The 286,389-nt window shown below is 49.5% G+C and overlaps 2 protein-coding genes and 1 pseudogene across 3 annotated transcripts; 2 read left to right on the top strand and 1 right to left on the bottom strand.

Moving 5' to 3' along the window:
• Positions 1–86,354: 86,354 nt before the first annotated feature.
• Positions 86,355–87,547, bottom strand: LOC118882797 (actin-related protein 2/3 complex subunit 1A-like). Its single transcript, XM_036829104.1, is given in 2 exon segments — positions 86,355–87,163; positions 87,165–87,547. Coding segments are annotated over 2 exon segments (1,071 nt in total). The 5' UTR covers positions 87,473–87,547; the 3' UTR covers positions 86,355–86,400.
• A 3,703-nt stretch (positions 87,548–91,250) lies between these two features.
• GALNT2 (polypeptide N-acetylgalactosaminyltransferase 2) lies at positions 91,251–270,236 on the top strand. Of its 2 annotated transcripts, none has more exons than XM_036828111.1 (16): positions 91,251–91,470; positions 186,009–186,102; positions 205,048–205,201; positions 233,509–233,607; positions 233,845–233,912; positions 234,183–234,248; positions 239,861–239,982; positions 242,064–242,151; positions 246,092–246,182; positions 247,243–247,346; positions 251,787–251,913; positions 256,719–256,811; positions 257,164–257,247; positions 259,121–259,247; positions 263,206–263,325; positions 267,656–270,236. In XM_036828111.1, exons 1-16 carry the CDS (start codon positions 91,345–91,347, stop codon positions 267,809–267,811), a joined length of 1,719 nt encoding a protein of 572 aa, XP_036684006.1. In that variant the 5' UTR covers positions 91,251–91,344; the 3' UTR covers positions 267,812–270,236. The 2 variants fall into 2 exon arrangements, with proteins under 2 accessions (XP_036684006.1, XP_036684007.1); XM_036828112.1 differs by having other exon boundaries at positions 91,272–91,470; positions 246,095–246,182; positions 267,656–268,295.
• LOC118882437 lies at positions 110,925–113,613 on the top strand (annotated as a pseudogene).
• Positions 270,237–286,389: the final 16,153 nt, after the last annotated feature.

Raw genomic sequence — 286,389 nt, 5'->3', positions numbered from 1 at the left:
TTTATAGATGGCATTTAAGGTCCTGTGATTGGACGAGAGGACCCGGGAATTGAAAGTATTAGAGAAGAGATGTGAGGAGTGACCCTTAGACGTGCCCCTGTGTGTGCAGGAAATAAAGACCAGGCAACCCCAGGGAGTTGTCAGCTCCCTTTAAAGATCTGCTGAAAGTGCCATCCAGTACTCAACAACTTATAGCTAATCTCACCTGGGGTCACACTTAGCTGAGCCTCTTGCTGCTCTGAATAATCAGGAGGGCAGAGGGGGAGAACGCCTGCATCCTGAGCAGGACTCTTCACATCCCTCTTCCCACGCATTCTCCCACCTGCCGCTCGCCCCATAGGAGGCAAGTACGGTGACCCGGGAGGCAAGGGAAGAAAGCACTCCGAGAAGACTACCCAGCGCCCCCAAAAGACAAGACCATGACCGACTATATCCAGCCCTGGCACGTCGTGGGACCTCAACGAACAGCTGAGGAAGCACGGAAAGAAGAAAGAGCGGGAGGGGGAGAAAGGATCTAGGCAACCGTGTAATTTTCATAAATTTTCTTAGCGAAAGAGCACAGGACCAGGAGTCAGGAGACTGGAATGCACGTACCGGCCACAGGCCAGTCACCCAATCAACCTGAGCCTCTTGTAACCAATCCACAGTGCGGAATATTTCTCATAAGGTTCTGCAGTAAAACGAGAACTCTGACATTGCCAGTGACATTGTGAATCGGTACGTCCAACTGGAAAAGAAGTGCATCGATGAATCAAGAGTCCACAAAAAATGCATGTTTTAATCCATTTCTGAGTTTCTAGTCCAAGAAAATAATTCCAAATATTTTCAAAAGCATTTGTACCAATATTAAAATAGCCTGGATCCCTGATGACATTGTGGGAGAATAAAGCATTAATTGTTTAACCATTGTGGTCTGGTCTCTATCACTAGCAGCTGGACACAGTGCCTACCTGATACCAAGGCTGGGGAGTCTGGCTGATTTGGGCTAATCTGGAAGTCAGGGACTTCTTGTGGTGACAGGGGAAAATAGGAAAATAGCATGTAATAAGTAATGAAATTAGTCCTTCTGATCTTTTAGGGGAAAGTGAATAATCAGCTCTAATTTTAGTTTCCAGCGTGCGAATGATACAGAGAGCTGGGGGGTGTGGGAATATTGGGAAATGGGTATCTTCCCTGGGACTGGGGTGGTTTTAAATGCTGCAGCAGCCACAGCTGAGGACTCTGTGGGGTGCCACTGTGAATGGAAAAGGCAGGTCTCTGTGTATAATATTCATGCTGAGTTTTGTGACAAATGCATACAGTCATGTAACCGCTACCACAATCAAGATACAGCACTGTTCCCTCACCCCAAAGAGTTCCTTCATACACTATTGCAGTCAATTCTTTCCCCTGACCCCACCCAGGCAAAGACTGATCTGTTTTCTGTCTCTATAGTTTTGTCCAGAACATCATACAAAGGGAATCCTACAATATATAGCCTTTGGAACCTGGCTTTTCTCACTTAGCCTAAGGCTCACCCATGTCACTGTATGTTTGTTCCTTTTATTTCTGTGTAGTGTCCATTGGATGGATGGACTACAGTTTGTTCATCCATTTACCAGTGAAGACATGTGTATTGTTTCCAGTTTGGGCAGTGAATAAGGAATAAACTTTTGTGTCCCCTTTTTGTATTTGGTAAGTGTATGTTTAACTTTACAAGAAATTGCCAAACTGTTTTTCAGAATGGCTGCCCCACTTTGCACTCTCACTGGCAAGGGAGGAGAGTTCCAGTGGCTCCACAGCCTCACCAATGCTTACTATTGCCTTTTTGTTGCTCTTGTCATTGTTGTTTCGGCCATTCTAAAAGCTGGGGGTGGTATCTCGTTCACTGTTCATTTGCATTTCCTTAATGACTAATGACGTTGAGTATCTTTTCATGTGCTTATTTGTCATCTGTATACCTTCTGTAGTGAATTGTCTGTTCAAATCTTTTCCCCATTCCTTTCTTTCTTATTATTGAATTTTGAGTGTTCTCTATATATTCTATGTCCTATATACCTTTATCAGGTATTGAATTTGCAAATATTTTACCCCAGTCTGTGGTTTGTCTATGTATATTTTAAAAACTGAGAAGGAAAACTCAACACTATAAACCCCAGTCCTGGTCTCAACTCTTCAGAATGAGCCTTCAGCTATAAATTCTTTTACCACCCTCTTACTCAAGGGCAACCCAGTATAATATCACGTCTTCCACTCATATCGGTGGGACTTGGAAATAATCATTGCTCTCCTACTCCCCACCCTTCAACACAAAAGTCTGTGGAGCTTCTGAGGCTCTGAATGTCTATAAGGATTCGAGTTGCCTCCTACCTGGGTGTTGTGGGCTGCCAGGAGGTGCTTGGTCTCCTGTTCAACTCCTGGGCACAGGGCAAACCCTGGGAGCATGTACCCTGTGCTCAAGTTAGGGAAACACCATCCTGAATTTTCCTTAGTCATTCCCTTCTTGTTATTCTTTTTTGAATCACCTGTATTTACATGTATCCCTATAAATACATTCTGACACTTTGGAGCTACTTGTGCCTGGAATCACACTGTAACATTCTTTTTGATTTGCTTCTTCAACTCTACATTATGGTTTCAAGACTCATCCCCATGGACACAGGTAACAATCATTTTTTCACTTTTCCAACTACGTAATGGTTCTTTGTATAAAATAGCACAATTTGGTTATCCATTCTACTCTTGATGAATACATGATTTAATCTTTATGGGTGAACTTTATGTCCTGCTCCTTCAAGATTTTTGTTTTTTTTATTTTCATGATCTTTTCTTCTCTCTCACAAAAACCTGAGTTTCTGCATATCAAAAGTTTTAGCTTTCCAAGCTACTGAATTTGAAATTAGCTTCAAATGTCTGCTTTGGCAGTTAAGGTGACCACTGACTTCACAATTTGTTGCCTTGTAACAATTCTGAATCTTCAGAGGCAACGGATGCCTTTGCACAAGGAGAGGGGCACTTATGAGGTAGTGCATGCAAGAATACTACATTCATATTGCTTTGCCTTACTTCTATAATTTAAAAAAAAATCAAAATACAGCTTCTGGAGTGTAAATCTCTGGGAACCAGTACCAGAGTAGCAAAACCTGAACAGTAGCTGCTCAGTGTGGACAAGTCTGAGAGTTAAAAACTCCAAGGGGGCCCATTTTCTTTGGAGAGGTCCCCACACTTTTGTGTTTTACCTCCGGGAGCCTATGAGGTTCTCACAATATCAGGGGGAAACATCTAATGCTTCTGGCAGGGGGAAGAGAAAAGTAACCACTTTGAAATACATAGAACATTCTGTTGCTCTTAAGAAGGCCTACCCTCAAGAGAAACTATTTTACCAGAGCCTAACCTGCTCTTAGGGTTTTCTCAAAGCCTAAGTAACCTGAGCAAAGACAGATACTCAACTCCAGCCCTCCTAACAGCCTTCCATGTGCGAGAAGGGAGATACACAACTCCAGCCCCTCTAGCCACCTTGTCTCACCTAAGGGTGAGCTGGGGTGCTGAGAAGCCCTTGTGAAGGGCACAGCCCAGGGACATGGGGGACAGGGGAGGATTGGATGAAGGCAGTCAAAAAAGTACAAACTTCCAGTTATAAGGTAAATAAGTACCAGGGGTGTAATATACAACATGATAAATATAATTAGCACTGCTGTGTGTTATACATGAAAGTTGTTAAGAGAGTAATCCTAAGAGTTCTCGTCACAAGGAAAAGCATTTTTTTCTCTTTCTTTAACTTTTTATCTATATGAGATGATGGATGTTCCCTGAACTTGTGATAATCATTTCACGATGCTGTGCACCTTAAACTTATACAGTGATGTTATGTCAGTTATATCTCAGGGAAACTGGAAGAAAAAAAAGTTCAAAAAAAAGACAGAGACTGTCAGAGTACATAAAAAACCAAATATATTTTGTCTGCAGAAATCCATTTTAAATATAAAACACAAAGGATGCAGGAAGATATACCATGCTAACACTAATCAAAAGAAAGTGGTAATAGCTATATTAATTTAAAACTAGGCAGACTTCAGAGTAAAGAAAGTTATCAGAGATAAAGAGGGGCACTGTGTAATGATAAAGGGGTCAGTTATCCAAGAAGACAAAATAATTCTTAATGTTTTTGCACCTAAAAACAGAGCTTCAAAATATGTAAGGCAAAAACTGACAGAACTACAAGGGGACATAGACAAATCTACTATTATAATTGGAGACCTCAACATCCCTCCTTCACTAATAGACAGACTCAGCTGGTGGAAAATCAGTAGGATATAATTGAACTGAGCAACACCATCAATCAACTGATTTAGTTGACATGTATAGAATACATCCTCCAACGATAGCAGAATACATTCTTCTCAAGCTCACACAGAACATTTACCAAGACAGATCACAATCTGGGCCATAAAACACATCTTAGTGAATTTAAAAGAGTAGAAATTATATGAAGTATTCTCTCAGACCACAATGGAATTAAATTAGAAATCAATAACAGAAAGATAGCTGGAAAACCCAAAACTTAGAGATGACAACACATGTCCAAATAAATATGGGTCAAGAAGTCTCAAGAAAAATTTTAAATATTTCAAACTAAATGGAACTGAAAATGCAACTTAACAAGTTCTATGGGATTAAGTAAAAGCAGTCCTTAGAGGGAAATTGAGAGCATTGAATGCATATATTAGAAAGAGAAGAAAGATTTTAAATTAATAAACTAAGCTTCCACCACAGGAAACAAGAAAGAGAAGAAGAGAAGAGAAAATTAAATCCAAAAATCAATGAATTTGGAACAGGAAATTAAGAGAGAAAGTCAACAAAACCAAAACTGGTTCTTTGAAAAGATTAATAAAATTGACAAGTCTCTATCCAGGTCAACAATCAAACAAATAAAAAAGTGCAAAGACTCAAATTACTACTATCAGAATTAAAAAGATGGCCATCACTACTGATCCCATGGATGTTTAAAAAATAATAAAGGAATATTATGAACAACTCCGTGACCACAAATTTAATAACCTAGATGAAACGGGCTGATTCCTTGGAAGACACAATCTGCCGAAACTCAGACAAGGAGAAACAGATCATCTGAATAGGCCTGTATCTATGTACAAAATTGAATCAATAATTAATAATCTTCAAAACCAGAAAGCACTAGGCACAAATGAGTTAACTGATTGAGTTCTACCAAATAGTTAAGGAACTAATGATACCAAATCTCCACAATCTTTTCAATAAAACAGAAGCAGAGCAAATACATCCTAACTCATTCTATGAGGCTAGCATTACTCTAATGCCAAAGCCAGATAAAGACATTATAAAAAATGAAACCTACAGACCAGTATCTCTCATGAACATAGACATGAAAATTGTCAACAAAAAGTTAACAAATCAAGTCCAACAATGTATAGGAAGAATTATATACCACGACCATGTGGGATTTATTCCAAGTATGTAAGCCTGGTTCACTATTCAAAAATCAGTGTAATTCATTCAATACAATGTAATCCATTACATCAACAGGCTAAAAAAGAAAATTCACATGAACATATAAATAGATACAGAAAAAGCATTTGACAGAGTGTAACACCTATTTATGATAAAAAAAAAAAAAAACCCTCAGCAAACTAGGAATAGTGAGGGGAGCTTGCTCAACTTGATAAAGAACATCTATCAAAAAAATCTATATCTAACAACTTAATACTTAATAGAAACTAGAAGCTTTCCTACTAAGATTAGAAATAAATCAAGATGTTCACTCTCACTACTCCTGTTTAACATCATACTGGAATTTCTAGCCAATGCAGTAAGACAAGAAAAGGAAATAAAATGTATACAGATCAGGAAGAAAGAAAGAAAATTATATTTCTTCTCAAATGACAAGATTGTCATGTAGAAAATCCAAAAATAAATAAACAAACAACAACAAAAAATGGAACTAACATGCAATTATAGTAAGGTTTCAGGATATAAGATTGCTTTCTTATATACTAGCAATGAACAATTTGAATTTGAAATTTAAAACACAATACCATTGACAGCAGCACCCCAAAAAGAAATATTTAGGTATAAATATAACAAAATATTATAATATCTATGTGAGAAAAACTACAAAACTCTGATGAATGAAACCAAAGTAGAACTAAATAAATTGAGAAATATTCCATGTTCACGGACAAGAAGACTCAGTATAGTCAAGATGTCAGTGCTTCCAAATATGATCTGTAGATTCAATGCAGCCCCAGTCAAAATCCAAGCAAGTTATTTTGTGCATATCAAAAAACTAACTCTAAAGTTTCTATGGAAAGACAAAAGACCCAGAATTCCCAAAACAATATTGAAGGAGAACAAAGCTGGACGACTGACCCTCCCTGACTTCAAGACTTACTATAAAGCCACTGTAATCAAGACAGTGTGGTACTGGTGAAAGAATAGACAAATTCATCAAAGGCATAGAGTAGACAGCTCAGAAATAGACCCACACAAATACAGTCAACTGACCTTTGACAAAGGAGCAAAGGCATTTCAATGGAGAAAGGGTAATCTTTTTATCAAATTGTGCTGAAATAACTAGACATTCACATGGAAAAAAATGAATCTAGACACAGGCCTTACACCTTTCACAAAAATTAACTCAAAATGAATCATAAACCGAAATGTAAAATGCAAAACTATAAAACTTCTAAAAGATAATGTAAGAGAAAAATCCAGGTGACCTTAGGTTTGGTGATGACTTTTTAGATACAACATCAAAAGCATGATCTATGATAGAAAGAATTGATAAGCTGGATTTCATTAAAATTGAGGGGCTTCCCTGGTGGCGCAGTGGTTGAAAATCTGCCTGCCAATGTAGGGGACACGGGTTCGAGTCCTGGTCTGGGAGGATCCCACATGCCGCGGAGCAACTGGGCCCGTGAGCCACAGTTACTGAGCCTGCGCGTCTGGAGCCTGTGCTCCGCAACAAGAGAGGCCGTGATAGTGAGAGGCCCGCGCACCGCGATGAAGAGTGGCCCCCGCTTGCCGCAACTAGAGAAAGCCCTCGCACAGAAACGAAGACCCAACACAGCCATAAATAAATAAAAAATAAATAAATTTTTTTAAAAAATTGAGAACTACTGCTCTGTTAATGACACTGTTAAGAGAATGAACAGACAAACCACAGGCTGTAAGAAAATCTTTGCAAAACACATATCTGATAAAGGACTGTTACCCAAAATACACAAAGAATTTTTAAAACTCAGCAATAAGAAAACAAACAATCCAATTTTAAAATAGGCAAAACACCTGAACGGACACCTTACCAAAGGAGATATACTGATGGCAAATAATCATATTAGAAGGTGCTCAATATCATATGTCATTAGGGAATTGCAAATTAAAATGACCATGAGAAACCACTACACACCTATTATAATGGTTAAAATCCAAAACTCTGACAACACCAAATGCTTTCAGCATGTGGAGCAATGGGAACTCTCATTCATTGCTGGTGGGAATGCAAAATGATACAGCCACTTTGGAACACAGTCTAGTGGTTTGTTATAAAACTAAACATACTCTTACGATATGATCCAGCAATCATGCTCCTTAGTATTCACCCAAAGGAGTTGAAAATTTATGTCCACACAAAAACATGTACATGAATGCTTATATCAGCTTTATTCATAATTGCCAAAACTTAGGAGCAAACAAGATGTCCTTCAGTAGGTGAATGGATAAACAAATTGTGGTACATCCAGACAATGAACTGTTATTCAGCAATAAAAAGAAATGAATTATCACACCCCCAAAAGATAGGAAGGAAACTTCAATGCACATTACTAAGTAAAGGAAGTCAATTTGACAAAGTTGCATACTGTATAGTTCCAACAGTATGGTGGTCTGTAAAAGACAAAACTATGGGGACAGGAATAAGATCTGTGGTTGCCGGGAGTTTGGGAGCAGGAGGGACGAATAGGTAGAGCACAGGGGATTTTTAGAGCAGTGACACTATTCTGTAGGATACTGTAATAGTAGATACATGTAAACCTAAAACTGAAACTGCTCTAAAAAATAAAATCCATTAATTTTTAAAAAATGGAATGATCTACTGAAACAAATTCCCTTAAAAGAGAAACCCCTCCCTAACTTTGTTTAGCCATAAGACCTCAAATAGCATAAAATTCATCACCTTTGTTTTACCTATGAAAAACGAATATTTTTATGAATGAGTGGACTGTTCTCTCCTGGATTACATAATGGGTTAGAGGCAGAGCTAGGTCCGGAATCCAACTGTTCTGGCTCTTAGTTCTTTTGCCATAAAACTTTTTTAAATTGCACATTTAATGTTTGCTTACTTCTTTAAGACCTACACCTGAATTCGGGATTACAAGTTGCAAGAACTAGTGGTTGCCCCATAGGTTCCGCCTACCTCACATCTCGTCACTTCAACAGCTCGAGGGCCATCTGAATGCTGGGAGACCTGGTCTGGATTTGGCCAGAAGTCCTCCCTGTACCGAGGATGCCAACATTTGCCAAATCCAGTGATGCCTGTGTCTGTCACTGTGGCCCAAGGCCAGGGTCCCCGCTGACTTGCAAGGCTACGTGAAATAGGATTTGACAAACTAAATCAGAAATAACTCCTGACATTTTTGAAGAGCCCCCAAGATGAATTCAGAGGAGTCGTGGAGAGGGGCTGGACTGGGAAGAGGAGGTTCCATTCTCATCTTGGCTCAGCCACTGTCTGGCTGCCGGCCTTGGGCTTTGACACCAGAATCTAATTGAAGGACTCCATTTATGCTAACTCAAGAGCCATGTGCTTTCCCTGGGAAGGTCATCTTCTCCAACCAATGCGTGTGGACATGACGCAAAGAGGGTGTCCGTGGGGAAAGTTCAACTATCCTATTGCCTTCTAATCCCGTTTTGAAGAGCCACTCAATTGTCCATTCTTTTGTTTACTAAATATTTATAGAGATCTAGGGATACATTATATCTGAGTCTGTGGGAAATTCTAAATAGTTCTCAAACATGTATAATTGAGATCATGATGGGAATCGTCCACAGCGCTGGCCCAGCAGGACGCATGTTGTTGTCGATCCCTCAGGAAGCAGGTGCTGAATGGAAATTCGGCATGCAGGGTGTGTCTTAAGGAATGCCCTCGGTACCAGCACTACGGATGACAGGGAGGGAGGCAAGACTGGCCCGAGGGAGAAAGTAAACTGGATTCAGGCCCAACGACAGACTCAACCAAACCCACGGGGAACTCTGCAACTAAACCGACCCTTCTTCAGATGTGTCCCACATTGGGCCAAGATGGCCAGGCCCCTAGACCGCCAAATCAGTCACTGTGCTGAAAAGGAGCCTGATGTGGGGTGAGACAGCTCATGCAGTGAGGCAACCCCGAAGGGGCTGACAGGTGACGGTGTCTGCTGACAGTACCCCCAGCACCTGGGTCACAGACCCTTCACGAAACCAGGTCTGGGTGCACATCTCAGTGCCTGCCACATAGGCGCTCAGTAGGTGTATGTTGAGGGAATGACAAATACTTTGAAAATCCTATTATTTTAACCAAAGCTTCCATAATTCAGAGTATTTCTCAAAATTTAGTCACTATGCCTGCCACCCACTGTCTAAAACAGAACTCCTTTTCTAATCCCTAAAGATGCCTCTATCCTTCCTTAGGAGGGCTTGTTAGGGGGTTACTGAATCTCCCAACTAGATACATGGTTCTCTCTTTGTGTGCTTTTTGCCTAGAGGTCAATGGGCCAACCCATCGCATCAACTGTCACACAACTTGCCCCTGAAGTTGAACGCTCTCTGTTCTGACTTATTCACCAAGAAAACTGACCCCCAGTGATCAGCTGGCAGCATTTAGTTCAGGGGTCCCCAACCCCCAGGCCACAGACCCGTATCGGTCCGCCGCCTGTTAGGAACCGGGCCGCACAGCAGGAGGTGAGTGGCCGGCGAGCGAGCGAAACTTCATTTGCTGCTCTGCGTCGCGCCCCGTCGCTCATGTTACTGCCTGAACCATCCCTGCCCCCGTCCATGGAAAAACTGTCCTCCACGGAACCGGTCCCTGGTGCCAAAAAGATTGGGGACCACTGATTTAGTTGATCTCTAGGCCTTATCTGCTTGACCTCCAAGCCAAAACCATTGTCAGGTCCATTCCCTGGGTCCCCTGGCAATTCCCAAAGAGAAGGAAGCAGAGCTGTAGTTGGAAACCTGTTGGTCTCCAGGCCCCTCCCCTCCACTTCACTCCTGGTTAAAGATTTTGGGGAATCGGGAGAACTCTCTGGAAGCTTCTGAATGTTCGCCTGAATTGAGGTGGCTTTTGAATGGGTGGTGGGATTTGTAGTGGGCAGTGGGGCTTTCCAAGCAGAGGAAAAACTTGAGCAAAGCTGGGAGGGCAGAAACTATGGGGCAGGTTGGAGAAGGGCGGCCGTTCAGCTGGTTCAGGGCATGTGTAGAGTGGGGAGCATTTATGGAAGGTGCACTTTGAGTGCCACGCTGAGAACATTTAAATTGGAGGCAATGGCACACACGCGCCAGATGGCTGAAGAGAGGGCAAAGGGCATGCCCTAGAGCCCTGCACACCACAAATGACTGGCTGCCCAGAGAGCACTTGGCAATGAACTCCACGGCCAGCACGTGGGACTCCCTGCAGTAAAATGAGGGCAGAAGGTCAACAGGAAGACAAGCAAGCGTACTTTCTAAGCAGAAGGATTATCATCAGCAGAACGGATCAATACCGAGCTACAGAGCCAGCTCTCTAGTCTAGACTAGCTGCCCCTCCTCCTGGTCTCTGCTTACATCCCTGCCTCAGGAGGCCTGTCTAAGATCTCTGTGTGCTGCAAGCCTCCCCCTTGGGACTCCATGGGCTTCACCCGGCCAAGGCCAGCCCTGACAAGACCTCTGCCCCAGAGCACACCCAGCAGGCCGCTAGAGGCACGCGCATCACCAAGCCGCTCTATCAGCTGCACAGAGAGCGCCGCTTGTCCCTGTGATTTCAAGGTCTGTGTATTCAGAGCCTGTTGCACTTGAGGGTGCTTTGCTCCCATTTTTTCAAATCGATTTGAAGAACAGACACTCAGTCGAGGTCGGCCTTGCCGGGCGCGGTTCCCACTCCCGTCCGCGCGGCCCCACCAGGTCTCTCCGCGCTCTTCTTGCCTCCTCACCGGCGCGGCCTTCGGTCCCGTCCCGGTCCCCGCGCCCCAGCCAGCCCAGGGGTGGGTGAGCAATTCGGAGCACAGGCCGGTCCTCGAGCAGAAGCTAGATCACCAGCACAGCGGCTGGGCCTGGGGAGGGACAGGGAGACGCAGCTCTCAAGCCCGCGGGCGGGCAGGCGCGGGCGCTGCGGAGCCGGGCGCCCCGATGCCCAGGCTGAGCGCACGCCAACCTGCTCCCAGGCAGCACCAGGGCCCGTGCTGCGAGGCGCGCGCTAATACAGGTTTGCGAGTACGCTTGAGAAAAAGCTATCTTACTTTTGCAAACTTTGCAAATCATACAGCGTTCCAAACACATCGTTAGGCTCCCTTCCGCGGCCAGTGAGGGCCTGAGGCCCAGGCTTCCCTAGGTTCACAGCAGGGCCCCCCTCTCCTCAGAGCACTGGGCCCCCCACTTGTGCTTGGCGGGGACGGGGGTTCAGGGAAGGGGAAAGGCGGACCCCGCCGTTGTCACTGGACCAAGAGCCCGTTGACTTCGCTCACGGTTCATTCGCTGACTGGAGCCCCACGCAGCCAGGCCGTGAGATGCTCCCTGCGGGCACCCTGCACACACAGTGCCCGCGGGGAACGGCCCCCGTGGGTGCCTTCACGGCAGCAAGCCCCTCTGGGCCCCCAGCCATAGTGGAGCTCAGCCGCGCCCTGCCCCCTCCCAATACAGACGCGCCGCCGGACGCCCTCCCCGGATCGCCTCCCGCACCGCCCTGGCAAAGGCTTTCAAGACTGGGGCCAAGCCTGCCTTCTTCCAGGAGGTTTCTCTGAGCGACCCCAGCGGCTCCCATCACGTCTGCGCGTGTCCTGTGCGTGTCCACCTCCCTCCCCCCACCCCCCGCCCCCGCGTGCTGCACCGCTCCTGTCACGTCCCCTTCCGCTCCCACCTGCTCTTGCACACCTGGACATACGCACGCACTCGTCCAGAAGTCCCTGTTGAGCATTTACTGTGTCAGAAACTTCTAGGGCTCTGTCCAGCATCCCACATGTGCTGGGACTGAACTGGGCTGGGCTACTTGTGCGTTCCTGCCTGTGAGAACTGGCCCGGGCCTGGGGCAAACTGAGGCTGCGCTGAGTGAGGGGCGTGGGGCAGGCAAAGGCAGGGCTGGGCGGGGCCTGATGTGCACTTGTCACTTCCCACTTGCTGCTTCCCATGACCTGCCCTTCCACCTGCTCCTTACAGGCAGTGTGATGACCATATCTCACAACTCATTGCACACATTTTAATAAACAGCATGGGCCTCGCACACTGTGGTCGGTAAATATTTGCCGCATGCTCCGTTGTTACGATTCAATAGCAGGCAGCATCATAGAATCACACATTGAGAATTCTCCTTGCCCATCTTCTTACGTTCAAGCAGCCACATGAAGGTGATTCACTTCGGCCTTCAAGGAAGACTCCCCATCATTCATCAGCGCTCCATCTGCCCACGAGATAGTCACCCACAGACCTTCCTGAATGAAATGATCAATGCAGCCCAGTATCTGCAACCTTCTATTCCAAAATCAAGCATTCGGCCTCATGCTTTAACTTACCAAAATATATGACGCAAGTAATGTTTGATTCTAATAACCATATACCACTCCACAGCTTCCTTCAATCCATAAACTGCAAGAACAAGATGAAAAGCACTTGGAATTGAACATTAAAAGAAATGTACATGCACTTTGTTAAACGTGCCTTCAGAGAGATTATGCTTTAATAAAGAAAATACAGGGGTGAGTTTCAGTACGGGTTCCATTGCTAATTGGAAATGTCACATTTGGCAGGGTTGATGAACTGGTGTTTCTTTATGTACATATTAACTAGCAAGTGGTAAATTCAGTTAACTTGGTTAAAAAAAAAAAAAAAAACTCGGTAAAACAGGACGCTAAGTACCATCTTCTTTGTAAACATTTTCTTTATCCTCCCGCTGGTAGTTAAGATGCCTCCTGCTAATTTCCGTATCACTAAGGATCTTTCTTGTGTCTCCCTGTTCTTCACCTTACATTCATTCAACAAATGCAAGGTGAATATCTGTTACTGCTTGTCACTGTTCCGGGTGCTGGCCACACACCAGGGAACAAGTCAGTGATTCCTGTCCTCCGGGAACACACATCCCATTAAGGGAGACACACCAGAGGCAGGTACAAGAGGCTGCCCCTTCTGCCCCAGGTGACTGCAAACACCTTGAGTGTGGGAACCATGCCTGAGGAAGCCAAACACAATGAAATAATAGAAAAGTCTTTGAAAGCTCGGCTCCTACTACAAGGACTGCATTCCCGGAATTTGCAAATTCTAACAGCTGAGGAGACCTGCACCTGCAGCTACATCACTCACCCCAGGACCCCTGGACCCCAGGACTCAGGCATCACAGGCACCAGGCAGCCAGAGCCCTTCCCAGCACATAAGCTGCTCCCTTGCTCTAAGAGGCAAACATCAAAGGCTGAATTAACAGGTCAGAGAGAAAGGAGCTTGGGAACGTAAATGTAATTTTGTTCCTTGACCTATTCTTATCTAAAATCTTCCTGTGATTTACATGAAAATAATTAAGGCTTGGGGTGAATATCAATGAGCTTGAAACTCACCAAAAGGGTCTTCACCCCCTCTGAAGGCACCAGGAATAAGATGGGCCCTCCCTTACCCACCCCACCTTTGTCAACTTCCTCTCTTATGCAAGTTTGGGAAACTGACCCCAAGATGGATGGCAACTCACAGCCCCATGTAGAAGATGGGTAGCCAAACGGGAGGGCAGGGTTGGGCTTTGCTTCCTAAATGCCCCCTTAGCGTTTTTGGGGGTCTTTTCATCCCTGAGCCCCTGGTCTCCAGAGAAGAAGGAAGGAAGAAGTTGGACTGGGGGCGATTCCCCAGCACAGCACCCGCTCCCCCTCCATGGACCTCCCAGAAAAGTGTGTCATAAGTGTTTCACCTGGAGATCGCAGAAGGGGCTGAGAATTAAGGGCTATTCAACCCTCTGACTTTCTCAGTACAGTGTTCTATTTCCTATACACTTTTGCTAAAGACATTAGGATCCAGTTTTCCAGATGTCCTCCTTCCTAGCTGACTGAAACCCCTGAGGTCCAGGACACCATGATATATTGTTTCATTTATAAATTTTTTTCTCACTCTTGTCTGGATCCCAGTCTCAACTGGCAATGAGTTTGAAGCCTCAGATGGGTTGTCTTTTCTTTTGGACAGCATAAAAAGTGGACTCTCCTCTGCTCAGGGCTTGTTACTGGAGGGAACTTGGGTCCACTCGCCTGCTGTGCAGCAAAGCCAATCTGCTGACACCAGTTTGTGGGAAAGGAAAGTACAGCATTTATTTGCAGGGCACCAAGCAAGGAGAATGGGCAGCTCATGCTCAAAAGACCTGAACTCCCCAATGGCTTTCAGGGAAGGGCTTTTAAAGCAACATTTGGGGTGAAGGTTGGAGGGGGCATGAATTTCTTCTGATTGGTTGGTGGTGAGGTGATAAGGTGATGTTCTGGGGATCTTAATCATCAACCTTCTGGTTCCAACCAGTCTGGGGTCCACGTGCTTGTGGTCACCATCCTCCACCTGGGTGGGGTCTTAGTTTCTGCAGAACAACTCAGAGATATGTGTCAGATTATTACGTATATTCCTGGAGGAGGAACTAGATCTCTGTTTTATCCCTGAACTATTGTTTCCTGACTGCTTTTCCTTCATTTCTGCATTCCTTCACTTCCCTAATTAGTAACTGCTTGAGTCAGCTTGTTGGAACTCAGGGAAGGCCTAGAAGGCTGCAGACTTTTTCTACAAACAAGAAACGGGGGACAATTATTAGAGAAATGGAAATCAAAACTACAGTGAGATATCACCTCACACCGGTCAGAATGGCCACCATCAAAAAATCCACAAACAATAAATGCTGGAGAGGGTGTGGAGAGAAGGGAACCCTCCTACACTGTTGGTGGGAATGTAAATTGGTACGGCCACTATGGAGAACAGTATGGAAGTTCCTTAAAAAACTAAAAATAGAGCTACCATATGATCCTGCAATCCCACTCACCATCATATATCCAGAGAAAAACATGGTCTGAAAGGATACATGCACCCCAATGTTCATTGCAGCACTGTTTATAATAGCCAAGACACGGAAGCAACCTAAATGTCCATCGACAGAGGAATGGATAAAGAAGATGTGGTATATATATATATACAATGGAAAATTACTCAGCCATTAAAAAGAATGAAATAATGCTGTTTGTAGCAAGATGGATGGACCTAGAGATTGTCATACTGAGTGAAGTAAGTCAGAGAAAAAGATATCGTATGATATCACTTTTATGCGGAATCTAAAAAGAAATGATACAAATGAACTTATTTACAAAACAGAAACAGACTCACAGACTTAGAGAACAAACTTATGGTTACCAGGGGGGGAAGGGTGGGGGGAAGGGATAGTTAGGGACTTTGGGATTGACAGGTACACACTGATATATTTAAAATAGATAACCAACAAGGACCTACTGTATAGCCCAGGGAACTCTGCTCGATATTATGTAACAACCTAAATGGAAAAAGAATTTGAAAAAGAATATATACATGTATATATATAACTGAATCAGTTTGCTATACACCTGAAACTATCACAACATTGTTAATCAACTATACTGAAATATAAAATAACATGTTAAAAAAAAAGAACTGACTTAACGAATCATGTTAGAAATGTGGGGTCCTCAAATAAAAACTCTTGTGAATTGGAAAAAAAAAAGAAACAGGGGACATGCAGTGGCTTTTGTACCCAGGAAGGCCTGCAGGGTCCTGCTCAGTTTCAGGCATCCTTCAGAAACTTCTAGAGCCAAATCCCTTCACAGAATGCAGAACTCCAGCCATAAAGAATGCTGTCTCTGGCCATCTCCCAGTCTCCCAGTGCCTTCAGGAAAACCCTGCATTGCCTCAGTTGGCATACCCGTATAATGAGGGCAATACTGTAGTTTCTAACTTGTGGATCTTGCGGGAATTAAAGGACATGATTCATGTGAAGCTCTTGGCCAGAGCTTGACATAAGTTCTCAAAGAATGTTCACTGTTACTTTGATTGCTGCTACTTGCTCACGAGTGGTGTTGGCTTGCAGATGTGCCACCCATATAGGTTTGTTTCTGTGAAGCAAGGAGATGCCAACAAAGGTTCCCAAGGTACTCCCAGGTGTTCCCTGGAGAATATTCTTGACTCTAACTTAGATTGTGCGAGACGTGTATGAAACACAGAGCTATATGTGCCTTGTAAATGGACATTGTCTACTTTCCTGGTAGATTTTCATGCATTCTTTTTTTGAGGTATTTTATTTCCTCTTTTAAATTCTAAAAGAGCTGGATACACAAAATAAATTTTGGAGTTCACATATCTGAAGAAAACCCATCATAACATAGCATTCCTTTTCCTATTATTAATACAGATGTTAATAAGGGAAATAGCACTTGGCACTTATGTAACTGTGCTTTCCATCTTCAAAAGGATTTGCAAGCATTAACCAGTTCTTCCAAGCGTTGCTTCTATAAAGTCGGAAAGCGTGGTCTCTCCTCCATTGGTCAAAATATCTCAAACCCCCACTAAGTGAACCTCATGCTTTGTTGTTCTTTTTTTGGATTTGTTTGTTTTTAACAGGGGAGAGAGAGGGCTACTTCCTGGCTTTGCATATATTCAATATTTGATGACTTTTAACCACTGAGTCTCCCTACTGAGGAAATATTAACCGAATCTTGAGTCAGAAAATTCTGACTCTAGTGTCTTGCTCCGTTGTAGCGGGAGGTGTTTTGTTCTGTTTGTTTTCACACAAAAAGGACCAGGCAAAACTGAGCCAAAAAGGTGACCAATAGAACTTTCCAAGTTGTGGAACTCTTCTATAATCTGCAGTCTTGAGTGCAGCAACCACCAGCCATATGTGGCTCCTGAGCACTTGAAATGTGGCTGGTGTGTCGTCGAGGGACTGAATTTTTTATTTAGTTTCACACGAATTACTTTGAACTTAGATTTAAATAGCCTCACGTGGTTAGTGGCTACCACGCCGGACAGCATGGCTCTAACATCTCAGCGAGAAGTTGTCTATGTGGAAACAACCTAAATGTCCATTGACAGATGAATGAATAAAGAAGATGTGGTATATATACACAAGGGAAAATTACTCAGCCATAAAAAAGAATGAAATAATGCCATTTGCAGCAACATGGATGGACCTAGAGGTGATCCTACTAAGTGGAGTAAATCAGAAGGAGAAGACAAATACCATGTTATATCACTTACATGTGGAATCTGAAATATGACACACATGAACTTCTCTGTGAAAAAGAAACAGACTCACAGACATAGAGAACAGACTTGTGGTTGTCAAGGGGGAGCGGGGTGGGAGAGGGGTGGATGGGGAGGTTGGGGTTAGCAGATGCAAACGATTATATATAGGATGGATAAACAACAAGGTCCTACTGTAGAGCACAGGGAACTCTATTCAATATCCTGTGATAAGCCATAATGGAAAAGAATATTAAAAAAGAATATCTACATATGTATAACTGAATCACTTTGCTATACAGCAGAAATGAACACAAGAAAATCAACTATACATCAATTAAAAAAAAAAAAAGTCGTCCACACAAGTAGGAGGGATTTTGGCCACAAGGAAAGTAATTATATGTCCCTGTTTTAAACTTGGCTTTTAAAATGAGTTTTAGGTCTTTAATAGACATATCTGGCCACTTTGAAAAGTCTCTAGAAAAGTCAGGCTTGAAAATTACTGGACCCCTGCAGGGGGCTTCATGCTCTGTTCAAAGTGACCCTGTGTCTTGGTTGCCTCTGGGTGCGGGGAGTGTATTTGTTGACAAGCAGGCTGCCACAGGAGAACATTCCCTTTCTCCCTCAGAGAACATTCCCTTTCTTCAGGCTCTTCCATAACTGTGTTGCTTTTTTAAACTGTAAAATGTGGCTGTAAATTAATAGCTTTCCCGACAAAAGAGCCTGCCAGAGCCAACTACTGATTTTCTGTTCACCATCAATTTGTTGTTAAGCTGTACTCATAAGTATAAAATATAGAGGATGGCTCAGGGAAGAAAAGCCCAGAGATGGTGTGGGCCTTGGGTTGGAAAGGTAGATCGGACAGAAACAAAACAAAACAAAATCTTTGTCCCAGTTGGAAAAGAAACAGTCACAAGCAATTTGGGCCACCGCCAGAATGCAGAACCGCTTGTACCTGAAATGCAAGTCCCATGGAGCAGACGTCAGGAACCCTCAGGAAAGAGGGGAAAATGGGTGGGTGACGCGTGCCCTCTCAGTAACATCATCACGGCCGAAGAGGCAAACTGACGTCTGCTGTCAGGTCTGGGGAAATCGGGCTCACAGTTCTGACCCCCACCTCCTGGGAAGGTAGAGTTGGCCAGCTCGGGAGCCAGGAAAGAGATGTCACCCCCTGTGCCACTCGAAGAGGGTAAGCAGGCACGCTATAATTTCTCCTTAAAGCAGAATTCGGGACCAAGCAATTATCAACAACAGCTAAAGCTGAGATAGGAAGTACTGACTTATGTCAAAGTGTGTGAATTTATAGCTCGCTCTCTGTTGAGCCATTTTAAGAAATATGCTAAGAGGTAGCCGTTATGTGTTGCACACTCAGTGAATACGGTAGTCACCTTCCGCTGCGTAACAAATCACTCCATCTATTCTCTCTCACCGTTTCTGAAGGCACAGATGCAGGAGGGCCTCATCCGGGCGGTTCCGGCCCAGGATTTCTCCTTAGGATGCAGTGAGATGCCAGCTGAGGCCACAGTCCTCTGACGGTTTGATTGCGGCTGGAGAATCCACTGTGAAGGTGACTGGCTCACAAGCCGGGCACGCTTGGTTTTGTCCGCGTCAGCCTCCGCGCACCGCAGCCGGCTTCCCCCAGAGCAAGCCATCCAGAGGCTGGGAGGAAGGGGCAACGTGTTTCATGACCTGGTCCTGGAGTCACACATGTCGCAGCTGCCGTGTTCCATCAGGTGAGCAGGCAACCCTGATTCACGGGAGGGGCACCTCCAGGGGGCGAGGACCATTAGTAGTCATTATGGAACCGCAACGCTACCGCAATGGAAAATGTATTTTTAAGATAAAAGTATAATTGGTGACAACTTGAAGCTACAATGAGATGCCATTTTTTTATACCTCAGAGAAGTAAAAATTAAAAGAATAATACTATTCTGAGCTGGCGTGTTGAGGGAGGGAAGGAATTAGGGAGGAAGGGTCTTCTCCCCCGCAAGGTTGGTGATAAATTAGCACAGTCAACTTGGAGAACAAGGCAGACACCAAAATCTCCACGTGCATCCCTTCAATCCAGTTGCTCACCCATCCGCAGCTATTTGTCCTAGTGAAGCACCCAAGCATGTGTACAAACCAGAACGCTCCTGCAGCTTTTTTTTTTTTTTTTTTTTGTAATAGCTACAGATTAGAAATAGGTTGTTTCTTCATAGGTGACTGGTTGAAAAGCTATGGTACTGTGTGGAGATCATACATCTCTGAATATACTAAAAACCTCTTATTTATAGACTCTAAACATTTCATGGTATGTGAATCATATCTCAATAAAACCGTTAAAAAAAATAGGAAATCAACAGAAAGGACTACACACAATGCAGCTGTAAAAAAAACTATTGAAGATGATGAAGCAGCTGTCTGGGACCTCATAAGTGAAAAGACAACATGGACAGTGGTATATTTAATATGCTGCCTTTGGGGCAAAAGGGGTAGAAAATAACAAGATGTATTCTTATTTGCTTATACCTACATGAAGGAATACTGGAAGGAGACACAAGAAACAAAAATGAAGTCGGAGCAGATGGGAGAGGGAAGAGGTAGACAGGGAAGGGGTCATAAAAAGGCATCATGATAAAAAAAATAAAAATAAAAAATAAAAAAATAAAAAAATTTAAAAAAAAAGGCATCATGACATATATCTTTGTTCTGTCGTTTTGATTTTGAACCAAGTATATGCGTGACCTAATGAAAAACACAATAAAATAATAAACTACCATAAAATTCCTGCAAGTTCTATTTCTGATTCAGTTACATGCTCTGCAGTCTTGGAAATACTATGGTGCTTTCCTGATTTTCAGTTTTTTCTTCTGTAACGTGGTCTCTGATCTCTTGGCTGTCACTGAGAATGTCTCCTTAGGGCACATACACCTGGCAAAATGTTTGCCTGGCTGTCCCCCCAGCCATGCTCCGCCTGTTACCTGGATCGCAGGTCTGGTGTCTAGAGAGCACAGAAGCCCCCGAGCACTTGATCCACAGGACGTCCCACCATGTGACTGCGGGGGGCGAGGGACCTCGGTGACTGAGAGCAAGAGCCCGCCTGGTCCCACAGACAAAATCAGTAGAAATGGAAATGGGAGGAAACACAACTTTGCAGCAGCAAGAGGTGGCTAGAAAAGGGCAGGAGTCAAGACAGCTGGGGTACAAGGGTGACAAGGCAGAGACACGCAGATGACTCACGCCATCATCTCAGGTTCAGGGTTGACTGTGGACCCGGACGGGATAACAGAGCTGCAGAGACCCTCCCGGGGCTCTCCCTGTGGCCAGTGCCCCGCCCCTGCCTGCACATGGCCTGCATCCCTGACTCCCCTGCACCGCAGCACCCACTGGATCACGGCTGCGCCTCCAAAAGACTCCTGTTCACAGCAGACATGTAGCCGAGTGACAGGGCACTCTTGCGTGCATCAGCACGGCGACAGCAGAGCCCTTAGTTAGCGCCGATGCGGAAGGAAGCAGGGCCCTGAATAGAAAGAGGAAAGAGCTGTGGGGAAGGCCTGGGGGGCACCCCTGAGAGGGCAGCTGAGAGGCAGGAAGAAGGCCCGGTGCCCGAGAGGAGCTCGGAGGCCTGCAAAGGCTACCTTTGCCTGGTTGACACCTAACGCTTGGAAAGCTGGTGAGTTTTATTTTCCAGAAGGCATGCTGAACTGGTGGGAATTAGAAGGAGGAGGAGCACGGGTGCCTGGAAAGAACGTTCTACTGGGGCCGTGACACCAGACAGGCTGGCTCTTGGTGCAAGGGGCTTCCCGTCACTCGGCACAAGCAAGCCTGGACGTCAGCCTGCTGTCACGGATGCCCAGCTGCAGTGTCCACCCCAGGATGCAAATAAGCGTCACCAGAGGAGCTCATCACACATCAGCTTCCCGAGCCTCATCCCTGGGGACCCAGGGGGCTTCGGTGCAGCGGTGTGGGAGCTGGCACTTGGGAGACACTTAGATAAATAATCTAAAAACGGTTCATTTCAAGATTTTATTTTCTCTAGAGTTTGCCCTGCCCCATGGAGAGGTCAGTTATAATAATCCTTTCTATCTCTTTCCAAGAGAGAAAAGGACTTGGTCCTGCCACCTTTGTTTGTCTCCGTGCCATTTCTCATTGACTTCTGTATCTCATCCCAGCCCCACAGGAGGACACAGGGCACCATAGCACTGTGCAGGGGAGCCCTGCGGTCACCCGGGGACAGGCTCTGCTGTGGTGCAGTGCCCTCCCTGGAAAGGACACCTGTCCTCCTCCAAGGGGGCTTGTCATTGCCCCTGGCAGCTGGACACAGTGCTGGGACCAGGGGACCAGGGCCAGCATCTTTTGTGACCTGACCCTGGGCACATCGCCAGACTTTCCTGAGCCCCGTTTTCCACCTGCAAACTAAAGCAGTTGCAGGAGGTGATTTTTCAGAAACGATTCAATTAAATCTGAAACTATAGTAACTCTCATTTTCCGAGTACTTACCATAAACAAGGCACACGAGGGGTCTTTCTCTAATATGTGTGTGTGAATATACTTATATGCAGGTTTGTGTGCACATCCATGCATGCGTACATGCATACGCATGTGTGCTGTGTGTACGCATACCATATTTGGGTATATGCACACGTGTAGATACACACACCTGTGTATGTAAGTATATATGCATATATATATGTGTGAAATAAAATTCATATTTTATGGCAAGGCAAGAAAAATTTAAACATACGAAATCTTCTTTGCCCTTTGGCCTCCTCTCTCCCCATGCTGTGCATTGTGTGTCTGCATTAGACATCGACCAAACCTCCCCCATGGGCAGAAACCAACGTTAGAAGCAACATTCTCCCAGCGTCGAGACAACTCCTTAAAGATAACGTTCCTTCTTGATCTCGTAGGGGGCCACGATGACACTTAGATCTGGATGGTGTAAACTGTCAATAATATGTCATTTGATGTCCAGCCCTCTGTCTCAAAAAACTTATATAACTGTGCATGGACTGCAAACGGGCGGGACAATTCTTGGGACTTTCTGAGATGCTGTTCCCAGGTTATAAGCCTCAAATGTGGCACGGATAAAATTTTCCATTTTTTTCTTAAATCAACGGATTAATTTTTCATCGACATATGTATACACACATGCATATAAGTATATACACACAAAGATACTTGTGCACGTGGACATACACCTATGGCTGTGTGTACATGTCTATTTCTCTTCCTTACAGTAGCCCCAAAGTCGTCATTATTCTTGTTTTGTGGCTCAGAGAGTGAAGCCCCAAGCCTGTGGGCCTCTTCAGGCAGGTCACACGGCTGGTGAGCAGCTGAGCTCCTGTTTTGGAATCACCTGCCCTGGACTCCCTTCCTTCCGGGCTCCCTTGCGCCCTCCTCCTTTGACAGCTGGGTTGAACCGTGGGGCTCCTTAGAAAGGGCCGTGGTCTGCACCCCACTGTCTCAGGGGCTCCCGGGCTCAGCCTCACAGACACACACCCTGCACCCCATCTCTTGCAGCTGGCTTCAGACTTCTCTGTCCTCCCCTTGTCCTCAAGGAGACAGCACAGGACCCCTTTTTTGTGCCCACCTGCACTTGGACCACTGACTTTAGTCTCCATTGGCTAGACACCTCCCGGCCCCAGGCTCCCCTGCCTGACCTTCCCTACCCACCTGTCACTGCACAGGGGGGGAAGTTGAGCTGTCACTCTAGTCTGTCTGACAGTGGCAGCACCCAGGAGAGTTCTGGAGTTTCCCACCAGGAACCTCTCCCTCCCCAAAACAACTCCAAGTAGACACCGAATCTAAATTGAAGCAGTGGTCTTGCTATATAAGTGCAAGTTCAAGGCAATCTCCTATATCTAATTGGCAAAGATCAGAGTTTGATTACATACTGGATGGGCGAAGATGTGGGGAACAGTCCCTCATACATAACTGGTGAGGCTGCAAATTGATTATACTTCCAAGGAGAGCGATTTGACAGGATCTATCTAAATGTCAGAAGCGTATACCCTCTGAGCCACCCATTCTACTTGTAGATATTCAGCAGTGTAGTTGCTTCCAATTGCTTCTGTAACAGATGACCACAAATGTGGTGTCGAAAATAACACAGATGTATCATCTCACAGTTCTGTAGCTCAGAGAGTCAGAAGGCTCAGCTCGTTTATCTGCTCCGGGTTCCACGAGGCTTAGATCAAGAGGGTGGCGGCCTGGCCTCTTACACAGAGGCTGTCGGGGCGAATCCAGCGCCAAGCTCACCCAGGTTGTCAGCAGGATTCAGTTCCACGTGACTGTGGTGCTGAGGGCCCCACATCCTTGCTGGCAGGGGGCCGGGGCGCATTCTTGGCTTCTAGAGGCTGCCCGCATTCCCCAGCTCAAGGTCCCCGCCACCTTTACAGCCAACAGTGGTGGGCGGAGTCCTTCTCATGATTCACATCTCTCTGGCATCTCTTCATCTCTACCACCTCCAGCTGGAAAAAAATCTGTGCCTTTAAAGGCTGATGTGATTAGGCTGTGCACCCAGGGAATCCAGGACAATCTCCCTTTCTTAAGGTCTAGACCATAATTCCATCTGCAAAGTCCTTTTGCCGTGTAATGTAACATATTCACAAGTACCAGGGATTAGAGCACGAGCATCTTGGGGGATACGGGTGGGGGGGGGACCGTCTGCCTACCACAGCCTCACTTGTGCAAAATGGTGTATCTACCAGAATATTCCTTGCAATAACAAAACGATGGAAACAACCTCAATGTGAAGCGGTAGGCGGTAGTTCATAAATTATGGTTTATACAGTGGACTATACTATGCAGTTGTTAAAAAAATGAATTGATATGAAAAGATCCCATTTTTGTATCTGGTGCAAAAAGGAAGCATATAAATGCTGCTATTTGTCTGAAGGAAGAATATATAACTGTGTTATATATTTAATATACTATGCATGTTCCTGTGTGTACGTAAATGTATAAATGCCACGCAATATTTTTTTTTGAAAGGATACACAAGAACTGTTGACAGTGGTTGCCTGGAGAGAGAGGAGTTGGGATCCTGGAGGACAGAGCTGTCAGGACCTCAAGGTGAAGGGCCCGGAGCAGGGGGCGGGGTGCAGGGTGGCCGCCTGCATTCCAACCCGGCTCTGCCCCTGCTCACTGAGTTTGGGAAGCTCATCTGTCTGTGCCTTAATCTCTTAACCTGTTCATCTTCTAACCTTCGTCTCTCTGGCCTCATATCCTCCTCTGTGAGTCGGGATGATAATAGCAGCATCTCCCTCTGGAGTGGTTGGAAGGCTTAGACGAATGAATGCGTGTAAAGGTTCAGAGCTGGGCCCGGCACAGAGGAGATGCCATACACGTGTTTGCTACTATGACCTGTTCACGTAAATGAATGAAACGTGGAGGGTGTGGGAAGACCACGGCTACACCCAGCAGCTTCCCTGGGGAATCTTGGGCCCTCCTGCTGATGTGCCACCTCAGGGTGAGGCTCAGAGAAGGGGGTGACTCACCTAAGTCACTGGGGGACATAGAAATATGGGTCGCCATGAGCCAGGCCAAGCAGGGTCTCCTAGCTTTGGATCCGGTGGCCCGTCCCCTCCCCCATCAGTAGCAGGAACGGGCACCCGAGAGGCAGTGAGCCTCTGCTCTCTTCTCATCGGCGAGGGCTTACTTGGGGTTTTAGTAGCTATAATAACAATTTTCAGGAGAGGACATGTCAACCCAGGGTCTCTTTCCTGCTTCTCCTCATGTACTCCTTTTTTTTTTTTTTTTTTTTAATTTATGGCTGTGTTGGGTCTTCGTTTCTGTGCAAGGGCCTTCTCCAGCTGTGGCAAGCTGGGGCCACTCCTCATCACGGTGCGCGGGCCTCTCACTATCGCGGCCCCTCCTGCTGTGGAGCACAGGCCCCAGACGCGCAGGCTCAGCAATTGCGGCCCACGGGCCCAGCCGCTCCGCGGCATGCGGGATCCTCCCAGACCAGGGCTCGAACCCGTGTCCCCTGCATTGGCAGGCAGATTCTCAACCACTGCGCCACCAGGGAAGCCCCCATGTACTCCTTTTGAACGGCTCTGGGTCTCAGGCTGTGTGGGCCAGATCTACTTGAACGGGGCCTTTAACGTCACTCCGTCTGGCTTTGCAGCCGTGCGATGGGAGGATCCTGAGGCTCTCGGGTTCTATACAATTTTCTGAAGCTCTGAGAAACGGCCTCAAAGAAATACAAGAACCTTTTTAGAAGCAGTTATAACTGACTGCCAAGGAAAGTTCTGGGCCATGATCCTTTAAGGGGAAAATCCAGACATTCCCATGATTAATCAAAAGGGAAGTAAGGGAAACGGAAATAAGGAATTTGTACTAAATCACTATGCTTGGAGCAGATGCTTCAGTCTTGGCAACTCTTTCTCAGCACTAGTTCTACCAAAGGAAAAAAAGAAATAACGTGCTGAAATTTTTCTTCACCTTTTCTCTCTCCTGATTTCTTATTTTTTCTTCTAAAGGCCAAACATATCATCCAAGCTGCCTCAGGAAATACCTGCCTTCCCCTCAGAAGCTGACAAGGCATTGCTGAAAATGAAGCAAGTTGGTGAAAGTGGAAAGACCTCAGCCAACGGGCATCCTGGTGACCAGCCCGGCAGGGACACCCACCCCCTGGAGGCCCCATGACAGTCTGTGCAGAAGCAAACACTGTCACCAAGTTTGAAGAACTCTGCTCCTTTGTTTTCTCTCTTTTGGCTGCACATTTTACTTCAGCCTGTGGTGAATTATTTACCTGGAGTGGATGCAGGGAAAATATGGAGAATTCCGCGCCTTGGGGGCACTGAGAACATAAGAGGACACACACCGCAGTGCACTTTCCAGCTGGGAAGCAGAAGACAGGGATCTCTTTCTAAAATCTTACTGAAGCACAGGTACAGTCAATGGATATTTGTGGAAGTGGGGCTTTTGTCACGCTGTCAACGTGTAATAGCCATCCGCCAGGATGTGCCCAAGCCCCGGGGACCCACGGCAGGCCAGGCAGAGGGGACACTCCATCTCCTTACCGGGGCTTGAGTTCCTCCATGGCAGAACCCACTTGGTAGAGTGAAGAAAGGGCCTGGATTTTGCCCATGCAGTTGCTAAACAGAATGAGACGTGGTCTCTGAACAGGGCTCCATGGGAACTAGACGTGAACCCCGAGGCCCCTGTGCTCAAAACGCGCTGTTGTTTCTAATTAAGTCGACTTACGTGTCCCAGCACCTGCCCCCAGATGCCCACCACTGGTGGATCAGGTGGTCCTGAAAAGCTCCATTCTGAAAAACTTAACACAACTTCCAAAGACTCACAAGCCTCACCAGCCATGAGACGCTGCTTCCATTTGACTGATGAGCAGCGGCCAATGCTATTTCTGGTCCCATTTCCAATGTTTGCCCAACGTGAGGTAAATCACTAATTTTATGCTGGCGTTTTGAGTTATTTTCTCTGGAAGCTCTGTGCTGTGTGCTGGATGGAAGGCGCTAGTGCACTGGGTCCGGGGGGTGCCTCGGGGGACACGGAGAGCTGAAGGGCACAGCAGACGGGACCCCCGCTCCTCTGCTCGGTGGCCAAAGAAAAGTCAAGTACTGCTGAGAGTTACGTCCAGAGGGCAATGCTAGTTTTGATCCTACATCTCACAACATTCTTTTTTTTTTTCATTGTACCAATAAGGAAAATTTATTGTGTGCTTATTACATGTCAGACATTGCTGGCACTTTTTAAAAATTTTTTATTGGAGTAGAGCTGCTTTATTTATTTATTCTGTTCGTTTAGCATATATGTGGAATCTAGAAAAATGGTACAGATGAACTGGTTTGCAAGGCAGAAATAGAGATACAGATGTAGAGAACAAACGTATGGACACCAAGGGGGGAAAGCAAGGGGAGGGTGGTGGTGGGATGAACTGGGAGATTGGGATTGATATATATACACTAATATGTATAAAATAGATAACTAATAAGAACCTGTTGTATAAAAAATAAATAAATAAAATAAAATTCAAAAAAATATATAAATGTAAAAAATAAATAAATATTCTGTTAGTTTATACTTTACATACAACATTCATTTTTCTTTAATTTTTTTAAAATTTATTTTATTTATTTATTTTTGGCTGCGTTGGGTCTTCGTTTCTGTGCGAGGGCTTTCTCCAGTTGCGGCAAGCGGGGGCCACTCTTCATCGTGGTGCGCGGGCCTCTCACTATCGCGGCCTCTCTTGTTGCGGAGCACAGGCTCCAGATGCGCAGGCTCAGTAATCGTGGCTCACGGGCCCAGCTGCTCCGCGGCATGTGGGATCTTCCCGGACCAGGGCTCGAACCTGTGTCCCCTGCATTGGCAGGCAGATTCTCAACCACTGCGCCACCAGGGAAGCCCGTGGTGGCTTCTCTTGTTGCGGAGCACGGGCTCTAGGTGCACAGACTTCAGTAGTTGTGGCACGTGGGCTCAGTAGTTGTGGCTCGTGGGCTCTAGAGTGCAGGCTCAGTAGTTGTGGCGCACAGACTTAGTTGCTCCGTGGCATGTGGCATCCTCCTCGATCAGGGCTCAAACCCGTGCCCCCTGCATTGGCAGGCGGATTCTTAACCACTGCGCCACCAGGGAAGTCCCAGCATTCAGTTTTGATGGGCTAGGGAGATAAGGTTTATGATGAAAAATACGGACTTGCCATAGAGTTATTCTTGTTGCATTTATTTAGAATCAGACTACCTGTGTTTGAATCCCTGCTTGCTCGTTCGCCGGTTCTGTGGCCTTCAGCACTTAACGTACACAAACTCTTCAGACTTCATAGCAGGTGCTATAAGTATCCTCATTGTATAGACTGAACAACGAAGGCTTAGGAAAAGTAGGTGACTTGCTCAGGATCACAGAGTTAGTAAAGAATTTGATCCCAGGCCGTCTGAGTCTGAAAAGAATGTACCCAGCATGGGTCCTGGAACAGTTACATTTCCAGACACCCCCTGTCTCAGTCCCCTGGGGATGCCATAACAAAGTACTGGCTGGGGTGCTTAAACAATAGGAATTTATTTCTCACTCCTCTGGAGGCTGCAATCCAAGATGAAGGTGTCAGCAGCGTAGTTCCTCCTGAGGTCTCTCTCCTTGGTGTGCAGACGGCTGCTCTCTCAATGTGTCTTCACATGACCTTCCCTCTGTGGCCGCACTTCCCTGATGACTCTCTGTGTCTTCAAATTTCCTCTTCTTATAAGGACGCGAGTCAGATTGGAGTAGAACCCACCCTGATGGTCTCATTTTAACTTAATTACCTCTTTAAAAGCCTGTCTCCAAATATAGTCACATCCTGAGGCACTGGGGGCTAGGGCTTCAACATATGAATTTTGGGAGGACACAACTTAGCCCATAACACCCCCATTTCTCCGATGAGGAAACCAAGGCACGGATCAGTTAAGTCACACAGAGAGCAGTGGTAGGACCGGCATTTGGATGCGGGCAGAGCAGTTCCAGGGTCCCACTGTTACCTCCACACCAGCCCCTCGTGCTGGGTCAGACCATTCCTTTACGTCTTTGAGGCCATGACACTGGACGTTAGAAAAAGAGGACGCTGGGACTTAGGAGGGCTGGTGGAGTCTAGCATCGGCACCCTATACCCAAGGCAAGAAAAAAACATGCCTCAGGAGATTAAGTGCCTGATCCAAGGTCTTACAAGAAGGTCTGCAGGGAGAAAAGAGGTTTCCAGAAAACAAGCCCTCTGGGTCAGCTTCTTCCAAGGGGCCCAGGTATCCAGACCCTAAAACCTGGTCCTGTTGAGAGCTTAGACCGGGGTCAGACTGGGTTTCTACCAGCCTCAGGCGAGCAGCTCGAGTGCGCTGAGCCTGCACTTCCTCGGCGAGGAAGATGCATGAGGCCGATGGTGAGCGTGACCTGAGCTAAGAAGGTTCCAGGTCCTCTGCGCGATGCCCGGCACGCAGCGGGCCGTCGACCACGGTGCGCTCTCCTGGCTGTGAGCCCACATCCCAGGCCCCCTTCCGGGGCAGCCGAAGGAGCTGGGAGAGCGGCGATGCCCAGGCTGTGAGGAAGTGACTTCAGGCTGCGGCCTCGAGCCTTGATCTGAATCACAGCCTCCCCGGGAGTGAGAAGCCCGAGCCTGATTCTCCTGCTTCCAGCCTTCCCGGGGCCGCGGGCAGCGCCAAATCTGCTGAGAAGCTTAAAATTCCAGATGGCTTTCTTCTCTCCAGCGGTTTGCAAAAGCTGTGAGTCTGAAAAGAAACAAACTCAAACTCTGAGAGTGAGAGGGGGCAGTGGGCCATGGGGGTGGGGGGAGGTGGCGGGAAGGAGGTCGATGGAATTTTCTCAACAAAGAAACAAGTGGCACAGGCAGTGTCCCAGCTTTACTGTTGCACTGAGGGGACAGCAAGATTGCTTTGGCCTGGAGCCGACCTAATCCTCATTTCCTGCCTTGGGATCGCAGCGGGCTAGAACAAGATGCTGGTCCACGGGAGAGAAGGAGGCAGCCCCAGGAAACCTGTCCCCGAGGGCCGTGAATTGTGATGGGACCTCCCTGCACCCCGGACGGAACAAGAGGCGTCCTGCCTGGGCTCTGGGTGGAGCAGGGTCTCCAGCTGATTGCCTCGTGGCCCAGGGGAGGCCCTTTATCTCCTTCCCCAGAGGAGCTCTTCCTCATCTAGGAAGCCAGGCTGACAAGACCAGCACTGCCCACGCATCCGGACACTGGCAGCTCTAAATAAGATCGAGTGAGTGCAAGAGACTTGTGAAAATAACGAAAAGGTACTCCACAGAATCCAAGATGCTCCTGTGACCCGGTGTTTGGGCGTCCTCCAAGAATGCAGCCCAGCCATCGGGCCTCCCCACGTACCCAGTGCAAGCTGCAGGGCCCTAAACAGTTTATGCTGCCTGAAATAGTCAGCAAATACGATTGTCGTGAGCTCAGGGCAGTGCATTTTCCTTTATTCTCTCCCATAGGAAGTGGGTAAAAATAATGACACAAAATAAGATTATTATAATCACAAGCTCCATCAAATTAACAAACATTTATTGAGAAGCAACAAGATGTAAGACCAGGCTGTTTACTGCAGAGGACTCCAGGATGGAAGTGGCTTGCACTATACCCATTTGTCCATTCTTCATTTATTCAGTCCATAAGCATCTATTTAGTACCCACTGTCAAGCACGGTGCCAAGTTCTGGGGGCTCACACACTATGATACAATCATACATGAACATGATAAATGATTTGATAGATGAACAAAGTACCAAGGAAGAATACAGAAGGGAGTTTATCCTGACTTAGGAAATCAGAGAAAACTTCCTGGAGGAGGCACCACTTGAGCTGGTCTTAAGTGATGCTGGACTTTTAGCACCTAGAGACAGAGAAGAGCTGTGCAGACAGAGGGAAGTGTGAACACAAGCAATGAATCAGGAGGGCCCCTGGTGCCTGTCGTGGAAAAGCAGGAGCTAAGACAAGAGCTCAGGGTTTTCAGTCTGCCTCAGCTCCCCCCAACCTCCAGCCCCTCGCTGGACCCTCCTTCTCTCTTTCCCCAGATTCAGCTCTGCCCCAGTTCCTGCCACAGGCAAGAAGTAAAGAAAGGAATCGTTAACCCCACTACCACTGCCCTCCACCCATCACCTCTGCTTCCTTTGGGGACCTGGGTCAAGCCCTCCTGCCGGGCTCTCTCCACGGGCCCCCACCTGACTTTGCATCACAACCTCCCCAGAAACTGAGGGGCCACGTGGGTGCCCCTCGGCTCCCAGGGCTTATCCCAGCTTTCTGGACGCCCCAGCCCTGGGCCTGCCTGGGTCCCATTTGCTGTTCCCTCTCCGCCACTACTTCAGGCATCTCAGAGTGGAGCAGGTGAGAGCCTGATCTCAGAGAGATAGCAGTGAGTGGTCCTGAAGCAGATCTTACTTCCCTGCCCAGGAATTGAACCCGGGCAGCCTGAGTGAAAACCAGGAATCCTAGCTGCTCGTCCCCCAGGGGCTGGAGGCTAGAAGCAGAGCTGCCCTGGCTCTTGTGCCCTTATGAAAACAAGAATTTTTCAAGGAGACAGAAGCTGTAAAAACAGGTACAAAGTTTATTATTAGAGACACAGTACAACGTGCGGGAGAGCACACAGGGAAGCAGTTTATTTATTTAAGACAGGAATACACACCCAGAGAAGGGTGCGGGCATCCTGAATGAGGAGCACACCGGAGAGGTGATTTATGTCACTTATATGGGGCAGTCCTTCCAGGTCTTTGTTCTCCCCTGGCCAATCATCTCACTTCCTTTCCTGCATCTGACCTGCCCTAGGGCCCTCCCCTATATGCATGCACATCTTTTTGCCAAGACGGATTCCAACACAGAGGCTAATGGGAGGTTTGAACAACACATATTATGGGGTGGCTCCCCCTTCCTTTTTGACCCCCAAGGAGGTTTCCTGAACATGTGCAGTTGGGGAGGTCTCCTTGACCTCAGGAGTGGTAGATGGGGTCGTCTTATCTCTTTGCTCCGGCAGAGCTCAGCTCCTGTCATTCACTTGGTCCTTGAAGTGTCGGTGGAACGTGAAGCTTCCACTTTACTCTGCTTGGCAAGTTCCAGCTGCTCAGCCCAGGGGCCCGTCTGCCTCCTACCTCAAGCCCACCTGGGCCCCTCCTTAGAGCACAGACCCGGGGCAGTATTATGCTAATGGAGGAGCAGTTTCTTTCCTCCCTTTTGCCAAGTCCCCCACAAGGGGCAGGTGGGGGAAAAAAACCCTGCGCTCACCACACATGCCATGCTGATCCCCATCCCAGATTGACAGCATCTCGTAGACAGCACTTAGGAGCCATGGAGGGGATCTGGGCAGGGCAGGTGCACTTTCTGAAGGTGACTTGGAGTCCAGGGCCAATAGATCAGGGTCGGGGAAGGAGGGAGCCGGCAGTAAGGCAGTCTGGAGGCTGCCTCGTTATCTAAGGGAGACATGGTGAAGAGCTGAACACTGGAAAAGCCAAATGGAACGGAAAGAAATGAAGACATGAGCGAGGCATCCTGGCGTTGCCACGGCTTGCCGTTGGCAGATTCGGGGGAGGCAAGGGTTACAGACCATGCGGAGGTTTCTGAGGCTGGAGGGTGATTGTGCTAATAACTGAGTAAGGAAAGGAAGGGAAGGAGGAAAGCCTGAGAGTGCGCGTTGCGGGGAGAGGGGGCGAGGCAGCAGGCAGTTTGGTTGGGGCCCAGCTGAGGTGACGCAGGTCTCGGCCGTGCTCTGGAAGAGGCTGAAAGGTTGGTTGGATGGCCCACCTGGGGCCATTGGTTCTCCACACTCCGTACAAGGTCAAGCCACAGGCCGGGGAGGAGGGATGGGGGAGGCCAAGGTCGCTGGGCTTCACCACTGACAGTACCATGTCCCTGCCCTCGGCCTACCACTCAGAGGGAACTCCCAGCAAAGTCTGGTGTCCGAGAAGGCTGCCGAGAGCCCTGTGACCCCAGACCAGACCAGAGCCATTTCTGCCCATCACGGATGTCTGTCTTGCAGAGTCACATTCAGCACTCTGGGATTTTCCTATGGACTCCAGTGTGAAACTACAATTCTAGATAATGAAACCTCTTTCAGGGAGACTCATGGAAAAATGGTGAGTCACCATTGGGTTGGTCCACATGGCATGAGGACCAAAATTCAACAGCAAATCCTAAAAGACGGCAGGTTAGAAGCAGGCAGAATACTGAGTTTTGCTGAAAGTGGGCTGGACGTGACAGGAGTTCTTATTTCTTCCCAGGGCTGGTTGTCGCCCATAGTGTTTGTCGCCATTTGGCCTCAGACGGCAATGAGTCATCTGAACTTCCTGTTCTTGGCCTGAGCAGATGGCCTGCGGGAGATGGGAGGACCTTAGCTTTCCTTTCCATCTTGAACACGTGCCGATGGGTGAATGTCCAGCTCAGAATTGAAGGTAGGGGAGGCAAACTTTCTCCCGACTCCCTGGCCTGGCTCCTGACGGTCCCCCAGGACTGCGTGTTTTCATCAGTCACCAGCCCGGAGCAGTCTGCCCTGTGGCCCCAGCTCCCCAGGTGTGGCCTTTGTCCTCCCATGTGCCCTGTCCCCCCACCCCTGGGGTCCATATCCCTTGTATTATTAGTCAGCTAGGGTAACAGGTTAGAACAAACCTGATTCCACATTGGATGTTTCTTTTACTTTGACCTTTGTATTCTATTGCTTTTGCTACAAGTTAAGAATGTTGCCTGCAGCCTGAAATATACAGTGTAGCCCATTCTCAAGGCCCTGACCTTTAAAGGTGTAACACTTTCCATTCATATAGAGATATAAAGCTGCAGAACAGAGAATAACATTTGCCTTGTTGGAGGTTTACAGGAACATGGTGACCTGACCCATGTAGCCGAAGATACCCACACCAAGAATACTGCACCAACCAACCCAACCACACCTCCCCTGCTTTTAGTATAAAAGAATCCTGAATTCTTTCTCAGGTAAGATGGTTCTTTGGGACACTAGTCCACCATCTTCTCCGACCGCTGTCTTTTTGAATAAAGTCGCTATTCCCTGCCCCAAGGACTCATCTCCTGATTTATTGGCCTGTCCAGCGGCAAGCACTGCAAGCTTGGACTTGGTAGCACAAGGCGATGGTAACAGAGAACCCCAGACTGGGTGACAACAGAAATTGACTCTCTCACAGGTTGGGGCACAGAAGTCGGAGACCAAGGTGTCCGCGGGGTTGGCTTCTCCCCAGGGCTGAGGGGGAAGTCTGCCTCAGGGCTCTCCCCTAGTTTCTGGGGGTTTGCTGACCATCTTTGGTGCTCCTTGGCTGTGGAAGCAGCACCCTGATCTCTGCTTTCATCATCGTGTGGTGTTTTCCCTGTGTGCATGCCTGTGTCCAAATTTCCCCTTTTTATAAGGACACCAGTCATAGTGGATTAGGGGCCCAGCCTCGTCTTAATGAATGACATCTGCAACAGCCCTACCTCTGATTAAGGTCACATTCTGAGGTACTGGGGGGGCTTCAACATGTGAATTTGGGGGGGCACAATTCAACCCATAACAGCCCTCCTCTCTCTCTTTCAAAACCTCTTCTCAAAGCCCTCATTCCCAGCAGGAATAAAGGGTTGCTAACAGCCACAGTGCCCCAGGCCCTCCCAGTATTTGCGTGCTAAAGGAGGACCAGAACTTTCCAGCCGCTGGAGGAAGCTCCAGGTTGGAAACTTAGGCAACTGTCAGCGCTTATCTGAGCTTTGGGGAGCACCAGAAACCTTAATGCACCAGCACGTTGCTAGACCAGCTGTGCTTCCCTTCTCTGGAGACCTTAGAGGCAGGACCCACATCCAGGATTATTTCACCTGAGAGAATTTCAGTCAATCCTGGGTTCAGATGTTTGCTGGTCTATCCACTTAAAACATCCCTTTGAGTAAATATTATTCGAAGGACACTTGGAGCTTTGGTCAGTGTAAAAGAACAAATAATCTGTTCCTGGAGTTTTCTGCTAATAAAACAGTTTCCCCTTCTTCTTCTAAACTGCCTTCCTGCTTGGTACCCTTCTTGGACCCCCTCATCCATGAGATTTCAGAAGGACACCCTGTGGTTCGGGGCAAGGAACTTGCATCTAGCAGCAGCTGTCATCTTAACTCAGAAGGCTGTCTTCGGAGACATGGCTCGTGTGATGCCTGCGGAGAGCCCAGCCCCAGAGAGCCTTGCTAGAATTTCTATGCAGACCAAGACCAGTTTGCTGAGCACCCCCCGCCATCTCCAAAGGAAGCTCCAAATTATCGATGGGGAGGGGGGATTTGGGGTGGCATCAGTGCTGGAAGGCACAGCTGGGGATTCATCCTGAAGCCACATTTGCATAGCAAACACAATGGTTGTGCTTGCAGAATATTCTTCTTTGTCTGACAGGTGTTTATGGAGGGAGTTCAAGGCCACAAGAGCTTTGGTGGAGCGGTGGACCCCTCTTCAAACTGGGCTTTGTTCTCAGTCTCCAGATCTTCCCTGAGAGCCTGAGACCCAGAGTCACAGCTGCCTCTCACGGTCAGGCTGATAGACTGTTCCCACGCCGTTCTCCCCTGCCCCTCACCGCCTTTTGCAGGCCACACCCAGGCCTGTGCCTAAGAATGTGGACACGGCATAAAGGGGTGGTCCCTTGGACCCCCGCTGAAGGCATTCCTCCGCAGGTCACGTTCCTGCTTCCTGGGAAGAAATGCTTTCTAGATCTCTACCCTCTGTTCTCAAATTGCTTGACTCTGGCATCTTAAACTGGTTTTGCCCAGTTTAGGTTTGCCAATCAGCCTCTTATTTGCACTGACCGGGAGCCCCGCAGGACGTGGCCTGTAAGCCCCTTACTCTGCAGGCAAGAGCCCAAGGAGCACAAGGTGACCCATCGAAAGCTGGGACACGGCTCACCTGTCCACCCCAGCTCTCTGAGACTTGGATCCGGTGACTTCAGCCACCCCAGTTTTCTCAAGTGTAAAATGGGGATCAGAATAGCATCCGCCTTGCAGGTCGTAGGGATGATGAAATGGGAGCAGTCCCGGAGAGCCCCTGGTGGAGGCCCTGCTGTGACACCGACCCCGAGCCCTCGTCACTGAGTGTCACCACTGCTGTCAGGGCAGCTCACATTCTTGACACAGCCGTGCCAGAGCCTTAGGGACGGGGACCTCCCAGAGCATGCAGTTCTGACTGGGTTCCCTGCAAGGCAGACCCTGAGCCAGGTTCCTGGGCGTGGTTGTTTGTTTGGGTGTCGACCCAGAGCAGGAGTGTGGGAAGGGAGACACATGGGGGGGCCCTCTGGGAAGCTGAGGCTCCACCCACCCAGTTCCCCAAATCCCCCGGACTTCAAACTCAGGGCATCAGTCAGGGTCTGGGGTAGAAAGCAGAAGCACACAGGCCTGCGGCAAAACTCCAGGGTGGGCCGGTGGGCACTCCAGGGGAGACTGCTGCAGGGCCTGAGACCCGAAAATGAGGCCACCATTCCCACAACCGCTGAGTGTGTATGTGGGTGAGCCTTTACTTCCTTATTTTAGTTTATTGCCTGATTTTGTTTTACAAAAGGAATACACGCTCATAGTAAAATTCAAATCATTTATAAGATTGTCAGATGTAAACTAGGTAAAAGATGCCTCTCTTATCCAAACCTTTCTTCCCACTCTCTGAAGTAACTCCATTTTACAGTTTCTTGCCTTCCTTTCTCAGTACTCCACACACATAAAAACACAAATGCCTATGTCTACCCACTTTTGTTTTACCCAAAATGAATTCCAACCATACATACTGCTTTTCTCATGAGATAGCATCTCCAGACCCTGTTTCACGTGAGCACATATAGATCTGGTTCATTCTTCTTAACAGTTGAATTAATATTAGTCCATCGTGTGGTTCTACCATAACGTGTGTGACTGTTGCCTATTAATGGATATTTGGGTGGGTTCCAGATCTTGCTATGATGAACAATGCTGCAAGGACCATTCTTATGCATATATGCTTGGCTTGCTTCTTCAAATATCTGTATATTTGAGTAAAATCCTGGAAATTGTTTCATGAAAGCTACTTTTATTTAAAATCTCGACATTCATTTAAAAGCTCTCTAAACAGGGACTTCCCTGGTGGCGTAGTGGTTGAGAATCTGCCTGCCGCCGTGTTTTCATTGTTATTTGTTTCTAGGTATTTTTTGATTTCCTCTTTGATTTCTTCAGTGATCTCTTGGTTATTTAGTAGTGTATTGTTTAGCCTCCATGTGTTTGTATTTTTTACAGATTTTTTCCTGTGATTTATATCTAGTCTCATAGCGTTGTGGTCAGAAAAGATACTTGATACGATTTCAATTTTCTTAAATTTACCAAGGCTTAATTTGTGACCCAAGATATGATCTATCCTGGAGAATGTTCCATGAGCACTTGAGAAGAAAGTGTATTCTGTTGTTTTTGGATGGAACATCCTATAAATATCAATTAAGTCCATCTTGTTTAATGTATCATTTAAAGCTTGTGTTTCCTTATTTATTTTCATTTTGGATGATCTGTCCATTGATACAGCCACTGTGGAGAACAGTATGGAGGTTCCTTAAAAAACTAAAAATAAGACTACCATATGACCCAGCAATCCCACTACTGGGCATATACCCTGAGAAAACCATAATTCAAAAAGAGTCATGTACCACAATGTTCACTGCAGCTCTATTTACAATAGCCAGGACATGGACGCAACCTAAGCGTCCATCGACAGATGAATGGATAAAGAAGATGTGGCACATATATACAATGGAATATTACTCCACCATAAAAGGAAAGGAAATTGAGTTATTTGTAGTGAGGTGGATGGACCTAGAGACTGTCATAGAGTGAAGTAAGTCAAAAAGAGAAAAACAAATACCATATGCTAACACATATATATGGAATCTAAAAAAAAAAAAATGGTTCTGAAGAACATAGGGTCAGGACAGGCATAAAGATGCAGACGTAGAGAATGGACTTGAGGACAGAGGGAAGGGGAAGGGGAAGCTGGGACGAAGTGAGAGAGAGGCATGGACATATATACACTAACAAATGTAAAATAGATAGCTAGTGGGAAGCAGCCGCATAGCACAGGGAGATCAGCTCGGTGCTATGTGACCACCTAGAGGGGTGGGATAGGGAGGGTGGGAGGGAGACGCAAGAGAGAGGGGATATGGGGATGTATGTATATGTATAGCTGATTCACTTTGTTATACAGGAGAAACTAACACACCATTGTAAAGTAATTAAACTCCAATAAAGATGTTAAAAAAAAAAAAAAACCTTTCTTCCCAAATGCTGAATTCTAATAACGCTCCAACTTACCAGGACCCTCTCAGTCCCGTGGGTTTCTGCCCAGTTAGGTTGTTGCATTTTCCCTAAAGCTGGGAAGAACCGATTGGCTGCAGACAACCTCCACTCCCAAACTGCCCAAGGGTGACTGCCTTTACTTCCTGCGATTTTGCCACTTGCACTAATCTTCACAGATTGCCCCTTTGGGAGGAGGTCAAGGTGGCTGCTCACGGTGTCCTTTTCTTTTTTTAAGTCACTTTGGATGAGGAAAAAAAGTGGCAGTCTTGCCTCTAAGATGGTGACAGCAGAGACAGGAACAAAGTGTCTTACACTCAACTTTCAGGTAGCTCCTTACAGCTCTGCATGCACACGTGTCCTTTTAGTTGACTGGATTCCAGCGTGAGGATGGAGCCTTGTTTATCCCTGTCCTCCTTTCCAATATTCCTCCCTTCTCCCCTGCCCCTGCTTAATTTTTCTCCATTGCATGTATCATCCTGGAGCATACTGAATATTTTATCTATTTATTTATAATCTTCATAAGGACAGGCATTTTTGGTCTGTTTTATTCACCATTATCTTACCAACACTTAAAAGAGTTGCTGGAACAGTTTACACGCTCCATAAATATTTATTGAATGAACAAATGTTGAGAATATTGCTCAAGCTCTCTCTGTGTTTGTTTTATATGGAGTATTTCTGTAGATTTACTTCTTTGCTGATAAATTTCCTTCTTCCGCATCCTTTGTGGAAACTTGCTCTTTCCCTGTGGGTTCAGTTTCCTTGCTCCTGAAACATATATTTAGTCATTCTTTCAGCGAGTTTCTGTTAACAGAAAATCATTTTAGTCCTTGTGTGTCTGGAAATATCTTTGTTTACCCTGATTCTTAAATAATGTTTATATTGACATAGATTTCTAGGATATCAGTTATTTTCTTTTAGTACTTTGAAATGAAATTCCAATGTATTCTATCTTCTGCTGTTGCTATCGAGAATTGTACTGTCGATCTAATAGTATTTACTTTTTATACTAGGTGTCTTTTTTCTCTTGTTTTTTAGAGCTTTATATTGGGTATTCTGTAGGTTCTGTATGACGAGTCAACACGTGAATTTACTTCTCCTGATCTTGCATGGGACACACTGTACGTCATGAATCTGAAGATGTGTGTCTTAAATCAATTCTGGAAAATTCTCAGCCACTTTTCTTCAAACATCAATCTTCCCCTCTTCTCTCTTGAAAGTCCTATTAGATAGAGTTAATTCTTGTTATTTGCGGTAGTCACGTTCTGCAAAGTTGGGAATCACTGCATTAGTGAATACTGAATCATTGCTCCCAGGGAAAATACAATTAGGTTCCTGCGAGCCTCTGGTCACAACGTTTTCGTCAACTGACCAACACATAATTTTGTTGTCTGTGTGTGTGTGTTTAAGGATAGTTTACTAAATATTTTTGTGTATTCACTAAAGTTGAATTCACAGCCAACAGTTCTATAGCTCATGCCTGAATGAGGCTTATCTAACACATGTATTTTCTCCATAAGGCATGTCACAGCTCTGTCACACTTAGGAACACCAGACTGCACTTCAGCATGACAGTTGGGAGCCAGTTTAAACAATGAAAGCAACAACACAGAGCACTTAAATGTGAAAATGTAGCACTAAGCAGACTGTGGAAAGGACACCTGTCTATAGTGTGAGAGCCTAGACTAGAGCATCACCCTGATCAGCCTCAGCTGGATGTGCACACAGGGTGACTCACATTTTTTTTTTTGCTGATCTGTACACATCTGCACATGACCATGGGGGCTCCCCAAGTATTGATTTGGGAGTTACAAATACATTCTGCAAATAAGTAAATTAGCAAGTATGGAATCCACGAATAACGAGGGTCAACTGTAGTTATTTGGTTTTGCCTCTGGGGAGTTTTCCTAGTTGCTTGAAAGCTCGATTATGCATTTCAATAAACAGTTGTGTTACTGAACCAAACTTGGGTCCACTCGCCTGCAGGAAGTAAAACCAGTCTACTGACACCGGGTTGCGGTGAAGGAAAGTGCAGCGTTTATTACGGTTGCCAAAAAAGGAGTATTGGCAGCTAGTGCTCAAAAAACTGGAACTCCCTGATGGGCTTCAGGGAAGCATTTTTAAAGGTCATGTGAGGGAGAGGCGTCGCAGGGTATGTGATCAGCTCATGCACAATTCTCTGATTGGCTGATGGAGAGGTAGCAGGGTGGTGTCACAGGGGTTCACGTCATCAATCCTCAGGCTCCAGCCGGTCTGCCGGCTACGTGCTCATGGTCATCATGCAGTTAACTTCTTCGATCTGGTGGGGGTTTTAGCACCTGTAAAACAACTCAGGAATGTGCATCAGACACTGTTATCTATGTTCTTCAGGGAGGAAGTAAAGATTCTGTGACTGCTCTATAGCTGATCTATAGTTTAAATTGTTATCATTTCTCCTGGCCCAACTGCTGTTTTTTTGTTGTTACTACGTGTTCACATTCTTTTGACCATTAATTCTTGAGCCAGGCTTTTGTGACTCAGGGGAGGCCTGGGAGACTAGGGTTTTCTACAAGCAAGAGGCATGTGGAGGATATGGGGGGGCTCTGTCCTGGGAAGGACGCATAGGGTTCAGCTCGGTTACAGTTGTAATATTTTGATCATTATTTCCAGGACCTTCTATAAGCAGGAAAGTCTTCAGGTTGTCTAATCCAGCATATTGCCAGAAAAGAGAGTCTTTGCTATCACAAGTGAGTAATGAACAAACGCATCTTGGTTTCACTGTATCTGATCAAGCCACACAGGAAAGTGTCTTGCAAGTCAAGTGGGCCCACCCATAAAATAATCCGGAAGGTCTAGCCATTCCCCTCGGCAGGCTGCATTTGCTCATTCAGCTGTGTGTGAATGACAGCAAATGTTCACTGAGCACCTACTACATACGAGGCTCTGAGCTAGTAACTAGGAAAAAAGAAAATGCAGTGCATCCTCGGGGTCCTCACAGCCTAGCTGTGAATATATTGTGGAGACAACAGTGAATCAAATCACTTGGGGAGCACACGGCCTGAGCAGCTCACTCTGGGAAGTTGAACTTGGAATTGCAAGCCTGGGTTCAGCACCTACTTTCCTCTAGGTACTACACTGGGCCTGGCAACAAGGTATAAATCAGGCAGACCTGGTCTCTTTCTGGAAGATGCTTCCGGTCCAGTGGGGGACCTGGGTCAGGCGTATCTCCAGACCTCTCGGTTCCAACACCCCCTGGACCTTCCAGGGACAGACCCACGGTGAACTGCCCTGGGAATGCCAGCTCTCTCCCTGGGTTCGGAGTTGATGTCTTCTCTTGCCACTTCCAGACTTGAGTTAAAGACCACCACACTGGTCTGAAAGTCCAGCTTCAAGTGGCCGGACCATGCAGCCCAGGGACCAGTGGAGAGAGAGCAGGACAGAGACCCCATGCTCCCTTATCTCTGGGCAGCCTGTCTGGCAGCAACGCTGCACTGGGGGCAGAGCAGGGGCTTCTGCTGAGTGGCCAGCTGTGTCCCTTGAAGTCCCCAGAAGCTGCCCCAGCGAGCAGTGCATCACCGGGCATGTGACGCCTGCCACCACCTCTCTTCCTTTCTCTCTCTCACTGCCTCTAACTTGTACCTCCTGAATACAACGTTGCCACTAAATCTTGGCCTCGTTCTGTTTTCCAGGGAACCAAAGCTAAGGCAATAATCTTAACTTGTGCTGGGTTCTCTGAAAGAAATAAAGGGAAAAGCCTTCCCCGACCATTGCCTTCTCCAAGGAGGTGACTTTTAGGCTGAGCCTGGAAAGAGGAGAAGGATGGAGCTAAGAGAAGCAAAGGTGTGTTAATCGTGTTTTTTATTTTCTGTTTTCTGATGTGTTGACATCTGGGCCTTGCTGACCCTGGAGGCACTGCCCCTGGGCTGCCCATTTCCTACAGAGTGGACAGCTCTCCTGGAGGGCACCGTTCAAATGCAAACCAACCACCCAGAGCCCCCAGCCCACCACCTCCTCTGTGGTTCTCACTCTCCAGGCCACTGTCCTCCTGCCCTAAGCGCCAGGGCTGGGTACCAGACAACCAGGGGCAGCTCCTGTGCCCCAGAGCCTGAAATGACCCAAACCAGACCGTCCTGAGCCTGCTGACCCTGCCTCACCTGTTCCTCCCCCCAGAAACCACAGTAAAGGCTCTTGCCCATGTTTGCCCCCTCCCTCTGCCTCCTGACTGACCCTCGTACTTCCCCCACATGACCCCACCCACCCATGGCATGGTGTGCCCCCTTCTCTTGGGATCTGTGAGGACAACTGTCTGAGTATATCTGTCTCAAGGCTGCTATAACAAAACACCACAGACTGGGTGGCTCATAAACAAGGAACATTTACTTCTCACAGTTCTGGGGGCTGAAGTCCAAGATCAAGGTGCCAATAGACTCAGTGTCCAGTGAAACCCGCTTCCTGGTTCTTCTCACTGTGTCCTCAGATGGAGAAGGGGTGAGGGAGCTCTCTGGGGTCTCTTTTTTCAGGGCACTAATCCCATACACGAGGGCTCCACCCTCATGACCTGATCACCTCCCAGTGATCACCTCCTAATACCATCGAACTGGGCGTTAGGTTTTCAATATAGGAGTTGAAGGAGAGATACAAACCTTCAGTCCGCAGCAATAGCAGACTCTTTTCAATGGCAGTCGTCTCCTGATCTGTTGGTCTCACCATACCTGAATAGTGATGAAACTTACAGCCTAAAACAAAGGGAGGAGAGCACTCCTGACACCGAGAGTGCTAAAATCAAAGAACCTGGTGGGTTCCAGAAACAACCAAGCCCAGTGTGGTTGCAGCAGGGAGAGGGGGCCTCAGGGGCCCATCCCTGTCACCTGGCAAGGCCCAGGCTGAGATGAGACCGGGGGCCTCACGCCCTCTTGTTATCTCTCTGCATCAACTCTACCACATTCCACTATTTGCCAGACTCCGGTGACCTTGTGTTTCCAGAGGCCCTTCGCTATGGGACCTCGCTGGGCCTGTCCCAGCCTGGCCCCTGGAATCACACCCTGTTACGGATCTTCCTCTCTTTCCCTGAACCCACTCCCCCTCCCCCCAGAAAAGTCTGTGACTTTTGTCCCACCACTTGATCATGGATTTCTAGGGTGAATTCATCCAGGCTAATTTATTGTTGGGTACCACTGGGTTACTATCACATTGCTGGTCCAGGAGACACATCCATCCATCCTTTCAAAGACTATGTAATGTATTTATTAAACACATACTATGGGAGGGCTATATCACAGTTACAAGAGGGCATTCCAGAAAAAAAAAACAAAACCAAAAACATAAAAACAAAAAACAGCTGCATTCAAAAGAGTGACCCTAATGGGAGAAGAATAAGGACACCACAGGAAGCTGTCAGCGCAGAAGCTTTGGGGGCAGACACCTAAATACGCCAAGGGGCTGCCCTGCTTACCACAGTCCGCTGCTCACATTGTTCCCAGGAGGCCCAAGTCCATCCTCTGGCCACTGTGGATCCTCTGTATCTCTACTTGTCTCCTTTATTTAAAAAGCAAACCCACCATCATCCAAACGTCTACAAACAATACACGCTGGAGAGGGTGTGGCGAAAAGGGAACCCTCCTACACTGCTGGTGGAAATGTAAACTGATACAGCCACTATGGAGAACAGCATGACGGTTCCTTAAAAAACTAAAAGTAGAGCTACCATATGACCCAGCAATCCCACTCCTGGGCATATATCCGGAGGAAACCATAATTCAAAAAGAGTCATGTACCACAATGTTCATTGCAGCACTGTTTATAATACCCTGGACATGGAAGCAACCTAAATGTCCATCAACAGAGGAATGAATACAGATGTGGTACATATATACAATGGAATTGTTAGCCATAAAAAAGAATGAAATAATGCCATTTGCAGCAACATGGATGGACCCAGAGATTGTCATACTGAGTGAGGTAAGTCAGACAGAGAAAAGACAAATATCATATGATATGTGGAATCTAAAAGAAGGGTACAAATGAACTTATTTACAAAACAGAAATAGAGTTACAGATGTAGGAAACAAACTTATGGTTACCAGGGGGTAAACGGGGGGAGGGATAAATTGGGAGATTGGGATTGACGTATACACACTACTATATTTAAAATAGTTAACTAATAAGGACCTACTGTACAGCACAGGGAACTCTACTCAATACTCTGTAATGACCTATGTGGGAAAAGAACCTAAAAAAGAGTGGCTATATGTATATGTACAATGGATTCACTTTGCTGTACAGCAGAAACTAACACAACATTGTAAATCAACTATACTCCAATAAAAAAAATTTTTTTAATTTAAAAATAAATAAATAAGTATAAAGCAAACCCAAACTCTTTACACTGGATGTTGCCTCAAACAGGGTGCATCAGAGGGTGCTGTCAAGCTTGGGTACCATTGGGTCTCCCGGCTTCTCGTCTTCTTCAGATGAGAAGAGCCCCTTGGCCCCGACGAGAGGTTTGGGTTTCAGTGGACAGGAGTCAATAGAGAGCCATGGAAGGGTCTAGATCCCAGGAGTGGCTTCAGGAAGCTCATCCTGGCAGCACCTCAGAGCGTGTCCTGGAGGAGAGTGATGAGGCCTCAGAGAAGGCGGTGCTGGGGGGCGGAGTGGGGCGGGGCAGGGTGGGGTGGGGCGGGGCGGGGGGGCGGGGCGTGAAGAGGAGGTGGCAGAGTAGAAATGGGAGTTGAATGTGGGTGATGACGTGAACGATGGTGGCATTCGTTAAAAGAGAAAAAATAGTAGGAGGATATTTAGAAAAGAGGGCAACAAGGTCAATTTGGGACAGATTGAGTTCGAAATGCCTGGGGGACATTTGGTAAGGGATGTAATAGGTACTGAGCTTTGAGGGCCTGGAGCTGCGTGGGGAGGTTCCGAGTCATGCACTGAGGTTTGAAAATTGTAAGGGAGCAGAAGACAATTAGAGTCAAGAGAGCGGACAAGAAATACTCACATCTGAGAGGCAGAGAATTCGGGAAGGAGCAGCCTATAGGTGAGAGGAAAGCAGGGATAGCTTCGGCCTCAGGAGCCGGAAGAGTCCAATACAAAGGAATTTAAAGCTCTGCATTGGATGTAACAACTGGAGGGACTAGGGGGGGGACACTTTCAGAGGACGGTGCTGTGGGCGAGCGAGCAGCTGGGGGTGAGCAAGGCACCAAGGACGCGTGTGTGATGTGGGGCGTCTCCAGGTTCTCCAGGTGGGAATGATGGGGTGAAGGGAGCCGAGAGGGCAGGCCGAGGGCAGCAGGAGCGAGGTCGGAGGAGGACTGTTTTCCCCCTCGGCACTGAGAGCATTCCTCTGTGATGGGGAGTTTTCTTCCCCTCCGCTGCGGCCTGGAGACACAGTCGTCCCTCCCTCATGCCAAGGAAGGATAGTGAGAAAAGTCTGAGAAAAGAGAGAGAAAGACAGTCTCGTGGAACAGAATTACGCTATGAATATTAAGGAAAGAAAGCTGGGTTTGCCTTACGTGTGTTTCGTCTGGGGGCTGCACCACGATGAGCCATCTTCCTCCGTCCCCTCCCTCCACCCTCAGGACCCAGAGCCCTGCCTCCTCCTCCAGCCCAGGAGGGAGACCAGGGGGTGCTCCGGAGCCAGGAGCTGCAGGACCTGAGGGCGGAGGGCCACGGCCAGGGGAGGGGCGGGATGGAGGGGCCAGAGGGCAGCCTCTCGAGGTGGGCGCCACGGGGCCGAGGCGACTGGACGGGGCGGGGGGAAGGCTGCCCCGCCCTGGGGTCGTGGGTCTCCACCCGGAGGCCGGAGGGAGGGGCGCCTGGCGGTGCAGGGGGAGCAGGGGGACGGGAGGACGTCGCTTCCAGACGGGCCCCGCTTTCTCCGTGGAGTAAGACAAGGCATGGGGAGGTCTGAGGAAAGTGGCGAAGCTGGAAATCCCGACGGGAAGCGGTGAGAGAAAGGACTGGGACCTGGCCAGGTGCCCACTGTCTCGGGGGAGGGGGAGGGCAGGAAAGACAGGCGTAGAGGGGGGCCGGGTGGGGAGGGAGGAGGGCGGAGAGGCCGGGAGGGGGACCACACACTGCCGAGGGCCTGAGAGCTGGAACCAAAGCTGGAGAGGAGGCAGGGTTGAAAAGTTTCCCCGCAACTCCAAGAGGGCTCGTGAGACGTCACTCCCTGGGGGGGATTTCAGTTCAGTGTCAGGGCTAACAATCAATTTAACTGTTTCAATTATAACTTGGTGACGTTCTGAAATTTGGGGATTAGTGGTTTGTACCTCAGCATTCTTGCAGATTTATTATGCACCCTATTCTGCATAATAAATTCTTTCAGCTGTTTCCTGGAAAATGCCACTTTTTTATTGATTTCCTCTTTGGAGACAGGAAGGTCAGTTCTGCTGTACTTGCCTTGGGGATGATAATGATCATATATGAAGTGGTCTGGAGTTTAAAAAGTCAGCACGGGTTTTAGGGCAGCAGGTTGAGGTGACAGGCTCCCTGGGGCCCCAGCCGCCTCATCCTCATCCAACCAGCACACTTCCAGCAGGGCCCACACCCACCTGGGGTGGGCGACTTAGAACCTGTGGGTAGGGGCTGCCGGGAGGGGTCAAGGCGGCACAGAGTGGGAGTCCTCATTTGCACATACCTCCCCCATCCTCCTCTGTGAGGGTGATTGCCCATCCCTCCGTCAGCACCTTCCAGGTGAGGACCACAGCTCTAACCCAACACCTCCAGTTTACAAGGGAGTGAACGGAGACCCAGAAGGACGAGGTGACTCCCCGAAGTCGTAAGGCCAGCCAATCAGGGAGCCGCGAGGGACTCCAGGCCTCCTGATCTCCCCAGCCTCTGGTCATCTCCACAATGTACCAATTCAGCCGACAGTGAGAACCCTCCCTTGCTTCTACCCAGTGCATGTGGGGTATGGAGGAACAATAACGGCTTGGGTTTGTACCCATCTTATTTCCAAACCGAGAACGCATGGGGAGCAAGCAGGTTTGAGCGTCTCTGCCCACCCCCTGGCTGTAGGTGCCGCTCACTCACCCACCTGGGCCGATGGGATGTGCACCAGGGCCGTGGTTTTGCCTTGACAGCAAATACCCTCCCACACCCCCCGGAAAGGTGTGTTTTGTTCTCTGGAAACCTCTCCATCCTAAGAAGATTCAAATAGTCAGAGGCTTCGGGGAGCTGGGACCAGGACTCCCACTAGGTCAAGGGTCATAGAATCAGGCCCCAGGCTTGAGCCAGCTCTGTGTGTGTGTGTGTGTGTGCACGCGCGCGTGTGTGAGATCCGGCTGCCTGCACCGGGGGCAGCTCGGAGCCTCCCCTGGGCTCCATCTGAGGACCCTCAGAAGCGCCTCTGCTCCGGGAACTCTGCCGCCCATCCACCTCCTAATCCATCCCCGAATCAGCCCTGTCAGCGAGATGAGCACCTGCCGAAACCGAGGAGAGACTTATTCATTCTCCTTGAGTCTGCCTTCAAGGGCAGTGGCTCTGCGCCTCGGAATCAAAGTTGCGCGCGCGCAGGCCAGCCCCTTGATCCACCGCAACCTGCCACCTCCACTCTCTCTCTCTCTCTCTCTCTTCTGGTGCTTTCACAGCTCTATTCGGAGGCTCCCAGCATGCGCTGCACATTCTTGCCTCGCGGCGGTTGCTCCTCTGCCTGATCCAGATCAAACACACAATAGACATTTGTTGAGCAAATAATTTTTTAAACGAGTGAGTGAATCCTGAAGAGCTCCTTCCTCATCCTTATAGGTTTAAACTCCTCACTCTGCCCAGACGTTACCTCGTTCTCAGAACTCACCCGACACCCACTGCCCAAATTTATCCTGTGACCCCTTTCCAACAGGGCCGTGCGCACCACGGACTATGCCCTTGGGTGTCCTGTGTTCCCTGAGCTCTGCCAGCGCGAGGTGCCCCTGACACACTGTCGATGAGTTTATACAACTGCTTTCTATGACTGTTTACTGTATAACCAGTCTCCTTTGATAAAGAATAACTAACATCTATGGAACGCTTTATTGCTTATGACCGGCTTGGGCTTGTGACCCAGGTGGTGCCTGTAACCACCATGATGGGTAGGGACGCGGTCCCCACTGGCTAGATAAGAAAACTGAGTATCCCATAGGGAGTCATAGATTATGAGACAGACCTTCCAGGGGCAAAATTCACTGCCCCTTCCACTGGACCAGACAGTCAGATTAAGCCTGTTAGGACCCAAGATGGGCACCTTAGCTTATTGTCAACGTCCTTGCCAGGGTTTCACCAGCTCTCCTGTCTGCCTGGGCCAGGGGTTCCGGTCAGCGAGTGGACACCTCGTTATTCCCCAGCAGCGAGGTAATCCAGCACATTCGTGATCTTCCCCCTGAATTATTCCCTCTGCGCCAAAGGGTTGTTCCCAGCAGGGAATAATTATTGGACACTTTGAAACTACTAATTATTCCGGTAAACATATATTTTCTTATTTGTGATACATTATGCAGAGGCTGGAAATCCTGGATTTCCATATTGTGCTGATTGCTTCACCTGATTAAGTTTTACATTAGATTAAGTTTTGCACTAGTCAGCTGGAAGGCAGTAATAAATTGACTGGCTGACGAGGGTTAGCCTTGACAGCCGGGTGGAGGAGAGGAGGGATAAAAGGCCACAAAAATGGTATCCATTTACATTGGCTTTAGTTGAGCCACTCAAAAAAGGGAACTCCCAGTCATTTTTATCTAGAATCATCCTGGGCCACAGGGAGTGGGTCAGCAGCTGAGGAAGCCTGGTGAACCCCGAGAGTCTGGGAGCCCGAGGGAGAGCGCCTCCTGTCGGACAAGACTTGGGTTTGATGGTTTGGGACAGTAAAATGCCAAGTTCCTAGGAGTGGCAACACCTGAGGGTATTATCAGTAATCCTCTGGCCTTGGTGGGAGGTGGGGTTGGAGCCCCCGAGTTTTGCACATCAGTCCAGATCGGCATACGCCCCTTCTCAGTGGTACCCAGCCTGCACCCTAGAAAGATTAAGAACTAGGCCCTAATTCACTAGAAAAATTGTACTGATGAACCTATTTGCAGGGCAGGAAAAGAGACACAGACGTAGAGAACGGAAGTGTGTACACAGAGGGGGAAGAATGGGATGAACTGAGAGAGTAGCACTGACGTATATACACTACCTTGTGCAAAATAGATAGCTAGTGGGAAGCTGCTATATAGAATAGGGAGATCAGCTTGGTGCTCTGTGATGTCCTAGTTGGGTGGGATGCGGGGGTGGATGGGAGGAAAGCTAAAGAGGGAGGGGATATATGTATACATATAGCTGACTCACTCTGTTGTACAGCAGAAACTAACACAACATTGTAAAGCAATTATACTCAAAAAAAAAAAAAGAACTAGGCCCTAATTCAGTTTAATATTTTTCCTTCAATGCTCTCATTTTATGAAGCTTGTGGAGGTGAGGGGGTGTCATCATGTTAATTCTCTTCCAAAAGCGATTTAAAGAAGGGCTGGGCTTCCTGGCTTGCGTGTCCCTGGTGTCTTCCTGGACCTTCGCTTGCAAGTCTCAGCGTGCACGTCTCTGCCTCTGGAGAAAGCCTACTGCTCTAGGAGATTCCACGTTTATTCACGACACTCTACTTAACTGTCTGCTGCCTGGAGTCTCAAAGGCCCCCAGATGGGGATGCGGAGCAGGGAAGAAAGCCTGGTTCTTCCGTGTTCTGGGTGTCCCAGGAGGGCTGATTCCCCTGTTAGCAAGTGGACTGGGAACTCCCAGGCAGTCCCAAGCACTGGGTCTGGAAACCTGGGTCTCAGGGTTCACAAGCCTGTGCCCAGCATGGGGGATGATCTTTTTTCTCACCTGGCCACTCAACAGCTTGGTTCTTTCTCAGTCAACCTCACACCACATTGATTTAAGGAAATCTCACTGTGACATATTGACCCATGGAAGAAGCAGAACCCAGTCCTCCTAAGGTCACCTCAAGGCTGAGCCCCACCATGACCACTGTCAGTTTAAGCTGTGCCCCATATTTTACCTTAGGAGTAAGCCCTGCACAAAATGACTTACCTTCTTTCTTGCTCTGGTACTTTCTGTTTGCTAACGCCCTATTCTGCATCTCAATTCCCCTGATATGGTGGTGACCAGCCTGGTACAAGCACAAGTGTTGCATCCTTACAATTTCCCCGTGTGCAGGGCACCGTCCAACAGCTGCCACCCTGTGCTAGAGAGCACATGCTTTTATATTGCAAGGAGTTGCCAGTAAGTCAGGAAACCCTCAAACAACCCCCAGGGAAGACTTCGTGTTGCTTAAGTCTTTCATTAGCCAGATCTTTTTTCCCCAGTTTTATTGAGATATAACTGACATAAAACATTGTATTAGTCCAAGGGGTACAGTGTAATGTTTTGACCTATTTATGTAACATGAAATGATTACCACAGTAAGTTTAGTTAACATCTATAACCAAGTTACAAATTCTTTTTTCTTGTGATGAGAACTTTTAAGATCTCTTAGCAACTTTCAAATATACAATATGGTATTGTTAACTATAATCATCATGCTGTATATTACATCCTCAGAACTTATTTCTCTTATAAGTGAAAGTTTGTATTTTTTGATCACTGTCACCTATTCCCTGCCCCAAACACCCATTCTGGCAAGCATCAATATGTTCTCTGTAGCTATGAGTTTGACTTTTTAAGGTTCCATATGTAAATGAGATCATAAAGTATTCGTCTTTCTCTGTCCGACTTATTTCACTCAACATAATGCCCTCAAGATCCATCCATGTTGTTGCAGATGACAAGATTTCCTTCTTTTTATGGCTGAATAATATTCCATTGTAGATATATGCCACATTTTCTTTATCCATTCTCCCATTGATAGACACTTAGGTTGTTTCCATGTCTTGGCTATTGTAAATAATGCTGCAAAGAATATAGGGGTGCAGATGTCTTTTTGAGATAATAATTTCATTTCCTTCATTTAAATACCCAGATGTGGAATTGCTGGATCATATGGTAGTTCTATGTTTAGTTTTTTGAGGAACCTCCATACTGTTTTCCATAGTGGCTGCAACCAATTTACATTCCCACCAACATTGCACAAGGGTTCCCTTTTCCCCACATCCTCTCCAACACTTTTTATCTCGTCTTTTTGACAATAGCCATTCAAACAGGTTTGAGGTGACATATCATTGTGGTTTTGACTTGTATTTCCCTGATGTTTAATGATGTTGAGCATCTCTTCATGTACCTATTGGTCATTTGTATGTCTTCTTTGGAAAAATGTCTATTCAGTTCCTCTGCTTATTTTTTTAATCAGATTGTTTTATTGCTATTGAGTTGTATGGGTTCTTCAATTTTTTAGATATTAACCCCTTATCGGATACATGATTTACAAATATTTTCTCTCATTCAGTAGGTTGCCTTTTAATTTCCTTGATGGTTTCCTTTGCCATGCAGAAGCATTTTAGTTTGATGCAGTCCCACTTGTTTATTTTTACTTTTGTTACCTTTGCTTTTGGTGTCAAATTTTAAAAAAATCATTGCCAAGACCAATGTCAAGGAACTTACCCCTATGTTTTCTTCTAGGAGTGTTATGGTTTTAGGTCTTTATGTTCAAGTTTTTAACCCATTTTGAGTTGTTTTTGTATATGGTGTAAGATAGCGATCCAGTTTCATTCTTTTGCATGTAACTGTCCAGTTTTCCCAACACCTTTTATGGAAGAGACTATCCCTTCCCCCAGTATATTTGTGGCTCCTTTGTTATAAATTAATTGACCATATATGTGTGGCCTTACTTCTGGGCTCTCTATTCTGACCCATTCATCTATGTGTCTGTTTTACACCAAAACCACACTGTTTTGTTGAGAGATTTTATAATGAATGGATGCTGAATTTTGTTAAATGTTTTTTCTGCATCTATCGAGATGATCATATGATTTTTATCCTTCATCTTGTTAATGTGGTGTATCACATTGATTGATTTGCAGGTATTGAACCATCCTTGCATCCCTGGAATAAAGCCCACTTGATCATGGTATATGATCCTCTTAATGTATTGTTGAATTTCAGTTTGCTAATATTCTGTTGAGGATTTTTGCATCTATGTTCATCAGGGATATTGGCCTATAAATTTTCTTTTTTTTGTGGTGTCCTTGTTTGGTTTTGGTATCAGGGTAATGCTGGCCTCATAAATTGAGTTTGGAAGGGTTCCCTCCTCTTCTATTTTTTGGAAGAGTTTGAGAAGGATTGGTATTAATTCTTCTTTTTTAAATGTTTGGTAGAATTCACCAGAGAAGCCATCGCATCCTGGACTTTTGTTCGTTGGGAGGTTTTTGATTACTGATTGAATCTCTTTGCCAGTTAGTCTGTTCAGATTTTCTATTTCTTCATGATTCAATCTTGGTAGGTTGTATGTTTCTAGCCAGATCTTATCTCTGATTACTCTCTGATCTAATCTCTGATTTCTACTGGGCTTTTTACGAGGTCTTTTAGAGACCTCAAGGCTTATTTTCCCCTCTGAACCTGAACATTGCCTCAGAACTCTGGCTATTACTAACCAATGTGGACATGGAAATTGAAACCCATTTTCCTTCTTTGAAATAACCTCTTTAATGACTAGAAGGACTCAGTCACCGTGGCCAGAGAAATGTATTTTAGTACCATGTGGTATAAAAGAATAATTTTTTTTTTTGGCTGCGTTGGGTCTTCATTTCTACATGAGGGCTTTCTCTACTTGCAGCGAGCGGGGGCTACTCCTTGTTGCAGTGTGCGGGCTTCTCATTGCGGTGGCTTCTCTTGTTGCAGAGCATGGGCTCTAGGCACGTGGGCTTCAGTAGTTGCGGCACGTGGGCTCAGTAGTTGCAGCACACAGGCTCAGTAGTTGTGGCGCATGGACTTAGTCGCTCTGCGGCATGTGGGATCTTCCCAGACCAGGGATCAAACCCGTGTCCCCTGCATTGGCAGGCAGATTCTTAACCACTGCTCCCCAAGGGAAGTCCTTAAAAGAGTATTTTTTGCAAAGAGGCAGTATATTATCCAGAAGGAAGGTAAAAGTATAGATTAATGTTAGCTTATGATAAATTAAGAACATACATTATGATTCCAAGGGTAGCCACTGAATGAATAGAAGCAGACTGCATAACATCCCAACTAAAAGAAGGAAGTTGTGAAAGCCTGAGAGCTGGAGACTGAGCTCAAACTGAATAAGAGGTCCAAAGTCAGAGGTCAGAACACCAGCAAATAAATAGGACTATAAGGTGGATGGTAGCCATGTTGCTCTTTGGGATGGGAACAAAAGTTCTAGGGAAACAGGAAATGTAACTGGACAGCTGCAGCTTCCCTGGTCTCTACTTATACTCGATTGTCCCTCTGGATGTATCACTAACAGCCAAACAAGCCTATTCCTTTGGTCCTAAGATGCCTTCAGCAAGACGGTTGCTGCTGGCCTCAGAGTGGGACCGTGATCTCAGAAAGAGTTTGATTTTGGAAAAATCTTAAAGGGTCATTTGCCAGGAGTTATTTTCTCGTTTACTTTTTAAAAATTTACCTATATCTTCACTTTCTGACCCAGAGCTTAGAGCTCAACAATTACGACTACTACCCCCACCCCATTAGAATCACAAATGAGAAGACTAATCTTAGGAAATAATTCCTGATTGTACCAAATAATAGCTAGAGAGTCTGCACAGCTTTACATGCAAATATGGAAAAGGGTACAGTTCAGACGAATGTGATTCATGTGTGCTGGGATTCACTCAGCTAACACTTACTCAGTGGCTACTATGTAAAATTTTAACAACTAGCATTTATTGAGCACTTGCTATGCTCCAGACACAATTCCAAGCATATTACATCCATTGATGCATTTGATCCTCCCCACAAACCTACAGAGTAGGTCTTATTATCAGGTCCGTTTTACAGATGAAAACTGTGGTACAGAGAAGTTAAATAAGGCACAGTACAGTAATGGGGCAGACCTGAGATTAAACATGGACTCTCTGGCATTGTCCTTGCGGTGTCCTCCACACTGGCCAGTCTCTGCCGTCAGCAAGCTTTCAGTTTAGTAAGGAAGTGAGCAGGTACACACACAACTCTAAAACCAGACAGGATGAAAAATATAAAAGGGTTACAGGTAGTGTAAGAGAAAGGGAGAGATCATGAACAATAAGGAAGAGAATGGCTTTGGGAGAATGAAGAGGATTTATTTCACCAGCCTCATCAATAAACATTAGTCATAGAGTCGGTTGTACGAAGAGATGGGGCAAGCATGCCAAGAGTAGAAAACTGTGAGCAAAGGCACAGATCAATAACCAAGCTGTGTTTGGGAAATGGCCAGTAAGGCTGGTTTGCCTGGAATGTAACAGTAAAAACAACGATGATAATAAATGCAATTAATACTTCCAATGTATCAGGCACAAATCTAAGCACTTCAAGTATAATGACTAATTTAACCCTCTCCACACCCCTGTGAGGTGCGTACGGTTTTTATCCACATTTTAGAAATGAGGAAGCAAATACCAACAAGGACAATACTTGCATGAGGTCACAAGGCTAGACATAAGGCAAGTTCAAATCCAGACAGACTGGCTCCGGCAGTGCGACGCCTGCCCCTCCTCTGGAGGGTAGGTGGACGTTAGTGAGGGTCACTTAGGAAAAGAACACATGCTTTACTGATCTGGATTCAAAGACCCATCTGTTAGTGATGTGACCTTGGGTAAGTGATTGAACCTCTCTCAATATCAATTTCCATACTTATAAATTGACAAGAAGACAATACCTTGGCCCACTGTAAGGGCTGGTAAAGAGCCCAATACATAACTAGAAGAAGGGTCTTGGAATGCCAGGTTTGGAAATAAATATCTAATTCAGTACATGCTCTTAAAGGCCTTCTGCAAAGGACGGGATTGCAGCTGAGCCGTAAGAAGAATTATTGGAAAGTTTATTAGACGCACAGGCTCTTAATTGGGATGTCCTAGACCTTCAAGGGAATTTCAGAATCCTACGTTTATCTTGTCAAAAATTATAGCATATCATCCAGGAATTCATCCTACAGAAATAGAGATGTACTAAAGATAAATATACGAGGATGTATTATTTATGAGCAAATAAATAGAAACAACTGAAACATTTTTCAAAAAATAGGATCTGGGTTATAATGTCTTTAATGCTATAAAGACATTAAAAATACTATTTTGGAGGACTATATGATGACTAAATGAGCACAGTGAATTATTAAAAGAAGCAGATTATAGAACAGCTTATATTGTATGACCTCATAAACAGGTAAATCTGTGTACATGTCCATTAAAAAAACTGAAAAGCTATAAAATAATGGTGACGGTAATTCTTCACCAGTGGAATTATGGGTATTGTAGTTTTCTTCTGTGTATATTTTCTGTTTTCCAAATTTTCAGAGGGAATATTTATTACTTTTTATATTTAAAAAGTGTTTATATATTTTTAATGTATTAAAACCTTGGGTATATAGCTTTAATTGGGAAATTTTTAGTAACAATAATAAACCCATAAGAGGGAAAGTGATTCTGAAACATATATCTGATCAATACGGCAGGATAACAGGTGTTTTGTTTTGCTTTTATCTTGCTGTTATATGTTAGTTATTTTTGTTTTTAGGGTAAGGATTCAGAATTTGAAATATTTTTTTAATAAATGAGTTAGGTCAAATGCAAATACTGAAATCCTTTTTCTTTGCTAAACTTTTCAAGAACTGGAGCTTTTGTCCTGATCAGCCAGGGAGGAGATGGGCATCCCAAATCAGTGCCCTGGTGTGAAGAGACTTTGCACAGAGGAGCAATATAAACGTGGCAGAAGAGGCATTATTTCTGCTGCCATGAAAATGGGGGAGATGTAGGCTTCTTCTTACTGCGGGCTTTCCCTCTGTTTCAGAAAATCTTAGTGTCATGGCAGAAAAAACATTAAATTATTAAAGTCTGTGCTTCAGAAGCTGAGGAGAGGTGTCTTATGAACACCACTGTGACCATTAAATCCATTTTACTGTGGACCGTGATTTTATTTTCTTAAATTCACAGTGACACGCTCCTTTGACTCATGTAGGGTAGCTGGCACATTGCTTCATGAAGTATTTTCCTGGTTTGCAGAGCAGCCTGGAAGCAAAAGAAGAATGAATAGCAAAGGGAGGCTTGCTTGTCTGGACAAAGGTCCCAGCGGGCATGCTGTCTCATGATCATTCCTGCACACGTGCCAAGCGCTGAGCTGGAGAAGGGATGGAGCTGTCATGGGGATGGGGACAGGGGTTGCAAGGCACATTAATGCTGTCATATTATGGGGGGTGGGGGTCTCCTCTATGTGGCTGTAAACCTTATACTGGATTAGACTGGAGGGTAGTGAGTGTAAACTTTCATTGGAGTTGCAACACTAATGTTCATTTGATTTTTACTATAATCATGTATTGATATCTCTCACACATCCCGTCTATACTGGGTTTAAATTAAAGCAAGTTTAAACTCCTTTCTCTTAAGGTTTTCTTTCTATCCCTTGACAATTCAAGACACCCTGGGGTGCCAAGACTGGGTTGGGTCTGGGTTGTTATATTTGGAAGTGGTGAGTGAGATCCTGTGAGGGGAGGCATGTGGGATCTTCCTGGACCAGGGCTTGAACCCGTGTCCCCTGCATTGGCAGGCAGATTCTTAACCACTGTGCCATCAGGGAAGCCCGAGGTATAATTTTAAAGCCAGTTAAACCCACCAATTTTAAGTGTACGTGCTGATGACTGTTGACAAATGTGTATATACAGTCATCCCTCAGTATCCTCGGAGGATTTGGTCCAGCCCCTACCCGCAACCCTGCACATGCTGGAGTCCCTTAAATAAAATGGCATGGTATTGGCACATAACCTACAGAATCTCTGTATCCTTTAAATCATTTCTAGATTACTTATGATACCTAATACAATGTAAATGATGTGTAATTAGCTGCCAGTGTGTAGCAAATTCAAGTTTTGCTTTCTAGAAGTTTCTGGACATTTTTTTTCCAAATATTTTTGATCCACAGTTGGTTGAATCCAAGGATGCAGAACCCGTGGATATGAAGGGTCGACTGTAGTTGTATAACTGACACCGTAATCATGTTACGGAACAATTTCATTTTTCCAAAAAGTTCCCTTGTGCTCTTTTCAGTCAATCCTCTGTTTCCTAGCAACACTGATCTACTTTTTGCCATTATAGTTTGGCCTTTTCTAGAATTTCGCATAAATGGAATCATGTTTTTTGTGTGTGTGTGTGTTTTTTTATTTTCTCCACTTAGCATAATGCTGTTGAGATACGTCCATGTTGTTGTGGATTTCAGCAGTTTTCTCCTTTCTCTTGCTGAATAGTATTCCTTAGCATGAATATACCAAAAGGTGTTGATTCATTCACCAGTTGGTGGATATTTGGTTGTTATCAGTTTGGGGCTATTATGAATAAAACTGCTAGAAATATGAGAACATGTGGACATATTTTTTTCATTTCTCTTAGATAAACACTTAGTAAAAAGATTTCTGGGAATAAGGTAAGTTTACATTTAACTTGATAAGAAACTGTCAAACTGTTCATCAAAGTGACTGTACAATTTTGCATCCCCACCAACAATGGGTGGGAGTTCCACCAAAAATATTAAGTTTTGGCAAAGAGCTACACATCTTTGCTAACACTTGATATTGACAACTTCTTTAAATTTAGCTTTTCTAATGGGTATGTAGTAGACTATTACTGGGATTTTAATTGGCATTTCCCTATTGATAAATAATTTGAACATCTTTTTATAGGCTTATTTATGTGTCTAATTTGGTGAAGTGTCAATAAAAATTGCACCCACTTTTTAATTGGGTTCTTTGTCTTCTTATTATTGAGTTGTAAAAGTTCTTTGTATATTCTAAATTCAAATTCTTTATCAGATATCTGCTTACAAATATTCTTTCCCAGGCCGTGGCTTGCCTTTTCATTTTCTTATCAGCATTTTTAAAATAGCAAAATCTTTAATGTTGATGATGCTCAGTATATCAATTTATTCTTCTATGGTTCATGATTTTTCCCTTCTAGGAGTTTCCTCTATAATTTTACATCTTAAGTTTTGGTTTATTATCCTATTTGAATTAACTTTGAATATGGTCCTAGATTCATTTTTATATGATGTTGTAGTATTTGTTAAACAGGCAATACATTCCCCATTGAATTTATATCTTTGCCCAAAATCAATTCAACATATACATATGGTTGTCTTTCTGGTCTCTATTTTTTCTCTTTCATCTTATCATTGATTTCTACAGTTGTATTTTAAATCAGTTAAGAGAAAAAAGAGAATTAGAGCCAAAAAAAAAAAAAGTACATTTATGTAGTCTTTTATATTTACCTGCATAGTTACCTTACTGGAGCTCTTTGTTTCTTCATGTTGATTTGAATCCCTTTTATTTCAGCCTGAAATGCTCCCTTCAGCAGTTGTAGGGTGGGTTGGCTAGAAACAAATACCCTCAGGTTTTGCTATATGAGAATGTCTTAATTTTTCCTTCATTTTTGAAGGATTACTTTGCTACATATAGAATTTTTGATTAACAATCTTTTTCTTTCAGGACTTTGACTATGCCATCCCACCACCTTCTGGCCGCCATAGTAAGAAGTACACTGTTGATCTTCACGCGGTTCCATACCGATAAGTTGCTTATTTTTTTGCTGCCTTTGTGGTTCACTCTTTGTCTTTGACTTTCAGCGGTATGATTATGAGGTGCCTAGGTGTTGATCTCTTTAATTTATCCTACATGAAGTTTGTTGAGCTTATTGAGTGTGTAGATTAATGTTTTGCATCAAATTTGGGAAGTTCTCAGCCACTATTTCTTCAAATATTCTTGCTGCCTATTGCTTTCTCTCTCCTCTCTTTCAGAACTCCCATTATGCATATGTTAGTATGTTTGATAGTATCCCACAGATCTCTGTGGCTCTGTTCATTTTTCTTCGCTCATTTTTCATTCTCTTCCTCAGACTGAATAATCTCAATGAACGTATTTTCAAGTTTGCTGATTCTTTTCCTGCTCAGATTTCCTGTTGAGTCCATCTAGCCCTTCATTTCAAATGTTATACTCTTTGATTCTAGAAGTTCTATTTGTGTGTATATACATATATAATTACACTAGATATATACATACATAATTGCATCTCTTTATTACTATTCTCTGTTGAAACACTGTTCTCATACTTTCCTTTAGTTCTTTATATGCAATTTCCTTTAGTTCTTTGAACATATTCAAAATATCTGACTTAAAGTCTTGTCTACTAAGTTCAAAGTCTGGACTCCATTAGAGACAGTTTTCTCTTCACTGATTTTTCTTTCCTGTGCATGGGCCATACTTTCTTTTTTCTTTGCATCTCTCAAAGCTTTTTGTTGAAATGATATAATGTGGCAATTCTGGAAGTCAGAATCTCTCTCTCTCTAGGGTTTATGGTTGATGGTTTGTTTAGCGACTTTTCTGAACTCATTCTGTTGAGTCTGTATTTTTTGATCATGTGTGCACTCTGAAGTCTCTGCTTGGTCAGCTTAGAGGTCAGCTCATCAGAAATTTCCTTAAATGCCTAGAACCAACGTCTCCCGGTCTTTGCTGTGGGGTTCTGTGTGTATGTGGGGGAACACATTCACACTCAGCCAGACAGTCTACATTTCTGCTTTGGCCTTCACTTGCTGCTTGCACACAGCCTCAAGGTCAGCCAGAGGTGAGAGCAGAGAGCCTTCTCAGGTTTTTCCTGAGGATACACATAGCTCTGAGCATGCATACAGCCCCACATGGGCATATGTCAGAGCTTTCCAAAGCCTCCCATGGCCATCTCACTGCTCAGCTTTTACTTAAAACTTTTGGGGAACACATTCTTTACCCCAAATGCTAAATCACTCCTTCAGACAGCTGCAATGTTAAACAATTGCTTCTGACTGTCTGCAACAAACATCCCTGGGGAAAAGGCTTTTTGCACTGGGCAAGCTCCTAGTCAGGTCAAATGAAGAAAAAGTTTGTGAGTGGTCTCTTTTAGGGAGCCACGAAATGGGTCGAGTAATGATAATCTCTGAGAATGAGACTTCAAAAGAGTTCCAACTCCATTCTGCCCCCTCAACTGGCTGTCAGGCTGCTGGTTTTCACTGTGATTGTGGGCTGTGTGTTTTCAAAGCTACTGAAGAGTTGGGGAAATGGGCATGGAAATTGGGTAAGTTAAAACATCACAGAGACTGTGTTCTTACAGTTCTTACAGCTATTTTTCTTAATAAAGACTCCCCGATTTGCTGCAAGTCTTTGGTTAATTTCCAGGGATAAGAAAAAATTGAATCTGACAAATATTCCCAGTGGTCTCATTGTCCTTAAGGAAGAGAAGCGTTTCAGAGATTCTTACTCTGCCATTCTTGCTGCCATCCTGTCTCTTTGATCTATATGTTTATCTAAACACAAGTACCACACTTTCTTAAATACTGTATCTTTACAGTAAATCTTAAAATCAGGTAGCATGGGTATTCCTACTCGGTTCTTATTTTTCAAAATTGTTTTGGCTATTTTAGGTCATTTGCATTTACACATAAATTTTAGATACGACCTGCCAATGTTTACCCAATGAGCCAGCTGTGATTTTGATTAGGATTCTCTAAATCTATAAATCAATTTTGGGAAAAGTGACATGGAAAAATATCAAGACTTCCAACTCATGAACATGATATATCTCTCCATTTATTTAAGTCTTCTCTAATTTTTCTGAACACTATTTTGTAGTCTTCAGTGTACAGATCTTGCACATATTTTCTGAAATATATCACTGAATGTTTTTGATGGCATTATATTTTAAATATAATTGTTCATTGCTGGTATATATAAATACAATTGATTTTTTCCATCAATATTGCTAAATTCACCTAATAGTTTGACTACCATTTTTGTAAATTCATTAATATTTTATACATATACAATCATGTCACATCATCTGTGAATGTAATCAGTTTTATTTTTTGCTTTTGATGGCTATGCATTTGACTTCTTTTTCCGGACTTACTGAACCAATGAGCACTTCCAGTATGAAGTGAAATGGAAAAAGCAGGAGCAGATATTCCTGTCTTGCTCTAAATCTTAGGGGTGAAGCATCTGGTTTTTCATCACTAAGTATAATTGTTAGAGGTATCAGGTTGAGGAAATTCTCTTCCATTCCTGCTTTCCTGCTTTTTATTCCATTCCATTTATTTCTGAATTTTTCAAAATCATAAATGGGTACTAAATTTTGTCAAATGCTTTTCCAGCATCTATTGAGATGATCAAATGATTTTTCTTTTCAAATCTTTTAACACGGTGAATTCCATTGATTTTTACATGTTAACCAAACTTTGCATTCCTAGTATAAACTCCACTTGGTAATGATGTATTCTGGACCATATTACTAGATTTTATTTGCTAAACACTTGTTAAGAAATTTTCGGGACTTCCCTGGTGGTGCAGTGGATAAGACTCTGTGCTCCCAATGCAGAGGGCTGGGCTTCGATACCTGGTCAGGGAACTAGATCCCACATGCATGCCACAACTAAGGAGCCCATGTGCCACAACCAAGGAACCGGTGAGCTGCAACTAAGGAGCCCTGGAGCCACAAGTAAGGAGCCTGCTTGCTGCAACTAAGACCCAGAAGAAAGAAAGAAAGAAAGAAAGAAAGAAAGAAAGAAAGAAAGAAAGAAAGAAAGAAAGAAAGAAAGAAAGAAAGAAAGAAGGGAAGGAAGGAAGGAAGGAAGGAAGGAAGGAAGAAAGAAAGAAAGAAAGAAAGAAAGAAAGAAAGAAAGAAAGAAAGAAAGAAAGAAAGAAAGAAAGAAAGGAAAGAAATTTTCCTATGTTCCTGAAGGATATTGGCCTGAAATTTTCTTTTCTTGTAATGTCTTTGTGTGGTTTTGTTATCAGGACAACACTGGCTTCACAGAATGAGTTGGAAAATGTTCCCTCTTTTATTTTCTTGAAGAGTTTGTATAGAATTGATATTATTCCTTTTCTAAGTGTTTGTCAGAATTCACCAGTGAAGCCCTCTGGCTCTGGAGTTTTCTTTATAAGTGTTTTTTAAAAAAATACACTTTTTATATTAGAATGGTTTTAGATTTACAGAAAAGCTATGAAGATAATACAGAGAGTTTCCATATACTCCACATCAAATATATCTTACCATTAACATTTTGCATTAATATGGTGCATTTATCATAACTATTAGCTGATATTGATACACCATTATTAACTAAGGTTCATAATTTATTCATATTTAAATTTTTTTACCTAATGTCCTTTTTTGTGCCAGGATCTCATCTAGGGCACCACAGTACTGCTAGTCATCATGTCACTTTATGATCTTGTTGGCTATGACAGTTTCTAAGACTTTCCTTCTTTTTGATGATCTTGAAGGTTTTGAGGAGTACTGGTCAAGGTGTTTTATAGAATGTCCCTAAATTGGGACTTGTTTGATGTTTTTTCATGATTAGACTGGGGTGATGAGTTTTGGGGAGGAAGACCACAGAGGTAAAAGTACCATTCTCATCACATTATACTAAGGGCACATGCTATTAACATAACTTATCACTATTGATACTAACTTTGATCACCTAGCTGAGATAGTGTTTTTCAGGTTTCTTCACTGTAAATTTACTCTTTTTATTCTTAGGAAGTTTTAAACTATAAATTTAATTTCATTAATAGATATAGGGCTATCAATAACTTATTTCTTCTTAAGTTAGGTTTGTGTTTTTCAAGGACTTTTCCCATTTTATTTAATTTGTTGAATTTATTGATGTAAATTGTTTATACTGTTCCTTCATATCCTCTTCATGTTTGTAGAATCCGGAATACTGCCCCTCTCTCATTCCTAATATTAGTAATTTGCGTCTTTTCTCTTTTAATTTTTTCTCTTTTCTTATCCTTTTAATGTCTATTTATCAGTCAGGCTGAGGGGGTTATAAATTTTATAGATCTTCTCACAGAATTAGCATTTGGTCTCATTGATTATTCTCTATTGTTATATTTTCCATTTTATTCATTTCATTTTGTTACTATTTATTTCCTTTTTTCTGATTACCTTGGCCTTCATTTGCTCTTCTTTTTATACTATGTTCAGAAGGAAGCCTAGTTCATTGATTTTTTGGAGCTATCTATATCATATAAGCATATGATGCTATAAATTTTCCGCTAAGCACTGTTTTAACTGAAACCAACAAATTTTGATGTGTTATATTTCCCCTTTTTTTTCTCAGATATCTTCTAATTTCCCTTGTGATTTCTTCGTTGACCCATGGGCTATTTAGAAGTATGTGGTCTAATTTCTAAATGTTTCTGCATTCTTCATTCCTTTGTATTGAGTCAAATTTCCATCTGGTACCATTTTCTCCCTGAAGAATTAACTTCCTGTAATATTTCTTATGGTGCAGGTTTGACAGTGATAAATAGCTCAGATTTTGTTTATCTGAAAAAGTTTTTATTTCTATTTCACTTCTGAAAGCTATTTTTCTTGGGAATGAAATTCTAGACTGACAGTTTTCTTTTTTCAGTGCTTTAAATACATCATTCCAGGGGCTTCCATGGTGGCGCAGTGGTTAAGAATCCACCTGCCAATGCAGGGGACATGGGTTTAAGCCCTGGTCTGGGAAGATCCCACATGTCGCAGAGCAACTAAGCCCATGCACCACAACTACCGAGCCTGCGCTCTGGAGCCTATGAGCCACAAGTACCGATCCTGCACTCTGGAGCCCCCGAGCCAGAACTACTGAGCCCATGCACCACAACTACTGAAGCCCGCATGCTCTAGGGCCCATGTTCCGCAACAAGAGAAGCCACTGCAATGAGAAGTCCGCGCACCACAACAAAGAGTAGCCCCCACTTGCCACAACTAGAGAACACCCACGCACAGCAACGAAGACCCAATGCAGCCAAAAAACAATTAATTTTAAAAAAAGAAAAAAAGTTTTAAAAAATACGTCATTCCAGTGTCATCTGGCTGACATAGTTTCTGACAAGAATTCTTCTGACATTCTTATTTTTCTTTCTCTCTGTCTTTTTCTTTTGGCTACTCGAAAAAATTTCCCTCTATTTCTGGGTTTCAGCAATTTGATTATGATGTTCCTTCACGTAGTTTTCTTTGTTTCTTCTGTTTGGGTTTTGTTGAGATTCTTGAATCTCTGGTTTACAGATTTCATCAAGTTTGGAAAATTTTGGCCATTATTTCTTTTCTTCTTCTCTCTCTCTTTTCCACAATTTCTGGGACCCTACTTACATGTTTATCAGAATGCTAGATATTTTCTCACACATCACTGATATTCTGGGGGTTTTTTCCAATCTTTTTTTCTCTCTGTACTCGATTTTGAAGAGTTTCCATTGCAATGTCTTTACATTCACTAATATTTCTTCCTGATATATCTAATCTACTGTTAATTCTAGTGTGTTTTTAAATTTTGGATATTGTATTCTCCATCTTTAGAAGTTCCATTCAGATATTTTTATATCTTCCATTCCTTGCCTCATCATACTTGTCTTTTCCTGTACTTTCTTGAACAATGAAGCATATTTATAATTCTTAATAACCTTGTCTTCTATTTCTATCATATCTGTCATTTCCAGGTGTGTTTCTACTGATTATTTTTTCTCCTAATAATAGTTCACATTTTCCTGATTTTTGCATGCCTAATAATTTTTGCTTGGATAGTGGATACTGTGATTTTTACATTTTGAGGGTGCTAGATTTTTTTGTTGTTGTTCCTTTAAAAAGTGTAGGACTTTGTTATAGAAAGCTGTTAAGTTCCATGGAATATCTTTGTTCCTTTCATGCCTTGCTGTTAAGTTTTCTTAGGGCAGGTCTCAAGCAGTCTTTAGTCTAGGTCTAATTTATCCCAACTACTAAGGTGTATCTTCCTGAGGATTGTACCTGATATTCTGCATGTTACAAAGTCTGTCCAGTCTCACTGTTGAAAACACAAGTTATTCTCGTCCACATGTGAACTCTAAGAATGTTTAGCTTTTTGTTTGGAGGATTCTTTTCCCAGATTCAAGTAACTTCCTTTCACACAGAGGCAGATCAGCATTCATCTGGACACTTGAGTGGTTCCTTTTACAGATATCCAGAACTCTTTCTCTGGTAAGCTCTCTTTTTTTTCCTTCAGCATTCTGTCCACAAATTCTAGTCACCTTGCCTCCCACCTCCCGCAATTCTGATCTCTTTATCCTGAACTCAGCATGATCGTCAGATTTTTTGGGACCCCTTCCCTGCAATACCACCTGGAAATTGTCTCCAGGCAGTAAGCTGGAGCAATTGTAAGGCTAATCTTGTTTGATTCCATTCTTTCAGCAATATCAATCATGTATTGCCTGCTGTCTGATTTCTAAAAAACATTTAAAAAATAATTTTGTACAAATTTCTATGACACTTTGCTTAAAGCATGAGAGTAAATCCAGTCCCTGTATTCTATCATGGGAGAAAGCAGAAGTCCATGGTATTCTTTTAAGAAATTTTGTGTTGGCGGGGGGAGAAACAGTAGCTTAAAATTTAGACAGAAGCAAGGGAAACATTTTCTTTCTGTTGGAAAACATGTTTCCTTCTGTGGGCAAGAGAGAATGAACAAAGGATAAATACCATTAGAGCTAAAGTCTGCAAGTAAAAGAAAAAAAACAACAGTTTTTCTCTACCCTCACAGTACTTCTGACATTGTGTGTGTGTTGGGGGGGGGGGGATGGTTCCTTACATTAGGCAATTCTTACACTAACTACCCAGAATTAGCACAGACCCCCCAGGTTAAGGGCTCAGCCCCACAAAGCTGTCCCCACTTTAGACACCAATTGCAAGTCTCAGGTTGTGACCTGCACTTCTGGCCAAGCAGCTGTAAATCAGGGGTCCCACAATTCCCTCCTTGGGTTCAATAATTCACTAGAAAAGCTCACAGAACTCAGGGAAACACTTACTTATGTATTTTATATATTATAGAGGATACAACTTGGGAACAGCCAATGGATGAGATGCATAGGGCACGTCTGGGGGTCTAGGTACACAGAGCTTCCACACCTTCTCCAGGTGTACCACTCTCCCAACACCTCAGTGTGGTCAGGAACCTGGAATCTCCCTGAACCCCTTCGGTTAGGGTTTTTGTGGAAGCTTCATGACATAACACAATTGATTAAATCGCTGACTATCAGTGATCCATCAACTCAACCTCCAGCCCCTCTTCCCTTCCTAGAAGTGAGAGGTGGGTCTGAAAGTTCCAACCCTCTAATCATATGGTGGTTGCAAATAGTCCCCCATCCTCAGAGACAAGGCAAAAGTCACCTCATTAACATAAACTCGGGTGTGGTTGAAAGGGGCTCCTTTCACCTTTATCACTCCACTCCAAATATTATAACAAAAGATGCAAGAGCATCTTATCACTTAGGAAATTACCAGGGTTTTAGGAGCTCTGGCCAGGAGCCAGGGACAAAGACCAAAATACACATTTCTTATTATATCACAATATCACAGCAATACTGGGCAGAAAGTTCCAAGATGCTCGTTTCTGGTGACATTTATTTTCTCTGTGATGTGGGAGTTACAGTAATCCAGTAAAAATGGTAAAAGACGTAAGGTTTAAAGAGCAGCTGGTGGAGGCAAAGCGTGCAAAGTAGAGCTAATTAGGGAAGATAAAAACAGACTGGTGACCAGATTAGAGGACCCATATTGGAAACCGTACATTTGTAATGATGCCAGTCAAGGAGAAAGGTAAGTTGACCGGCAGGAGCAAACCCTGTTTGAAATGATGTGCTTGACTGTGGAGATCACTGCTCAATAAACCCAAGGTTCATATACACTGAGTGCTAATGAAAGTCGCTCTCAGGGCTGCCTCAGCCACCAGACACCCAAGCAAGGGCGATGCACCACTAGTGGAAGGGGCTTCATTCCCACTCCCATTCTCAGGTCTGGCTGTAAAGCCTTCCTGGGATTCCTGGCTCTTGTCACTCTACTAAAAATAGAAAAGAGTTCATCCATCATCAGATGTTGAGGTCAGAAACACGCCTTTAACTCTTGGGAAAGAGCAGCCACTGCGGGGGTGGGGATGGGGTGCTGGAGCTTTCAGAGAGGCGCTGTGTGGAGAGGCCAGTTGGCTTCACCTGTATGGACCACACACGAGGCCTTGCCTCTGGGCCTAGTTTGCCTGGCAGTCCTCACCAGCTCTAGCTTTGGATTTGCCTATATTCTCAGTTTATTACCCAAGGTTTGCCCAAATTTTATGTGACAAGTGTCTAAGTGTTCCCAGCCAGGTCCCCATTCTTTCCTTCACAAGCTAAGGTCTGGCATCCCATCAGGGGCTCTTCCAGACTTTGCGTGAATTAGTAAAATGTGTCCTTTTTTTATAAGTGTGCATAGTCCCATGTGAGGGCCCCTAGCTTCACAGGTGGGATGTAGGTTAGATCTCAGCCCCTGCCCACCTCCTTGGCCAGCTGCCCTGGCACAGTGTATGACCCACACACCTGTACACAGCTGCCATGTGCCCTTGATCATCTTACCTTGTTTTCCTGACTTCTTTCTTGGTATTAACAATTCACAGTGGCTTTGCCTGCCCGGCAGGTCCCCGGACTCTTAATTTGCCGGTTTTTGTTAGTCAGTTCATTTGACACCCCCAGGGTGGCCCCAATCCCACCCAGGTTTCCAAATGATACCTGCGGCCTATCTGCTTCATACTGCTAATCCCTGAACCAGTGATGGTCAGGACAAGGATTGTCTTAGGAGAAACCGCCTCTCTACTGGGGGTGTGAATCTAGTGTCTGCCAGGGTCTGCCGTCCAGGTTGTTTGCGGTGACCTGAGTTCCTGGGACCCCTTATGGGAACTGAGCTGTGGCTTCCCCACCCACCCCACCATCAGCTGTCAGTCAGGCCAGCTGACACGACCAGCCAGGCCTTCCACCCTTCCGTGTTCCTGCTAGCCACTCCCATTTCCAAAGGAGCCCAGGGCCATGCCCTTCAAACCCACACTGATCAGCTGGCCTTGTTCTGGCCCCTCCCCCGGATGCTTCCAGACCTCCCCCGACCCTGAGCCTGACCTGCAGGGTCTTTGGGGGAGGACTTCATTGAATGTGGGGTCTGGGCATCCTCCTGACTCCAGCGTTTGCTTTGGGATGCTCCCCTGTTCCTCAGCTCCACCCTAGAGCCTGGGAGTGTTAACACATGAAAATGTGAAAGTCCAATGTCAAACTTTAGTTCTTTGAGAAAGTTCTGGTAGGAGAAGAGTCTGAAGCTGATAGCCAAAAACGAGGCCTGGGAATGGGCCAAGGCAATATTTCTCTATCGTGTCCTTTTGACGCAAAATTAATCAACAATAGATCTAAGAAAGAAACGGACCATTTTATTCGCGCCAACCTGAGGATTGTAACCCGGGAGATAGTCTTTCAGAAAGCTATGAGGATTATTCTGCCCGCTAGAGGTCAAAGTACAGTTATATAAGTTTTTGAGACAAAGGGTTATATCAATACATCGAATGACATACTGACAGTTTCTACAATCCAGCTCTGTGTGTATAAAGCAAGGAGTGGGTCATCGTGAGCCCTTGCAGGGTTAAGAAGGAAGGATATCTCCTGAAGAGGTCTGGTTAATACATACTAAAGGGGAGGGAGGAGGCCCAAACGGGCAGAGAAAATTCCATGCTTAAATTAAAAGTCTATGCTTAAATTTTTCTTGTCTTGCCATAAAATATGGATTTTATTTTGTCAGTCCTGTGAAACACTAGTTCCACAGGGCATTTTACGGATGAAAAAAAAAGAATCCATCTGGTCAAAGATATTTGAGAAATCCGAAATTAGAAGCCACTAAACAGACTCCTTTGCTGCTGGACTTCTCAGGGCTGTGATTATGCTAATACCTGCAATATGCCTGCAGGGGGATTGGAGAGTAGCAGTTCCCAAACTTACCTGATTACAGAACATCCGCAGAACACTCTTGGGGAAAGTTGGTGCGATCTTCGTCTTGCCTGTTTCCCGTTGTTGCTTTATCAGGGATTGTCACGAGGGAGCCCTCAGGTGAGGCGGAGCTGCCTGGACCTCTCTGCGATCACGTCAGCGGCTTGTGAAGCTGAGAAATAATCACACAGGACGCCGGTTGCTGCTCTCTGGATGCAGCCCCTTCAGCACCAGGCCTGGGTGATCTCTGTTTACAGGCAGCGTTGATTGTCCCGCTTTTGCCTTCCCAGACCTGCTGTAACAGTGCTCTTCTTGAAATATGCTAATACCTGTCTTTGAAACAACCGGCCTGCTCATTTCAAAATGGTGGGTTTTCTCTTCCAGCCCTTTTCTTGAACTCTTTGATTAAAGCTGTCTTTAAAATAAGTCTTCTCATCCCCACCCCACCAGTGAAAGAACACGTCGGGGAGGAGAACCTTTTAAATAAGGAATCACCACTTCCACCCCAGACTGCGTGCTCGGCTGATCCCACTGGAGGCCGCTTTCCACAACAAGACAGGTCTCCCACCCTGCGTCACTCCGTCTGTAATGAGCAGGTGAGGGCTCTGCTTCCTGGGATAAAGAGGCTCCGTGGTGACTGACCTCTAAGGAGAGAAGCGGTCACAGGGGATGAAGAGCATCCGGGGAAATCTGGAGGCCTGAGTCCTCAGCACTGTGCAATGGACTTAAAAAAACACAAAAAGTGGAGATGTTCGTATTTCCATGGTGCAAGTTCTCACAAAACAGAGTTCCTGGTAGACCAGGCTTCAGACTCCCACGAGGGGCTGGAATCAGGAACTTGGACGGACTGATTCAGCAGACCCTCTCTCCTGTTGGGTGCACCATGGTCTGCAGGAAGGGCACTTGGAGCTGTGCAAGGCAGGGCCCTGGCCTCTTCCAGCAGTGCTGTCGGGGAGATGAATAGGTACAGGAATAGGTACCCTAGAGTAACATATGGGCTATATGCGCGCATGCTGTACCGAGTAGGCAGAATAGAGCTGGGAGGAGATAGAGCCCCGTGGGGACATAGAGAGCAGACTGGTGGTTGCCAAGGGGGAGGAGGGTGGGGGAGGGATGGACCGGGAGGTTGGGGTCAGCAGATGCAAACTATTATATACAGAATGGATAAACAACAAGGCCCTACTGTACAGCACGGAGAACTCTATTCAATATCCTGTGATAAACCATAATGGAAAAGAATATGAAGAAGAATACATATATATATGTATAACTGAATCACTTTACTGTACAGCAGAAATTAACACAACATTGTAAATCAACTATACTTCAATAAAAAAATAAAAGAAAGCCCCGTGGTTGGGTCTGCAGCAGGGCTTATGCCAGAGGCCACCTCTGAGCTGAATTTCAGGTTTCATGGGCAGCAAAGGCACTTCTTGTCGCCTCCCCTGCCCCCGTTTCCCTCACATTTCCACTTCCTCACAGAAAACCGATTTAATTCTGGCATCTGCCTCTTGCCAACACAGTCCGCGTGCTTTGGGAAAGGTTTGACTCTCCTTAAGCCAATCAGTAGCTTCCATTCCCCTGGCCATATCATCGTTTTGGGGTGGGAAGTGTGCCCCATGTGGGTCTAATCAGGGTAGATTTCTAGAGTCTTGCTTGGGATTCTGGGGCAGAAGCACTGCTTCTCCCACTGGACACCAATGAGAAAAGTCTGCCGTCTTCTTGCACACGTGAGCCATCCAACAACCACAGGGGAGACCCTTAAGCTGGACAGCTAATTGGAGAAGTAGAAACAGTCTCCAGTGCCACCCCTGAGCCTCTGACGAACTAAACCTGAAGCCTCTCTGTCTGGTCTGAGCTCCCTCCAGCTCTCGAAGGAAATGAAATCTTAGAGAATATTCAGAAGCCCAGAAAACGCTGGGAGATTGGGTCTGTGGTGCATTTCGAGACACAAGTCCCGGCACTCACTCCTCTGAGGGACTGGTGTGAAGGGAGCTGCTACAACCGTCAACCCAGGCCACCTCCACCCAGGCCAGCAAAGTGGGTGCCCAGCCCCCGCCCACTCCACACACAGGAGGCCTCAGTTAGGGATCAGATCAGCCAGGGTTGCCGGGGACTTTGCCGACCCCAGCACTGAAAGTCTCGCATACCATCAGTGCCAGGGAAACCAGGACAGCTGGTCACCCACCATCCAATCGAGTCTGCAGCAGAGCACAGCTGACTGGCAGAACCCATGCCAGCCAGCAGGAAGGAGGTGGGACCTCTGGGTTGCAAAGGTGGGGTTCACTGCCTGACCAAAAATCAAAATGCGGGGAGGGTGTTTGAGCGCTTTTGCGCAGCTGAGAATGACAAAAGTACAGTAAACCACCATCTCCAGACTTCCCAGGTCCGTGAACAATAGCCTTAGCCGCTTCTAACTGGCCTCACAGCCAGAGCGTCGCACCTGAGCCAGGAGGCTTTCCGGCAGCTTGAGCTGAATTGGGAGTGGTTGCCCCAGTGATATTCACAAGGGAGTAGGTCACGTGGCTTTCTTCCTGGGATTGCAGATCTAGCACACTGTACCTTGGGGCGCTGGGACAAAGGAGTGAAAAATAAGTTGAGTCGATAGAAAGGGAGAGTAATAAAATTTATTTTATTTATGAAATGAGACAAGATTTAAAGTTTGAACCCTCGATGAGAGTGAGTTGGGCCACCTTTCTGTGAATATGGTGTTTTGACTCTGGCACCAAGGTCCAGACGACAAAGCAATAAACTAGAAGACCTTGAGCACAGATCTACGTGCACCAGCGTGTGAGTGGAGGAGGGGCACAGGAGGCGGGGGTCTCACAAATCGTTTATAAAACTGTCTCGCTGGGCATTCAGCAGCTGACGCATGCCCATCAGCGTCATTTACAGTTGCTGCTGAAATACGCGTGACAGGACGAGTCCCCTGCAGGTCTGGGCAGGCAGCCACCCAGCCTGCAGGGCAGTGACACCCCGTATGAAGCCCCCTTTGGGGTTCGTCTGATGGGACAGCAGCGAGTCTCCCGCCCGCGGCCGGCCATCACCTCTGACAGCAACGGTTGTAGCCCAAGTCACCAGGGAATGCCATCCACCCACTCTCAGGGGCAGAGGGGCTGAGGGACGGATGAGCTCTGCTCTTTGCCAGATCCTTCTACATGCTTTCAGGTGAGCCCAGGTGAGTCTCAGGTAGCCTGGCAAGGCAGACAGGACAGGTAGTGTGGTATCCATTTTAGAGACGAGTAAACTAAGACTCCAAGGGAGCATGACTCACCATCATCTGCAGGGAGTAAGACGAGGCCCAGTGAGAAAAGATTTGTTACGGGTGACTCTCTGCCTTTCACGGGTTAGAGGCAGAGAAAGGAAGCGGAACTCGTCTTATTTGTTAAAGTTCAATCAGCAACAACAAAGTTCATCATTTTTAACCGTTTGAATATTTCCGAATATTCCCCTTCTTTGGGCAGATTCATTTCACTCTGCAGTGGATTGATTTCTGCTTTAGGGCCGATCTGTCAGTATTTGATAAACGCATTCCCTGTGGCATTTTTTTTTTCTCTTATTCTACAGAGAAAGAACTAAGTGGCCTGAAGTTGCCCGACATATTCTAAACACAGGAAAGGAGCAATTCCAGAGCAACTTACCCGTATCAACCCCTTGAAAGTGTCTGAGGCCCCGTGCATTTCCCTGCTGTTCTGCCTCAGGCTGATGCACTCAGGTTCCATAGAATGTCATCACCTGCCTAAACCATCTTGCCAGCGGAACCTTCACTTTCCTTTTTGTGCGTTCCTGGACCTCACCCTCCCATACCATTCAGAGCCATCTTTGCGGCCCTCATCCCTCACCAGCTCCCATCTGCTCTGCACAGGGGCTCTTCCGGGTTCCCTGCCAGTGCCCAGCTCTGACTCCTTCTCCCCGTCCGCCCCCGCCCCTGCCCTCACTGGCAGGCGCCTTAGAGTCCCGCCCACACCGGCCCTCCCCGAGGGCATCCCAGGATGGACCCTTCAGCCGCACTTGTATTCCATGCGCTTAACTGTTTGGGGAGGGGGATGCATTTTACTCAATCCAGCCAGTCAGATTTTCAGTTCCTAGGGATCTGGAATCGAGCCTCAGAGATCATCCCTAAAATCTGCTAGGTGGCAGGACTGGCCCTGGGAGGGCCACGGCTGGCCCATCAGCCCTGAGGTAGAGGGAGCAGGTACTTTACTCTAGAGAGGCGTGACGCAGACCCGGGAGGCTCTGAGAGGTGGTGGGATGCCGGGCTTGTGGAGATCTCCACCCTGAGAGCCAGCCCCTTTGCAGCCTGGCCCCATTGCCTGTCTTTGTCCTTGTCTACTTATGCTGGGGGATTTCTGTGTCTTGTCCCCGTAACCACTGTTGCTGTCGACCTCACTTTTAATTTGGTGGGAAGATGTAGCTGACGGCATCTGCCCCCGTCTTAACTGCAGCTTTCTCCGACTCTAGCTTTGCCTTCTCTGGAGGAAATCGGATCTAATCTGATCTCTATGTGTTATGGGCTAAATTATGTCACCCCAAAATTCATGTATTGAATTGGTTCCTCAGGATGTGACTCTCTTTGGAGACAGGGCCTTTAAAGACGTAATTATGTTAAAATGAGGCCATCAGGGTGGCCCTAATGCAATCTGACTGGTATCGTTATAAGAAGAGGAGATTAGGACACAGGCAAGCACAGAGGAAAGATCACAGGAGGATCATGTGAAGACACAGGGACAAGATGGCCATCTACACACCAAGGAGAGAGGCCTCAGGAGAAACCAGCCCTGCAGACATCTGGATCTTGGACTTCCAGCCTCCAGAACTGGGAGGTAATAGCTGTTTAATCCCCTGGTCTGTGTAGCTTGGATGGCGACCCCAGTGCACTCCACGGTATAGACCTGGGTCTTCCTTGCCTGGGGCTTGCTCACATCATTCCTCACGAGGCCGACCCCTGGCCCTTCAAGGAGTCGCTGCCCCTCCAACGTACCTGGGAGCCATCACCTTGCCAGGCTCCTCTGTCCCATCTCACACCTTTACCTCCCTGCCCAGGTGAGGTGCTGGCCGGCTATTGTGTGTGGCTTCCATTTTCTCTCACCCTACAGACCCCGCCGGTGGCCTCAGCGGTACAATGCCCTCCTCAGTTGAGCACAGCACGGTTGACCTTGAGTGACATTCCCACCGAGAGGGCCTCCCGCCAGCTGCCCTTACAAGTGTCCCTCACCAAACACAGCATGAGTGTCCGGGTTCCTAACTATCCCATCACCCCGCTTCCTTGTTCTTCCTGACTGCAAAGCTCCAAAGAGTTCATTAAATCCTCTCCCTCTCTTCCCCTCCTCCTTCTCTCTCTATTTGATGTTAGACTTTCAGCTGTATTTTACTGTGTTAGAGCCCAGAGCTGGGTCCTCGGTCACCTGTCCCCAGCCTCACGGCATCCTTGGTGTCTTCAGCCATCCCTCCGTGCCCAGGACTCACACGTCCATCTCAGCCCTCGCCTCCCTCCCAAGCTGCACACTCACGTCCACGGCTCCGTGACGTCTCAGGGGAGTCTCTGCAACGCCGTGCCCTCAACACATCCAGCAAGCAGCCCCTGGTCGTTTCCCAAGAACCGGCCCTACCTCCCGCCTTCCCGCTCTGCTGAGGGCAGCTCGGGGCAAAGCCCTCAGGGTCAACCTTAGCTTCTTTCTCTCTCCCAGACCCCACTTTCCACCTGCAGGAAATCTTGTTGGTTCCACCCTCAAAGCACACAGAAGCAGACCCCTTTCACCTCCTCTGCTATCCCCACCCTGGTCTGAGCCACCTCCTGCCCTGCGTGCGCCCCGCCATCAGACCTCAACACGGCAGCCAGCGTCCGTCATGTCTCCTCTGCCCCCAAATTCCCCGAGGTTTCCGTTTCACGCAGAGTAGAAGGCAAGTCCCTATGGCAGGCCGTGGGGTGTCACGTGCTCAACTCGCTGCGACCTTTGACCCGGCTCTGACCTCCTCCCCTTCACTCCCGTTTTGTTCCAGAAACACCGGCCTCCCCTGTTCACCTCGCAGGCCAGACAAGCTCCCGTGGGGAGCTTCCAGCTTCCTGCCTGGAAGGCCCTCCCCGGGGCTTGTTGGCTAATTCTCTCACGTCCCTCCAGTCTGGGCGCGGCGAGGCCTGCCGGGTCACCCCTTCACCCTGCAGCCTGACCGCCCCCCCCGTGCCCTCCCGCACTCTACTTGCCCTTCCGTCCACCCCACTTCTACCTTCCAGCGCAGTGTTCACTAAGCGCCTTACTCGTTCCGTGTCGTCTCCCGGTCAGTGTCATGGCTCATCTCACGGCTGTGCTGGAACGTAAACCCCAGAGGGAACCCGGGCCGCTTGGTGCTCTGATGTTACCCAAGTTCCCGGGACAGCGCCCGGCGCCGGGCATGCACCTCATAATACTGGTTGAACAAGTAAGCAGAGCTCCTCACTCAGGCCGCCCTCCACTGTCTTCCCACCCTGCAGAAACACCCTCCCCCGTGGGGACCAGCCCCCGCTTCTCCACTGCCTGCCCTTGACACTCCTGCCTGGGAGCCCACCCAAGGTCGGACCCACCGCAGCCGACCCTGACAGGCGCGTAACCACAGTACATCCGGAAGTCACCTATTAATCTTTCTGAAAACGCTGAGCTGCTTTTAGTCTGTCACTCCGCCCCCCATGCCCATTGGATCAAGTTCAGACTACAGGCCTGCGGGCCAGCCTCTACCTGCGGAGGTCCTCCATCCAGGGGCTGCCCGGAGTGCAGCTGTCCCCACACCTCCGTCGCCGCTGCCTCTCTGCCTGTCACCTGTCCCACTTTTTGCGTCCCCCATCCCATACTCCTCCTCCCAGAATGCTCACACTTTGGGCTAAATTATACTCATCCTTCAAAGCCCAACTCAAAGCCTCCTTCACGACCCTTCCCGGGCACTCCCGTCCACACTCACCTGTCCTTTTTCTGAATTCTCATAACCTCAATTGAGGGCGGCTTCTGATTTAAAGCCAGATCAATGCAGCGGCCGATTAAGGACAGCAAACCTGTTCTCGTTTGGAAACCCAAAAGAGGCTTTGATAGAAACCTGGCTTGCTCTCTGTCACATACACTGCATTTAAAATTTTCTGTTGACCTCTTAATCGTCCACACCCACTTTATTTATTGCCTTCCTAGCTATTCCTTGTGTCTGCGCTCTGTCTTTCAAACAAGGCAATAAGTTCCTCAAGGGTAAAGGCTGTTTTATAGAGCAATACCTTGATTAGAAATTCCTCAGGAACAAAGTTCATTTATTCAAAGTCGACTATGTTCAAAAATAAAAACAAAACCTCTTCGGGACTTCCCTGGTGGCTCAGTGGTTAAGAATCTGCCTGCCAATGCAGGGAACATGGGTTGGAGCCCTGGTCCAGGAGGATCCCACATGCCGTGGAGCAACGGAGCCTGTGCGCCACAACTACTGAGCCTGTGCTCTAGAGCCCACGAGCCACAACTACTGAGCCTGCGAGCCACAACTACTGAGCCTGCGCTCTAGAGCCCACGAGCCACAACTACTGAACCTGCATGCCACAACTACTGAAGCCCACACTCCTAGAGCCCATGCTCCACAACAAGAGAAGCCACCACAACGAGAAGCCCGCGCACCGCAACGAAGAGTAGCCCGCGCTCGCCGCAACTAGGGAATGTCCGTGCGTAGCAACGAAGACCCAACACAGCCAAAAATAAATAAATAGATTTATTTTTAAAAAACCAAAAAAATGAAAAACCTCTCATAAGTCATTCTAAGCAGAGCTGCCTGCTTACAGCTGCATGTCAGAGATACTTCAGTGCTCTTTCTGCTTGTCTCTACCCGTCCTGGAGTCAGCAGGGCCTGCTGAGGGGGTGTGGGAGTCTGGGAGGTTCACCCTGGACGCCTGGAGCCTCTCCGTTCTCATCTGCAGCCTTAGCAGCGCCCTCTTCAGGCCTCTCGGGCTGATCTCTGGGACCCACCTCCACCCCGCCAGCCCACAGCCCAGTCTGGAGCAGAGGGACCTGGGGGGCTGCCCTTCCTGTTTGGTGATGAATTGAAACCCATTTCCTCTGCCTTGTACACACTACACTAGAAGGTATGAGATTTTTCTGAAGGCAGAGATTTTTCTCTGTGTTCTTCATCCATGTTCCCAGTAACCTAGAATAGAGCTTGGCAAAAAGTGCATAGTCAAAAAAGTCTTTGCAGAATGGGTAACTCGTCTCAGTGGGAGTTTATACTTTGAACCCTTTACCCCCCATTACTCAATGAAATGCTCAGGAATTATCTTCATGGGGGAGAAATGCTCTCCCTTCCTGTACCTTTTTAAGCAAAAATACCCCCAGAAATGACCCCTAGGCCTGTTCACCTGATCCTGTAGCTGGCCTGACCGGGCCGGGGGTGAGCTGATTCCCAGACGCTGCCTCACGGCCACCTGCCCTGCTCACTGCCCGGTCCTCGGAGCAGGACCAGCTGTGGCCGTGTCCCCACCACCAGCCGAATCACCAGCCTGCAGGCTCGTTAGGCCTCTCCCTCCAGCCCTCTTCTCTCCAGGACTCCCCCGTCCCTCACCCCTACAGAAGTCAAACCTTTCTTCTGCTCCTTCATCCTTAACATTGACCCAGCTCTGCCCTCATCTCCTTCCTGGGACCTCTAGACACACCACGGCACGTGTCCAGCGCCTTTGGCCTCACTTGGGATCTGACTCGAGAATTAGCTTAGTATAACCTCTCTTTTCTGACATTCTGGAACATCCTGGATTATTTCTCTTCCCGGTTAAGAAGTTTCTAAAAAGACATTCTTCCTGGGGATGAAACATCTTTGCTAACAGAGGTATGGATAATTTAGGTACTTTTTGTGAACCTCTGAAGGAATTAGATCCAGAGCAAAAAAATTCTGTGGAGCTGAGCTTAATCCTTAGCAGCTCGAGAACAGGAACCCCATGGTGTACATTTTTGATTCCCTTTTACTCTTTAGAGAAGTTCTAAACCCAGCACAGACCTGTGATAAACAAGTGTTGAGTAACTGATTGACTGACAGCCGGATGTTTCTGTCTGGCTACAACGTCTGAGTTTTTTTGTTTTTTGTTTTTTTAGGAAAAATTGTGATTATTTTCACTGCAATTGTTCTTCAGATTTCCCTTATTTTTTCTTTATTCTTTTTTTCTCCCGATTTTTCAGTTTGAACATTTTTAAATAAACAACGTTGAAAGAATAGGATAGTAACCCCATTATGCTCTCCACCTGGATTCAACAATGAACATGTTTCCATATTTGTTTTCTCTCTATATATTTATAACTCTGTCTATAAATACTTCTTTGCTGGGTCATTTGAAAGTAAGTTGCATAAATAAATTTATTTAAAAAAAAGAAAGAAAGGTGCAGACATCATGACACTTCACCCCTTAAGTACTTCAGCCTGCATCTGCTAAGAATTAGAACATTTGTCTACATAACTACAATGGCATTATCAGAGCTAAAAGGTAATAACCGTTTCAAAATATAATCTAATATCCCTTCATTTATTCTTCAATTGGAGATGTTTGCCTTTTGATTACGCAATGACTTTGTTTTCCAAAATTGAATTCTACTCACTGTTCCCTACAAATTCACCAGATTTCACAGGGGTGGGAAAGACCTATAGTTCATTGCAGTCTCTGGTTCTGGGATGAGAAAGGGTTAGTCAAGCCCAAAGGATGGGTTGTTTCTGGAACAGGCCATGTCCATCCTCAAGTACGAGCAGGAGAAGTGTTGTTTTGGGCCACTGAGGGCTGCCTGGACCCCACGCGCCTGTTGCAGGCTCTGAGCCCTACAGCTGTAAGTGTACGACCTCGCTCTCTCTTCCATCTGTTACGAGGGTCCTTTACCTACTTGCCTTGCAGAATTTAAGCACTGTAAACGAGCCAGCTCCCCTTTTGCCAATTCTGACTCGGTAGGTGTGGGGTGGGAATCTCAAGACATCTTATTTTTACAAAGCTCTCCAGGATTAGAAATCTGGCGGGGGGAGAGGGGGATGGAAAACCCCCATGACACGGTCTGCCCACACAACACTTCTCTCTACATCTTACGTGTGTGTGTTTGTGGGTTCTGTAAGATGATTCCAATTATCTTCGGATGTGAGTGGTGTATAAACTATAAATAAATGAGAGACTTTCCCAGCACACCATGCACACATTCCAGTCTTGGGACTCTGCAGCTGAAGCGGGGAGGGGGCGTTGCTGTGAGCTTAGAGTGAAAGACCTGGGTCTGCACTTGGCCCTGCTAGGTTGTAGTTGCATGGTCGATTTGGAAAACTTACCTGAATTCTCAGGTAGTCCTCCAAGATGAGCAGAGTAATACCTCATGAGGATTCAGTGAGATGTGCCTGGGAAAGCACTTTATAAAAGATTCAGTAGGAGTCCGGTCGAGTTGGAGGTCTATTCACCCAGACCCCAGGTCTATGCAGGGGACCGCTAGGGCCAGTGTGCCAGGGGTTCAGGTACCCCAGGAACCTAGAGCCCTGCTGGGAAGAAGCCCATCGTAAAGGAGGGCAGCAACCGTGGGCCAGAGGGGAGGAGGGGGAAGAGCGCTTCTGAGCTTAGGGGAGCATAGCTGCTGGCCATCAGAAGGTTCTCCCCCAAGCCCCCGGCCAGGATGTGCAATACAAGAGTGTACAACTCATCATCCCTGTGGGGTGTGGACAGGGCGAGGCCCGCGGTGCTTCCTCGGCAGCTCTCGGGCTCACTCTAGCCACGGGCAGCCCGCCCTGCACCCGCTCTGGCAGAGGTGACACTGCGGGGAGTGCTGGTGGCACCACCGCCCCCGGGACGGGTTTTCTGGGAGCCCTGGGTGAGAGGATTCACATGGGCGGGAGGCGGGCGAGAAGAACACGCTGGGCTGACAACAGGGCTGTCCCAGGCACTCAGTGGGGAAAGAGCCATCTGGAATGAAAGGGGCCATTGTGCTGACTCCCCAGCTCCAGTCTGGACCAGGAGAGGCTGGGGTGACCACCGGCAGAACAATCCAGAATGGAGAGCAGGTATGAGGCGTGTAGCCTCCCCATGGCTTGATGTTCCCCTAACGTGGGGCGAGGAGGCCGTGTGGACACTTCCGGGATGCTCTGTTCCCAGAGGGTGGGTTGTGATGGCTGGTGAGGACGGGAAGTGGTGACGGGGGCGGCGGTGCTGCAGGGGTTCCGGACGGAGGCTGACGAGCGGGGCTGAGTTTCTCTGACTCTTTACAGAGACTGAAAAGGGAAGCAGTGATTCCTCACCCTTTCTGATTATGATACTGAAGCTTAACTTGCCTACAGCAAGTGCATCTGTCATAGGTGTCCAGTCCATTGGACTTTTTCACAAACTCAGCACATCCGGTAACCAGCGCCCAGACCCAAACCCAAAAGGTCCTCAATTTCCCCAAAGACTCTCCTGCTCGCTGAGCTGGCTTGGGCAGGTAACACAGCAGCGCTGGGCCGCATGATAAAACTGGAATAATAATAGTGTTTACTTCATCAGGCTGTTGTGAAGATTAATAATAATCACGGAAAGTAATACACAAACAGCGCTTGGAACAACACGTGGCGTGTAGTAAGCACGCCGTTAATGTTTACATTTTCAGGGCAATTGAATTCTTTAACCTAAATGACATTGATGAATTATTTCTCAGTCTCAATTCAAGTCAGGAAATTTCTGGGAAGATTATAGCAGAAGGTCAGTGTATGTATCCTCTGGGTATGGGAGGGACAGCAGTCCTCGACTCGCCGTGGATGGGACTGTCGTACTTCAAGGTGTCCCCTCGCATTAAAGCCAGCTCATGGTAGGACCCAGGCAGCACTCTTTAGTATCTTCTTTTTACAAGAGCCTCTGTATACACACACTTCAAATTTTGCGGGGGAAAGAGTTCTGATTATCCAATTTCAGTGTATAATATTTTAGTCCTATTCAAGCAGTTATAATTTTGTTTTTCTTTTCTCTCCTAATTTCTCTCCTTATTTTCCTCCTATTAAAATATTTTAGAAAAAGGAAAATTGAACAATCAGATTACAAAAAAGGTTCTTGTTGCGTAAAGACACGATATACCAGCAAATTGTACAGGGCTCCTGACATCTCTACCAATAGCAACTGGGACGATGAACGGCTGCAGAAGTGCCTCTGCCGCACTGATGTGTTGCTCCGAGTAGGCACTGTTCCTGCTGTACCATACACTCAAGAAAAATGCCTGAGGGCTTCCAACAGAAAAAGATGACCCGGAAGAATGACAGCCACAGAGCCGCCCAAGCTGAGCAGAGGACAAGGCAGCACTTAAGGAGAGTTTGCACTCGACCCATCAGCGAGAAAAACACAGGACCTGTGCACAAGCAGGTGTGTGTGGAGGTGTGTCAGGAAGGTAAACAGGTAAAAGAAATGGAAAGGAGAGTTCTATGTGTGTGAGCTGCCTAGGGAACCAAGACGCAGTGAAGTTTAGAGGCCTGAGTTGGGTAGCTTTACCCAAATGATTTCAGGGTTCTGCATCTTTCCTAATTTGTAAAATGCAATGAATCATCAGGCCCAACCACACTGTCAGTTAAATCACTTTTTAAAGAAAATAAATCAGACTTGCAGGACATTTGCCACAACAATTCCTATACGTTCTTTGCCCAGACTTATCGCCTTTAAAATTTTTGCCATAGCTGTTTTATTATCCTCTGTCTATATTTTTCCTGACGGTGGCTTGTGTTTATCATGTCACTTTAACCTTTGATACTTCGGTTCCTATTTCCTAAGAACAAGAGTCTCCTATGTAATCCTGTTACAGCTATCACAACCAGAATATGTAACCCTCTACGTAAGCTGGCATGTGCTATATAGCATTGAGCTATGTCATCACCTATTCTGCATCTCTCATCCACTTTTGTAAATTGTCCTCGTCACGTTTTCAGCCACTTGTAGGGGATCACGTACTCATGTAGTTATCCCGTCTCCTTAGGTCCACTAGTCTGGACCAGCTCCTCACCCTTTCCTTGTCTTGCATCATAGTGACATTTCTGAAGAACACTAGCCAATTATTTTACAGACTGTTCTTCAATTTTGTTTTTTTTTTTTTCCAGTATTTATTCGCTATGAGATTGAAGTTATGTATCCTTGGCCAGAATACCAAAATGGTGTGTCGTGTCCTTCTCAGGGTATCTCTGCAGACACAGGATGTCCACCTGACCCTCATGAGTGAGTCGTTTGATCACCTGGCCAGGGTGCTGCCCGGTCTCTCCACTGTACAGTTACTGGTTTCCCTCTGTAACTAATAAGTATTCTGATGAAAGACATTTGCAGACCTTGTAAATATCCTCCCTCTCATCAAACTCCCCTGTTCCTCCCCTGCAACCCCTGTCACACACACACACACACACACACACACACACACACACACACTTTAGAATCTATTGATGAGTCTTCTCCAATCATTACTATGATGGTTGCAAAACAGTGATTTTCATCTTCACCTTCCTTTCACCTTTATCAGTTGGCAATCTACTGAAAGAAAGAGCCCTCCCATCTCCTCCATTTATTTATCTATTAATTATCAGCATGTACTCATAGATTTCTATTTTATTCAATATTTATTGTGACACATATATGTCCTAGATTTAGCCAATGGGTGCCCTTCAAGCTGGTTCCTGTGACCTTTTAACCAGCACCCCCCCCCCTTTCTTTTTGGCTGCGCGCAGGCTTTCTCTAGTTGCGGCGAGCGGGGGCTATTCTTCATTGTGGTGCACGGGCTTCTCATTGCAGTGGCTTCTCTTGTTGTGGAGCATGGGGGTCTAGGCTCGCGGGCTTTGGTAGCTGTGGCTCGCGGGCCCTAGAGCGCAGGCTCAGTAGTTGTGACGCACAGGCTTAGTTGCTCTGTGGCATGTGGGATCTTCCTGGACCAGGGATTGAACCTGTGTCCCCTGCATTGGCAGGCAGATTCTTAACCACTGCACCACCAGGGAAGCCCCGCTACCTTTTTTAAACTCTTCCTTACTTTCTATTACAAGATGTTCTAGGCTTCTCTGTTACCTTCGAGGCTCCAGTCACGGATCAAACGCTGCTCCAAGGAAACCTTCTTATAGTGGAGATTGGTATTTAGCAACCAAGATCTGCTTGCCTGGTGTGCTCATTGCTACCAGTGTATCATTGCTCTGGGCTCTTTCAGTGGGCAGATCTAGGAAATATGTACATACGTGCATATGGTATATGTAGAAATATTTGTTTACATGTGGACACATAGATGAGCATAGATATGTGTGTATATGTATATGTGTATATAAAACAATGAGTTCATACTGTTCTGATTCCAAATCTACTCCAAAGGAATCTTCCTTGCCTTCTCTCATTCCATACTGTATCTCCCTTCTTCCATGATGAAAACCCTAGATCTCTGAAACAAGGCATTTTCTGATTTGTTCAGTTGCACAATATGCATAAAATAGTTTAATTGAGACAACCATAACACTATGAAAGAAGCCATAAAGAAGAGTTCAAAAATTGTTTGTAGTTCTTTTGTTCTCTAGGCTGAGGGTATATAGCCCAAGTACTTTACTTAAAAGTTATTCCTATTAATCCCTTTATCCCCTTTTTATGCATTTGCAATATAGTTGGGTTCAGGCATTTCTGTTTGGATTCAATTTTTAGCGTTCCCCCCATAGTTTTGCTGTGTTTACTTTACTTTTGAATATGTAGGACATTAACATGTTTCCAGAAGTCAAGCCTAGAAGAAAGGTGACAGGTGTCAGTCCTCCTGTCCCTTCTGCCTCTTCCTACCACTCCTTACAGGTAACTCATTTCATTGTTTTCTGGTTTATCATTGGTGTGTGTGTTGCCCAAATAAACAGATATTTGTATGTTTTCTTATGTTCCCTTCTTTCTTACACAAAAAGTAGCATGCAATATATAAGCTATTGCACTTTGCATTTAATATTTCATTTCATATTTAATAATATATCCTGGAAATCACTCCATATCTGTTCACAAAAGTCTTCCTTAGTCTTTTTTATATCCCTGCCAATACAGTATCTGGTCAAGCTTTCAAATTTTTGCCAGTTTGTTGGGGGGGATATCCAGTATCTCTGTAGTTTTAATTTGTAACTCTTTTCTGAGTAAAGTTTAACCTCTTTTCACATATTTATGAACTCATGAGATCTTTACTGTGAATTGTCTGTTTATGTGTTTTGCCCATCTCAATGTTTAACTTCTTTATATATTAGTGATATTACCTTACCCCTTTATCTATGATAGGTGTGGAAACAATTTCTTCCAATTTGTCATGTCGTTTTATTGTGGTAAAATACACATAACATAAAATTTACCATTTGAATCATTTTTTTAAAATTAATTAATTTATTTATTTTTGGCTGCCTTGGTCTTTGTTGCTGTGTGCGGGCTTTCTCTAGTTGCAGCGAGCCGGGGCTACTCTTGGTTGCGGTGCATTGGCTTCTCATTGTGGTAGCTTCTCTTGTTGCGGAGCATGGGCTCTAGGCACGTGGGCTTCAGTAGTTGTGGCACGTCGGCTCAGTAGTTGTGGCTCACGGGCTCTAGAGCACAGGATCAATAGTTGTGGCGCACGGGCTTAGTTGCTCCGTGGCGTGTGGGATCTTCCCGGACCAGGGCTCGAACCCGTGTCCCCTGCATTGGCAGGCAGATTCTTAACCACTGCACCACCAAGGAAGTCCCGGAATCATTTTTAAGTGTACATTTCAGGGACATTAAGCATACTCACATAGTTCTGCACCAGAGTCTATCTCCAGAACTATGTCATCTCCCCAAACTGGAACTCTGTACCAATTAAACAATCACTCCCCCTTCCTCCCTCCCCGCCCCTGGCAACCACCCTTCTACTTTCTGTCTCTGTAATTTGACTCCTCTAGGTACTTCATGTAAGTGGGCTCATAGTTTTTGTCCTTTTGTGCCTGGCTTATTTCACTCAGTATCATGTTATAACTTACGTCAGAATTTCCTTTCTTTCCCTTTTTTTTTTTAGACATTAAAAATTATTTAATTATAAAACTTGGAACAACAGAATCCAAACTTGTATTTAACTGAAAACATAGTTCCAGTCACAAATTATTCATGAAGAATTGATCATAAAACCTGTAAAGACAGAAAGTAGGTCTCTCATTTATGTAGGGCTAGGGGCAGGAAGAGGGAGTCAGTATAAATGGGTACAAGGTTTCTTTTTTGGAATGTTAGAAATGCTTAAAAACAGATTTTGGTGACGTTTGCACAATTCTGTTAACGTAATAAAAATCACTGAACCTTACACTTAAAATGAATCAATTACATCTCAATGAAGCTGTTAATAAAAAATCAGAGCATTTGAACAAAGGCAACTTGTCTTCTAAAGGGGTGTGTGGCCATTGAGCTCTTCTAATGGCATGCATTACTTTTTTTTTTTTAACATCTTTATTGGGATATAATTGCTTTACAATGATGTGTTAGTTTCTGCTGTATAACAAAGTGAATCAGCTATATGTATACATATATCCTCATATCACCTCCCTCTTGCGTCTCCCTCCCTCCCACCCTCCCTATCCCACCCCTCTAGGTGGACACAAAGCACCGAGCTGATCTCCCTGTGCCATGCGGCTGCTTCCCACTAGCTATCTATTTTACATTTGGTAGTGTATATATGTCCATGCCACTCCCTCACTTCGTCCCAGCTTACCCTTCCCCCTCCCCGTGTCCTCAAGTCCATTCTCTACGTCTGTGTCTTTATTCCTGTCCTGCCCCTAGGTTCATCACAACCATTTTTTTTTTTTGAATTTCCTTTCTTTTTAAAGCTGAATAATATTCCATTGTATGTCACATTTCACTCATCCATTCATTTGTTGATGGACACCGGCTTGCTTGCATGTTTTGGCTCTTGTGAATAACGGTGCCATGAACATGGGAGCACATGTTCAAGTCCTTGCTCTCGCTTCTTTTAGGTATGTACCCAGAAGTGGAATTGCTGAATCATATGGTAATTCTAGGTTTAAGTTTTTAAGGGACAGCCAAAATGTTTTCCACAGCAGCTGTACCATTTTGCCTTCCCACCAGCAACACACAAGGGTTCCAATTGCTCCACATCCTTTTCTTCTTTTTTTTTTCACATTCAGTATTTTTATTTAATTTTTTAGCAGACAATTTACATACCTCCCCCACCCCTTCCTTTAAGTTAGTGTGACAATTTTCCATAATAAACTACTTAAAGAGAAGCTTTGGTCAAGAATGGAATGAAATAGCAAAACAAAAAAACAAAAAATAAAACCCAAATCACTGCTGCTTTTAAAAAACCGATACTTTCACCAATTATTCTCAAACAAAACACAGAACAAGGTTTGCGCCATATGTGTCTTCAGTGTCTCCTGACGGCTGGCTGGCTCTCCTCCCCATCATGCGAAGGGCAGAGCTGCCCGGCGCAGCCTGTCCGTCCTCATGCTGGATCTGGGAGGCTTGCTCAGCTGCACATTATCCGAAGGCCCTGGATAGAAGACTCTAAGGTCTGGAAATCCCATATGGCCATGGTTCCATCGATGCCAGTAGTGCAAAATTTGCGACAATCTTGCTCGCCCACCTCATAAATAGACACTTGAGTGATGCTGTTCTGGTGCAGCGTCTCCAGGGCCGTGTTGCGGTCCTCGGTCGTGGCCCGCTTGGCCATGTTGCGCAAGCGCTCCATGGCCGACACGTTGCGCTGGATGCTCTGTTTCGGGATGTCTAGCTTGGAGACAAAGGTCAAGCAGCCGCGGTCGTTGTAGTTAAAGAGCATGGGGCAGCAGTCATGGCCAGCAGCCAGGACGCTGTTCTCCGAGATGAAGGACACACTCAGGAGGGGCAGGAACTCTGTCTTCAGAGTTGAGACCTGCACGCTTTTTGAGGCATCGGCAATGGACACGGTGCTGTCGTGGCTGACCCAGGTCGGGCGGCTCCCGCTGGCGGAGAAGCTGACCCCGCGCACCCAGCCGCCAGTGCCACTGCCACCAAACTCTGACATCAGATGACCAAAAGGCATCTTGCTGCCCCAGGGCATACTGGCTGGTTTCTCATCCACTTCTTTAATGTAGGCAGCAAACACTCTGCATTTGAAATCACAGGATCCTGCTGCCAGCAAGACATTGTTGGGATGCCAATCCAAGCCGAGGACCGTGGAGCGAATGCGTTTTTTAATGTGCTTGCTTATCCACCAGTCATTTTCGGACTCGAAGTAACAAACAGAGTCATGCTCCGCTGCCCATAGCAAATTTGTTCTCTAGCGGGGACCACTTGACGAACGTGGCTGCACAGTTAATTCTCAGAATCACCAGGGTTGGCTTCCAGACACCATCCTTCTGACCCCAGACGTAGGCATTGCAGTCAGCCCCGCAAGTGACGATGTGGTCACTCTTGGAAGCGCAGTCGATACCTGTGATGTGTCTGTTGTGCTCCTTGAGTTCATGAGCTTTCACCCACTGGCTCCCGTTCTTCTTATAGATGTGGACTTCGTGGTTATTGGGGCTAAGGGCAATGGGTACGATCCCTGTTCCAGGCATGACAGGTGATTGGTTCTAGTAAAAATTGATGCAGGGACATTATTCTTAGTGTTTTCAAAGGACAGAAAGCTGGGGGTCGGGGCCGTCTGGACGGGCTCGGAGTGTTAAATTCGCAGACCCTGGTCAGTCAACATGAACAGGCTCCGGCGGGCGCAGGCGGGGGACCAAGGCCCACATCCTTTTCAATATTTGTTATATTCTGGTTTTTCGTTTTTGTTTTTGCTTTTTAAAAAAGAATGGCCATACTACTGGAGATATCTCATTGTAGAGTTTGTTTTGTTTTGTTTTTCGCATTATCGATGTTGGAGGTAGGTTCCAGTTTGCCCTCATGGATTTTAGTTGCTGTCATGAGGTCTACTTTACTCTTGCAGTTTCTTTGTCCTTACGCTTCCCCATGTCACATCTAGACTTTCTTCTGACTTCGGATTTACAAACTACAGTGCCTTCAGACCCGCTGCCATGCACAGGAGTTGAAGCTTTGGCCATAAATCATTCTTCTTCACCTCAGATGCTCTTTAGCCTGTTCTACTTTATATGATACCAGGATCACAGCTTCTGCTCTTTTAGAGTTGGGTTTTCCTTTATGACCAAATTTGAAAATCTTTTAACAGGCAAATTAAGTGCATTTGTAAATTCATATACTGATATGGTTTGGTCTCCACTCTGTCCTGTTATTTTCTGTTATAATTACTGCAGTTATTACGGTATACTTATTGTGTTTCTTTCACCCTTTGGTGTGTATTCTTTGCTATTTAAAATTTTTTTTCTTTTAGGGTTTTGGAACAGGGTTTCCAATATTTTGGAATATTTATGTTTTGCTTTAGTGGTTAAGTTTTCATATTTTTATATTAATTCTTTTCTTTTTTCTTAACCCTTTAACATCTGGTCTGTCCATTTTATATGGTGTCATTTGATTAGCAACTATTACCTATTTAACAGTCAGTTACATGATTATGTTTCCCCTTTTCTCTCTCCCTTCTCCTTCAGTTTTTTTCAGTTGCACCTGTTCTATTTGATTAGAAAGTATGTGTATATACTAGTCTTCCCATCCGTCATTTGGCGGTTTCCTCAGTTATCTCTTGCTTGGGGGAAGCTCATTCTCCAGGAAAGGCAAAGGATGCTCTCTAAATTTTTGTACTCAGTTCTCATCTGTTTGTCTATAGCCTTGATCCTTAAAGGCTGGACACAAAAGTCCTTGGCTGGTACTTTCTTTCCTTAGTGTCTTGTAAATACCGCTCCACTGTTGCGTTGTTCTGTATGTTGCCAGCCTAAATATTTTTATTTCTATAAGTAATTTGATCTTTTTGCCTTTAAAATCTAATAGTTTTACTAAAATATGTTTTGGAGTTGATTATTCCACTCAGTTTTCCAAGGTACATGGAAGGTACTTTCAATATAATTTAAATTTTCTCTTATTTCTGGATTATAGTTTCCCCCCTAGTTTTATTGAGATATGATTGACATATAGCACTGTGCACAGCATAATGACTTGACTAACATATATTGTGAAATGAGTATCACAATGTTTCGTTAATATTCATCATCTCATTTAGATACAAAAAAAGGAAAGAAAGAAAAAATGTTTTTTTCCCGGTGATGAGAACTCTTAGGACACACTCTGTTAACAACCTTCAAAAGTACCATACAGCAGTGGTAACTATCGTCTTCATGCTGTATGTTACATCTGGGATGATGGTGTTAATATTAATTTTGCTTCACTGTTTGGTGTTTCTACTTTAGAGACTCCAGTGACATGTATTTTGGTTCTTCTTTCCTGGCTTTCATTTCAACCACTTATCTCTGAAAGCTTTTTACTCCTTTCTTTATCTTATTTTCAATTTCTTGAACATTTTCTTGCCATTCTTCAGTGTCCTTTTACATATTTGTATTTGATATATTCTCCCTTGGGCGTCTTGTAATTCTTTATTGTTTCTGGGATAGTTTTGTCTTTATTTTCAATTTCTATCCTGAATCTTATCAACTCCTGCTGTATTTCTTCCTAATTTTTGCTTAATATATTCTTAGGTTTTGAACTTCTGATTCTAGCTGTGTGTGTGTGTGTGTGGGTGTGTGTGTAGCCAAATATATGATACTTTGTTCAGCTTGAGAGTTTGACATAAGGTCTTACAATTTTCCTCTGCTATATCATTTTATTGATGGGGGGGATTTTCATCAGCTGAAATGTTATGATTCATCTTCTCATCACAAGAAATGTATTTTTTTTTCTTTTTGCAGTAGATTTATATGCAGCTATTTTGATGTTTTAGTGCTACTAGACATTTTGACACAGGGTTCATAGTTCAAGAATGTCCTCTTCTCACTGTATACTGAAGTGCAGTTTTTAATAGATAACCACACTGAAGGAGGGATTGGTTGTCTTCTATTTCTGCGGATCTATAATTCTCTTTTTTTACTTCCTTCTTTTCCTTCACCACAAGACCTCCAAAGGGCATTGTCCTTTCTCTATTTATCTGACTTTTCCCAGAAGCAAGGCTTCTTCAAGGCTGCCACCTCCTGTCCCATTCTCTTTCAAACCTCTTGGCTTTTCCAGTCAAGTACCCAACCTGTGTTCAGTATTTAGTTCTTGGTGTTGGACTTTCTCTTCATAGAAGGATTTAAGCCTGGGTTTCACTTAAGTCCTTGGCAACAGTGGAGGGAGCTCTGTTGGAATTTGAGGTATTTTCTTTCTTCTCCTTAAGAAGTAATTTGAAGTTCAGTTCATGGCATTCGCTCTCCTAGTAGAGCTGAAGGCTTGTTTGTTTGTGTTTGTCTTTTATTGAGGATGTGAGTAGAGATTCAGATGCAGGCAGCTGCCTTTATCCTCTGGACTGGTCAGCTTCTGGAATCCCTTTTAAAATATCAAGCGCTAAGTAACATTTCTTTCCTTCCTAGGAACACTGGAAACTTTGCTGTTACAAGGGCATTGTCAAGGTTACACAGATTCTGTTACAAGACAGATCTGTCTTCTTGCATCTTTAAAGCTGTTTCGTGTGCTGCCTCGTCTTTCTTCTTTTAATACAGCAACCAGTCACAAAGAAAAAAATTTAAAAATATATATTGCCTTCCTTCTTCCTCATTTCGTGTTTACTTAAAAACAAAAAAGAAAACCCTGCTATTCAGCACTCCGTTCATCCCCGGAAACATGCTCCCTTGAAAAATCACCTCTCGGTTTCTACCTCCAGAACGCCACCTCTGCCTAAATAAATAAATAAAATGGACACCTGGGGAACAGGGATGTTTTGCTGCAAGATTAGTAAGAAAACTGCAGCGAGCAGCAGCCAAGTCGGGTCCCGGAGGGGGATTTGCACCAAAAAGCTCAGGTCGGTGGGCCAATAAGAGCGAGCCTGCCAGGGGGCTGAGGTGGTCCCAAACACCGAGGACCGCGGAAGTGGCGCTCCCGGCCGGGCAGCGCGCGGCAGCGGCGACCGGGGGTCCCTGGTGCGGGCGCCCGTGTGTGTGCGCACATGTGCGCGCGCCCCGCGGGCGCCAGGCGGCCACCTGTCACTCACGGGGGTGGCGGGGCGGCGGCCGGCGGAGGCCCTCCCCGCGGGGCCGGCGCGCCGCCGCCGTGGAGACGCGGTAATCCCCTCCTCCGCCCGCGCCGGGCCCCCGCAGCCGCCGCCGATTGGTCGCCCTTTGCTCCCTGACCCCCCTCGCCACCTCCGCGGCCGCCGCTTCCTGCTCGGGCGCGGCGCGGCGCTCCCGGCCGGGGCGGAGCTCGGGCGCCGGGCGCGCACCGCCCTCGCCGCCAGCCGCGCCGGAGGAGGAGCCGCCGCGCCCTTCCCCTTCCTCCGCTCCTCCCCGGCCCGCGCCCGCCGCGGCCCCAGGCAGACTCGCGAGCAGCGGCCGCGGCCGGCGGCCGAGTCGGGAGGATGCGGCGGCGCTCGCGGATGCTGCTCTGCTTCGCCTTCCTGTGGGTGCTGGGCATCGCCTACTACATGTACTCGGGGGGCGGCTCCGCGCTGGCCGCGGGCGCGGGCGGCGGCGCCGGCAGGAAGGTGAGTGGGGCGCCAGCCCGCGGCCCGGCCCCGGAACCCCCGGCGCCCACGCGCCCCGGCCGCGCCACCGAGCTCCCATCGCTCGGACGCGCCGCGGGGCACCGAGGGGGGGTTTCTGGTCCCTCCTGCCCTTCTCCGCCCGGACCTCCGCTCCGGCCACCCGCCCCGGGCCTCCCGGCCGTGTCCCCGAGGCTGGGGGCGCCCCCGGCCCCTCTGCGCTCTCCTAGTTCGGGAGAGGGCGACCCGGCGCAGCCCCCGGGACTGGGGCCGCCGACGCCTCTTGTCGCCCCCCGCCCCGGCTCTCTGTTCCACGTAATTTAAGTTGAGTTTCGTCCGGCCGCCGGGAGCCCGGTCCCCTGCGGTGGGACGTTTGGGGGTGGGGATGTTGGGAAGCACAAAAGCGGGTGGGGGAGAGGGCGAGAGGCGGCCGCCTTTGCGACGTGTCACGTACCTGGGGAGACAGGAGTCCAAGTTTCTTTTCAGCCCTTTGATACCAGCCGCTGCAATGCCTCCGCCCCCTTGTCGCCGCACCGCGGGGAGGGGGCAGTTCTGGGTCTCGGCCCGGTACCTCTGGGGACGGGGGCGCCGCCAGCCCCGCGCCCGACGGAACGGACCTCCCCGGCGATGCAGGCGGAGGGCCCCCGCGCCCCTGCGCCCCGGACGAGGCCGGCCACCCACCCACACCCCGCGCCCGTCCCCTCCCGGCCCCCGCGCCCGACTCGGCCGGCCCTCCCGCGCGGCCCCCGGCGCCCGCCTGTCCCAGCCCCACGCCCCCGTTCCGCGGGGTGGTCCCTCTACTGTGTGTGTTCTCGGCGGGCTCCAGGGGCCGAGGGGGTGGGCCGTGGGGACCGCGTGAGCCGCTTTGGACGGCCGGGCGCCCTAGGGAGGAAATGGAGCGCCCAGGGCGCCGGGGCCCTGCGATCCCGCTGGGAGAGCGGGGCTCTGGGCTGTGCACTTGCCGCCAGCGGTGTTTGTGGGGTTTGGTGGCAGCCAGGCTTTGAAAGCGGCCTCCACACGGTGTAACCCTTCTGCTGTGACATTTGGTGTCACCACAAACCCAGGAAATTCTGAGTTAATGGAGGTGGACCGTGGATTGGGCAGGGAATGGTGTCCTGGAACAAGCAAGCCAGAGAAACTGGATGAAAAGGCTTTAGCCCTAAAGTCAGACCGTAAACATCAACGCTGAGGTTCAGCTGCTTCAGAGGTTTCCTTCTTTCCTTCCTCCTTTCATTCATTCTTAGCTGAAGGTGTTAGATTGATGGTAAATTTCGTAGGCTTGCTTTATCTAGAGGGGCAGAAATGAAAAGTCTTTCCACGTGCAGAATTGGCCTAGCTTATTTCTGAGCTGACATGTGCTCTTAGCCCTGTTTTTTCCCCTATTTTAACCCAGGGAACTGTTGTTCACATGCATGAAGTCTCCGTTCATCCTTGAATGGTAAAGAGCAGTGCGCCCAGCGGAAGCAGTGCAGCCCTTTGAAAACCGTGGTCGTGTTAAACTGGAATTATTTCAAAAGCTTTGCTTCCCAGTAAACTGTGCCTTCGCAGGTCCACGTAGCCTGGTGTGCTGGTGAGACCTGGCAGAGCTTCCTGCCTTTCATGTGAAAGAAAACTGAATACGTAAGCCATGCTTAGTGTTGCCTTTCCTTGGTCTGCCGCTTTCATTAGCACATGTGATTGGAAACAGCAACAGGGTGTCATTAGCATCTGGAGAGGTTGGCTTCTCCCTGGTGAGCTTCAGCTGGTGGATGGTTCTTGAGGGGTCTTCCATTTGATCCTTAGTTAAAAAAAAAAAAAAAAAAAAAATCCGAGAACTCCTTGTGGCCTGGTGGCAGTAGGAAGGTACAGAGACCTTGTAGAAAACAGTGTGCGAAATGAACAATTATACGTGGATGGGTGATTTGTCAGTTGGGGAAGAGGTGTGTACATGCAATAGCTTTTGAAACTGGAGGAGACTCGTTAACATAGTGTTGACCCTGGTATTAAAGTAACTGCCCTGAGACCGTGTCCGGAGGGGTCAGTAGAATCTGCTGTCCTGAATTTCCTAATCTAGAGTATAAAACTGCATAGTCTTTCTTCCTCCTGAGTTGTTTCCATGGATTCAGAGACCAGAAAGTCTCTTCAAATTTAGTTCATCCTCGTGATAAAAGGAAATATATAGATTTTCTAGCTTGTAAAGTATGGACATAAAAATGATAATGTAGCCTGCGTGTAAAGGCAGAATTTAAATACTAGCTGTAGTTTTTTAGGTGTAAGTGGACTTATATTTCTTCTCTCGTTTCATACCGTTCAAGTCAAGGCTCTAATTCCATATTTAGCCAATTTTCTCTTCGCCCTGATGTTTTTCACAGGGTACCAGGCTTCAGTATTAGGCTTTGGGGGATTGTTTGTCTGATGGGAGCCTGACTATAGTTTCTGCTGCTTCAGCACCCAGCCGGGGCTTGTCACTGTGTGCCCGGCCTGTTAAATTACTCCTCTCAGGATGGTGATTCTCCATTTCGCGAAACCTAGAGAGCCCACTCACCTCACACTGAAGATTTAATAAACTCAACAGGGGCAGGTGCTGCCCTACTCAGGACTCAGTGCTGAAGTTCAGGGTGTGTGGTCAGTCATTTTATGCATAATATTGTTTGAAATTATATTTTATTTACATTGGTAGAGAGCCTTCCCTCCCCCATATTTCGCTCTTTCCCCCTAGATTGATGATTTGCACTTCAAGGATGCCTTTCCTTTGAGCATCTTAAATGCTTTAAAATTTTAATCATGTTAAGTCTCCCCTGGGCCTTGGTATGTTGGCAGTGGATGGAGCCTCAGAGAGGGGAAGAGATTTCTGTCGAAATAAACCTGCCTCTGGGTGAAGTGTGGCTCTTTAGGTTGGAGGGGGAAGGGTTTTCCAGTATGTGAAGAATGGTCTCTCCTGAGAGAGAGTGTGTGACGCCCAGGACCCCTTGTCTGTGCTCCCATCCCACACCCTTGGGAGGCAGGCCAGCGCCCGGTTACTTCCCCACCCCCTGCCCTTCCTCGATGAGTGGGTGCTGGAGGCCTTTGGGTGAGACCCGGAGGACGTCTTCTGGGAGAGCGGGCTGGGCCTTTTCTTGTGGCGGTGGAGGGCCTCGCTTGGCTGGAGCGGGTACGCGTGGAGGATACAGTTGGAGGAGTTTGGGACTAAATCATAGAGGGCCTCGAATGCCAAGCTGACTTGCTGGTTCTTACTTCGACTGACCACAGGGAAGCACTCGTGTTTTTTGAGCTGGGCGGTGGACACTTAAGGGGAATGGTGTGAATCCATTTATCGACATTAAGCCTAGCTTTCTGCTCCTTCCTGCTTAGTGACCTTTACTAATTTACCGAACCTCTCTGACCCTCAGTTTCCTCATCTTTATAGTGGGGATAGTTCTTGTAGCCAAAGACTAACTGCCATTAGGAGGTGTTGGCGAATAGTAGGCGCAGAATAGGTGTTGTTTGGAGGGCTGGGGGGAAAGGAAGAAAGCCTAAATATCTACTTGAAAATGTAGTGAACTACGACTTTTAACTGTCTTCTTCTTGGTCTCTGGAATTTTTTTTTTAATCCCTCAGCCATTCCTCCCAGATTGATTTGGTTGGTTCATTTGGGCTGACACCATGACCCCGACTGACATCAAGGACTGCCTTTTTGGGCAGTGGCCCGGACGTCTTGCCGGCTCTTTTGTCCCCAGCCGTGGTGTCAGAGGGGGGTTCCCGTCAGTGGACAGCCAGCGGGAAAGTGGGTGCAGGACACACCTTCCTTTGGTGGTGGTGTGAACCGTGGGAGTGTTGCTGGTCATGTCCGAGTGGGGCTCCCGCGGTGAGGAGGCCGGCCTGCTCCCCACCCCCTCCAGGCTCTGGGCGCCCACTCGCCCTCCGCCCTCCGCCTTGCCCCTCCTGGCGGGAGGGGAGGTGGCTCTCATCACCCACGTGCTTTCGTGGGCATCAGCAGATCTGTGAATGTGTCTGCTGGGGGTGGCGGTTGGGAAGGGGGACCCAGGGCACACCCGGCCAGCTAGAGTCAGTTAAAAAAAATTCCAGTTGAAAGGAGAGTTTGAAGTTGAGGTCGGGAGCGCAGCATTGGGGGGGAAACCACTGTAGAGCCAGAGAAGCTGGCAAACGGCCCTCTATGAGAAACTTTTCTCTAAAGAAAATAAAAGTTTCGCTCTTCTGGAGTGATGCCGTGCTGCCTCCGGGGCTCACACATGGTGGAAGCCGGCTGTGACTGATGGCGCAGGAATGATGGGCTCTTCCCCCAGCCCTCTGGTGAGAGTGAAGAAGAGCCTGCCGCCTCCCGCCCCCGGCACCGAGTGGGCCAGCTTGCCTGGGCTGCGGCAGACCTCGGGGTGGAGTCTGGGGCACCCAGGGGGCTGTTAGTGGTGTGGGGAGGCTTCAGGCCCCCTGTGCCTCCCCCCACCCTAACTCCTGGCAAGTGGTGGGTCCCCTGTTTGGATCAGAGGAAGAGGTATTTGAGAGAAGGCCAGAAAAACAATGGAGCGGGGAGATATATACGTATGTAGTTTCATGTATATAGTTTCTTGTTCCTGCCATTCGTGTTTCTGAGATCTTTGGGGAGAGAGAACTCACTTTGGGAAGATGTGAGTTTCAAAGCGGGCAGTGCCCCACTGCCTAACTTCCAGCAGATCCAGCGGCTGTTGGCTTAGTGGAAGGAGGGGCGTGGTGAGGCTGCCTGGGGCGGAGACCAGGCACACACAGGAGCTGACTGCCGAGGTCTGGCCGAGATCCGGGAAGAGGCAAGGTGTTCCTGGGAGAAATCTGTGAAGTCTCCTAGCTGGCCCAGCAGAAATCATGGGGTGAGAAAACAGCCAAACTTGGCCAAGCCCACGCCCCCTTTCGGTTCTTCCACTTTTCTCCTCATGGACCCTGTCCTGGAAGCTCTGCTTGCGTGGGTGATGCTGAGACACACAAGCCAGGCGGATGTCCCGGTGGAAACACACCCACAGGCACGCCGCACAGATGCCATAGTGAGATCCTTCCGTACGGATGTTAAATAAACGCCACTCTCTGGGGACCCCCAGCCCCCAGCTGCCCTGCTCTTCTTCCCTTGGGACCCCCGCTCCATGGTCTCAGTCCCCGCTGCAGGGCCTCCTGGACCTGGCCTCCGTGCCCGTGCCACAGTGGTGCTTAGACACGCTGAGCATGGCTCCTGTAGAGATGCTGCTCGAATCAAAGCAGGTGTTGGCCTGGTCTCACTGCCGTGACCTGAAAGGTGGCCTCCCCCTTGAGGCCACCTTTGATTCTGTGTTGCCGCCGGGGACCCTCGTTCCAGTGCTGCGGTCTTGGGCCCTTGCCCCCACATTGCCCTATGGTGCGGTTTCTACGGGAGGACCTCCTGGCACTTCCACAGGCAGACCTCCCAGGTGGGATCTGGCACAGGCCGGGCCTGGCGAGGAGCTGTTCTCCATGGAGAGTTACGCTGAGCGCACTGGTGCAAGCCTCCCGTGGACACTCCTGCCCTCGCAGTAGAACTTGACCTTGCTTTCCTAATGCTGTGAGGACGCTCTGACCTTTGGCCATGTGCTTGAGCTTAAGGGTGAACCCTCAGTGTGGAGGTTCCCGTTTATCTGTCCAGTCGGGAGAGCCTCCCCCATAGGCTCAAGGAGCCAACAAGTCCTTCCCTGGGGGGCACCGCCCCCCTGCGTCCCTTGCCCGAGGCGGGCGGGTCTGGGCTCCTCCTCGCATCTGCCTCCTGCGGGGCAGGCTGCGGCACTTGGCATTTCTGCATTTAGTCATGACCAGTATCGTAGGCCCGGGAAGCATGTGTCATTGTGCACGGATTGGATTTCTGAGCATGCTGGGACGAAGACAGCAGTGATTCATCGTGGCTGGATTTGAAAAAACCAAAAATGGTCACATTGAATCTCACTCCTGGCCTTACATTTAAACAGCTTTCCTCGGCTTTAGGAGTCCTGTGCCCCTTGCTCCGGCCCTTACGGGGGCTGCCTGGTCACCCGTGGCTCAGCCTGCCCTTGGGCTGCCCGCCCTGGCCTCCCAGGCCCCTCCTGCTGGCCACCTGGTCCTGCCTGCTGACTCTTTGGGAGGAGGAATGGCCTGGACGGCTGGGGATAGAGTCGCTGAATTCCCAGAGCCCAAATCATGACCAGCGTTTTGGCAGGGATGAGGGTGCTTGGGGGGGGGGCAGCGGTCACTCTAGCTCAGGGCCTCTCAGCCTCCACACGGTTGACATTTTGAGCCGGGTGATGTTTGTTTTGGGGGCCGGAGGTGCTGCCCCGTGCGCTGTGGGCATTTAGCGGCTTCCACTGGATGCTAGGGGTGCCACCCACCTCAGTGGCAGCCACCGGCATCGTCTGCAGGCATTGCCGGGTATCCCCAGTGGGCAGGGTCGCCCTCACTTAAGAAGCACTGCCGTAGTTGGCGTTAACTGTGATTTCTTTTTGTTCTCTGCTGTCTTCACGGAGCCGGTCTGCCTCTCCGTGTGGTCTGGGGTGGACCCCTTGGAGAGGGTTTCAACTTAATAAACACGCTATTAGCCTCCACTGTGTGCCAGGCATGGTCCTAATACTTTACAGATACTAGTTCATCGACCCCTCATCACGGTCCTTTCATTCCTCCCGTTTTACTGATGAAGGCTGAAGCACAGAAAGGCTCAGTCACTTTCCCAAGGTTGCAGAGCTAGTGGGTGGCACACCCAGGGTGGTCTGGGCGGCCAGCGGGTGGGATGGGGCTCGCTCTGGCTTCCCAGGCTTCCCGTGCCCCTTCTGTGCGCCGGCAGTGCCCGCGTCCTGCTGATGGTGGCGGGACATTCCTGGAAGGCGTTCTGGAGCAGATGCGCCCGCAGTCGTCCTCTCATGGGAGGGTCCTTTCTCCATTTTTACCATGTGCTCTGTGAAAGGTCTCACGTGTTCTTGTCCTCAGGTCTCTGCCTGTCCTGAAGTCCTCAGCCGCCCCCTGGCAGGAGCAGACATGCAAACAGGCTGGGATCCCTTTCATTTGTTCTTTCAATGAGTATTATTGAGCACCTACTATGTGCCAGGCACTGCTTGGTGTTTGGGGTGCAGCAGTGAGTAGAACGGAGACAGAATCTCGGCCCCTGGGGAGCTTTCACCCTGGGCGCAGCTGGACTAAGCACCGTAGGTAGTAAATGCTGTAGAGTGGGAAGGGGCTGAGTGTGGGCGGTGGGAGGGGTCAGGAACAGGGGAGGGGAAGGTTACAGTGAGTGCAGGGCCCATAGGCACCGTGGGGAGGTGCGGGTTGAGCAGGTTGGAGCTGAGACCCAGAGCACGTGAGTCCCCGGCTCACGTTGCCCGGGTGCAGCCCCCGGCTTCAGGGCGTCCAGCCTGTTGGGTGCTCTCTATGTTCCTTGGTTTCCTTTGCTAAATCAATGAGCCCCTTTTCTTTCCGGGAGTCTGTTGCCTCTGGTCTCCCAGTGGTAGAGTTTCCTCCATCCCGTGGCAACGTGGGGTCTTACATTCTTGCTCCACACGGAGTCCTGGGCCAGGAGCGTTCTCATCCTGGTTAATAACGTGGAATGCACACCCCCGTTCTCCGGGTTAACGCGGAATGCACACCCCCAGGCCGCCCGCTCCCACCTGGGGCCCGGGACTGCTGTAGGTGCCGCAGGTTAATTTGCTGCTTGACTTTGTGGAATGTGCTTGTGGAACAGTCTCGTGGGGTGATTTCTGAGCTGATTTCTGCAGGGCCAGGCTGGGCTGGCTGAGCATCTGTACCCTGTTCACTCTCAGGCACACCGTTCAGTCACGTGGCTCGTTTGTAGAGTGCTTTCCACACACATCGCCATTTAATGAGAAGTCCCGCTGGTCCCCACTAGGGTGGCGTCTCGGCAAGTTGCTGTGGTGATGGGACTTGTGGGTTTCTCATCTGCAGGAAACCGGAGGTCAGGGGCCTGCCCGGTCCCCGGGTTCTGGAGAGGTTGTTCTTGGCAATGGGGTCGTGGTGAAGCGCTGCGATTTGTGATATTTGTGGGAAGTAAAATGGATGTGTGACTTCGTTGCCCACAGCCCCTTTAGGGAGTGGGACGATGGGAGATCACAGGTCCTCCTGGTTGTCAAGGGCGAACATCCAGCTGCTTTTTGTAGTAGCCACTGGCATTTGTGAAGGCCCATCAGATGCCTTATTGGGGTGTGGTGTGTGCCGTGCCTCCAGCGTGTTTCTGGATAAGAAACCAGAACTTGGATGCGGCTGCAGAGAAAAGGGTCCTTTTAAAGGCCTCAGACTTGGGAACCCTTCGAGGTTTCTTCATCTCCGCTTCAGGGGCCGGTCCAGAAAGGGAGCGCATCTCTTCCTGAAAGGGTGCTGCTCCAGGAGGGGGACACACTTCACACGAGTCACCCTGCGGGAGCTTAGGAGTTGATGCAAAGTAAAGGCCTGTGTTTTAGCAACGCCCGTAAGTTAACACTGACTCTCGTGTGGGGGGCTGTGTGTGACTGTCCTGGATGCTGAACCGCTTGGCCCGGCCTGGCAGCCATCCAAGTCATCGCCCTGGTCCTTCCTGCCTCAAGGGCTTCCCCAGTGACCGAGACCCTTAGCTCTTGCTCTGTGACCCTCAAGGCTTGTCCCCTTCCTCCTTTCCCTCCTCCCACTGCCCCCCGCCCCAGTTCCTCTGTGCAGTAAGTGACGCACCTGTTTTTCTTCCTACCTCACTTTTGATGATCACTGATGTCCCCCTGTGTCTGGAATATACCCTTTTTCGTCAAATCTAAGATGCCATTATTTGTAATGCCATCATTTTATGTACCACTAGGAAAGAAAAAACACCGTTGAACTGTGATGCGGTGGTTTCTTATCAATATTTTTACTTTCTACTTATTTAAAGAGCTCTTTTAGACTTAATTAGACATCGATTTTTCCATTTATCACTCTTGTGTATAGATAAAAAGGAAAATATACGTGAAATACATCGGGTAGCGTGTTCCTTAAAATTTTCGAGTGTCTGCTTTTTGCCTCACAGATGTTAGTGCCTGTTTTCCGGAGACAAAGTCTTCCTTCCCCTGTGCCACCAAGCTCTTCGGTGGACACAGCATTTCCTACGAGCCCTGGGTTCTGGGCTCTCACCATCGCTTGGCATTATATAGAGTTGGCCAACTTTTGACTCTTCTGGGAATCTTGCCTAGCTCCCCAATTCACCGTCCACTTCTGTCCCACTTGATTTGCTGTCTGGGGATTACTAGTGCTTGAGTGTTGCTTCTGGCATTTTCTTCCAAGGCACCGACATGCATCCCGCAGACTCTAAGGCTGGCGTGTTTTGTGTTTGAGCTAGTGCTGGTCATGACGGTGCGTCGCGGCCCAGACCTGGCCACGGCATCAGAAGGTGTCGTGAGCTGCACCCCAATTGCATGTCAAACTGTGAAAAAAAAGTGCATCTTAGAATTCGTGAGTTAGGGTCTTTCTTTTTCTCAAGTGTCAGTTACTTCCCTCTGTGAGATCCCAGCTCCAGGCCCCCTGGCCTCGATAAAGGGAAATGGTAGCCTCATCAAAATGTGTACATTCGCATCTGTTCACTCCCAGTCCCCATGTAATCCGTGTAAACAGAAGGACCTCCTGGTTTTTATTTTTGAGAGATTAGCAGCTGACGAGCGTGAACCCGTTTCGAAAGGTTTTTAAGCATTTTCTAGCTACAGGTTACCCTGTTCAGTGCTGAGATCTGCAGAAGTGAACACCCTTTACGGAGCTCACAATCACTGGCCAAACCGACTAGAGAAAGATCTAAAAAAATAATAATTAGGGGTAAGTTGACTAGAGACTGGATAATAGATGAAACTTAAGGCATTATTATTAATTTTATTTAGTGGCAGTAATGGCCTTATGCTTATGTTTTTGAAGATCCTTATCTTTTGTATTGGTTGGCCAAAAAGTTTGTTCAGGCTTTTCCGTAAGATGGTACGGAGAAACCCAAATGAACTTTTTGGCCAACCCAATAGATACAAACTGCAGTATTTATGGATGACGCAGTGACGCCGAGCCTGTGGGAGAATTATGAGGGAACAAGATTGGCCGAGTGTGTTGTTGAATGACTGATGGGCACCTGGGGTTCATCGTACCATTTTATTTTTGCCTACTTAGAAAATTTTATTTAAAAAGTTAAAAAATTTTATAGATGTATGTAGCTTAAATTAGCAAAGCAGCAGAAAACTACTATTTTTTTTAAAAAGCAAATTTAAGGCTTTGTAATATGGTCAGTGAAAGGTTTCTACTCCCAATTTCCAGTGTGGGTGTGTCTGTGTGTGTTTGTGTGTGTGTGTGTCTGTGTGTGGGTGTGTGTGTCTGTGTGTCTGTGTGTGTGGTGGGGCTGGAGGCTTCCCCTACACAACCAGTCGGTGCTCAGACACCAGCTGAGTGTCCTGCAGTTCAAGCCAGTTCTGACACTATCCACCCGGAGATACATCAGGTCCCACAGGTTAAGGGCTCAGTCCTACAAGACTGCCCCCCCCCGCCCTCCCCCGCCCCTTCAGATGCCCTTCGCAAGCGCTGGTGGTCATCTGTACTTCTGACCAACAGGCTATCAATCAGAGGTTCCCATGAGCCCCTCCTTGGGTTCGATTGATTTGCTAGCGTGGCTCACAGAACTCAGGAAACCAGTTTATTTATTAGATTTCTGAATTGTTACAAAGGATATTCAGGGATACAAATTAACAGTCAGATGAAGAGACACACAGCAGCTTGAGGTACCTCCTGGTGCTTGGGGTCCAGCATGGTGGCACATGGACGTGTTCTGGTTCCCCAACCTGGAAGCTCTCTGAACCCGTCCTTTTGAGTTTTTACAGAGGCTTCACTCCATAGGCATGATTAATCAAGTCATAGGCCATTGGTGATTGAGTCAACCTCCAGCCCCTCTCCTCCCAGGAAATCAGGGGGTGGGACTGAAAGCTGCACCCCTCTGTGATTGGTTCCCCTGGCAACCAGCCCCCATCCACAGGTGCTTCCAAAAGCCACCTCATTGACATAAGCCCAGTAGCGGTGGAAAGAGGCTTGTGAATAACAAGACACCCATGTCACCTTTGTGGCTCAGAGGACAAGAGACCAAGTAGAACAAAAGATGCTCCTGTGGCTCTTACTGTTCAGGAAATTCCAAGGGTTTTGGGAGCTGTGAGCCAGAATCAGGGACAAAGACCAAATATATATATGAGGAATATATTTTGATCATCTGAATGACCAAATATATATTTCTCATAAATCAAAATATCACAGTCAGTAAAAACGTGCACCAGCCTCTATATCTTCTGTAATTTAGGAATATCCAGCGATGATTCTTTTAAAAGGATACTTCAGAGGTGGCCTAAGATCCTGAATTGTCACCTGTATCACCAGGAAAATAGTCTTACATTTGATACCGTTTCTTCTCTAAGAATTACCTAAATTCTTTGGAAATTGCTACTTCTTGTGAACCTTTTGATGGTAGGGTAGCAATTTAGGTAGTTTGTGAGATTGCTTAGTGGCCCAGAGACCCTGTCGCACAGCAGCGTTTGGTGTGGGCGTTTTATTACGTTGCCGACCCCTTCTCGTGTGACAGGCATCCGGAGGGCAAAACACACACGCCTGTACATTCGCACATCGCAGGCAGTTTGCCTGCTGTCTGTCATACGTGACCCATTCGAGCTGTGGATGGTTTGGGAAGCCACAGTGGGAGACCTTTAATAAATATATCTTATTCCTTTGTGTTTCCCCAACAGGATATTAATGTGAAAGCCTCGTATTTTACGTTGTGTTTGTAAATAAGAGGGTTTTGACAGATATACGGTGCTGCATATTTTCTGTAAGGTATAAATTCCTGGTGCTGCAAATTTATACCGGCGCTGTTGCCGAGACACCTGAAGCACTTTGGAGCTGCTGCACTCACTCTGCAGTGTCCTGTGGACCCCGGAGGTTCTCAACTTGCCCCACCGGTCATGTGGTAGCAGGGTTGGGGCTGGAATGTGTTTTTTTTTAACATCTTTATTGGAGTATAATTGCTTTACAATGCTGTGTTAGTTTCTGCTTTATAACAAAGTGAGTTAACCGGGCTGGAATGTTAACGTTCCCCAAACTGCCGAAGATTCCGGCCCTGGAGAAAGTCGGCTGTGGCCGTCCCGGTCTCAGAACTGCAGTCCTGACTCACCCATCAGCTTACAAATGGCAGGTTTCTCTCTTGCTGATGCAGAGCTGCCACTTCAGCCTGGAAGGTGCTGATTACCTGGGCCGGTGATCACTCCTTAACCTTTATATTGCAAAGTGCTGATGGCAGGAGCCAGCCGAGCTGTTCTTGGGTGGTCTGAGCTGTGGGTCTGAGGCTGGGTGGCAGGAAAGGCCAGCCAGATGGGCCGTCCAGGCCTCAGGGACGGGCCGGCGGAGGCAGATGAGGCCTCACGAGGACCTCCCTGTGCAGAGGGCAGCTGAGGCTTGTTCTCCGTGTATCCTTGGTGAGTTACAAGGCCCCAGGCCAGTCTGCATCAAGATGTGACTCTTTTGTTTTCAAAAGAAAAAGAATGTAGGTGAAGTATCCCATCCCTGGGGAGTGAATCCAACATGGCATGTAAGTGTTTGTACTTAAGGTATAATTTTTAGCTTAAAGAGTTTTTCTCGGTCACCGGTGGAGAGGGTGTGGTGGCATCTCGTCCCAGAGGGATTTCCTGACTCCTGATGACCTAACGCTCCTTCCCGCTGCACCAGGGGTGTTTGAAAGTCAGGCTTTCCTGCTCCTGGGAGAGTTTGGCTGAGGTTTCTGCCGGGAGGGGGAGGCCGCCTGCACGGTGAGTCCGATGCCCTAGACCCCCCGGGTGCTGAGGGGCAGCTTGGCCCGTGCCGGGCGTTCGGAGACCGTCCGGCCGGTTTCTGGCTCCGGCGCAGGGGTCTGCCGGGAAGAGCCCAGGGCGATGCTGCCGGGTGGGTTGGTGGCTCAGGCGATGGGGCCGGAGGGGCCCACAGGATGCGTCGCCCAGGGGCCACCGCCTGGGTTTGAATTCTGGCTTCTCTAGTTGGCTCTGTAAACTCAGGCAAGTTACTCAAGCCGTCTGCGTCTCGGTTTCCTCATGTACCCATCTCCTCACATTTTTCAACGGGGAATAAATCAGAGCAGGGCCTGGTACCCATGGCATAAGTGTGGATGTGAAGTGTCCTGGCGTCAGGGCAGGAGGGGCTGGTGCCCCCGGTTGGCTGGGCCGTCCTCTGGTGGGCATCAGCAGCCCAGGGCATCTGTGCCCACTGAGCCAGCCCTCCTCGGCCGTGTTTAAGCCAAGAGCCTCCTTTCCCAGGAAGCACCTCCACCTCTGTGGACCTCGCCCGGGGCTTTTGCCCTGGAACGAGGGTGAGGCCAGGGGGCCTGCAGCCCTCGCCCCTCTAGTGAGGAAACCGAGCCCCAGAGAGGGTGGCTGGACGCCAGGTGGACCCCCGGTCTCTGGAGGGAGAGACAGGAAGCTGCAGGCCAGAGCCCTCTCAACGCCCCCCGCCCGCCCCCAGGACATTGTTTCCCGGTTTTACCCCTTAGTCTCTTGTCTTTGAAAATTATTCCGGGATGTGGTTTTTCACTACGTGGCTGTGTAATTAAAGTTTAAAAACTAATTGGCAATTGGTTTTTTTCTATATCTTGAGCTGTTATTATCTGAATGCAGCATGTTATTTGGAAACTTTCCCACAAGGTTTTAATCAGTAAACGTTCTTTTAGTTTCATGAGTTCAGTTTCTGACTTGCTTTTGAAACCGTAGGTGAGTGACAAGTGGAAGACAAATTAATAATCGTGGCAACACCGCAAAGCACCCCTGTGAGGGCCGAGGACTAGTTCTGTCAGTGAAATCACTGTTCCTGTGATTTCTCTGATGGCTCTGATTAAGACAGCTTAGAACTAGATTGCAGGTTAATAGATACACTGTGTGATGATTTCAAGGAGAGAAATCCACGTGAAAACCTGGCGTTTGGTTATTATAATCCAAGGAGCCTGGCTACGACATCAGACCCGGATGCAAATGCCGCCGTTACTGCCTGTTACCCTTCGTGTCTTTGTCCGTGAGAAGGGGGTTGATGGAAATGAGTGAGTTGGTGGAGACGATGCCGGTGCAGTTTAATGAGGGCTCCTTTTATTTTCACTGGCGCGTGTACTCACTCTTTCTCACGGATGCTTCTGGGGCGACGCTGGGCCCCTCTGACGGAGCAGGGGCCTGGCTGGGGGCAGGCACCCAGGCGGAGGTTAACTTCACGGTGTGCATCGGTGACTAGGGTGTCAATCAGGGCAGAACGCTGAGGAAGGAAGCTCTCCTGCCCTCTGTGGTCTCCCTCCCGCTCTTGGGCCTGTGGAATCGCCGTGGACCTGGGAAGCTCCCTGTTTTTGTTGAAGTTGGAGCTGCGGTGCTGAGTGGGAAATGACAGAGATGTCACATTTGGGGCACGTTTAAGAGAGAGACTGTACTTGGCCAGAGTGCAGTGTACGCTCCCAGGGACACCGAGAGCAAAGCAGGCCTAATGGGTTAATGGGCGTGATGGAGCGAGCTGGCGGGATGGTAGTTTCACGGGCGTCTGGCTTCAAGTCCTGCCTTTGCAGTTCGCAGGTGTTCCGGAGAGCAGTCTCCTCCCGGGGCCTCAGAGCCGCCCCCCCCATGGGATCCCCGTGCTCCATGGCCCTCCCCCTTAGTGCTGAGCCGGGGGACAGTCTGGCTCTGGTACCTTCCGTATTTTCTTGGTTACTTATTTATTCCGGGAAGGGAGTGTTGGAGCTGTGAGGACGGTACTAGTTTCAGAGGTCTGCACTCGTAGAAACAGTGGACAAAGCCTAGAAACCCAGCCGTTGCCCCAGCTGACAGTCAGGGGGCTATATGCCCAGACCATGCACTTTCTTTAAGTTTTTTTTTTTTTTTTTGGCTGCGTTGGGTCTTCGTTGCTGCGTGCGGGATTTCTCTAGTTGCGGCGAGCGGGGGCTACCCTTCGTTGCGGTGTGCAGGCTTCTCATTGCAGTGGCTTCTCTTGTTGTGGAACACGGGCTCTAGGCGTGCGGGCTTCCGTAGTTGTGGCACATGGGCTCAGTAGTTGTGGCGCACGGGCTCTAGGTGTGCGGGCGTCAGTAGTTGTGGCACGTGGGTTCAGTAGTTGTGGCGCACTGGCTTAGTTGCTCCGCTGCATGTGGGATCCTCCTGGACCAGGGCTCGAACCCTTGTCCCCTGCATTGGTAGGCGCGGATTCTTAACCACTGCGCCACCAGGGATGTCCCCAGACCGTGCACTTTTAAGTGCTAATTAGGGACCCGGGATGTTGGAGCCGTGGGTGGGCCTGAGCTCTGCTCCACCAGCCCTCGGATGTTGGGCCAGGTGCGCATGGGTGGGGGTCTGCATCTCCGGGATCCTGCTGGTCCAGCAGAGAGCAGGGCTCGCAGTCCCCCACCGTTCTGGGTCCCTCACCAGGCGCCGCGGTTGACCCCCAGGACTCCGCAGCCTGCTGAGCACCTGCATCTGCTAGACTGTGAGCGTCTTGAGGGCCGGCACCTGGTCAGCTCCTCCCCTTTCAGCTCTCCTTCCCCACGGAGATTCATCAGCAGCCGTGATGCACCTGCCCCAGGAGGTCACGGGGAGTGAGGCAGATGAGGGCCTGGGAACGTGCGTTCTGGGAGGGGTAAGGGTTGGGGGCCACCAAGGCAGCACTGGGTAGCTCTACGTGGAGCTCCAGGGGAGCTCACGGACTCATCACAAAGGACCGAGGAGGGCACCTTTGGGGGAGAGCTCATGACTAGAAGGATCCCGCCGTGAGGATGTGGTGGAAGACTGTCCAGGCATGGAGAGCGTCACGTGCAAACGTCCTGGGGCCAGAATGAACCTGGTGTGCTTGGACAGTCTAAAGCACAAAGGTCAGCGCATAGAAGCGTGGTGGGCAAGGGCCACACAGGGTCAGAGGGTGCTCAGGGCGTGGTGTGCATTGAGGAATTTATTTGTGCACGTCACCACATTCCCTGGGTGTGGCCTGGCACCCGGCACATCGTTGGTGCTCTGGTTGGTGTTCCGTAATATCGGTGAGCGAGATGAGGCTCAGGCTGGTGGGGTCGTGGTGGTGAGAAGGGCCGCGAGCCTGGGCTCAGCAGAGGGTCTTCTGCACGGTTGTGAGACGTCCTGGCCCTGCTGTCCCTCTCCCCTGGGCTTTGCTCCTGCCGGCTGATGCAGCCTGGGGTTAGAGAGCCATTGTGCCGCTTTCACACCGCGCCTCCCATCCGTGACAGCCGTGGTCTGGCAGAAGTGCTCAGCGTAGGGAGTCGCCGTCATTTCTGGGTGCAGATCTGGCTTCTCTGCACTTGCAGCGAGATCGTGGACCCGAAGTCAAGGACAGCGTCCACCTTTCCCTCCAGAGGCGCTGCGTTGATGCCACAGCTGCGTGGGCCTGGCTCTACTTGTAGGCTAAGCTTTTAAATCATCGCCCCTTGATCGGTGTTGGTGCCGCTTCACCTTGTCTGAGGACGGGGGGCTGTGCAGGGACTCGGGGGACGGGAGAGAGGTCGCGGGTGATAGGATTTAAACTGTGTTTAAGCAGCCTTGTCCCTTCCGGCTGTGTTTAGAAAAGAGTTTTCCATTGTTAACCCTCCTTCCACCGATTCATCATCGTAAAACGCTTCTACGTTTAGACGGTCATCTCTGGACAGACACCTGGTTACAGTGGGTTCTGAGCAGCCTGCCTGCGTGGGGACAGACCGCTAGACTGGGGGTTAGGCATCTGATGTTCTTGTATTCATTACATTCCTGAGTGTCTGGAGCGACCCCTGGCTTGTCATTTTAACGCTCTGTGCCTCGGATGAGCACATGTAAAACTGTGGATATACTACTGGCTGGTGGTGTAGGGGTTGGAGCTGCAGGGACATTGGACAGACGGGATGGAGGTGGACTTATGTTTGTGAAACGTTGGGGCACCTCTAGGCGACACTTGGAACCCGTGGGCCCGGGCACCCAGTCTGTCTGCACTTCGGGCAGCGCCCCGAAAGTCATTTGCGGAAGGCAGCGGGCCCTTCGGTAGCATCTGTTGGAACGCTGCAACCGCCCTGTGAAGGGTTTGAAGCCAGCCTCCCAAGCTGAGCGAGGAACGCGGGTGCCGCCAGACATGTGCCGAGGGACCCGCGAGAATTGTCCACCTTCGTGGATTGTAGAGAACCAGTGATAGGATTTATCCCGGGACTTGGCATTCTGAGGATGCGAGAGGAGGAACTGAGAAAATTGTGCCCTCAGTTATTTGGAGAGGGAGACACAGAGTCCTGTGAGCCGATGGCATCTGGCGTCACTGGAGCGGGAATTTAGCGAGAGGGGATGATGGCGGTTAGTGATGCAGCAGCATCTCTGCCCGGCGCTCGCAAGTGGTTGGCTCGGCCTTTAAGAACTAGCAGGGCTCCTCCCTAGTTATTCTCCCGGTCCTTGGGCATGTGGGGTTGGAAAAATGCATAGGTCCAGGGGAGAGAGACGGTGGGGCAGCATAGGAGGGGAGGACTTCCTACAGCAAGACGACTCACCCTTTGGACATCAGGCTTTCTCTCTCTTACATTTTTGGTGGGGGGGGGGGGTTTCTTTATCGGCCGAGGAGGAAAAGAGCTGTAAAATGAGCGGGTTTCTTTGTGTGCTCAGGGGATTTATTTTCCTTTTCATGTCTTGTTCCTCCTCCTTCGTTTCACCCACATACAGCACAGAACTTTTGCAGCGACAAGGATTCAGTTGTAGCCTGGCTCTCTGGGCGGGATCTCTTGGAGCGGGTCATAACTTGTCAATAATAACGGCTGCTCAGGGCACAGCCCTGTCTTCCCAGCTGTGGTGCCTGCGGGACACTGAGTGCGCCCTGGGGGAGGGGGTGGAGGGGGCCTGGTCCCCTGGATCCAGTCTCAGCCCTCCTTCCTGCTGTGTCCTCGCACAGGTGCCCTTCCAAGGCCCCGTCACCCCGTCTGCGAGGTGGAGACAGGAACAGGGCCTACTTCACGGGGCTGTTGCCAGGATTAGGTGAGGTGTTGCCTCTTGACCCTTTGCCCATCGGTAGAAAGTGTTTCCGTACATTGTGTGTGTGCAGGGGGGCGGGGGGTGTGTGCGCACGCGTGTGTGTGCGCACACACCTTAACTCAGCTGCTGGAAAGTCATTTTATATCTGCAACTAGAGACACGTACACGTGTGCACACCGATGCAGACCTGTGCATGCCTCTTTCCTTCTTCCTGGCCAAAAAAGGCGTACACGGCACATTTCGTTAGAAATGCAGAGTTGTTTTGTGGAGGTCAGCACGTTTTCTTCCATCCCAGGGAGCCACGTGTTTCTGCTGGGAAGGTTCCCGGCAGAGGTGCAGTTGGGGGGCCCCTGCTGGGTCCTGGCTTCCACGCTCTTCTTTCACGTGCCGGACACACAGCCCCTTCGAACCCAGCACACACGGCCCCGGAGAGCAGGGACCCGCCTGTTAGGGCATGCTTAGGGTTCATATTTTAAGAGCTGTCTCATCTGACGAGCAGCCCTAATTACTGAATTTCACAAATGAAAAATCTGCAGGGTGGAGGACTTTGCCTGTTGATTGCACTCACGTTGCTGCATTAGAATGAAATCTCAAGGACTGCAGTAGCCTCAGACTGGCTGCTGTCACCTTCTCTCTTCTTGCCCTCGTCCTTCTCCCCTGGGTCTTCGTCGGTTTACCTTGCAGCTTGTGTCTTTCATCCTTTTACTCCGCGTCCCCTGCCCAGCCTGGGTGCTGCACCCCACTCCCCCCAATTCAAACTGTAGACCAGTGGTTTTCAATCTGGCCACATGTTAGGAACACCTAGGGAGATTTTAAAAATACAGATGCCTAGAACCTACCCCAGACCAGTTAAATCAGAACGTCGGCTCTTGAGCTGAAGAACCTAGTGGCAAGACGGGAATAAAGACACAGACCTACTAGAGAATGGACTTGAGGATATGGGGAGGGGGAAGGGTAAGCTGTGACAAAGTGAGAGAGTGGCATGGACATATATACACTACCAAATGTAAAATAGATAGCTAGTGGGAAGCGGCCGCATGGCACAGGGAGATCAGCTCGGTGCTTTGTGACCACCTAGAGGGGTGGGATAGGGAGGGTGGGAAGGAGAGAGATGCAAGAGGGAAGACATATGGGAACATATGTATATGTATAACTGATCCACTTTGTTATAAAGCAGAAACTAACACACCATTGTAAAGCAATTATACTCCAATAAAGATGTTAAAAAACAAAAACAAAAACAAAAGAAACACAAAATTCATGGAGTCCAGGGACTTCCCTGGTGGTCCAGTGGTTAAGACTCCGCCCTTCCACTGCAAGGGGCATGGATTCGATCCCTGGTTGGGGAACTAAGATCCCACATGCCACTCGGCCAGAGGGGGGAAAAAGAAAACTCGTGGAGTCCTCACATATATATTTGGTCTATTTTGTAGGCTTTGAGCTTGAGTTTGGTCTTTCTTTTGGAAAACTTGGGTGCTTGCTTTTATATTCAGGGACGAATATTGATGGGCATACAATGAAGTGTCCGTTGGATTACTGAGTGGTGCTCTTGTCGTAAACAGTTATTCAGGAAGCTCTGAGAAGCTTACTGTTTACAATAAAAGTAACGAACAACAGATATGAAAATGACAGTTTGGAGCTTAAAGAAACTACAGCTTCCTTACTGGACTGAATGAATATCGGGAGTGGCTTGAGGTGTTCGGTAGTCGAGCAATCTTGGATTTTATTTTCCTATCTTATTTTAATCTGGGGTTGCTTTGTTTTCGTTGTTGTCTGCAGAGGGAGGTATGACCCCATATGTGAGGGTCAGTGGCCACGTGGATATAATTCTCAAGGAAAACTCTGGATCAAGTACCAGCTGATTGGAAGGAAGCATTGGGAACTTTTTCATGATTAGAGGACGCTGATCGTCAGTGTCCTACGAGCCACTCAGGGGAAATGAACAAAGCCATCCCTTCCAGTCTGACCTGGAATCGGTGGGTGACGCTCAGCACCCCTCACAGCACCCCGTCTGCTCCCCCCATAGCCCTGCACGTGCCCCCTTGAGTGAAAGTAGAGGCTGTCCAGCAGGGTCCTTTGCCCAGTAGCCGAGACCCTCGCTCGGCAAGGATCAGGTGGTGCGGGCTGGATGTGAGGGGGGCGTGTGGAGCACCCGTGCTTCCGAGGTTTCTGACGTCCCTGGACTTGGGCTTATTCCTCTGTTGGAGGATAATAAACTGCACAGAATTTACAAATGTCGAAGTAGGTTTTCCAGGGGGAAGTTGGAGTGCTGTGTCTGTTTTCTTTACTTCTGTACCATTGTGTGTGTGTAACACGTTTGTAGAAACAGTCGAGGCTTACGTGATTATTTTCTTCGAAAGACTTCTCTTTACCCGCTGGTCAGTTTTCCAGTGGGTAAAGAGAGGCCGGTGAGCTGTCTCAGACAGAACTTAGAGAGAGAATCACCCTGGGTCTCTGGGTTCCATAGGTTTGGAAACTAGATGGTACTAGTTCACCTAGAAGGTTATCAGTCACACCCCGGGGTTTCCATGAACCTGTACTGTAAACTGTTGGTAAATAAGGACGCTGGGTCATGAGTTGCTGATGGGAGCAGAGCCTGGGGGAGAGAGGGCTCCGGGGTGCGTGTGCTCAGGAAACCAGCGCCCGCTGGGCCAGCAGCTGTTCTCCTAGGCATGTTTCCCCTCCCTCTGTGGAAGCTGGATCGGCCTTCATTCTGGGGATGTTTCCGTGCATAGAATCAATACCCTCTCCCTAGGGTGCTGATGGAGATTCATTTTTCAAAAACCCAGTGCGTAGCTTGTTAAACTGTTGTCTCAGCTCCAAATCCTTCTAGACTCCGCTCTGTGCCGCCGCCGGAGCTAGGACTGCATGGCACGTTCGTGCCCTCCGGGACGGGCGGTAGACAGGGAAGGGGCTTGGTCCCTCCTCTCCGCTCGCGCTCCGGAGCAGCCCCCCAGGGACACGCCTCCCCCTGAGCTGCCACGGAGAGCCCGCTGTGCCCTCCTCCCTGCACAGACAGAAACAGCCTGGTCGCCATCCTAGAGACCCCAGCACCAGCTGAGCAGACCCCCCTCTCGGGGCGGCCTCAGCCCCGTCCTCTGAGTTTGTAAGGCTCACTGATCCCCCTTCTTCCCTTGGTTCCCTGCAGCCCAGGGGCAGTGGCTGCTTCCTGCACTTGCTGCCTGCCTGACACCTTGGAGCTTTCTTTGTGCCCTTTCAGTTACCTAGTTAACAGCTTGATGCCAAGTTAACGATTGACGGTGAAGCCTCTGTTTAAAAGCTTGTCCGCTGTCTGAATTCTAGAAATCGGATCCTGGCGGACGCATCTGGCATTCTTCTTAACATTCTTCAGTAAGCAGTCAGCAGAACTATTTCCCAAATGTATTATAGTGAGATTACAGCCTACCTTACATTCCTTGGGTGTTTTGCTTCTTCCGTGAGATTAGAGTGAGCCGTTTCCTGGAAAGATGGCCACAGATGGCTCGCGTCATTCATTCTGTTGGTTCTCTTTGGCTTTATTTTTGGAGGGTGACGTTGTACCACCTTATCTCCCACTTCTGTGTCCATTATGGAACAGCTCTGAAATTTCCTTCCACTTCTAGATGACGGCTGTTGTGTACTTAGGCTACGTATACTTCTAAAAAGATTTGAGGCACTTTATGGGAAAAAAGCGTATTATGTGTAAGCACAGATTCATTAGAGCAGGAGTTCAAAGATCTAGGGCCGGCTTTGTGGCAGAGGCGTAGGGTTGGTGGGCGGGCTGGGATGAGCCGCGCTGCAGGTGGCGCCCAGGAGCCCAGCGGGACCCGCGGCCAGTGCAGTGGTAGCAATTGGGCTGATGGTCGCTGCTGCAGGAGTTGTAGGCCGTTACGCTTTGCAAGCCATGAAGCATATGGAACCTCAAGTAAAACAAGTTTTTCAAAGTCTCCCGAAATCTGCCTTCAGTGGTGGCTATTGCAGAGGTGGGTTCGAACCCAAAATGACAAAGCGGGAAGCAGCATTAATACCAGGTGTAAGTCCTACTGCTAATAAAGGAAAAATAAGAGATGCTCATCGATGAGTTGGGCTTTTAAATCACCCAGACAAGGGAGGATCTCCTTATATAGCAGCCAAAATCAGTGACGCTGAAGATTTACTAGAAGGTCAAGCTAAAAAGTGGAGTAAATGTATGATGAATTTTGAGTTCTTATTCATGTATGTATATGAGTACCAGCTTTTTACAATAAAATAAAGCTACAAATTTTAAAAATGATTTAGCACAAGCTAAATCAAAGCCTTGGTATAAATTTGTTTAAATTTGAGGATTGTAAACTGGATTCTAGAATATTTATAGGTTAATACTCAATAATTATGGATAAATGCATACCAAAAAAAAAGAAAAAATCTAGGGCCATATAATGGGGGAGAGGGGTAGGGCGGGGAGAAAAAGGAGAAGGAGAAAAGAAGAGGATGGAGAAGAAAAGGTGACGGGGCACCGGTACTGAGTGTCGCCCTGGGCAGGTCCTGGGGGTGTTCCCGTCTGTGTTGAGTCTGGTGCTCAGTGTAACCCTCGGGGTAGGATTGTGGTCCCCGTTGACGGAGCAGGAGCCCAAGCCCCAGAGAGCCGGCCGAGCGGGGCTGTGTACACGTGCTTCTCAGCAGGCCTGCACCCAGGAGACCAGGGCAGGTTCTTCAGTGGAACGCAAACCTGTATCTTGGTAGCCGAAGCACATGGGAACCGTGGTGGGTTGCATAGCTTTCATTTTCTAATAAAATGAAGCATTTCTTGTGAGCAATAAACATTTTCTTAGCCCTCACACTTGATAAGAATCTCGTAGACTTTAAGATGAGTGCACATCTAGCGGTGTTGGGGAAAAAAATACCAAACACCAGATGCAGAGATGCACACGTGGCCATTTATTTAAATCAGTACCTGGAGCCGAGGCGGGAGCGTCGGGTCATTGTCGTGTGAAGGCAGGTCTGTGGAGAGGAGACGGTGCCTCTGTCAGTGGCCAGACCCGCAGCTCTGACCTGGTCAAGGGCAACGTGGGCTGCGTCCCTCAGCCTCCATGTCACTTCACTCCTCACAGGCAGCAGAGCGTGTTGCTAAGAGGGCAGGCTTTTGAGAAGTGGGTTTGAATCCGCCCTGCACCATTTATTGGCCATGTGAGGTGCTTCATCTCTCTAACCTTAGCTTCTCCACTTATTAAATGGGGGCGATCATAGCGTTACGGTTCTTTGGATCGAGATACATGTGCTTTTCCCAAAACATCTGGAGAGCTTATGTTGAAAGGAATATATCTGGTAGAACTAAAAACTATCAGAAGAGACATAAACAGTCAGAGCCCGACAATTTGGGGAGGGGCGATAAGGACGGGGCGGGCGGGGGCTGACCCTGAGTGTGGTTAGGTGTCTGGTACGTGTTATTCCTGCTTTTCAGACGGGAAACAGGCTGAGACATGCAGAACCTAACCCTGCATCCGGTGCGCTTGCAGCCCCCTTCGTGGTGGCGAGCGTTAAATAAAGAGATGCAGGTACGGCTCTCGGGCTGGAGCCCCTTGCGGAGTCCGTGGTCCCTGGGTTTTCATGGTAACCTACGCTGGCCCGTCTGCTCAAGCTGCTCTGGCTGCTGAATCGCCCCTCCGCCTCTGGTTCCAGGGGTTGCGTAGAGGCTGGCTCTTCCCCAGGCCCCCAGCCGGCGGGGAGCTGCTGCAGGAGGTGGCCCCGGGTCTGTGGCTGCCCTTCCTGCCCTGGATGGGCTTACCGTGTGACCCCTGCAGCGGCGAATAAAAGGCAGCACTCACTGCAAGCAGGGCCAGTGCCCGCGTGCCCTTTAAAGCTGTATGTGTGCCTGTGTGTGTGTGTGTGCGTGTGTGTGCGCGTGAGCGCATTTAGTCCTTATGAGACCCTGCGAGGTGGTGCTGTCATCCCCAGGTTGTGGATGAAGTATCTGCCGGCTGGAGAGGGGTTGATGGGCCGCCTTGGCGCTCGCGTGGACGTGGTGGGGTTGGCGCCCACCCCTGCCGGCCCCGGACCGACCCGCTCCGCTGCGCTCTGCCCGGCGCCCACTCAGGCCAGCCGCCCGCCGGGGAGAGCGCTGGGGGGGAAGTGGCCTGCGGGACACGGCCACCCCGGTGCCCGTGGCGGCAGAGGCTGTCCGACCCTGTCCCAGCAGCCCCCTCTCCCCCCCGCCTGTGCGCTCTGCCCGCCGCTTCCCCATCCACCGGCCTTCTGGTGGCTTCCTTGCCCAGTGGCTGCCGGGGGGCGGGAGGTGGTGTGACCCCAGGCTGGCGCGGCCCCGCCCTGAGAGGCCTGGCAGCTGCCCTTTGCTCTCCTGGAGCCCAGCCGCCGTCCAGGCCGCTCCACCAGAGAAGGGAGCTTCCGAGCTGCCCCGGGGCGAGAGGGGCCCCGGGAGGATGGAGCAGAGGCCCCGCCCCCGCCGGGTGCCACCCCAGGAGGACAGGGAGGCCCCAGGGCCCTGAGAGGCAGGAAACCGCGGCTGTTTTCTCGCAGGAGTGTGGCACGCGCCGTGCAGACCGGGGACCCTGCTCAGCCTTGTGTCAGAAGCTGTTTGCTGGAGTGACTTCTCACTGAGCCGTGCCAGCTCCTGCCCGGCTGGCTTTCCGTTTTAAGAGGAACTACACACCAACTACATCTGTGGCGTCTTCTCATTCTAGGACCTGCCAATTTAGGTTGAGCCGTGGTAGAAAATTATCCCCTTTAAGAAGATTTTAATTACTGAACCGAACATATTAAAAACGTACTTGCGCGTGATAATTATGACTAAAGAACTCCTTATCAGTGCAGATCAGTCATTTGCTTAAGTGATTGCAGTGTGATGTTTGTTAATATGAGGGTCTTGTCAGCGTGAATCTCGAGCGGCAGGTGACTGAGAAGGGATGTCTGCTTATTGCTGAGGGCAGGGATGGCGCTCACTCCCCCCATCGGTCCTTTCCCTCCCTCCCTCCCTCCCTCCCTTCCTCACCAGGACCTCTTAAATGTTTCTGCATTTGACCCTCATCTTATTTGAAGTTTTTTTTTTAATCTATTAGGCCAAGTCCTTAATTCCCAATTAATTCCATTTTTCCAGCCTTCCCCGGTAATCCTTAGCAGCCTGGGGGTGCCGGGCTGGGAACTGCTGCCCCTGTTGAGTCTCCTTAATATCCTTTCTCTTCTCAAAGATGGACTCGGTTTGGTCTGAAGTATGTACAGTCACAGAATCAAAGAGATTTGAAACCTCGAAGGCATTTTTTCTTTTTGGGTCTAATTCATGCAGAGGTCCTCCAGTTCAGTGAAGACTTCCCTTCAGCAGCAGATGGTAAACAGATTCTGTAGGATGAGTAATTCTTTCATTTCTGTCTGAATGGTTTGTTTAGAAGCAAACAGAATGATTCCCTCTTCCCATTAAATTTGTTATGAGAACATCAGGATCATACTGAGTTCTGTCCAAAGCTGCGTCTGGGAAGGGGGGAAGGAAAGTAACCAAAAATGAAAGGGCTCGTCTGGCATTTCACAGCTCAGACCCAGGATCACGGGAGACCTTGCACACCAAACTCTTAATTTAATGAACCATTAATCCAAATTGTTAAAACACTGTGTACTTGCTCAGGAGATACTTTTTTTTTTTTTTGGCTGCATTGGGTCTTCGTTGCTGCGCGCAGGCTTTCTCTAGTTGCGATGAGCGGGGGCTACTCTTCGTTGCAGTGCGCGGGCTTCTCATTGCGGTGGCTTCTCTTGTTGCGGAGCACGGGCTCTAGGCGCGTGGGCTTCAGTAGTTGTGGCACACGGGCTCAGTAGTTGTGGCTCGCGGGCTGTAGAGCGCAGACTCAGTACTTGTGGCGCACGGGCTTAGTTGCTCGGCGGCATGTGGGATCTTCCCAGACCAGGGACCAAACCCATGTCCCCTGCATTGGCAGGCGGATTCTTAACCACTGCGCTGCCAGGGAAGCTCCGAGATACAATTTTTATCATATTGAGATTATCAGTTTTCAGTGAACCAAGTAGATTTCCTTACCTTTTTTCATTTTCTTTTTAAAAATATTTAAAAATTTTTAAAAATTGTGGTAAAACATACATAACAAAATATTCCTTCTTAACTATTTTTAAGCATGCAGTTCAGTGGCATTAAGTACGTTCACGTTATTGCTGCAGCCGTCACCACCATCCGTCTCCAGAACTTTCTCATCTTGTAAAACTGAAACTCGTTTCCCGTTAAAACACTAACTCCACACTCCACCCCAGCCCCTGGGAACCACCACTCTACTTTTTGTTCCTATGAATTTGACTCTTAAAGGGACCTCACATGAGTGGAATCAGAGAATATTTGTCCTTTTGTGATTGGTTTATTACTTCATTTAGCATAACGTCTTCAAGGTTTATCCATGATGTAGCATGTGTTAGAATTTCCTTTTTAAGGTTGAATAATATTTCATTGTATGTATCCATTCATCCACTGGTGGGCAGTTGGGTTAGTCCCGCCTTCTGGCTATTGTGAATATTGCTATTTCTTATATTTTAATGTGAAAATGAAACATCATAGTTTAATCTCTCCTTGATATCAGCAAACTTTAAAGTATCTTTTAATAGTGGAAAGTTGCGGTAACATTACCAAATGTACATTGTGTCATTAATATTTAACTGGCTGGCAATTTAGGGCAGCTTTTACATTTCTGAGTCGTTAGGTTTGGCATTGATAAAATAGATAATAATACTAATTCTACTAAGGTTTCAGGGGTAAAAATGAGTTAATATGTATGAGTGTACCATGTAGAAAGAAGTATATAATTCTTAGTAGTAAATACCAGAATAAATTCTGAATCTTCTTGTTTGTATTCTGGCGAGCAGATGTTCACAGTAGAGATATGGAAAAACTTCCTTCTTCCAGAAACTTCAAACCCTTACACTCAGTCTTTTTAGCACAGACTTGAACAGCACGGGGTAGTTCGTGGGATTGGGAGGTTTGGAGGCCTATCAGGAGGCAACGTAGGTTCTCTGGAGTCAGTGCTCCCCTGCCGAATTGGCCTTCTTTCTTCCCCGTCACTGGGTCTGTCTGCTTTTATCCAGTGTGCGGCCCCTGCTGTGAGACAGCGTCTCTTTAGACCTTGTGGCCATGAGTTGCGTAGCTTGTGGATTTGCCGGGTCCCTTTCCAGGAATGTACTTACTGAGCCCGAGATGAGGCAGGGCGGCGGGCGGGGTGGCTTTCACTCCACGATGGGGCTGCAGTTCCAGCTGAGGTGGTGTCTAGACCCGGTCATGAAGGAGTCCACCCGCCCCGCCCTGGCTTAGATGCTCCTGGCCGCGCCGCATCACCTACTCGGGAGGAGAGGAGCGCCTGAGCCCTCGCCGCGGCCGTCCTCTGACCACGTGCTTGCTTGCTCGCTTCCTGGGAAGAGTTGCGCTGCCGTTGCCCGTATCCACCGGTGGGTGCTCTCTGATGCGGGGGTTTCCACGGGGCGCAGGCGGCCACCGTGTGCTTCCGGGACGGGGTGGGGCGGGGGGGGGCACCGTGTGCTTCCGGGACGGGGGCAGGGGGAGGGAAGGGGGCTGCCCTGGGCTGCAGCAGTGTCGGTGCCCCCGCCTGGTTCACCCGTTTCCTCACCCCTGTCGTCAGGGGGGGGCACCCAGGCCGGCTGCGATCCTTCGCAGCCAGCCCGGGGCGCCCGGAGCCGGGGTGGAGGGCGCGTGGCTGGGGCCCGGGGTCGGGGCCGCCATCCTTGGGAGTCTCGGGCCGTCAAGAGGCTAGTGCGTTCATTGCTGCGAGTTTCTCAAAATCATTACCACCCCAGTGTGTTTCCGGGACCTCCAGCGAGTCCACACAGCTCTGGCTTTGCCCGGGAGGGCTTTCCTCCGCCGTCCAAGCTCTGATGCCCAGGAGGTGCCGGCTGGAGGCGGGCTGGAGGTGCCGGCCGCCCGAGGCTCAGCAGACTCAGCAGAATGACATTCTGGCCTTTGTTCCTGGAAGGAGACTTTTTCTTCCCCGTGTTGTGATGGCTGCCAGGGGGCCTCCCCCCAGTCATGTCCTGGAGTCCCCGCGCCCTTGGGGCCCTGCAGATGGCCTTGCGCACCCAGGCCTGAGGGCCCGGCCCTCCCCTCGGGCCTGGCGCCTGTAGGAGGGGCCGGTCTGGTTCCCGGCTCTTCTCGGCTTCTGTCCCTTCTAGGGTCTGAGGCATCCGACTCCCAGGAGCTGCCGTACCGGTGGCGTCACCAGTCCTGCACAAGTGAATACGTAGCGTCTTCCCCCGCCACCAGGCCCGCAGCTCCTCGAGGGCCAGGCCTGTGGTTTGTCTGCTGGCTCGTCCCAGCTGCCCAACCGGTCCGTGGAGAAGAGCCAGGGGTTCAGTATCTTGTTTGTTCAGTGCACGATTTAAAAAATGAAGGATTGAGTCCTGGAAGTAGTTTTAATTTGCTACGATTCCAGGCCGCTTGCCCCATCACTCCGTGCCTCAGGTTTCTAAATTCTGAGGTGTGGCTAATATACCTCAAATGGTTCCACAGGGCACGGGAGAGGCTTCCTTGTTGTGCACCTACTGTGCGCCTCGTGCTGTGCACAGTGGGGCCGCCCAGCGCTCCTTTTCACCATCAACAGTCCTGTGAGGCGTAGGTATTACAGACCCGATTCTGCAGATGAGCAGCTACAGGTGCTGAATAACTTCCTCAAGGTCACATGCTCTTATGGCAGGGAAGTGTTACAACGTTGAAAATGCAGGGCTGCCTCGCTCCACAGCCCGTGTATGTATATGTATATACACGTGTACATAGGTATGTATGTCTACACACTCAGAAAGTGTCTGGGGGAAATATACATGGACACAAACCTACACACACACACACACACACACACACACGTAGGGCACACTTAGGAAGTGTGGGAGGGAAATATATACAATCTATACACGTGCATGTACATAGACACACACGTGTATATATCCGTCCATACACATGTATGTAGATGTGTGTGTAGATGTATATTTCCCCTGACACTTCCTAAATGTGTTCTACACATACATGTATGTGTGTGTGTATATATGTGTGTGTATGTATGTATGTATATATACGTGTGTATGTATATATAATCCACCCCTCCACTTTCTAAACATGTCACACACCAGGGGTGCCTCCTTGTAATTCCGGCTTTTGCAGTAAATGTTAAATAAGCATCTTCCCCCTGCCCTCTACCCCTGCCCGTTCTTTCCTCTCTGGGAGGGGCTGGGACCCTCGGGCCTTGTGGTCAGCTCCGTCAGGGCTCCCAGGGGGCTGGCCGCTCTCACCCACGCCCTCCCCACTCCCAAGTACGTCAGGTGCCAGCATGTGTTTATTGAACTGAAATTCTTGAGCCTGCAGAATATACGCCCGGTCTGTCAAGACAGATACAAACAACATGCCTTTTTTAGACTACTTAAAGGATTCTTGACATGATCCTGATGGTGTTTTAACAAGTTTTCAGGTCCTGGCCAGCCAAACTGAGGACCAGGAATAAATGTTTAATAAACAATGTAAGGGCGATGGAAAAAAAAACATGTGTCATAAGTGGAACTGTGGGTTCTGTAAATCTGTGATGGGTTATCGTTCCTGCTGTTTTTGTGTGTGATGATTCCTGTTCCTGATGTTTTCCTCTCTTCCAACGTGAAACTCTATAACGTGGACCCCTTTCCTGGTCCTTTGGAGCAGGGTGGCCTGGGGCTGAGGATCGAGGTCCGTAGCAGAGATTTGGGGGACAACTTCCTTATCTCCCCTTCTGCCCCTTTGCCAAACAGAAGTGCAAAGAGCGGATGGAATGAGATGCTGTCTCCTGACATGAGCTCTCCCCGGTGGTTCCGACGCTTGCTTGGTTGGCAAGGCACCGTTCGCCCTTCCCCTGAGCCGTCTGCATTGCGTGAAAGTGCAAAGACAAATTGTCTGTCCGAGGAGCTAATTTTAAGTGCTAGTACGTTTTAAGGGCTTACAAGGCTCAAAACTTTTTGGTTCTCGTAGAAGAATCTCTTTTTCTTCTGAAAAACAAGCTCGACTCTTCCTTTTAAAGTCAGGAAAGGGGAGATGAGCTGAAGCCCCTCTGGGGACAGGTATGTTTTGTTTACTGTGGAGTCTCCGGAGCCCGACTGGTCCCCGGCACACTGGGCACCCCCAACCCTTGGTGGGAGGTCGGATTTTCCATGCTGTAAACGCAGGAGCGAAGAAGCATCATGAAGGGAGCACCTGCTTGAGACAGTAACTGCAGCTTCACAACAAATGCAGCAGTTTTGGTCTCAAGAGTGAAGTTGTGTCTCTCTGGAATTATAAGCCTAAACGGTTGACTTCCTGTTTTAGAATTCCCAGTTTATTTTCTGGAAGAGTTTGCAGCAGATGTGGTTCTACGGAGAAAGTTTATACCTCAGGGGTTCCAATTTGGGGTCTTTGAAGTATTCGTATGTGCAAAAGCCAGGTAGAAGTTGCTTATTGATCTGACGTGAGGCCGCACAGGCTTTGTGACAACTGCCTCTGCGTCTGGGTAGAATGACATGCACTTAGCGTGATAACTCAGGACAGCTTGTGGCTTTTTTCCCCCCACGAGAGACAGAGCAAACTAAGGCACTCCCAGTTTTTTCCCTAGGCATTGATGGAAACAGATTCCATAGGGGAAATAACAAAGAGAGTGTTGGGTAGTGGAGAGTGAAAACATCCAGCTGCTGTGACAGTGGAACTCCAAGGGACTCTTTCTTTGGGGGGGGCGGGGAGGGGCTGGGCCACAGGAGAAGCATGGACCAGGTGTCATCTGAGGACTCCCTCTGGGGCTGGAAGAAGTGACATTTTGCTTTGATGGGTCTCACTGAGGCTGAGACCGGCATCTGTTGGTCTTCCTGAGACCGTGTTTAGAGCACAACGCTTTACGTTAGGGATTCTCATAATCCTAGTCATTTGCTTTGCAGAATTTTTAACAGCTCCAACTTCCTCCGGGGTGAGGCTGTCCAGAAAAACAGTTGCTTGAAAGAGCTATTTACAGAGGTAGAGAGAGAGCTGTGGTCCTTTTTCCTTTAGTAATCTTTCCTTAGGTTTCACGGAGGCCAAAATCCCCTTAATAGATTTTAATAACATTCGTGGAATCTGACACAGCAGAACTTAGTGTGGCTTTTACTGTCTCCACCGCAGTTTACTTTGTATCCATGAGCGACCGCTGCTTTTGCGCGAAGGTGACTATTTTTATTCAGCAAGAATTGGCGCAGGGGTGAGCGTGGAGATGCCTTCCCGCATCTGCGGTCTTTCCTCCAGGACAAACGTCCACCGCCACGAACACGTTTCCCTCCTCAGCCCCGGGGTTGGGAAGAAATGCCAGTCAGCTCTCCTGCTCGGTTTGGGGCAGGTGTCGGTGGGCTACAAGGTTGCCTGCAACAGTGGGGCTCTCCGAGGATGCATTTCTACTTCCAGGAAAGAGCTCCCTGCAGGATTTTGTGTGTGGCTCTGAGGAAGGGAGTTGGTGGCTTTTAAAAACACCAAAACCCAGAAAACACGTAATTATCGTGTCGGCCCCGTTGCAGTTAACCCTGATTTTGGCCTCAATTCTGGAACGAGTCAGCCGATGTAGACAAACCCCTTATCAGGTCATGGGTTGTTATTTATTCTTCCCCTTCCCCTAGTCATTTACTCGGCGAGTGATGACCTGACCTTCCCCGAGGGATGATTCCCTCCTCCAGCAGAATTCCCTGCTCAGGGTGGAGGCACTTACCCCCCAAAAGCCACGGATTTGGTGTCATTTATTAACTGATTCAGCCACTGCTCTCTGTGTGCTCACCGTGCTGGGCACGCACCCTGCCCCTGCTCAGTAACAGCAGCCTTTTCCCTCTAACACCCGAGCATCCTTAAGCTCCTCGTGTTCTCTCAGGATGCAGGATGTTGGACCTGCACAGACTGGGGGCTCTGCGACTGGAAGGGGCAGCCGGAGCCGGGCGGGGGCCTCTCTCCCCACCACCCAACCCGCGGTGTCTCCTCCACTCCTTTCTCCAGAGCTTAAGGGAACCACTATCTAAAAAGGCTGAAGTCCTATTTTCTGGGGGATCTGGGCATAGACAGCCCTGGAATCCTTTCCTGTCGTGGTAAAATAGGTTAGCAGCAGCCGCTGGTGGGCCTGAGAGAGCAGTGGCCGTCCCTGTAGGCTGGCCATCAGGCATGCAGCCCCCTGGCTCTCTAGCCTCAGAAATGGGAAGCTTTAAAACCCCTGCCTAGTCGGATGCCTTGAGTCATAAAATAAATGAGATGTGCTGAGTGAGGGCGGGAGGAGGGAAACAGGTGGTCGGAGCTGCAACGTGCTCGCTACTCACGGAGGCTCTCCTTTCTTAATAGGCTTCAGAAATCCTGGCGTGCGTAATTCACCAGCCACGGAGTCCCACCCGTGTCCCCATTGCTCAAAATGCAGATGAACTTTGCCGAGCTGGGAGGAAGGAGCTGCGCGCCTGTTCTTTGTCTAGGTCTCAGGAGGTGCTGGCGAATGTGCTTTGAGCGGTGATCGGCCTGTGATTGCTGGTCTTTGCTGCTCGCTGAGCTAATAAAAGGGGCAGAAGGCAGCCGCTGTAACGGCGCTTGGGGCTTTTGCCAGGCTGAGTCACAGCCAACTTAGGGAAATGCCGCCTAGCACGCCTCCAGCCCCCTGTTCTAATTGGAGGTCTGCAGCGGCACACTCAGAAGATGAATCAGAGGCGGGGAAAGTGTGCAGGAGAGACGAGCCAGGAGTGCGGTGTGGGAGGACCACAGAACGTGCTGGGTTAGATCCACACCTCTGTTCTGGTGGGCCTTTCTTCACCAGAGGGGTGTCCTGATGCCGGAGGCCAGGGGGAGAAGGGGGGCTCTGGTGGGCAGATCCCTCCTGTTGGCTTTGCTGGGCTCCGCGCACTGACGGGCACAGGGCGCCGTAGGCACAGACGTCTTGCACGTTCACAGCCCAGGGCATGGCAGTGGGCGGGGCATGAGAGGGCTGGCTGGTGGGCGGCAGGAAGCCTCTACCGTCTACCCCTTCCAGAGCGTGGCGTGTCCCTAGCCCAGATCCACTGAATGAGAACCTCCATGAGGGACGGGGAGCCTGGAATTCACACAAGGTCCAGGGTTATTGAAGAGCGGCCCCCGCTGGACGCCACCTCTCCATGGGCTCCAGCTGGCCTTGGACGTTGTCCCGTCAGGACCAGACCCTGAGCTCTAGGGCCCCCCTGGGGTTCTCATCACACCGTGTCTCATTGATTCGAAAATGCACATCTTCCCGCTCACATTTTAGCGTTTCTGAAATCAGGTTGCATCTTGTCTTGGATGGTGTTTCATGGTTTGGTTGATAACGTTTTTCCTCCTGAGTGTTAGGTGAAGTTAACAGCCCTGCAGTCGATGGGTCTTGGATTCGATGAGCTTTTGTTGCCTCAGCTCTGGTGGGGACGTGGTCTCTCTGAGCCACCTCACCCTCATGGTGGTCAGCGTGGATGCAGGTACACAGAGAGCAGCATACAAAAGTGAGGGCTTCTTTGGGTGCCACTGCAGCACGGCTTTACAGGACGCTGACCTGTGTTTGCATCTGCTTCGGGGTTAGCGTCCTAGGGGCGCGTAAGTATGATTTCCCCCCTTTTACACGTTGGGGTGTGGGCACCAGACTCGTTTAGGATGGACAACTAGTAAGTGACAGAGACCTAGCTCCGTCTGACGCCAGATCCAGGCCTGTCACCTGTCAGCGCGCGCACTGTATCTTTCCAGCCTCTCCCACTCACCTTTCTTCTCAGCCCTGTCGGTGCCTCAGCGGCCGTCACAGCGGATGCAGTAGAGGTGATTCATTTCTTTAGGTCAGTCTTCGAACCTGACTTCTCAGAGGCTGGTCTCGTGCGATAGTTGCATATTAACCGCGTGCCAACTCCATGCCAGCTCCTCCTGCTCAGGGCTGCACATGCATGGTCACTGGGCATCGTCCTCTGTCTCCTGGACTCTTGAGTGACAGCAGAGTTCTGGCTTCTCCCCGAGAATGAGGCACGTACCTCTGGACAGCGCGTTTATTCCTCTGTGTGAGGTTGGCCATGCCTGTGGGGGAGGGGTGTTCCATCGCCCAGAGAGTTGTGGGTGGGGAGGGGCGCCAACTGGAGATAACAGCACAGTGCATGCTTCTGGGAGCTGGAGCATCCTTGGGGCCTGGGTGGGTCCCTGGACACCTGAGGCCCTGCGTTCCTGCAGTTTGCTGAAACCACTGGTCATTTGGCCACTGCCTTGGAAACCCAACCACCCCTGGAGGTGCTTCAGTGCTTTTGTTTTGTGTTCGGCTTTAGTGCATGTTCATTTCGCTTGACGTCAAGGGCTTCTGGGGGGTTGAGGTGGGACAGGATGACGTAACAGGAGTGAGTGACCGGTGAGCGTTTCCTGTGTGCCAGGCGTTCGGGAGAGGGCATCTGCTGATAGCTCCTATGGCTGGTTTCTTCTGTCCTTGGTCCCCCTTTAGCAGTCACTCTTGCCGGGCACCGTGCCAAGTCCTCGGTCGGCAGGCGGGCCGTACGCGCTGGTGTCCCAGCACAGTCCATCTGGCCCTCGGTGGTGGCTAGCGAGTGTTCTTCGGCTGGCAGAACATGCTAGAGAGTCTTAGCGCTTCACATGTGAGGGTGATGCGTGGCCTGAGGGTGCCCCCACCGGATGTGGCCGGAGCTGGGGGTGGTGGGGTGCTGCCTCGAGCAGCACGAACAGCATGGGGTGGCGGCCTGTTCACTGGGGACCGGGAGCTGGTTCCAGACGTGGTGGCGGAGAGTTCCGTGGGCTGCGAGCCCTGGTCCTGGGGAGGGGGCTCTTGAAGACTCTGCCCGCCACGCCTCCGCAGGCTGCTCGAGCCGTTTTCCACTGGTGACCTTTGATGTAAAGGACGTTGTCTTTGGGAACCCCGCTGCACTGCGAAACTTTGCTGCTCGGCTCCCAGGCCTGGTCTGGCCCTAGTAGAGAGGATTTGATGATCAGTTAAATCATTCTCCGGAAGAGCGATCCAGAAAGCGTCCCTGGGGTGGGGGGGAGCGGCAGGGCCTTCTCGAGTGGGTGCGAGTGGGTGCGCGGTTCCCAGGGAGGGGCCGGGTGTGTGTGTGTGGGCCTTGGAGGTCGGGGCGTTGGATGCAGCAGGAGAGGCTGTGGAGGCAGAGGAGGCCGGCGGGGCTGATGGAGAGGTGGTAGCCGGGAGGAGTCGCAGAGGTGGGGTCGGTCTGTGAAGCGGGCCCAACACCATCCCGGGCGAGCTGTAAAGAAGGGCCCGCAGCCGTGGGGGGGGGGGGGGAAGGGGGCACAGTTAGGCGAGCAGGCTGGGAGCCCCAAAGGCAGGAGGCCGGCACGTTCATCTCATGAGTTTGCTACCCTCTGGGTCTTTGGACACGGTGTCCACGTGCCAGGCTTGCTTCTGATTCCTGCAGTGGCATCACGGGTGTGGAACAGGACCCCACGTGCAGCGTGTGGCACCAGCTGGTGACCTTGCGGGCGGAGCTATGCAGGGACCAGCACCCTCCCGCTCTGTGCCCGCCCGTGCCAGTGACCGTGACACCCTGACTCAGGGTGGAAGTGTTGGTCTAAGTTGGGTGGCCCCGGGCCCCCCCACCGTGCCCCCCGCATCTGGCTTGCAGCTCGAGGTTCTGGTGCTGCAGGGCTTTCAGTTCTGTGACCTCCTCCTTCACCCCCTCTCTCGTGTCTTCCTGTGCGGGAGGCTCATTTGGAGGAAGAAAGGGTCTCTGTCTCTGAGGACGGGACGGAGACTGTTCTGGCTTGTCCTTGTCTGAGTCACAAACTCTGAGGGCCGGGGCGCCCCCCGTGTCCCACAGGCCAGGACTTGGAGTGGCTGGAGCGTGGCTCCTTGGGGTGGGGGCCTGACCCTGCCGCCAGGTGCCCTCCCCCGCGGTGGGAGATGCCGGGGCGCGTGAGAGGGTGGGTGCGTGAGTGATGGGAGCACGTGGGGCAGTGTGTCGTACACGGAAGTGACACGGTACGCTGCTCCCTGCTGCTGCCTGCACGTTATTTCTCTGTTTCTAACTTCTTTGCCTGAGCCCTGAGGGTCCCTCTCAGCTGTGCTTACCTGGGTTTTATTTTTTTGTCCAGTGGATTGGTCTGGGGACTTTCCTGGTTGAGGTGAGACTGGGAATGCGGGTGCATCGAGTGTGAGTTGAGAGACTTTGGGCGTCAGCCGACCTTCCTGGAGGATAGCGGGGCTGCTGCAGTGGGTGGGGGAGCGGAGGTGCAGGACAGGACCACGCGCGCAGCACCTGCCCTTCTGGCCGCGCTCTGCACAGGCCAGGAGAGCAGGTTACTGGGAGACCGTGGGACCTCGGGGGGGAAATTCACGCTCTTCTCTCCAAATGCAGGAAGCACCACTACCTCCGCTGGGGGCTGTGACAGTCCAGCCTGGAGCCAGGGGGCCGGGGAGGGTGGGCCTCGCTCTCCTGTAGGCCTCAGTTGTCTGTGTGCAGCTTCTTCCTCTGTCTCCTCTCCTCCCTCGTTCGGCATCTAGTCTGCCCGGCCTCTGTGTCCAGTCTGTACTCGGAGCCAAAGGGTGCAGCCACTCTTGCCGGGAGCCCTTGGGAGGGGCTGCGGGGGTCCCTCCCTCAAGGACAAGAAGCCTGTGCAGAGCAGCTGGAGACCGTCTTGGGGCAAGAGCTGAGCTCTTGTGAAGATGTAGAGAAGCATCCCATGCAAAGTGCAGAAGAAGGGGCTGGGGGCGGGGCCGGCTCATCGCCGAGTGCCGTTTGGGAGCTAGAGGTGCCCGTTGGGACTTTGCCCAGCGCAGACAGCAGTGGGCTTTCAGATGCTCCTCCGGTTGCCTTCAGAGCCCAGGGAGTGCTGGCAGCTTCTTTGTGCCTGATGAGGTAAGAGTCCATGTTCTCCGAGAAGGAGATTCTGTGGGGAGGGGACTGGTGCCGCCGGGCTTGCGGGATGGGGCACGGATTTGGGAGGTGGGGCCTCTCTTCCCGTTGCTGCTGTGACTCATCGTCATGGTGAAGGGCTGGTCACTCATCGCCATGGCGAAGGGCTGGTTTCTTTTTTGCAGAGTAATGTTGACGTGCTGTGCACCTGGCACACAGGTGAGTCAGTGGACTAAGGACTTACTCTCTGTGCTTCTCTGTGCAGCACTTGACGTGACAGCACGAAGGCCATTGTGTTACAAGCATTGGGTGTCAAGAGTCTCATTCTAAGGGAAACCCGTTTTGTCGTCTGTTTCCTTTAAGTTCAGAGCTGGCTTCCAGTAGAGTTGGAGGTTCCCATGCACTGAGCTGCGCCCCTGGTAATCTGAGGTTTCTGAAATGGGCCACAGTGGTTCCTTTTTGACCACATTGAACATCAGGTTTTCTGTTGAGTTTCCTGTTCTTTTCACACCTCATTCCAGCGGGAGGTTTAGTCATTCTTGCCCTTTCTCTGCGGTCACCTGGTAGCTTCAAGCTGTTACTTGTGAAGGAATTTTCCCCAGTGAATCTTCCTTGCTGAAATTCAGGAAGGCATGTGAGGTTAGTAAATTGACAGAGATTTTCCATGTTATTACCTCTTTAACGTTGAAAGAATTATTTTTGAGTGGTAGTGCGGTGGAGGGATTTCTTAGCCAGAGGAGGGTGAGTGGGCTTAAGCGGCAGCATGATGACCTCAACACTGGTGATGGGGTGGGAGGGGGATGGGCAGGAGTCCACTGAGCTGGTGGTCCTGGACCTGACAGTGAGCTGGCCTGCTGGGGTGGCGTGTGTGCCTGACCCGGGAAACGTGTCCTCAGCCCACCTTTCCGTCTGATCTAGAACACAGGATTGAGCTCTTGATCTCTGTGGTGAATGTGGTGTGGCATTAATAATAGCGGTAAAGACGGGCCACCATCTCCAACGTGCAGGCCAGCCATTGACAAGGGGCGTTAGTCATGTGTAGTGACCGGTGCCACCATCTTCAGGGTCACCACAGTGACCTGCAGTATTTGAATCATAAATAAGGCCAGTCTCCCCATCGCGGAGTCCCAGCTTAATGACTTGGGAGGAAGGGCCTTGCGTGACCAGGTTTTCCCTGCCCTCCCCAACCTCAGCGTGGCCCCCCTTCCATCCTATGAGGACCATGTCTTAGTTTGTTCAGGCTGCTATGACACAACACCGCAGACCAGGTAAACAGCAGACATTGCTTTCTCAGGTTCTGGGGGCTGGAAGGCTGAGCTCAGGCCAGCAGGGAGGGTTCTGTGGGGGGCCCTCTTGTGGGTTGCAGGCTTCTGTGTCCCCACAGGGGAGGGGACAGGACTCTCTCCTTTATAAGGACATTAGTCCCATTCATGCCAGCTCCCCCCTCATGACCTGATCACCTCCCAAAGGCCCACCTCCTAACACATTGGGTGTTTGTTAGGCTTTCCACCTGTGAATCTGGGGACACAAACATGCAGACGGAAGTGGGCAGGCTGGTGGTTCTCCTCTCGTGTCGCCCATCCTGCCCTGCACTCAAGCCACCTCTGTGAGGATGCCACCCCAGCCTGCAGTTTTGATCTTGCAGGACTTGGTCCAGATCTCACCTCCTCTGGGAGGACCTTGCTCTTAGCCCAGCCTGGTTTTAAAAAAAGAGGTTTTATGGAGAAGTTCAAATAGACATAAGTAGATAGAATGGTATTATGAACCCCACGCACCTGTTACCCTGCTGCAGCCATAGCAGCCTGTGGTCAGTCCTGCCCCCACCTAGGTCCACTCCAAGCAGACCCCAGAAATGATTTTTTTCATCCGTAAATATTTTAGTATGTATCTCTCAAATATAAGGACTCTTTAAAAAACCTAATAATGCTGTAGATCATACCCCCAAAATGAACAGATTCCTTAATATCATCAAATATTTGATTATTGTTCACATTTCCAGTTGGTTCATAAATGTCATAAATTTATCTTATAGTTTTTCCTTAATTCAAAATTCAGATAGAGAGGGAGATTGGTTCAAGATGGAGTAGATGGACGTGTGCTCACTCCTTCTTGCGAGATCACTGGAATCACAGTTAACTGCTGAACAATCATTGACAGGAAGACACTGGAACTCACCAAAAAAGATACCCCACATCCAAAGACAAAGGAGAAGCTGCAGTGAGATGGTAGGAGGGGTGCAATCACAATAAAATCAAATCCCATAACTGCTGGGTGGGTGACTCATAAACTGGAGAACACTTATACCACAGAAGTCCACCCACTGGAGTGAAGGTTCTGAGCCCCACGTCAGGCTTCCCAACGTCCGGCAATGGGAGGAGGAATTCCCAGAGAATCAGACTTTGAAGGCTAGCGGGATTTGATTGCAGGACTTCGACAGACTGGGGGTGCAGAGACTCCACTCTTGGAGGGCACACACAAAGTAGTGTGCGCATCGGGACCCAGGGGAAGAAGCAGTGACCCCATAGGAGACTGAACCAGACCTACCAGCTAGTGTTTGAAGGGTCTCCTGCACAGGTGGGGGGCAGCTGTGGCTCACCACAGGGACAAGGATACTGGCAGCAGAAGTTCTGGGAAGTACTGCTTGGCGTGAGCCCTCCCAGAGTCTGCCATTAGCCCCACCAAAGAGCCTGGGTAAGCTCCAGTGTTGGGTTGCCTCAGGCCAAACAACCAACAAGAAGGGAACCCAGCCCCACCCATCAGCAGACAAGTGGATTAAAGTTTTACTGAGCTCTGCCCACCAGGGCAGCACCCAGCTCTACCCACCACCGGTCCCTCCCATCAGGAAGCTTGCACAAGCCTCTTAGATAGCCTCATCCACCAGAGGGCAGAGAGCAGAAGCAAGAAGAACTACAATCCTGCAGCCTGTGGAACAAAAACCACATTTACAGAAAGATAGACAAAATGAAAAGGCAGAGGACTACGTACCAGATGAAGGAACGAGATAAAACCCCAGAAAAACAACTAAATGAAGTGGAGATAGGCAACCTTCCAGAAAAAGAATTCAGAATAATGATAGTGAAGATGATCCAGGACCTCAGAAAAAGAACGGAGGCAAAGATAGAGAAGATGCAAGAAATATTTAACAAAGACCTAGACGATTTAAAGAACAAACACCTTGATGAATTAAAGAACAAACAGAGATGAACAATACAATAACTGAAATGAAAAATACACTAGAAGGAATCAATAGCAAAATAACTGAGGCAGAAGAACGGATAAGTGATCTGGAAGACAGAATGTGGAATTCACTGCTGTGAAACAGAATAAAGAAAAAAGAATGAAAAGAAATTAAGACAGCCTGAGAGACCTCTGGGACAACATTAAATGCACCAACATTCACATTAAAAGGGTCCCAGAGGAGAAGAGAGAGAGAAAGGACCGGAAAAAATATTTGAAGAGATTATAGTTGAAAACTTCCCTAACATGGGAAAGGAAATAGCCATCCAAGTCCAGGAGGTGCAGAGAGTCCCAGGCAGGATAAACCCAAGGAGAAACATGCTGAGACACATAGTTATCAAATTGACAAAAATTAAAGACAAAGAAAAATTATTAAAAGCAACAAGGGAAAAATGACAAATAACATACAAGGGAACTCCCATAACGTTAACAGCTGATTTCTCAGCAGAAATTCTACAAGCCAGAGTTTCTGCTTGTAGCACAATATATTCTGTGGCACGATATATTTAAAGTGATGAAAGGGAAGAACCTACAGCCAAGATTACCCTACCCAGCAAGGATTTCATTCAGATTCGACAGAGAAATCAAAAGCTTTACAGACAAGCAAAAGCTAAAGAGAATTCAGCACTACCAAACCAGCTCTACAACAAATGCAAAAGGAACTTCTCTGGGAAACACAGAGAAGAAAAGAACCTACAAAAACAAACCCAAAACAATTAAGAAAATGGTAATAGAAACATACATATCGATAATTACCTTAAATGTGAATGGATTAAATGCCTCCAACCAAAAGACACAGGCTCCCTGAATGGATACAAAAACAAGACCCATATATATGCTGTCTACAAGAGACCCACTTCAGACCTAGGGACACATACAGACTAAAAGCGAGAGGATAGAAAAAGATATTTCATGCAAATGGAAATCAAAAGAAAGCTGTAGTAGCAATACTCATATCAGATAAAATGGACTTTAAAGAATGTTACAAGAGACAAGGAAGGACACTACATAATGACCAAGGGATCAATCCAAGAAGAAGATATAACAATTATAAATACATATGCACCCAACATAGGAGCACCTCAATACATAAGACAAATGCTAACAGCTATAAAAGAGGAAATCAACAGTAGCACAATAATAGTGGGGGACTTCAACACCTCACTTACACCAGTGGACAGATCATCCAAACAGAAAATTACTAAGGAAACACAGCTTTAAATGGTACAATAGACCAGATAGATTTAATTGATATTTATAGGACATTCCATCAGAAAAGAGCAGATTACACTTTCTTCTCAAATGCACATGGAACATTCTCCAGGATAGATCACATCTTGGGTCACAAATCAAGCCTTGGTAAATTTAAGCAAATTGAAATCATATCAAGCATCTTTTCCGAACCACAACGCTATGAGATTAGAAATAAATTACAGTGAAAAAAGCCATAAAAAAACACAAACACATGGAGGCTAAACAGTATGTTACTAAATAACCAAGAGATCACTGAAGAAACCAGAGGAAATCAAAAAATACCTAGAGACAAATGACAATGAAAACACGACAATCCAAAATCTATGGGATGCAGCAAAAGCAGTTCTAAGAGGGAAGGTTATAGCAATACAGTCTTACCTCAAGAAACAAGAAAAATCTCGAATAAATAATTTAACCTTACACCTAAAGGAACTAGAGAAAGAAGAACAAACAAAACCTAAAGTTAGTAGAAGGAAAGAAATAAAGATCAGAGCAGAAATAAATGAAATAGAAACAAAGAAAACAATAGCAAAGATCAATAAAACTAAAAGCTGGTTCTTTGAGAAGATAAAGTCGATAAACCTTTAGCCAGACTCCTCAAGAAAAAGAGAGAGAGGACTCAAGTCAATAAAATTAGAAATGAAAAAGGAGAAGTTACAACGGACACTGCAGAAATACAAAGCATCCTAAGAGACTACTACAAGCAACTCTATGCCAATAAAATGGACAGTTTGGAAGAAATAGACAAATTCTTGGAAAGGTATAACCTTCTAGGACTGAACCAGGAAGAAATAAAAAATATGAACAGACCAATCACAAGTACTGAAATTGAAACTGTAATTAAAACTCTTCCAACAAACAAAAGTCCAGGACCAGATGGCTTCACAGGTGATTTCTATCAAACATTTAGAGAAGAGCTAACACCCATCTTTCTCAAACTCTTCCAAACAATTGCAGAGGAAGGAACACTCCAAAACTGATTCTACGAGGCCACCATCACCCTGATACCAAAAAGAGACAAAGATACTACAAAAAAAGAAAATTACAGACCAGTATCACTGATGAGTATGCAAAAATCCTCAACAAAATATTAGCAAAAAGAATCAACAACACATTAAAAGGATCATACCAGCATGATCAAGTGGGATTTATCCCCGGGATGCAAGGATTCTTCAATATACGCAAATCAATCAATGTGATACACCATATTAACAAATTGAAGAATAAAAACCATATGATCGTCTCAGTAGATGCAGAAAAAGCTTTTGACAAAATTCAACATCCATTTATGACAAAAACTCTCCAGAAAGTGGGCATAGAGGGAACCTACCTCAGCATAATAAAGGCCATGTATGACAAACCCACAGCAAACATCATTCTCAGTGGTGAAAAACTGAAAGCATTTCCTCTAAGATCAGGAACAAGACAAGGATGTCCACTCACCACTGTTATTCAACATAGTTTTGGAAGTCCTAGCCACGGCAATCAGAGAAGAAAAAGAAATAAAAGGAATCCAAATTGGAAAAGAAGAAGTAAAACTGTCACTGTTTGCAGATGAAATGATACTATACGTAGATAATCTTGAAGATGCCACCAGAAAACTGCTAGAGCTCATCAGTGAATCTGGTAAAGTTGCAGGATACAAAATTAATGCACAGAAATCTCTTGCATTCCTATACACTAACAACGAAAGATCAGAAAGAGATATTAAAGGAACAATCCCATTCACCATTGCAACAAAAAGAATAAAATACCTAGTAATAAACCTACCTGGGGAGACAAAAGACCTGTATGCAGAAAACTATAAGACACTGATGAAAGAAATCAAAGATGACACAAACAGATGGAGAGATATACCATGTTCTTGGATTGGAAGAATCAACACTGTGAAAATGACTCTACTACCCAAAGCAATCTACAGATTCAGTGCAATCCCTATCAAATTACTAATGGCATTTTTGACAGAACTAGAACTAAAAATCTTAAAGTTTGTACAGAGACACAGAAGAGCCCGAATAGCTAAAGCATTCTTGAGGAAAAAAAACGGAGCTGGAAGAATTAGACTCCCTGACTTCAGACTATACCACAAAGCTGCGGTAATCAAGACAATATGGTACTGGCACAAAAACAGTAATATAGATCAATGGAACAGGATAGAAAGCCCAGAGGTAAACCCATGCTCCTGTGGTCAACTAATCTATGACAAAGGAGGCAAGTATATACAATGGAGAAAAGACAGTCTCTTCAATAAGTGGTTCTGGGAAAACTGGACAGCTACATGTAAAAGAATGAAATTAGAACACTCCCTAACACCATACACAAAAATAAACTCAAAATGGATTAAAGACCTAAATGTAAGACGGGACATTATAAAACTCATAGAGGAAAATCATAGGAAGAACACTCTTTGACATAAATCTCTGCAAGATCTTTTTTGACCCACCTCCTAGAGTGATGGAAATAAAAACTAAAATAAACAAATGGGACCTAATGAAACCTAAAAGCTTTTGCACAGCAAAGGAAATTATAAACAAGATGAAATGACAGCCCTCAGAATGGGAGAAAATATTTGCAAACAAATCAACGGACAAAGGATTAATCTCTGAAATACATAAACAGCTCATGCAGCTCAATATTAAAAAAACAAAGAATCCAGTCAAAAAATGGGCAGAACACCTAAATAGACATTTCTCCAAAGAAGACATACAGATGGCCAAGAGGCACCTGAAAAGCTGCTCAGCATCACTAATTATTAGAGAAATGCAAATCAAAACTACAATGAGGTATCACCTCACACCAGTTAGAATGGGCATCATCAGAAAATCTACAAACAACAAATGCTGGAGAGAATGTGGAGAAAAGGGAACCCGCTTGCACTGTTGGTGGGAATATAAACTGATACAGCCACTATGGAGAACAGTATGGAGGTTCCTTAAAAAACTAAAAATAGGGACTTCCCTGGTGGTCCAGTGGTTAAGACTCTGCACTCCCAATGCAGGGGGCCCAGGTTCGTTCCCTGGTCAGGGAGCTAGATCCCGCATGCCGCAACTAAAGATCCTGCGTGCCGCAGTGAAGATCCCGTGTGCCACAACCAAGACCTGGTGCAGCCAAATAAATAAATAAAAATAAATAAATACTAAAGAAAAAAAAGAAAAGAAAAAAACTAAAAATAGGGCTTCCCTCGTGACTCAGTGGTTAAGAATTCACCTGCCAACACAGGGGACAGGGGTTCGAGCCCTGGTCCTGGAAGATCCCACATGCCGTGGAGCAACTAAGCCCGTGTACCACAAGTACTGAGCCTGCACTGTAGAGCCCGCGAGCCAGAACTACTGAGCCCACATGCCACAACTACTAAAGCCCGCGCGCCTAGAGCCCGAGCTCCGAAACAACAGAAGCCACCGCAATGAGAAGCCCGCGTATGGCAACGAAGAGTAGCCCCCGCTCACCGCAACTAGAGAAAGCCTGTGCGCGGTGACAAAGACCCAACACAGCGGAAAATAAATATGAATAAAATAAATAAAATTAAAAAAAAACAATTAAAAATAGAATTACAGTATGACCCAGCAATCTCACTACTGGGCATATACCCAGAGAAAACCATAATTCAAAAAGACACATGCACCCCAGTATTCATTGCAGCACTATTTACAATAGCCAGGTCATGGAAGCAACCTAAATGCCCATCGACAGGTGAATGGATAAAGAAGATGTGGTTCATATGTACAATGGAAGATTACTCAGCCATAAAAAGCAAAGAACTTGGGTCATTTGTAGAGACGTGGATGGACCTAGAGACTGTCATACAGGGTGAAGTAAGTCAGACAGAGAAAACAAGTATCATGTATTAACGCATATATGTGGAATCTAGAAAAATGGTACAGATGAACCGGTTTGGAAGGTAGAAGTAGAGACAGATGTAGAGAACAAACGTATGGACACCAAGGGGGGGAAAGCAGCGGGGGCCTGTTGGTGGTGGTGTGGTGAATTGGGAGATCGGGATTGACATGTATACACTGATATGTATAAAATAGATAACTCATAAGAACCTGCTGTATAAAAAAAAATAAGTAAAATAAAATTCAAAATTCGGATAGAGTCACCCTTTACAATTGAAGTGTGTACGTTTTTTTAAATCACATTTGCCTCTTTTATCTCTCTTGTGTGTTTTGGGCTTGTTGGTTTGTTTTTGTGATGCCTTTGTTAAGGGGGCTGGGCTTTGCCTACTGTTTTCCACGGTCTGGGTTTTGCAGGGTGCATTCCCAGGGTGGAGTTTAGCCGGTTCCTCAGTGCTCTTTTATGTCCTGCGAAGTATGGTGAGATTCAGGTTTGGGTTTTATTTTGATTTTTGGAGGGGTGGGCTAGCCGCCCTCATGCGTGGGGTCGTGCTCTTCAGGCTGGAGTCTCCAGTCGAGCAGCTGTTGGCGTCCGTGCCTGCATCCCCCCTCCCTGGGTTATAGCACCTCATTCTTTAGCCACTCTACTTCCTCTTTAGAGGACGTCTGGAAAGGACAGCTCTGTCTCGTCCGACTGTCTGCTCACCTTGGGGTTCTGCCTGGCTGGGAAAGACCGCACACTTCTGGGTTCTTTCTCTCTAATTTATCAGTTTCCAGTCAATGGTGACCAAGTAGGGCTGTGTGTTTGGTTTCGTTTTGTATCATTATGAACTCGTGGACTGAAACATTTGTGTTTCAGTTGATTGCTGTTACTACTCTTGTTCACGTTAAACTTGTCCCAGCTTTGCTCGGTGGGAGCGTCTTTAGGTGGCTCCTGGGTCCTTTTGGTGTGATCCTCGTGTCTTGCTGTCTGGTATGACAGGGTTTCCAGGGTCATGTTGTGTATTTCCTGCCCCAGACCTGGAATCGGCCTCTTTTAGGGAGTGGTGTTTGCAGCCCCTGTCTGGGCCCTCCTCCCCGGTGCTCTCTGTGCCCCGGCTGATACTTCTGCGGGCACTGCCGCCATATAACGTGATGATCTCTTATCCTCGTGATCCTTTCCTGAGATGTACGTGTCCGGGCTCAGTGTCAGGTTGGTCCACCTTCGGGTTCTCAGCGCGTCAGTGCTGCCACACGGTCCCATCCATCGTGCTGGGCACTGCTCATGAGCAGCCTTTGAGGTGGTTGGGTCTCGGGCCGCCTTGCGGACAGTGCCTGCGCCCGTGTCAGCCCGGCCAGGACTTTTGCTGAGAAGGATGTGGTCCCTGCCGAGGGCGTGTGTCTGGAGCTGCCAGGCTGCAAATCCTCCTGGTGGTGCCTGAGCCCCATCCGTGTCTCTCCGAGTCTCTGCTCTGCAGAGCCACTGTGTTCTGTGTTCAGTGGAGCCTGTGCGCCTCTCCCCTCTGGCGTCACCGGGCCAGCTGGACACACCGTTTAGGCCCTCGTGGCTCAGAGCCGGACACAACTGCTCCTTCAGCTTCCCCTCTGCCCTTCCCTCCACAGGACTCAGCACTCACCCTTCCTCCCCTCCCCAGGCTGCCTGGGAGAGAGGGTTCTCCCTCACACACACACACCCCCTCCAGTGTATTGCTCCCCAGTGGCCGTGCCCCAGGTGATCAAACGTGGCCAGACATGGCGAGGCTGTACCAGCACAGCTTCTGCCCTGTGGTTAAAATACAATTTCCAGTCATTTCCTTACTTTTCGGCAGGCCGAGTGCCTCATCAGCATACTTTGATGTAGGCGCCAGGCTAGATGTTGATTAGCCTTGGTTTATGACGTGTCTCACCTTTTTGCGCATTCATCAGAAGCCCCCTTAGGATGGGTGCGCGGCAGGTGCCCCTCCGTGGCTCTGCCTGGTGCTGGCCACGCAGTCTCCGTGTAGGGGCGACCTTACAGCAGCTGCAGCCAGTGTCCCCGTGGGATGGAGCCACTTCCGTGTCCACCTGGGCGTCCGCTCTGGCTCATCCCTCTTGTCTGCTGGGGCGGTGGTCCTCCGTGCAAGGACGTGAGGGGTCCCAGAGCCCCCTAGAGGAGTGCTGTCTCTGCCCCGGGCCAGGGAGGTGCCCAGCGCTGGAAGAAGCACCAGCAGGGTTTTCGCCCATGAACAGACAACTCTGTTTGCTTCCTCTCCTTTCCATTTTCCTGATTCCCCCTCTTTTTCTTCTGCTTCTGCCGCAATCCGAGTTTCACTCTCCGGATCTCTCCTTCCTTTTGTTCATCAGTTTTCTGATTGGCTGCGTCGCTGACAAGGAGAGCTTTAGCGCTGTCCCAGAATCCTCGGGGCTGGGGGGGGTCGGAGAAGAGAGGGTTAGGCAAAGTGCGCAGTTAGGCGGCTTGCAAGGCTGTGTGTGTGTTGCAGGGAGCACCAGCGTCAGCCTAGGTTCTGGGCGGAGATCTTCATGTTGAGCCTCTTGGAGATGGATGGTCTGACCTTTGGAACCACTAGTGCTGTGTCCCCTGGGAGGAGGGCCACACTGGGGGGACTTGTGACATCATCATAAGGAAGATCGGCTGGCTGGATCCCAGCTGCGTCTTTTCTTGGAAAAGAAAGTGGCATAACTTTCCCTTGAAAACACTCACTCTCCATTAGATCCGGGTTTACAGGATCTGAATCCCAAGCCTTGAGGCTCCCAGATCAGTGACCCCCCCCCCCACTGCCCCTGCCTCTCCCCCAGCCCCGTCTTCTCGGTGAAACCCACACAGTTTCACGTTGGGAAGCAGGTGTTCTGGGGAGGTCCTGCATTAGTGTTTATGTTTGCACTTTATCTCATGTTTCTTAGTTGCACCTTTTAAATGCATATTTTTTCTTCCAGGTGTAGAGAAACCAGAAAACCACAGCCAGCCAGTCAGTGTGGAGGGATGTGAAAGGTGGGGCTGCGTGTGTTTTCCTCCAGAGGATTCTAAAGGTCTCAGCCATTATTAACATTGAATTTATTATCTATATTTAGGATAAACCCACTAAAGATGGTTGGGATGAGCTAGCTGTTAAGTCTGTGCAGCGTTATATATCTGCCCCCGTGCGTAATGCACCCCAGGTCTGCACGTGTTCCTGGGCGCTGGCGTACACCCATGTGCTGCTGGCGTCTCTGCAGCGTTGTGGCTCCTGACCTTGATTAGCGGTTCAAGCTCTCGGTGTCCCCTCGTTAATAACAACTCGTTAGGGGTTGCGTTGAGTTGAGGGTGTGCAGTAGTGATTTATCTCGGGTGACTGTAAACCGGAGGGCTGGATTTCAGACTCATCGGAATGCGTGGGTGCAGAGAAGGGGCGACCTCCACACGTCCTGCTTGGGGAGGAGCCCCCCTCCCCCCCCCCCAATATCCCTGCGCAGAGCGAGGTTGGAGGGCTGCTCTCGGCGTCACCACCACAGCTGGGTTACGAGCCGTCTGAGAACACGCACTGGTTGTTTTCAGCCCACTGTGAGTTTCTGACCAAGAAAGAAATTACTGAGCTGAGTCACCCACCTTATTCATGACTCTTGGCTCTGAGCGGTTATTAGCTGTTTCCAGAAAAACAAATAAGCCTTAAAGGATGAAAATTATGCTGTGGGCTCTGGGGGCCCCATCTATGCGAGGAGTTCCAGAAATGTTTTGAGTCACGGCACCATCACGAGCGTGCCAGAGGTCTACCCCGGGACTGTTTGGTTCCCACCACCGGCGTACGAGTTCCAGGATCTGAAAGCAGCCCGCCTGTACTGACTCTCGAGTTAAGTGCAGGCTCCTGAGCCTTTCCGGCCCCTGAGGGCTGGGTCCCTCACCGCTGTCCATCTTGTCTTTCACTCTGTACCTATTTGGGATGGTCCCGCCCGAGCCCATGTTGGGAAAGACCTTTACTTCATTTTTTGGAGGTCTTTTTTGCTTCTTCACTTTCTGCTGATATGGAAAGGGGGAAAATATATATTAGGGGAAAATATATATTAGTTATAAGTCAGCAAGTGTACTTCACCCTTCTCCTATATTGTGGGAAGCAGAATGTTTTAATTGCCTTCTTTTGTCTCCTTTAGCCCCACGATCATAGCTTTTGTTTGTTTCTCGGCATCTGCCGTTTCGAAAATGACGTTAGCAAATGTGATATAGAAACCAAACCCCAAAACCACACTGTGCGAGCACTCTGAACATGTGAGAACACCCTAGTGCTGGTTTCTTAGTCTTCTGCTCGCTTGGTGAACTTTGGAGGCCCCAAAGCGCAGTTCCCACCATGTAATTAAAACATGCAGATGGCGGCTTGTAGGTGAGCTGAGATGCTGGTCCCTGCCCTCCGGACTTCCAGCAGCCCTTAAAGTAGCCAGGTGCCCAGCTCAAATCTGAAAAGAAAGGAGGATGTTGTCATCAGATCTGTACAGTGTAAACAGTATTACCCAGCATAGATTTAGATGGAATTAAATTAAGTGAAAACACTGATAGGTACTTTCTTGGAGTCAACTTGATTATTTCCTTCTCCTTAATTTTGCTGCAAACTTGGAGGTGGGGAGAGGGGACGATGCCAGTTCTGAAGAATGCAGTGTGATGCTGTGTTGGTGATCATTGCTGAAAGGGCTGTCCCTTGACCGGAAGAGCCCTTCTGAGCCAAGCTGTGGTTGTACTGGGCTGTGACAAACTGGCATGTCCCCTTGTCACTAGTGTTATTAAAGAGCAAAGAAAGTATAATTAGGAATTCTCCCCAAATCTGCCCCTGGCATGAAAAATCTCCCTGTTTGCACTGTGTCGGGAAGTAGCTGAGGCGCAGCGTAAAGGGAGTTAATTTCAGGTCTCTGGGTGCTTCCCGGGGGTAGGTGGCAGTTCTCTTTAGATTGGAAGGTGCTTGCAGTATTCCTGAGCACACTGACTTCTTTCAGGTCCTCGGAGAAATAAAGGCCAGGGTCTTGGAACCTTCTACTTACTTTTGGTCGGAGTCCTTCCCATGAATCCAGCAACCAAAATGGGGGCCATGGGGGGAGGGCGAGACCTGCTTTCACGGCCCCGCCTAGGTTCCACCATGGCAGGTTAGGGTCCATTTGGTCTGGGAATATGGTCTTTACCTCCAGAACCCACCTGTGTGGTTATTAAATCCAGGTTACTGCACTCCAGTCAGTGGTCTAAGTGTTGGAAGATCTCAGTTTTTCTGTACCACCTCTGTTTTCATGAGGACGGTTCTTCTTTACAAAACAGACCACCTCCTCCCTTCAGATTCTGCTTTATTTGTTGAAGAAGTGGGAAAAACTTGACTCATCATGTAACCTGATCTCCACCAAGTCCTTATTCTCTATTCTTGTCAAACGGGAAGATGTCTTAAGCCTGGTTTAAAGTCAATAGACGGCAAGCGAAGACGGCCAAACGTTTGAAGATGTGATAACCCATCGCAGAATTACAGTGTTGGCTCCCTTTCCCCAAATCAAACAAACTGAAATGGGGCCAAGGATGTTGTACAGGGTGGGGAGGAGGTGTGGGAAGAAAGAACATCTGGTAAAAGGTCCCTATGCTTTTCAGATCCTGCAGTTTGCTGGGTGCCCCTCAGCCTCTTCCTGAGGAGTGTCACGCCAGGCCGGGCTGGAGTTTGATAGCATCACGAGTTTTAAATTAAAGGCAGATCAAATAATGAAAGATGAAAGGTTGACTTACTGCGTTTGGCTTGTGAGCCTTTCAGCCAAGATTGTGTCTCCAGTTTTGTATCTTGTAATATCGCACGTGTGGAAATGTCAGTAGTTTTGAAAATATCCCAAGTTGTATAGCAGGAGAATGGGGGTTTCTCATCAGAGGTCGTAGATTTCGGTGACAGGAAAGCTGTGCGTTTAGAGGGGGCTGGTCGCTGCCTTCAGGCACTGAAAATTCTGAGAGTTGCCAACAGTGACATTCCCGTCTTCCGTTTCCGTGAAAACCTAAGCTCGTTTTAAACTCTCTTGTCATGCTTCATATCATCTCTTCTTCAGAACTGGAACACACGTGCCCAGCCCTTCTAGAAAGGATTTTCTTCGGAGTTCTGATTTCTCCTCCTGTCTTTCCTCAATTCTGTGTTTCCGTGGCCAAAACTTGCCAGACAGTGGGGAAGGGGGTGGCTTCTCCAGGTGCCCAGAGGCTGGCGGAGGCCACATGTGAATAAAGGGGCTGATAGGGAGGGAGATGGGCAGCCTCTTGGAGAGGGGACCCCGATGAGGGGCGTTACCCAGACGGTGGGTGGGGATGAGATAGTCCTGGCTCAGGGAGCAGTCCAAGGGAGACCCCGGGACGGGGAACCTCACAGGGCGAGGTGCCTGGACAGGGGTGGGTGCCCGGAGCTCGTGGTCCAGAGCCCAGAGCGGGGGGGGCACGGTCAGGGAGAGATGGGGGAGGCAGGTGCCCCCTGCTCTGCCAGGTGCACAGAGGGGCCTGATGAAGAGTGTGGTCCAGGACGGGGGCCAGCCTGCGGGCTTTGGAGCTCCCTGGGGCGCTCTGAGGAGGGGAGTGGGAGTGGGACATGCAGCCTGCAGCCCAGGGAACCGTGTGGCTCTTGGATTAAAGGGGCTGCAGCTGAGGACTAATGATGCCGATGCTGTGAGAAGGTTGGGCTGAGGAGGAGAGGACCCCCGATCCCACCCGACAGCAGGAAGAAATCTCTTGGTGCCCCTGGGCCAGAGAGCAGGCGTGAGAACCGCAGCCCCGGGGTCCACGCCCTCGGGCGGGCAGACCTGTCAGCTCACGGGCGCACCTGGCCTCCGTGGTGCCCTCCCCTGAGGCCAGGAGAGGGACTCCGGGGGATGACGCCGTCCAGCACGGGGTGAACGGTGCCCAGCACGGCCCTGCCCTCGGCGTCAGGAGGAAGGAGAGGCGGGGCTGAGTTTGTCCCCAGACCTCAGCCCTTCGCTCCCCGGCGCTCCTTCTGGGGCTTCCTATTCCCGGTGGCTGGTCGTGGGCGTGCCCGGGAGTGTCTCCTCACCTTAGGATGCTGATCTCTGCACATCAGCAGAGCCTGAACGAGATGCAGAAAACGCACGCTCCCCCTGCAGGCCGGCGGCACCTCACTTGGGGAGAGGGCCCGGAGCAGAGGCTGCCGCTGAGTCCCGCTCTGTGACAGGCTGACCCCTCCTGGGTCCCCTCGGGGGCTCTCCTGGTCGCCTGCCTTGGAGGCCTTAGTGTTTGATTTCAGATCCATTATGAAGTTTTCGAGAGAACGGGCCGTAGGCACCCTCGCTGCGTGCCCTGCTTGCCATTGGCCGCCTGCCTGCCCCATCCACTCGTCAGCCGGTGCGGGGGGCACGGGGCCTCTGGAAGGGGTCATCGTGCTGGACGCGCTCGTGGCCACCGCGTTGCGTCCGCGGTGTGTGACACAGCGCGTCTTCGCAGGAGAAGACAGGGTGTCCCCGTGCTCCTGCTCTGAAAGCGGTGCCGTGACCTCAGTGCCCCTGCGGGGTCCCTGGCCCCCGACGGCTTCTGAGGGCTGCGCTGGGGGCGCGAGAACAAGTAGGACCCACCGTTGGCCTCAGCGGTGGTTTTTCTGACCCTTTTCTGGCGTGTCTCATCTTTGCGGGAGTCGTCTCCGCGTCCTCTAGGCCGTGGGCGCAGGGCTGTCACACCTACTCATCACAGGCCCAGACTCCTCTAAGTGCCCGGGTACCCGAGCGGGGCCTCTGCAGGACCTCAGTGGTCCCAGCGATGACGGGGTTTGGGGGCGCTTGGTGCTGGCCCGGGCGCCGGGGGTCGACGCCATGCTGCCCAGGGTGTCCCCCCGCTGGGGCCGTGGAGCCCAGGCGTCTGCGTTACCGACTCAGGAATAAAAACCCCCAGCTGGTTCTCATGTCCTGGGGTTGGAACCACTGGGCTCCAATTTGTCTCCAGATAGTCGCCACTTTTGGGGGGAGGGGAGGAGGGAAAAGCGGAAACTGTCTCGGAGCAGAGAAGGGAGTTTGCCAGGACGTCCATGTGGGACTTTGCTCTTTTTCGGGTGTGTCTCCCTGCGTGGTCCAAGTACCTGAGCTTTGGCTAGGAAGCCTCTTCTTCCAGACCCTTCCGTGCTCAAATTCCAGTCTCCCCTTCTCTGGAACCCCCTCTTCCCTAGGCTGGCGTGCTCCCCTTGTCTCCTGAAGGGCCCCGCTCAGGACAGCCTTCTCGAACCCCCGTCTTTCCAAATCTGGGCTGGTGCCCCAAACCACAGGGCAGAGCACCTGTGCTGTCCTGTTCCCCCGTGCCTTTCAGGGCCGCTTAGCCCAGGCGTCCTGGGCCCATGGGGTCAGCGGGGTGGGGGGAGACTTTCTGGGGGACCAGCACTACTTCTGCACCTTTTCTCCTGGGCCCCGGGACACGGGTCAAGTGACGGGTGTATTTTGAGCACTCCTGTAGTTTTGTGATGAGTTTGCTGTTCGTTTGTAGTCTGTTTCTAATCTGGCTCATCGGGAATTAGCAAGTTTGTCTCATGCTCAAAATAGATTATGTTGCCAGGGTTTAAAGCCAAATTCTACTGCAGATATGCTGTGAATTTTTCTATTTCTTAGTACTTGTTTTCTTTCCTATCCCATAGCCTATATGCTATTTGGGGACAAAATCCACAAACCTAAATCTTTCGAGAGGAGACAGTGCACCCGAGTGTCCTTCAGCAGTGGCTGCATGCCTGTTTCCTCCCTCTTTGCTCATTCGGCATCAGAGTATTAGCTCTGCGAGCTCCCACCGCTGGCCCAGTGCAGGCGTTTCCCCCTCCGCCCACCGAGGACCCTCCTGCTGGAACATTCTGAGCGGGCAGGACCGCAGTCCAGTGTCGTCCAGGCTGTGCGGAAAGGTCTGTGTGACCTCAGTCTTCTGACCTGTAAAGTGCAGGGCTCAGTAGACAGACAGTCCTCTCTGTCTCCGAAGCTTCTGGCTGGCCGACCTCTACCACTGTGGAACTTTCTGGTCCTAATGCCCATGAAAATGCGCATGAAAATCTCCTGAATATCTGGAAAGCACCACCTTCTCCAGACACCCAGATCTTCCCTCTGTAAGCTGAACCTCTCTAATTCCTTCGCATTTTAGGGTTTGAGAAGTTCTTTCAACACCCCCTCCACTGCCTACCGCCTGCGTGCTCCTGGCAGCTTCTGAGCTGGAGCCAGAGCCCTTCGTATGTGAGTTGACCATCCATGCAGAGCACAGGCCACGACTGCCTTCCGTGTTAAGGAAATAAAGTGGCCTCAGGGAAGCACTCATTAAATGCCCATTTCTGGCTGCCACTGTGCGTGGGCTCGCGAGAAGGACGCGCTGTGCTGAGAGCCCGGCTGGAAGGGGTCTGGATGCCTTGTGTGGAGCCCACGATTGGGGGGTGGGGTGCCTCAAGGAGCACCCAGGGGACACAGGCCAGGAGGTTCGGGGTCCACTGGGGAGGCAGCCGGCTCACTTGGCACTGTGTCTGGAGCGCAACGGGCCTCGCTCCTCCCGCATGGGGCGCTCCTGCCCGCCTCCCGCGAGGGTCCTCTGCAGACGGGTGGTCTGGAATTTCCGCTTAGCCAGATTTGGAGGTCTGAGCTCTGTGTGTTTAGTCGAGCTTGACTGAGGATGGCTGACCCACTTTGATGAGTCTGTGGGCCACCAGCAGAGCAGCAAACCGGGTCAGGATGGAAGCTGGGGGGATGGGGGCAGAAGCAGCAGAGGGGCTGGCCCCATGCCCAACCCCCAGCTGGCTGCGCTCTGTTTCTCAGGGGAGCGGACAGCTGGAGGGTGTGTCTCGGAGAGATAGCAGGGGCTTGGCCGGGCCAGGTGCGGGTCCAGCCCTCTTCTGATCTGGTTTCATAGCCCCAAAGGGGACAGAGATGGAGGGACGCCAGGACCTCCAACCCAAGAGCCGGGGGGCTTCTGGGGAAAGAACATCCCGACTCATCTCCCTGGGGGGGCTAGGTGGCCGTCTGTCCGGCTGATGCTGGGGTCCTCACAGTGGGGCAGGCTGCCTGGTGGGCATCGAAGCTCCTGGAACCCGGGGAAGGCCCCTCCAGCTGGCCCCCAGCATGGCTGTGGGACAGGAGAGTTGTCTGCCAGCTTGCCCTGCCCCCGTCGCCAGTTTTGCTGCAAGGCTGGGTCTTGCTGATAAATGTGAAAAAAGGAGCCTTAAGGAAGGGACTTTGTGAGCCTGGTGACTTGCAGAGTGTCTTGGCGCTTACGTGGGGAAAAGAAGGAGAGAGGATGGCGGTACTTAAATTAAGAAAAGGGACGTCTGTGCCTTTCTTGAAGCAGGTAGAGCCAGTGGTTGAAAGAATTGTAAAGCAGTGATTAAAAATGTTTTGAGCGGTTTGTTGCAAAATAAAGAGCTACTATGTTAGATGTTCCTTTTCTTTCTGAATACCACTAAAAATATTCTAGTGTCTGTTGTGACAGCCTCCCTTTGCCTTGGATGAGAAGATAAGGATGTTCGTCCCTTACCCGCACCCCCGTTCTAGAACTGATGCATTTAATTATAAAAATATGGAAGAGCATCGTAGGAAGCAACAAGAAGTAACACGTAATCCATACCTCAAAAGCAGCACTGCCGTGGCTCCTTCTAAGCTTTATTCTCTTTGTTTCTTAATATCCTTGAGATAGTAACATGCACAGTTTTTTTCCTGCCTTGAAAATTTTAACAGTACATCATAAGTAAATTTTCTTGATCTGAAAAGCTTTAACAATGTGAGGATATCTCCCAATCTACCTAGCTAGTTCTCTGTCGGTCATTTAACTTACAATGAACACCTTTTTTACACAAACCTTGGCTGCATTTTTCACTGTTCCCTTAGAATAAATTCCTAAGAGTAGAGTTACAGGGTCAGAGACTTTGAACTTTTCCGAGGTAGATGTTGTCACCTCCTTTTCAGAAAGGTTGTACCAGTTTATTCTTGGACCAGAAGACTCTTGTACCTTTGCCACAATAAATGTCAACATTCGCAAATAAAATCTTTGTTCCTCGTGTACATGGTAGTTGACATTGCCATTTTCAATTCTTTAATTCTGTTGAATGGAACAGCTTCCCACACGTATTAACTGATCTCATAGCCTGTTTTTCTCATTATTTTGTATTTGCTATTTAATAAATATTACAAAGTAGATCCCTTTGTCTATTTCTAAGGGCTAATATTTCCCCTGACTTTTTTTTCTTTCTCTTTTTCTTTTTTTTTAAACAGGAGACCTAACTTTGTGTAGTTAAATTCTCATTCTTTTCATTCGTGGTTTCTTCCATTGCTTTCAAGCTCAGAAATGCCTTTCTCATCTAGAAATCAGATATCTAATATGTACTTACACAGTGTTCTGGTGTTTGGTTTGTTTGCTTGCTTTCCATATTTAACTCTTCATCCACCTGAATTTGTTGGATCTTGTGGGAAGGGGAGCTCTAAGTCCACCATACTCCCAGTAGCTACCCCGTTGTCCACACACGACAGACATTCACTCTGTTTCACGGCCCGTTTCCAACCTTCCCTTCCCAGTCCTCCCATCCTTCCGGGCTGGGGCCAGGTGGAGGGCATCCCAGGCTCGGTGGGGAGATGATTTCCTCGACTCAGCCTCTTTTGAGACCGGCGAGGCTCCGTACACACCCTCCCCGCCTCCCGGGTCAGCGCACAAGAGGTCTCTTGGTTTTGATCTTCAGACGGCACATGGCACACAGGGCACGGGGGTGAGGGCGTGAGGCAGCCGCCGGTCCACCTGCATTTTACCTGCGGCATCTACGCTGAACCTCCAGGCTCCTCCCCACGGGCCCAGCTCAGAAAATTTCAGTCCAGTCTTGGTGCTGCTACTTGTTTAAAAAAATCCCCGAGCGGTCCGCCTCCGTTTCTCCACTTTTGTTTAAGAACAGTGGGAATTAGAAAACCTATTTGACTTACCTCTGGTGAAGCTCCAGTGAGACAGAGTATTTGAATCATCTAAATGTTAAATAATGAAATGTTGTATAATTTCAAAGCATTATAACACATAAATTCAATCTTAGGTGTGAGGGATTGTAAGCTGCACCCTCATTTTATTATCTCTAAGAAAAAGACCATGACACAACGTCCCACCCGCAGTGTTCAGACTCATCTTCATTTCAGAGCTGTTGAGATGGGAACAGTCCTGCATCCAGGAGCAGGTGACACTTGGTGTGTGGCCCTGACTCTCCTGAGGAGTGAGCGATGGTGGAGATCCTGTCCTGGCCGCAGGCGTGGGTCTGGATGCTCATGTAAGAATTGCAGAGGAGGACAGTCACCGATAAACGCATACTTACAGAATCTTCATTTTGCACCGATTCCTGCGGCTTGATCTTTCTCTTTGTGATTCTACTTGGTGATGCTTGTTTGAGAGGAGAAACTATTCTCCAGATTTCTTCACCTCACTTCCATTGTGCTGACAGAGAAACTCTGAATTTAGCCCAGGTGCCTTCGCCCTTTCTTCCTTTGAGTTGTCAGGCCACAGATGCCGCCATCATACCTGCCTTCCCCGTGGAGGGAGGTGTCGGGAAGGTGACATCTCTTAATGACCCGGTGGCGGTGACTCCCCCTTCATCCCGCCCCCTGCAGGATGGGGGTGGGGGTGGGGGACGGAGGGGCCTTTTGAGCCTGCTGGGCTTGGCTGAGAATATGTGAAATCTGTCTCTGCCATTTGTTGCTTGAGGGATCTGGGACAAGTGCCATCTTTCTGACCCTCAGTTTTCTCTTCTGTAAAACGAGGATAAAAAGATTTAACTCAGGAGCCTTGTCAGGAGAATGGAGTCAGCTGAAGTGTGTAAAACCCTGGGCACGCAGGAGACCCTGCATAAGCATCACTTTCCTTCTCGCCTGTCTTGGGAGTTGGGGGCGACACAGCGGAGAGCAGGGGAGGTAAGTCCCTCTCTCGTAACTGCTGTTGAGCCCGTACTTACTTTTAACACCGGATCAGAACACGCCTGAGCCGTTCGCTCCTTGTCTTAGTGTCCAGGCATGTCTGGCCGCCCACCGTCTGCAGATGACCCTGCTGTCGAGCTCCGAGGGAGGTGGGGTCTGTACCTTGTTGATTAGGTGTCGGGTTGTACACTTTACATTGAACCGAGCGTTTCAGGCACGCTGCGTCCCTAAGGCCTGTGTGTCCCGGGTTCCCTGCCCGCTGTGGTTTCTAGCAGGCGGTGTGGCCTCCCGACCGCCACCTGGCCCGGGCCACAGCCTCCCCTCCCTGGGAGAGTGCATCCACCCCGAAGAGGGGGGCGTCACATCACGGACTCGGGGGTCCTGCCCCTCCTGGAGGCCTGGGCACCAGAGCCCCACGGAGATGATGGGCCGAGTCTGCTCTGACGCCATCCCTGGACTCTGCAGAGCACCGCTGGTCTGGAGCCTCCCAGGACTTGGAGCGGACCAGTGGGAGGACGATCCTGGTCGTGCCCTCTACAGGAAACCGGGATGTCAGCGTCCGGGCCAACGGCATCCTGCAAGAGCGTGTGGAAATCACCCTGAGACCAAGAGCCTTTCCTACCGCTCAGCTGGCTCCTCCCCGCCTTCCCCCGGCTCATTCCTGCGTTAGGAGACTCTTTCCTCCAGGCAGAGGGCTGGTCCTGCCCCCCGGGCTTCTGCTTCACACCCCTCTCCTGGGGCAGAGCTCCAGGCCGGGAGTGGGAGCAGGGAGGCAGGATGCTTGTGCAGATGGGTCGCCCGGGAGCGGGGTAGCTGGTATCCCTGCTGGGCCGGGGTGGCCGATGTAGCAAGAGGATTTCACTGGGAGCCGCGTCCAATCCTGAGTCACACTGTGCTCAGGCGGATGTCACCCTGCGCCGTTACCCAGAAGGTGCACCTGGCCAGGTGCCGAGGCCAGGGAGAGGGTCTTGCACCTCCTCACCTTGCTACTGCCCGAGGGGCTACCTGCCCTCAGCTGGGCAGCCCGCAGCAGCTGTTCCAGCAACCAGGAAAGAATCACTGTCTCTCCCAAGGCTGAAGGGTGGATGTGAATTAATTATTTGCAGAAGGGCCGTTGCTCTCTAGCTAAATTCTCCTGGCTCTGGGGCCCTCCGTGGCCTGACACAGCCGAGGGTGTCTTCCGGCCCTTCTCGAGGTGTCCAGCTTGGATTGCAACCCAGTTAACTGAACACACTGAAAGGAGGGAGAAACTAGTGATAAAATAAGACTGCCTCAGGGCTGATGTTGTATAGGGTTCAGCTTTTATTTCCTTTCATGAGTGAAAATTGAAACAGTTTCTCCCTTGACTTCTATTGACTTTATGGCAATGAAGATTTCCTTCAAGTCTTTCAACATCTTCGTCGTTTTCCCCTGTTATTTTAGTTGTGATTTGTTTTACCAAACAGATTGCCTCATTCCAGTCCTTCACTCGTCCCTTTTACCTTTTTCTCCTTGGACTTTGTTCAGTGACGGCTTCGAGAGTCCTTGCCTGTCGCTGCTGACACCTTTCCCAAGTCCCCTGGTTGCAGCCCCCTTCCATGGTGCCATCAGCTGTCAGCGATGGCCCCCCGGCACCCGCTCTCCGAGGGACTGTGGCCTGATGGGACCAACCAGGAGCCTCGGGCTTTTCCTAGCTGCTCTTTACCATGGACCACCGCAGTCACCTCACTTCCCTGATCCCTTTCCTCGCTGTGTGAAGTGGGTAACTCATCCCCATCTCTGTATATTTAAACAAGGAAATTTAGGTCAGGACATTGAGGTCTCGTTGCTGCATCTGAAGAATCGTGATTTAGCATCGAAGCCCGAGTGCTTTTTCCTGTCTGTGTGTCTTTCTGATGATGAGGGGTGCGTCTATCTGTGTCTGCTGCCCCCGTCGCCACCCGCAGCTGGATGGGCCGCACAGAGACGCCTGCTCTGGGCTGTGGTCCCCGCTCCCCCCGCCTCGAGCAGTGCCCACCCCTCCTGCCCCACGAGGGGAGGATGGCGTACACTATTCCGCGCACGGAGGGGATTCATGTACTAGCCCACAGTCCCTGCCAGGCAGGTTTGGCTGAGAACTTGTGTTTGGTTTCTACCCCTGCCGCTTCCTGGCTCTGCCACCTGGGCCAAGTTCCTGTTCTTTCCACCACGGTCTGTGTCCGGCAGCACCCGAGTGGAGCGCCTCGGCCTCTGGGTGCCCACGGGGGCGGAAACACAGTGGCTTGTGACGTCCCTTTGAAGCCCACCGCCCATTGCTATAGAAATTCAGAATCGTAACTGGGAGTGGTGCAGCGGTGCTGGGGAAACCTGTCATTTCTTCGGGCTGCATTTCCTGGGCTGGCTCCCTCCCACCGCTGGAGGCTTTTTTGCAAATGTATTATGGTTTCATCCTTCCCCCCTCCTACCCTAATTCTTTCTGCATCGGTGTTTAGATACCATCTTGTTTACGAACCTCCCCTAAGCCCCGCCTTCCCTTGTTCCTCGGGGAGAGGCTGTGTGCGCCTCAGTGGTAGATGAATTGTCTAAGTCATTTAGCGTAACGTACAATCAGGTGGCTCTCAGGGGTATGTGCCTTTATATACCCACTTATACAGTATTTAAATTTATTCAGAGGATCTCCTGTCTGATTACCAAATGGTGGCGTTGAAGGGAAGAAAAATTAAGACTTCTGCTTTCCTGGGGTCTGAAAGAGCTGTATCCTTATTTCTCTGGTTTTGTGTCATCATGGAAAAATTTCAGCATTCCTTGCAAACGTGTACGTTTTGGAACAAACTACAAACTAAGCAAGAGTGCATAGCTATGTACATAAAGATTCTTAACAACATTCTGTTTTTTAGGTGGGGGGTGGTGGGTGGGTGAATTAGGTCCTGGTACAGGAGAAGAGTAGGAGCTGATATGTTTTGGAAACAGTGTGTCATGGAGTCTTAACCTTACAGCTGAAAGGAGAGACCTTACCCATCATTTAGGATAGCCTCCAGCTCTGGGTCAAACCTGCACCCCCTGCATTGGAAGGCGAAGTCTTAACCACTGGACCGCCAGGCCAGTTCCCCACCTCCAGAACTTTTTCATCTTCCCGAATTACAACTCTGTCCCCATTGAACGTTAACTCCTCATTTCACCCTCCCCCCAGTCCTGGCAACCACCCTTCTACGTTCTGTCTCTGTGAATTTGACCACTTCGGTACCTCATATTAATGGAATCATACGGTATTGGTCCTTTTGTGACCGGCTTGTTTCACCGAGCATAATGTCCTCAAGATTCATCCGTGTTGTAGCAGGTGTCAGAATTTCCTATCTTTTTAAAGCTGAATAACATTCCATTGTATGGATATATCACATTTTGTTCATTCCTCCATCAGAGGACACTTGTGTTGTTTCCGCCTTTAGGGTATTGTGAATAATGCTGCCGTGAACTTGAGCATACGAGTCTCTGCTTTCACTTCTTTTGGGTATATACTCAGGAGTGGAATTACTGGATCGTACGGTAGTTCTACTTTTAACTTTTTGAGGAACCTCCGTACTGTTTTCCACAGCGGCTGCACCATGTTATATTCCCACCAACAGTGCACAGGTGTTCCAGTTTCTCCACATCTTCGCCAACACTTGCTATTTTCTGGGGGGTTTTGGTAGGCTTACTTTGCTTGTTGACCTTGGGTTGTTGAAAGAAATGAGTTAACCCATGTAAAGGGCTCAGAGCCTGGTAAACACTCCAAAGCCTTGCCGAACAGTTTGGGTTGAGTTTCAGCTTGTGGACAGGGACGCCAAGGAGAGACCCTGACTGCACCCCACGTGCCCTCCCTTGTGGCCGCCCGCTGAGGGCCCATGACAGCACTGCTGTCACCCCAGGGCCGCGTCCTGCTGGTAGGTGGAGGCAAGTGATTTCAAAGGGTCCGTAAAGGGTTTTCACTTTTCCGTGAGTTGGTTGTTTGGAACTTGGAGAATCATCGTACTTGGTCTTGGTGTCGGTCAGTCCATCCAGAAAAGCCATGCACTGCTTAGCAAGAGACAGGGCTGTGTTTCAGGACCAGGAAGCCCAGCGGAGGCCAGAGCTGGAGGAGACAGAGGCCTTTGTGAGGGGGAGACTGCAGACAGGCGGGGCCTGTGGCTGGGGAGCCCCACCTGCCAGGCTCGCTTTTGGGGGTGGGATGGTGCGCTCCTGGCCAGTCTCCTTTCCACACCTGCAGAAACTCCAGGTGTTTCTTACAGCAGCACTTACCCACCCCAGCAGTCCTGGGGGAGGGGGGGGAGCCGCGTGGTCAGGGGTCAAGGCTGGGGTCTGGAGCCAGAGGCTGAGTTCACATTCCGCCCTTGGGCAGGTGGCTTAACCTCTCTGCCTCTGTTCCTCCTGTGTGAATGGGACTAAAGCAGTCCCTGCCCACGGGGCTGTTGAGGCCCACCTCAGCTGGTTTAGCTGAAGCACCTACCGTACACGGGGGAGCACCATTTAAGCAGGGACTCTGCTGTGGGTAAAGGTAGGCCTGGCTTCTGCTGAGCCTGGAATTTGACTTTACAAGCAGAGCATTGCCTGTTCTGTTCACTTCCTTAATAAAATACATTCGCTTATTTGCTGAACGCTCTCTGGGTACTTACAGGGCAGCGACTTCTCTTCCCCCTGCCTTACCTGGGGGCCTGCGTATGCTGGTTTTCCTGAATACTCACTTATCAGTTATCCTTTTAACGTGCACAGCGGGGGTCGGCCTGGGTACACACCCGGAGGAGATGCTGCACCCTGGCGGGAGCTGCCCGGCCACGGGGGAGGCGTGGGCTGCAGGGCTGCCTGTGTGCCCGTGGCTGCAGGGACAGGGGCCATGCGGCGTGGCCCCGGTATCCAGGAGCCCGGTCTGGAGGCAGGACCCCCAGGGGTCTCTGAGCGGTGGGCGCCGGGAATCGGAGGGCCAGGCCACTCTGCCTCGTTGCCCAGGAGCCTGGTGACCTGGGCAGGGTCCCCACTTTCATGCTTTTGGTTTCCGCCCCTGAAAGCACAAACCCTCAGGCTCTGTGATGCATAGTTACCTCCTGGTGAGGGATTCGAGGGGCGCCCTGCCCGAGGGTGAAATGCACAGAGCCGGGGTTCCGGATGTGGGGGTGTGGGCAGCTCCCGCCCTTCGGGTGACCCTCCTGCCCCAGAGGCACCACTCGGGACCAGCTGGCGTCCTGTGAGTGCCAGTGCCACTGTCGCTCTGTAAAGGGTGTGACAGAGGCAGACAGGCCCACGAAGGAAGGCGCCCGGCAGCCGGGCCCTGCTGTTTCCTCCGGCCTCCCTGCCACTCGCGTGACTGCAGCGCTGGTTCCCCCAGGCCTCTGCTGCGCTCTCGTCATTCAGAGGGTGTCACGCCTGCCTTTATCTGTGACACCACATAGGGGACGTCCATGAGACGCCCAGACTTTCCAGCTGCGACAGCTGTTGACGGATGTTTCTTCAGGCGCATTTGACTGGCGCCGAGCTCGGCAGTAAACAGCTCGTTTTGTTTCTCCCTGGCAATGTCCCTCCGGTCATTTGGGCATTTGTCAGATTCCAAGAGTTTTATTTTTAGTGGCTTTAATTGCTAATCTTTAAATCTTAATCATATTTAAAACAGCACCCTTTCCAACAGAGGTGGTGCTTTTTAAAACGTTCAGAAATCTGAATGCTCCGAAAGCTGCTGAAATGTACTTGACTTACAAAAGCACCGCCCGTGAATGCTTTGCAGCCTGACGCCGGTGGGCGGAGGTGCGTGAGGGCAGACCTGGGCCAGCATTTTGACCTGGATCGCTACATACGTACAGTATGTGGTTGGGGGGGGGTTGGCGTTACTGTGCTGCTTTGGGGCCACATTTCAGAGACGACCCTGTTGTTTCCCATGTTCAGTGTCCGACCAGGTGCTTCTGAGCGTGGAGGCCGTGGGTTGTTCATTACACGAGGACAGTGGCTGGAGGCCAGGACGATGGGGGTCACTTGTCTGTAACCAAATGACCACAGATCCACTGGCCTCCATCCCCTGCCTGGCATTATAATTATGGTTGCAGACGCCTAGCATTTTTTCTTTAAAATATTTTTATAGACTCCTAGCATTTTTTCTTTAAAATATTTTTATTATGGAAAATCCAGAGAAATTGATGCCGTGAACTCCTGTGTAGCCACCAGCCCCCTTCGGCAGCCATCAGGATTTTGCCGTGCTTGGTTTGTCTTTTCATGCGTATGCTTTTCTTCCTCCTTCGGCCACTGTACTTTCAAGCAAGTCCCAGGCATTGTTTTTCTTCTTGTGATGCTTACTGCATCATTAACCTGTGTCTGAATTCTCATATGGGGCCAGAAGTACAGGAGGATTAGCGAGAGGCCAGAAGCTCTATTTATGAGGTACAAGAAACTTACGAGAGGAGGTGGCTGGTTTGGTGCAGGGGGTACGGTGAGCCTTTCTGAAATGGTGGCTTCCAAACTTATTGTGGGGATGATGTGACTCTGAGTTAATCTTCTGCAACCTCCAGGCACCTGCCCTCGGGCCTTTGGGAGAGATCTCAGAGTGACAGTCGGGCTCTTCTTGCTAGTAACCTATGGAACCAAGGAGAGGAGGGGCCGAGGTCCCAGCAGCAGCCCTGGCGGCACCCCAGAGCCCAGGCGGCTGCTGTGTGATGGCCAGACTCTCGCTCATCATCCTTCTTCCCCTTGGTACCAGGATTGTCCTGGGACCACCGCTTCTCAGAGTGTGCCCGCCCCTCACCCGTGTTGCCTGCGAACAGGCGGATTCCGGTCCAGGCCCTGGGGATCACAGTTCCTCGGAGTGGGCCCAGGAATCTGCATCTGAAGCTCCCCCTGGGCACCCAAAGCTTGGAGTCTGGGTCTAGCCCAGGCCTGCCAGGGTGCTCTGTCCTGGAAATCTGGTCTTTTCTTCCGCACCCTGTGGTTCCCCTCGTGTCTGGTGTTCTAAGCCAGTCTCCAGCTCCTGTTATATTTTGTGCTTAGAACGCTGTGGTGCTGGGTGAGAAGATGCAGCCAAGCTGATGGTCCTCAGCCTGTCAGAATCCCCTGGGGGTCCTCAGACCCAGCTGTTCCATTGCAGGGTTAGGGCTGGGGCATTGGCCAGTGGATTCTGATCCACAGCTAGCAGGACTTTGCTGCGTGATGCTGGGGTTGGGGGAGTGGGTAGTGTCTCCAGGTCCAGGCAGGAAGCCCCACAGAGCATCAGCTGTCGTCCAGGTGGCGGTGATTCCATCTGGACGTGGAAAGGTCACGTTTGAAACAAGGTCCATGTAAGGCACTTAATCACAGAGAAAGCGGCCCGTACCGCCCACCCCTCTGGGCAGGGTGTGTTTCCCAGAAGCTCCGCTGTGGCTCCTTTGGCTCACAGGGTCTGGGGATGAGCTGAGAAGAGAGACAGCGCCCGCCTCCTCTCCCGCTGCCTCAGGCTTCGTTCCCGGTGCCCGTGCGGCCTGGGCGGCTTTGTTGCCGGCCTGACCTCTGGTGGGTCCTTTCTCTTCCTTTGGTCCTCGCTGAGCTGTGGAGGCCTGTGGGTTTGGCCTGGCTAAAATAAGCACTTTTCCCCTTCCTCCTCCCGGGTTGGGAAGGAGAAAGACCGTGGTTATGCTTCCGCTGTCTGGACTGGGACGCGAGACACCGGAAAACTGAAGGCCGACCGGTGACTCCCCTGCCGTGCCCCTTGTGGGGAGCCCCCGTCCATGGGGCAGGACTGGGGGTCCCAAGTCCCCACCCCCAGCCTGAGCACCGGCTCCTGCCAGCCCAGGGCCTTGTGCACCACCCCTCCTTCTCCAGTACTTTTTGGTAATAACTAAATCATATTTCTGACTCTTTACTTTCTTTGAGAAAACGTTTCGTTTTCAGTGTGAATTGAGGCCACGGCCCCTCCCTTCCCACCAGGCTGCAGGGAAGCGGGCGGATCCTGGGAAGAGGACGGCCGCTCCGGAGGTACCCGTGCGCACCTTGGCCGTGGCAGCGCTGCTGCGCGTGCCCTGCACACTGCCACAGGGAGCCCGCCCTGCTCTCGGGGGCTCTCGGACCTTCTCGGAAGGAAAGGCAAGAAAACAAGGGATTACAGTGCAGTGGCATCAGGGCTAAGCCAGAGGGCTGGTCCCTGCCGGGAGAGGGGCAGGGGCCGGAGGGGAGGGGGTCGTGCCTGGGAAAGGCAATGGTCTGTTGGCACGTCGCTCGTATGCTGCGGAGCGGGGTCCTTGGAAACGGGACTGGCGAGAAGGTGGAGGTGAGAATCCTGTGCCGGGCCCTGGGTGTGGATGGCGCTCTGCAGTCTTCCCCCTGGCAGCGCTGGAGGGAGGGCATCAGGGAAGCCGGCCTGGGGGCAGGTGAGCCATTGGGAGGGTCTCGCCGAGTCCAGGTGAGACAGCAGATGGGCCTTCAGTGTGGCCGTGAGAATCGGGAGGGAGGGGCCAGAGCTGGAGAAATAGGAGGCCGAGTCGTAGGGCCGGACCGGACGGGTGGTGTGGCATGGGGTCTGGGACTGGGGCTGGGTAAGGGCATCACAGAGCCGGGGCGGGGAAACAGCAGGGATGATCCCACGTGCTGTTCTGAGATTTGACACCATCCTCAGTTTGGAGGAATTGCTTTTGTGCTCCTTCCTGGATGTCGCCACTGGATGATAAATACAGCAGTTAAAACGAACACCCCCAAAACCCTTTCCTCTGGCGTCTCGTTTCCTAGTTTAACTGACCATGAGTTGTAACGATCTCATTTTATTAAAAACATTCATTGTGATGAAAACATTTCACAGCACACTACCTACTTCAAGGTGAAGGTGTGGTTTTGCCTGTGTGCTCACTTTGCGGGTCCTTGACTCCTGGTGGAAATTCCTGGAGAGCTCGTCATGCAGGGACAGCCCCGTGATCTGAGGCTGGTGAGTGCCTCTCCTTGGGAGGGAGGAGAGGAGCCCCAGGACTTATCCTGCCGTGTGCATCTCCTTCCCTGGCCCTGCCAGACCTCTTCGCCTCCCCTAACCACTTCCCTCCCCTCCCCCCTCCTCCCCTCCCCCCTCTCCCCTCCTCCCCTCCCCCCTCTCCCCTCCCCCCTCCCCCCTCCCCCCTCCCCCCTCCTCCCCTCCCCCCTCCTCCCCTCCCCTCTCCCCTCCCCCCTCCTCCCCTCCCCCCTCCTCCCCTCCCCCCTGCCCTGCCACGTTCCTCCCTTCCGTGGTGGGCTTCTGTCTCACGGGAGATGCCTCAGCCTCACCTGGTGGGTGGGCGTGCCGTCGGGGGCGGGCAGTGAGCTGGGTTCCGAGGTGCCTTTCTCCTCACCGAGGCTGCCCTGCAAGTACTCAGGAGCGAGCTTGCAGCCCAGGTCTTCACGGCAGACACCGCACCCCCCCCCACCCCGCGTCATCCCTCTTTGTTCCTGAAACTGTCCCCACTTGCTGACCCCAGGACAGGTGCTGACAGTAATAAATACAGGTGCGACCTCTTGCACACCTGGCTGGTGTGCACGGCCCAGCGGACACAGGCCTCCTTCCCCATTTTTCGGCTTCAAGTCTTAAAAGACGGAGACGCCGTCTGGCCGAGAGGTGGGCGATGGACAGCGTGAAGCTGCCCGCGAGGAGCGAGGTCACCCGGGAAGCTGATGTGCCGTGTGCCCCGCGGGGGCCGAATGCTGGCGGGGGCCTTTCTCCTGGACGCTGCAGGGCCCTTCTTCAGCTCCGGACGCTTCAGCACAGTCTCTGTGACTGCGGAGTCCTCCTCGGAGTCTATGAGCGGGGTAGTGGGTCCTCCGGCCCCACAGGACTGGACCAGCCCTTGTCTAGCAGGCCTGTGCTGCCTCCATCCCCACCCTCCTTGCTGCAGAGGCAGCCGGAGGCCTCGTCCTGGAGATGCCCCGCTCCCTCCAAGCCAGCGCTCGGTGCTCAGCCTCTCACAGGGTCTCCTGTCTGATTCTCAGCCGCCTGCCTGCAAACGCTGCTGCGGCTCTTTTTTTTTTTTTTATTTTAAATAATTTGTTTTTGGCTGTGTTGGGTCTTTGTTGCTGTGCACGGGCTTTCTCTAGTTGCGGCGAGCAGGGGCTACTCTTCGTGGCAAAGTGTGGGCTTCTCACTGCGGTGGCTTCTCCTTTGCAGAGCACGGGCTCTAGGCACGCGGGCTCGGTAGTTGTGGCTCACGGGCTCTAGAGCGCAGGCTCAGTAGTTGTGGCTTGTGGGCTTAGTTGCTCCGCGGCATGTGGGATCTTCCCGGACCAGGGCTTGAACCTGTGTCTCCTGCATTGGCAAGCAGATTCCTAACCACTGCTCTACCAGGGAAGCCCCTGCTGCTGCTCTCTGACTGGACCTCGTCTCTCCTGGGAGGGGCAGTGCAGACCACCTAGGGTGCAGGATCCTTGGTCATGGTGGCTGCCTGGTCGCCAGCTCACAGGGTGCTATTCCATCCGCTGTCTGCAGTGTGTGTAGTTAGGGGTTTGAGCTTTGTGTTACTGGGGTGACGCTTGGGTCTGGGTCTGGGGGAGGGAGGTCCCCCTCCTCCCAGTGGTCCTGGGTGGGCCATGCTGGACTGGACTCCTTTGGTGTACGGGAGTCAGCAGAAGGTTCGAGGACCCTTGTTTGTATTTAGAGGAGTGAGAAAACCACTCGTGTGTGTGTGTGTGTGTGTGTGTGTGTGTGTGTGTGTGTGTGTATCCTGCACAATGTGCTGCCTAGGTCGGCTTAATGAGGCAGGTGGCCGGCTTTGTTTTGGTTTTGTTGTTTTATGTCTCCGCCATGTAAATATAAACAGATTCATTGAATAATTCCATGTCCAGGGTGGGAAATTGCAGCCAAGCACCCTTCACGCTCAGAACAGCGCAGTGGGATGGAGCCCCCAGGACACCATCTCCAGTTGTTTTGAGACTTTACGCTCCACTTACCGTTCCGTCCAGGGCGCCTCTGTAGAGGGGCTGCGGAGTCTGGCCGTCCACCAGAGGAGGTTTGGGGACATCGAGCCCTCCCCTCACCCTTTCGAGGTGGCACGGGGCACAGGAGCAGCCGTCCAGGCAATCAGCCTTCTGAGCTGGGGCTCTGCAGCTCACTCCTGACTGTATGGCTCTGGATGGAAGCCTGCTGTCCCCTGAGCACAGAGGAATCCACCTTCGCTCTTCCTTCCCTGGGGAATCTGTCCTCGTGGCCTCAAAGCAACTCACAGAACCCCCAGGTAGGGCTGCTGATTGCGACTCTGAGGACCAGGCTGGATGCAGCGGGAGTGCAGGTGTGCTTCTGTGTGTGTCCACCCAGCTTTTCTCCACTGAAGCTACACTACCCGAGTTGCTCCCTGGAGCGGTGTATTCTTTCTCTCGCGGAAATATATGCAGGATTTTGTGTGGCCTCGTGGACTGGACTTTGTTCTTTGTCAGCGTAATGATTACAGGGCGGTTGTGTTACCGAGTCCAAGCTCCCTCTCCTCACTGCAGGACAAGCCAGTGAATTGGGAGACGAGGTGCTGAGGCAGGGAATACGACTTTATTCGGACAGCAGGCAGACCGAGAAGATGGCAGACTAGTGTCTCCGGAAAACCATCTTATCGGGGTCTGGATGCCAGTTTCCTGAATAGAATCAGAGAGGGAGAGGCGGTGAGGGAGTAAAGTAAAAGAGCCATCAGTCTTGCAAAACATCTCCTGGAACGACCAGCCTCGGTGAGGGGATGTGTTAGCTGCTTCTTTCTTGCAGCCATCTACAGGTGTACAGGGTCAGATGATCTCCCTGTGAGCTGAACAGCAGAGGGGCAGGGTTCCCCGAGGCAGGCCATTCTGTATGATTATAGTAACAAAAGCAACGAAAAGCAAAGGTTAAAGTCAAAGAAACAGATCCAACGTGGAGTCCCGTTTAGCTCTTCCCTGTTACAGGTGGTGATCACCACGGCCTCCTCTGTCTTCTCTCTCTGCTCCTCCCGTCCCCTGCAACTCACAGGGCCTCCAGGATGTCCCCCTGCGGGGATGAACACTGGGGGTGTCCCAGTAGAACCTCACTCTTGCGTCTCTTGCTCTGACTGCCGTTTCCATTCAAACACAGGGCTGCACGTTTAGATCCAGACCGGGGCGAGAATAAAGGTGATAAAGGGTCTGATCCTCTATCTAGGTGCCCCCAGGAAGCCAGGAGTGACGGCCCTGCCAGAAACGTACACTGCCTTCAGAGCACAGGGTGCCACAGCGGAGATAACGCGAAGTCCGTGTTTCCTTAATAAAGCTCTAAGATCCTGACCCCTTTCCTCCCCACCATGGCCCCCCCGGGTGGAGGACTTCCTGTTCTCTAATTAGCTCAGACTTACCCTCCCTGGGGCATCCTCCCTGCTTGGCAGGGCTTCTAGCGGGCAGGCCTGAGGACGGGCCGAACGGCTCCTGGAGCTCATCCGTGATCTCAGCTACGGGGGAACGAAAAGAAGGCTCTCCAAGGGCTCAGACCAATGGCTTCTTCCACCTCTTTGCCTCGGGCGTGGACTCGTGGTGTGAGTGGACAGGCTAGAATCTTGAACATGACTTTTCCAAAGACGAGGGCAAGCCTCAAATTGTTAGGTCTCAACCCACTAAGTAGATCATGAAACTGACTTAGGAGTATTTAAAAAAAATAAATAAATAGAGAAGAGAGAAAACACTAGCGCGTCGCACAGTGGAAACGTAGGTAGTATTTTATGAAGCTTGTCGCATATTTATGTATGTGTGTGCATATGTGTGGGCATATATGTATGTATCTATAATGTATATTTATTATATGAACTGTGTTGTGCTGTTTCTCTACATCAGATTTATCTCTTACTGTGCGTTTTGACAAAAAAGTTTGGCAGCTGCTGGGCTGCTGGTGCGTAGCCAGGAGAGACCGTGAGGGAGCTAGCGCATCCTCTTGTTTTTGTGCAAGACGAGTGTCATATTCCTCCCCAGCCTCGGTCCCCCCCCCCCCCCAAGATCCACCTGTCTTCACGGGGCAGGGTCTGTCTCCTGCCCACCTGTCCCCCACGTCTCCTGGTCCCCAGCATTGGCAGGAGGGGACTTGCCACCTTCCTTACGTTCTCAGGCTCCGGCTTCCTTCCCTGTTACCTGTTCTGTTGCCTTCTTCCTGGCTCTGGCTTCTGGAAAATCACTCCCATCTTCCTGTGCCTTAGGGTCTTTTGTCCACCGCTGTGAGTAAAGCTTAATACTTGGCTAAATGCATTCAGTCCTTTTAAATATATTTAAATGAGATAAAATTAAATGAGCTAATGAAACCAAATATGCCTGGTGCCATGCCTGGGACTGCAGATAATTCACTGGTGGTCCATTCTGTTTTTCTTACGTACAGGAGTATTTCTGTAGTCAGATTTGACAGACACTCTGAAACAGTCATTTATGAGGGCTCACCCTTAAACATTTTGGAGATTTTTCTGTCTGTCTTTTTTTAAATCACGGCCAGTACACTTTAATTCTCTTTGTTAGGGAAAGAGAGGGAAAAAATACCCGTAATACTTTCTACATAGAAACAAGCATTACAATGACCTTGGCGTTAATTTACCCAGTCCTTTCAAAAAATAATTTGTAGAGAACGTCCAGTTTTGTCTGAGGACGCCTTCTAATTCACCAATCATCAGCCCCCCATGGCGCCCTCCCAGCCCCCAGCCCTGCTGTCTTTTCATAATTCCAGCCCCAAGGTCTCGGTTGTGAACTTCTTTTGTCAGACACAGTGAGCTCAGCCGTCTCCCCGGCGGCCTGCTCCCCACTCTGGTGAGATGGATTACAGCCTTTGTCCTGCAGCCCAGCCCTCCTGGCAGGCCGGCAGCAGCAGGGGGCCAGAGGGCCTGGGGGCTCCAGCCGGGACCCCTTATCATTCCATTCATTATCATTCAGTCGCTTCCCTTCATGGAGGGGGCTGGTGGAATTGATACGTTAATAAAAGCTACTGGTGCCTCGGCCCTCTTACCAACTTTTATGCAGATTGATTGTGTGGGCCTGTCTGCCTGGGTGTCTGTCTTACAAAGACTCAGAAATGGTTTCTTTTTTCACCCATTATTTGGAGAGAATAATAAGTCTCTGTCAGATTAGCTTCTTGGAGGCTCGCGGCTTTCTGAAAAGAGCTTGCATAATCAGAGTGCCTGTTGAGCTGCTTCCCGAGAATTTATCCCTGTTGTGCAACGAGAATGTGTATTTTGTATGTTTTAAATTTTTGAATGTCCAGTCTCGTCAGAATTCACGCAGCCGCACACACCCTGTGCTTGAAGGCAAGCTGCGGCCCGGGTCGCATGGCGGGTGATGACTTTTTTTTCAGGTGGGACACTTTCTTAATAGAGCAGGACCTCGGCCCGTTAGCACACTGGCCGCTCCAGCTTCCCTAGGAGATTCAGAGCCCGAGTCACCCACCTTTTTAAGGAACAGTGTTTATTTATTTATTTATTTTTGGCTACGTTGGGTCTTCGTTGCAGTGCGCGGGCTTCTCATTGCGGTGGCTTCTCTTGCCGCGGAGCACGGGCTCTAGACGTGCAGGCTTCAGTAGTTGTGGCACGTGGGCTTAGGTGCTCTGCAGCATGTGGGATCCTCCCAGACCAGGGCTCGAACCCGTGTCCCCTGCACTGGCAGGCGGATTCTTAACCACTGCGCCACCAGGAATGTCCTAAGGAACAGTCTTGAGTCAGATGGTCCCTGAACAAATAGCCCAGGTCAGTGAGAGAGAGTATTATCTGTGTTCCCCAAAAAAACAAAGATATGGAGTCCTAGCCCCAGGACCTCAGAATGTGACCTTATTTGGAGGAAAGGTCTTTACAGAGATAATCAAGTTACAGTGAGGTCATTAGGGAGGGCCCTGCTCCATTAGGACTGTTGTCCTTATAAAAAGAGGACATTGAGACACAGATACAGACACACAGAGGGAAGTCGATATGAAGACACTGGGAGAAGACGGCCATCGGCAAGTCAGGGAGCGAGGCCCAGAGCAGACCCTCTCCTCGTGCCTGCAGGGGGAGCGGGCGCCGCCCACACCTTGACTTTGGACTTCTCACCTCCAGAATCGAGACAGTAAACTTCTGTTTTTAAGCCCCCCAGTCTGTGGTGTGGTACTCTGTTTTGGCGGCCCCAGCAAACGCATTCAGGTGGTGTTTGTCAGTTCATCATAAATCAGCTTTATGGAAGGTTTTACCATTCGGCATAACGGTCCAAGACCTCTTGCAGTTACGGTATTTAACCACTAGTACTTAAAAGATTTCTGTGACCTCGCAGGGTCTTTGCCAGGTGGGGCCTTGGTTTGGGGCTTTGCTTTCCACGTCAGGGCCCTCCCAGACAGGGCTGGCCCTCTGCTCGGTCCTCAGTACGTACTTGAGCTTAAGTGAACCGCCTCCGGCCGTCCTCCCTACGGTTTTCTCTAGAAGTATCTCCCCAGATCCGCGGGTTCCCTCCTGTCTGAGAGCATCACCGCACGGCAGCAGAGGGCAGTGTCCCCCGTCCCCAGGCCCCCAGCCCGAGCTCTCCTGGCCTCTCCTGCCACCTCTGGCCTCCAGAGAGCGGCCTCCTCCGCCCGCCGTCCCAATCACACCTCCCCTCTGACTCCCGGGCAGTGCTGCAGCTGGGCAGGAGCTTTTTTTAGAACAGCCGTCAACTCAGAAATCTAAGATAAAATTTTAGCTGATTCCAGGACCTTCAGAAACAGGTCAGGAGTTGGGATGCCTTGGGAGAGATCATTCAGTCCCCTTCCCCCCGAACGTTAGGACGGGGAGTACGGGTGGAGGGGTTGACGGCCAAACAGGGTCTCGTCCCAGGGGCCGGTGGTGGCGGTGCAGGACCCTCAACACAGCCCCGCAGGCAGAGCCAGGCTGCGGGGCTGCAGCACGTGTAATCCGAAGACCGTTCCTGAGCTCGCGTGCTCGTAAGCCCAGAGCGGGATTCCCAAGTGAACAGCAGGTAAAGGAGCTCAAGACTGACCAGAGGAGAGCGATGAGATGAGCGGCCAGGTCCAGGGAAGGCCGCGGGGGCTGCAGAGAAAGGGAGCCTCAGCGTGCGGACAGTCGCCTGTGGGATCCCGAGCAGGGCTCAGAGTGTTTCTTCCAGGGGCCTCGTTCCGTGGTGGCTCGCTAGACAAGAGAGGAGGGAACCATTGAGTCAGGCGGGGGAAAAGCACCGAGTCCACGCCGGGGACTGGGGCGCGCTGGCCCGTGGGGTGGTGAGAGGGAGACCGCCGTGGCCCCTGTGGAACGTGAGTCCCTGATGGGGCAGGAGGGGAGGGTGGAGGGAAGGGTGCCCGGGCTTCTGTGGGTGATGATAGACAGAGAGGGTAAGGCTCTTGTTTCTTTCAGCTGTGAGGGCATGTGTTTGGGGTCACTGCTTTGAACAGCAAGTAGGCCTGGCCTTGGGGAGGTGACGCCCTGGGGCAGGCTTGGGAGAGGGGGAGGGGCAGAGTCTAGAGAGGTGGGCGTGGAGCAAAGCCCTGGCTCCTGCATCCCGAGGGGACGAGTGACCTCGTGGGGACAGCACGTGAGGGATCGCTGCGTGCGCCATGGGGCTTCCCGTGGGGCTGCTTTCCATCACCTTCCAGGGACAGGGCCGAGGCCGGTTGTGTTGTCAGGACCGTTTCTGGCTTTAGCCCTGGTTTCCATCGTCACCCTGGGGTGTCTGCTTGCCCCTGGGAGGATGTTAATTGGTTAATTAACTCTAAGAGGCTCCGTCTTGTGTTTCTTTTGCCTTTAATGTTTGTTTCTAAAACTGTGATTCTTCCCTCATGATGTCAACAGCTGTTTTTACCCTGCACCGTAGACACTGGGCATTTTATTACCATTTGTCATGGATCAGTTTATGGTGTTTCTGGGGGGGGTGGGGGGGGCTTTACCTTGACCCCAGACCTACCACATTTTCTGCAACTCACCTGCCCTAAACCGTCTGATGCCCCTGGCAGGGCAGATGCGACCCGCAAGTTGTGGGACCCTGGGGCCGTGGCACGCAGGTGGGCAGCACCTGATGTTTAGAGCACACCTCTGCCCTTGGTCTCCACACACCTTCTACGTGTTCTGATGCATTTCTGTCGGTCCCTGAAATGCACAAGATGGAAAGTTAGTGGTGGGGAGACAGGTGCTCTGGCCCCAAGAGGAAGCATCTTGCTTGGGAGACCAGAAGCATGAGTTATTCTGAGAATACTTTGGTTCTCTATCTAGAGATCAGTGAAGCAAATTAGGGAATTGCTTAAGTGCAATAAACGGCAGACTGGGCTGTATTACGTTATGATTTGGAGAAACTATCACACAGGAGGTAGAGTATTAGCCAGAGCACGAGAGAGCGCGGATACTCCCTGAAGGAATAAATAAGGTCGTCCTGGGAGAGATCTCACTGGAGGCCGTGGGTTTTGCAGTCATTTGACCCTGGATCGGGGTCACCTCAGCGTCCTCATTTGAAAGCACTTAACTGTATAGAGTTAAAATGAGCGTTAGCTGAGATGTGTGTGAGCCAGTAACATGGTACTTGGTGTGTACTGAGCATAATTGCAGCAAATAAGAAAACTGCGTTATGTTACATACACCTGTTAGGATGACTTAATAAAAAACCAAAATGGTAACGGCACGTGTGGTGAGGATAGAGCAGTAGAGCCGTCACACCCTGCTGTGGGAGTGCAAAACGCCATAGGCGGTTTGGAGGACAGTTTGGCAGTGCTTACAAAGTTCAACACACGCTCCCAGGCCATGCAGCAACCCCACTTAGATATTTATCTGAGGGAAGTGGAAGTGTATGTGCTCCCAGAATCCACAAGACTTTATTTGCACTTGCCCCAAACTGGAAACTCCTTAACTGGCCCTCCTCCGGGGAGTGGATGCCCCAGCCGTGGGCGCCTGTACATGGGACGCGGCGGCTGGCGGTGGAGACGGCCCCACAGCACGGGGGAGCAGCGCACGCGGTGGATCCCGGGGCGCCATGCGAGCCGAGGAAGCCGGGGTCAAAGGTCACATGCGGCCTGATTCCGTCTATATGACAGTCTAGAAAAGGCAGTGCTCTAGAGTCGACACAGATCGGGCTTGCCTGGGGTGGGGTGAAGGTGCACGGGGACTTTTTCTGGGTGGCGAACGGCTCTGTATCTTGCTCGTGGTGGTGCTTGTGAACAATTGTCAGAACTCAAGAGTTGTACACGAGAGTGAATTTCACTGTGTTTTATACCTTACTGTAAAAATGGAAAAGAAAATCTCGAGCCTAGGCAAGGAAGTGAGAACGATCTCGGTGTGTCCGGGGAACCTGCGGGAACTGGCCCCTCTTACTGGGGGGTCCGTGACAAATAAGCTCAGGTGGGTGGGGTGGAGTTGGGGTCTGGCTGCAGGGGCATCGAAGGAGCAGCTCTGCCTGATGGGACGTAACGCGGTGAGCCCTCGGCGCTGCCCAGCCAGTGGGTGAGCCCTCAGCAGTGCCCGGGCAGTGGGCGGCAGGGTGAGGGTGGCACTTTGTGCTGTGCAAGGACGGATAAGGGCCCAGTCAGGGGGCCAGTGTGTATCTCCAGCACGTGGGTGAGGCCTGAACACAGCGCGTCTAGCAGGGAACCGTAGGGAGGCTTGAGGCTGTCGCTAACGTGGACTCCCTTCCATAGACGGGGAAACTAAGCCGTGAGGTCACCAACTTTCGTTTTGGAAAAACTGCCAGAAACAGGAGTGAAAGCCAGGCCTCCCAGGACGCTGTGCTGGACGCTGGGCCAGTGGATGGTGTGCAGGATGATGTGTGCCAGGGACCACCCCCCCCCCTTGGCCTAAGGACCCCCCTCCCCTTGGCCTAAGAGCAGAAGTGGTCGGCCGGGGCCGCAGAGCCCGAGCTCCTCACTAGACAGGCAGCCGGGCCTCCTGTAGGGGTTCCTGTCATTCCTCCCTCCGTGTAAATCCCATCAGGTCGCAAACCGACAGACTTGCGGGGCCTGTCCTTTTCTCTCCCTCAGGAGCTCTCGCGTTTTCCGTCCCAGTCGCGGATGCAGATTCTGGACCCTTAGCCTCCGAGTTAGTTGGATGAATGCTGCCTGGAGGGCTTGTCCGTCCGCAGAGAGCTGTCTGCGAGCCTCTGGCGCCAGAGAGCAGCGCCCCAGCCCCTCGCCGTCCGTCCGGGGATTTGTTTACTGACAAAGGCTGTTTGAAGTGGGTGAAGGGGCAGCGTCCACGTGTCTGGCGAGGCTGCCGACACCGCTTTCAGAGGTGGCGACGAGGAGCAGCGGGTGACAGAGCTTTGCACAAGACACCCTCTGACCCACAGTCTGTCAGCTCTGCTTTGCGGTCGCCCGGCCCTGGAAAGGGCACCCTCCATCCTGCACTTGGCCGCTGTGGACGTGCTGTTTTGTTTACCTCGGGAACTTTCTTTTCTCTCGCTAGCTGCTCCTTCCTCCACAGAAACGTGTACTGTCACATGACGTCTTGAACTTGCGCATGACACCAAGTCCCTCTACTGCTTTTCTCCCAACGTGTTTAGTGCTCCCTTCAGTTTATTAGCAGGGTCTCCGGACCCTCAGTGTGAGGCCGGGGTCAGCCAGAGAATTTCACCCAACTCCACTCCTTTATCTGGATCCCTGCTTTGCATTTTGGCCCAGTCTGAAGAAGACACTGAAAACTAGTCTAGTTTGGGACCAGATGTGCCCGACTTTTCTCTTGGGGGGGGGAGGGAGGGTTCTTTGCTCGTGTTTGGCCCTAGGGCTGCGTGCTGCACAAGGACCACACACGGAGTCTTCGGGGACCCTGGGGTGTGCTCTGGCCTTGGTGCCAGGTCGCTCAGGGCCCTCTTGGTTCTGCCCAGGCAGGCGGCACCACTGACCCGAGGTGAGGCCTGTGCAGGGGGAAGGCTGCCTGTCGTGGAGCAGGACCGGCTGAGCGCTGGTCAGCACGGAGGGAGACCTCCTTGCTCCAGGCTGGCGGCCTCTGCCCACAGCTGCTCCCTCCCTCTCTCCTGGGCCAGCGTCCTAAGTCTTTGCGCCCGCAGCAGACCTTCCTCTCTTTCTCCCCAGGAGGACCACTGCCATCTGCTAACAGCCCCTCCTCAGAGTGTCCTCCCTCCTACAACTTCTCCAGCCCGTCTCCGTGTCACAGCGCAATGATGCCACCATTAGTATCAAGATTTTACTTGACGCTAATGGTGCTATCATTAGTATCAACGCTAGTGTTACTGAACACGTAGCACGTGTCATTGGTAACATTAGTATCAATACTAGTGTTACTGAACGTGTAGTATGTGTCAGACACTATACCGAGAGCCTGCAGAGATGCTGTGCGGTGACCATTAACCACTGTTCCCAGGGAGGGCACAGATGTGCCCAGGATCACACAGCAGGTGACTGATGCTCTTGAGGGCAGGGCCTGACCATGTGCAATTATCTCTTCATCTCTGCCTCCTAGGAAAGGACCTGGCCTATGGTAAACATTCAAGAAAATATCTGTTAAATGAATAGATTGGTTATATCAGAGATGGCTTCTGAAACTCAAAAGCTCTCTCTCTCTCTCTTTTTTTTTTTTTTAGCCCTGCTGATGCACTGGCCCCCTCAGATGCTTTTTTGTATTTTCCAAGGCGGGCATAACATTCAGAATGCAGGCTGGCTCTCAAGCTGTGTGTTGGGCACTGGTTTTGCTCCGCGCAGAACCCTTTGCCTGAACTGCCCTGGCGTGTCTACACCCAGGGTGTCTGTGGGCAGCAGCCGTGCAAAAGTGGCTTCCTGATGCCGTGGGGCCGCTGTTGGGGATTTCCTGCGTGGGCTCGTCCTGCATCCTTGTCACCCTTACCTGCGGCTGCCCAGCCCACCCTCCTGAAGCAGGGCTGGTGTATGACTTCCCACAATCCTGTAGGTCGCCGGGCAGTTCTTTGCTGGGCTCCCCGGGGCTCACGTGCGTCCCTGCCCTGCAGTCACGTGACAGCTGAGTTGTCTGGTTGGTCCAAGACGGCCTCACCCGCGTGACCTTGCTGACTGTTGTCTGGGGCGCCTCGGCTCCCCAGGGTCCTCAGCCGGCTTGCTTAACGCGTGGGGACCACAGGGCCGTGTTCTGAGGGGCTGACGAGCCCCTCCTTGCTTCCAGTCGGCTACAGCAAGTCACAGGGCCCAGCCCGGGGTCCAGGTGGCGTGGGGCCCGTGCACTACAGCTCCTTGGGCGGGGGTAGCAACGAAGAAATGAGGCCTCAGGACTCCCCTGGTGGCGCAGTGGATAAGAATCGCCTGCCAATGCAGGGGACACGGGTTCGAGCCCTGGTCCGGGAAGATCCCACATGCCGCAGAGCAACTAAGCCTGTGCGCCAGAACTTCTGAGCCTGTGCTCTAGAGCCCGCGAGCCACAACTACTGAGCCCGCGTGCCACAACTACTGAAGCCCACGCACCTAGAGTCCGTGCTCCGCAACAAGAGAAGCCACCGCAATGAGAAGCCCGCGCACCGCAACGAAGAGTAGCCCCCGCTCGCCGCAACTGGAGAAAGCCCGCGCGCAGCAACGAAGACCCAACACAGCCAAAAATAAATAAATAAATTTATATAAAAAAAGAAAAGAAATGGCGGCCTCTTTCCTCCACCACCACCCGTGATTCCAAATCCATTTCGTTCATGACAGATTTTAGGATTTTCCACCAGAAATCCAGTCTGTGTTAAGGTACTTAGCACTTCACATGTGATGAGAATGTCTGGTCTGAATTGGGTTCTTGCCTGATCATGTCCTGTTCCCCTTGGGCAGATTCCTTGCCCTTGACTGGTTCTCATTACATCTTAATTCCTGTTCCTGTTACTTCTTTTACTTCTGTCTCTGGGAAGCTCAGAGTGAGAATTCAGATTTGCTTCCTCATTCCATCAATCTTGATGTTCCATTTCTTTTGTGTTTCTATTTAGATCTTTTGGTTTAAGCTACGCAGTCCCTTTTGGAAGAATATGAGCCTTTTGGTGAAGCTCACTAGGAGAATTTCTTTAAAAACAAATCCTGGCACTCCTAGCTCATGGGTTTTGCTGGTGGGATTCAGGATTATATGCTGTTGCGTAGGCCTGGGTGCACATGAATGAGAGTGAGTTTGCATGTTCTGCTTGATTTGACTCAAGTAAACTCTGCGGTTTCACACCTATGTAAGGCCCACCAGCTTTCCACTGAGTTTTCATCTGGTCCAACACATCCTCAAGGTGTTAACATCTACTGTGTTCAAAGTATTTCACATTTACTTTCTTGAATCCTCTCAAAATCTAGCATTCTGGATAATGCTACTGAGAATTTGAAAGATTGATAATTTATAAATTTCTGGAACCCAGATTTGAATCTCGTTCTTTCTAGTTTCAAAGCCAATGGACACGTGAATTTTCGGGCTGCAGAGAGTAAATTAACAGGTAAACTGGCTCTTTGAAACTCAACATTTAAAAATACCTATGTCGGGGCTTCCCTGGTGGCGCAGTGGTTGAGAATCTGCCTGCCAATGCGGGGGACACGGGTTCGAGCCCTGGTCAGGGAAGATCCCACATGCCATGGAGCGACTAGGCCCGTGAGCCACAATTACTGAGCCTGCACGTCTGGAGCCTGTGCTCCGCAACAAGAGAGGCCGCGATAATGAGAGGCCCACGCACCGCGATGAAGAGTGGCCCCCACTTGCCGCAACTAGAGAAAGCCCTCGCACAGAAACGAAGACCCAACACAGCCATAAATAAATGAATAAATAAATAAACCCAAAGTTTAAAAATAAATAAATAAATAAAAATACCTATGTCAGAAGAGGTTGTTCAATTCTCAGACTTTAACGTGCATTAGCGGTGAGAGGCAAGCACCGCTTAGAACAAACTCCCTGGGGTTGGCATATCTTGGTGGTGATTCCTGAATTCTACAGACTCTGGGTCTGCAGTGGATAGAAGTCTCATGACTGCTCTTTGTAACTGTGGGATCTTGAGTAATTTGGGTGATTTTTTTGTGGTTTACTTTGCTCTGCCCTAAAATGGAGTGCCTTAACCTTCCAGGGCCGTGGTGTGGGACAGGGCTTACTTTTTATTGAGAACCTACTATGTGTCAGACTCGGCTAGCATCCTCCTCGCACCCTGTCTCACTTAATTCTTGCAGCATCACCGTGGGTAGCAGTCATGATTCCCACTGCCCTGAACTCCAGCGCAGGAATCAGAATTGGTCTGTGAACCCTGAGTTCCATGCAGCAAATCACCTTCACCCCATTTCTCCTTGTGATTAAACAAGATAAAGTGTGTGGGCGGGAAAAGCAACCTTGGAAAACAAATATTAGTATAAGATGATAATTTTCTGAAGTTGAATAAGGGAAGAGGGAGGGTAGGCTGCCCCCATTTACTGTCTGACCAGCCGGGCACGTCAGGCAGCGGAGCTGGGCTTAGTTATTCTAACTTCTGGGGGGCCATCAGTCCGCCCAGAGCTGGCCTGGCCTTGTGGACGGAGCATGGACCCTGGGCCGGTCAGACCGGGGTGTGACCCTGTTGCCCTCACTGCCCGTTTGTTACGTGCTCTTGATTCAGTCTCTTTGGTTCTCAATTTTCTCGTCTTTTAAATGGAGACGTTAATACTGCCCCTCAAGGATGCCATGAAGAGTGACTGAAATATTTGCACGCAGCTGCTCTAGGACCCCCGCTCACAGGGAGCGCTCAGTGAACGGCAGTTCTGCGGAGACGGCATCAGTGTCATTGTGATTTCCACATCCCCGCGTTCTCTGTCGAGTTAGGGACGGGCCTGGTAGAACAATGGGCTTTGGTCTCTGCACGTAGTCACCAGGGAACTTGTGGGAAGGTCTAGCTGCCCTTTAGTTTAATAGGTCAGTGCCAGCCATTGCCACAAGCACACAAGATCAGTTCGGTCTTTTGTTGGCCAGTTTCTTGGAAAAAAATGCTCAGTAGGGAAAGGGCTGGACACAGAGAGCCGGGCCCCTCAACAGGCCTGTCGGGGCAGAGTCCCGCAGTCTCTGCCAGGACAGCAGCCCTCTCTGGGCCCGTCTCCAATTCCAGGGCAGGGGAGACCTCCGCGGGTTCTAGAACAGTGCCTCGACCTCACACCTTAAAAGCAGGGCCAGGCTCACACCTGTTTCTAGGCCTTGGGCAGCTTTTGTAGCCTCAGGCCAGACGTGAGCCTGATGCCTTAATGATATGAAATAGTGTGTAGGTTTGAAATTCCAACCTAAACACGCCTGTGTTAAAATTTATTATTCATGAAGGTAATTTTAAAATATGACGGAAAGTTTGAGAAGTGGAAGACAATACTCATCATTGTCCACTCTCAACACAACCATTTTTATTTTAGTGCATTTCATTCCAGGCTAATCTGTATGGGTAACCTTTTTTTTTAATAGTTTGTTTCATTGTGTACATAAAATTTTGTCTCCTGCTTTTCCATTTAATGTATTATATGCATTTTGCATATGGCTGTGTGGTCTTTATAATTCTTAATGGTTGCATAATATTCTTTTGAGGGGCTGTACCATAATTTAACTCACCTCTTATTGGTGAATGTTTTAAGTTTCTTCTTTTTTTCTTTTATAAACAGTGCTGCAACATCCATGCATAAAATTTGTTTCTTATTTTGGGTTAGTTCATGAGGATAAATTCACAGAAATGAGATTTCTCAGCTTAAAGGTTACGTGTCTTTCTGGTTCTTGGTATGTGGTGTCAGATTGCTTTCCAGTCAAGTTCAACTAATTTATACTCTATCCTTTTGCTTTTTTTTTTTTTTAAACATCTTTATTGGAGTATAATTGCTTTACAATTGGTGTGTTAGTTTCTGCTGTATAACAAAGTGAATCAGCTATACGTATACATTTATCCCCATTTCTCCTCCCTCTTGCATCTCCCTCCCACCCTCCCTATCCCACCCCTCTAGGTGAACACAAAGCACAGAGCTGATCTCCTTGTGCCATGCAGCTGCTTCCCACTAGCTATCTGTTTTACGTTTGGTAGTGTATATATGTCCATGCCACTCTCTCACTTCGTCCCAGCTTACCCTTCATATCCTTTTGCTTTTAAATAAGATAGTGAGACATCTGTAGCCCATGTTGTAATAGCACGTACTGGAATCGTGTGGAAAATGCCCCAGGCAGAGAATGGACATGTAAATAAGTGTGCCAGAGGTAAAGAATCAAGCAGCCTGTCCCTGACTGGGACCGTGCACCTTGTCCCAGGGCAGAACACAAGAGGGAGGGGCTTCCGTGCAAACAGCACCCCTGGAACCTGCTGGCGGCCAGTGCCCAGCGGAGCTGGCTTTCCTGCTCATGGGGGCAGGTCTCTCCACACAGAGTCCTACTCACGTTAGGGGCTGGTCACTCACGTTAGGGGCTGGATGTGAATGGTCCACCTGGTTTCTGTAATCTGATCTAAACAACCTTGGGGGAAAAGAGCTTGGCACTGTCGAAAAACCAGCATTCTGGAACAGGCTCAAGTGAAATCCAGGCTCCGGTGGTACCGCATCAACCCCCTTTCCTAGGTGTCACTTCTCTGTGAAATGGGCTAATGATGCATGAGTGTTCAGTTTGCACAAATCCATCGTGAAAGAGGAATTTGTAATTAATAAAATAAAGACCTTATGAGAAAAATAGATTTACGACAACCCTTCTGGTGTGTGTGGGTAATATTCACCTGGCAAGTAGCCGTTGAACTCTAGAAATCAGGAGAATGTTGATGAGAACGTGTAAATTTTAAATTAATAAGAATGCTGAACAGTTCCCATTTACCGTCGCTCATGTGCTAGAAACTTCAGAAAATCTCTCCCTACCATCTCACTGAGATGCTCACGAGTTTATTTCCTTGGTTGCGGTGACGTGCATCTTTCGAGACGTACCTCCTACGTGGTGTTTCTGGTACTCTAGGCACAGTCACTAGTTCCCTTTAAAAAAATCCATGTGGTCACCTTCATTTTACCTGCTGACCTTGACGTGAATTATCACATATTCTTCAAACACCTCCTCCTTCCGCCTTCAGGCTGCCTGGCCTTGCCTGGCCTTGGCCTTGGCCGTGGGCGTGGGCTGGGCCCTCTGCCCTCCCCTCTCCCAGGGCGGCTCTGGGAAAGCTGCCTCCCTCCGCTGCTGCCCCACGTCTTCGTCTTCCCTTTTCCTGCGGCCACGTCTCTCTGATTCTGGTTGTCTCAGAAGAGAGGTGGATCGACATCCACGGTCTCCCTGAGCTGAGACTCTTCCCCCGACGACCGGGAGGCGCCTCCTTCGATGGTGGGAGAGCCGCTGCGTGCACCGTGGTGGGCGGTTACGTGCTCCCGTGCGGAGGGTGTCAGCGGGTGATAGGCCCTCCCGCTCATGCTGGGTCAGCTGTTCCTGGGCCGCACTGCTAGGAATTTATGACTCTCTGAGGATTTGCGATTAGAGAAGGGGAAAAACACTTAGTTACAAATTTTCCATTTCATTTGTAACCCTGGGCCCCCTTGGAGCCTTCCAATCTCATTCTAGGACCCACTTTTCCCCCTGGAGACGTTCTTCAAAAGACTCAAGATCTGGTGCCCATGGAGGGTCTCGTCTCACCCATCCCTCCCCGCAGCCAGTTCTGACTCAGGTGTTTACCGAGCTGAGCAGGGCAGGGACCTGTGGGGTGAGGACCCGAGGCCCCAGCGGAGGGGACGTAGTGCGAGCTGGCGGCACCTACTGGTGACAGGGTGGCGTTGCAGCCGGTTCTGCGAGCCCGCAGACACCTGGGAGTGGGGAAGCAGCTTTGCCAGAGCATCGATGCCGCCAGGCCAGGCGTGGAGGGCGTCCTGGAGGAGATGAGAATGCGGGGAGGGGGGTGAAGTGGGCGTGGCATCTGGAGGTGGAAGGGAGGGCGTGGTGGTGCAGGGCCGCCGAGGATGCGCTGGCCTCTCCCTGCAGCTCTGCTCAGCGCCTGGCCAGGCGGCTGCACGCTAACCTCTCTCCTGCCGCTTTTTTCCTCCTCTATTGGGAGTTACTGTTTTTCAATATTAAAAAACAATTGACTTTTACATAAGTCATGGAGGAAAGAATTTTCTAAAATACACTGGGGTTTTTTTGTTTTTTTTTTTTTTGTAAAAAGACATTTTCTAGTCAAGTTTGCTGAGATTCATCATTTGTCTGAAGTAAGAGAACCTGCTTCAGCTAATGTTGAGAATCCCAGAACAAGAGGAGCAGCAGTTAAGAAGGGGCTTTGTCCAAGACTCCTAACAGGAGAAGCCGTTTCTCTGTTTACAGGAAGAAAGAGGTGGAATGAAAGCACGTGATAAAGGAGGAGGCCATAAATGTCAGGCGCTTAGCTCAGCTGTGGGCTCTCGTTCGTCATCTGCTTTGGGACCCGGAGCGGTCTTGCATCGTAAACTCTTGCGAGGAATAAGGAATGTTCATAGCCCTCCTTGTGCCCCTCACCTGCCCACACCGCAGGGCCCCCTGCTGCTCTACCCTGAGCACAGGGGTTAGGATGGATGGATTGCTCTTGAAAGGGGATTGTGGCGTGAAATAGATTGCCCCTGGGTGTGTGTCTCCTTGCAAAATTGGCTTTAAAATCAGGAAATGCTGACTCACACCTTAGTTCCCTGAAGGGAGAGGGCTTAAAATTGCCATTAAAAATGGAGACACCCTGGGAATACGTGGTTGATAGGTGTTGGCTCAGGAGTGTTTAATATGATTATTTTCCTTTTACGTAAATAAGATCTATGGGCACACTTTATTTTTAGAGCTGTTTTAGATTTACAGAAAAGATGGGAACATAGTGCAGCGTTCCTATGCACCCCGTAACCAGCTTCGCTTATTATTAAAGAACCAATGTTGATAATGTTATCATTAACTACAGTTCCTACTTTATTCTGATTTCCTGAGTTTCTCCCTGATGTCCTTTTTCTGTTCCAACAGCCTGTCCAGGTACCACATTTCATTTAGTTATCGTATCTCTTTAGGCTCCTCTGGGCTGTGACAGTTTCCCGCCTTCCTTGTTTTGATGACCTTGACAGTTCTGAGGAGGCCTGGTCAGGGATTTTGTAGAATATCCCTCATCTGGGGTTTGTCTGATGTTTTTCTCATGATTAGACTGGAGTTGTGGGTTTGGGGAGGATAGACCACAGAGATAACAAATGCACCCATTTTAACAAGTCCAAGAATGAGCTAATTATGGGGCGGAAAGGAGGAAGTTTAGAAGTCGGAGCAGGAAATTAAAAGCGGGGTAAAGACTGGGCCTTCAAAATGGAAGAAGGCAGGTCACATGTTCTCAGTGATGGGACTCAGTGTCTAATTAATATAAGGCCTTGCAGTTCACCGGGGCCCTGCCAGTTACATCATTTCAGGGGGTGGGATAGAGGTGTCTTTAAGTTTCCATTTTACGCATTGGGAAACCGAGTCCCAGAGAGCCACCCTGGGCAGGCTCCGGTGATAGAGATGGGCCGGGACTGACATTTCCAGCCCTCGCCTCCCGTGCTTCAGGTGTCAGGCTTCTAGGTTGAGGAGTGCATCACTGATGGACATTCATCTGTGTGGCCTCAGGGATTCAAATGGGAAGATTTTCACTAAATTAAGGCAGTTGGCAGACCATGTGTGGAGTGAGTGTGCAGGGTGATGCACTAGGCCCTCTGCTTGTTAGAAAAGTTAAATAGCAGGGGGTCAGTAGCAGTGTTGTTGCAGCTCGTGACTGCAGTAAGAGTGATTGATAAGCTCCCCAGTATGGAGCGGTCCCACCGTGTCCCTCACAGCCTGCTTTTCTCTGAGGGTACCCAGTAGAATAAACGAGGCGATGACCTTCATCGTAACACATGTCTTATTTGTGAGCAAGTGAATCTGTATGAAGCCGTCTGCAGCTCTGGACCCACAGGAGAAACTCGCCCCCTCCCATTTTAGCAATGTTGAGTTTCATGGGCCAAGTTGGAATGAGGAGTGGGAAACGTGTAAGTACATCAGAGAAGCCGGTGGTTCTCAACTCTGCACGTTAGAGCTGCCTGGGAAGCTTCCAGAAAACACCCACGGCTGGACCCCATGCCCAGAGGCTGGGATGAAGCGGGCGGGGGCAGGACCAGGCCTCGGGGAGACTTGCCTTGCCCTCTCACTGCCCGGCTCGCTCGCCACGCAGGCCCTGATTCTTTAACCACCAGGCTGGTGACCGTCACCTGAGTAAGGGTTGGGGCTCTGGCGGGAGCTTGCTGTTGGAAGCTCACCTGAGCTGTTCCTCCTCCTGCAGCCTGTTCTACCAGCTCTGCCCGAAGTGATGAGACGGGATGGGCTGGGCCAGGACTCACTGCCGCCCCACACAGTGTTCAGAAGCCTGGGCCCAGCACTACCCCTTCCTCTTCCAGTGACGACCAGCAGCGAAGAGGGCATTCTTCCTCTTACACCAAGTCACCGTTCCAGCGGGTCTCTTATTTAGAAGCAGAAACCACGCTCTGACTTCATAAATGCAGAGACGTGGGTGTTTGCAGACTACAGGCTCCCGGTTTTAGGAGACGCCTAGCCTAGCTGAGGGGGCCTCCCCAGGCGTTCCGGCCTTCTTTCCTCAGGACCCTTTCCCAGTGAGTTAAAACTACCTTTGTCACTTTGTCAGCGGGTTACATGCCCTAGGTGGAAAGCAGAGGTCTAGATGCTGTCACCTTGTTGTATCAGAGGCTTCCTCACCCTCTGGAGAAGACCTCGGAATTGTTCCCCACCCTGACCAGTTAGAAACAAGGACGAGCCTCTGTGGTTCCCCTGTGGGCACTTCAGAGGGAGAATGCTGGGCGGGGAGGGTTTAGGTCTTCAGCAGGAAACTAAATCCACTCTTGAAAAGTGCTTTCAAGCAAACCACTTAACTAGTTTTCAGTGTCTTAGCTTGGCAGTGCGCTCTTAAGAAGTGGGCTGTGGAAATAGAAATTATCGCATCTTTTTAACACATCTGGCAACCTGGCTTTCTTTCCCCGAACTGGAATGTTGCTGTACAGATTGGTCATGGTGGTGGTAATCACTGAACAGTCATTAAATAACAGTGAAAAGTAGACAACTGATGAGAAAGGAATCAAGTAGTCATTCAGATGGTATTCTTGATAACTTGATCTGCCTCTGAGCATAGGTCTAGTAAGCTGAAGGAATTTGACGGTGACAAAATGTATTTCCATAAGCGGAGAGTGAAAGCAACCTGTTTATTTTTTTTTCCTCCCCAGCGATGTTTTTACCTTTGCTAAAAAATAAAGCGTTAGGCATTTAAACTTTATGAAGGCAGCCTTTGTTGGTTTAGCTGTATACATTTATTCTTTGTTATCTAGTTTTCCATGTGTAGGCATGTTTATTTTGGTGGTGGTTCGTAATTCAAACACATTATCATAGGCGGGAATAGTCTTTATATCGGGCGGTGGATAAGAGGGCAGCGTGAGATGGAATGACATTTTTACTGCACAGACTTGCACACACGAATCGCCGTCGGGGTACAGTGGTGTTCTGTCTGCCTGGGGGATACTCTGGCCTCATCACTGCCACTGTCAAGTCTTACGGCGTCGGTGAACGTGGTGGTTTTAGAGTCTGCGCACCTCCTCTCGCGAGGGGGTCTAGGCCCCTCCTCTTGGGTGCGGGCTGGACCGGACTGGTGACGCGCCTCTCATGGATGACACGGAGCTGCGACCGCGTGTGGTTTCCAGGACCCGACCTGGGGTCCTCCTCTCTCCCTCGACTCCGCCTCCCCTGCCCCTCTTCCCCTCCCAGGTCACTTACTGGGGGAGGCCAGCGGCTGTGGGTGAGCCCTTGGTGAAGAACTGGGCCTCCAGCCAGCAGCCCTGGAGGGACCCGTCCTGGAAGCATCCCTGGGCCCCATCGCACCTTCAGCTGGCGGCGGCCCCGGCTGACTCATGGGCTCACGAGAGACCGTGGGCCGGATCCAACCAGATTCTTGACCCTCTGAAGCTGTGCAAGATACTAAGTGCTTTCTGTTTTAAGTTACTGAGTTTTGAGGGGATTGGTTTGGCAGCAGGTGGGAACACAAGAAGTCACCTGGCCCTTCTGGTTCTCTCCTCAGCTGTGACATGAGGGTTGGCCTAGTGCCCTTAACAAGTTGGCGGCTGTCTGCCGAGCCTCAGGGGCCGCCCTGCCAGCCGGCTGTGCCCGCTCCTCCCACGGTGGCCTCCCGTCCTTGTCCCACCCCCTTCCCTCTTGGCCCTGGCCCACCCACCGCCGGGACTGACACTTTGTCTCTGGCAAAAACCAAGCGTACGTTTTATTTATTTCCTCTTTTTCTTTTGGCTGTGTTGGGTCTTTGTTGCTGCGCGCGGGCTTTCTCTAGTTTCGGCGAGTGGGGGCTACTCTTCGTTGGTGGTGCACGGGCTCAGTAGTTGTGGCACGCGGGCTCAGTAGCTGTGGCACGCGGGCTCAGTAGCTGTGGCACGCGGGCTTCAGTAGCTGTGGCACACGGGCTCAGTAGTTGTGGCATGCGGGCTTCAGTAGTTGTGGCATGCGGGCTCAGTAGTTGTGGCACGTGGGCTCAGTAGTTGTGGCTCGCGGGCTCTAGAGCACAGACTCAGTAGTGGCGCATGGGCTTAGTTGCTCCGCGGCATGTGGGATCTTCCCAGACCAGGGCTCGAACCTGTGTCCCCTGCATTGGCAGGTGGATTCTTAACCACTGCACCACCAGGGAAGTCCCTGTTTCCTCTTATTCTGAAACAGAGACAGATCACATTGGGAATAGAGTGGAAAAAACTATTTTAATAACTAAACCTATATTTACACTTAATTTTCATAACTGTTCAAGAAACCAACCTATCAGATTTACTGTTTCTGAAAATAACGTCACTTTGTTAAAAGTCGTTGCTGCTTTACCTACTTAGAAATAGGATGGATTTTGGCGGCCGAACTCTTTAATTATGGTAGATAGATAGACGTTCCTCAGTCATTTATTTTCATTTGGTCTCACTCATGGCCTGATTTAATTCCTCTCGTGCTTCAGGTAATAGACTGCTTCTCTTGTATGCGTCTGTAAGAATAATGCATGCCTTGGGCTCTTGGACTGAAAACTAACCAAATTCAAATATCTAATAATAATAACTACCAGCTAGGTAAGTTAGTGAGTAGGAGGAATTAGCGTTTGCAGTATCTGGCCCAAATGCCATCTAACAAGGACGAGAGGGTCTCAGTGCCCTAGTCGAGGCTCTCTGAGTCTTTCTGGAGGCTGCATGAGGATGTAGCAGCCAAGGCTGTGGTCCAAACGGTAAAGTCGAGCAGGGGGGCAGCGGCGTCTTCTCAGTCTGATCGGTAGAGAATCCTAGTTCTCGGGTTACATTTCCTGACAGAGTTCAGTTTTCAGTGAGAACCAGCGAGCCTTCCCTGGTCTGCATTTGTCTGCAGCGTCTTCTGTGTGTGGGTGAGTCATTACGTATTCATAGTGTCAACATCCCTCTGAGGGCAGGAGAAGCAAAGCAGAGATGGGTCTGCATCCTGGGAAATAAAAGCAGACTTACGGATCAGATCACAGGCTTTGAATTCTCTGCATCTTTTGACCCAGCATCAAACCACATCATTACTCCTCTAATCCCGGCAGTTTATGCTTGTCACTAAAAAGAGGACCTGTCTGTCCCTGTGTCTCTGAACACGGAGAAAACCAACAGCTCAGTTGTGGCGCGTCCTGGATACCAGCAGGTACTGGGTGAGGGAGGCTCTCCATATGTTTGTATTCGGTGCATTTCCATTTTTAAACGGAGCCTCCACTGGTGTAAATTAGTCTTATAACGTATGCAAATGTATGGGAGGGGGATGGTTGTAATGAAAAGCTTCCACTGCAAAGTGAGCAAAGCCGGAAAATCAATCTGAGTAAATAGGATGAGGGTTTTTTTCAGCTGCATTTATTATTGAGCAGTTACCCTAAGACCACCGCCACGCTTTTGTGGGTACAAAAGAAATGTGCCCAAGCCCCTACCTTGAAAGGACACCTGCAGTGCTTCTAGATACCGACCGTTAGCGGATTACAAGTAGGACGAGTGATCAAGTGCTCCTGCGAGGGGCTGCTCCCCGGGACTCCGAGGGGACCTCCAGGCACTTAGCCCCCGTCCCTGCCTTCGAGAAGGCAGGCCACTTGCTCAGTCCCCCAGGGTCACCTGCAGAGCCGTGGCCAGAACCCGAGGCTCCAGCTCCCAGGCCAGGGCTCGTCCCAGCGTGCCGTGGGTCCTACTTGTCCCTGAAATGCTGGCCTCTCCTGCCACCCTGGACCCTGTCCTCACTCGGGTCACCCCCACCCCCCCGGGCCATTCCCGAGCTCCAGTCACCGGTCCCCATCTCTTTTCCACCTCCTGGTATCTCACGGTAACCCCAGCATTTCCAGAACAGACAGTATTCACTTCCTGGCGCCACCCCTCCCCCACCCAAACGACTTCCCCCGTTTCTTGTGGGTGACTGTCACCCCCTGCCAGCTGTGCCGTCCCGCCCTGGCTGCCTCGCCCTTCGGGCCTCCTGGCCCCTCTCCTGTCCCCTCCATCTCCCCCTCACCACGACCAGAGTGACGTTTCCAGAACACGAGTCTCAAGTCTCTGAGTGTCTCGCCTCTCCTCCCTGTCGTTCTGTTTCCTTGTTTCTCTTGTGGGGTCCCGTCCAGACTCTCTGCTGAGGGGCGGTGACACGGACACGGGCACAGGCCATGCTGTCCCACGGGGGTGTCCCCTGGGCCCTCGGCCCTTCCCTAACGTCCGGCAGAGGCGCGGGGCGGTGACAGGCAGAGCAGGCATGGCAGGCGGGTGGCAGGCGGTCGTGGGGGCACCGTCTCAGCCGGTGCATCAGGTGGGCGGGCCCGAACTAGAGGAATTTATAGTGACCTGACGTGTTCTGAGTGGGAAATGCACTGTTTTCCTCTACTTTGGGCTGCCTTGGTGCTGGAGGGGAGCTGTATTCTCCAAGGGCGGGGCACTGCGATGATGGAGACCCTGGAGGCTCCGGCGGCTCACCTCTAACCTCACTGTGTGTTCTGTGTGACTCAGCGTTTGGTGCACCAGCTTCCTCATCTGTAGAATGGGGCAGTACTAGCGCCGTATGGAGGATGAGCTTGCGGGCAGGGTCTAGAATGGGGCTGGGCACCTAGGAAGTGCCCTGTATTAGTGGCAGAGGTGTTCCCCCTCTTCCACCCCTCCTCCCCCTCCCCCTCCCCCTCCCCTTCCCCTTCCCTCCTCTCCCCCCTCCTCCTCCTCTCCCCTCCTCCTTCCCCCCACCCCTCATCCTCCTCATCCTCCTCCTCCTCCCCCCACCCCTCCTCCTCCTCTCCCCTCATTCTCCTCCTCTCCCCTCATTCTCCTCCTCTCCCCTCATTCTCCTCCTCTCCCTCCTCCACCCTCCCCCTCTCCCTCCTCCTCCCTCCCTCTCCCTCCTCCACCCTCCCCTTCCCTCCTCCTCCACCCTCCTCCTCCCCCTCCTCCCCCTCCCCTCCTCTCCCTTCCTCTCCCCTCATTCTCCTCCTCCACCCCCCCCCTTTCCCTCCTCTCCCCCTCCTCCTCCTCTCCCCTCCTCCTCCTCCCCCTCCCCCTCCTCCTCCTCCTCCTCCTCCTCCTCCTCCCCCTCCTACTCTGGGAATTGGTAGTGAACATGGTGATTTGCACTTTTTGACCTGGAGTCAAGAACAAAACAGTCCTTTGTGGATGACTCCCTAGAAACGTATTCTTGGATTTTTATGACATTGTGAGAATCAGCCTCTTGTAACTTGGTTCAAACTGAGCCCTGGGTTGCCATCCCCATCCTGATTTATAAAGGGCCAACTCAAGCTGCTTGCCCACTGTGTAACCTGGACAATTTGCGTAACCTCTCTGATCTTCTGTGTCCCCGTTGTAAGATAGGAATTATAAAATGGCAGGCTTGCTGCCAGGATGGAAAAGTATCTTTGTACAGTGCCTGGTGCCTAGTAGGCATTCATAAACAGCACTTAGCATCATGTTGCCTACTGGGACTTTGCGGTGCCCTCGTTATATAGCAGGTCCTCATCCTCGGCCTTAGTTTTGTGGTGGGCTCGGTTCATTGTCCCGGGGAGTGGGGCAGGGAGGGGAGACAGGTTAGGGAGTGTTACATATGGACCAGTCAGTCTTGTTTGTGCGAAGAAGGAGACATTTATTTTCTAAGAAAACATTGATGGTTGACTTAACGGATGTTGATTTGGTGAATATTACAGTGCGGTGGCCACACCAGCAATGTTCACTTTTTTGTTTTCATTCACTTTCGATTTTGTACAAGGTTAAATGGTGTGATCCATTAGCCAGTGTGTGTAGTAGGCCAGATGCCTGAGGGAAGAAGCTGTTAGCCACAAAATGTTACAAGCAAGCTGCAAAATAAAAATTAATAACCTTAATTACAAGTCTACCCAGTGTGACTCAGCTAACGTCATTACTTGCTGGATTTAGTGTTCGCACGTTTCTTTATATCGTGAAGGCAGAGAGTAGGTCCGATTCTCTCACTCCATTGCAGGTGCCAAGATTGCCTGGAAATCTTTGCCAATAGTAAATTGAAAGTTTATTTATAACCAAGTCCTCTCAAAAGCCAAATTACAATTCAAAAAGTTTTTTTCGCAGCAAAATGTATTTAAATTGGGATACAGGTGCATTTTAATACATTTGTTACAATGTGGGCTAGGATCTTCAGAGGTCAGAGCACGTGGGGCCCTTGAAAGCCTGAGAAGGCCTTGTGACAGGTTGGTGGGGTGGGCTAGGACCACCCAGGTGCAGGGCGTTCCTGATCTGCGCACTGTGTCTGCAGGGGGTCATCCTCACATCACTCCCATGGGAGTGCCCCCACCCATCATCCCGATGGTGGCCTTGAGGGGATAAACCAGCTTCACTTCACCTCGGAAGCAACTGAAGGAAAAGCTGGCCTCCAGAGGAGGAGACTCAGGCCGTTTCCCTTTAATTACTCTACTTTTTGAGTAAAAATGCAGATTATTGGCAGAGCAAGTTGCCTTTGGGGAAAAGATGTCTGATTTGGCCTAGCCCCTGAAAATTAACGCTTCCTGCAAATCTCACTTCACATCGTTAAGAGCCAAAATGTCCCCAGCGGTCACGCAGCCCATGCTGGTTGGAGGAATGCTAGTGGAACAAACCTGAGCAGAACTGGTTGGGTCTCCCCTGAGGGAGGGGACCTAAGGCTGCCAACATCCTAATAGCATCTGCTGGGGAAATGGCCAGTCGACAGTGCTTGGCCCACCAAAGTCTGTGTGGGAAAATTACTAGCCGTGGGGTATTTCTGATTTGGGTTATATACAGAAACCTTTCTTATTGTATTCACAGAAATCAGATCCCAAGTGGTTGAAAAATATATTTAGCTCTGTGGTCATGGGGTTGTTTGATTAATGTTGATAGATTAAATTGTTCGTGCAGATGAGTTGAATAAATTCTGCCAGAGCGTCTCTCTTCTTCTGGTTTTACATTAAGCCCTTAGTTTGCAGCTCTTTTCCACTGGCAGCCCTTCTAGAGGAGCGGAGGAAAAGCTCCGCCGTCCTTTGCCCTTCCTCCGCTGTTATTCAGTGGGATGAAAGGAATCATTTAACAACCTCTGAGCAGGGCTCAATGGCCCTGAGGGAGACTCTGGTCCTAGGGTGCCCTTAAGCCATAGAAGGCGTCTGGAGAGCTACCCTTATTTTAATGGCTTTGATTTAACCACTATTGAATTCTCTTATTTGATCCAGTTTCCCTATCTCCCTTCCCCACCCTCCCACATCCTCAAAGCCCAGGGAGTTTCCAGAGTATTTCTTTCCATAGATAAGTGATACACATAGAAAATGGAGAGAGAAACGCAGGTCCTTCCTTGGAAAGTTCACGCCAAGAACTTGGACAGAGTCACTTCTGTCCTTGGGTCTGCACCACTGAGCAGGTCTGGGGTGCAGTCCTCCGGATGGGAGGACGCATTGTTTATTGACCTGATGAATGAAGGTGGGCTCCAGGAACCTGTCGACTCATTTGGTGTCTTTGCTCCCCCAGGAGGACTGGAATGACATTGACCCAATTAAAAAGAAAGACCTTCATCACAGCAACGGGGATGAGAAAGCACAAAGCATGGAGACCCTCCCTCCAGGTACTGCAGCAGCTCCCAGGGCCAGGCCAGCCTTGGGCTGCTGGTGGGTGGTGGGGACCTGTCTTGCCCACTAACTGTGAATGAGCTGAATGTGGCATCTGGAGTGTATCGCCTGTGGGGTAGGGAATGCACTTCCTAGGGCAGCTAGAGACACTGCCCTAGAGCAGTGTTTTGCTGTCTTCCTTCAAGCCCTTAGTGGGTGGTGAAATGAGTTTACTGGGAGGTGACAAAAATTTCTTGGAAGAAAAAAATATCAGTAGAATAAACTAAAAAATACAGGATGGGATGTATCGGTTCACAGATTTTTGTTTTTTTAACAGACTATTTTTTTAGAGCAGTTTAGGTTCGTAGCAAAATTGAGCAGAAAGTACAGAGGTTTCCATAGACCCCCCGCCCCCCTGTGCACAGACTCCGCCACTATCAACATCCCCCACGAGATGGGACATTTGTTATAATCAGTGAACCAACACTGATGCATCCTCATCACCCAGCGTCCATAGTTTACATTAGGACTCACTCATGGTGTTGTATATTCAGTGACATGAATTCACCACCACGGTATCCTACAGAGTAGTTTCACTGACCTAAAAATCCTTTGTGCTCTGCCTCTTCATCCCTTCTTCCCCCAATCCCTGGCAACCACCGACCCTTTTACTGTCTCCCTGGTTTTTGCCTTTTCCAAAATGTCACATAGTTGGAATCAGATCAGACGTAGCCTTTTCAGACTGGCTTCTTCCACTTAGTAACATGCATTGAGCGTTCATCTATGTCTTTTCATGGCTTGGTAGCACTTTTGTTTTTATCGCTGAATTGTATTCTGTTGTCTGGATATATCACAATTTATTTATCCATTCACCTACGGAGGACATCTTGGTTGCTTCCAAGTTTTGGCAGTTATGAATAAAGCTGCTGTAAACATCTGTGTGCAGTTTTTTTGTGGGGACATAAGTTTTCAATTCATTTGGGTAAATACAAGGAGTGCCACTGCTGGTTCATATGGTAGGAATACATTTATATTTATAAGAAACTGCCAAACTATCTTCCAAAGTGGCTGCACCATTTTGCACTCCCACCAGCAATGAATTAGAGTTTGTTTTGCGCCACATCCTCACCAGCAATTGATATTGTCACAGTTTCTTTTTTTTTTATTGTGGCCCTTCTAATAGTTTGGAAGTGGTAGCTTATTGATGTTTTAATTTGCAATTCCCTAATCTGTAAAACTTTGTGGAAGTGTCCGTTCAGGTCTTTTGCCCACGTTTTAATCGGGTTGCTCCTTTTCTTATTGTTGACTTTTAAGAGTTCTTTGAGTATTTTGGATAATAGTCCTTCATCAGATGTATGATTGCAAATATTTTCCCTCAGTCTGTGGCTTGTCTTCTTATTCTCTTGACAGTGTCCTTCCCAGAGCAGAAAGTTTTAATTTAATGAAGTTTAGCTTTATGAGTTCTTTCGTAGATTATACCTTCGATGTATCTAAAAAGTCATTGCTATACCCAAGGTTACCTAGATTTTTTTCCTATGTTGTCTTCTAGGAGTTTTATCATTTTGTGTTTCATATTTATGTCTGTGATCCATTTGGTTGTAAAGTCTGTATCTAGATTTTTTTTTTTTTCTTGCATGTGGATATCCAGTTGTTCCAGTATTATTTGTTGAAAAGGCCATGGTTGTTTCATTGTGTTGCCTTTGCTCCTTTGTCAAAAGTCAGTTGACTATGTTTATGTGGGTCTATTTCTGGGCTCTGTTTTCTCTTCCATAGACCTATTTGTCTGTTCTTTCCCCAGTACTACGTTGTCTTGATTAGTTTAGATTTATATTTGGTCTTGAAGTTGAGTAATGTCAGTCCTCCAACCTTGTTCTTTCCCTTCAGTATTGTGTTGGCTTTTCTGTTTTTTTTTGTTAGGCTCTTTGTTTTGCCTTTTCATGTAAACTTTAGAATTAGTTTGTTGATACCAACAGAATATAGCTTGCTGGGATTTTGATTTGGATTGTGTTGAATCTACAGATCAAGTTAGTAAGAACTGACATCTTGACAATATTGAGTCTTCCTATCCATGAACATGGAATATCTCTCCATTTATTTAGTTCTTTTTAAATTGTTTCATCAGAGTTTTATAGTTTTGGTCATACACATTTTGTGCCTATTTTGTTAGACTCGTACCAAAGTATTTTGATTTGGGGGATGCTAATGTAAATGGTATTGTGCTTTTAATTTTAAATTCCCCTTGTTCATTCTTCATATATAGGAAAGCAGTTGACTTTTGTATATTTAACTTGTATCCTCCAATTATAACAAGGATTGCTATAATTACTTATCAGTTCCAGGAATTTTTTTGTTTGTTGATTCTTTCAGATTTTCTACCTAGACAGTCATGTCACCTGCAAACAAAGACAGTTTTGTTTCTTCCTTCCCAATCTATATTATACCTTTTGTTCCATTTTCTTGTCTTACTGCATTAGCTAGGACTTCTAGTATGATGTTGAAAAGGAGAGATGAGGGAGGACATCCTTGCCTTGTTCCTGATCTTAGCAGGAAAGCTTTTAGTTTCTCACCATTAAATGTGTTAGCTGAAGGGGTTTTTTAGATGCTCTTTATCAAGTTGAGGATGTTTCCCCTCTATTCCTAGTTTTCTGAGAGTTTTTATCATGGATGAGTGTTGAATTTTGTCAGATGCTTTTTCTGCATCTATTAATATGATAATGTGACTTTCCTTCTTTAACTTCTTAATGTGGTAGATTACATTAATTAATTTTCATATTGAACCAGACTTGCATACCTGGGATAAATCCTACTTGGTCATAGTGTACAGTCCTTTTTTATACATTGTTGGATTCCATTTACCAATATTTTGTTGAGGATTTTTGCATCTGTATTCACAAGAGGTGTTGGTTTATAGTTTTCTTTTCTTGTCTGGTTTTGTTATTAGGGTAATGCTGGCCTAATAGGATAAGTTAGGAAGTGTTCCCTCTGCTTCTGTCTTCTGGAAGAGATTGTAGAGAATTAGTATAATTTCTTCCTTAAATGTGTGGTAGAATTCACCAATGAACTCAGCTGGGCCCGGTGCTGTTTGTTTTTGGAGGTTAATAATTGTTGATTCAATTTTAAAAATAAATATAGACCTGTTGAAATTGTCTATTTTTTCCTGTCCTAGTTATGGAGATTTTGTCTTTCAAGAAATTGGTCCATTCATCTAGGTTATCAAATTTGCAGGCATAGAGGTGTTCATAGTATTCCTTTGTTCTCCTTTTAATGTCCATGGTGTCTGTATTGATGTCCCCTCTTTCATTTCTGATATTCTAACTTCTGTCTTCTATCTTTTTTTCATAGTTAGCCTGGCTAGAGGCTTATTGATTTTTTTAATCTTTTCAAAGAACCAGTTTTCAGGGTTTTTTCCCATTTCTTAGATTTATAATTTTTATTATTTATTTTCTTTTGTTTACTTAGGATTTATTCTGCTCTTCTTTTTCTAGTTTTCTGAGGTAGAAGCTTAGATGATTGATTTCAGATCTTTCTTCTTTTCCATATTGTATTCAGTGCTGTCAGTTTCCTGCCAAGCACTGATTTCACTGCATTACACAAATTTTGATAAGTTGTATTTTCATTCTTATTTGGTTCAAAATATTTTTTAATTTCTTTAAGATTTGTTCTTAACCTGTGCATTATTTATAAGTATGTTGTTGAATGTCTTAAGTAATTTGAGGTTTTCCAATATTGATTTTTAGTTCCACTGTGGTCTTAAAGCAGATATTATATCATTTGTGTTCTTTTAAATGTGTTCAGGTGTGTTTTATGGCCCAGGATGTGGTCTGTCTTGGTGACTGTTCCATGTGAGCTTGGAAGAACGTGTATTCTGTTGGATGAAGTAGTCTGTAGATGTCAGTTATATCACCAGTTGGTTGATGGTGTTGTTGAGTTCACGTGTGTCCTTACTGATTTTTCTGCCTGCTGGATCTGTCCATTCCTGAGAGAGAAGCCTCCAGCTATGATAGTGGCTTCATCTGTTCCTCCTTGCAGGTTTCTAAGTTTTTATCTCATGTGTTTTAATGCTCTTGTTAGGCACATACACATTAAGGATTGTTATGTCATCTTGGCAAATTGACCTCTTTATCATTACGTATTGCCCTCCTTTATTCCTGGTGACTTTCCTTGTTGTGAAGTTTGTTCTGTCTGAAGCTAATATAGCTCCTTCTGCCATCTTTTGATTAGTATTAGAATGGTATCTCTTTCGCTATCCCTTTACTTTTCATCTATGTGTGTCTTTATATTTAAAGTGGATTTCTTATAGACAGCATGTAGTTAGTTGGGTCTTGTTTTTTGATCCATTCTGACAATCTCTGTCTTTTAATTGGTGTATTTAGACCACTGACAATGTAAAGTGATTATTAATATAGTTGTATTAATGTCTACCATATTTGTTATTCTTTTCTGTTCCTTGCCCTTATTCTATGTTCTTTTGTCTTCCACTCTTTTTCTGCCTTTTATAGTTCTTTTTAATATAAATTTTATTTATTTATTTATTTATGGCTGCGTTGGGTCTTTGTTGCTGCGTGGGCTTTCTCTAGTTGCGGCGAGTGGGGGCTACTCTTCATTGCAGTGCATGGGCTTCTCATTGTGGTGGCTTCTCTTGTTGAGGAGCACGGGCTTCTGGGCTTCAGTAGTTGTGGCTTGTGGGCTCTAGTGCGCACGCTCAGTCATTGTGGCGCCGGGCTTAGTTGTTCCGCGGCATGTGGGATCTTCCCGGACCAGGGATCGAACCCGTGTCCCCTGCATTGGCAGGTGGATTCTTAACCACTGCGCCACCAGGGAAGTCCCTGCCTTTGGTAGTTTTAAGTGAACATTTTATATGATTCCATTTTCTCCCTTTTTTACCTTTTTTTTTTTTTTACAGCTAATCCAAGTCTAACTTCAGACAACACTGTCCTGCTTTACAGTTAGCACAAGTGTCTTACAGCAAAATATTATGAACCTCTCCCTCCCATTCTTTGTATCATTGCTGTCATTCATTTCGTATGCCATTCATATATATAAACATATAAGCATACAGAATCAAATACACAGTTGCTATGATTATTTTGAGCAAACTGTTATCTGTTAGATCAATTAAGAATAAGAAAAATGGGACTTCCCTGGTGGCACAATGGTTAAGAATCCGCCTGCCAATGCAGGGAACACGGGTTCGAGCCCTGGTCCAGGAAGATCCCACATGCCACGGAGCAATTAAGCCCGTGCGCCACAACTACTGAAGCTTGCGCGCCTAGAGTCCGTGCTGTGCAACAAGAGAAGCCACCACGATGAGAAGCCCGTGCACCGCAATGAAGAGTAGCCCCCGCTCGCCACAACTAGAGAAAGCCCGTGTGCAGCAACAAAGACCCAACGCAGTCAAAGATAAATAAATAAAATAAATTTATTAAAAAAAAAAAGAATAAGAAAAATTACAAGTGTAATTTTACTTTCACTTATTCCTTCTCTGATTCTCTTCCTTTCTTTATGGAGAGCTGCATTTCTGACCTAAATCATTTTCCTTCTCTCTGAACAGCCTCTTTTAACATTTCTTGTAAGGCAGATCTACTGGCAACAGATTCCCTCAATTCTGAGAAAGTCCTTATTTCTCCTTCACTCTTAGAGATTAATTTCACAGGGTCCAGAATTCTAGGTTGATGAATTTTTCTCTCAACCCTTGAGTTATTTCATTGCATTCTCTTCTTGTTTGCGTTGTTTCTGAGGAGTTGGATGTAATTCATACCTTTGTTTCTCTAAAGCGGTATTTTTCCCCTCTGTCTTCTTTCAAGATTTTTTTTCTTTATCATTAATTTTCTACAGTTTGAATATGCTGTGCCTGGGGGTAGTTTTTTTGGTATTTATCCTGCATGGTGTTCTCTGAGCTTCCTTGATCTGTGGTTTCGTGTCTGACGTTAACTTGAGGAAATTCTCAGTTATTATCACTGCAAATATTTCTATTCCTTTCTCTCTTCTCCTGGTATTCCCATTACACATGTTTCACCTTTTGTAGTTGTCCCACAGTTCTTAAGTATTCTGTTTTGTTTTGTTTTGGGCTTGTTTTTTTTTTTTCAATCTTTTTTCTTTAATCTTTGCTTTGTATTTGGGAAGTTTCTATTGTCATAGCCTCAAGCCATGAGGTTCTCACAACAGCCGTGGCCAGTCTCCCAATGAGCCCCTCAAACTCATTCTTCATTTCTGTTAGTGTTTTTAACCTCTAGCATTTTTTTATAATCCTTCCTTAGAATTTTCATCTCTTTGCTTACAGTATTCATTTGTCCTTCCATATTGTCTACTTTTTTCATTAGAGCTCTTAACGTAGTAATCATAGTTGCTTTAAATTCCTGGTCTGATCATTCCAACATCCTGCCATATCTGAGTCTGGTTTTCGTGTTTGCTTTATCTCTTCACACTATGCTTTTTGCCTTTTAGTGCGCCTTGTAATTTTTTCTTAGAAACCCAGGTGCGATGTCCTGGGTAAAAGGAACCCCAGTAACCAGGCCTTTGGTGATGTGCTGATAAGGTGTGGGGGAGGGGAGGCATGCTGTCCTTATGTGGCAGGTGTCAGTCTCCTAGTGAGCCTGCACCCCGGGTGTCAGCTTCACGACTGCTTCTCAGCTGTCCTGCCATTCAGGTGAGACAGGATGGTTAGAGCCCCCTGGAGCTGGGCATTCCCCTTCCTCCAGGTTGATCAGCTCTCTTGAGGGCTGGCCTTGTTAACGACGGAGTGCTTCTGCTGTTTCAGAACGGCTCCTTCCCCCCGCCACTGGAGGCCTGAAGGGGTAAAAGTCACGGAACTGTGGGGTCCCTGGGCCTCCCCCAGAGTTCTTACCAGTCAGGCTCGCCCACAGTGAGCCTCCAGCGGTTCATTCTGCAGCTCGGGTCCCTCCCTGGCTCTACCTCCTGCAGAACTTGCTGCCCCGGAAATTTTGACCCTCTGTATTCACCTGCTGGTCTCCCCAGTTCTGGGAGCAGCAGTTTGCCCTGTGAGCTCACTTCTCTGAGGGATCTAAGAGGACTTGACTTTTCAGCTTGTTCAGCTTTTCATTTGTCAGGATGGAGTGATGACTTCCAGACTCTTTACGTGCAGGATTGGGACCAGGAAGTTAGTTCATGAAATTTTGCTTTGATGGTGACAGAGAGTTTGATTGTTAGCGGTTCTTTTTGGGGAGGGACGGCGTCAGCCCAGGGAGTCCAGACCCTCCTGTGTCACACCCTCCACATGTCCCCCCCCCCGCACTAGACTTGGGAGCGTGTGTGTGCATTAGACGTCTCCATTAGGTCTGCTCCCTCCCTCCCCCCGACTCCGAAGCCCCGAGCCACAGTTCCTTCCTATGTGATAGGCATTACACGCGCAGTGGGGAGCGTATCTGAATGGAAGAGTTAGCTCTTAAGCATTTCTTTGTTATAATAATAGGATGTACTTCTGCTGTGTGGATTAATGAGAGATTTCCTGTGGGTTGTCTCCTATTAGCAAAACCAAGTGTTCTTGAATTTTAAGGCATATGTGGGGAGGGGGGGAGAAGTCATGTTCAGGGCATGTCCTAGACGTGACCACTTAAGAGTCAGATGCCATAGTTAAAATCAATGTGGCATTGACCTGGGCTTTCATGTCCTTAACTGTTATACAGTTGATTTCCCTATCTTCAAAGAGATAGGAATGTACTGGTTTTCCTCTTTTTTAAGTTATGACTAATAACCTTTGATGAATGCACCATGTCCTTTTATTTTGCCTTTAAAGGACTTTATCTTCTTTTTTTTGTTGAAACCTTTTTTCTTACTCAGCTATCATACACATGATTTTTTTTCCTTTAGAAACTATTTTGTTGTGGTTAAGAAATACATTTTCCCCAAGCATCATGGGCACAGCCAGAATTCTGTGGTCTGCAAGGAACCATGGTCACAGCACTTTCCACTCTGTGAGTAGGCTGTTGGGGAACTCAGCGGCTTCCTGTGTTCTAGGTGTTGGGTATCTGGTATGTGTAGATGGATGGATGGGAGGAGGTAGCACTCAGTCCAGCGTGGACAGGAAATCCACTGGCAGATGGAGAGCCTGATATAAGAGAGCAGTGACGCCCCCAGGCAATGGCCTCCAACCTTTTTTCACCACTCACCCTAGGAGCAAAAGCATCTGCTCCACATTGCAGGTCCAGGATGGAGGATGTTTGCCCTTAGATTCCGTGATTATTGCTTCTAATTCAGCATCATGTTTTCCAGCTTGAACCACTGAATTTTTTCTTTTTTCAATGCTGATTTTTAAAGTGTTGTTTCAAATAGAGTATTTATTTGTCAGTTTTTTTATTTTTGAAAATCTATCTGATGGAGATGAGTTTTATCTTTTTTTTTCCTGGGTGCAGAAAAAAGCTCTCGGGTCTGAAAATCAGTTTCTCCTCGTAATTCTCCCTCCCGTATCCTCTCCTCTTGTCTCTGCAGCATCTCTGATCTGACTGGTGAGACCAGTTGGCAGGGTAGCGGTGACGCAGAAGGACCGGTGAAGGAACAGGCCAGCCAGGGGTTGAAGGGCCGAGGTCTGGCTTTGAGGACGGCTGTAGGTGGAGGAAGCCAGGGAGCTCCCGTCCTTAGAAGACGTGGCCTTTGAGAGCAGATTTTCTTCTGGCCTCTATGAAACCTCAGGGTCATTCTCGTCATGTTCGTTGGGAACCTCGTGTGAGGGGGTGAGCCTCAGAGAGCAGGTAGGGACAGCGTTGAGGAAGGAGAGTCCTGATTGGGTTTTGGGTCTCCGGGAGGTCCCTCCCATCCTTGGCTGGGTCTTCACCCCGCCCCTCTCCCACCCGCTGCTGCTTCATCACCCAAGACAGTTGATGTCTCAAAACAGAAATTGCTCACGTTCACGTAAAGATGAATGCAATGGGAATGGCGCAGTGTGGAACAGGTCTTAAATCCCGGCTGTGAGTTGCCTCTGAAGCTCACCACGTTTAGCTCTTCTGCTTCCCAGCTGTTGGCAGAGAGGTGACGTGAGCCACCTGTGTGTGTGTTCAGCCCATATGATAAACTTGACTTGAACCAGTGATGTTTCAGGTTAGCTAGAAGACCTTGAATAGAATTGGCCAGAATTTCCACCGTCCATTATCTCCAACAGGTTTTCCAGTACTAATGCTGCAGGGTTGGGGGGGCGTGCTCTCCTGACCTCTCCCCACTTCTTGTTACCGAGTGCAGCCTCCCTCTTCTCGCCAGTGAATCAGAGACAAGGTATTGAGGCAAGGAATATGACTTTATTCGCAGACCAGACCGAAAAAAGACCGGTAGACTAGTGTCTCTGAAAAACCATCTTATCGGGGTCTGGATGCCCGTTTCTTTTATAGAACAGAGAAGGTGGGGGAGGGGATGAGGAAGTAAAGTAAAAGGGCCATCAGTCTTGCAAAACATCTCCTGGAATGGCCAGCCTCGGAGAGGGGATGTGTTAGTTTCTTTTTTCTTGCAGCCATCCACAGGTGGGCAGGGTTCCCCGAGGCAGGCCGTTATGTACAATTATAATGACAAAAGCAACGAAAAGCAAAGGTTAAAGTCAAAGAAACAGATCTAGCGTGGAGTCCCATTTAGCTCTTCCCTGTTACATTCTGAGGGGTTTTGTGGGTTGCAGCATTGTGCTTTTTTAAAATTATGGTAAAATATATATAACATACAATTTACCATTTTAACCATTTTCAAGCGCACAGTTCAGTGGCATTAAGTACATTCACCTTGTCCTGCAACCATCGCCGTCATCCCTCTCCAGAACTTTCTCATCTTCCCAAACTGAGACTCTGTCCCCATTAAACACTGACTCCCCGTTCCCCTCCCCAGCCCCTGGCCCACCATCTACTTCCCCGCTGTCCTCCAGGCACCTCGCATACAGGAGAGTCACACGGTATTTGTTCTCCTGTGACTGACTTGCTTCCACTGGTGCAGTGTCCTCAGGGTTCCTCCGTGTGGTAGGTAGCGTGTGTCAGTGTCTCCTTCCTTCTCAAGGTTGAACACTCTTCCACCTCGCCTGAGGCCCCGGGATCTGCACAGTGTCCTTGTCAGGAAAAGAAGTACCTCTCAGTATCCCGAGAGAAGCATCGCAAAAGCAAGCAGTGGACTTCCCTGGTGGCACGGTGGTTAAGAATCCGCCTGCCAATGCTGGGGACACGGGTTCGATCCCTGGTCCGGGAAGATCCCGCATGCCGTGGAGCAACTAAGCCTGTGCTCCGCAACGAGAAGCCACCGCCATGAGAAGCCCAAGCACCACAACAAAGAGTAGCCCCCGCTCGCCGCAACTAGAGAAAGCCCGCGCAGCAACGAAGACACGATGCAGCCATTAATTAATTAATTAATTTTTTAAAAATCCAAAAATCAAATCTTCTGTTGTCCTTCCCCCATTCCAATGAGTAAGAAAGCAAAACCGAGGACTTAGGTCGGTAGCTGGAAAAGGGGTGGAGCTCTTAAAAGATTTTGAGCTGGGTTAGTAGAAATACAGCGCCCAAAACAATTCCGGTAGCGTCCAGTGCCCTCCGTGCTGTCACCCACCCCTCCAGTATTTCGTTCTGTTCTGGGCACAGGCTGTTCAGGGATGCTCGTGAGTTCGAGTCGGTCCAGATGATGGTGACTCAGACGGGGAGGAGGCTGGAAACAGCGTCCCATGAGGAGCACTTAAAATAAATGGGTGTTTTTACCGAGGGCCGAGAAGGGCGCGGTGGGATCACGATGCCCAAGTATTTGAAAAGGTGCCACAGAAGAGAGGCTCGTTGTTTTCCTTTTATTGGAGACTCCGGAGAGTGGAAGTTACAGGGAAGCAGCATTGCTGTAGAAAGGAACCAGGGCCGGCAGCTCCAGCTGGCTTCATGTTAGGGGTTTAGTGGGGAGATTTTCACACGTGCATCCCTGGGGCCTTCTGCCTCCAGCAGCACGTGATGTCCGCCTTCAAGAGAGAGACCCCACGCCCTCCACCCAGACTGCACTGGGCCAGGGCGGGGTGGGGGCGGGTGCCCTGGGGAAGGAATGGGACCTGCCCTGTGAGGCTGCTTTTTGGTGCTTGGCTGCAGTCCCACCCACTTCAGAATGAGTTGGCATCCCCAGTGGAAGGAACACGGCTTTGGGTAGAGAGAGACCTGGGTTTGACTTGTGGTTCCATCTTTTTTTTTTTTTTTTTTTTAAATATTTATTTATTTATTTGGCTGCACCGGGTCTTAGTTGTGGCACACAGGATCTTCGTCACCATGTGAGGGATCTTTTTAGTTGAGGCTCTCAGCTGCGGCATGTGGGATCTAGTTCCCTGACCAGGGATCAAACCCAGGTCGCCTGCGTTGGGAGTGCAGAGTCTTAACCACTGGACCACAAGGGAAGTCCCATGGTTCCATCATTTGAGTTTAACTTCCAAGTCTCACTTGCCCAGTTAGTACAATGGAAACAGTAGTGGTCACATGTACTTCGCAGGGTGATGGTGTGCTGCGTTGGGTCTGTACGGAGCACCTGTCCTGTGGGCGTTGGTGAGCGACGCCCTCTTTCTGTCCTGCCTTTCACGTATCAGCCCCAATTCTGCGTAGTAGGTTCACTTTGATATTTTTACTAATATTTCGGATGAAAAACCATGTACAACAAACTAACTTTATTGTGTTTAGACACTATCACACATAGAGGGAGAAGGAGGAGTTTCTATTTAAAATTTGGAAAAGAAATATGTATAGGAAGATTCCTTGATTTCAAGGCAGGTGTAGATCTCATAATGCAAATCAGACTCTTTCATGGTGGGTTTTAGTTATTTTGACAGCACAAAGAATTTTAAATAAATTGAGTATTTACCCTATAGTGTCTGATTTTTTTCTTATATTTTCTTCTAACTAGCTTTTAATCACTCCTTTGAATTTTCTATTTTTTCATCCTTAAAAATGAATCGTGTAGGATCCCTTATTTCAGGAGACAGTTTCTCACAGGTGAACAAGCCTGTCATACCAGCTCTCCAGTGACAAATAATAAAGTAGTATTTACATGTCTTTGTTATTGAAATGGATATATTTGTCTGTAATCCCAGCCTTGCCCTGGTCTTCTCTTTCGTGGTGTAGCGTTATGACCTTCTAGAGGAAGAATATGAGGAATTTTTTTCCTTTCAAGCATAGTAAAATTACATTCCATCTGAGGTCAACTGAGAGTCTAAACTGAATCGGAGAGCTTCGTCCTTTGATTTAGAATTCATTCTGTTTCCCTCCTCAGCCCCTTTCCCAGAAGAGGCTCGCTGTTTCACACAGGCTAGCTTTCAGTTTGTTTAAGCCGTCCTTCCCGGGGAGGACTTGAGTGAAGATGTGCAGCGTGGCCGTGCTCCCAGCACAGCATCCAGACGCCCCCGTCCCCTGGCTGGAGGGACCCCAACAGCAGGGCCCTCCCTTCCCCTCGTGCACCTGTGGGTGTGTACAACGAGGCTGCCCTCGGGGGGGGGTGTCAGCAGGGTCCTGACCCCCCAAAGGACTGTCCCACCTGAGCCGTCTCTAATCTGAAGACCACGTGTGTCTTGGTGTTTCCATATGTTTCGTGGGGTTAATCCTTTGAACGTTCGTTTTCATAGATTTACATCATTGTTTCTTTAAATACGAGGTTTAGTAAAAATGAACATTTTAAGGAAGAGATGATGGTGTTTGGAAATGTTTAAACTTATTTTAAAGTTAATTGAACAAGTCATCCAAAGGCAAGCAGTTTCTTGAATATAAAAGCGTCTTTCCTAAAAGGTAATTGGAAGATTGGTTATTAGGAGCCTAGAACGAGCTTTCCCTTGGCAGTGACGTCCTGAGTGGCACTTAGGACCCTGCATGAGCCGGCCTTGCCCTGACCCCACAGGGCACAGAGCTGGGGCCCCCACGACCTCCGCGCCCCGGGCAGGCTCCGTGGACCACGCATGGCTGTGATTCCCGTCTGGCCTCTGCTCCAGGGATGCTGTGCTGTTCGCAGTCTGGTTAAGATGGGCAGAAGGGGAAATCCCAAAACTCCACTAGGAAGAAAAAGATTCTGGAAAGACAGATGGAACTCAAGGCCTGGTGGGTGGATAAGGGGAGAGCGAAGAGACTCTGGGTTCCAGAAAGTAAGTGCAAAGGCTTGTGAGGGACAGCAGGGGTGACAGAGGAAGAATGTTAGTGGCCAAGTAAGTCGGAGATGGGAAAGGAAGAAAAGAAGAAATTGCTGGGCCAGGGAGCCGCGGGTGGTGACGGCGGGGCGGCCAGTGGACAGATGTGTGTCCTGTGGAGGGGACCAGCGGCAGGAGGGGCAGGAAGCCGTCTTCCCCGTCCCCACCTTTCTCCAGGTCCTGGCGCTTTTCTCCCAGAGGCGGCTACCCCGGGCCTCGGCTTCTCCCTGCCTCTGGACGTTGTGTGTCTTGGCTGGAGGGCCGGAGCGGCGGCACCGCGCCCTTTCCTGCTGCCCACCTGGACGGCTCGGGGCCGCTGGGTGAGGAGCTCCCATCAGAGACCAGATGAGCAGAAGAGGAGGCCAGAGTGACCGCGGGGCCCTGGGTCTCTGGGAGCGTCCACAGAACTATCGGAGGCTGGAAGGGATGCCGAGCTCGGACGTGGGCTTCGCAGGGTGTGGTTTTAAACAGTCATTAAACGTGTGCTGTGCGGCGGGTTCCAGCCCTGTCGGCTCTGGGGAAGCAGAGAACTGGGGGCGGCTGGTCCCCGAGCAGGTGACCGTGCGAGGGAGGTGCTTGGGGCCAGCAGGGGGGGCAGGGGATGGGACGACAGGCTGAGTCATCATCCAGCCCCCCCGGCAGGAGGCAGAGGAAGCTGAGCTGATCTCCGGCCTCTCCATCTAGACCTTGATGTCCAGACTGGAAAGCCTACAGCGGTGCTGTTAGGAGAATATTGGAGGCTGAGTGGCTGAAGAGACCCTCAGATGCTTTAAATGAATGCGTCTCCGAGTCCGGACCGTGTACAGACAGGGCACGTGGTTCCTGGGGACTGCTGGGCGGGCGAGGTGCCGGCAGAGCAGGGCAAACAGCAGTTAGAGGTGAGCCTCGGCAGGATTGTGAGTTAGTTATTAGATGGAGGGGTGGTAAACCCTGTGAGGCCCTGCGACAGTAGGTGTGTGAGAAAGCCGTGGTCGGGATGGAGCAGCGTGTGAGGAAGGCCCTGGGGAGGGGCTGCAGCTGGGGACGCCAGGGAGGCTTCCTGGAGGAGGTGGCCGCCCTGGGAGGCTGCTGGCAGCTGGCAGAGCGGAGTAAGTGCATTAAAACCAAACAGCCCTGCCTTCTAGTGTCGCAGTTTCGCCTGGGCTCAGCGTGGATGGTGGGTTTAGTAAGAGCTCACAGGCCTCGCCCCGTGGAGGGCCGAGGGGCGAGGCTGGCCAGAATGGTGATCAGATCTCTGTCATTAATGTTCACAGGGCCAGAGGTCCTGTCCCTGGGGCCCGGGTTCTGCCGTGGCTCCTGGCTGAGGGGACGGGAGGCCGGCTTGAGAGGGCGCCATTTAGAAAAAGCCTGTAAACCTGTGGAAGGAGGTCTAGGGCCCATGTCCGGCGCGTTCGAGAGCAGTCCTCAGGTGTGGGTGTCAGCAGCGGGAGACCACCTGGGGGAGCCGGGCCTTCTTCCGAGAGATGCGCTTCCCCATGATCAGCCCGGGCCGCGGGCAAAGCAGGAGGCTGGTCCTTGCCCGCCAGGAGCCCCTTCCTGACCCTGGGGGAAATGGTACCACAGGGACATCGGGGGACGATCTTGGCCTCGAAGGGTGGTTGGCGGGGGGGACTTGGGCGGCCACGGGTGTCTGTGGAAGGGGCTGGGAGGCTGCCTGAGGGCTGTCAGTGGGGCGGGGGGTGTCAACCTGACGGAGCCATCAGGAAGCCTCACCTTCGTGCAGGACCAGAGGTGTCAACACTCAGGGTCGCACAGTCCCTCCTTCAGCTTCAAAGACCACGTCTAGGAAGGCCCGTCTTCTGGAAATGAATCTCCTCGTAAAGACCTTCAGAACCTCGTGTAATAAGCGAGCGGTTTCCACAGCCCTCCTCGGGGTGAAGGTCCCTTTCTTCCCCTCCTGTTGTTTCAGCACCTGTTCTGTTTTCCTGTCATCTCGGTGCCGAAGCTGGCTTCTGTCTTCTCATGAGAAGTTTCATATCTGGGGGGTGTTTTCCATCCACTGCTTCTGCTTCGCCAAGTCCGTTTTCACTAGATTTTCGTGTATTTTTTGGAAACTCTCATTCTAATGCTCTTTCTAAGATTTTAAAGAGGTGATAAAAATACAAGATGATTTATGAGTGTCGTTTTTTAAAAGTCCGTATATTCAGACACGATATTTACGGTTTTGATGGTTTCTCTCCAGCCTCTGACTTGCTGCTTCCCTTTCTGCCTGGGGTTGGACCCAGGCATATATTCCCTCTGAGAAGCCTGCTCTCGCTGCTTTTTCCTGACTCTGCTCCAACCCTAGCAATTCTGTGTAATACAGAAATAACTGAGTTCTATAATGGTTCTGTAGCCCAGTGGGTCTGACCCATTATTAGAGTGTGGAGCCAGTTTTATGAGTCACACCCACATAAAACAATAGAATATTATGTGTTCACACGTAGCAAAGGGAAAACCTTCGTTTCAGCTGTGTGTGTGTGTGTGTTTACAGCATGACGTCCGGGCCACGATGTGAGATGTATGTCATAGTCAAACATTTCTGAAAGTCCCTGCTGCGCTCTAACATATCACTAAGCTATAAAGTCATTTATAATCTGTCTCCAGTAAAATGGTGTGTGCCTTGGGAAATTAACTGTCACCGGGCCAGGCAGGGCCCCCAGGAGTGCTATAGAGGATGTCATGTCGGAGAGCAGGGGTCACTGTGGGGTGCCTCTGTGGGGGGGGTGGTCACACCCTCTTTGGAGGTTGAAGAAAGATGTGTTTCTGTGAAGTCACAGAGGGCTTCTTCTCCACGGCTTTGCTAGCTGCTGAGCTCTCAGCTCAGATGCTCCTTCCCCAGGAGCCCCTCACCTCCCGGCACCCCCTTTCGGTCCAGACCGGGCTCCTCTGTTAGGTGTTTCCATAGAACTGCAGTCCTCACCATCTGAGCACTTGGCTCAGGCTTCAGTGCTGCAGTTGTTACCATGGTCATTATCTTCTTGTCTGTTGCAACCCCCCCGCAGTCTCCCAGAGCGTGACCTCCACAGGTGGGCATCAGCTCTGTGTTCGCTGTTGTACCCGCAGGAACCAATGAGATACCTAGCACCTAGCATGTAGTCGACACTTAGTACACAGCAATGGCTTGGGGCCGAGGCAGGGAAAACCCCAGCCCCAGAGCTGATTGACATGAGGCATCCATGAAACCTTGTGCTGCCTTATTGCAGAAAGGGGTCGGGGGTCTGATGGCACAAAGAGATTGAAGGTCCAGGAGCTCAGCAGAGGCCTTACCCCCCACCCCCAACACACAGACCCCCGACGACCAGCCCTCTTCCTGCTGACCCCAGTTCTCCACGTAAGAAGCAGAACTGGAGACGAGCATCTCTTGGGTGATGGTCCTTCCTCTGGCCTTGGATGGGGCGACGTAGTTCCAAGTTGTTTGTTGCAGTGAAGAGTTTTCAGGCCATTAAACAAATCAGTGGGAGCCAGCTCATTTGGATTCTGTGGTCGGCGCAGCTGGGGTAGATTTTGGCCGAGGCTCCTGCTTCGCGTAGCCTGTGAGGGGTGAGGTCATGCGGTGAGGAGGAGGGGCTGGTGCGCTGGAGCACAGGGTGAAGGCAGAAAGGTGGGGAGAGTGGATGATCCACAGGTATCTCTAGGGCTGTCAGCGTGGAAAACGTGTGCTGGAAACATTTCATCTTGGATGGAAGAGAATGCGGGCACGCGGGCCAGCTCCCGTAGCCAGACATTTACCAGGGGCACGGGATCACCCTGTAGCCTGGGAGCTCGTGGGTTTTGGAATTGCTTTCCTATTTGAGAGGCTGGACCTCTGTGACCCCCGAGCATCATTTCCATGGCAACCAGCTGTGATGAGATGGGGGTTTTGACCTCGCAGGACAGTTGTAACAAGAAAGCGGATGGGCTTTTAGATAGAAAGTTTACTTACGACCTGGAACAAATCGCAGGTGACTGGATCTCAGTTTCCTCATCTCTGAAACAGAGAAAGGAACATGGCATTCTTTTGATGGTGTGCGGAGGGGCCTGTGTTGGGCAAGCACGCGTGTAGGTACACACGCTAGTGTCATAACTCACTGTTGATCTTAACCAAACGCCCAGCATTTGACGCGCTGCAGAAGGGGCCCTGCCCCCGCCCCGGGGCCTCGGTGCTGCTGTTCCCTATGCTCTTCCCCAGGGCTACAGGGCCACGCTGCCTCGTGAGGGCATCTCTCAGTCAGACCAGCCCTTGTGGAAGAGCAGCCCCCAGCTGCCCGCCCCTTGGCCTCCTGTTTCTCTGTTTCGTCACGGCACTGTGACCACTAGAGCTTTACCACTTCAAGGGGACAGGGGTTGTTGTTACTGTTTTTCTTTCCCTTTTTTTTTTTTTTTTTTTTTAATTTGGTTTGAGTTTGCACGTCTACTGAATTGGCACATTAAATCCTCCTGAAAAATCTTTTTTCATTTTATGTATTTATTTATTTTTAGGAAACTTTGTTTCAAAGAATGAATAACTTGCCCAAGATCATAGAGGTAGCAGGTGGTAAACAGAGATTTCAACCCGGGGCGGGGCAGGTGGACAGCAAGTCCCACCTCTGTTTTGTCCCGAGTCAACCTTTCCTCCCACTGTTCTCCTTGTGCGCATCGGTGCCTTTGCTCATCTCTCTGCCTTCTCACGCCCGGGCTTGTCCGGGCTCGCCCCACCCAGCAGTGCCCTTCCCTCCAGATCCCAGGCTGCACCAGCACTGCCCCTACCCCACCCTGGCACAAACTTCCAGGCCAGCGCGTGTCCTTGGAGAACCCTGTGCTGGGTCCTGGAGCTGCAACAGCTAATCCAGGCAGTGGAATCAAGGCGAACGTATGTGTGGACAGGCCAGACTACCTTGGTGTCCGTCCCCTCCTGCTGAGAACATGAGTGTGATCAGGGTGAGCGTGCCAGGGTGTGAGCATTCCAGACCATGTGTGTCCTAGGATGTTGAGTGTGCAAGGATGTGACCATGCAGGATATGTGTGCCAGGGTGTGAATGTGATCAGGGTGAATATGCCAGGATGTGTGCCAGGGTGTGAGCATTCCAGGCCACGTGTGTCCTAGGACACTGAGTGTGCAAGGATGTGACCATGCAGGATATGTGTGCCAGGGGTGAATGTGATCAGGGTGAATGTGCCAGGGTGTGTGCCAGGGTGTGAGCATTTCAGGGCATGTGTGTCCCAGGACAGGAGTGTACAAGGATGTGACCATGCAGGGGGTGTGTGCCAGGACGTGAGTGTGCCAGGGTGTGAATGTGCTAAGATGTGAGGCTGCCAGGGCGTGTGTGTCCTAGGACGTCAGTGTGCCAGGGTGTGAGTGTGCCAGAAAAGGCTTCACGTACCATGTCATGGGGTCGATGTGGCAGTGGCTGCAGGAAGTATCTCTGAGGAGGTCTCTCCGGGGCTGTTTTGGTGTCCTGTTCTTTGGGGGTGTTATTTTTGTGTAAACACTTATTTTGTGCCGCCTGATGTCACACGATGGGATGCCTTACTTTCATTTGTTCAGGATCTTTGTCACCGTGTCTGAGGTGCTTTTTGGCATTACTGTAATCCCTGGAAAGGTGGGACAAGCAGAGCGTATCTCCTTTTGTACGGAGTGTCAATGGTGCCATTCTCCGGGATACTTTGACTGGCAGAGAATTCTGTTCACGGGACAGATACTCCAAGTCTTGGCTTTAACTTTCACGCTGCGAACGGTAACGGTGCAGGTTGCCGGTTTACAGGCATGGTGCTGCCTGTTCCCAGGCGGTTCGCTGGTTAGAACTGCCGGCAGCGGCAGCCCTGGCGCTGTTCCTGGAAGTCGCACTGACGCGTGGCCTTGGGGCCGAGCTCTCTGCTCCCTCGTGCCCTCGTCCCACACCCTCTGCTCTGCTCCTTGCAGGGAAAGTGCGATGGCGGGACTTTAACCAGGAGGCTTACGTTGGCGGGACGATGGTCCGCTCCGGGCAGGACCCCTACGCCCGCAACAAGTTCAACCAAGTGGAGAGCGATAAGCTGCAGATGGACAGAGCCGTCCCCGACACCAGGCACGACCAGTAAGTGTCAGCCCGCGGCGGGCGCCGCCCTGGCCACTTCCTGGCTCACAGTGAGTACTTTCCCCCAGGATGCTCCTTGTTTCTGTTGCTCTGCAAGACAGCGTGTGCCGTGTCTTTACGGGGCCGGAAAACTAGGAGAATTCCGAGGCACGTGGCAACGGGACTTCACCCGCAGGATGTGAAAGGGCTGCTTGGGCCCGGGTTCCAGTCTTCCCGACGCCCCTGGCGTGTCCAGAGGCTGCAGACTGCTGGTCAGAGCGCGAGAGTCACCGAGAGAAAGTGGCGTGACCGCCCTCGTCTGTCACTGGTCACTTGTGGTTTTTAAAATCCATTCACAAAATTGCTTTCCATCGTTCACAAGCTCAATGGGAGGAAGCGCTAAAGTCTTGCTTACTGGGAAGCTTTAGTTGGGAATGTTCTAGAGAGCAGAAAGGGGAAAGAAACAGCCCTGCAGGGTCGATGTTAAACTGAGCAGAACTCGGAGGCGGGGGCCTGGGACCATCTCCCCACTTCGAGTGCTGGGGCTGGTGGGAGGCTCTGCTCTACGTCCTTCCCTAGATTCCTCGGGGACCTGGGGGTTCTCAGGCCTCCAGACGCTCAAATGTGCATTTGTCACCACTGACTAGGAAAGTGATACCATGACCCTCACTGCCACTCTGTACCTCTGAACCTTGCTGGTAACGATCTTTCATTGGGAGGCTGTTCGCAGTGGGGTCCTTAGACGGTTAGTCTTGTTGTACTAAAAAATAAGGAGCCGCATTTGGAGGGCAGCTGTTGCCCTGCGTGCCGCTAGGCCTTCCTGCTCACCTGGTTACTTTTAGAGTCCTTCATCCGTCACGTAAAGGTACGTGGATGCCACGTCCGCTGCACTCAGGTCCCGGGATTCCAGCCAGACAAGCCACTCCTGCTCTGGCGGATGGGGAGGGGACAGGGTGGCAGGAGGTGAGGGGGCACCACTGCCCTCGGACAGTCTGCTCCAGTCCAGCGCGTTCAGGGCACCCGGGTGACGGGAGCCCAGGTGAGTCCTGAGCTGGAGGCATCTGGGCAGGAGGCCGGTGACCGGGCTGTGCCAGGCAGCCTTGGTCCCCCAGAGGGCCAGCCAGGTCCCATTTCTCTAGGTGTGAGTTCCCGGGACTGAGGGGCAGGTGAGCTGAAGAGAGACAAGAGGGACCAAGCTCCACGTGAACACGTGTTAACGCTGGGCTTTGTTTTCTGAGTTAAATAGCACACCTTGAAAGAGGATTTTCCTCTTCTCTCGTGCTTTCAGGGGGACTTCGCAACCGTGTAAGCGCCACTTAACCACACAGGTGCTCTCTCCCTGCTCTTACCTAGCTTTTTTGGGGTTGTAGTCAGCTCTGTGTACCCAGGAGAGCTCACAAGTGTGTAGAATTACAGTTCTTTCAGACTCTGGATGTGTGTGTGTGTGTGTGTGTGTGTGATATGATATGTGAAACATATGATTGATATATAAACATATATACTGCACATGATGCTAAGAATCTCATCATTTTTCTGAATCCAGCCCGGAAGATTGTCTTTGCTTAATATTCCCTGTAACCCATTAATTTATATCTAAGGCAGCTTTACTCAGCCCCTGTGCCAGGCTGCTGCCTCACGTCAGCACGGGTAACTGGTAAACACCCGTCTGGAATAGGGGCTGCTTCGCAGGGGTCCAGGGACCGCGCGGGCTCCGGGAGAGTCCTGAAGCTGGGTGCACGGCCGCAGGGCGGTGCCCGCCTGCACGTCAGGGGAGGGTCCCAGACACACGCGTACCCGCCACCCTCATCCCCAGGCTCGTGGGCCCACCGCACCCAGCCTGTGCCAGCCGCTCTCCACAACTCAGGGGCGGGACACGAAGGTTGTCCTTGCTGCACAGAGAGCGATGTTCCCAACTTGCCCGGTGAAGAGGAGCAGTGACTGAAGGCCAGAAAGGGCCAGCGCAGCTTTTCGGAGGGGCCTGGCCTAAACTCAGGAGCGGGTTCAGGTTCTAGCAGAATCTAGCTCAAAAATCGTACCTGGAGACTGGAATTGACCGCTTTGAATTTCATCTCCATGAGATGGTGTGGGTTTCACCCCACTGGTTTAAGGGCTGCTTTCCTGCTGTGACCTTTCCTCAGAGCTGAGAGAAAAGGGTGTCCTTTCTGATGGCTCATCAACGCGTGGGCCGGGCTTCTGTCTCCACTGCAAGTCTCTTAAATGTCCTCAAAACTATATATATATATTTTTTTTTTTTTTTTCAGTTTTTGAAATACGAGTTTGTCCAAACAGATGTTTGAATATTCATCCCGCAGTGGGCTGTGTTTTAGGTGGCTTTAATTTTAGTTCCAGCTACTGTGTCATGTTCATTTGCATGTGTGAAAGTAGCAGCTGGGCTGCCTTTCATGTTTTTTGGATTTGGGCTAAATTAAAATCTCCCCAAAGTCAATTTGATGCCTGGAACTGAGGCCATGTCCTGCCTTCAAAGTATCAGCTTTAGAACAACCAATATTATTGACCGTCAGGTTAAGGAGATCAAGTTACTGCTCTGCATCCGTCCCACCCCCCTCCATATCTAATAGAGGGCTGTTGAAGTGTTTGACCTTCGTATATAAATACAATAGTTTTTGGTTCTGCAGTATCTCTCTTTGTATAGACCGATGGAAATGCTTGCCCTGTAGAGTTCAGTCTTCACTTGTGATAAATCTGACAGCAGTGCAGGTGGAGGTTAATTAAGAACAAGGGATTTGGAGTCATACAGACCTTGGTCGCCATCCGGGACTCTCCAGTTCCTGATCTTGCGGCCTTTGTCTTTCATGAGACGCTGTAACATGATGACGTCTGGCTACCGTGAGGGTTAAAGAAGTGTTCCCAAGGGCTGGCTCCTCCTCCCCTGAGATTTTGTTCCAGGCCCTCCCTTGATCTCCTGCCCTAGGAGTGAGACCCCAGCCCCCAGCATCCCTGCCCCCTCCCTACCTGATGCTTCTCCAGGACCCTTATCACCGCCTACACAGCATGTGTCTTACCTATTTACATGATCATTTGAATGTACTCATTAGAGCGGTGGGCTACACCTGGGCGTGTTATTCGGCACCCCCCCCCCCAGCACTTGGTAAACTCAGTATTTGTTGAGTGAGTGAATTGCCTAGCCCAGTGGCCAGCATATGGTGAGTGCCCTGTAAATCATTAATAATATGAAGAGTCATAAAAGAACAAAGACGGATGAAAAGGAGATTTTTAAGCAGTAAGGGAGATCAGATGAACCCCCAAGATGAGTCTTCTGTTTCGGGTTCTCCCAGGACTGGAAAGTGACATGGTTACAATCTAACCCTTCTTCAGTGTCTTCTGGGGTAGATCCAAGGAATCAGGTTCAGAGCCTTGCAAACAAACAAACAAAAAACCCATACTTTGGAGTTATGCTGTATTTACCTTTTTTTAAGTATATAACAAATAATGTGCCAAGAAAAGATATTTACGTGAAGGAGGAAGCATAGAAAAGCCTGCTGTGAGTGAAATAATTGATATGACATACAGGAACTCTTAGAGTCTCTTAGAAATTAGAAAGATGGTAGCCCATCCTAGTCTTGAAAGTACAGTTGAGAAGTCAAAAAAAAAAAGAAAAGATGTTCTACCTCATTTAATGTTATTTGAAATTTCAAATAAATTATCAAGACTTAAAAGCAAATGAAACCAATGGGAATTTCGAAGGTGCCTTTTCAGACGGCTTGCTTCTCCCCCCCTCACCTTTGGAAGCTGCTGTTACTGTCCTGGCAAAAGGTAACAGGACTCAGCATCGAAGGTGGGACTTGGTCACACCTGGGCGTATCCTGAAGGCAGGGCCCACAGGATGGGCTGATGGGTGGACAAGGAAGGTGGCTCAGGGCGAGGCCCCTCGTGAGACGGAGGAGCTGTGGGTGAGCAGGTCTAGGGGACACGTCAGAGGGTGAAATTCAGACACATTAAGTCCAAGGTGCATTAAGCATCTCAGGTAGGAAGACCTGCTGTGTAGGTGTTTGGAAATGTGTCAGGAGAAAGGCCTAAGTGGGGATGTGAGTTTGGGAATGCTCAGTGCACAGGTGGTATTTAAAGCCATGATGTGGGGCATCAACCCCCAGGGGGATGACAGGGAGGAGAGCAGCCCAGGACCGGCTCTGGATGATCCAACACTGAGAGTGAATTTAAAGCCCAGGCTGACTTGGAGTCCAGTCCGACAATGCAGGGGCTCAGACCTCACGCGGTGCCGAGGCCCCGGCAGAGACGCTCTGCTGCCTTTTTAGAGCAGAGCTGTCGTGAGGGGAGGGTCGTCTCCCTGCTAGAGCCTTTCCAGAATCTGGCTCAGAAGGGTTTTGTGTCGTGTTCTGTTTTCTGGTGTTCTGTTGGTTTGTCCAGAGTTGCGTCTGATGGGGAAGTGAAGGGTAGAAGTGGGGTGGAGCCCGGGAAGTTTATGGAACATCATTCTGTCTGCCGGGGAGAGCTCGAGCTGGTTTACTTTAAAATTGTTTATGTAAGTAAAATCGAATAAACCCTTGGGGGAGAAACATTATCTTGTTTTCTTCTCTCCCCCGTCAGCCAGCACTGTTGCTTTTCATTTACTTATGTATTAAGTCCCTTAAAAATGAGAACCACTTGGTCAAGGAACAGATTTCCTTCGGGTTTCAAAAGTTAAATCGTTAGAGAGTTCCATCTTTCCCTTTTCTCACGAAATTAAAAATGAAGGGTTTTGAAACATCTTTGTGTCTAAAACTGAAGTATTGCTCCTGAGACCAGAGCTGCCTCAATCAACCACGACCCCACGAGGGTCCTTCTCTGGGAGAGAACTTTGTCCAAGTCCCACACCTGGTGGGTTTATCTGGCAGCCTTTCCATCCAGGACTGTGTTGACTCAATTTATAAATTACAGTCGTAAGGTTTTGTTTTGTTTCCTTGAAAAGGATCACTAAAGGACTCTGTTTTGACCAGTTTTTAAATGTCTGGCTTTAATGCCGCCCAAACAGAGATCAGAACTCGTGAGGGGCCGGTTTTTTGTTTTTTTTTTTTTTCTCTCCTTTTCTTTTGTGTTTTAGAAAATTTCATCCAGCGGGCAGGCACTTCAGTAATGGGCCGTGCTGGTGGCTCTGGTGGAGCGTCCGCGTGGATGTCGGTTGTCTTAGGAGAGCGGCTCACCAGGATGAAGGGCTGTGAGAGGGATGCCGTCCAGGCCCCTGACTGTTACTTGGGAAGAGTAAACATTGTTGAAGCCAAGGGAAAGTTCGCAATGTAAACTCAGCAGCTTGGCGTGAAGCTTTGAAGGCCGTTATCGTGAGATGCCATTGTATTTTTAGGAGATCTTGGGGAACGAGAGGAAGCCCAGCTCCGAAGGGCGTCTCCGCGTCTTGTCAGTGGGTGCCGGAGGGGCTCTCATTTCGGGGGCCAAGAGCCTTGATCGCTCGTTACATTTTTCTTACGAAAGTCGTGTTTCATCAGCACGCACAACCAAGCCTCCGGCGTGGCCGCTGCCCCAGCAGCTCCCCATTCGAAGGGCCGGCCGGGGGCCTGGCGGCCCCGCTCCGACCCCATGGGGCCCCGCGGGCAGGGTCCTGGCCGGCGGGGCTGGCGCTCCTCGGAGCGGGTCCCGCTGCTTGCTCTGGGCTTCGCTGGCCCCGGAGGCGTCTGTGGCCGTCGGGGCGGTGGGTTGGCTGTGGCGTGACAGCGAGCCTTACACACCTGTTCCACAATGACCACAACCACACACTGTCGGACACCGGGTGGTGTCCCGGCCTGCACTCAGCTTTTGTGTGCTTTCACTTTATTCAGTCAGCGGAGGCTCCTTCGGCGTCAGCAGGGAGGTTCTCCTCTGGGTGACATCGCACGCCAGTCCCCAGAGGCCCCCGACTGCGGAGCCCACGTCCGGGAGGGCAGCTCAGGGTGGCCCCGGCCTGCTGGGCAGGGGCAGGTGCGATGGCCCGAGGCCCCTGCCCAGGCGCCCCTCTGTGTCTGGAGCCCTCCCCCAGGGGTCCTGGACGTTACTGTCATTGTGCCATGTGCTTTATCCCGGTCCGTGCGGCAGGAGGGAGAGCCAGGCCACCGCTGCGGCGTGGGACCACCTGCCTGAGGTCGCACAGGGAGGGGAGGGAAGGAGGGATGGAGCTCTCGGTGGCCAGGTTCCCGCTCCCAGTTCCACGTTCTAGACGCGGTGCCTCGCCATGCGCTCTGCACGAGTGTCTTGTCTGCTCCCAGTTTTCAGGCAGGAGTCTTTGGCATGAGGCCCAAAGGCACCCAAAAAGCGAGAAGGCCTGGGTGTTGGTAGCTTGCAGCCAGAATCCTGAGACATTGTGTTCCCAGCTGGCCACATGCTGACAGAATCCCGAGAAATTGAGAAGAACGGAGGCTTTTGTTCCTCTTTGTCCAGCCTCAGGTTCTCCAGGGCAGTGTAATGGCAGAATGCGCTGTTTCTGTTCCCCTGGAACATTCTCGTGCCCTGAGGGAGGTGAGGCTGCTGCTTGAGCCCCATCAGTGTGACTTCCCTGTCCCGGCGTGAGAGGCGGGCAGGTGCAGGAGCTGGTGTGTCCAGGTGGTGGGAGGGGGCCAAGTGCAAGGCTCTTTGCTTCACGCCTCCCCCCAACTCAGTGCAGGGGGCTAACGTGCACCTTATGTGCAAAATTCAGACCAAAGCCATGCCATTATTCATCATCTGCCGCTTTGCTTTCTGTTTGTTCAATTGTTTTTATTATTTTTAGTGTTTTTATAAAACCAACTCCAAGTTTTTAGCACCAGGCCACTCTTTTTTTCCCTTTATATGTTCTTCTTTTGGGACCATTTCAGGCCTTGTCTGCATCTCGATCAAAGAATACTCTGGGCGTTGAAGGAACATATCTCAATGTAATAAAAGCTATTTATGACAAACCCACAGCCAATGTAATACTCAACAGTGAAAAGCTGAAAGCCTTCTTGCTAAAATCTGGAACAAGACAAGGATGCCCACTCTCACCACTTCTCTTCAACATAGTACTGGCAATCCTAGCCACAGCAATCTGATAAGAAAAAGAAATAAAAGGTATCCAAATTGGAAGGGAAGAGGTAAAATTGTCATTATATGCAGATGACATGATACTATATGTAGAAAACCCTAAAGACTCCACACAAAAACTATTAGAACTGATAAAAGAATTCAGCAAAGTAGCAGGATACAAGAATTAACATACAGAAGGTGGTTGCATTTCCTTACACTAACAATAAAATATCAGAAAGGGAATGTAAAAAAGCAATCCCTTTTAAAGTCACATCTAGAAAAATAAAATACCTAGGAATAAACCTGACCAAGTAGAGGAAAGATTTATATGCTGAGAACTACAAAACATTTAATAAAGGAAATTGAAGACGATTCAAAGAAACGGAAAGTTATCCCATGCTCTTGGATTGGAAGAATTAATATTGTTAAAATGGCCATACTACCCAAGGCAGTCTACAGGTTTAATGCAATCCCTATCAAATTACCCATGACATTTTTCACAAAACTAGAACAAATAATCCTAAAATTTATATGGGACCATAAAAGGCCCAGAATTGCCAAAGCAATCCTGAGAAAAAAGAACAAAGCAGGAGGCATAACCCTCCCAGACTTCAGACAGTACTATAAAGCTACAGTAATCAAAACAATGTGGGGGGCTTCCCTGGTGGCGCAGTGGTTGAGAATCTGCCTGCTAATGCAGGGGACACGGGTTCGCACCCTGGTCTGGGAAGATCCCACATGCTGCGGAGCAACTAGACCCGTGAGCCACAACTACTGAGCCTGCGCATCCGGAGCCTGTGCTCCGCCACAAGAGAGGCCACGATAGTGAGAGGCCCGCGCACTGCGATGAAGAGTGGCCCCCGCTTGCCGCAACTGGAGAAAGCCCTAGCACAGAAACGAAGACCCAACATAGCAATCAAGCAATCAATCAATCAATAAATTAAAAAACTTTAAAAAAAAAAAACAACAATGTGGGGCTTCCCTGCTGGCACAGTGGTTAAGAATCCACCTGCCAATGCAGGGAACACAGGTTCGAGCCCTGGTCCGGGAAGATCCCACATGTCGTGGAGCAACTAAGCCCGTGCACCACAACTACTGAGCCTGCGCTCTAGAGCCCACGATCCACAACTACTGAAGCCCATGCGCCTAGAGCCTGTGTTCCACAACAAGAGAAGCCACTGCAATGAGAAGCCCATGCACTGCAACAAAGAGTAGCCCCTGCTCACCGCAACTAGAGAAAGCCTGTGCGCAGCAATGAAGATCCAACACAGCCAAAAATAAATAAATAAATTTATAAAAGAAAACAACAATGTGGTACTGGCACAAAAACAGACATGGCTCAATGGAACAGAATACAGAGCCCAGAAATAAACCCACACACCTATGGTCAATTTTCAGCAAACAAGGTAAGAATATACAATGGGAAAAAGACAGTCTCTTCTGCAAGTTGTGTTGGGAAAGCTGGACAGCTGCATGTAAATCAATGAAGCTAGAACACACCCTCACACCATACACAGAATAAACTGAAAATGGCTTAAAGACTTAAATGTAAGACATGACACCGTAAAACTCCTAGAAGAAAACATAAGCAAAACATTCTCTGACATAAATCACACCAATGTTTTCTTAGGTCAGTCTCCCAAGGCAATAGAAACAAAAGCAAAAATAAACAAATGGGACCTAATCAAACTTACAAGCTTCTCTACAGCAAAGGAAACCATAAGCAAAATGAAAAGACAACCTAAAGACTAGGAGAAAATATTTGCAAATGAGGCAACCGACAAGGGCTTAATTTCCAAAATATACAAACAGCTCATGCAACTCAACAACAGAAAAATAAAAGAACCAATTGAAAAATGGGCAGAAGACCTAAATAGACATTCCTCAAAGAAGACATACAGATGGCCAACAGGCATATGAAAAGATGCTCAACATCGCTAATTATTAGAGAAATGCAAATGAAAACTACAATGAGGTACCACCTCACACCGGTCAGAATGGTCATCATTAAAAGGTCTACAAATAACAAATGCTGGAGAGGGTGTGGAGATAAAGGGAACCCTCCTCCACTGTTGGTGGGAATGTAAGTTGGTACAGACACTATGGAAAAACAGTATGGAGGTTCCTCAGAAAACTAAAAATAGAGTTGCCATATGATTCAGCAATCCCACTCCTGGGCATAGATCTGGACAAAACTATAATTCAAAAAAATACATGCACCCCTATTTCATAGCAGCATCGTTCACAATAGCCAAGACATGGAAACAGCCTAAGTGTCCATCAACAGATCAATGGATAAAGAAGATGTGGTACACACACACACACACACACACACACACACACACACACACACTAGAATATTACTCAGCCATAAAAAAGAATGCAATAATGCCATTTGCAGCAACATGGATGGACCTAGAGATGATCATATTAAGTGAAATAAGTAAGAAAGAGAAAGACAAATACCATATGATATCACTTATATGTGGAATCTAAAATCTGATACAAATGAACTTATTTATGAAACAGAAACAGACTCACAGACATAGAGAACAGAGCTGTTGTTGCCAGGGGGGAGGGATGGAGTGGGAGTTTGGGGTTAGCAGATGCAAACTATTACATATAAGATGGATAAACAACAAGGTCCTACTGTAGAGCACAGGGAACTATATTCAATATCCTTTGATAAAGCATAATGGAAAAGAATATGAAAAAGGATGTATATGTGTGTATAACTGAATCACTTTGCTGTACAGCAGAAACTGACACAACATTGTAAATCAGCTATACTTCATTTAACAAAAAATTTAAAAAAAGAATGCTCTGGGCCTGGGCGAGAGTCTAAGGCTTACACAATAGCGATCCAGCTTGTGTCTGTGTTAGCGTCTCTGAAGGGCCCAGCATAGGTCTCTGGAAAGACCGTGAGCAAACATTTGCAAAGGTTCATCCCCGAGTGCCTGTCCACACTTGTGGCCCAGTTTCCCAGCTGTGCCTCTGGGTTAGCCCTGGGGCAGAAATTGTCAGATCATTCTAAATGAGCGATATAATCTTATGTCTTTATCTTTGGTGCCCCTTCCCACCATCACCCTGGGAACCCAGCGATGACAGGCGCATCATCTGTGTCCTCCAGGAGCTGGCCATTCGGGGGGGGGGGAGAAGCAGGAGGGGTGACACCCCGCTCTGCATTGGGCGTCATGGAGCTCTCTCTAGCCTTTGTATTTAGACCTGTTGGTGAGTTTCTGTTGTGTTGGTGGGGACTGACCCTTTGTCGTCATGAAGTGCCCTCTTTATCACTAGGAACGCTTTTGTCTAGCTCAGCATCAATGCAGACACACCACCTTGCTTTAATTCAGTGTTGTTGCAACTTCGAATCGTTTTGTGTCCTTATATTTCTAGTGTATCTCCTATAAGTAGCAGATAGTTGGATTTGGGATTTTGATTCTTCTGACAGTCTTGTCTTTTAATTGGAGTATTTAGTCCTTTCCCCTTTAGTGCAAGTGCTGGTGGGCTATTGGGGGTTAACACTAGTGTCTCACTGTCTGGGTTCTATTCGTCCCATCTGTTCGTGTTCCTTGTCCTCTCCTTTCATGCTTCCTTTGGATTAAGTATCTCCCCAGCTGTTAGCTTGTTAATTAGAGTCTAATATAAATGAATACTCGTTTTCTCCTGGGCAATGCACAGACCACTTCCCCGCCTCTCCCTTTTATGCTTTATTGTCATATGGTTTAATTCCCTCTTTATGTGTAAACTCTACTGGACATCTTTTATTGTTTTTTTGCAGGAAATATCCTTTAGATTTATCTGCACATTGTTATTTCCGTTTTTCCTCATTTCTTACCTTTTCATTTTTCCCCCCGAGACTGTTTCCCCAGTTCTCATCCAACTTCTGTGAGTATTTCTCTTAGTGCCAATTTGTTGGCAATGAATTCTATCCTTTCATTTGCCTGAAAAAATCTTTTATTTCACTTTCATTTTTGAAGAGCGTTTTCACTGAATAGAGACTTCCAAGTTGACGGTTACTCTCTGCGCTTGCACATCGTCATTTACTTGTCTTCTGGCCTCCACTGTCCCTGGTGAAATATCAACTGTTAGTCTTATTGTTGCTTTTTGAAGGCATCTTGACTTTGTCCTCTAGCAGCCTTGAGGATATTTACCTTTGTCTTTGGTTTCAGCATCTCACTAGAATGCGCCTAATGCTGTCTGTGTGTTGAGCTTGGGTGGGGTTTGTACTTGTTCCTGAATCTGTAGCTTCATGTCTGTGTCAGTTTTTCTTGTGCCCCATCTTCTCTCCCCACTCCTGGATATTTCCACATGTCCTGTGTCCCTCTTATGCTCTTTCCCATATTTTTTTATCCTTTTTCATTCCCTGAGCTTCAGTCTGGACATAATTCTATTGGCCTTCCTTCCAGGTCACTAATTCTTTCCCCTGCTTTGAAAATCTCTTCTGCTTTCAAATCCACCGATTGAATTTTAATTTCAGTTATTATATTTTGTTGTGTATGAACAGCTATGGAGATATTTCAAGTCCGTAGCTGATGTTTTCATGCTCTGAAAAGGATCTAGTTTTGCTCTCTGGCAGGCAGCTAGGATAGGGCAGATGGCCTTGATCGAGGCTGGAACTGAGCTGGAATAGAGCTGGGGTTCTGTCTTTTGTGAGAGAGCTGGTGAGCGTCCAGATCTCTGTGCTGCTGGGCAGAAGCCCTTTGGGATCCTCCCTGGAAGTCTGGGCTGTTTATCAGAGGCCCCCTTCCTCGGCGCCCTGACCCCCAGCCCCATGCCTCTGGCAGGAGCCCGGCGTGGCCGCCACCTGCAGAGCCATCACTTCTCCTGGCTGGTTCAGCCTCTTGGCTCCACACTGCTTGGGGGAGGGGAGGATCAGGGAGTGTTGGACTCGTTCTCAGGGCTCCTCTTCCTTCCTGGCACCTGGCCCTACAGCCCCTGGCTGCCTTGTTCAACTCCAGTGCCTTCAAATAGATGTTTTGGTGTGTTTCATCAAAAATTTCTAGTTGCTGTCAGAAGGTAGGTTGGTCTACAGCAAGGAACTTGACTATCACTGAGAGCAAGAAAAAACCTGAGTATTTTATTTGGAACTAAATTCAGTATGAAGTTCACAGGTCATAAATTTTGCCCTGAGCAGCAATCTGTCCCAAATGAGAGTACATCGAAATAGCAGTGGACTTGAAGTTGGGAAGTGTAGCTTTTGTTAATGGCTCTACCACTTACTCCCAGACGAAGGTTGAAGTAATCTCTCTAAACCCTGGATTTCTGATCTACAAAACAATAACGCCTGCCCTGCCCATCTTACACATTGTCCTTGGGCTCAGATGTCTATGAAAGGACTTCATAAACTGCCAGTAACGACACAAATACAGGATGCAATTGTATTGTTGTTGTCGTATGTGCCTAGTGGCATGTGAGTGTGTGAAATCGGCTTTGAGTAGAGAGTGAACCGTTATTCTGTTGAGCTTTGCTCCCGACGTGTATGTGGCGTGGAGGGCAGACATTCAGCCTCCCGCGTGTGACCCCTGTTACACTGAGGGGCACCTGGGTCTTCTCACTGCAGTGCGACATTGGAGGCTTTCATTATTGACCAAAAGCAGTTGGAGAAACAGCTTTGAAACAGCAATCCCACCTATTTCAGAAGAAATCAAAGCAATTAAAATGGGGTCAGCAGAGTATTGCTTTGTTCTGTGGGTCTGAACAAACCATCCTGTTTCAGCCACACTTTTAAATGGGTTGCTTCACCATCACCGTGGAACCATGGAACCATTAAAAAAAAAATCTTCTGTATATTTTAGGAAATAGCCAAAACAGTATAAAATGTGTTTCAACTTCGTCAGTCATGTAGGCTGCACATTTCACTTTTTCTGAAACAGTATGGTTTCAGGGATTCCTTTTAACTTTTCTGTTGAGCTTGAAAGCAGCAGTGTTGTCAGTGGACGTATCCACACCCTTACCCCAGAACACCTGCCTGCTCACTCGTGGAACTGACCCGTCCACACGTACTCTGAGGTGTTAAGTGCCAGTGATGGAATCTGCAAGAACCCAGATACCCTTTTCAATCTGTGAAATTAAAAGTACAGACTTAAAATAACACTCATCTTTTTTTTTATTTTTTATACAGCAGGTTCTTATTAGTTATCTATTTTATACATATTAGTGTATACATGTCAACCCCACCACCATCAACACTCATCTTAACTATATTGGATCAATCATGATTTCCTCCATCTGACGATGATGAGAGAAGAAGACAGAAAATTCATGTCTTTGGAAATTCAAGTCTATTAAAAAAGGAAATATCCCAATAGGAATATTGCACTTGGATTCAAAATTTTATATTATTCAGTGTTGATTTCTTTTGATTCTTGGCATTCCTTTATTCATTCAGCAAGGATTTGAGTGCTTGCCATGTGACCGGTATTTTTCTGGTCACTGGGGAAACAGCAGTGAACAAAACTGATAAAAAAAACTCTGCCTTTATAGAGCTTACAGTGAGGGAGTGAAAGTAGAAGAGAATAAAATAAATGATCAAATTATATGGAATAAGACAATGTTAAATGCAATAGAGAGAAAATAAGGATGGAGGTCAGGGAGTGTGTGGGTCAAGGTCGAGGGTCCAATAATAAACAGGTGGTTAGCACAGCAAAAGGAACAACCAGCAAAATGAAAGAACAACTGACGGGAAATAATTGCAAATCATATATCTGATAAGGGGTTAATACCCAAAATATATGAAGAACTCATGTAACTCAATAGCAAAAATAATAATAATAATAATCCTATTAAAAAATGGGCAAAGGACCTGAATAGACATCTTTCCAAGGAAGACATACAAATGACCAACAGGTACATGAAAGGATGCTCAACATCACTAATCATCAGGGAAATGCAAATCAAAACCACAGTGAGACACCTCACACCTCAGACTGGCTTTCATCGAAAAGACAAGAGATAACAAGTGTTGGTGAGGATGCGGAGAAAAGGGAACCCTTGTGCACTATTGGTGGGAATGTAGACTGGTGCAGCCACTCTGAAAAACGTGTGGAGTTCCCTCCAAAAATTAAAAATGGAGCTACCGTAGAACCCAGCAATTCCACTCCTGGGTATACATCCAAAGGAAACGAAATCACTGTCTCAAAAGAGATAATCTGAACCCCCGTGTTCATTGCAGCATTATTTATAATAGCCAAGACATGGACGCAACCTAAATGTCCATTGATGGATGAAATGATAAAGAAAGCGTCACACACACACACACACACACACACACACACACACACACACACACACAATATGGGATGTTATTCAGCCATAAAAAGAAGGAAATCCTGCTATTCGTGACTGCATGGATGGACCTTGAGGGCATTATGCTAAGTGACATAATTCAGACAGAGAAAAACAAATATTGTATGATCTCACTTATATGTGGACTCTTAAAAAAAAAAAACTCATAGAGAAAGAGATGAGATTTGGTTACCAGAGGCAGGGGTAGAAGGCAGAGGAATTGGATAAAGGTAATCACAAGGTACAAACTTCCAGTTAGAAGATAAACAAGTTCTGGGGATGTGATGTAGTTAACACTGCCATGTGGTATATTTGAAAATTGCTAAGAGAGTAGATCCTTCCTGAACTGTCTCCTATATCCTCCAGTAGTTAGATGCATGTCGTTTTATATAAACAACACGATACTGCAGTTGCTGTTGGGCAGCCTACTTTTTTCACTCAGTACTACATAGGAAACATTTTAAATCTAGCTTTCATTTTTTTAAAAAAATTATTTATTTATTATTTATTTTTGGCTGCGTTGGGTCTTTCGTTGCTGCACACTGGCTTTCTCTAGTTGCGGCGAGCGGGGGCTACTCTTCGTTGTGGTGCGCGGGATTCTCATTGCGGTGGCTTCTCTTGTTGTCCGTGGGTCAATCGATATTTGATGGGTGTTTTTTTTAAAGGCTGGTAGTGTCTGTCATTGTTTCAAAAATTCAGAATTTACGCATTAAACCAACCTGATTAACTGCATTCAAAACCTCTTGATTCTTAATACCATCCACTTGATAGGAGAGTTTGAAGTGACTTCTGCTTATTTCTGCTTGTTCTGCTTATTTCTGAGTGGTTGCTGGATATGTTTGAATACAGTGATTTGGGGAATAGAAATTATATTGTGTACCTTTATTAGCATAGAATGACTCTCTGGCATTGCATCTAGTGTTTTCCTTTTCTCTATATGTTTTACTTTAAAAAAAAAATTTTTTTTCCACACCACACAGCATACGGGATCTTAGTTCCCTGACCAGGGATCGAACCCGCGCGCCCTGCATTGGGAGCACAGAGTCTTACTCGCTGGACCACCAGGGAAGTCCCGTTTTTGTCTTCTATGAGTTTTCATTTTTTGGGTGTCATTTTGATTTAGGTTTGCCTCTTGTAAGCAACCTAGTGTTGTATTTTTATTTTTAGACCAACATGACAGTCTGAAGTTTAACAGGACAAAACCATTTTCGTGTTTGGTCTTAATTTTTTTATGTCATTCTACTTTTTCCTGCTTCCTTGCTTTTTCTACCATTTTCATTCTTCTCTTACATGGAAAATGTGTTCTACTTTGTTGGTCCTTAGTTTTGTTAGTTTATTTTCTCCAGGGGTTAAGAAAATTTGTTTCCTACATTTAATTCAACTAGTTGCAATTTTTCATGTTTACAAAAATTCAAAAAAAAATTGAAAATTAGAGAAATGTTGGTTTAGTGCTAAGAATAAATACCAAGAATAAAACAATATATATTTTAAGATGAAGAATGAATATGTTTATACTTTCTCCTACCCACTTTCTGGTTTTGTTGATTTATCTGGACTTAGATACCGTTTATTGTTAAAATTACATTTTATGTAATTATTTAACAAAATTATATTTTATATAAGTATCTTCTTTTAAGAAATTTTTCATCTGTATAACCATATTTACACACGTCTACTAGACTATACTGCTGAAATAGTTTTAATGCATCCTAACATTTTATGTCATAAGTTGAGTTCTTGGGTTTGTTTATTTAGTTATTTATTTTGAGAGTAGATCTTCACGTGGTTTTTCAGATGGCTCAGATAATCGAAATACTTTCCTGGCTTGCTTACCTGAGAACTACTTTCCATTCCCTTCATACAAGAATGGTAAATTCACAGCGCATAGAATTGTTGCGGCGGGTCTGTTTTCCTTTGAAACTGTATATGTTGTTCTACTGTTTTCTGTTTAAGTGTTGTCACTGAGAAGCCTGAAGCCATTCTGATTTTGTTCGTTTATTTTATTCTATCAGTTAGGATACTTAAAGCAAAAAAGACACTTTATTAAATTGTTTAACATGAAGTCTGAAGGTCGTCCTCTAAGGCTGCTTCAACTGGACTGGGAGCTCTTTCTGGTTCCCTTACCACCTTCTTCTGCATTTGGGATTCTCTGCCTCATCCTTTTTGCCTCGTATAGTTGCAAGAAGGCTGCCATAGCTCCGTGCATCATGATCACTTTCAAGGCAGGAAGCAAAGGGGTCAGAAATGGCCTTTTCTTTAGTGACTCTCTGCTTTTATCAGCAAAATCCATCTTTTCTGGACGTCCCCTGCAGTCTTTCTGTTACTGTTCATTGGCCAGAACTAAGTCGTGGTTATTTGTGACCATGACAGGGGCTAGGGAAAGGAGTTTGTCTTTGGCCAAGCAGGACTCACCTCTGGGGCTCTGCAATTCACCCAAAACAACATCTGTAAGAAAGGAGCAAGAGGGGAATGATTTTTGTGTTACCAAGATAGGTGTACTCTTCTTCAGGTGTGTACAGAAGAAATTCCACGATGTTATAGAGTCAGAAGCACCGAACATAAATCGGTAACTGTCAGTGTCAGGGAGCATATATCAAATAACTTTATCATTCTGTCATTAACTAGAAGTTAAATTTCTTTTTTCCCGAGAGTCCAGAAGGATGCAGTTACACTTGACATGGGCAAAGTCTAAAGGAACCAAACATCATCCGGGCTTTTGTTGGAGTGGATGGGATCATGCCATGTCAAGCCAAGTGCTGGGTGTTTGTTCGTTTCTTTCTATGGAACCGATAGGCTGGGGCCAAGGAGGGGGGTTAAAGTAGTGACTCTTTTGCTTCCAGTTTACATCCTTGTATCAATACTTATCCAGTGACAGGACGATCTGTTTGCCTTTCATCCTTGTGAGGAAATGGGTCCAATGCAACCTTTGATTACTAATAACAATGTCATTGAGTGAAAAGTTGATCTTTGTACAACAAGCAAAAACATAGAGCAGGGGCTTCCCTGGTGGCGCAGTGGTTAAGAATCCACCTGCCAATGCAGGGGACACGGGTTCGAGCCCTGGTCCGGGAAGATCCCACATGCCGCGGAGCAACTAGGCCCGTGAGCCACAACTACTGAGCCCCCGTGAGCCACAACTACTGAGCCCCCGCTCGCCACAACTAGAGAAAGCGCGTGCGTACCAACAAAGACCCAACACAGCCAAAAATAAATAAAAATAAAATAAATTTATTAAAAAAAAAAACAACAACATAGTGCAGTTAACTGTCTTTGAAAAGTACCCGAAAGCATCATCCTTGGCAGTACATCATGTCCTTAAAAGTCAGAACCACTGCTAAGTGGCCAAAGTCAGTTATTTGACTCGAATTTGCAGGGAGGACTGAAAGAGAAGGACACAGGGCAGAGAGGCTCTGTTGAGACAGCAGGGAGCACGTCTCTTCACAGAGCAGTGCAGAGAGCAGCTTGGAAACCCGAGTGCGCGGCCCAGAAGGGAGACTGAGGCTCCGGGAGATGCCCCGGGTCTGTGGGCGGGGGGCAGGGACCCGCGGCTCTCACCGTCCCGAGAGGGCGGCTCCCGGCATCAGGCGGGATGAGAGGCTCAAGCACCAGGTGGCCTCTCTCTGTACTGGCCCCCACCCCCGGCCATGAGCCAGAGGTCCTGCCTGAAGTGAGCTTGGAGGGATTAGGAAGTTCAGATGGCCTCATCCACGGCTGTTATTTTCACAACATTCAATAGCCCTTGCCTCTTGAAAAAGTTTTCAGTTAAAATTTAGTGTCTGCAAAACTGGAGGCAAAAGGGCAGGTGATGCTTGTTGAAGGAGAAAACAGCTCTCTTTCACCAGAAGGTGCTGGCTGAAAGCAGCAAGTGGAAACCTGCCGTCCGCCCCCTCGGGGCGGGGGGAGGACCCTGTGTGTTCAGGGCGGTGTGTGTTTTCCGTGGTTGGTGCTGCAGTGACTGCGCGGCCGTGAGCCCGTGCTCGGGACTGTCCGCTGCCCTTTTTGCCTCTGGAGCCCTTGGCTCTTCCAGGGGATCGGAGGGCTTCAAAGGGAGAGCAGAAAATACGACAGGCTCCTGTTTCTGGTGTCTCGGGAAGGGTAGGTCCTTGGTTTAAGAAGACACTCCTGTGTCAGACACAGCGCAGGGCACCAGAACGCGGCTTCAGACCGAGAATTTCAGAGTGAGACAGACCTGCCGCGATTCCTGGGGCTTACTCAAATCTCCTGCCAACTGGATTTTTAAGAAGCTTAATTGCAGATGGGTCCCGCAGAGGTTTTAAAATCTCTTAGGATTTGGTTCTCTTCCATTTTAAAAGACCTCTGTAGAATAAGCTCTTTAGCTATTTAGGACTGATCAGAAATTAGTTGATTAGGTGGAATATTATGTCATTATCACTGTTTGAAGGATTATTAAGAGTGTATTTTAATTCAATGAACATTATACAACAGCTGTTAGCCTTCTTTTTTTTCCTTCCTGCTTTTTTAAAATTTTAATTCCATTTCCAACCCCCATTTTATCCCCCGGCCCGCCCAACCTCCCCAGACCCTCCAGAGCAAACGCCCCATGGAGATGGCAGTGTGAAACTGACCCCTTGTTTTTCCTTGTGTCGGAGCAGAGGTACCTGAGATTGAGGCTCTGAGGACTCTTCCTGCTCGGAAGAGCAGGGAGGGATGGCCCGTTTCAGGTGCACGGCCCCCTTTGCTGTGAATCCAGCCTCCAGCTATGGCTTGATCTTCTTCCAAAGGGCCCTGAGTGCTGGGGCCTTATTCAAAGGCCTTAGGCCCGACTCTCTAGGGGGGAGGGCTTGAGGGGTGCAGCACAGGGAGGGAGCTTCTAAAACTCAGATCCCCAGGCATCACCCAGACCTACTTACGTGGGCAGAGCCCAGGCGTCTGCATGTTAATAGTATGCTCTTGGGAGAGCCTGGCACTCACTAACTGTCTGAGCTTTGTGGTGACCGTGAGTCCATGCCAGGGCAGCTGCCACAGCAGGGCGTTCCCTGGTGAGGAGTGTGCCCAGCCCACGATTGGCTACAGACGGGGGGTGCCCCCCGGCTGCGCAGCTTGTATGGGAAGTTCCACCTCCCGTGGGGACAGCTGTGTCCGGCTACCAGGCCACGGTCACTCAGACAGCAGACCTGCCCCTTTCTTCCTCTGAAAAGGAACTCATGGCAGCACTCCCCGGGGGTGAGGACAAGGGAACAGAAGGTGCATTCGGGGCCTCGTCTGGGTAACCTGCTGTTCAGAGCCTGCATCCCAGGGTCCCTGTGCGGTAGCACCCCTGCACACACCTCCATGCACAAGCAGGGGGCAGAGGGCCTGAGAAGTCACAGTCTACTTTGATCGGTTCTTTTTTTTAATTTTAATTTATTTTATTTTTGGCTGCATTGGGTCTTCGTTGCTGCATGCGGGCTTTCTCTAGTTGCGGCGAGCGGGGGCTACTCTTCGTTGTGGTGCGCGGGCTTCTCATTGCGGTGGTTTCTCTTGTTGCGGAGCACGGGCTCCAGGCGTGAGGGCTCAGTAGTTGCGGCATGCGGGCTCAGTTGTGGCACACGGGCTCAGTAGTTGTGGCATGCAGGATCAGTAGTTGTGGCATGCAGGCTCAGTAGTTGTGGCACGCGGGCTCAGTAGTTGTGGCTCGCGGGCTCTAGAGCGCAGGCTCAGTAGTTGTGGCGCACGGGCTTAGTTGCTCCGCGGCATGTGGGATCTTCCCGGACCAGGACTCAAACCCGTGTCCCCTGCACTGGCAGGCGGATTCCTAACCACTGCACCACCCGGGAAGCCCTCTTCTGGCTTTTGAATGCTCCTGGCCCTGCCGTCTGAGCTTGACCCCCACACGAGCCCTTTTGGTTTGTCTCCCCTGGACTGAGGGTGCACGTGGAGACTGGCACCTTCTCAGGTGCTGGGTCTGCTGGCGAGACCGAGGGCAGAGCAGCCCAGAGCTCTCTTTGCCGTCCATCTGCCCGGGCACCGCCCTACGTGTGTACCTTGGTGCAGGGCAGAGGCAGGTGCCACGTGGCTCCTTCCCAGAGTTAAAGCTACTCATTACACCTACTGGCACCTCTCCCCGGTTCACCCTACCCTCCTCTCTGCTGAGCACAGAACTGCCTTTGTTTCTCCAGTGATCGAATTCAGTTGGATTTAAAGCCGTAGGGCAGCTCTGTGAATCAAGAAGTTACAAAAAAAACAAAAAACCAGGGTAAACCTCAAAATAGAAGGAAGGAAATAATGAAGGAAAAAGAAAAGATTAATGAACTAGAAAAATAAGAAACAATAAGAGGATAATATAAAGCTTGATTTTCAAAAATTAGAAATCTCTAAGAATACTGATAAAAATAAAAACTACAATTGAAAAATATCAGGAAGGCTTCCCTGGTGGCTCAGTGGTTAAGAATCCACCTGCCAATGCAGGGGACACAGGTTCGAGCCCTTGTCCGGGAAGATCCCATGTGCCGCAGAGCAACTGAGCCCGTGCACCATAACTACTGAGCCTGCGCTCTAGAGCCCGTGAGCCACAACTACTGAGCCCACGTGCCACAACTACTGAAGCCCACTCGCCTAGAGCCCATGCTCTGCAGCAAGAGAAGCCACCACAGTGAGAAGCCCACTCACCGCAACGAAGAGCAGCCCCACTCGCCGCAACTAGAGAAAGCCCGCGTGCAGCAACAAAGACCCAACGCAGCCAAAAATTAATTAATTAATCAATTATAAATAATATCAGGAATAAAAGAGCAAATACAACTATAGATTGAGTTTGTAAAGATGGTAAGAAAATTGTAAGCACACTTTTATGCAAATATAATACATTTAAAAACTTATATGGAATGCTTAATTTTCTAGGAACATGAAAATTACCAGAGTCATTCAAGAAATAGAAAAATATGAATACATACAAGCCATGAAAGACCTTTTCAGCAATAAAAAGTTTGCCTTCCCCGGATTCACAAGGCTCAAGTGGGTTTGCATAGAACACAGACTATTTTAGAGAATTTCTAGAAAAAGAGGGAAAGCTGCCCTGTTTGCTTCTTGAGAGCAGGAGTACCTTGCTGTGAAACTGCAAAAAGAAAGTAGAAGAACAGAAAATTGTAGATCGATTACTGTTATGGTTATAGATTGAAAAAATTCGAAGCCAAATACTAGCATGTCTAACATAGCTCTATTTTTTAAAAAAAAACCATAGCCAAGTAGAGTTTATTTTAGGAATGCAAGAATGATAGAACAGCAGGAGATATATTAAAACACTACTCTTTCTCAACGGATTAAAGGAGAAAAGCTATATGATCCCCCTCATAGATGCAAGGGAAAAAAAAAATCATAAAATTCAGCACTTGTAAGGGAATTTCCTTAACCTGATTAAAGGTGTCTGTAAAACATCTATGGCAAACATTACACTTCCTGAAAATCTAATTGCATTCACCTTGAAGATGGGACCAGGGCAAGGGTGTTCTCTACCACCTTTTTTATTGCATGGTGTGTTGCAGGCCGTGAGCAGTGCCCTATGAAGACAAGGACCGCAGAGGTAGAAGAAGTGTAAAGCAAAGGACAAAATGCGGATGGATTGATGAGTGGAAAAATCCAAGAGAACCTACAAATTCTCAGAACTAAGAGAGCTCAGTGAGGTTGCTGAGTGCGGGGTCCACAGACGCAAGCCAGGGCCAGTAGTGGCCTGAGCAAATGTGAGAGGAGAGACCCCGTGCCCTGCAGCCACAGAGCTGTGAGGTTCTTAAGCGCAAACGCGACACAAGGTGCGTAAGGCTTTTCTGGAGAAAATGAGATAATTACAAAACATAACTGAAGGACGTTAAAAAAAAAACACTCGGGCTTCCCTGGTGGCGCAGCGGTTGAGAGTCTGCCTGCCAATGCAGGGGACACGGGTTCGAGCCCTGGTCTGGGAAGATCCCACGTGCCACGGAGCAGCTGGGCCCGTGAGCCACAACTACTGAGCATGCGCGTCTGGAGCCTGTGCTCCGCAACAAGAGAGGCCGCGATGGTGAGAGGCCCGCGCACCGCGATGAAGAGTGGACCCCGCTCGCCGCAACTAGAGAAAGCCCTCGCACAGAAACGAAGACCCAACACAGCCAAAAAATAAATAAATTTAAAAAAAATAAATAAATAAATAAATAAAGAGATTGTCCCATTCTACCTTAAAAAAAAAAAAAAGAAACACTCAATATTATAAAGAAATTATTATAATAATTGCCTTCAAATTAATCTATCAATTCAGTGCAGTATCATGCAGTGCTTAAAGACCTGATCCTTAAATTCATAAGGAAAAGCAGATGGCCACAAATCGCCGGTGAAGCAGCTTGCCTGTCAGATGTGAAGGCGTACTTCAGAGCCACAGCCAGAGCAGTGGGGGACGAGTACAGAGAGATGCACAGAGCGGAGGTGGACCAGGGGTCAGTGTACACACACAAAATGTGGTGTGACAGCAGTGACTGCACACGTCGGCAATGACGTAGTAAACCGTTAAACGACGCTGGGACCACAGACTAACCGTACGGGGAAAAATGAGATCACTTAGTCATACCATTCATACAAATATGTCTAGGCAGGTAGATGGGTAACCTAAATGTTAAAAGCGTTTGTAAAAGTGAAAGTATTTGGAAGAAAATCTACTAAATTATATTAGAGACCTTAGGTTAGAAACCCTTTTTCTGAACATTACCCCAGGGCCACAGTTTGAGAAATCAAAATTTAAAAATATGTTTGACGGAAGGCATCTTAAACAGAATTACAGGATCTGCCACAGACTTGAAGATTTTTGCAGTGCATATGGCTGACAAAGGATACTATCCAGGATATATAAATTCGTATCATCAAATAATAACGAGGTAAAAACCTAACAGAAAGTAGACAAGAATATGAGCAGGCAATTAACAGAAGAAACTATCTAATCAGCTCATAAACACATGAAAAGATGTGTGCCCTCGCTAGTAATCAGGGAAATGAAAATTAGAACAATAAGAGGCTATTTCATACCAACCTGGTGGGCAAAATGTAAAAATCTGATGCTATCAAGAGATGGTGAGAATATGGAACAGTGTGAACCCTTGTGGATGAGAGGAAGCTGGGAACAGCCTTCAGAGATCAGCTTGCTGAATCAAGTAAATCTAGTAGTCCTACCTGTGGGCAAGTGACGCAGAGAAACTTTCTCACATACGTAAAAAGACAGTGTCCGTGGCTGCATTGCTCCTAACAGAGAGAAATTGGCCATCCGCAGAAAGGGATTGGATGTGGTGTGTTCCTACAAGGGACGGCTGTGCAGCAGTGGGTGTGAATGAAATAGAGCCGTGCGTGTCAGAACAGGTACGTTCCCAAAGGCGGAGAAGGCAAACCACAGTGCAGTGTCACCCATACACGTTTTGAATATACGCAGAACACCACTCTATGTTATTTGTGAAGATGTACACATGTAGTTCGTTGAAGACATACATAGGAATACTGATGTACCAAATTTAGGGTAGTGGTTACCGCTGGTGAAGATGGGATTTGAGGTGGGAAGGACATACCAGGACTACAGCTATTACACGTCAGGTTTTGTTTCATTTTAAAATCTGAATCAGGGACTTCCCCGGTGGTCCAGTGGTTAAGAATCTGCCTTCCAATGCAGGGGATGTGGGTTCGATCCCTAGTCAGGGAACTAAGATCCCCCATGCCGCAGGGCAACTGAGCCCACGTGCCACGACTACTGAGCCCGCACGCCTCAACTAGAGAGAAGACCGCAATGAAGAACCCCACGTGCCGCAACGAAGACCCAGCGCAGCCAAAAAAAAAACAGTTCTTTGTGGCACTCTCAATAACAGTAAAATAAAACTTTGAAACATGCTAAAAAAAAAATCTGCATCAAATGCCAAGGTTGCAAAATATTAAGATTTGAAAAAGCTGAGTGGAGGGTGCATGGGCACTTGTATAACAGCTTCTAGGTTTTATGTTTGAAATATCTTGCACACGTAACCACGATGATGGGGGTGACGACCTGAGAAAAACAGGCCAGCTACCTCTCTCCCCAACAGGCCACAGGACATTCATTACCACACTGAGTTGATCACGATCCAAGACTTGATCCTTGTCAACCCAGGGAAATACATTTTTTTTTTTTTTTGCTTGTTTATTTTTTTTTCCCCCATGCTTTGCTTTGCTTTGTTTTGTTGTCAGCAAATCAAAGGTAAATTTTCTCTCAGGGGCAGACTCAAACTAAAATCATAGGCTGAATGAAAATCCAGAATGCCTGTTTAATAATTTGTAAAGAGAAATGCATATGACAGCAACCGGAACCTTGAAACACCGTGACTGATCCTGGTGTCTCCCCTTGAGGTGTCTCCCGGGAAGCTGAGACATGGTGGGAAGACCTGCTGTGGGTGCGCAGTAAGCAGTTGCTGCCGTGGAGACTGACACTCAGGGTCCCCGTTTGCCAGAGGTTTCCTCCTACGGGGGACTCCAGAGCATGTTCAGAACACGGGCTGGGTATTGAATGCTTAGGGTCGTGGGGTCTGCACATCCCTCTCTGGGGACCCTGCTGGCTTCAGAGGGGTGGGAAAGATGCCTAGGTAATCCCCACAGGCACCGTCGGCACACAGCTGCCACATGCATATGGTAACCCTCATGAGGATGACAGGGACCTTTCCAGTATTCAGAGTCCTTCTTCGCTATTTGATTGTCCCAACAACCAGGCAAGATTGGAAGGGCCAGGCTTCCCCGGTGGTCCAGTGGTTAAGGCTCCGCGCTTCCACTGCAGGGGGCACGGGTTCGATCCCTGGTCGGGGAACTAAGATCCCACATGCCACACAGTAAGGTCAAAAAAAATTTTTTTTAATTAAAAAAAAAGAAGAAGAATAACATGTTAAAAAGAAAAGATTTACAGGGATGAAGTGCCTCAGATCACTCAGTTACCAAGGTTACCACAGTCCAGATGAGCTGGGGTGGGGCTGGGGAGGCACCCTGGGGGCGTGGGGTAGAGGGTGTGTTTCTGTGCCCCTCTCCACACCACGGAGCAAACTTCCACCGTATTAAACAGAGCCTCTAGCTTCCCAGTCTGAGGACGTGTGTTTGATTGTGTCACCAGTGTCTTGACCAACCGCAAGTGTAGCACCTGCGTCAGAGACAAGCCTCCCCGGGTTCGTTCTGCACCCCGAGGGCTCAGGAGCTCCCTGCACTTGACGTCAGCTGATGCAGAATTCAGGTTTGATGGCCATCTAGTCTCAGAGAAATTTAAAGCTAAATTAGAGATTTTTTAAAAAATCACTGTGTCCAGTTTTTTTCAAGTCCCCATTTTACTGGACAGGGAGTCACCAGAATGACCCTTGGAAACCCAAGTGAACTTGACCCAAAGCCCATCTTCAGCATCACGCTGCTTCAGCTGCATCGTCCGGGAGGGAGAACAGAACTGACTGCAGACTCTCCTTGACGCTGACTCCAAATAAACCCCAGCTTCTATCAGTTCCCAAAGAAGTTCAAGGATGAAGGTGCCCCCGGCAGCCAGCTCCCCTGGCAGGTTTCTGTATCAGGCGGGTGTTCTTCCCCCAGCTCCGGAGCAGAGAATTCTGCTTGGCAGGGACAGCGCTCTTTACATGCAAGATTTATTCTGTTTCTTTTTAAAGAAATTCTTCAAATACCACCCCCCCCTTTTATCTTGGCACAGTGTATGGACTTAGGATCTGAATTCATATACTAACCTATAACACTCAGACTCACGGGGTATAAGATACTCTTCAGTCTTTACTTGTCATCCGTCTTTACCTTAGAAATGGGATATACCTCTGAAATTTCCTGATTGCCAGTTCCTAGCAAAACTAGGTGCCTGATGCCCTATGTTACGGAATTTTAATAAAACGATGTGAATGCAGCAGCCCTGTGTGTTCTGAAAAATGTTTCCAGAGCCCCTTGAGAATTCCAAGTGCTCGTGGGAGACGAGGCTTCCTGCAGAGAAACAGAAAATGAGAGAATAGGACCTGATTGGATCGGCTGAGTTTACTATGATTTGAGCCTGAAAAATGCTTCCTTCTCTCCTTTTGATTCTCACGTGGCTGCTCCAGCCCGAGCTCAGCAAGTCATTTCAGCGCTGTCTGCTCAGCTCAGCCCTCGCCACTGGGTGGGTTGGGGCCTGATTGCAGAGGGCGTCCTATCCTGGGGTTGTTATTTCATTAGCATTACAGATTGGGTTCTTGGGAATGACATTCGTTGGTAGTTTGTTTACAGTTGAACCTTGCAGAGTCTTCCTTATTACTTCCTTAATCTAACAATTGGCGAATTCTTGAAATTAAAAAACAACAACAACAACAACAAAAAAACCCAGCCTTATCCATCTACTTGTCATTAAATACTTAGCCGTCAGGAGCTACAATGATCAACAACAGTAATACCCGAATGCGTTCTTTTCCCAAACAACAGCGACTGGTATATTATGTTGTTTTCTCATGGTTAATTAAAATCCAGCTATCCATATAACTAACATAAACAAAAGAAGCCCATTTTGTGATCTGACCTCATTGCTTTTTAATTTTGCTGCTTTTCTGGCTCATTTTCAAAATTTGCTCTCTGAAGTAGTTTTACCAGTCACGAGGGAAAATCAGTGTCTGTTGACTGTTTTCCTCTGAGGCGCAGCTGAGCATCAAAGATTTTTTTTTTTTAATCTTTCTCCTTTTCCTACTGATTTCCCATTTAAGATAGATACCTTTCATTCTGGGAGCAGATCACTTACAGCTGTGGTCAATTCCATTAAGAGCTAAGTAGTAAAACAAGTTCTTGAAAATGTGTTGGCCCCATGGAAGGTTTTCCAGCTTCTCCAGTGGAAACCACTGAAGTGATACCAGTGCAGGGACCCCCAGATGGTGAGCGCAGCCTGGAGGGACCACGTCCTGGGCGCCGGCTGGTGGTCCCTACCCTACTGCAGGCAAGGCCGTCACCCTCTCCACCTTGGGTACAAAATGACTGGTTGAGAACTGCTTCCAGAGGCCAAAGATACTTTAGCTGTCTGTCCCACCCCTTCCCCCTCCCGGCTTCAGTAGTACCACCAGCCTGGTAACTCCCTGAGTGCACTCACGCCACGATTCGACTGTTCACAGACGTCCTCGCGAGCTGTTAAGCCCGCCCAGGGGTCTTGTTCTCTCATGGTTCTCTGGAGCGTCACCTCTACGCTGGCATGTTCTTCAAGTTCATGGAGCCTTCAAGGGATCGAAGGGTCCCTTAATGATGGGTTCTGCAGAGCCCAGTCTCCCTTTACGGGTCCTTTCTGTCGCCTAGTGGGTGATGCCTCATTATCTTCAGCCTAGGGCTATAGCGTCCTGTGTTTTCAAGCAGCCATTCAGGGCCCTGGCAGCCTTGTGTCTGTCTGCAGGGACCAGCCGTGACAAGTGCCTGTTGTAACCTGCCCGTAGTTTTGCAGGCCTGAAGCGACTTTCTTCAGAGCGGTCCTGGGTTCTTTCAGTACTGCTGCAAGTGGAAGGGGGAGCCGACGGGCTCAGGTGCCCACCCATCCTTCCCTCGCTCACAGCAGCCTGCACCGCTGTCACCTACGTCGTGTGGACGCGGTCCGGCGAGGTGAGGGGCGTGTGTCCTGCATTCCGGGATCGGGGGAGCCGTCAGTGGGGTAGTGCCAGGTGCCACACCCAACTCTGGGAAGAATCCTGGCAGTTCACGTGCTTGCCGCAGGCGAAGTAGGAAACGGGAAAACAGCAGCCATGCACAGTTGGTTCCACCCCTCAGAAATAACCACTGTGAACCGTGAAAAGCACGTCTATAGAGGTGTATCTGCATGTGAGACTAAATGGGATTTCACTGTTTTGAAACACCCTTTCTTTTTTCAACATGTTAGAAAGATGTTCTCAATATGTTACTTTTCACTGAAATCTCTCATCTTTTAAAATGTTGCTTCTGGTTGTGTTTTTCTGTGTCCTTATGTCCCGTGGTCGCTGTATCTGGGAATAGGCCAGGGCCCCCTGCAGACGACAGGTCCACCCCGAGCGCCCGTCCTGCAGGGCCACCTGCCCGCACTGTCCGGGGCGCGCCTGGCCGGGGCTGGTCCGGGCTCGTCTTTCAGGTCGCTCTTCCTCCTCCTTCAGGTGTCAGCGGAAGCAGTGGCGGGTAGATCTGCCGGCCACCAGCGTGGTGATCACGTTTCACAACGAAGCCAGGTCGGCCTTGCTGAGGACGGTGGTCAGGTGAGGCCAGCAGCTACCATCCGTCGCCCACCCGTTGCCGCTTCTGCGGGCAGGGGACGTCCCCCAGCAGGGGTGCTGAGCAAGGGCCGGGTCCCCAGCGCAGCCGGGCCGGGGCTGTCTTTGGGGGTGCCGACAGGTCACCTGACTGTGCAGCCCCAGAGGGGCCGAGGGATGAGAATTGCACACCCCAGTCGTAGCCTGAAAGGCCTGCAGCTTTATCTTTCTGCCTTTCCTCAGCGTGCTTAAGAAAAGCCCACCCCGCCTGATAAAAGAAATCATTTTGGTGGATGACTACAGCAATGACCGTAAGTAGAGACGGATTTCCTCCCCCCCCCCCGCCCGCCAGCATCCCCCTCCGTCTGGCCCTTCTCCTGGGTGCCAGCCTTCCTGGGCTGTGGGTGCTAAGCACGAGTTTCGAGAAAAGGCCGGAAGTAGGGGCCGCAGAAAGAGGGTGCCTCTCTGATGCCCCGAGGGGCTCACCAGCCCGAAGGTGATGGAGAATCACCGTCCCTGCCCACCGAGCCCTCCGTTAGTTAACTTGAGGTTCAAAAGCTTTGCTTCTTTTCTTTTCCTAGCGGAAGACGGGGCACTCTTGGGGAAAATTGAGAAAGTGCGGGTTCTCAGAAATGATCGGCGAGAAGGTAAGACTTTTCTCAATTCAGTACCAAGACAGTTGAATTCTGACTTTTCCTGAGCCCAGTAATAATGTGAAGAAGCGTTTCAGCTCCAAGAACAATGAACTGTCTCGTGTTTTGTCTGCCTCCCTCCAATAGAGCCTCTTGGGAGCCTCTCCCAGCAAACCTAGGAAGAATATCGAAAGCTTAACTAATTGAAATTGTTTGTGCACCAGGGCAAGAGTTCAACTTACGCTTTTATTTATGTATTTAGAAAACTGGCTTCTCTCTTTTCTTTCACAACCTAGGAAGTCTTATCAGTCCCTTGAGTACTAGAATTTAGAAGAAAAACAGAGATTTAGCAATGAGAACTTTAATGACTCCACGCTGCAGGCATCTGGTAAAATAACTGGGGTTCCAGTTTGACGGCCTGCCCAAGGTGAACCATCCAAAACAAGGGAAAGAGCACCGGCGTTACGTGCTTATTGGATTTTGCAAATGCCAGCCTCGAAACCTGCTGTCAGTCCTGTCTTTGCTGGAGCTGGGCTGGTCGAGTCCACTTTATTGGCAGTGGGTGAGCCTGTTAGGGCGATGTCATCAACACCATATTTTAACCAACTAAGGTCATCAATCCAGATGTTCAAGATGCATAAACAATGGGGTCACCCTTGCCCCTAAGCAAGCTGTTTGCTGGACTCACATCTGCCCCCCCAGCTGAGATTAAACCAGAATCTTGCATTGTATTTGCCCCTAAAGAAACTACATGATAACTTGTTGAATTCAAACCCAAAGTGTCTGCTGGCACAGGGGGAAAAAGAAGATGAGGCGGGAGGAGGGAATAAAAGAAAGAAATTAGCTTTCATGTGGGCATTTTACAACTGACAAACCACGTGCTAGCTTTATCAGAGAGAGCCTTTAACCTGCTTAGAAATCAAAAGCAGTCCTTCTAAAATACACACTATGCATTTGCTTTACATTAGGCTGTTCACGTGGGTAAGAACCCACATTGAGGCATTGTTTTGGGAAGGAATGAAGAGGGGCAGCTGCGGGAAGCCAGATTATGGTAGAACTATATGGAACAAGTGAGGAATGTGACAGTCGAGTGAGAAAATGCACCCACTCAAATATATGTGTGCTTGTGTGTGTGTATCCCAAACAGTTAAACATATACACAAATGCTCATAGCAATGCTACTAGGTGACAGAGAAAATCAGTTGCATAAAATCATGGCCTTGGGTTCGTTTAGTGCTGGGGATTTAATTGTGCCAGCGATTCTTAATCTGGCTATTCATTACAATCACTTGGGGAATTTAAAAGAAGACCATGCCTTGACCCGACCCACAATTGAATAAAGATTTTTGTTTTTCTAGGGGTGGGGCCTGGACATCTGCATTTCAATAATACTGATGTACTTTGAAGGCTGAAAACCTAGTCCTTCTCGTTGTGCAGATGGAAATATTAAAGTTGAAAGAGGTTAAGTGTCTTTTTCAAGGTCATCCAGCTATTTAATAATGGTAGCGGAGCCAAAACCGTGTTCATAGGCCAAGTTCTCTATTTGTCCTGTGTGCTTTTTATTCCTCCGTTCCCACTGTCCTGCCTGATTAATTTATTTTTTTCCAGTTTATTGAGATATAATTGACATATAACACTGTGTGAGATGTACAACATAATGATTTGCTAGATGTATATATTGTGAAGTGATCACCACACTAAGTTTAGTTAACGCCCATCACCTCACACAGTGACAAATATTTTTTCTTGTGATGAGAACTTTTTAAGATCTACTGTCTTAGCAGCTTTTGAATACACTTCTGTGTTTTGGCTATTGTAAATAATGCTGCAGTGAACAGGGGTGTGCAGACATCTCTTCAAGATAGTGGTTTTATTTCCTTGGAATTGCTGGATCATATGGTAGTTTTGCTTTTAATTTTTGAAGACCCTCCATACTGTTCTCCACAGTGGCTGCACCAATTTACATTCCCACCAACAGTGCACAAGGGTTCCCCTTTCTCCACATCCTCACCAACACTTGATATCGCTTGTCTTTTTGATGACAGCCATTCTGACAAGTGTGAGGTAATATCTTATTGTAGTTTTGGTTTGAAGCCCCTGATGATTAGTGATGTTGAGCACCTTTTCATGGACCTGTTGTCCATTTATATGTCTTCTTTGGAAAAAAAGTCTTTAAATTCCTCTGCCCATTTTTAAACCGATTATTTTGCTTTTGCTTTTGTTTTTGCTGTTGAGTTGTATGAGTTCTTTATATATTTTGGATATTAATCCCTTATCAGTTATATGATTTGCAAATACTTTCTCCCATTCCATAGGTTGCCTTTTCATATTGTGAATACTTCTTTTTGCTCTGCAGAAGCTTTTTAGTTTGATGTAATCCCGTTTGTTTACTTTTGCTTTTGCTGCCTTTGCTTTGGTGTCAAATTAAAAAAATTATTGCCACCACTGATGTCAAGGAGCTTACCTATATTTTCTTCTAGGAGTTTTATGGTTTCAGGTCTTAACGTTCAAGTCTCTAATCCATTTTGAGTTGATTTTTGTGTGTGTTGTAAGATAGGGGTCCAGTTTCATTTTTTTGCATGTGTCCAGTTTCCCATCACCATTTATTGAAGAGACTATCCTTTCCCCATTGTGTATTCTTGGTTCCTTTGTTGTAAATTAATGGCCATATGTGTGTGTGTTTATTTCTGGGCTCTCCATTTATCCCATTGATCTATGTGCCTGTTTTTATGCCAAGGCCATACTGTTTTGATTACTATAGCTTTGTAATGTAGTTTGAAGTGATGTTTTGTGGTTTTTTGGTCTTTTTTTTTTTTAGTGTTCCATTTTAATTTTTCTCATAGCTTTTTAGCTATACATTTCTTTTAGTGGTTTCTATGAGGATTACAACATGCATCTTTAACTTATAACAGTCTATTTAGAGTCCATACAACTTTACATTAAATGTAAGAACCTTGCAACAGTTTAATTCCATTTCTGTTCCCTGTCCTGTGTACTGCTGTTGTCATGTGGTTTCCTTCATATGTTGTTATGATGTTTTAAACCCCACAGTGCAGTGTTAAAATGTTTGCTTTAAATAATCAGTTATAAAGAAATTCAAATGTATAAATGGACTCTAAAATTTATCCTCGTATTTTTCGTTTCTAGTATCTTCATTTTTTTCCACAGCTTCAGGTTTCCATCTAGTGTCATTTCCCTTCAGCCCAGAGAACCTTTAGAACTTTATTTTTTCTTGTAGGCAATAAAATCTCTCAATTTCTGTTTATCTGAAAAGTCTTTCTTTCTCCTTTATTGCTGAAGAGTATTTTCTCTGAATAGAATTCTGAGTTGACCATTAGTTTTTCTTTCAGCACTCTGAAAATGTCATTCCAGTGTCTTCTGGCCTCTGTTTTTCTGTTTAGAATGTAGCTGTCAGCTTATTGTTGATTCCTTGTATGTTATGGGTTGTTTCCTCTCGCTGATTTCCAGACTGTCTCTTTATCTTTGGTTTTTAGCAGTTTGACTGTGACTTGCCTAGATTTGATTTGCTTTTTATTTATCCCGCTCCAGGTTTGCTGATCCCTTTGAATATGTAAGTTGAAGTTTTCACCAAATTTGGGAAATTTTTGGCCTTTTATTTCTTCATATATTTTTTTATGCCTCATTCTTGGACTCTAGGCGCACCTATGATATACCACTTGATATTGTCCATAGGTTACTCAGGCTTTTTTTCTCTTTCAGTATTTTTTCTCTGTTCACCAGGTAGATCAATCTCTATTGATCCATCTTCAAGTTCACTGGTCCTTCTGACATCTCTAATCTGTTACGCGCAGTCAGTGAATTCTTTCATTTCAGAAAATTGCAGTTTTCAGTTTTGGAATATCCATTTCATTCTTGTGGTTTTCATTTCTCTGCTGAGAATTGCCCATGTTTGCTCATTCCAGTGATCATTTCCTTGGAGTTCTTGGGTGTAGTTATCATAATAGCTGCTTTAAAATCCTCATCTGTTAATTTCAACATCTGAGTCATCTCAGAGTGGGTTTCTATTGACTTTTTTTCTCTTGGATATGGATCACATTTTTCTCTTCTCTTGTCTACTAATTTTTTAAATTTTATATTGGATATTATGAATGGTATGTTGTAGAGACACTGGATTCCGTTATCTTTCTCTAGGGTGTTGATCTTTCTTATACTGGGCAATTAAATTACTAGCTCATGACTTTGAACTTGTGTAGGCTTGTCTTTGTATTTTGCTAGCATAAGTGTATCTTGGATGAATCCCTTATTCCTGAGACATAGTCTGTATTCCTAAATGTGTTCCCTCTGGAGTTTCTGTAGAAATGAGGTGTTTGCCAAGTCCTTCTAGGCACAACTCAATTGCCAAAAATTGTGTCCCTGATTCCAGCTGAAATCTTAGTTCTTTCTGTCTTCTAATTGTTTCTCTTCATGGACTCCTTGGGGTCTCCCCTGTGCCTGCAGGTTCAGGCGTCCGCCAAGGATTTAAGGGCAGTTATCACCAGATTTGGGACTTAGCTCCTTCCCAGGATCTCCTCCTTCTGTTTCCAGCCACTCTCCAACCCCAAACTCTACCCTCTGACACCTGAAGCCAAAAAAGGCTGCACTGCAGTGGATTGGAGAGTAACGTCGGGGGCAAATACCATGTTTACAGGGATTTCACTCTGTGTGATTTTCTTCTTTTAAGGGTTGAATGCCCTCTAGTTTCTGCCTGCCCTTGGCTACTCTAGCCCTTTCCTATAGTTGCATTTTCTATTTTGCTCAGTTTATACTTGTTCTCTGAGAGGGGGTTTGCCTATTACAAGCTGCTCCATAATACCAGAACTAGAAATCGTTGGCCTTTTTCCTACTCTAGCATGCAGCTCTTTAAGAATTATGGAAAACCCTTTCTGACCACTGTGCTGCATAAAGAACTCACAACACTGTCCTTACCGGTTGTGAATAATCTCACATCTACATGGATAGATAAAGCCCAGCGTACATAGCAGAAGCCACTTATGACCACACCATCTAGTGATGAATATTACTATGTGTGATAATAAAAAATGATATTACTAACAGATCACAGCTATATAAATTGTGTAATTTGACCAACAGTGTAACTAATTTTGTGTAAAAGCCAAACAACTGGGCTTTATCATTTATGTAAATTTGGCTCGTGATGAGTCTTAGAACACACGGATATTCACAACACTGTTATCATTAAATTATCACCATTAAATTTGGCCCCATTAGCACTTGAAGTGTCTGGGTGACACGTGCCTTAGCCCAGTTAATTAGAAAACTCTGTTGCTGTGTCAAAGGAGATTAGTTTTAGAAGTTCCACATTTCAATGGCTTGATAAAGGAGACTTCAGTTATGTAAAAGCCTTCCTCATAAGGCACTAGTTCCAAGTTGTTTTCTCAGTCATCCAATTAACTTAAAAAAAAAGGTCCTGACAGAACTCTTACCTGGGTAACCGCAAGGCGGTATTGATCCCTCCACGCGTGTTGGCGATAAACTCCGTGCCCAGCAAGAGGGCTGCGTGGGGAGGTGTCGGTGTCAGTGCAGGTGCTGGGGGTACAGTTCTTGTTTCTTTTTTCTCGCGTTCCCTGGGCGTTCTCCCCTGACGTGTTTTTGGACTCACTCCACAGGCCTGATGCGCTCGCGGGTGCGGGGGGCCGACGCGGCCCAGGCCAAGGTCCTGACATTCCTGGACAGCCACTGCGAGTGCAACGACCACTGGCTGGAGCCCCTCCTGGAGAGGGTGGCCGAGGTGAGGGTGCGGGCCGGGGGAAGGGCCTCTGCGACACTGTCCTACGAGGATTTTATCCACCGCAGGAATCTATCAATAGGGGAAATTCATTTGTCAGGTAGGAGGCCAGGGTCAGCAGAGGCTAAGACCGCCCTTCCCCTGGGGGGGGTCTTCCTTCCCTGCCTGAAGCTTTGCACTGACTCTCTGAGCTCAGAGAGGGCAGAGAGCTGAGGACAGAGCCCGCAGGGTCCCCGGCCCGGCCGTGCTGCCCTGAGACCCAGGCTGCGGCTCGTGGGGAGGGGCGCAGCCCCAACCACACAGGGACGCGTGAGGCTGTCAGTTGACCCGGGATCGTGCACCTTCGCCTTCTAGAAACATCACTAGTATTACCTTTGGCCTCTTGTGATATCTCTCTCGCCTTCAGCTTGTTTTATTGACTTTCTTTGCTCCCTGCTAAGAAAGCACTTCCTTGAGACAGTAAAGTAGATGTAATGAAAGTACTAGAAAAATAGTAAAGTCATTCTTTTTGCACCATAGCAGGGATCGCGGATGGGCAGCGAGTCCTGAGACATGAAATAAGACAAACTACTAGTGCTGTGACCCTCATGTTCACTGCCGTTAACTGAGCGCTAACTACGTGCTGGATGCTTTACACGTTACCTTAATCCAGGGTTTCACCCCCATTTGACAGTTGAGGGCACTGGGGTTCAGGGAACTTTAATCACTTAACCAAAACTCATACAGGGGGCAGAGCCCAGGCTGCAAAGCGGGTTTCACTGAGTCCCTCCCTGAGTCCTCTCACACACACACGCATGCCCATCCTGGGGGCCCCGTCCCCGGCTGCTCACTCCACCAGGCCGTGTGTCCCAGGGACGCAGAGGCAAAATGAAAGCTGCACAAGATACCCGGGCACATGGAGGCCGTGTGCTTCGTGGTCAGACTGTCAGGGTTATTTAAACAGCCCCCCACCTCCTGAAGAAAGAATGGGAAGAGTTGAGAATGGTCATTCTCCCTCACTCTAGTCCTATCAAAAGAAATCAAAATAAAGGGAGTGGACTTGGACGTGGGGCAGCTTACGATCTGTGGCGCCGTCCCCGGGCTGAGCCAGGCATGGAGGACGTCACCCTTTGCGCTTGGGGCTCCACACTGTACACCTGGTGGTGGTGGAACTTCCCGCTGTTCTCTGAGCGTGGTCCTCTGACGTGTTATGTGCTTAGCTCTGCTTGCCCTGTTACTAATTTGTTTTTCGAAGTCTTTCTCTGGCTGATTCAGGTTCCTGCCATGGCTCAGGGAAGCGTCACCCTTGTGTTCCCTGTCGGCGTGGGGCAGAGTTCCTCCCCAGCACCAACTAGCCCGGTTTAAAGAGGGCAGGAGAGTTCAAAGACCCTGTGTTCCCAAACTCTAACCAGAGCAGTGACAGTGTGGCATAAAGAAAGGCCTCAGCCTAAGGGAATGTGTTTTGTGTTTGGTGGAATCGCGGGTAAGACAGACTCGGGCTCCGGGTTCTCTAGTCAGTTCGGTCACCGTCCGCTGTGATGAGGTTGCAACCTCTACGCCACACTCGGCTCCCAGGCCCGTGGACGCATCTGTGTGGGCGTCTCAGCCCTGAGTCCTTGCCTGAGGTTTCCTGCAGCTCGCAGATTACCGATGTTTAAGTACAGCGGAGCTTAGATCCTGTTAGAATGAAAGTTACTCCACGGTTGAGGTTTGACATTTGGGAAAACACTAAATAAAACAACTGTAGTCTCACGCTGGCGCGCTCTGAGAACTCCTTCTTTGGAATTAATAAAAATTGACATTTGCTCCTGGCTGTTAGGGGAAAAAAAAAAACAACTCAGGAGCGGTCCCGGGAGAGGCTTGCCCTCAGCCAGTGAACACCCGCGGGGCGGCCCCGTGCGCCCGGGCGCCTCCGGGGGGGCAGCGTCCCCTGCGCCCCCGACACCCAACGCAGCGCAGGGCTGCAGGTGCCCAGCCGGGCGCCCCAGGGCGTGGGGTGGCGGGGGACTGGCGCGGCGGTCTCCCCGTGAGCGCTGACACTCAGGCCCCCGCCTGTGCGGGTCCCGGCTGCCTCTGACACATGCTGTTGCCTTCGTGCGTTGCAGGACAGGACCCGCGTCGTGTCCCCCATCATCGACGTCATCAACATGGACAACTTTCAGTACGTGGGCGCGTCTGCGGACCTAAAAGGCGGTAGGTGCTGCGTGGGGCCCAGCCTGTCCGCGCGGGGCCCGGGGACGGCGACGGCGCCTGCACGCGGCCGAGCGGGGCCGCGGCCAAGGGCGCCCCTGCGTTCAGCTGGACGGTAGGCGTGGTTCGCGTCCCTGGCACCGGCTTGGCGTACAGAGCCGGCCCCGTGGGAGCCGGTGTGGAGGCGCCAGGCCGACGGGGGTCCGCCCTCTTCACCCTCCCCCTCGCCGCAGCGTCAGTCTCCTGCTGGAAGCCCATCCGCCCCGCTCACCTGTGACTCCTGGGCCCCGAGGCCTGCGGAGCGCAGTCCTCCCGCCGCCTGGCTGTCAGCCTCTCCTGCCCACGGGCCGCCCATGTCCCACTATGGTGGAGCCTTTCTGGGGAACCTTTATCTGAATGACCCCGCCGGTTTCCTGGGGTCCTCGCGGCTCAAGTGTGACCCCTCGAACCCTCCCTCCGCGGGCTCCCACAGTGATTTGTCTGATACTCTCTTGACCTTCTTAAAAATTCATAGTGAAGGCCTCAAAGAGCTTTGTTCACGTAGGCCGTACCGATCAGTGTTCGCTGTGTTGGTAGAAGGTAAGGCTGAGAAACGGTGAGAACACCAGGCGATGCAGCCACGTGGGCGCTGCCCGTCCTGCAGCTTCCGGAACACTCCTTCCTGCACTTTGGAAAAATGAGATTGAAAGGGGCCTGTAGGGCCTTAGCATAAATCTGAAAGCAGTTTTAACGTCACACACCCCCTGAAAGGGCCTGAGGACCCCCAGGGGCTCCTGGACCCCACCTGGGGAAAGTGTTCTCGTGAGGAGCTTCACGAAGCTGATGAGTGCACGGGAGTGACGCTAGCCCCGCCTGAAGAGCGGGCTCCTATTGTCCCTGTGTCCCCAGGACCGTGTGTGCACGGGGGTGACCTGTGTCCCCGGGACTGTGTGTACATGGGGTGACCTGTGTCCCCGGGACTTTGTGTACATGGGGGTGACCTATGTCCCGGGGACTGTGTGTACATGGGGGTGACCTGTAGCCCCAGGACTTTGTGTACATGGGGGTGACCTGTGTCCCCGGGACTTTGTGTACATGGGGGTGACCTGTGTCCCCGGGACTTTGTGTACATGAGGGTGACCTGTGTCCCCGGGACCGTGTGTGCACGGGGGTGACCTGTGTCCCCGGGACCGTGTGTACATGGGGGTGACCTGTGTCCCCGGGACTGTGTGTACATGGGGGTGACCTGTGTCCCAGGGACTGTGTGTACATGGGGGTGACCTGTGTCCCAGGGACTGTGTGTGTATGGGGGTGACCTGTAGCCCCAGGCTCCCCTGTGTCCCCGGGACTGTGTGTACATGGGGGTGACCTGTGTCCCCGGGACCGTGTGTACATGGGGGTGACCTGTGTCCCCGGGACCGTGTGTACATGGGGGTGACCTGTGTCCCCGGGACCGTGTGTACATGGGGGTGACCTGTGTCCCGGGGACCGTGTGTACATGGGGGTGACCTGTGTCCCCAGGACTGTGTGTACATGGGGGTGACCTGTGTCCCCGGGACTGTGTGTACATGGGGGTGACCTGTGTCCCCAGGACTGTGTGTACATGGGGTGACCTGTGTCCCCGGGACTTTGTGTACATGGGGGTGACCCGTGTCCCGGGAACTATGTGTGTATGGGGGTGACCCGTGTCCCGGGAACTATGTGTGTATGGGGGTGACCTGTGGCCCCAGGCTCCCCTGTGACCCCAGGATTGTGTGTATATGGGGGTGACCTGTGGCGCCAGGGCTCCCACACAGCCCAGTAAATGCTTCATGCTCTGAATCTCAGCTGGCCGGCAGCCTTGCCTCTCAGACCTCGGCTGAGAGCCAAGAATTCAGCAAAGCCTGCTGTAGAAAGAGATACAAAAGAGATGTCAGAGCCTTTGCCTTCCGTGTGTAATTTATTCACTATTGATTTTTCACACCTGAGATGAGTGAACTCTTTTTCCAGCATGCTAGCACCCCTGTTTCTTTCTGTAAAATGAGGGGCTTCTTTTCCCATCTCCAACATTTTGAGCTGATTAGGAGACGGACTGTTCCAGACAGACACACAGACTGAGGGTCAACTGACATCAAAAAAAAGACGACAGTAGAACCGTGGCCTTGGACGGAACCTCAGAAAGCAGAACGCTGGGACCGGCCAGAAGGCCCGGGCTCTGGTGCCTATTTCAGCCCGTGTCGCCACGAGAGCTGCTTTCCCTCCGCCCCCCGGCGTCTCTGTCTGGGAAACAGGTTGATAATAGTGCAGCCGCACAGGGCGGCCGGAAGAGGGCAGGGCTGTGACCAGGCAGCTCCCCAGGGGCCCCTGGCCGGCCGTCATGCTGGGAGGACGCACTTAGGTTGGGAAACAAGAGTCAGGAGAGTCTTAGAAGATGGTGAGCACGCTGGGGCTGTAAGGAGTTGGGAGCCTTGGCTGTCAAGAAAGCGTTAGTGTCCACAGTGTGTCCCCGCCACCGCCCCGAGCATGTGCAGGAGCTGAGATGTGACGGCTCTCCTTCTCCCGTGGCAGCCGCTTACGGCGGAGCCGGTGCAGACGGTGAGGCGCCCTGCGTGTGAGCGGCCTCCCGCTGCCCCAGGGCCGGGCCGGGTTCACTCGAAGAGCATTTTACCAAACCCCTTTTAGGGAAAAAAAAAAATCAAGCATGATGTTTTTAGCAGATTTTTTTAAAATGTAATATCGCTTGGCTCTTCGGACCAGATTGATACACGAAATAATAATGAACGTTCCCCCCAGAATGCAGGTAATGTTACATCAGCTGGCCAGTCGAGGCCTTTGTGTTCCGTCAGCAGTGCAGCCGGGACGTCTGCTTTTCCCTGGCTGGCGGTGCTTGTGTGCGCAGCAGGCCGTGTCTGCGGAGAGCCGGGCTCCTCAGACAATCAGTCTGTGTCTGTTTCCTCTCCGTGCATTACTGTTGCCTGGCCCTCCAGCCCCTCGCTCCCATTTGCCAGCCCGCTGCGCTCTACAGGGACAGCTGGGGCACCTTTCTGTCCTCTGATGGAGCCATAATGTGTGCCATGCCGTCCCAGGAGCCCCCGAGCCCCTGTGCCATCCTACCCTGTTCAGACTGCAGGCACCGGGGCTGTCAGGGCAGATAAATGCTGGATTCGGAACACACTGACGGAAAGTCTGAACTTAGGCATTGCACCAGCCCTGCGGACAGAAAGCCTGATGGCAGAGGGCTGAGGGATGGATGGCCCTGGAGCAGTGAGGCTTGGCTGTCAGACCCTGGGCCACGCGGCCCATGCTCTGGAGAGCGTCCGCAGGTCGGGTGTGCCGGGTACCTTCTGAGTAAGGACAAGACCCGACAGCTGTGGACCAGGGGCCTGCGAAAGCCACGAACCATGTCCAGGGGCCAGGCCCGGGCTCTGCCACCCTGCACGGCCTGTGGATTCTAGAAGTGACCTGGGGCCGGTGCCATGTTATCAGAAATGAAGCTCGCTTGCCCCTTCGCTGCTTCTGTCAGCTCGTTTCCACTTACTCTTGCCCACACTCTTGCCCCTCCCTGCCGTCCCTTCCCTGGGACCATGTTTGGGGCACCTGGCAGATTTTTTCTTAAATCCATCCCTCTTCTTTCTCGCCTCCTTACAGCCCTTGGATATGCCCTCACAGACTCCAGTTCTCTTATTTCACATTTATTCTTTTGCATTTTGGTTTTAGAAAAGCCTGACCCACATCTTCTGTTTTGGGTAAGCTTCTTGGGGAAAGAAGATTTCAATGTGCGTCCCCCCCACTGGTCTCCCTGACCCCCCCCAGTCACTCTCTCTTCCCTCTGCGTCGTTTTGGTTTGTTTGTTTGTTTTTCCTTTGTTTGGTTTACAGTGAGTCCATTCCAAGTACCAAATATTTTTAAGCTGTGAGGGACCGGTGCCGGGAGCAGACAGCGTGTTCTCACAGCATCCTGTGTTTCTTCTCTCTTCTGTGACCAGCAGGCTTTGACTGGAACTTGGTGTTCAAATGGGATTACATGACACCTGAGCAGAGACGGTCCCGGCAGGGGAACCCGGTCGCCCCCATAAAGTAAGTGCCAGGCAGGCGTCCTTCGGGTGCCCTTCTCTGGGGTGGAAGATGAGACAGCAGGCCCCATGTTCCCTGGGGACCTAGTCGAGCTCTCACCTTCCAGCCACACCCCCATTTCCCCTCGTCCTAGCTCAGGGGAGAGTCTCTGCCCCAGATTACAGGGTAGAGTATTTTGAGATTTTTTTCTGTGTACGTGTATCAAATCTGCCAGTTCCACGTCCTGCGTGTCTTGGTGGCGTAGAGCGTTTTCCCGCACAGGGTGGGGTCTGGGGCTGCCCTCGGGGACTGGGGAGCGAGTGGGAGCCTCCTGCCCGCCCCCGGTGGGCTCCGCCGCCTCGGTGGGCTCCGCCCTCCTTTCCCCAGAGGAAGCACTTGCATCACTACCAGCTGGCTTTGAGCCGCGCCGGGTGGGGTGAGGGCGCCTCCCCAGGGACGCGTGGTTACGGCGGAGCCCTGCGGACGCCGGCGCCGTCTGCACTGCGGCGATTGTCGCCCGTCAGCAGTGAGCTCCAGCCGTGCGGCCCGGGGCCCTGACCTCTCACAGCGACTCCGCAGGCACGGGGCTGGGGTCCTGCCGCTGGCCTGTCCCCAGGCTGATGGGGACGCGAGAAGATGACGGTCCCGTCCAGCAGAGGCGGAAGCTGCCCCGGGATGAGGATGAGGACACGGGTAGCTGGCATCATTGAGCGTGCCCTACGTGCGCTGGGCGCGTTAGCCCCTCAGCGTCTGTAATCCTCCAAGGAGACCGCGGCACAGAGAAGCCGAGCACCGGCCTAGGGCGCTGTCAGCGAGCGTCCCAGCCCCAGCGGCTGCTCTCTCGTAGGGAGGCTCCGCGCAGCCCCCCGCACTTGGGAACATCTGAGCAGGGCGAGTGGCGGGCACGTGAAGACAGCAGGGGTCAAGCAGAGAGGGGCACCCAGAGCTCTGAGCCAAAGACCATGGCTGTGCTATTGTTTTTAAGGTCGGCCTGTAGGCTTGACCTTGGCATTAGAATGCTGGCCATCTTACCTTGACCTTCGATCTCTCCCTCTCTTCCCTTCTACCCTCTCTGCCTCTTTAGAACCCCTATGATTGCTGGAGGGCTGTTCGTGATGGATAAGTTCTATTTTGAAGAACTGGGGAAATATGACATGATGATGGATGTGTGGGGAGGAGAAAACCTGGGTACGTATGAGCCTTGTGTCTTCGGACACCAAACCGTTTCCAATTCTGCTGGAACCGTGGTCTTTTCCTGCCCACCAAGAGGGGTAGAAATGAAAAGTGGAAGCTTTGGAAAGACTGTTAAGCAAGAGTTTGTGGTATGCAGGGTGCCAGTTGGAAAGGGTTTGTAAAGACATTAAAGTGACCGTTTACTGAACATAATTAGTCCCCCATAAGGTATAAATAGCACCCTTTTTATTCTTAAAAGTGTCTTGGGTTGGGCATTATGCTAGATACATATTAAGTCTTTGAAGGAAAATGCACACTTTTTAATGTCATCTGAATCCAAGGTCTGGAAAGCAAGCTGACAAAAATGGGGGGAGTATTTCAGGTTCTAGGATTCATTTTTAGCCACATAGGGTGGAAAGTGAGCCCTGGCGAAGCCTGTCGGACTGGCTGAATTGTAGTCATGGGAATCAGATGGGGTGGAGAGGCCGTGACACTTCGTCCCTTCTTGACTACTTTGTGAATGGTTCTAATTTGTTTTCGTGTTGTTTTGTTTTTTGTAATAATGCATACGAATCATTTTACCTATGTTTAGGGACATTGAAATTTTATAGACTTTGGTCTTTATTGGTAGCTGCATTGTATTTACTCCATAAGATAAAAAGACTCTTTATTTGTTTGTTTAGGGGTTTTTGTTTGTTTCACTTGAAGCTTTTGAGCTGAGTCTCCTTGGCTATTGGATGCTGTTAAATTACATTCTCCCCTGGGTAGACATACCCTGGGAGGAGGGGAGGGGGGCGAGGGAAGGAGGTAAAAAAGATGCCACTGTCACTTTTAGTAGTTTTTACTTGTAACGGAGACTTTGATTTTTTCTTTTTTTTTTAAGTTTAAGAGACTAGACAAGCCCATTATTTTTCTCTCATTTTATGACATTAATGTTAGTGGTAACATCTCATCTGTGGAGAGAGGTTGTTGCCTTGGTTGATTCTGAAAGCTTCTTTAGACTCAGTAACTACACCAGGACGAAGGATCAGAGTCAGATGCCTTTTGGTTTTTTTCACAGTACACTGACAGTTAGGCAGGGCTTGATTGAAGGCTTTGGAGCACGTAAGGCTTCAGAAGGATTGTTAACCTTCTGAAGGGAATTCTGAGTCACCCTCGCCCTGCAGACATCCCTGGGGAAGCCCAACCAGCCAGGACCACCACTGCGGGGGGGGGGGACCGAAGTGTTTGCAGCAGTGTGTGCCATTAGGCTTCCGTGGTTGGAGGGCAGGTGGCCTTTTGTGTCAGGGTGTAGAGAGAGCGTTGATTTAAATATCAAAGGAGACCTTGCACCCAGAGACCAGCGGGAGGGGAAATAATCTTTTCTGTTGCCTAGTTTATTGTTGGTTTGGTTTGTATGTTTACGTGGCTGTGCCCTGTGCGAGGTTCCCTGGAAGGGCTCAAGGGGCTCAGGCAGGGTGACACACGGTGGGCGGGGAGGAAGGGCTGGGGCCACCCGGGCTGAGCATCCTGGCACCTCCTCCCGTGACAGGCTCTGACGCGGCCGCTCTGGAGGGTCTTCTCTCATCAGGGTTAAACAGGCACAAGGGTTTCAGCAGGAAGAGTCCGTGATGTGAGTCCTTCTCTCTTCTTGGTACTGCTCAGACTTGATGCTCTGGGTGCTGCATGCACACCCCCAGCAGCTGTCCAGCCTGAGGGCTTGTGTGGGCCCGAGGTAGGAGAGGCAGGGGACAGGGATGTCCAAGTCAGATCCAAACACCCCCTCCAGGCATGCCCCACCAAACCCACTAGTGCTCCCAGACTTCCTGACCAACAGTGTAAGTGTAATAGAAGCAATTAAAAAGGACAAAGAGCCCTGGTGGTCCAGCGGTTAGGACTCGGCGCTTTCACTGCCTTGGCCCCGGGTTCAATCCCTGGTCGGGGAACTAAGAGCCCGCAAGGTGCGCAGCGCGGCCAGAAAATAAAATACATAAATAAATAAATAAAAATTTTAAAAGGACGAAGAACCCGATCCCTGGCCCTTGTGAGATGCGGGGGTTAGGCTACTTGGGAACATTATTTGTCCTTTTCAGCACGTCCCTGCAGCGTTAGGAAGGATGCTGACTGCCCCCATTGCATCATCTCATTTCATCCTTTCTGGAAGGACTGAGGTCTCAGAGCTGGTTGTTAGCAGAACCAAATGCAAACACAAACGGCCTAATTAAAAAGCCACCAAGCTGGGGACTTCCCTGGTGGTCCAGTGGGTAAGACTCCCCGCTCCCAATGCAGGGAGCCCAGGTTTGATCCCTGGTCAGGGAACTAGATCCCGCATGCGTGCCACAACTAAGAAGCCTGCATGCTGCAACTAAGGAGTCTGCATGTCGCAACTGAAGATCCCACATGCCGCAACTAAGACCCAGCGCAGCCAAAATAAATGAATATTTTAAAAATAGTACATTAAAAAAAAAAAAAAGCCACCAAGTTGTCCTGAGTAATCATCCCCATGTTGTAGGGCTCAGTGAAATCAGTTGAATATAACCGTAGTTGTCCTTGGCCTTAACACTCTTCCACCAAGTCTCTGAATGGCTCCCTACTGGTTTAATTGGCTCCCCACACAGAAGCCAGGGGGCCTTCTTGGGCCCCAATTCTGAATTTTCCAGGTAGGCCACAGTATCTTTGAATCTTATTTCCTTAGATACAGAGAGCCTCCTAGTCAAGTTCTGTTCGACACTCTGCTTAGCCTTGGTGCTTAGGACCACGCGTTTTCAATACGACAAGGGAAATGGCCATTGAAGTCCCAGAACTGCTGCATGTCTTACCCATTCCTAGTGGGGGAGGTGTTCCTGGCTTTAGCTCACCAGATCCGAGTAGAAGTTCATGCTGTTCGGCGCCTGAGTGGGTGTCACGTGGCTTCTGCCGCAGCCTGGCGCCTGCTGCCACACGAGGCCTTGTGGTCCACACGCATCGCGCCTGATTCTGCTCCGTCTGCACTGGCTGCCGTGACTGCTGAGTCTGCCGTTCTGTCTCACTCCCCAGCACGTTGTCAGGGAGGCAGAGTGAGGTAGAGGAAAGGCCCTTCCATACCAACCTCGTGAAGTCTTGCAGAAAAAAAAAGACATCTAACCTTCCGGAATGTTCTATCTTGACTTTCCTATTTAACCTGTTTCTCGCCTTCAGTCGGGCCCCTGGCTCAGGCTGCAGCGGCTCGGAATGGCTGGCAATCAGGACAGGAGCCTGGTTGGGTGCCTGCCTGTGTACGCTTCTCCCGAGCGTGGATGCTCTGGGCCGCACGCGTATGCATGTCGTCGTGGCCAGCGCCTGCTCTGCGCGTGTCCCGACTCGGCGGGTAGAATCTGTGTTGACGCAGGTGAAGAGCAGCCTTTGCCAGCCTGCTGGTTACCGGCTGGTGAGAGCCGGGGTGGCTGTGAGGTCTGGCAGTCCCTCGAGTACCCTTGGTCGCTGGACTTGGCCGGCTGGCTGGACGCCTGCTGGTGCGCAGGGATGACGTAAGTTTTGCAGTTTAAGGGAAGAGGTGGATTTTGTCCTGGATGGAGAAAGCCCAGGTGCGTCCTGGTGCTCGGGGCCCTTAAAATAAGTTTTAGAGGAAGATGGCGTATATGATTGCCTGTTACATCGACCTCAGGGCTGATTGTGGGCATTTCATGCCTTTTGACGCATGGCCATTCGTGCACTGTCCGTTGCCTTTTCTAACTCAGTGCTGATCCCCAGAAGGCGCATGTAATGCTCCATGATGGAGAACCGGCCAGAGAGGAGTTCCGGGCCATGTCTCATGCACGGTGTCTGTGACATTACAGGGACGCATGGTCTGATGCCAGGAGTCTTTTTGTTCTCAGTAGACCAGGGAATCACTCTTGTCTCAGGGCTTCTAGTCCGAATTTGAAAAATGTTTCCGTAGGCTCACTCTTACTTCTTTTTCAATTTCAAATAGAATTCTTTCATGAAAACATGGGATTTGGTGACACAGATAGAGCTGGCATCTGTAATTCTGATCAGTGCTAAAGTCTAAGGGAGTACATGTCCCAGTATGGGTAGTTTGTTTGGCATGAGTTATTTCTTTTTGTCTACACTACTTTACATTGCCTATAAAGCGACACTGTGCTGTGCAGACACCCTCTTAGTGAACTGAAGTAGGATCTTTCATTCAATCTTTTTTTTCCCCTCCACCTTTATCGAGGTTTCAGTGACAACTTAAAATCGTACATACTTCCGGTATCCAGCTGGATGGTTTGACGTGCCTAGGCACGCCCCACCCCATACCCCTCGCACGTACTTTCTTGACTGTGCCCTGGAGCCTGGAGACGTGGTGTCAGAGGCCCCCACGGGGGGCGTTCAGGAGCCTCTGGAGAGGGAGTGCCCCCGGGTGTCATCGCCTCAGGCCACGGGGGTGGGGTGGGCGTCCGCACCCCCTGGGGGTGGCCCAGGCTCTCGGTCACCCCGTGTCGTTCACCACCTCAGAGATCTCGTTCCGCGTGTGGCAGTGCGGCGGCAGCCTGGAGATCATCCCCTGCAGCCGCGTGGGACACGTGTTCCGGAAGCAGCACCCCTACACCTTCCCCGGCGGCAGTGGCACCGTCTTTGCCCGGTAAGTGGCCGAGAGGCCGAGCAGGGCCCAGAGCACCGCTGACCGGCCCGCACACAGGGCTGACCGTGGGCTGTGTGGAAACGTGTCCTCTGAGGGGCCGCCGCTCGGCAGTGACAAGGGCAGCTGTGGGGACTGAGGACAGCGGCCTTCTGCCGAGTGACAGATGCTGGTCTCAGCAGGTTCCATGGGGCACGAGGTCACGTGCAGGACAGCCTCAGAGACACACAGCTGTCCTGATGGAGAGCAAACTGGGGTGGCCGGGGGTCAGGGTGGGGCAGCAGGACGGGGTAGGGCCAGTGGGACTGGTCACCGAACCATGTGCTGAAAACATGTTACGGGGAGATAGGAAGGAGGGGCGCTTGGACTTTTTAAGTTACATGTTACCATTCAAGGTGCAACATATGAACAACGCGAAAGGCAGCCACACAAATTCAAGCCCAAGACTCATTGTGCTATAGAGGCAGATAATACACAATAGATAATAGGTAGATTTTTGCAAACATGAAGACACCAAATGAAGAGTTTTCTGAAGAAAAACGGTGAATTACCAGTTGGGGGGACGAAGTTTTTTCCTCAGGAATTCTTTCAGATGCGAAAGACAGAACCGTGCACAGGCCAGCCAGCCTGGCCCAGGGAGACGGGAGCATTCAGCTGAAAAGATGACTTCAGACTCCGAGAGTTGCTGTGAACTAGGCAGCATGTGGTCACACGGTCGACATGCTGGGGCAGGAGGACAGGTTTGCAGGGTGGGCGGGCGCTTGTCCCAGAGCCAAAGGAGCCCGTGGGGAGCAGGTCCTCAGCGCCGAGGTGAACCTGCAGAACAGAAGGCTGCCCGGTATGGCTGGAGCCCAGACAACGAGGGGACAGTAGGCACCGGGGGAGACTAGACCAGCCGGGTCTGCACCCTGTGCGTTGAGGGAAACTGGGTGTGTTTCGATGCAGGAGGAGGGGGAGCTCCTGTGGGTTTTACGCAGATACTCGACTTCTCTGTTTTGAACTTTAAGGGGGTCCTTCTGGCCCCTGGGCAGAGGGCCGCGTGGATGATACCAGGAGGAAACGATGTTGCGAGTGACGTGTCCCCCCCTCCACTGCAGGGCCGGGGGCCGGGCAGAGCCGGGTGGCCAGGGCCACGTGCCAGCTGCGGCCCCAGGCAGGCGTGTTTACTAATGGACAGGAGGGGGCCAGGGGGGACTCAAGGGTGAGTGACCCCCAGGCTGCCGGTCACACACTTTGCTAACGGTATGCCCCTATGGACACAGGGAAACCTCAGAGCAGGGTGGGCGTGCACGGGGGGAGGATGGCCAGCTTATCTTTTATGTGGCATTTGAAAACTTCTATTAAGTACAGATTATAAGTATACCTGTCTTGTACAGAAGCTGTATTCTTAGCGTAGCGTATCAACTTTCTAGGGAACTTTAATAGAAGCCAAATATCAAATGATGCTTTTGACCAAATTACCTTCTCCCCAAAAGTGTATCCTTTCCCGAATGTTGTCTAAACATCATTTCTGCTCTGTTAGAAACAAAAATATGCTCTTATATCTACAAAATCAAACAAACGGTGATAATGTACGTTTTCCCCCGGGGCAGTATGAGATGCTTCCCAGAAACCTCTCGTAGAGACATATCAAATACTTGAAATCAAAGCACTGATATCTACCAGCAAAGCGTGGGATTTCAGAAAACAGTCAGTTAAAATACACAAAACATTGCTTTATGCACTTTTTTTTAAAAGGAAAAAAGAGGCACTCGTTTTTAGAAAGAAAACTTTTCCGTGTATTTTACAGCCCGCGAGTCCCATACACTGGAGATGTGGGGAGGAAAGGGACCCAGGGTTTAGAACTAGGGGGCAGCGTGGGTCTGTTAGGCCTTCAGCCAAGCCGTCGCGGCCCCCCGCCCCCCTCTCTCTCTCTCTCTCTCTCTGTCTCTCTGTCTCTCTCTCGGTTGACTCACCTGAAAGATAAAGAGGTGGCATGTGTTATTTCTGAGGTCCCTTTCCAGTTCTCTTTAATTTCCTCTAATATGTGGCATTCAATGTATAAATATTTCGCCACTAAAAATTAGGACTTAATAGCAATAGCTAATATTTATAGAGTGTTTCATGTGTGCCAGGCTGTTGAGTGCTTTACAAATATTCACTTACGTACTCCTTATAAAACCTTATGAATTAAGTACTATTATTAATTTGCACTTTAGGAGCAAGGGAGACTGAGGCACAAGAAGGTTCGGCTCCTTTGTCTAAGTTCACTCAGATGGAGAGTGAGATTGATCTCCGACCCCTTGGCTCTAGAGTCCACGTTAGGTTTTATCTGGATCCCTAAGCACAGTTAGTGCCTGAGGCTGCTGGAATTCAGGGATCTAAAGGTTCTAAAATGCATCCTAGCCTGACAGGTAGAGGACCATCTCATTTGTGTAGGGTCATTGTGTACGAGAAGCAGGGAAGGATGAATGAATGGAGAAGTGGCCTCGTGGGGTCCTGCCTTGTCTGCCCCCCCAACCCTGGGCGTGCCCTGGGCGCCTGTTGCTTTAGGGAGAGCCAGGTGATGACACACCTGCAGGCTCTTACATCACCTCACGTCCCTGGAGATCAGTTGAGAGAGAACCACTGGGCAGTTCCTGCCTCTGTTTTTTACACAGCTGCGTTTCCAGTTAGCCCCTTACAAGCCTCTTAAGAGACTTTTTGGAGAGTGTCGCATGTGTGCTTGCGTGTGCATGTGGACTAGAGTTTACCCAAAGGCCAGGCGAGCTCCCAGTCAGAATAGCCGTGGGGCAGGTGCCTTAGAAGGATATCTGGGTTCATGTTGAGTAGTTAATGGTGAGACTAATTCATGGCGAGGCAAACTACAAATAAATTAAATACAGGAAACAGCGGTTTAAACTTACTCTCTTACCAGACTTTTTTCTGTTATTACCACCAGTCAGTGTAACTGGCCAGTTCCACCCTCTCTGTCTCCTGCTTGCTTCCCGCTAGAGCTACCTTACCTGCACCTAGTGGAGGCAGGAAGGGAGCAAAGGCGGGAAGAACCCGGATAGACGAGAGTGGGCCCAGGTGCCCAGTACCTGCAGCCCCTGGAAGACCGCGTAGCGTATAGGAGGCGCCTAAGAAACATTTGAATAAATGACTTGAAACTAGTACTGAGCGGCACATGAAGCTCATTCTCTGAAGCTACCTACGTATCTTTTTTATTAAGTAGACAGAGAAAAGGTGGTTTTGCATTTAGGAGTTGAGAAATGACTTAATCACTTAATGACGTAGGTGATTTAAAACCACTGTGTGATTGCAATTCATAAAACCTTATAATTTGGTGAAAACATCCTTCAATCTCCCTCTCCCTCCGTCCCCCTCCGCCCCACCCTTCTTTTCCCTCCACACACGTATCGACTATGTACTGTTCTGTTATCTATTGTAATTTCACCCATCAAGTCAGGGCCATCAGTCCATGGGAACAGGCAACATGTACACCAGTATCTTTCATGGCCACGGAGCCGTCCATGTGTTTAACCACTTTACTGTTAACGGTCATATAGTTTCTATTTTTTCTGCCATCATAAACTGTGCTAAATTGAGCGTATTTTCATTCCTGGTTGATTATTTCCTTGAGGTACATCTCTAGAAGTGGGAACTGCTGCATCAGAGGACAGGTGCTCTCAAATTGTCTGCCTCTTACAGGGCTTTCTAAACAGCAACCCATCTAGGTACATATGTCACTTTATACGAAGGATATATGCCCCAAACAAATTATTTTAGTAATTGTAGCTCAGATGATTCGAAAGGCTCACCATTTAAAAGAGACCTTTCTAATAGAGGGAAGGTATTCTTGTAAAAGGAGAACGTTGCCTCCCTAATGTGTTCATCTTGGAAGAACAGAACAAAGCGCCTTCTCTGCGGGTTCTGAAAGAGCATTGGCTCTAAACCTAAGGTGTGAGTCTCCTTTGGACCAGAGTCCAGGGGTACGGAGCACAGAGACTCACTATCGTAATGCTGCTTCACAGGTGCTCTAAAGAGAACTCGGGCAGGAGAAGATACTGATGCCGTGTGTGTGGCAGCCTTTAATACATGTCCTACGTTGGAAGGCAGCTTGTCCCGGCGGCCTTATTGATCGTGGGTCTTGGTACTCTCCACAGTTGCGAGATGTAGGCACGGATGCTTCTGGCCTTCTACAGGAGGCTGTCCCGTCTTTCCCCTTCCGGCGCAGGGCAGTCAGAACCCCAGATGTGGGGCGCACACTACTGTCCCCCACTATTCCTGGTCCAAACAGGACACACTCTCAGCTCAGCTCTGCCAAAAGTAATCTTAGGAGTAACACTGATGTGCTCTTAGCTTCTCCCCAGAGCTGTCTAGTGGTAGCTCTCTATCGCAGCCGCGTGAGGAAGGCTGGAGAGAAGAGGCCAAGGATTTCGTGGCCGTGCTCCCTGGCACCAGCCTTCCGGGGATGCACAGTAAGAGTTATCGCAGAGCGATTCACTTTTGTCCTTCTCAATGGTGCAGCCGCAGTCCCTGCTCTAAAATACCTGCCTGTGCTGTAATTCTGACTTGGACCTGTGCTCCGTGACAGTCTGCGTTCTGTGAAAGACGAGGACGCGGGTTCTGTGGTTCAGTGAGCGCCTGCGGAGCGCCAGCTACGCTGATACGGCCCGGGGGCTGGGGAGTGGCCTGCTGTGTGCTCCGCGCGAGCCCCACGGCCGGGCCACCAGGCCCCCCTCCCCGCCAAAGCACCTCCTCAGCAGTGCTTCCTCGGTGTAGACGGGACGCTGCTGGCGGAAAGATGGCGACGCACAGCTCAAGGAGATGTGTTTTGTTTCTAGTAATACCCGCCGGGCGGCAGAGGTCTGGATGGACGAATACAAAAACTTCTATTACGCAGCAGTGCCTTCTGCCAGAAACGTCCCGTATGGAAAGTAAGTGTGACTCGCGCCCTCTCTTGCTGCTTTGCCTGGGATCCGTGTGTGTGTGTGTGCGTGTGTGTGTGTGTGTGTGTGTGTGTCGGCGGGGTGGTCAGCCCACACCCCAAGCAGCGTTCTGTGGCCGGAGTTGAGAAGAGCCACCAGTTGTTAAAGGGGGACCCTGCCCAAGGCTGGCGAGGGCCCTCTCGGGAGGCGCGTGGGAGACAACGGTGTCCTGGGGACAAAAGTGTGGACGGTCCGGTCTCCACCGCCTGCCCCAGCTCCTGTCTCATCGGCAGATTTCCAGCTTTGACGTAGAGCCCGTCTGTTCTTTCCATTTATAAAGAAATCTTGTTCCCTTCTGCAGTATTCAGAGCCGACTGGAGCTCAGGAAGAAACTTAGCTGCAAGCCTTTCAAATGGTACCTGGAAAATGTCTACCCAGAGCTAAGGTGAGGCCCCGGGGCCGGGCTCTGCCAGTGGGCGCGGGGCCTGGAGGAGGTGGAGTGCAGACCGTGCTCGGGGCGGGAGGCTGGGAGCGGGGCCCCAGCGCTGGCCCCAGGCCCCCCGAGAACGGGCTCCCTGAACTGCCGCTCTCCGGGGCCCCCCCTCCCGTTCCTCACAGACCTGGAAACCCTCCCAGGTGTCACCTCTTGCAGCTCGTCCCCCTGGTGAGATGACGGGGCTCCGTGAGTGGCCAGAGGGGGGTTGCCCTGTGCCTCCAGCCCTCAGGCCCTCCCTGCCCGGGCCTCACCCTCCCGGCTCCTCTTGCCCTGGAGACCCCAGGCTAAACCAGCTCCATCCCCTCCCCGCCTGTGGGCCAGCGGGCGACAATGCCCAGCAGAGGCCCGGAGGATGGCCTGCCCAGGGTGCCTCCTCCAGGCTGGTTGTGACCTCATGTGTCACGGGAATAACCACGCTGGCCCCCTGCTTCCTTCCACGAGGACTGATGACACAGCAATACTCCTGAGCTGCCCTCTACACCTGGCCTGTCCTTTTAAATGACTGCCCGCCCGCTCGAGGCCTGTGGGAGCGCTGGTGCCCATCAGAGGACCTGCCGGTCTGCGGGCTTCAGGCTGCACCTGAACTTCATCTTCTTAAGGGGCTGGCCAGACGGGTTTTGCCTCGAAGCGGCACATTCCTTTTTCCGAATATTCCAGCGCACTTTATAGCAGGTTACGAATCTCGAGCACGGAGGCTGTGACTGCAGGAGTCACCACCATCCTCTTGCGCGCTGACGGGCCCTTCAGAGCCCTTGTCGCAGAGATTTGAGAGTCAGGTCCCGCGGCCTGTCCCCTGCTGTTCATGCCCATCGCTCTTCGGCTCCCTCTGCTTTTAAAGGGAAGCCGTGACCCCCCTGCCCTGGGAAGGACGTCACCAGTGGGACGCCCCTGGTCATTGCCTCCCCCCTGGTCAACCAGAGGCTTCACCGCAGTGGGCTGTAGCCCCTCATGGCGCCCACTTCGCTTTTGCTGTCACCGTGGCCTGTGACTTGCTGACGAGACGCCCGATGCAGTGACATTAAAGCACAGTTTGGCCCTGAGGTCCCCTGTGATTTGGGGCGACTTTGGGCCCTGCACCACCTGAGACCACATCTCAAGCGTTCACACCATGGCGGTGGGTAGACCTGCTGCCCTGTCCGGGCCGGGCAAGGGGGACGCCAGCCTGATGGTCGCGTGCGTCAGTGACACTTGCTGCCGTCCACCGCCTGCTTCCTGTGGGCCCGGCTGAGTGCCAGGGTGCGGTGCTCCACGGCTCTCGCGGCGGCCCTGCGGGGAAGGACCGTGCGAAGAGGGCACGGGGCTGGAGAGGACGAGTCTGACTGTCGCACGGCTGGTCCGCAGCCAAGGCGGGGCTTGGGGTCGAAGCCTGCCCCGCCCCCCGTTGTGCTGCCTTGCTCTGTTTGTACCAGGCCGCCTGACAGACCCACCTGTGGTCTCCCCTCTATTAGGTAAAGGCCAATCCTAAGTCTACTGGAAAGTTCCAGGCAGCAGGATCTGACCACGTTAACTGCTTTCCTAAATGACTGTCAACAACTAACGCTGAAGAGACAAGGGGCTTTTTCTTTCCCGAAAACTGTCCCTGGTACGAGATAGAAAGAATGCTTAGACTTAAAACCTGCACTTAGGGTTAGGAGTCGAGAGGCTCAGAGCCGTGCTGTCTCGGGGGCACGGCCAGGCCTGCGCTGGGGGCACGTGGCCTGGTGGCAGCCCTCTTGCCGCCCGGCCCCGTCGTGAGACACGGGCTCTGAGCACGGGGGGTGGGGGGCAGGCACGGATCCCGCGGCCCCCCGAGCCCAGCGAGTGACTCTCTCCTTGGCTCCAGGGTTCCCGACCACCAGGATATAGCTTTTGGGGCCTTGCAGCAGGGGACCAACTGCCTGGACACTTTGGGACACTTTGCTGACGGCGTCGTCGGAGTTTATGAGTGTCACAACGCTGGGGGGAACCAGGTATGTGCACGGGGGCACCAGGGAAGGGGGCCCGAGGCCGCATGTCCCGCTGCCACCCTCCTCCTGCGATGACTGCCCCCTCACAGCCGGCCTCGGGGCCAGAGGGGACATCCTCCTGGAGCTGCCTTCCGCCTCGGGCGGGCTGGGCTGCGGCTGCAGGGCCACGTGGCCTCCCCTCCCCATCGCCGTCCTGCCCAGCCGTGTGCTCATCCCGGGGCCCCTGTCTGCGTCGGCACCTGCCCGTGTCCCTGCTCACAGACGCTTAACCACGGCCGCCAGGGCTGCCTGTTAGATGACAGAAGCTTAGATCTGAAACGCCCACCTCCTTGGTCCTCGTGGAAAAGGAGGGAGGTAAGTGAGGGCTTGACAGGCCCAGCCGTGGCCTGCGTGTCCCAGAAGAACAGGACTCTAGAAGGCGCTTTTCCCGAGACAGTGACAGGTGTTTGGTAAAATGAGGGCCTCGTACACAGAAATGGCCGGGCGATGCTGGGTACGCTCATCTCCTACTCTCAGGGGGCCTGCCGTTTTACACAAAGGCACTTTAACTCAGTGTATCTCAGAGCCTCCTGTAAATAGAACTGTTTCTAAAGAGGGCGCCTGCCTTTGTGTGAAGTTGGCTGTTCCCCATCCTCCCGAGGAGCGTCTGGGCAGACGGCAGCCCCGGACTCTTGGCCCCGTGTCTCTTCTTGGTGGTGCTGTCTTTGCAGCTGCCCGGCGTGGCCCAGGCCTGGTAGATTAGACAAGCGCTGCACGGGGAGGGGGCAGGCCCCATCCGGCTCTGGCCGCTGTCCCAGGCAGATGACCTCCCTGGCTCTCGGCTCTTCTGGGAAACACAAGTCCCAGGTCCCCTGCCCGGAAAGCCTAATTTCTTGAGTCTGGGGTCAGAGAGCATCAGGGTATTTGAAAGCCCCCAGGGTGGGTGACCCCACGTGAGGGCTGGGCAGGGAGGGCTTCCCAGCAGGAAGGATGCAGGGGCAGGTCACAGCGAGGTGGTGTGCCGCTTCCGAGATCAGGCCGCCCGGTAGTCCTTTGTGTGCCGACGAGAATGTTCTAGATCTGCACCACCCAGCACAGCGGCCACCAGCCCCCTGTGGGTGGTGAGTGTGACAGGATGTACAGTTCTCACTTTGTTTAACTGTAATTTGCTTAGCCACGCGCGGCTGGGGCCCCAGGGAAGCATCCTGTGGAGGTAGGAAGCCAGCCAGGGCCGCAGCGGTTGCTCCAGGTGGCCCCCTCGCGAACCTTCCAGAGCGAGTCCCGTCTGAACCGAGGGCAAGTGGGCCCCGGGGATGAGAAGCGAGGGGTAAACGGCATTTTCTTACGGAAAATTGGGCCCGTGCTCCGGAAGAATAAGGTGTGTCATGTGGTTTCTCGCTGGGCCTCAGCAGACACACAGGAAATGGAGAAATTTAAGAGTGGCAGCTCAAAAAAGCGTTTCTTAAATATTCATGCACTTTATTTTGCAAATTCGGATCACTGAAATGCGCCAGAAGAAGAAAGTGACAGCTATCTCTGCTGTTTGCAGAGCTGAGTTAGTTTTCCTGGAATTCAGTGTACAGCCTGCTTTAAAATAATGAAGCACGCCGTAGCAAGAAGGTTGTAGAAACATTCAGACGTGCGCTTTCACTGGGGATCAGCAAAGCCCCCAATGCCTTCCAACACCCGCTTCCAAGAACAACTGAAAACCCGTCTCCATACAGAGTCCCACCCACCACTCGTCTTACCCAAGTGGGGACGGGGTCTTTTTGTCACTGGTTCACACAGATGGTCTGCTCCTTCCTGGGACCTCTGTGGTACCCTGTGGTAATTTGAAAGCACCCCATTCCGCCCCACCCCGCTGTGGAAGGACAACATCGTGGAAGACTGGAACCAACCCTCAGGGCCCAGCATGTGGCCCTTCTGAGAAGGCTCTGCAGACTCAGAGCCAAGAGCCCCCCAGGGACAGGTGGGCACATGTGTGCACAGGGCTTCCAAGTTTGGACAACGGTGGAAAACAGACCAGGCAGGTTCTTCTACTCCAGGACCTTTCCGAGCCTTTGGTAGACTGCTAGTGAATCTGCAAGAGAGACACGGGGTCCAAATGCAGTGTTTCCCAAATTTACTTGACCTAGAACCAACTTTTCATAGAATTCCTCACAGAGTACACTTGGAGAAACCCTAATTAAAAGGTGAGAAAGTTGAAGCTGAGGGGACTGCCCAGTCTGACTCCCTGTTAGGGGACAAGGAAGCCCACCCACAGGCCAAGGGGCTTGCCCTTCCTCTCCTGGACGGTGGCCTGAGCCCACGCCTCCCAGCTGGACCTGTGTCTCACCGCTGGCTGGGGGAGGGGTGCGCGTGTGGCCTCCAGGTGTTAATGCTTTCTTTTTTTTTTTTTTTTTAAGATTTGATGAAAGTTCATAATGATGCAATTGACAACGAAATTTAGTTATTTCTGAGATATACATTTTAAAGTAATAACTAGAATTATCACTTCTAACATTACACCAGAACATATAAGATTTTTAGAAATTTCATGTAATGTCTGAAACATTTATATTAACATATTTCCATACAAATAACCGAAAGAAAGTTTATATTAGTTGTTTTTTTGACATGTATACACTGATGTGTATAAAATTGATGACTAATAAGAACCTGCAGTTAATGCTTTCTTGATACCAGAGCATCTGCTCCAAGGTGATTCAGGTGCTGAGCAGTGAGGCTTCTCAGAACGTTCTGTATTCCTTCCCTTAGCTCTGTCCCCTGAGGACAGAAAAAAGGAAAACCTCTCCCTAGCACTTAATCGTGCCTAACGTTACATGACACAAGCACGAGTGTGATACCCGCTCTCCCACGGGGGAGGAAGCCTACAGAGGGCAGGGCCTGGCCTGTGTGTTCGCTGCCAGGAGTCTGAGTCATTGCAGGCGCTCAGCGGACAGTCAACTGGGTGGATGAACGGACAGACGGACAGATGACTTGCAGCAGCTTTCCTGGGCGTACAGCAGAAGCGGCGCATGGGGAGGGCACCCACTGTGGGATTCTGAGTTGGAAGAGGCCTCGCTTCTTCTAGATCCTGAGGGCTCACGTGGGTTTTATCCCTTTGCAAGGGTTCAGTCCTCGAGTGACGGTCAGAAGCCTCACCCTCGTGTCTCCGCCGTAGCCCTGCCCAGAGCAGGCTCCCTCCCTCCTCTCCCGCCTTCTACCCTGTGATCCCACTCACCCATCGTGTCCCCTCCCCAGCCTCCTGCCCTTTCAGATGCTCTTGTTTAGTGTTCAGAATAAGTAGTTCTGCTCTCAGCTCTTAAGGGATGTGTGTCTGTTTTTTAAGATCATAGGCAAGTTATTTCAGCACTCTCTGCCTCAGTTTTCTCATCTGTAAAATGGAGATAATAATAGCTTCTCACAGGGCTGTCGTTGAAAGGGCTTAAAACAGTGCCAGGCACGTCATAGGCACCCACGGTACAAATACCTGGATCCATTCCTAGGGACCTCGCAGAGCTTCCCGAGCATCGGTAGGCCAGCTTAGTGCTCAGTGACGAGGCTAAATGTGCCGCACGTGGTTTGTAATTTCACACGTGACAGGCCGCAGTCACAAATGCTGTTTCCAAACCACACCTGTGTCGGGGCAGAGTCATTCCAAGGAAATGTTGACCCTGAACTGTCCACCTTGCGGGTAACCAAGCTGGAGCTGCAGCGTTCACAGCCCACAGCTAATGATGGAAGATGGGGTGTGGAGCTCTAACCTGCGTTTGGGCTGAAGTTCTTACTACTGCTGGCCTGGTGCTCAGTTAGTTACGAGGTTCCCCGGCACCCCCGGTTGGAGACTTGCTCTTAGACACAAAGTCTTTTGTTGGCCCTGAGCTGGTCAGGGCTTCTGAAGCCTGTTCCCCGCGTGCCGTCCCTTCTGGGGCCCTTCCTTGCTGCATCCTTCACCCCACAGCCCCGTGGGCCGAGCCCTGACCTTGGCTTTGTGTTGCAGGAGTGGGCCCTGACAAAGGAGAAGTCGGTGAAGCACATGGACTTGTGCCTGACCGTGGTGGACCGGGCGCCCGGCTCCCTCATAAAGCTACAGGGCTGCCGGGAGAACGACAGCCGGCAGGTAGGTGCCGGCCGGGGACCAGCCCAGGCCCAGCTCCCCTGTCCCCCCCCCAGGGCCTGGATCACAGCGGGGGCGCTGGGTGATCACAGGCAGCACCTTTTGACTCGCGCTGTTCTGCGTCCCCGTGTGGAGCCCCTGGCGAGCGCTGGGATGCCTGAGGGGCGTGGCGCACGGGCTGGTGCTTCTGCCAGGAGGTCACCGTCCTGGTTATTCCTCCCCCTCTGCATCCATCTGTTTATGTTTGGTCTGTCCTCTAATAGGCTGCAGAGGCAGGGCTGTGCTTTGAGGCTGCGTGTTCAGCTCCTGCGCGGGTCTGTAAGGGCCTCCCCGGGCTGGGCACTGGGGCAGGGGGGGTCCCGACACCAGAGGCGGCTCCCCTCACCCTGGCGGCCAGCTGAGCCGGGCGGGGCCCTTCCTCAGACGCGGCCCTCGTGCCCAGGCGTGGGTACTGCGCCCAGAAAGGCTCTGTCTGGTGATGCCCGAGAGCACCCAAGGGACGGGGATGCTGGTGGCCAGTGTGCGTGGGTCAGCAGGCCACCGACCCCCGCATGGAGGCACAGACCCCCGGTCCAGGAGCGGGGGGGGGGGCCCAGCGGTGTCCCTGGCCCCTGGCTTCTCCGTAGCTGGGGCAGCCCAGCCAATGCACCCCGCCAGGAGTGGTGCTGGTCCGAACCAGCCAAAGTTCAGCTCTGCTTTAGAGATGAAAATGTATGACTCTCCTCACGAGAAGTTAATGGAACACTGACCTACAAACCAGCCTAGAAAAGGTTCATTGAGGTTCATGATAATGTCTCCAGCGGGGGTGCTTCACCCCGGTTCACTTCCAGGGCTGATGAACCCCCCAAGCCCGAAAGGAAGACCTGTATTTATAAAAATATATATAAAGAGGCCTTTATTTCTGAAGCCAGAGGCCTGCTGTGGCTTATTTCCGACTATGTTCTCATTCTCCTCCCCACACCACTGGCCGTTTTAAAGAGAAATTCCTCGTGTTTTTGTTTATTCATTAAGTATTTTTCCTTTTTAAGTTTACAAAATTGTAAACGATTAAGGTGCAACTGGATGAGACATTACACGCACACTCGTGTTACTTTTTTCCAAACGGTTCAGAACGTATGTTTACCTCTTTGGCTGCTTTTCTCTGACCTGCGCCCTGGGGGTACCTTGGGGGCAGAGCCTTTCTTGGGCCCAGGGGGAGTGGCTAGTGCAACCCCCAAAGGACCTTCCCACGTGCCCACACGGGAGCCGGGCTTGTCCTCTTCTGTCCCTCCTCACGAGACACACGCGTCTGGGGAAACTGAGGCCCGGGGCTGGCTGGAGCCAGGAGCCCACGTGGGCGTCCCACCCACCACTCCTTTCACAGAAGGGAAGCTGAGGCCCAGAGCCTGGGGTCCTCTCCAGGGTCCCCCAGGAGCACCGAGGCCCACACCGAGGTCCCTTGCTTGGCGCCCAGTTGTCAGGAAACACTTGCAAAGGGCCGTCTCTCCTCTGTCCTCCCCGCCTGGTTCCGGGTGCCCCCCACCCTGTTCTGCGGAACCCCAGCAGGTCCCTAAATGCCCATCTGTGTTGACAGCTGTGGCACCCGAGTGAGAAGGAGGGGCTGGTAAACACGGAGGCCACTGTCCCCGGCCCCAACCTCCTGGGACCCGCGTCGGGTGAGCATGGCGCTAGGCCAGGTGCCCTGCCCTGGGTGGAAGGGCCGGGGCATCTAGGGTAAAGGAGGGATAAAGTGATGACTTTATCTGGCTCCAAACCTTTGTTAAGAACAGACAGACGCTCCATCTCTGGAGTGGTCTCCTTTAGTGACAGCTTGCTGTACGTCAAGGGCTGACATGTTCCTCCCGCCGTCCAGTTCTCACCCTGAAAGGCTCACGTCATAAGAGGGAGAAAGGCCTGCAAACAATGAGCTCTTCTGGGTGTGTGGCGTACATAAGTGGGGATCTCTTAAACTGTCAACCCCGAGCCCTTCCTTGCCCGGTAGAGAAGGTGTGGCCCTTTCAGTAGAGCCTCTGCATCTGGGAATCCGCCCACCCCACCACAGCCCTCTGGGCCCAGGGCTCCAGGCTGCCGAGGCCGCCTCCCATGGACGGAGCTGGGGTTTGGGCGTTTTTGAGGCCCTCCATCTGGCTGATGCTGTGACACAGGCAGAGCTCCCCAGGGAACGGAGTCAAAGTCCACCCATTCCAGATTCTTTGTCAAACAAGCCCTGGCCACTCAGTGACACGCGGATGTCGGCAGCACAGACACACTTCCCATGACAGAGCAGGAGGAATGACAGCAAAGAGGGCACAGGAATGAAGGAGGAGGTGATGGGCAGGTGATGGGCGGTCCCTCTCCCCGTGCCCATCGGATTGCACTGCGTTTCACTGTTGGCAAAAACTCCAGGCCGGCAGGCTGGCTTAGCAAGCGTCCCCGGGTCCCCACGGGAGCATCCTTGCAGGGCCCCGCCCTGCCTTGCTCTGCCTCCTTCCCACCCCATTCACTTGCCCTTTGAGAGGGGGCTCCTCAGCTAGTTCTGTCTCGAAGCTGCGCTCCTCTTGCCAGTTGGAACATTGGGTTTCAAGGCACATCTGTGTGTTTGTGTTAGGTGTGCGTTTGCAGAGTCAAGGGCGAAAGGAAAGCAAGAGTAAGAAAATGTAATTCCGCGATGTCCAAATGATTTGCAAAAATACCAACGAGAAGGAGCTTCTGTGCATACAGTGTAAAAAATTAACTAGAATCACAGACTGCATTAATGAAGGGAGAGCTTTTGTAAGAAAAAAGCATGTCACTTTTTTTTTTTTTTTTGGAAAGAACAAACATTAGAGATATTTACGTGGGGATAAACAACAGCGTGAGAGGCCCTCAGGTTTCCCACGGCTGGGCTGTGGGCTTGTTGGCTGGTTTGCCTGGCTGGTTTGGGTTTAGTGGGGCACAAGTGCATACCCACGGGAGTACGAAGGCGCTACGCCCTGGACTGTACAGGTGGCACACGCAGGACTCGGCAGGTAGCGCCCGGGGACTCAGGGTAGCTGAGACGGGCTTCCACACCCACCAAGGTGGAGCGGGTGGAGAGACAGACAGTGGAGAGAGGTGGGCTCTGCAGCAGGGCATTCTGTCCACACGAGCATCCCTTTCCCTCCCATTGGCCTCACCCCACCCCTCGGCGCAGCACGAGGCCCTACGTGTAAGCGGGCACGCTGAGGGGCCCGGCCCCGGCACCGGCCTCAGCAGGGCTGCCTTCCACAGCCAGGGGCAGGCAGCCTGGGCCCTCCTGGAGCTGGCCTGGTTCCTGTGGCTGCTTCCTCGAGGGGAAATATCCTCAGATGAGGCCTTCTTGTGAAAGAATGCCAAGTCCCTGCAGGAAATTCCCCCATGTGTCGAGTCCTTAAGACTGAGGAGGGGCGGGGGCCCAAGCATGGGGCTTGGACGAGGAGATGCCCGAAGAGGGGTAAGGGTGGGGCAGGGAAACGGTCTCCAGCAGGGCCCGGAGAGGAGGTTTGGGGCTGCAAACCAAGCGGAGAGTGCTGGCTTCTTCCTGGGCCCTCAGCAGGCGCTGTTTTGTCCCCTTTTGTCCCCGTGAAACAGGAGGGAAGGGGGCAGGGCACAACCTCTGAAAGAATGACACAGCCCGAGGACACGACGTAAACTGATTAGAACCAAGTGGGTCCAAGATGGCGGACGAGTCGACTTCCACTAGACCTTGAGCCCCAGTATACACTCACAGTAACACATCAGCAAGCTAAATGACACACCCACAGGTGCCAGGACAGTTCCAAGAGCGACCACAAGGGTCAAAGAGAGGGCGGCGGCCCAATTCCTGGAAATCCCCGCCCCTTCCCCAAAACATCTGGAATACTCCTCCCACTCCTTAGCCTGTGAAATTACCCACCCCTATAAGAACGGACAACCCCAAACCCTGGTGCCACTCTTGCCTTCTGAGATGGCCCGCACTCTGTCTGTGGAGTGTATTTCTCTCTAAGTAAATCCACTTCTTACCTATCACTTTGTCTCTCACTGAATTCTTTCTGCAATGAGACACCAAGAACCTGGGCTTCCTTAAGTCCTGAAAGCAGGCGTGTGATCTCAGTTGGAAGACCGTGGGTTTTGGCCGGGTTGGATTTCCAGCCGCACGGGTTCAGGTCCCGGTCAGGGTCTTGGCCGGGTTCGAGTCCCGGCCACGTGGGTTCACGTCCCAGTCTGAGGTGCGTGGTTTCACCCGGGCTGCTGCGGATGCCCGTCCGTCCTGGTCCGAGACCTTGTTGTGAGGGCAGCCAGCAGACCCTGAGGGCAGCCCCGCTGCGCCCTCTCCTGGCGGCGCCCCTGCTGTAAGGTGCTCTCCTGTCTTTTGCAGAAATGGGAGCAGATCGAGGGCAATTCCAAGCTGCGGCACGTGGGCAGCAACCTGTGCCTGGACAGCCGCGGGGCCCAGAACGGCGGCCTGAGCGTGGAGGTGTGCGGCCCGGCGCTGTCCCAGCAGTGGAAGTTCTCGCTCAACCTGCAGCAGTAGGGAGCCGCCCGCGTCCTCCCGCGCCGTCGGGCCCCACGACGAGCCCGACGTTATTGATTCTGTTTCTTAAACTTTCCGAGAAACTATATACCTCAGTATTCCATCACGGTCTGAAGGTCGGAGGACCTCGGCGCGGGGCGGGCGACACCGGAGCGGCGAGGAGGGGGAGCTGGCCCACCCCGACCCCGGGCCCCGCCGTCCCTGCCCGCCCAGCGCCACGCGGATGGATGCGGAGCCCCACGCCGGCGGGCAGCAGGATCCGGAGGGAAGGGGCGGCGGCCGCAGCACAGCGAGCGGAGCTCTCCAGCCTCCACTTGGATCAGCCAACGGCACGTCCGGGTTCCATCCCGGTCACGGTCACGGTCACGGCGTTTGCCCTGCCCCGCCCCGCCCTCCCAACTGTCTTCCCAGCGCAGACCCCCTTCCACGTGGCGTACCTGCTCTCTTTGGATATGAACTTTGCTGTGGTGGGACACTGCACACAGACATATATGAAGAAAGAATGTACGGTCAGTTCCTATGGTTTCTGTAGGTCACCCTCATCCTGTAAGTTGTCCACAAAGCAGATCACAGCGTGAGGAGGAGGGGCCGAGCCCTTCGGGGCCGGAGGGAGGAAGCGCCTCCTTTGCCCCCGGAGCCTTATAGGTGGGTAGGTCCTGCTGTGGCCGCCACCCCGGGAGGGTAGCCCTGCCCCGAGGCCCGGACGCCGGCGGCATCTCGGTTTGGCTTCAGCTGGGAGTCGTGTCATGCTCTGTGTCGGAATCCACTTTTCGTGCCCTTGGTGTCTATAAACCCTGAATGGGTTACTTAATTTGACAAATTACTGCTTTGGGTCTTTGTAAATTAAATTTCTTTTCTCTAAGGATAAAATGAATAAAAAAGAATCTGCCAGCTCCCGGTGATGGTGGGACGCTGTCACAGGCAGCATTGGGTTCACGGTGAGGACCCTGGTGTGCTAGCACCACTGTCAAGGTCACCTGGGCCCAGTCCTGCCTGCCTCAGGGGCTTTGGGTCAAGAATTAGGAAAAGTGAAAACCAAACAACACCCGCTCAATGGCGCTGAGGATTCAGGGCACAAAACAGGAGCTTTGTGGCTTAGGAGGCTTATGTCAGTATAAACCACAAGACGGTCGTGAACTGAAAGTAAAGCAGGAAGAGTGGCCTGGGCGCTGCCCTGACACCCAGGCGTGTCCCCGCAGAGCCCTTCTTGCCTCCGAGGTGCCCACACGCAGGGGTAGCCCAGCCGAAGACCCCACGGGGCACCCCGGTCACTCTCGTGGTCACTGCCCTCCTGCCTTCCTGCGTCCCCCTCACCCAGCCCTTCGTCACACAGATGCCCAGTGTCCAAGAGGCGTCACACGGGCACACCTTCAGGCCCCTCTGGGAGGGCCTGGCAGGTCACAGAGAAGTGGCCCCAGAAGGTTCTGCCAGGTTGACACTTGGCCAAGTGCAGCTCTCTCCTGCCTATTTCTTCTAGGAAAGGGGACGTTGGTCTTTCTTCCTCCACTGCAGAAGCCCCCCATGTGTTTGCTTTATGACGGTGGGCTCCGGCCTGGAGGCGTGGCTGGGTGACTTTGTCCTGCATCTTTTTGCCCCCTGCCGACCAACCAGGTGTATTTTCAGTGGACCGGGAGGCCGTAGCTGGATTAACTCGGCACAGCTCTATCTTCAGAGGCTGATTGTGGCCACCAGTAAGCTCTTAGGGAGAGTCCTGGGCACCTGTGCAAAGCTGCTGAACACAGGTGGGGCAGCAAGCAGTCACCCAGCCCCTGGGTTCCGGTGTCAGCCTACTTCTACTGTTAGGAAGGAAACCCCATGGACGGAAAACAAATTTGGCTTTAAAGTAACACAAATTTTAATCAGGTTCTTGACAAATTCTTTCTTGCCCACACACCTCCACCCCACCCAGAAGTCTTACCAACCTTTGTACCATTGAGATGGGTCCCCCTGGGCCCTTGGGGGGCAGCTCCCCATCCCTGAGGTGGTAGGGTTGGCGGCCTTGGATGGTGTACAAGGTGTTGTGAGCAGAGATGGGCTGGGAGGACTCCCTCGGGTGAGCTATGTTTACATGACACAGTGTGCCAAAGTGACTTACTGTGGCTGCATTACTTTTTAGTCATCGGGACTGTCCCCCTCTCCCACTCTTGTTTTTACAAGTAAAGATTCTTTCCTAAAAGCCCTTGGAGCAAAGCCTGGCGAAGTTAGTTGTCTTCTCTGTGCTGGTCTTTCTTATGTCTTCATAAAAGCTAAAATGATGGTATCTGTGAGTATGTTTTGCAAATTCAAAATATAGTTTGGTAATTTTTTTTTCCAGTTGATTTTTAAAAAGAACTGCTGTACAGAGCTTGTACTTCGTCCATTTTATAGATGGAAACCATCCTTGAAAATTGTTTAACTTAAATAAAGAGGAGATACTTTATAGATACGCTCTGCTGGCGGCTGCAGTCACTCTTGGTCTTCATAGGATGGACGTGACCGGTGTTTGGGGACTTATTATGGTCTGTCTTGGGAGAGGGGTGCTGCCCAGTTACCGTATCTTATCACACTTTTAAAATGTGTTCACCTTTTACTGCTGCACCTTTTTTTTGTTTTGTTTTGTTTTTGCTGCACCTTTTGATGTTTATTCTTATTTGGAATAATAGCCATTATCATCTGTGGAGTGTTTATGATGTGCCAGGCCCCACGCCAAGCGCTTAAATACATCCTCCTTGTCTTCTCACAGTAACCTGGGAGGTAGCATTACGGGCTGCATTTTACAGTTGGCTGGGGAAGCTGGTGCTTGAAGCTGCTAGCCTGCTCAAGGTCACAGGCTAACCTGCCCAAGGTCATGCCACTCCTAAGTACTCCCCTGGCCAGCCCCAGGCGCTGAGAGCCAAAGCCTGCCCTCCAAACCAGGGCAGGGGAGAGGCTGAAGGGCCAATATCATCACAGCTTTTAGAGTATTTTAAATCCTTATACTATTTACCAGTTACCCGGGCTCTCCAGTTCCATCCCAGGCAAACTTGAGTCCTTGCCCCTCTTCCTGGGCCTTTAAAAATACCTTCCTTTGGGCAACCCCACAGGTGTGTCAAGGAAACACAATACTGACCAATTCTTTAGCAATTTGGGTTGCAACTGGGGAGGCTGAAAAGATGGCCCCGATGAGTGTCTTGAACCTTCTGGAGGCCCTGTTTCTGCATCCTCTTTCTCCATTATTTGAGACAACCAAAATTTGCTCCGCTGCCATCTGAGACACAAGAAGAGCTCTTAGCATAATTGTGCAGTACCCATCAGAGGCCTTTAGGAATTGTGTGTGGGTGTATGTGTGTGTGTGTTTCCTGCTTTGACAACAGGGATTTTCTGAGAAACTCTCTATGTTGCCCTGATGCCCTGGAGACCTGAGAGCAGGGGGAACGTGTTAAATGCCGGAAGAAGAGGAAGAACAGAGTGCCTGGCAGGCTCAAGGTGGGGCGTTTGGAGACAGGATTGGGTCAGTCTGGCCAGGGGTGGAGCCCCACATGCTGAGGAAAGACTTTGGGCCGATTCTGGGAACTATATGAGCCTTGCACTAGAGCAGGGAGGTTCAGATTTGCAAAAATATTTAGAGTAAGGGACTTCCCTGGCGGTCCAGTGGGTAAGACCCCACACTCCCAGTGCAGGGGGCCTGACTTCGATCCCTGGTCGGGGAACTAAGATCCGGCATGCATGCCGCAACTAAGAAGCCCACATGCCACAACTAAAGATCCCACACGCCACAACTAAGACCCGGCGCGGCCGAAATAAATAAATATTTAAAAAAATATATTTAGAGTAAAATACTTAACCCACCTCGGCTCTTTGATTCTGCAGTATATTTCACGTTTTAAAAAATATTCAGCCAGAAAAATAAGATGTTTGCACGCCCTCTTCTGTCCAGGGACTTACCTAAAAGAAAAAAGAAAATCTTCCTAGATGTTCTTACGTATTCCTGAGCAACTTACTAATAATACAATATATATGTATTTGATTTTATGTATTATGTGTGCCTGCACATGATAAACATCATGTTTCCAAAAGCCTTTGCATCTGTGGGGTCCCAAAGAAGTAATGAGAAATATTCCCCCAGCAGTTCCTGCCTGAGCACCTGTGGGCCTGGCCCTGGATGCTGGGCAGGGGCTGCGGAAAAGACCGTCATGGTCCCCGCCACAGGTTACACCCCCAGGGGAGTCCGACTTTGAACCAGATCTTGAACACAGGAAAATGGACTGAGTCACAGCAAGGTGCTGGCCTCCTGAAGGTCATGGAAGGAATCCTCGGGGTTGCCGGGGGCAGGGGGTGTGTTGAGGGGCGGCGGTTTGGTTCACCGTCCAGGGCCAAGATGTGAGAACTCAGAGTGGCCGGTGCAGGCTCGCTGAAGAACTTCCAGAAATTAACTGTCCACGGTGCTCTTGAAGTGTGCAGAATTCTCTATCGAAGCACTTTCAGTGAAGAGTGTCAGAAATCCAACTGAACGGAGTATATATAAATTGAGAGACATTTTTTATCTCATGTGACAGGAAGGCCCAAGGTGACAGGTTCTGGGTTGGTCCTGGGACGTGACTTCATCGTGAGCAACTACCTTCATCTGCCCGACAGCGCCCTCCCCCGTCCCCCCTAGACGCGGGACAACCCTCAGCGAGAAGGAAGCGTTTCCTGCTGCCCTGTGCGTCTTTCTCCTTTCCTGCCCTCCCGCCAGCGCAGACGCCCCTTTCCCAGTGACCGCCCCACCTGCCGAGAACCTCTCAGGCCCCACTGCCCAGAACCCGGTGCTCAGGTGCCAGGACAGGGGGCAGCAGTCCCCTCCCAGCGCCACCGTCCTGGGCCATGGGGTGGGGTCTGCCGGCGGGGAGGACAGGGAAGGACAGCCGCTCGGGCGGGCGCAGCGCCTGCCGCATTCGCCGTCCCTGAAAGCCGGCTGGAAGCTGGAAGCGGCCGGCCGGGCGGGGCGGCCACGCGGTCACAGGTTCCCGCGTCCTCGGTGGAAGGCGGCTTCACCCTGGTCCTCTGGTGTCTGCTGGCCACGTGGGGCCTCTTCTTTTTCAAGGGAGTGAGATGTATGGCTTGGGGTCGCAAAGACGAAAGATAACTAAGACATTTATCAAAATATGTTTATGTGTTTCTTAATGCGTTAAATAACGAGGCCTCGTCTGGTAGCTGCCGTAATTTCAAAGTAGTGATGAGTGTAAGCAGTAGTTTGAAAAGTCTGCAATGAATGTGATGTGAAGATATCTGTGATGTGCGTGTGTGTGACCAAGCTTCCAGTTAATTGGCTACGCACGTTCAGTCGGAGGTAAAACAAAACAAAGCTTCTGGACCCCCTAGACTCTAAGAATCTCGGAGTAGAGGACACCTGTGACCCACAGCTGTGCTCTGGGACCAGCTCTGCGCCTCGGCGGGGCGTCTTCTCCCTGCGGGACAGAAGGAGATGGGGCAGCGCGAAGCAGGGGAGAACCGCAGGGCAGTCGGGAGCTGCGCAGGGCCCGAGCTGACCTTGACCCTGGGCCTGGCTCCAGCCTTCTTTCTGAGGGCCAAGTGGGACAAGCCTGTTGCCCAGGTTACCCACAGTGAGACTGTCCTCCTCCTGGTCCAGCGGGAGGGCAAGGAGCCCGGGCAGGACGCTGTTGGGGGTGGGTGGGGGGAGGCTGGCGCCAGGGAAAGCTGGTGGGGGGGCGGGGCGGCGGGGGGAGGGAGGCTTGGGGTGCAGGGCGAGCGCCGAGGGGCCCTCAGCGCCGTTCCTGCCTCCCAGCCCCCGGGTCACCACAGGAAAGTCGCTTCACCGGGTCTGGGAGAGGAGGCAGCTTGCTCGCCTCACAGGATCACGGTCACGGTGAGATGCAGCACGTGAGATGTGAAAGCGTCCCCGGTGGGGCGGTCCTCACGGCAGGCGGGCGGTGGGCGCATGCGGTCGTACAGGGCGGGGCCTGGACAGGGGCCAGGGGGGAGGCTTGTTACAGGTGCTGAGTTGCCCGCGACATGTCACTGCCTGGCTGGGGGACGTGTTGGCCTGCTGTCGCGTCGCCCCCAAGCGGCCGCAGAAGAGGAGGCCGGAGGCACGGGCCCCGACGGGGAGGCTGTGTCCCGGCCGGGGAAGGAGAGACCCCGACGAAGGCCGAGCGAGCGTGGGCGCAGGGACAAGCGCGTGGGTTCGCCACCAGGGCCGACGACCAGCGGGCAGCTGGTGACGGCGCGTGGGGTGGGTGGACAGAGGCCGCGCACGCAGTCAGGCTGGGGTCTGCGGGCCAGGCTGGCGGCCCTGGGGGTTTGCAGAAGAAGAAGGGAGGGAGGGAGGATGGACCCCACTGCCCTCCAGCCCCTCCGACAGGACGGCCGCCGGGACTCAGGGCGGCTAAGCACCTCTGGGTTTCCAGGGCTCCCCTCCCCATGGCCACGCGCCACCGACCACAGCGAGAACGTGGCCCACGTGTCTCCCATCGGGGACAACAGGGGCCTGAAGGGCTGGGGGAGGGGGGACGGGGGACACAGCTGCCGAGTGACGACACGAAACTACTGGGCCAGCTTTTCGGAAGTAGAAAGTGTATGGAGGCTTGTTAGGGACTGAACTGTGTCCTCCCCCAAATCCATATGTTGAAGTTAGGACCTCAACATCCTAACCCCCAGGACCTCAGAACGTGACTCTATTTGGAGACAGTCTTGAAAGACGGGAGTTAAAATGAGGCCATCAGGGTGGCCCTAATCCAATATGACTGGTGTCCTTATAAGAAGAGGGGATTAGGACGCAGACAAGCACAGAGGGAGGACCAACAGGAGGACACGGGGAGAAGACGGTCGTCTAATAGCCAAGGAGGGAGGACTTGGAAGGGACCAACCTGCCAACCCTTTGATCTCGGACTTTTAGCCTCCAGAATCATGAGAAGATAAATTCCTGTTGACGAAGCCACCCAGCCTGTGGTACTTTGGTTTGGCAGCCCTAACAAACTAATGCCAACCGTGGTACCAGGCAGTGAGGTGCTACTGTAACAAATACTGAAGAAGTATGGAAGGGGCTTTGGACCTAACAGTGGGCAGAACGGGAAGAGTTTCGAGGAGCGTGTTAGGTAAAGCCTGGGTCGCCTTGAAGAAACTGGGGGTGTGAAAGGTGATCCGGAGGGAAGAGGGGGCCTGCAGAGACCGCCTCCCTTGTCTTGGAGGGGCACATGCATGATCACAGACAGGATGTGGTACAAACATGAACGTTGAAGGTGCCCCCGTGAGGTCTTAGAAGGAGACGAGGAGCAAGAGACGGGAAGGGGAAGGGAAGCTGGAGGAAGGCGCTCCCCGTCAGAGCAGCAGAGATCTCAGCTGTACCACGTGTTCCAGTGTTTTGTGGAAGCAGAACCTGCAAGTGACCAGCGTGGATGGACAGCTGAGGAGGTTTCTTTTTCTTTCTTTTTTTTTAAATTGTATTTATTTTTGGCTGCGTTGGGTCTTCGTTGCTGCACGCGGGCTTTCTCTAGTTGTGGCGAGCGGGGGCTACTCTTCATTGCAGTGTGTGGGCTTCTCATTGTGGTGGCTTCTCTTGTTGCGGAGCACAGGCTCTAGGCGTGTGGGCTTCAGTAGTTGTGGCTCGCAGGCTCAGTAGTTGTGGCACATGGGCCTAGTTGTTCCGTGGCATGTGGGATCTTCCCAGACCAGGGCTCCAACCAGTGTCCCCTGCATTGGCAGGTGGATTCTTAACCACTGCGCCACCAGGGAAGTCCTGCTGAGGAGGTTTCCAAGCAAAGTGTTGAAGGTGCAGCCTATTTTCTCCTTGCTGCCTATAGTAAAATTCAAGAGGAAGGAGATAAATTGAAGAGGGAACCAGAACGTGTAGATTTGGAAAATTCCCAACCGATCCACACTATAAAAAAATGAGAAAGCTTGTGCTCTGGAGAGAGCGCTGAGAGTGGTGCTGGGCAGTGTTGAGAATCACACAATTACTGAGCCTGCCTGCGCGTCTGGAGCCTGTGCTCCGCAACAAGAGAGGCCGCGATAGTGAGAGGCCCACGCACCGCGATGAAGAGTGGCCCTCGCTCGCCACAACTAGAGAAAGCCCTCGCACAGAAACGAAGATCCAACACAGCCATAAATAAGTAAATTTTTAAAAATAAATAAATAAATAAAGTTATTATAAAATAATGGCTATATTTCCCTGTGCTGTACAATATTTCCTTGTAGCTTATTTATTTTATACATAGCAGTTTGTATCTTTTAATCCCCTCCCCCTATCTTGCCCCTTCTTCCTTCCCTCTCTCCACTGGTAACCACTAGTTTGTTCTCTATATCTGCGGGTCTGTTTCTGTTTTGTTATATTCATTTGTTTTATATTTTTAGATTCTACATATAAGTGATAGCATGCAGTATTTGTCTTTGTCTGACTTAGTTTCACTAAACATAATACCCTCTAGGTCCATCCATGTTGTTGTAAATGGCAAAATTTTATTCTTTCTTTTAAGGCTGAGTAGTATTCTATTCTGTACACACACACACACACCCCCATATATATACCACATATACATATATATACCACATTTTATGTATCCATTCATCTATTCATGGACAGTTAGGTTGGTTCCATATCTTGGTAATTGTAAATAATTCTGCTATGAACATTGGGTGCTTGTATCTTTTCAAATTACTGTTTTCATTTTTTTCAGATATATACCCAGGAATGGGATTGCTACATTATATGGTAGTTCTATTTTTAGTTTTTTGCAGAACCTCCATACTGTTTTCCATAGTGGCTGCATCAATTTACATTCCCCCCAACAGTGTACTAGGGTTCCCTTTTCTCCACATCCTCGCCAACATGTGTTATTTTTTAACTTTTTGACAATAGCCATTCTGACAAGTATGAGGTGGTATCTCATGGTGGTTTTGATTTGTAGTTCTCTGATGATTAGTGATGTTGAGCATCTTTTCATGTGCCTGTTGGCCATCTGTATATCTTTTCTGGAAAAATGTCTATTCAGGTCTTCTGCCCATTTGTTTAATCAGGTTGTTTGTTTTTCTGATACTGAGTTGTATGAGCTGTTTATATATTTTGGATATTAACCCCTTATCATATCATTTGCAAATATCTTCTCCCATTCAGTAGGTTGTCTTTTCATTTTGTCCATGGTTTCCTTTGCTGGGCAAAAGCTTTTAGGTTTAATTAGGTCACATTTGTTTATTTTTGCTTTTGTCTCCTTTGCCTGAGGAGACAGATCCTTAAAAATATTGCTACAGTATCTCTCAAAGAGTGTTCTGCTTATGTTTTCTTCTAGGAGTTTTATGGTTTCCAGTCTTACATTTAGGTCTTTAACCCATTTTGAGGGTTTTTTGTTTTTGTTTTTGTTTTTGTTTTGTATATGGTGTGAGAAAAATGTTCTAATTTCATTCTTTTAGATGTAGCTGTCCAGTTTTCCCAGCACCACTTACTGAAGAGACTGTCTTTCCTCCATTATATAGTCTTGCCTCCTTTGTCATAGATTAATTGACCATAGGTGCATGGGTTTATTTCTGGGCTTTCTATCCTGTTGCATTGATCTCTATTTCTGTTTTTGTGCCAGTACCATACTGTCTTGATTACTGTAGCTTTGGAGTATAGTCTGAAGTCAGGGAGCCTGATTTCTCCAGCTCTGTTTTTCTTTCTCAAGATTGCTTTGGCTATTCAGGGTCTTTAAGTTTCCATATAAACTTTAGGATTATTCATTCTAGTTCTGTGAAAAATGTCAGAGGTACTTTGACAGGGACTGCATTAAATCTGTAGATTGCTTTGGGTAGTATGGACATTTTAACCATATTAATTATTTCAATCCATGGACATGGGATATTTTTCCATTTCTTTGTATCATTCAGTTTCCTTCATCAATATCTTATAGTTTTTAGAGTATAGATCTTTCACCTCCTTGGTTAAGTTTATTCCTAGGTATTTTATTCTTTTTGCTGCAATTGTAAATGGGATTGTTTTCTTGAATTCTCTTTCTGATAGTTCATTATAATGTATAGGAAAGCAACAGATTTCTGTATATTAATCTTGTATCCTGCAACTTTACTAAATTCACTTATTAGCTCAAAAATTTTTTTTGTGATAGCTTTAGGGTTTTCTCTATATAATATCATATCATCTGCAAATAGGGACAGTTTTTCTTCTTCCCTTCCAATTTGAATACATTTTATTTCTTTTTCTGGTCTCATTGCTATGGCTAGGACTTCCAATACTATGTTCAAGAGAAGTGGCGAGAGTGGGCATCCTTTTCTTTTCCTGATTTTAGAGAAAAGGCTTTCAGCTTTTCACTGTTGAGTATGATGTTAGCTGTGGGTTTTTCATAGAGGACTTTTATTATGTTGAGATAGGTTCCTTCTATACCAACTTTGATGAGAGTTTTTATCATGAATGGATGTTGAATTTTGTCAAATGTTTTTTCTGTGTCTATTGAGATAATCATGTGATTTTTATCCTTGCTTTTGTTAATGTGGTGTATCACGTTGATTGATTTGAGGATATTGAACCATCCTTGCATCTCTGGAATAAATCCCACTTGATCGTGTTGTATGATCCCTTTTATATATTGGTGAATTTGTTTGCTAATATTTTGTTGAGGATTTTTGCATCTATATTGATCAAAGATATTGACCTGCAATCGTCTTTCTTTGCAGTATCAAAGAGGATTATTCTAATCTAATTATTCTAAAATTATTATTATTATTAAATTATTCTAAAATTATTATTATTCTAAAATCTAATGGAATTTGCCCTGGTAGGTTTCAGACTTCCTTTGCACTGTCACCCCTTTCTTCCTTCCAATTTCTCCCTTTGGAATGGGAATGTCTATCCTGTGCCTGCCCCACCACTATACTCTGTTATAGCAGTCCTGACTGGCTAATACAGGCTGTTGCCCTCATGAATCCCCAAAGCCACGTGCACAGCTCAGCTTGGCCTCCTGCCAGCTCCAAACCAGATGTCCACAGGGTGCACACATCTGCAGGGACAGCCCTCAGCACTGGACAGGGCCTCTAAGCTCATAGCCCATGATGAGCTCTGAGAGCGCAGGTTCAATCCCTGACTGGGGAACTAAGATCCTGCAAGCCAGTATCCAGTATCCAGTATCCAGAGGGTTTTGAGTGACAGAACTTATCATAAAGATAAAGTAGGCAATAAAATGAATAATGGTTGCAGAAAGCATTCAAATATAGACAGCGAGAGCTTCTTGGGGGAAAAGAACGGCTTGATCGGAGCAGGGACCGGAGAATCCAGTTCCGTGTGGCTCCTGGGCTCAGGCCTGAGGCCGACGGCTCATTCCCGGACTCTGGGAGAAGGTCTGTGTGTATCCTGACACCTCTAACCAGCCCTGCTGGATCGGGGACTTAGGTGATAAATAAACTAACATAGACAGGCCCACTTCCATCACCTCCCTCAAAGGGGGAGGAAGTGGAACTGAGAAATGTGTTTAAAGAAAGCACATTAGTGCAAGTTCTTCCTTTGGTCTATGCTGATAGCTGAATCGGGTTTTTTTTTTGGTATCAACTCCTTAAGGAAGCATATGGACTTCAGGCCAGTTCTTTAGGGGAAGCAGTGAGTATCCGACTGGGACACGGGTCCTCTTTCTGGGTGACTGCTCTCACAAGCCCTGCAGCCAGAACTCACCACGTGTCCCTCTGTCCCTGTAATAAAGGTTGGCCTTTACCCCGTGCTCTCGGCTGCAAGGAGCACGTGGGGAAGGGGAGGAGATGCATTCCTGAGGCCCTGGGCATGTTGGCCGAGCCGACCCCTCTCTCCGAGAAACATCCACCGTGTCCTTGCCTTCCTGGGACAGCAGGGCTCCTGAGAGGGCCGATGGCTCCCACCCAGGGAGGGCCGGGAACAGAGCTGCCAAAGTGATAAATGCTCTCGTCTGTCAAGTCTCTTTTCATGACGATAGTTTTGGGGAAAGAGCTACTCAGACCATCAGCTTGAGTCTCACATACCGGACCTGAATTTTATTAGCTGCATCTCTCTCTCTCACTCAATGAAAATTCAGACTTTCCCTCCCAACACAGTCTTTCACTGCTGCATCCTTTTAGATTAGCCAAGTCAACCCAAGAGACAGAGGATCCAGATTGTGAGGGAATGTCTCCAATAGTTAGAAGCCCACTATGGCAGCGAGGGTCTCCGACATGCCCGTGGTCACACCACTGCAGGAGGACCAGATGGCAAGGTCCGTGTCTGCGTTCCAGTGGCCAGGGTCTAAAGCCAGCTCTTACGCGGAGAGGTTGCCTGGGTGATGGGATTTTAAAAGATCCCCTGACCTCAAACTATCATTACCTGTCAATCTGTCACACCACCAGCAGTATTATCATTAAAATCAGTTGTCCCTCAATGGATATAAGAGTCTTACAGAAGGGAGGACCATGGTGCTTTTTAACATGACCATCAACTACTCACACACCAAGCTCCCCTGATACCCAGATGAGAGCCTCACAGGCAGCGAGAGTGGGCAGACATCTGCAGGAGAGCCTGAACCCCCGTTCAATCACAAGATGGGGCAGTGGGGGGTCCCGACAGACGCTGCCTGTGCCCCGATGCCTGGCCCGGGGCTCTTTCTCTGAGTCACCCGTCATCATGGAAATGAAGATCCCTCACTTCCAGGAGGCTCATAAAAGCTTCTTCCTAAGACATTTTATATTAAGGCATTTTCCTGTTAAGAGGGCACACGGATTCTCACTGCACGCAAGGCTAAGCCAGATGCCACGCCGGCATCCAGACTAGCCTGCGGGCTCTGAGGACACAGACAGGTGAGTTCTGAGGAGGCACCCCGAAGAGGCTGAGGGGACGCTGGGCAGCAGGAAGACGCCTGGAGAGAAATCTAGGGAGAGGTGAGACGCTAGGCAGAGGGCAACGGGGACAGTGTTGCAGGGCAGAGCCCTGGTCACCCCCGCGGACTCGGGACATCCTGGTCTCGTGGTGGCTGAATAGGAGATGGATCTGTGATTGGGCCCATTGTTCCCCGGAACGTTCACACCGCGAGGCCCCGTCCCAGCTTGCCTCCTTCCTGCCCTGCACAGACTCGGCTACCTTCCTCAGAGCACGTGACGTTTGGGCCCTTCCAAGGCACCGTGTGCGGGGAGAGACTGTGGACGGGGCCTCACAAGAGGCTGTCGTTCACGTAGGAATCTGTGGGGCTCCTCCTGGGAAATTTGGGGGCCAGGGTGACGGAAGAGCTCGGACTTGGCCCGGCAGGGCTGGGTGCCCAGCTCAGCGGTCACGTCCCTGTTCAAAGTGATTTGCCTCACAGGTTGCTGTGAGCAAACAGGTGGCCACTTGAGGAGAGGCGGGCACCCCTGTCCCTGTCCTGCTCCTCAGCGTCCAAGGGGGCCTGCGGAGGGCTGGGGTGGCCACATTTGCCAAGGGCCTTGCCCAGAAGGGAGAGAAACAGCTGTGGACGGCTACCCACAGAGCTGACCCACAGGCCAGAAAGAAAAAGGGGCTGGAAAGTTTCGTTCAATAAGGGCCGGGCGGCCTGCATGATGATCATCAGTCAGGCTTGTCTATTACTAACTAAGATACAATTGTGCTAAAATGTATTCTAACATACTCTTAATAAAGATACTCTTTGACACAATAATATCAACTGACACCAGCATAGTGCTAGCAGCAGAGTCAACAAATAACCACCGAAAGATAATAGGTCCTAATCCCTGGTGCCTGAGCCGCGGGACCAGAGGATGGAGCCTCAAGCCCCAGAGGGTTACTCCCAGACCTTGAACCTAACGGAATCTGCCCTGCAGGGTTTGCAAAGGGCTTGGGACTGGTGGCCCCCTTTCCCCTTTCATTTTCCCCCTTTTGGAATGAGAATTTCTATAGCTGTTATTCTAGGCCTGTCCCACCATTTGTATTTGGGGAATAAATAATTTATTTTCTAGTTTCATAGGTCCAGAGGTGGAGAGGAATTTTCCCCCAAGATGGTTCACATCCAGAGTCTTACCTGATTTAGATGCTGTGATTTGAGGCTTTTGAGCTGATGACATTTAGATGAGACTTTCAACTTGAATTGATGCTGTAATGTGTTGAGACTTTGGGGGATGTTGGGACGAGGTGAATATATTTTGTAATTGGAATGGACATGAACTTTAGGGGCCAGAGGATGGGCTGCTGTAGGTTGGCTGAATAATGGCCACCCAAAGATATTAGGTCCTAATTCCTAATTCCTGGAGCCTGTAAATGTTACCTCATAAAGAAAAAGGGTCTCTGCAGTTGTGATTAATTTAAGGATCTTGATACGGGGCGATGACCCTAGATTGTGCAAGAGGGCCCTAAGTCCAATAACAAATGTCCTTATGAAAGAGAGGCAGGGGAGAGTTGCCAGTAAGGAAGAGAAGGCAATGTGAAGACAGAGGCAGAAATTTGTGCTCACAAATCCCTGCAACTTTAGGAAGAGAAATGAAGCCTCTGGGTGTGGAGAGATCAGATTCCTGCATGAGGGAAGCTGTGGTGCGGGGAGGATCCGGGAGACCCCTGCTTAGAGCCGCCCCGAGAAAGCTGCAGGCGAGGGTGTTCTCAAATTAGTTGTTGTGGAAGAAAAAGCATCAGCTCCGGCCTCCTGGGGCTGTATTGCCAGACCTCTCGCATCTCCCCACCCCCATCCCCCTCTCCGGGGTCAGGAAGCCCCGCAGACCTCCTCCCCTTGCAGAGCCTGGGGAGAGGGAGGCGCTGGCCGGTGGCTGACCTCCCAGGAGAGTCAGGGGTCAAAGCCCCCCCTTCCACCCTCTGAACTTCCACCAGAAAAAGAAAAGAAAAGAAAAGAAAAATAACAGCGGGGGTTTTGCTCTGTGCGAACCTTTAGCATCACCGGTTGGTGACAGAATCGCGTGTGCAGGTCACTGCTCGGCGGGGGCAAGGGTGCTGGGCGCTGCTGTGTCCCGGGCCCGACCCCCGGGGCCAAGGGCCCTGTCCCGCGGGGCGGAGGCCTTGCAGGCGCCTCTTGGAGGTTCCTTGGCTCCCGGGCTGCTCGGGACGCGGGGTCAGGTGGCGCGGTCAGACCCGCTGGGCCCCTGTCCTGAGATGCCCAGCGCGAGCCAGCTGACCAGGGCATGGGGCTGGGGTCCTGTCTCCATGCCCTTCCGGAGCCCTCCCGCCCCCCGGAACTGAGCCAGGGCTCCCCCAGCGCCCCTCCTTTAGGGAAGCAGCTTCCCAGGCCCCCTTACCCCTCGCTATGTGGGGCAGCGGCTCTTATTCTGAACCTTCGCTTCTCTCACCGTAAACTGCATTTTCATTTAGTTATTTTTATTTTGGCTGCACTGGGCCTTAGTTGCCACAGTCAGGATCTTTCTTAGGTGGGGCGTGCATGCAGGATCTAGTTCCCCGACCAGGGATGGAACCCGGGGCATTAGGGGCACCGAGTCTTACCCACTAGACCACCAGGGAAGTCCCTAAATTGCATTTTTAAGAAGCCACAACAACCAACCTGGATTTTGTGTTGCCTTGTGTGTTTTCTAAATGGTCTCATATGGTGAAATCTGATTTTCCCAAACTGGCTAAAACTGACTCACACATCTTAGTGATGCCGTGTGATAGCTGAGGGTGAGGTCAGGCTGCCTGAGTTCACGCCCTGGCTTCATCACTGACTGGCTGTGTGATTTTTGACCGAGTACATAACCTCTCTGTGCTTCAGTGTCTTCATCTATAGATTAGTGACCATGACAGTGCCTGCTGCTGGGGCTGTTGTTAGTATTAAAAAGAACTAATTTATGTACAGCACTTAATATAGTGTGTGGTACTTCATAAGTGGTATTAAAACAATGTCAGCTGTTATCATTAAACTTTTCTATAAGCCCTGCAGCACCCAGAAATATACTAGGCACCCAGTGCCTCCACTCAGTAATTATTAATGATTCAGAAAGAACACTTGTGTGAAAGCACCTGCATAACTTTACATAGCATCTGGTCTCAATTCTCCATCTATGGATGGTGAAACTGGGGTCTAGGAAGAGTCCAGAGCTTGGGGTCATAGTGGACCTCACCCTCCCTCAAGTCTACCCTCACTTTCTTTGAGAGAAGCCCTTTCGAACCATGCCAGCAGCTCACCATTCAGTGAACAGATTCCCAGCTGCCAGGGTGGCACAACTCACAGCAGATCTTCACATTATCAGAAGAAGTTCTCTTACACGGAGCCCAACTCTGCCCTTAACTCTGACCACTAAGCTTACTGAATCAGTCCATTTGCTCTTGATCTGACAGCACTTCAAATACTTGACAACTAGGAGCTCTTCAAGGGTCCACAATGGTGCTCCAAGTCACAAGTCAAGAATAAGTGGTTTAGCTAGAAGTTAAGCGACATACTCAAGGCCCCTCAGCCAGGCTCATGTACCTCCAGAAACAGAGGTTCTGCTTCTGACCCCCAGTCCACACATGCTCCCCAAGGCCTGGGAGTCAGCCTTCATCACTCTTTCCTGCAAAACATACCCCAATTCAGGGGTGGTGCTTATCTTCCTCAGCTACCCCAGACCAAGCCCCTACCTTCTCTTGCCGGCCAGCAGCCCCGAGATGGGCCTCTTTGCATCCATGCTTGCCTTTCTTCAATACTGTCTTTCCCCAACATCTAAAGTGATTTGTTAGAAAGAGATCACAAGCGAAAAGATTCTCTACCTCAATAACCATTAGGGAAGTACAGACTGAAACCATAAGAAGACACCACTTCATACCCACTAGGGTGGCTATAATATAAAAGACAATAATAATAAGTGTTGGCAAAGATGTGGAGAAATTGGAACCCTCACACATTGCTGGTGGAAATGTAAAGTGGCAAAGTTGCTTTGGAAAACAGTCCGGCAGGTCCTCAAATGTTAGCTATAGAGTTACCGTATGACCCAACAATTCCACTCCAAGGCATCTTCCCAAAAGAAATGAAAATATATGCCTACGTAAAAACTTGTACACCGATGTTCATAGCAGCACTATTCAAATAGTCAAAGTGAGAATAAGCCAAATGTCCATCAACTGATGAACAGATAAATAAAGTGTGGTATATACATACATGAGAATAGTACGCAGCCATAAAAAGGAATGAAGTGCGGATATATGGATGAATCTTGCTAACATTATGCTGTGTGAAAGAAGCCAGTCACAAGAGACCACGTATTGTCTGATCCCATTCATATGAACTGTCCAGGATAAGCAAATCTATAGAGACAGAAAGTAGATTAGTGGCTGCCCAGGGTTAGAGGGTGAGACGGGGGTGGGAGAGGGGAGTGCTTGCTAATGGGTAGGGGGTTTCTTTTGGGGATTATGACAGCATTCTAAAATTAGATTACGGTGATGACTGCACAACCCTATAAATATACTAAAAACCACTGAAGTGTATACTTCAAATGGGGGAATTTGGGGTATCTAAATTACATCTTAATACAGCTATACACTAAAAGTGAATTTTTGTAGTCATTTATTTTTTTATTTGACAGCTTATATGCTTAAGATTAGTGCAACTGACACAACTCACCATACATGTTTTCTATCTTGAGAAAAAAGAAGAAAGAAAAAAATGAGCAATTTCTTTGTGGAGAGGGAACTATCCTGCTAGTGGTGGTGGCATCTGGGGGCTGCACACGTGATGTGGCGTCACAGAGCTGTACGCACAATTTCTACACGGAGAGAGAATCCAAATCAGGGCTGTGCCTGAGTTAGCAGCTCTGTACCAACGCCAGCTTAGTGCTTTAGACGGTGGACCGTGTTTGCTGTTCTCACTGGGCCACGGGTGAAGGGTACGTGGGAAATCTCGGCCCTAGTCCTGCAACTTCCTGAGAGTCTTGAACCATTTCAGAATAAAAAAATGATTTTTAAAAAGACATCAGATCACACACTTTGAAAAACAAAAAGAAAGCCCTCCGATGAGGGCTTCGAAATACTGTTAGTCTGCAACCCTCCCTCCTGCTCAGGGCCCCTCCTGGCCGCATCCTGACCACCCACCAGTGGCCGTGCTCCCTGCCGTCCCCCTGCTTAGCCTTCCCTCCGCTGAGGACGCTCTTTGCCAAGGTCTTAGTACCTGCCGCCTTCCCCCCCCCCCCCCCGCCGCAGGGGAGCCCTTCCTGGTGGCTCTCCGGCCCCTCCCCCTTCCCACGATGGCCCTGCTTGTGTGTGTGCGCCCCGCGTCTCTCCTCCAGGACCCGAGAGCCCCAGACAGGCCCAGCCCATGCCTGCTTGCCCTGTAGCCCAGGTCCGGTACAGTAAGCTACACCGAAGGCACACAGACAAGGACACGAGGAGGGAACGAGTGCCTCTCCTTACAAAGGAGCTGGTTCCTGTATGCGGGAAGTAATCTTTAAAAATTGTATAAAAAAATTTAAAAGTTACATTTAAAAAAATTGGTGTTCGGACCTCTGAGCAAGAATCGATTAACAACGAACAAATAAAATCGATCAACAAGAAACAAATAAAAACAAAAGCGCTGGTTCCACGGATGCTGTAGCAGCAGCAACTTCATAACAACCCAGGTCGGTGTTGCCCTCCCCTCACACAGGGCCCAGGGGTCCCAAGGTCCAGGAGGAAAGGCCTGTCTGTGCCGGGATACTCATGGTCCCGCACCGTCCTGCTCCGGCCACGCAGCTGTCTGCCGAGCCTTCTAGAGCGCGGTGTGTTTCTGTACGGACAC

This window comes from Balaenoptera musculus, chromosome 16, assembly GCF_009873245.2.
Source record: "Balaenoptera musculus isolate JJ_BM4_2016_0621 chromosome 16, mBalMus1.pri.v3, whole genome shotgun sequence".
In the NCBI taxonomy this organism is placed as follows: Eukaryota; Metazoa; Chordata; class Mammalia; order Artiodactyla; family Balaenopteridae; genus Balaenoptera; species Balaenoptera musculus.
The sequence above is the reverse complement of the archived record's forward strand: the minus strand, read 5'-3'. Positions and strand labels throughout refer to the sequence as shown.

What these genes read in the sequence shown, in the direction of transcription:
- GALNT2 (XM_036828111.1), top strand. Translation starts at nt 91,345, where the DNA reads ATGCGGCGGCGCTCGCGGATGCTGCTCTGCTTCGCCTTCCTGTGGGTG. An exon ending in CATGGAGACCCTCCCTCCAG is followed by an intron (nt 186,103 to 205,047) that starts GTACTGCAGCAG and finishes TGCTCCTTGCAG; the next exon opens with GGAAAGTGCGATGGCGGGAC. An exon ending in GTCTGCGGACCTAAAAGGCG is followed by an intron (nt 242,152 to 246,091) that starts GTAGGTGCTGCG and finishes TTCTGTGACCAG; the next exon opens with CAGGCTTTGACTGGAACTTG.